Source organism: Penicillium longicatenatum (genome assembly GCF_028827895.1).
Source record: "Penicillium longicatenatum strain IBT 33135 chromosome Unknown contig_11_segment0_segment0, whole genome shotgun sequence".
Taxonomy (NCBI): Eukaryota; Fungi; Ascomycota; class Eurotiomycetes; order Eurotiales; family Aspergillaceae; genus Penicillium; species Penicillium longicatenatum.
In genome coordinates, this window is record NW_026643117.1 from 106,740 (window position 1) to 381,453 (window position 274,714).

Genomic DNA, 274,714 nt, shown 5'->3' on the forward strand with positions numbered 1-274,714 from the left:
CCATCCCCCTTGAGGGAGCTCAAGCGTCGTTCCATGATAGTTGTTCGTTGCTGGGGATGGGAGTAAAAGAGACCCGACTGGTGCGTCGGGCAACAATGGCTTGCGCCTACTCCTCGCTTCGTCCAGACCTCTATATATCTAATCCACGAGGACAATGCGTACGTTCCGCAGTGAGGCATGCCAATGAGATTTGTCTTACAAACGCACCAGAGCTTAGCGCTTTCCCACAGATCCCTATTGCCCAGTTTGCCATGGTTTCCGGGGTTCCCCACCCAGTCTCGCGCCACCCCCACACGCACTCAGGGGGATAGACTATGTGGAACCTGCGATGCGGGGTCAACAGCCGAGTGGGGAAAGCGCACAAGGACTCCGGGGGATATGGTGTAGCGTGTTGTGGAATCATAGAACTCGCGCTGATTCGCGTGTGTAGATCCCACGCTAGTGAATAGCGGAATTGCGGCGAGCCGAGACAGTACCGTTCACCCGAAGCAACCACATCCAACCCCAGACCTTTACCCTGCCTCCTTTTTTTTTTGCCCCAACGATGCTGAACAAATGCAGCTAGACTGTGGAGCCACGAATTAGGGTCCAAAGACACTAACTCCCACGGGCTTCATGTTACGTTAGACCGATACAGGTCTAGCCAAGGCCTTCGTGAGATTTCCTCGCCTATCAACACCGAATGATTGTCTTCTAAAAAGTCTCGGTCAGATTCAGCGGCCCGTCGCTTGTCAGAAAGCCGGAAGCGAAGTGTGTGCGGGCGCGAAGCCACACTCTCTAGCACACGTGGCTGGTCCTACCCTTGAGCAACCTGGAATACGCGCCGACCACGGTTTCGCAACTGAGTTTCAACGAGAGCAAGCGACTGACACTGACACTTCCACTCAAGGACCATACATGGCCGAGTTACGCACCAGCCAGCGAGTGCCACTGCGCTGTACAGAATGCGCGCAACGCCGCATCAAATGTGATAAGAAAATCCCTTGCCGCAGATGCATCGCTAACCGCTGCGCCCACCTCTGCGTCCGCGAAGTTGTTCGGGTGAGAGGTAAACCGACTGTGTAAGCAATCTGCGCCAATTCATTCCCCCACCAGCTGTGACCGCTCAACTAACTCCAGTCCTTCAGCGCGGCGCCGATAGAAGATGCCAATGCCTCGCTAGCTCGGCAGAACTCGAGGTTACAGGAGCGGGTGGCTGAGCTCGAGCTCGCTCTAACGTTGAGCTTGCGGGGCCGAGCCGGAGCGCAACGATTCAGCGTCGGTAACGGCTCGCCCAGCAATGACAGGCCAATGCCGACTGCTGGGCATCAGGCTACTGCCTTTGAGGAGGTTGGAGCCATCCTAGATGAGTGGAATCTCGGCCGGCTGAAGCAGGAGAAATTGGGAAAGCCAACTTCGGAAAATGACTTGCACTTCCTTGTCGAGACCCTTAAATCCGTCCCAGATAGCTCGACGAGCACCCGAATCGTCGAGTTCTCCTTGCAGATGTTGGGATGGATCCACTGTGCACTCCGTGCGGACCAATTTCTCATCGAGCACGAAGCTTTCCATAATGCGCTGATAGCCGGCACGCTTGAGGTTCTTCAGGATCACAAGTGGATGGCTATTTACTTCAGTGTCCTGGCAGTACGTCCGAGTCAATCTTGACGCAGGTGGTGACCCCATTTGCTGACCTTAACTCGTAGGTAGGGATATTCTTCATGGCCGATGAGGATACATCATCGCTGAAGTTGCCTGTGGTCGAGCCAAGCCCGTATCCTTTCTCAGTATCATATCACTGGTATTGTGCGGCTTTCCTGCAGCTCGAATATTCCGACGCCATGGGAAAACCGCAGCTGCATGTAGTGCAGGTCGCTGCCATTCTGACGCTTTGCCATTCCCACTTTGGACAAAGATACCGGGACATCAACCTGTCAAGTCTTGCTCAAAATGCTGCCCGTGCGCTGCAGATGCATCGCCTCGGTTCCGAGTCCTCATATCCTATAGACTTGGGGCGTATCCCAGAATGGGCGAATGAAACCGGTCGGGAGCTTGGGCGTCGGCTGTGGTGGACTCTGGTCATATGCGACTGGTAAGACCCCCCTCATGGTTGACCGGGAAGCGGCATATCAGCGTTAACAGACAAGTCTCCAGGTTAGCAGGTCCTCGGTTCCCCGCCTCTATTTCGGCAGATTCATTTGACTGTATTCTTTCCGTAGGACGCTTTGACTACAACGTCATCCTCGGAGGAACTCCACTCTCTGACGGGGTCGTGGTATTCTCTCCTCTTCTTCACCAAATAGAGCTGGCAAAGCTTTCACAGGTGCTCCATGAGTATATTCAAACTTCAAATGAGTCTCCTACAGCACTATGTGAATTCTTTAGCAAGCTAGATGAGCTAGAAGAGGGCTTCGTGTCCAAGGTTGATCATCTGTCGGCGAGTTTCAGCGAAGGTATGAACCTAGGTCAGCAAATGCCGGTGTGGCTTGCGGGGCAGCGGTCTCATTACTTGTGCACGATCAATTTCATTCGATTGATACTGTGCCGGGTTTTGCTGCAGCAAAGTGTTGCCCAGCTCCCCGCTTGGTCCGAGATCCGTTCGAGTGGCATGCGGGCGGCCATGGCGATTGTCTATATGCAGAATGTACCGCCGACATACCAGCTGCTGTGGTAAGCTGCTCCGTCCTCCTCGGCAATTTTCACAGTGTTAAGCTTTGGTGTTAACAATGTCTCGTTCCCAGGGTCTTTGGATCTTCCACAATAGCCGCTGGAGTCTTTCTTTGCCTAGATCTTCTCACTTCCTGCCAGGACAGAACTGAACCCCAGATACAGGAACAGAGAGCTGCGGTGGAAGTTTGCATTTTTTCTCTGCAGAGGTACAGTTATAAAACGACTATCTGCATAGAGGGCTCCAAAACTCTTCGGCGACTCTTGGACTTGGAAATAGCTCAACATGATAGGCCTGTTGACCAAGAGGGTTTGACACGGTTGATCAAGAACATGGCCCGTCTGTCTGAGCAAGAACTGCAAGAGCCTACGGTCAATGGTCCTGGCCACTCTTCATGGCCGCCTTTAACGGCGGAACAAACGGGCGGCGTCATGGGTGCTGAGGTGCCTTCCCTGCGCACGCTTGCATCCTCTCCTGTGCCAGGAATGATCAGCGAATATGATCAACCAGACCCGTATTGGCTCATGGACAGCATCATCTTCCCGGATTATTAGAGACCTGGGCATAAGCCATACGAGAGAAATGATTGGGTGAATGGGTGAATGTTACACAAGAATGGCATATTTTTGTTCTAATATGTTTAAGATGCTATATACGGCTTAATGGACAGAAAGGAGGACTCGACTTTGGCTCAGATCACTGGGAGGATGACGCGACTGGGGTACTGTCCGCCAAAATGGAGAATATGGCTCCCGACATTGTCCTCTCCAGCAATTGGTTTAGGCTTCTCCCCGGCCGCATAATTTTTGAAGAGGGGGTACTGTCCCTGGACTTCGAAACTGAGGCTCTCTCCGGCCTCGTATTCAATACCCATGGCCCACAACCCAATCTGAATCTCGACAATCTCCCCCTTGCTAAGCTTCTCCTCTCGGTCGTGTGTGTGGAATGGGTATTGGTCATGTATGCTCATAGTAGGGTCAATATGGCGACGGGACGCTCTGAGGATGCCAAGCGGGCCAAAATAGAACAAGAGATTGTGGTAATCTTTGGGGTCCACCCCGTCAAATGACTTGGTCGGGGCGTGGCTCCAGGGGATGTTCAAATTGAGCAATGCCTTTCCGTTGCGATCCAGCTTCCGTATGAGGACGTAGATATTCATGTCATCCCAATCATTGGTAGACATATAGAGGACCGCTTTTGGCATTCCTGCGAGTCTCGTGTTCGCAGCAAATGTGTATGTGAATGAAACTTTCTCGAATGTGTCGTTCCTGATTTCCGACCAGTACGATACAGACTGTGTTTCGCTCGGCGCTTTCAGAGAGAGTTTTCCGTTAGGGCCTAGGAAGAAGTCGGTATACTTCGTCCGCGGAATTGGGTAGTCCTCCTCCACAATAGGGTATATTGGGTCATTATCACCGAACCGGAGGAGGGCCAGACGGACCCGAGGTACTTTCTCAAATCCGTTGTCCTTGCCCTTGAGGAATTTATCGAAGAAAGCTGCCAGTTCATCACGAGACTCCTTGTCGGCCCACAGATCGAACCATTCCTGGTAGGGGTCCCATCGCAGCCACTTGTCCTTGGTGTCAACATCTAGCCAACCGCGTATTGAGCCCATTGTGTGTACAAAAGTAGAATAAGACGCCACAATGTAGGTTGGTATGTTAACATTCTTGATGTTGGCACGCTTGTCCTTCCAGTAGGCATTCTGGAGGGGGCTCCGTCGATACATTTCGGCGAAATGCTCGAGTCCATTGTACCCGTGAATAACATTCTGAGTAATGTTGTCGAACAAAGCACTGTCCCAGACACCACCCCGAGCGAATTGCTCTCGGTAGAGGTCTCCGGCAGCTTCCCAGGGAGCAATCGCCTTTAGGGAAGGTGGACTCAAGGCGGCAATGAACCATTGAACAATGCCGAGGTGGGAGTTACCAGCCAGACCAACGTTACCAGAACACCAGGGTAGCTTTGCGATCCCCTCGATCACATCATAGCCGTCTTCCCCTTCCTGAGTGCCCATGATAACAACAGACCCTTCGGAGTCACCAGCTCCGCGAGCATCAACGTTGACGATAGCGTAGCCTTGAGGGACGTACTCGGCCGGGTCAGGACCCTCAAAGCGTTCAAGACCACTCGTCGTGTCCGGAGGAATACCAATCCCCCAGGGAAGCGTCTTCATCACCGTAATGCCATTGAGCTTTTTGCCGAACGGGCTCCATGCTATAATTGCTGGCACTTTCTCATCGGGGCCTGAAGTTGGGGGCCGGTAGACATCACAATAGAGGGTGCAGCCGTCACGCACTTTGATGCCAACATCATGATCGACGAGGATATCGGAAGGCAATGGACGCGCGTTGTGATCATTCCAGCCTTTTGGAAGGACCTCGGAGTGGGGGTTAAATCCCTGGTAGCCATTTCTGCCTACGGTAGGCTTGCTGATAGCGGTCACGCCCAGCTGGACGGGAGGAGGCATGGTGGGAGTGAGGGTGGTTTGAGCAACGGGAAATAGAACTGGCTAGATCGGATAATCGGAGAAACCCTTGCAGCATCAATCGCTCGAGAACGTCCCAGTCACGACTTCTTATACTCGACCAATTCTCCGCATTGTAGTGGCATAACCGACTATGACTACCACCCGGTCGCCTATCGCTGGTGGTGGCGCCGATGTTGTCTAACTCGGCAGAACGATCGTGGCATGCCGATTGGTCCGAGGGCGTGGGCCGGTGGAGATCCGGAGAGGAATCTCGCGCGAGCTCGCGCGAGATTCTCGGGACCACATCTTGTTCCTGGAAGTGGAGCCGTTGAACTCGGGCGAGCTGGCGCGAGAGTCCCCGCAATCCTCATCGCGTCCATGGGCTGTGGCGAACTCGAAAAAGCATTTAAAGCCTCAATCGACACCGAACTACATGTGCTTAGTGTCCACATCAATTCTTTCTTCAAAACAACATAAATATAGCCGAGAACCAGCGGTCCTCCTTCGTTGACTTTCACTTCTATTCGCAAAACTCCTGCTCCCACCGCAAGATGTCGGCTACTCAGACTCTGCCTAGCTTGGCGGCCAACTCGCAGAACAAGTACGGTGACTGGCGGGACGACTTCTTCAAGAACGGTTATTATATCTTCAAGGGCGCCATTTCCAAGGAGAAGGCCACTGAATACTACTACAAGAAGACTCTCGAGTGGTTACAGTCATTTGACAACGGTTTCGACATCAACAACAAGGAGACATGGACAAAGGAGCATCTTCCTCAGAGCTTCAAGAACATGTACATCAACTACTGTGCCGCGCAGGAGAAGTTCATGTGGGATGCCCGCACTGAGCCTAATGTCATCAAACCTTTCTCCGAGCTGTGGGGTACTGACGAACTGATCGTATCTTTCGATGCCTTCAATGTCTCTCTTCCTGGTCGCAAGGATGAGGACTTCCGTCCCTGGCCTCACACCGATCAGGCTCCTGAGCGTAAGGGTCTTGCCTGCGTTCAGGGTCTGCTGAATTTAACCCCCGCCGGTCCCAAGGACGGTGGTCTTTTGCTCACAACCGGCTCCTCCGCCCTCTTCGAAGAATACTTCGAAAATCATCCTATCCGGCCACGCATCAGCAATGACGCCAAGCATTACGACCTGTACCTCTACCAGCAAGAGGACATCGAGTGGTTCAAGTCCAAGGGCTGCCGGGAAATCAAAGTCGAGGCAGAGCCTGGTGACCTGGTCCTTTGGGACTCCCGTACCATTCACCACGTTGCCAAGATCGATACTGAGCAGATTCGAAGCGTCATCTATGTCTGCATGACGCCAAGAGCCCTAGCTACGCCAGAGGACTTAGCTTTGAAGAAGGACATTTTTGAGAAGTATGAGGCCACGACCCATTGGCCCCACTGCAACATCTGGCGCCAGGGCAAAGCGATGATTGATGGAAAGGTGGATCCTCTCGAGCGGGACGAGCCCCTGGAGAAGCCGGTCATCACAGATCAGGTCCTACGCCTCGCTGGTATCAAGCCATACAATGAGTGAAATATTCCCGGACTTGATATCATTGGCTTGTAGTAGATGGTAGTTAGAACTTTTTTCATGGATTCTCCTGAATGTTATATAAACAAGTATGCTACAAAAGATGTTTCTATAATCCTGAGGATATAGCAATTATTTTGAGACTACATTCAACAAGATTTGGTGGAGATTAGTGGAGTTGTATATAATAGAGCATTTGAACTTGAAAATGTGTCTAAGTCCGGTTGTAAGATATAGTATATTGTTTTTCAAAAACTCATACTGTAGCGGGCCAGGGCCCATTTCCCATCACGTGTGTACAAGTGAACTTTCATCTTATTTACAGTGATCTTTACGTTGATTTCCGACTCAACTTGTTACGGCATTTTTGAACAGGAGTTGCAAACCTACCGTGTTTTTCATCGTTGTCGCACCTACTTGGTGTCTGCGAATAATCACTATCGTTTGTCTTGCAATGATGAACACAGCACGTATAGTACGAAGGCCAGTTTTCCACATAATATTTTCAGCAATTCCATATTTTCTTGTATTCCATAATTGATACACGATATTCGTATATGTTCATAAGAAAAGTGCCCATCCCCTAAGTTCGTGCCACAAGTGCATTCTGATCTCAATTGTCCCCAGAGAGCAAGGAAGCAGCTCACAATGGCTATTGTTAAGTCTGTTCCCTCTTTTAGTTCGAAAAAATCAAAGAGCCAGAGAAGATGCCGCCGCAAAACAATGCTCATGAAAAAGGCTTACGAATATAGCAAGAGCATGGCGTAGATGTATGCGTGGGCATTCGTTTGCGAGAGACGGGTCAGGTATATATTTTGATAGCAGATGGTTCGGGATTTTGGGCTTTCCTCGGTTCACAATTGGCATGCTACGAGCCCCGCCACCCACAGAAGAAGCTTCTGACTTTAGAGCACTTACTATCCCATACCAATCTTTATAAGAGACCAAGACTTGGAGAAAGCCAAAGAAGGGACAACCGTCACCGCCAAGTGATGGTGGGTGTACATATGTAGGAGCTGATTTCGGTGAGCGAGTATTGCTCCATCGTATATACTATATAGTATCCTCACACATTTAATAACTCTTGTAATCTATCTATCAGGCCGTTCAATGGCACAAAATCATAACTGCGATAGTTTTTATCAAATCGAAGTGCCTTTGCTGATTGGCAGCGACGACAATGATGCCTTTCCTCGACTCTCAATTTGCTCAATAGTATCGTGAATGGTTTATTGCTCCGGCTGCTTTTCTTTACATCAAGTATTCCAATATGAACTGTTGGGATGGACTTGTTTCGACTAGGCGGTGACCTCATAGACCTGGGTCCTCAAATCTACCCACTGGTGGATCACGAATGCAGGTATATGGCATCTAAGCACTCATGTAGATATATACAACATAAAGTCTTATGGTGGGAATCCTGAGGAAAAGTGAAAGTTTTCGACACTTCTAGATTACGGAAGAGGCAAATTGTGAGCTACATGTGTTCTTGGCAGTACCTAGAGTCCTAGACGTTCTGGGTAAGTCATGGATGAATTCAACTAGTGAGTGTCTTTCTTCCCGTTTTACTGTACTGAATTACGTCATGACTTACCATTTCTTGCCTCAAGTCTACTTTTTGTTGTCTATAAAGGTGTCTCAATGAAGTCTGTCCAAGACAGCTAATGAAACGTCGCCTGTGATTCAAAACTCCAGACATCACAAGATGCTTCTTTTGAACAGATTTATATTGTTGATTTTGTATCTGGCACCACTTTTGGTCGCTGAAATATATCCTGGGCCTTGTCCTCAAAAAGAGGGATCATCAGTTTTACGAATTGGAAATGGTGGCGCCGGACAAACTGGTTTGATCAAGGGTATGTACTTGAATTTCAAAGAAGGTGTACCGGTTTCAACACTAAACAAGGACTTATAGAGCTCGCAAATAGATTTATGGATGATCGGAACAATGAATGCAAGAATCCGTTCCAAATAGAGTGGGTCAAAGGTGACACAACCGAAACTATCAACAACTTGAAAGATGGAAAAGTGGATGTAGGTATTACCTACAGTACAGCTGCAGAGCGACTTGCCATTGAAAATGGCATTGCGGGCGGCTGTAACACATGTTCAGAATGCGAAACATGCAAAGCAAGCAAAACGAGCAATGAGACCATCCACAAGGTGTTCTGTGGAGATGATTGTGATTGCTGCGATCAATGTAACAATTATCCCTGTTACCTATTCCGAGATCACTTCTATCTGGTCGGCCCGAAAGGAAATCTCGAAGGGAAGGATAAAATCGAAGAGAAGGATGGCATTCTCACGACGTTTTCCAAAATATTTTCCGCTGCAGAGAAAAATAGCACTGTGCGTTTTCTCAGTCGTTATGATAAATCTGCTACAAATATCAAAGAGTCAGAGCTCTGGATCCAGATTGGGCAGGTAAGTCTATATATTCTTTGATATATCCAATGAACCCCCCTGAAAAACATTGCTGAAATTGCTTAGGTACCATGGGCAGTTGCCTACTCAAAGTGGTATCATCAATTCATGACCTACCCCCTTGAAGCTTTAAGGGCAGCAATCTTTCTTAAAGAATTCACAATTACTGACCGAGGAGCGTATCTTACCCTCCTTAGCAAGGAAGAATCTCTCAAAGATCAGATAACTATCTACAAAACTGGAGAAAGTGAGCCAAAGCTTCTCAACCCTGCCCATCTTCTTGTTGGGAGTAAAGCCCAAAATGAAACTCTTGCGCAAGACTTTAGTAATTGGGTGAGGAGCCAAGACGGCCAAACAGTCATCGCCAACTTCCACCACCAGGATAATGGGCAGTGCCTGTATAAGCCCTATCCGTCCGTGAATGAAGTACAGCCCTCGAATTGTTCCTTCCTTCCACAAGGCTCTAAAGCCCCTAGTGGAAGGATGGAGCTATAAAAAGGCTTTCAGTAGCTGAACGCTAGCAAAGCAATGAGAAAAAGGACCGTTCACGCGTTCTTTGAGTTCTCATTTCGCTGGAATTCCAGTATTCTTCACTTATGTAACGTCCCATGACGTTTCTATTTGTTTGCTCTTTGATGACATGTCTGAATCTTACGTATTTAGTGCCTTTTTTCGGCAGAATAATTTCAATCTCACAGTTCCTTTATGTTATAAGTCTTGGAATTTCCTCAGAAGACGCGAATTAGCTTAACTTGACCACATAGCTTTGGCGTCTGACCTAATTAACACCCTGAGATTAGTACTCAATTGCACTGCCAACCTCGGACTGAATACCAATAGAAAGTTGAGACTAGATCATTATGAAAGATTTTAACTAGCATTATGCATAATACTGAGATTGAACATGTGTTGTTAAGAAGAGGTCAAAAATAGTAATGTAGGCTAATAACTTAGCGATTCATGCGTCTATTTGGGTGATTCAATGTGAAATAAAGCGAATGAGTATTACCCAGCCCATCATGAGTAATGCCCATAGATAGAATAGGCGGACTGCCTTTTACCAAAAAGCCAAAGACCAATCGTGGACGGGCAATGTCGCAGTCATATGGTTCATCGAGACATGGCCTTCCAGCCATCCCTGAACGGAACCAACAGGCCGCCGCCTACTAAATAGTTCGAAACTGAATCCTCGTGGAGGAATTGCAAATTTAGACAATACGGCCATGAGCAAATGCTAGATTGACTCCTGATTTCTGCAAAGCTGTCTAGCCCTCCTCTTTCGGAAGATGGAAAGAACGCGCGACCGGACCGTTGGGCGACTATCATTTAACAGAAGCTCAGATCAAACTTTGACTATGTTCTCGCCGCGGAGAGCTTCATGTGCTGCGTTTCGCGAAGGCATGCGGGAAAGGCTAGTCAGCACAATCTTTCGGTTGACGAAAGAAATACACACCAAGACAGAATTTTGAGCATCATATTGAATAGTTGTGATCACGATTTGGTCTCCTTGTCAGTAACCTGCCGAACAATGTCCTTACGCTGGCTTGAGTGAACCACCGAATTTGCGCCAATTATACAGATTGCGGTCAAACTTACTTATAATTCAGATTGGTGATTTGACAGAATACCGATTGTTTGTACTGGTAGGTCATGTTTCTCTTCAAAAGCCGTGCTGAGCAAAAGGAGAGCAACTTCTACGCGACTCTAGATGCAGTATAAGAGCAGACAGTAAAGAATCATTTTGAAGCATATCAAGTAGTATGGAGATAGAAGAAAAAGACAGGTGAGAAGAGAAGAGAAGCTTCTCAACATTATCATGAGGCTAGTCCGTCACTCGACCTGTCAACAGGACCTAACCCTTCCAATGAAACCATGGTAACCTAGCAACTTGGAGGAGAAACAGGCATAGAAAACCACTATGCACTACGGCAGGACAGGCACTAGGCGCTAGTCGAGCCAGCAACAACATACTGCTTTTCCGTTTTGAGTTTGCTTAGGGTACTATTACTCAAATTCAGGGTGTCCTTCACAATTTGTTTCGGGGTGGATGCGATCCATTGACCAAGAGCCATATCTATTGAATCATGAGTAATAAGCCCGGTGATCAGAAGAAAAGGGTCAATGGACAAATCACGTACCAGTGAATTGGGGTGCTTGAAGCACCTCCACGAACATTAAATCCTCGTCGCCAGTGTTCTCGATATAGTGACTGTTTGACTGAGGGAAATACGCAACATCACCAGCCCGGTAATCAAACGTGGTTGCAGTGTCAGGTGCCGAGAACAATGTCGCGCGGCCTTGGCCTTGAATGAAGAAAGTCCACTCATCGCTGGTCGGGTGCCAATGGATTTCCCGCATGCCACCAGGGTGCACGGTGACAATAGCAGCAGAGAAGTTATTGGCAATCGGAAAAGTGAGAGGATCCACGATCTTGACTGACCCACCAGCTACTTCGTGCGCGGCCTGCTCAGAGAAATGGTATGAATAGCTTTCGGTTCGGGGAATAACACCGGATTGAGTCGTAACGTTTTGCTTCTCGATATCTGCTGGCGCTGGGGTACCTTCGAAAATGTAAAGCTCACCGTCTGGAATATCATCGAAGGCCGAGATGGAGACACCGAGGTTCTTCGCTAGAACCGATTTCTGTGTGATGCGCAAGACTCAAGTCAGTCAGCGCCATGATTTTTGCTGGGCATATGGAATGATAGATCTTACGGGGGTATGAAGGAACACCTCTGTGGCTAGGAAGGTATTATCCTCGTCAAAGTCACCCTGATCAAAAACAAGCAAGAACTCAACACCATCATCTAGCGCTTGAATTGAGTGAGGAATTCCTCTAAGAAGTATGTCAGTTGAATTTCAAGGTGTTAATGCCAACACCATTCGTGTTGTTGACAAGGGTACAATGACATACGGTGGGAAAAACCAAACATCACCTGCAGAAAGGTCATCCACAAATGTCTGTCCATTCTCGTTGACTGCCTATCAAATTAACTTAGTTAGATGACTTACAAAGATAAAACACTGCATACATAGTGTGAATGAGAAACTTACCTGAATACGACAAGAGCCATTCAACACTAGAGACCACTCTCCAGCGACGTGCCAGTGCAGCTCACGGTAACCACCGGGTTCTAGACGCATATCAACCCCAGCCATCGCAGTTGCATCTGGCATCACCACCGTATTTTCCTGGCGAGCCCATCCAGCATTATCAATACCAAGTCTAGCTCAGGTGGTCAGCTTGTCATTTTCAGGTTTGCGTTAAGATTCCGTACCGGTTATGGCTGAGACCTGTTTTGACCAGTCAGAACTTAGGGTCAGAGCTTCAAAATAGTAACGCTCGCTTAGCTTACCCATGGGCCATTGGGCGTTAATAGTCTGACCGTTATCGGTGCCAGGGGGTGCCAGCTTGTCGCTGTTGATTCGGTCATAGGCATAGTTCCCTAAAACGGATGTCAGCCGCAAAGATTCAAGTGAATAGTTGGTAACGCAACCATACGGGGGCCAGGATCATCGCTGCCTGTGGAGCCTCGAATGGGCTGGGGATTGTCGACTTTCTCAAAGTCCAGATATGCACCGATATCCGGGCTGACCGTCTGACCGGGAAGAAGACTGTATTTGATATCCGGTTGAGTTCCGCTGGCGCTCTTTTCAGTGGAAGAGTACCCGACAAGTGCCTCCGATCCTCTCAAAGGAGGGTTACTGCTCCTTCGGGCTGGTGCTGCATCAACTGCAGAGAAAGGAGCAAGAAGTAGGCACAAAGTCCAAGAGTAAATCTGGGGCCTCATTGTGAGCAAAGGGTCCTCTACCGAAGTGGAAACGAAATAGAATGGTGACACTTTGGGTCTATCGTAGATGCCGTTTGTCAGTGCAACCAGAAGCCCTTTTATAATCGGATCTCGACGGAGCCTTGCTACTTATCACTGTAAATAAACTTGCTTCATTGATTCCCCTCATAAAACTTACCTTGGTAGGGCTCGGAGATTACTTCAGTGGGGTCATGTCAATCTATCCCCTCACCAGGCAAAATTCATTGGTCTCGAGCTGCAGTATAGTATAGCCTCCAATTAGGACCGCCTATAATTCGCTCACACCTGTGGACTGCTCAAAGAATACTCCAAAAAGAGGGGTAGCATAGTACGTACAACTCGAAATAATGTAGATCGAAACTTGACAGCGTAGTATGTTCTCCGCACTTACGAGGACAGAAAAAGCAATGGTACCTTCTGGCTCAAGACATCGACTGCCCTGTGGATAATCAACTTTTGCTTTTAATAGCCGTGTTCTCCAAGGTAGCAATACCGCAATGCTTAGCTTTCGTAGCCAAAGCTTGGCTTGAGCATTCTTAAATGCTCGCATGTCTCATTTTTCATAGGAAGGAATATAATTTGTTTTTATTTATCTACAGCAATTACAACTTTGCAATCATAGGTTGAAGTCTCTGTAATATAAAGTCAACTCTGAAACTACCTGGTATATCTTTTCGGAGGTTCTTTCTAGAACAGGAAACGAGCTCGCTGCTCATTACAGTGGGCCCGGACATCCATCTGAGTCTTCTACGGTCCCCGGTGGGTCTTCAAGAAGCTTAACCTCATACTGTATTAAGCACCCCTCACTCCCTCTTGACACGTCATTAGAATAATAAATCTACATAATATGAAACCGGGTCATGTAAAGTCCGCGGCGGTTTCCCCTTTCCTTGCTTAGCCGATGGCGTCTGGAATCCTGATCAACACCTCCATGTTCACATTGGCACATTGCTTTCAGCCCGGGAATCCCTCCGTAGGCATGGGTCGTAATTGTTCAATCACGGCTTGTCTCCGCATCTATAAATATAGCTCAATTCTTTCATTATAAACATTGTGGATTGGAAGAAAGCTCACCTGGCCCTGATTGCTGATTGCGATACCATAATCATGGAAACATACAGAATCATGAATCTTGATTCATGCCGCATGTGGCTTCAGAGTAAAGTGGGACCATAGAACTTTCGCGACTCCATGACAAAGTAAGGGGATATTTCTTCACTCGTCGTCATCGCCTTTGACTCCTCGTGAGGGGACTCGAGGGGTTGAGGTAGCCTTACAAGGTGTGGCCGATGGTTTCGAGCCAATCATCTTGTCCTCCGTGGTGATGGAGAGACTTGCCCGGCGATGGACGGGATATCGCGAAACCTCGCTTGGAATGGAAGGAGGGGCTCTATGGGGGCTAAGCTCGATGTTCACGGGTGGAGCGGAAGCGATCCCGCCATTCAAACACCACAGGTCTCATTTGATGCCGCTCGCTCCCTTATAAGAATAAGTTTGAAGCTTGCATGGGCCTCGCATGTGGAGTGTAGGTCGAAGCAATTTTACCATTGGATCTCATGTTGTATAAGTGGGTTAAATATAGAAAAAGCTTACCGTTGTGGCTGTTACCCCGCGCAACTTCGAGAGTCTGAGAGCAAAGGCCGCATGACCAACTCCGACTTCGGAAAGTAGATGGATTCTCAAATCTCAAATTGAGCAAAATTGGAGTTTTTCACCTTGGAAGCATGAATGATTCATGAGTGTTGTTTCTCGTGTTTTTTGGCCGAACCGTCATGGGTCGTTTGCTCGCCTATTACGAGAACCTTGGTGGTGGAAGCTAAGCTATTTGGACAACCAGTGGCGATATTTCGATGGAGATGCCGCGCAGGCGGCCCCACTAAACGGGCCTGCTGCAGCGTACTACAAATGGCTCATACACTTAGGTGATGAAAGATCGAGGGAGGTGCATAGTAAGTTATTCATGTACTATTTAGATTCGGACCGTTATAAGTGGGACCAGCCAGGCGTGTAGCAGCATGGTGAGACTGTCACTCAGTCCGTATCAATACCGGGAGCCGAAATTGCGGCGTATTACCAAAAATAAATCAAAATCAAAGTACAACTACAACTCAGAATCCTTTTCGACCTTTGGCAGGAAACAAACATCATGTGGTCGTCCGCCTTCAACATGGGCAAAGGTGACTCATCCGTTGTTGATCTTGTCTAGCATGGGTTGGTGGATCTGGACACAGTTTCACCAGAGCTACTTATATTGAGGAAGACAATAGACCCAAAGACTCCGAAAAGAATCAATGCTCCCTCTAATCGATCTGCCAGTACTCTCAAGTGATGGGTTTCTGAGTAACTCCAGTGGGCCATGCAGGATTGAATCAGAATGATTTATACTTAAGCTTCCCTTCCAAGGAACTCCTCTGATTAGGTAAGTCTCAACGAGTTACTGAAAAAGTTTCTCTTGGTGTCAATTGTAAAAATTTGGTCTGGATGAGGGTTCATATTCGTGTGTTGTTGTTTGTGGTGAATCAGGTAACCGAGAGGGACCATCGATGAATTGTTTCCATTGTTCCCGTCCGCGCAACAAAATGATAGAAGAGGACCCGAGGAGACTCGCACCTGAAGCGAGGCAATGAAAAGAGGAAGCACACCAGTAGTGGTGGGCGAATAATATCAGGGCAAACTGAAAACAACTGCAAGTGAGAGCGAGAAGGGAAGAAAGGAAAAACAAGATGAACACCGATCTATGGATACACGAAGGGCGTCACCTGGTCTCTCAATAAATCTTTCTCTTTGGTGAATATGACTCGTTTTTACATGTTTGATTTGTCTCATGAGTCAGAGTCAGAGATCAATGGTACAGTATGCAATTATCATAGTTGTCGACCAGAAGGACTATGTTGTTGCTGTTTCCCGCCATAATTCCATCAATCTAATGCCCTTAATTTTCTGCCTGTCGATTTTGGTGTTCAATTGTGAGTCGACATCTCAGGCTTAGCACAATCAGCTGGAAATAACACGAGGTAGCCTCCTCAATCACATTCGCCATGGCTTCACCTGAGTGGAAGAAATCAAGCGTAGACGCGGACGCAGACCTCAGAACCTCGTCAATCTTTCTCATCACCATCATTGATAGAACATGAGACAAAGTTTCAGAGTCCGTCTTCAGGTCCACTCGCATCACAGGACATTTTGGGACCCAACTTACTACACTGATCCTGGAGTGCCGGGACCGAATGAACCTTCCCATTGGTATCTAGACTCAGGCCACCAAGCGCCTCGGCTGCTATTTCTACGCACGCCACTGCTTTGGCTCTGTCTAACCTAGCCAAGCGAAGCACGTTTTCACTATGGATGGCAAAATCTCACACGTGGAGTACGAAAGCAGCTCGGTTGCGGAATTGATTTTGGACCGTTGTTATCGAAGGTCAATCCGGCTTCATGAACATGCTCTAGGAGTTCGATCAATTATATCCATCCGGGTCATCCTTATGGAAATATTTTACCCCAATGGATGCTGCCCTGCGAAATCCTTTCAATGGTACACTTCTGGCATCAACACGCGCCGGTGCAGTTCCAGTTCGAGGTGGTGTTGGATTTCTCCAAATCACATGCGCCAGATGGCTGGAATCAGGGGCTCATGGGAACCCTTTCGACCTTGGTCAGGCTGTTTATTGCGGGATCCAGGACCCGCAGTCCGGCTGATGCGGGTCAATCCCGAGTCATGGAGGATATAGAGTCATGACGTCAGAGGATGTGAGCTTCTTTCCTCACTCCTACGAAGTGTACATCTCAAGTGAGTGAGATTCTCCTTTCTCAACAGGAAAAGTGATCGATTGCTGACTGGATTGATTGTTTGTGGGGATGAAAAATGGGAGCTCGGCATTCTCGGAATCGTCGTTGCGCACCGAGTACTCCTTTCCGACTGTATCCGGTCAGCCACGTCGACCTCTCACGTCCACATGGCAAATGCACCACCGTTACTGGGACTGGTTCAAAATCACTTCAGAGATACATGTATGAAATTTACGGCAAATTTCTTCTATTTTGTTTGCGAGGTCGAGATGTCTCATTGGATTCAAATGACAAACCAGATATCCCAGTCTTGAGAGTCGCAGTACGGTGAATATCGACACTGTACTGCGACTTGAAAACACTGACAAACCTTTGTTTGTACCTAGAGTTTGCGACCGTAGTGGAATTAGATTTCTTACCAGCAATTGATGCGTCTTATGCCACAATAAACTCGACTCAACTTCTCAAGTCTTGGGGGCTGGAACGGGGCGTTTCAGCCCCCAAATTAGCGTTGATGCATCACATACCGTCGAATCACTAGTAATGATAAGAACGAGATACTGCTTTGCTTGTTCTCAGTGTCAGCTAGACTCACATCAACGGGAGCATTACTTCTTCAAGTGCGCAATGAATGTACCAAGACTGTTTCTCTTCGACCTTTGACCGACTGCTTTATCCAACCCGAGGCTTGTACCCCCGTTGAGAAAGAATCCTGCAGAGTGGCTCCTTGAAGTCACAGCTTCCTCGGTGAATTTGAAACACTGGCATGAGATTTGAAAAATAGCAAAGTACAGTCGATAGCGGAAACAGCTTCTACCCTACTAATCACTTTTCTTTTCTCAGGTCCCACTGGCAAGGGACTAGTGTATGGCTTCTGCTCCACCGCCATTCAAAAATAGAAAGAATCTTTGAATATGACGATACAAATACAATGCGATACAAACAGTTTACAAAACGACTGTCTTCCTATTACAGCTTTTGTAAGAATCCCTAGCATAGGTGCGATAGAACGACAGATCTGGTTTGTGAAGGGGCAGAAATAGGTCTCAAGATGCCGCGAAGGGGCTTCATTATTGCATTTATATCCAGGGGATTTTGCATGCACAGTGTTTGACAGTATGTATGCTCATATCCTGTCAGAAGTATAGTGATGTGTACAACAAGAATCATGGCACTGCAATCGAGATAGGAAAAGGATCAAGACATCAAGCTGATCATTACAGTACAGTACTGCACAATAGCAACTACTCAAACTACGTGTTCCGGAGGTCCCAAGGCCGGTGGGGGCTTTGGACTTATACTGTAAAAGAGGGCGAGGTATGTCGACTAATTCGCAACCAGATGTACTAGAAAGTTTTTGCGATATTATCGTCTGCTATGACAAGCGCATAGGAGGGCATTTCCATAATCTTCACCTTGAGGATTGGCCTCGGCTCCATTCTTCAGCAGAAATTGCATGATTTTATCATGTCCTTCATATGAGGCAGCTTGGAGGGCATTTCCATAATGTCCACCTTGGGCGTTGACCTCCGCTCCATTCTGCAGCAGCAATTGCACGATCTCATTGTGTCCTTTAGAAGATGCAGCTTGAAGTGCATTTCCGTACATTCCACCTTGAGCGTTGACATCGGCTCCATTCTCCAGCAGCATCTGTACAATCTTGTCATATCCTGCATCAGAGGCAGCTTGGAGGGCATTTCCGTACCTTCCACCTTGGGCATTAACCTCGGCTCCATTCTCCAGCAGCAACTGCACGATCTTATCGTATCCCTCAGAAGATGCAGCTTGAAGGGCATTTCCATACTCTTCATCTGGGGCGTTGACATCAGCTCCATTCTCCAGGAGCAATTGCATGACTTTATCATGTCCCTCAGAAGATGCAGCTTGAAGGGCATTCCCGTATACTCCACCTTGAGCGTTGACATCAGCTCCTTTCTCCAACAGAATCTGCGCAATCTTGTCATATCCACCACTAGAGGCAGCTTGAAGGGCATTTCCATACTCTTCATCTGGGGCGTTGACATCGGCTCCATTCTCCAGGAGCAATTGCATGACTTTATCATGTCCTTCATATGAGGCAGCTTGGAGGGCATTTCCATAATGTCCACCTTGGGCGTTGACCTTGGCTCCATTCTGCTGCAGCAATTGCACGATCTCATCGTGTCCTTTAGAAGACGCAGCTTGAAGGGCATTTCCGTATATTCCACCTTGGGCGTTGACATCGCTTCCATTCTCCAGCAGCAACTGCACGATCTTATCGTGACCTCTATAGGAGGCAGCTTGAAGGGCACTTCCATAATGTCCACCTTGGGCGTTGACATCGTCTCCATTCTCCAGCAGTAACTGCACGACCTTATCGTGACCTCGATAAGAGGCAGCTTGAAGGGCACTTCCATACTCTCCATCTTGAGAATTGAATTCGGCTCCATTCTCTAGCAGCAACTGAACGACCTTATCGTGACCTCGATAAGAGGCAGCTTGAAGGGCAATTCCATAATCTCCATCTTGAGAATTGAATTTGGCTCCATTCTCTAGCAGCAACTGAACGACCTTATCGTGTCCTTTAGAAGACGCAGCTTGAAGGGCATTTCCATACTTTCCACCTTGGGCGTTGACATCGGCTCCTTTCTCCAGCAGCAGCTCCACGACCTTATCGTGACCTCTATAAGAGGCAGCTTGAAGGGCGCTTCCATACTCTCCATATTGAGAATTGACTTCGGCTCCTTTCTCCAGCAGCATCTGCGCAATCTTGTCATATCCACCACTAGAGGCAGCTTGAAGGGCATTTCCATACTCTTCATCTGGGGCGTTGACATCGGCTCCATTCTCCAGGAGCAATTGCATGACTTTATCATGTCCTTCATATGAGGCAGCTTGGAGGGCATTTCCATAATGTCCACCTTGGGCGTTGACCTCCGCTCCATTCTGCAGCAGCAATTGCACGATCTCATTGTGTCCTTTAGAAGATGCAGCTTGAAGTGCATTTCCATACTTTCCACCTTGGGCGTTGACATCGGCTCCTTTCTCCAGCAGCAGCTCCACGACCTTATCGTGACCTCTATAAGAGGCAGCTTGAAGGGCACTTCCATAATGTCCACCTTGGGCGTTGACATTGGCTCCATTCTCCAGGAGCAATTGCATGACCTTATCGTGACCTCGATAAGAGGCAGCTTGAAGGGCACTTCCATACTCTCCATCTTGAGAATTGAATTCGGCTCCATTCTCTAGCAGCAACTGAACGACCTTATCGTGACCTCGATAAGAGGCAGCTTGAAGGGCACTTCCATACTCTCCATCTTGAGAATTGACTTCGGCTCCATTCTCCAGCAGTAACTGAACGACCTTATCGTGACCTCTATAAGATGCAGCTTGAAGGGCATTTCCATACTTTCCACCTTGGGCGTTAACACCAGCTCCTTTCTCCAGAAGCAGCTCCACGGTCTTATCGTCACCTCTATAAGAGGCAGCTTGAAGGATATTCCCGTACCCTCTATCTTGAGCATTGGCATCGGCTCCTTTCTCCAGCAGCAACTGAACGACCTTAGCGTGACCTCGATAAGAGGCAGCTTGAAGGGCATCTCCATACTCTCCACCTTGACGGTTAACATCGGCTCCTTTCTCCAGCAGCAACGGAACGATCTGATCGTGACCTCGATAAGAGGCAGCTTGAAGGGCGTTTCTATACTTTCCACTTTGGGCGTTGACATCGGCTCCTTTCTCCAGCAGCAGCTCCACGACCTTATCGTGACCTCTATAAGAGGCAGCTTGAAGGGCGCTTCCATACTCTCCATATTGAGAATTGACTTCGGCTCCTTTCTCCAGCAGCAGCTCCACAACCTTATCGTGACCTCTATAAGAGGCAGCTTGAAGGGCATTTCCATACTCTCCACCTTGACGGTTGACATCGGCTCCTTTCTCCAGCAGCAGCTCCACAACCTTATCGTGACCTCTATAAGAGGCAGCTTGAATGGCACTTCCATAATGTCCACCTTGGGCGTTGACATCACCTCCATTCTCCAGCAGCAACTGCACGATCTTATCGTGACCTCTATAAGATGCAGCTTGAATGGCACTTCCATAATGTCCACCTTGGGCGTTGACATCACCTCCATTCTCCAGCAGCAACTGCACGATCTTATCGTGACCTCTATAAGATGCAGCTTGAAGGGCATTTCCATATTTTCCACCTTGGGAGTTGACCTCGGCTCCTTTCTCTAAAAGCAACCGCACGGTCTTGTCATAACCAACCTGTGAAGCCAAGATGACAGGGTAGGTACCGGTACTATCTGTCGTATTGATATCCTTTTCCCCACAAGACAATAGCAATTCAATCTCCCGATCATGCCCGTTAAATGATGCTAGATGTAAGGGACTCATTGTTGGTGGAGGTCCACCGTTGTTGATAGACTTCCAGAAAATAGCAAACCACAATAAAAATCGTTTTCTGCTCATATTGTATACTCGATGAACTTGATCAGCTGCTTCCTGATCTTGGGTCAAACTCATCTCCCGCTTGTGATCCGCCCAGTATAATGCTGAATACTCTAAAAAGCTTCGAATATTAGAGCATGAATCCTCATCGTCGTGTTCCAGATCCTCCATCAATAGGTATCGCAAACAGATTGCAGCCATTTGATCCTCGGTATCAGTTAGGGTCCACGAGTATAGGTAGTTGACACTGTTGGAACTACTCTTTCTAACGAGAAATTCCCTTGCTGTCTGATGAATAAAGTAGATCTTGAAGTTACTAATGAAAACAAAAAGGCCACATAATCGACGTAGCTTTTTGTCTATCTGGGAGGATTCAAGAGTAGCCTTTGCTGCTTTCCGGCATTGTGGGGAGATAGCTATACCGAGTGCCATGGCCATTTCCACTGTTGTTAAAGGGCGCCGTGCTGCCACAACAATTTGTAAGATCTTCCTCACAGTGTCTACTTGACCAAGGGGCACTCGGCTAAGAATCTTCTCGTATGCCTCATCAACTGATCGAGGTATTAACTGAATTGGCTCCTCAGCAGGGCGAAGGCTATGCTCGAGTGTAGATCGAATATCGTCAATGGCTAAGTGTAGCCAGAGATACGTACGGTGCTCCAATTGTAGAAGCTGCTGCTCGAGTCGCTGCTCTGTGTCCCGTGGCAATGCCACTGTTTCAGCGAGCTCTCTTACTCGCATCTTCACAACAAGATCAATTTCTCCGCGGATTTGTTCATTTTCTTCCTCTCCTTTCAGATGGAGATGTGGGAAAGAGTCCGTGATCCCTTGGAACCGACTCTGGATGTCGTCATATGGGCGACTAGTGACCAGGAATTTCAACCAGGTATCCTGTGTCAGCGGACGTGGCAGGCGGTGAAACGACTGGAGCTTCTCGATTAGTCGATTCTGATCAATCTCGCGGCATTCATCAAGCGCATCAAATATGCAAATTGTCTTGCATGATTCATCTGACGATGCGGCGATTGTAAAAATTCTCCATAGTTCGTCAACTTCTTGTCGGAGATTCTCCCCATTCTGTTCCCAGGAGGGTATGGCATAGCGCAATAGCTGAGGCCGCTGGCTAAAAAGCTGGTGAAGTACTGAGCATAATGCTATGGCAAGATGATTCTGTTGGTCATTGTCCTTAAAGAAAAAGTAACAAATCGTCACTTCTAGACAAGGATCTTCTAAGCGGCCGTCGATTATTGATCGGGAAAGCACAGATTTCCCGCAGCCTGGGTCAGCAGACACCCAGAGAAGATCGTTACAGCTACTGTCCGACCAACGGGTGTATTCAGGGCTCTGCAGAGCCCATAGACAGGTTCCTTCCACTTTTTTAGGATTGATGTTCTTTTGCTCCTCGTAAGTTGATATCTTAAATATTTGGTGACAGCGGTGTTGCTGATCTGTCAAAACAAATGCAACCTTCTCACGATGATGTTGTTCTTGTTGATTGTATGACTGGTCTAGGCGTTGATTTGTGCCTTTAATTTCGGTCTTCAATCTGTCTACACAGAGCCACATAAGTTATTCATTCTTCATTCGGAACTAACCCAGCTAGGTCTTATTTCACTTACTGCAAATATCTTCTACCAAGCTCTCTTGTGATACATGGCCAACTGGAATATACTCCAGTAGCTCTTTTGTATATGCAGCAGCAGCTAAGGCAGCATATCCATGCCATTCCTTGTTCTTATGCGAGTCAGCATAATCACAAATACCGCGGATGACAATACATGGAAAGTCCAGCATCAGACCAGCTGCCTCCATTTCAAAGCACAATGTCCCGGTCTCTGAACGAAGTTGCTCCCTTGTCCGCCCGTGCTTGATGACATTATTGCCAGAAGCAATGATACCATAGTGGGGCTGTGGATCACTATCCTCCCGTTCATCTCTTATTTCTTCCCACTCCGCTAGACAGTTATCACAGTTGCTTATATTGGCAGGGTGATCATATTGCGTCTTGAAAAGTCGATCGGATTGTACAGCAGGCCGGCTAAAATTCTTCCGAGTTCGAGCAGTTCTTCCGATTGCACTTTGGAGAAACTCCAGGTAGCGGGGATCATCCGTCAGGCTGGCGGCTCTCATGGTGCCAACTGCGGTCAATATTGCCCTCGGCGGACTGTTCAACGAACCAGTGCGTTCGAATTCGCCACCTGCAATAATCTTGCCCATATCATATTGAATCACCCCACCACAAGTGCCTTGGGGATAACTAATGACGACATCGCCGAGTCGAATATCATGAGCAGCGGAAGGAACTCCACCCCCGATACCGACCATCAATCCGATTCGAAGCGACTTAGAGAAGGTGCGAAGCATGTTGTTTGCGGCCGTAGTGGCTGAGGTAGTTCCGTACTGGCCTCCAGGGAGGCAGGCGATCACGACGTGGTGTTTGCCGATTCGGCCCAGTGTGTAGGTATTTGAGTCCGCTGCATCTTGCTCCTCAAGAATCCCGAATTTCTCATTAAACATTTCAGTAGCAGCCGCAGCCTCAATCGGAAGGGCACAGATCCAGCCGATTTGGAAGGCATCTCGTGGAGGACGGGCCATGTAGAAGGCTAGCGTGGTTTTGCGAAAAGCACGGTTGTTTGGCGATGAGGATTAGAAAAAGTTGAATAAGAACAGAGGTTGATGACTCCTGTGCGGGGCCGCCACGAGAAAAGAGCCCCGTCACCAGCTACAGAATCTCAGCCCGGGCTGAGGGGAGGAGCGTAGCGCGGCAACAGAGCAGCTGCTATTGGAGAAAGCCAACAGCCAGCTAGGGTGTGTCGCACGTGACAGCATGGTCCGTGACCAGCAATGCCGTGGCACTGCGAAGTTTAATCAGAACGAGTGGGTTGAACAGCGTCAGTGGTAGAAATATGGCACCTAGACTTGACGCATGGCGACTCGAACTCATTCGTGACATGATCCAAGACCCTTAACCGTATATTAACGCACAGATTGCCGAGGCTGCCCATTATACCCCACGATCAGTCAGCACTATCCGCTTGAACTGTTACGACACGTCTATAGAAGAGCCATACAAGAGACAGAGAATAGGAGTATAAGCGCATGAGAACACTCCTATATGCTACTACCAGCTGGAGATGCTAGAGAAAGGTTATTCCGATATGTTCGGGTAACTGATTAGATAAGCCGCATAACAGAAGTAGGCTCACGGGAGAGATCCAGGGGAGCTCTCCAGTGATTATATTATCAATATACCAACAGCACTATGTGGGCTGCAGTTCGTGTCATCACTCGTATCCAATCCAACCATATAAGGCCATGCCTTAACACGAACCTACGATGCTTTAGAAGTGCCAGGGCGCTGGCTAACGGTATCAGCAGACGACGAACGATTACCCTACCTATGATCGAAGCTCTCTCTGAGCGTCTCATTAAAAAGCCGGATCTCTATCAGGATGAGATAGTGGTATTCCTATGGGTAGGCTGCGCCATAACCCATCTAACCCATAACCCGACCCGAACCCAACCCGTAATTGGGGCGGGTTCGGGTTGGTGTTCTCAACCCACACATGGGTTATGGGTTGAAGGTCTGAACCCAACCCGAACCCACATAACCCGACCCGACCCATTTTTAGTGCAAACAGTGCAAACATAAATTATGCAAAATTATGCATGTTTTGCTCTTGAAATAAGGTACTTCTACTTAGTAAATTTAGTATATAAATGATAATATATAGTTAAAATCATCTAATATTATAGTATATAAGATAAGATATAGAAAAGTACTATATTTAGTAAAATTAAGTATACTACGTAGGCTATAGAAAAAATGGTGCATCTGCCTTCTGTGAAATATATATATCTTTAATATTACTTTAAATATAGCCCCCACTTATCGAATTTAGTAAATATAAGGTTATATAAGGTAAACAAGTCATAAAGATAGCTTATATTATAATAATTTATCAGTAGAAAAGGGTATATAGCCTATAAAAAGGTAAGAAAATTCGTATTAAGAAATACAAGTGTATAATTAGTAAGAATTTTATGTATGCCAAGACCTTGATTATATACAAAAATGGGTTGAAATGGGTTATAAATGGGTTTTCAAATTAGAATTTATAACCCATTGGGTTGGGTTCGGGTTCAAGCTCATAACCCATAACCCGCGTGCGGGTCGGGTTCGGGTTGAAGTTTGTAACCCATTTGCGGGTTATGGCGCAGACTAATCGTACTATACATGGACGGTTCCCACGGTCAGTAAGTTACGGGCCGCGCGATGGGTCCTGAGCAGCCAATCATTTTGCATTACCATAGTCACTTGCATTATTCAATACCCAAGTGCACCCCCAACGAAAGGGTAAAGAAAACAAATGTGTGATATTCCGTAATTATAATACCGTAAGCCTACTATCTTATACCGAGCATTACCTTGGGTGGTTATTACCGTAACGTTGGCAGTTAGATAATTTTACGCGCTAATGCCTTGGCAGTGGGGCCTGAGAAAACAAAAGCAGGCGTCAGGGTAGAAGCTGTTTCCGCTATCGACTGTAGTCGAAATACCAAAGCTCGAAAGTTCCATGACGGAGAAAGCACAGTGATCAGATTCGCCTGAAACTACGAAAAAATACGATTACGCAACCTCAGGCCAGACACCTTTGTGCGTGTTGACTTGCCGGATGCTCCAGACATCCCGGCGAGAACCAAATTATCTTTACTGAAATGGCCTTGAGTGTCGGCTCAGTGAGGTGGTGGTTTCTCTAATTCCTCGAGCCATAGATCCATATTTGGCATTTGATCTGACGTTCGTGTCTCAGGAACTCTTCAACGGCCTCCCCTTTAAGGTGTTTGGCTACAGGGTCCATACATTTAGGGAATTTCCACTCCATCATGGCGTGTCAGGAATACTGGGCAAGATTTTTGATGGTAAAAACCCAGGTTAGCTTCGTATGAGGTGACCGTAAAGCTGTAGGACAAGTCTGATTTCAGAGCTCGAAAAGAATCATTCATTAAACGACGTATTATAATCCACACGTGTAAGTTCTCAGCTGTATAGATCTCTCATCGCATTGACACTAAAATAAAAATTCGAACGCCACAGACAATGTTCCAGAACATTTGACCTTGGCATCACACCTCATTGGTTATTCTAGGAGGAAGTGCTGCTGGCCGCAGTGGAAGAGCTGCTGGCTGCAGTAGAAGAGCTACCTCCCGAGCTCATGGGGGTGCTGCTAGCCATGGCAGAAGAGCTACCTGCGGCACTCGAGGGAGTGATGGTGGCGACCAAAGGTCCAATATTCTCGGTTCCGCAAGGGCTGCTAGGGGCTTTGAGACAGCCTCCGAGGAATTGTCCCAGGCTACCGGTGGAGTTGGTGGTGGACAGAACCTGGTTGGGACCGTATGCCGAGACCAAGGATGTCGTGTTCGAAGCAAAGAGTGTGGAGTTCACACGGCCTCCGATCAGAGTAGCGTGAGCGCTGTGCTCAGCAGCCAGACGAGCCAGCAGGAAAGAAACCTCGGGGGACTGAGTGTAGCCAGCCAGGCCGATGAAAGCACCAGTGAGAGTGGACTCAAATCGGTAGCTCCACTGAGCCCAGGCAGATGGGCCGCTGACAGTGGGATAGGTGTAGTCGCATTGAAGCGCCTTGAATCCCGGGGCTTTGGCGCCAACCTTCTCGATAGCTTGGATGCCGAGTTGGTTGTCCTTCTCAACGCCGAGGAGAACGCGTTGATAGGCGACAATGCTGGCGTTGCTCGAGGTGGGAGAGAAGGTCGAGTTGACGGTGTTGTTGTAGAATCCACTGAGGAAATCCGAGATCCCCCAGGCAAGTTCGAGCACTTTCGCGTCACCAGACGAGGGCGCACAGCTGGAGTTTGCAGCGGATACGACAGTGATACCGGCCAGGATGAGGCCACTCAAGTTGATGAAGCGCATCTTGATTCTAATCTGGAAAAAGGAAATTTGCCAATCGCTCCTGTTCTAAAAGTAGATGGTAACTTGAAAAGTAGAAGATGATCTGCGTCGCTCATGCGTACTGTGAAAGCGTTTTAAAGCAACCAAAACTCGCCCTTCCGGGGCCCACATGTCCTCGAGTCATGACAACTGCGCAAGATGAATGCGGCAAGACTTTGAGAGCCCATATCAAGTATTCTCTTCTAGGTACCAAGAGTGTGCTTCACGGTAACGTCAAAGAGAACTCAATCTTGGACCTCTCAGCAGTGAGTTTCGATGCCGATTCTGGCGCTCAATGGTATTCGTTGATTGTCTGGCGATGACGTGGACCACTGAGAGCTCGGGATAATTTCCAATTCCATGATCAAAGTTTTGAGGATCTTGAAGCTTACGTGTGGATTGATGAACCTTAATGGCGAAGTGTGCTGTTCGGGAGCCGCGGGACTCGGGCCAAGGCGGGATCATCGCGTCGTAGACTGAACCTTAAATCGTCGCGTAACGGGTTTTCTTCAAGCACGTCGTCATACTTGATCGAACATGCAGTTATAGCCAGGCTTGATTCATGTCGCATTCACAGTGATTCAGCTTTTAGTCATGAGTCTAAGCGGGCGTAAAGTGCAATTCAACCAAACACATGTTTCCCAGGTGCCCCTTTGTACCAAACAATCCACAGTGTCCTTCGTCGCACGCCGAACATTCAGAAATATACTCCGTAGTCACAGTCCAATGATATCGAATCAAATGATGGGCATGATTGATGCTGATTCCCTTCTCTGCTTTTTCAGAAATCTAGAAACTTTTCGTGAGTGCAGGAAGCAGGCTCGGTCGCATATCCAACCTTATCATTCTTCCATGTGTCTCTGTGTGCACATCTGTGTGCACATCTGTGTGCACAGTCAGATTGAAGACCAGGTACATACGTAAGGTAGCTATGACGTGACAAGGCAGGGGCAAAAACCGACGGTATGGAGAGAAGGGAGAACGAGATCTCACATCCATGAAGCCCTCGTTGAAACGCCGAGGTCTCCGGAGCGCAAGAGTCGCAGTTAGTGTGCCTGTGCTGCAGTCATTTTGTGCTCAATTTCCTATCTGACTATCAACGCAAATCGCTTCATTGTGACCCTCCTTTTGCTTTGATCATATCTCTGCTCCTTTTAAAGGCGCTCGTTCGTCACCTGGCCTGTAACACTTGAGGTGCAGCACAATCCTAATTATATCATCGTTGCATTTTGTAATCCTGCAACAATCAATCGAGAAACGGTTATAAGCAAGTAATAGGGATTACAAGTCAAGTTTAACAATCAATGTAACCGAGCACAACCGGAAACAAACGTAATTCAATTCATATAATTGTATATGGCGTGGGTGTATGGGGGTGATACTCATTGTCGAACCTAGAGAGTCCCGGAATTGATCTACACTGCTGGAATCGCGACCAGTCAACTTACCACAATGACTTTCATAATCAATTTACGTCTCCATCCCTTGCCCTTTATTTTGTTTTCGGAAGTAACTCATCATTGAGTCAGCAACATTGCTGTTCCTCTTGCCGACCGCAGCAAGCAGACACTACAACCAGTGAACCAGCAAGTCAAGTAGCTTCAGCACCAACCTTGGAAAGCTCCCAGTTTCTCAAATGCAGTATGAGAAAATTTTTGCTTATTTTCGCCGGTCGCCCCTTTCATCAAACTCACCTCTCTCTAACCTACCGCCTCTGGGGATGGTTTTGGCTTAGGACTTGTTGATTATGCTGCTGCAAGATGAGGAGCCCGTCGGAGACGATCACGGGGCGGACAGTATGGAGGACATCCGAAGAAATTATTTGTTCTGTGCTGGAAAGAGAGACCTCCCAGGGAAGCTATGTCGCTCTCAACTGCCCGATGCAGTGCCGACCGCGTGGGTGAAAACTCGCCCCCGGCGAGTCTCATCCATGAGCTCTGATTGAGGGCGACTGACCTGGTGGGGCCTAGGTCTGTCAGAGTGTAGGTTGGCAGTGGGGAATACGGCTGTCTGCGGGAGATGTTGGATTTGGGAAGGGTTGGTCAAGATGATCGGCTTCTTCGGGTGGGGTGCACCTCAGTGGCGTGGGAATTGTTTGTCGCACAAAGCCGCGCGTGCAGCGGAGAAGAACTGAGGAGTGGAAGCGAGCGGCTGAGTACTATTGCGACGAGTAAATGAGTCTCTTTCTCGTTTCTGTTGCAGTCTTTCTGTTCGACCCCATGAATGTGGGTCCTGAGACGGAGATAAGGTCGGGCCGGAGAGTCATGAACGATAAGGATGATAGATAAGAGCAATAGATCAAGATAAGGAAGCTTCCATGAGGACGCGGCTCTCAAACACGAGACAGTGGTGTAAGAGACTACATGTGCTTCTTTGGCGCCTCGTCTCCCTTGTCGGGCACCCGTTCAAACGAATCTCTCCCACATCTGTACACTCCATCATCATAAGACAATCAATGACGGGAAAAAGATTGGTCAAGCCACTGAAAATTGCAAAGGAGCGTATTTTCAGCATGAATCGTCTGACCTCGGCCATTGAAAAATTAACCGATGGCGTATTCCTTTAATGTCTGCAGTGAGTATGAGCCAAAATTTACGACTGACGAAGATGAAGTCTCTATGGATTCACGTTGAATTTTCGTTAATGGTAAGCGCAACATTGCCGGACGTGGCTTGACCCTTGATCAGGACACCATAAGGGCTCGGAACGCTGGAGGCACACGACGGGTGCTCATTTGGTGATTGCGCAAATCAGCGTCAAAAGATATGCAACATTGCGGGCTGTGACGGAAGTGGAATCCATAGACCGAATATTAGGAATTCTATTTTTGGCGCCGAAGAGGGCTTTTTCAATGAATTTGGATACACACTTGTAAAGAAGCTATGCATGTGTAAAGCTTTATTACATCTGGTGGGGGCGAGAGAAGAGGCTGGTCATGATTAACAACAAAGCACATAATCGGCCCCCAAAGTGATCTCCACCCAAATCTCCCTCATTGACACCGAGAGATCGCAGGATTTCACTTCGTTGCTCCTCCCGAACTTCCAACCCAGACTGAATTCAATCTCCCGCAGTGACCAGAGAGCTGTGCTTGATTAGTGGTGGGAAACAGCCTCTTCTATCCATTTCCCAATTTCCCACCCTTTCTGCTTAATACACATTGACCTTTCACACCTTCAATTGGCTTGAGCTCTTCATACCAACTGCTCAACTCTATCATGAGCTTCAGCATCCTTGGATGGGAGAGCCTTGCAAGCCGCATAGCGGTTGCAATTGCAACGGTCTGCCTCATTTCCTTCGTTTACCGACTCATCAAAATGCGATTATTATTCTACCACCTGAGAAAGAAAGGATTGGTATGCATCACACGGCTGCTACGTCAATCATCGTCATATACTGATAGATATTTGCAGCCGACTCCCCCTTGGAACCCCGTGTTAGGGAATCTCCCCGTCATGGCCGAGTTACAGAAGAAAGGGCCGAGCGATACCCGCCAAGCCGAATCATTTGCTCTTCTTTCCACTGAGACTCCCGGATTAGAGGCCGGGTTCTACATTGATGTTTGGCCCTTTAGCTGCCCGATGCTAGTTGTGACGTCTCCAACAATGGCAATTGAAGCGTGTCAGACCTATGATCTCCCCAAGCCAGATGTTCTCCAGCAGTATATCAACCCAATGGCCGGGGGTTCAGACAACTTATTCGTCTCTAATGGTGCGCACTGGAAGAAGGCACGAGAACTCTTTAATCATGGATTCAGCATGACTGATTCCTTGAGTCATGTGAGTGGCATTCTTGAAGAGGCCGAAGTCTTTGTGAAGATGCTCAACATCCACGCACAAACGGGGGACATCTTTTCACTTGACCAACTGACGTGCCGTTATGTGATGGATATTATCGGAAACGTCGCATTGTCAGTATCCTTTAACCAGTCGAGAAAATTGGTCTTTTGATTAACTCGGAGTTATAGAAACACGCGTTTCAACCATCTAGAGCAACATAACCCAATTGCCGCAGCGATGCGAGATACCATCGAATTGGAATGTGGCATCGAGGCAGGCAACTTCTTGGAACGGTGGAGTCCGCGTCGATTATACCGACAGTGGCAGAATGGACGAACCATGAATCACCTCATCGGGGTTGAACTTGAGAAACGTTTCCAAGAATGGAAACAAAACGAAGCCAAGTCCTTGACCTTTTGCTCAAAGTCAATTATGGATATTGTCATTTCAGAGTATATGAAATCAAGGCCTCGAGAGCAGCAACACCTTGATCCAAAATTCAAATCCTGGGCCACAATTCAAATGCGTCTGTTCCTGTTTGTCGGTCACGATTCAGAAGCTGCCACAATCATATAATCTTTGTATCTCCTATCCAAATATCCCGAGATCCTCTCCAAAGTTCGGGCCGAACATGATAGTGTGTTTGGCGCCGGCGCATCAAGTGCGTGCCAAGTGCTGAGAGAACGTCCTCAGACAATCAACCAACTCCCCTACACTCACGCCATCGTCAAAGAGACTCTCCGACTCTTCCCGCCCGCCAACGGACTCAGAGGCGGTCTTCCCCACGTTTCTCTCCGCGACGAACATGGGAGATCCTTCCCCACTGAAGGGTGTGCAATTTGGATTGTACACACTGCTGTTCATCGCAACCCGGCATTTTGGCCTGAACCGCACTCCTTCATCCCCGAACGTTGGCTTGTCGAGCAAGGCCATCCCTTGTATCCTCCAGCGGGAGGATGGAGACCGTTCGAGCACGGCCCGCGCAACTGCATTGGCCAAAATCTCTCTCTTCTTGGGATTATAACCACGCTTGCTATGGTTGTGCGCCAATTTGATTTCCACGATGCGTATGCCGAATATGATGGTCTGAATCCATCAGATGGCATCAAGACAATGTTTGGAGAACGTGCTTATATGATTCAAAAGGGGTCTGGTCATCCCGCCCAGGGCTTTCCTTGTAAGGTTACAGTGGTACCACAGACTGGACAGAAAGAAGCTTGACATACGTGATGGTCTTACACATCTGCGTGGGAACATGATAGAACAAACTCAATGTTTGGTAAGAACGTCTCATTTGTGCCAATTCATTATACCATAGGCGTTTCAGGAAAAACAAAACCATTCCCAAATAATTCTCCAAATTCTATCTTGAGAGTGCAATACAGGATCTGGAATGGGCGTCCCATCAACCAAACTACAATTTTAATCGATCGGAAGATTTCACTGGGCTCGGTTTGACATACTTGTTTCCATGCTTGGCTTCTCTTCCCCTGTATTTGACCACGCCCCCTTCGTTAGCTTCATTCCACGGTGAGAAAGTTGTCCTCGCTTTGCCTTTTGAGAATTTTGGCGTGCAATATTGTCAGATGGTCTACACTGTTGTCTTTGCAAATCATTCTCGGAGCAGTTGAGACCCTGTTCTGCCTCTCTCTCCACTGTTTATTTCCGCATGCTCCAGAGGAACCACCGCATTTGCCGCTCCGGAAACATCCTATCTCAGCTCCATTGCATTTATCAATTGCCTAACCCAGGCATTCCTTATCTAAGAAGAAGCACAGCCGGTTTTCATTTAACCCACTGGTAGATAACAGATCTTGGGGATCGTGGAAATATCTTGCAAAGACTCACAGGAGCTCGGGACAGAATGTAACTCAGTCATTCATAGTTGCAGACTTTGAAAGTCCCAAGTCACTCGTAGGCTTGGATAGGGGCATCTTCAGGCTGATGGAGTAATTGGGTCTTTCTTCGTTCGCCGAATCGGCAGGGGCTGGCGCAGTCGACGCATCGTATGAGAGGCGTTGTAGGAGACATCGTGAAGGTTCTCCAAATTGAGGTCACTGAAACCTGGCTTTAGTGAAATTTCTCTCAGAAACGGGTCCCTCAAGGCTTTTTGAGGCCTCGATTGAGTTTAAGTTAGCTTTCGTCTTTTATCAATCTTCCATTTCTCAAATGTCCTCAATAGTCACCCTCGGGGCCAAGTGATGATTTATTCTCACAATAGAGACAGAAGACGAAGCGCAAGCTGTATGAAGAGGAACTCGAGAAGTCAGCTGGAGTCATCAGAGTGAAGGGAGCTCCTTTTAGTACATCTCTCATCTCTTTTCATCTGCAAAGTACTTCATTCCTGACTGCAGCAATCTTTTGTTACTGGAACTCCCCCTCATTTCTGAAGACTTCCCTTCAGCTGCTCTTTCTTGTTCTTCTCTCAAAATTCTTCTGGACTAGGATTGGCAAAATATCAATGGGTTATGGGCGGAACAGCATTAAAGCTGAATCAGAAGGTTCCGAGTCATCGCCGGAGCTACTTTCTTATTTTTGCCAGAGGATCCACGTCTTGGGAGGTGTCATGACACTTGCATACTTATCTTAATCTTCCAAGGCTAGCCTCATTTCTCTATTCAAGATGTCAGAGATCTTTAACGCTTAGCGCTATTTCGGATTATGGCAAAAGCAAACACCAAGAGAAACAAAGAAGAAAAGAAGATGTTAGCTAATCCGGCTCTTAGATGTCCTGAGCACCCGGGACAACCTAGTGAAATATATGATTCAGTACCAGAAAACTCAGTAAGCAATGCTGTCATCAGCATTTGATCATGCTCCTGCGCAACCAATTTATAGCCACCGATTGAGGCACAAACTCGAGAGGATATGTCGAGGTCAAGCAGTCAAACAAATTGCCAAGGTGCGGAGCATTTATAACTTATAATGTATTGCAGAAAAGGAAAACCGACGATGGATTACAAGCAACTGACTCTTTCAGAACAGTATGAGTTAATTTGTGATATCCAGTCATCAAAATACAATGCAAGTCCGTATTGAAAATCCACACTGCCATTGAACAAAGCAATTTTCGCACGCGATGTAGAAATTCGGACACCTTTGGAATATTATGCGCCGAAAGTTCTTATATCTTGAATCTAACAATGAGACTAACCTTGGAGTAGTAAGTGTGCATGCAAGTGTCATGACGCGTTCACAAGCTTGATTTACTGAGTGGGAAGTTGAAGGCTATACCCATTCTTGAAGTGGTATCACAATGATTGGCGTTGAATGCAGCGCTTTGGCATTTCCTTACAGTAATTTGACTGAGACGTACTCATTTATCTGGAAATAAAGTCAGACGTTGCTCTCATTATAATTTCAGTGTGTGCTTCTTTGGCATTCGAATTGGCCACCGGATATCGCATATGAGGAGAAAGCGTAAAGTTATCCGGCTGCCAAGACATGGAGAAGTCAGAACCTTGAACAACAGCGAGCGCTTCGAAGTTAGCGCCTTCACGAGTCACCTGATGGGGAGCTAAGATCCCTTGGGGGAAACTCAGTCTCAATTGGACCAAGAAACCAAGAATCAAACACTACGCACGGCGGGTGAACTATGACTTCTGCATCTTTTGGAACTGCAAATTCGGGATTCCAGGTGGGGGTCAATCAAGGGTCGATATACCTTTCACAAGGTGAGTCTCCCAAGACCTGACAAATTCAGGAGAAACCAAGGCTGACTACCGGCGCTTCTCCTTAGAGCGGTCGGAACCCCGCTTAGAGCCTCTGTCGACGGTCCCGTTTCAGCGCGATCCAGACTTTGTTCGTCGCGATGCACTCTTCGATCAAATCCACGAAAAGGCCTCGATTCCAGGATCTAGAACAGTACTCGTCGGCCTTGGTGGCGTTGGGTCCGGGCCACTCACAGCCTTAAATCCCGCCTGCCCAATGCTGACAATGTAGTAGGAAAACGCAGCTTGCCAGCGAATACTGCCACTGGGTGCGACAACAGTCTCCGGAGACGTGGGCTTTTTGGGTTCATGCGAGTAACGTGGCCCGCTGTGAGAAAAGTCTCCGGGATCTTGCCGATCGGGTCGAGATTCCCGAGCGAGGCGACCGCAATGCGAATATATTCCAACTAGTCAGGAATTGGCTGCAAGACAAGCGGTTGGGCAAATGGATTCTCATTCTCGATAATGTCGATGATGACGAGCTCCTCTGCAAACCTTTGGTAACAGGTACGGAGACCCGAACAAGCGACCAGAGAAGTCCATCGACGCAGCCACCACTAAGATACCTCCTCGAAAACTCAAATGGCTCTATTATTATCACAAGTCGGAGTAAAGGAGTCGCAATGAGCATTGCTGGTCCGAGGAATCTCATTGAGGTCCTACCAATGGAAGAAGCCGAAGCGCTGGACCTGTTTCAGAAAAAGGCAGATATACCTGCAGAGCGTGAAGATATGGTGCCACTGGTGAAGGCACTTGAATTTATGCCACTCGCGATCGTACAGGCAGCCGCCTACATCACGCATCGTGCACCTCGATGTTCAATTTCCCAATACCTTGAAAAATTGCAGAAGAGTGATCGCGAAGCAATACGGCTGCTTAATCACGAAGCAGGTCTTCTTCACCGAGACTGGGAAGCCAGCAATTCCATCCTCCTTACGTGGCAAATCTCCTTTGAGCATATCCATGATGTAAGACCTTCTGCGATAGACTTTCTTTCTCTCATGAGCTTCTTCGATTGCCAAGGGATTCCTGAGAGAATTCTCCGAGTCCAGCAAAGCCAGGAAATCTTGATGGTTACAAATCCTGGGGGAAAAGACAATAACTCCAGTGAAGAGGATATGGGCAGCATCTCTGACTCTGACACGGAGCAGTCATTTGATGATGATATTAGCATACTAATGGACTTTTCATTCATCTCAATCAGCGAGCAAAAGCAGAATCAAGTGCTCACAGTGCATCGGCTAATGCAATTGACTATGCGAGCATGGTTGAAAACACATGGCCAGCTAGAGAAGTGGAGGAAAATATTCATCAACAAACTATATTATGAATTCCCGACCGGGCAGTACGAAAACTGGGAAATTTGCCGGTCGCTCTTCCCACATGTGCGATCAGCTCTTTCCAATCGCCCTGAATCACTAGAGTCTCTGGAACAATGGGCAACGCTGCTCTACAGGGGCGCTGGGTACGCACTAGAAAGCGGGAACTTAAAGGACGCGACAGAAATGGCACTAAAGTCAAAAAATCAGAGATTGAATTTCTTTGGTACAGAAGATCAAAGGACCCTCCAGACTACTAATTTGCTAGCAGCGGCATACCGGGACGAGGGGCGGTGGCAGGAGGCTGAGCAGCTTCTTGTGCAGGTTATCGAGACTCGCAAGACCAAGCTCCGTGAGAATCATCCTGACATATTATCTAGTATGGCCAATCTTGCATCTATATATAGGGAGCAGGGCCGGTGGAAGGAGGCCGAGCTGCTCCAAATGGAGGTGATGAAGACCCGTAAGACCAAGCTTAGTGAGGATCATCCCGACACACTTACGAGTATGGCCAATCTTGCATCAATATATTGGAACCAAGGCCGGTGGGAGGAAGCTGAGCAGCTCGAGGCGCAGGTGCTGGAGACTCGCAGGACCAAGCTCGGCGAAGATCATCCTGACACACTATCGAGTATAGCCAACCTTGCCTCCACGTATAGAGAGCAGGGCCGGTGGGATGAGGCCGAGCAGCTCGAGGTGAAAGTGATAGAGACTCGTAAGACCAAGCTCGGTGAGAAACATCCTGACACACTATCGAGCATGGCCAATCTCGCGTCGACATATTGGAACCAGGGCCGGTGGGAGGAGGCTGCGCGGGTCGATGTGCAGGTGATGGAGACGAGCAAAACCAAGCTCGGCGAAGATCATCCCTTTACACTGACGAGTATGGCCAACCTGTCGTCGACGTATAGAAAACAGGGACGGTGGAAAGAGGCTGAGCAGCTCCAAGTGCAGGTGATGACGAATCGCAGGACCAAGCTCGGCGAGAATCATCCCGACACACTATCGAGTATGGCCAATCTTGCATGGACGTATAGGGAAGAAGGCCGATGGAAAGAAGCCGAGCTGCTCCAAGCGAAGGTGATGGAGACTCGCAGAACCAAGCTCGGTGAAGATCATCCTGACACATTATCGAGTATGGCCAATCTTGCGTCGACGTATTGGAGCCAGGGTCGGTGGAAGGAAGCCGAGCTGCTCCAAGTGAAGGTGATGGAGACTCGCAGAACCAAGCTCGGTGAAGATCATCCTGACACATTATCGAGTATGGCCAACCTAGCTTCCACATGGAAATCTACATGTCGGAAAGCCGATGCCGTTGAGTTGTTGAGGAGCTGTGTAGCTAAGCAACAGCTAACCATAGGCCTTGGCCATCCTGACACTGTGTCCAATTCCAACACCTTGCTGGAATGGGAGACTGAGGAATTGAGTGTCGATTCATGAGTCACGACAGGTACCTCACTTTGTTGGTGCCATACAGCAATCAAAGTTGAAACCCAATTCATACAGCTTATATGGGTCTCACGTATCTGTAGATGAGGAGTGTGTCTTCCAAACGAAGAAAAAACATCGAAAAAGCTATAGTCGACTCTAGGTACAAGACGTGGCGCGAGGAACCAAAAGAGGAACCAAACGATAGCTTCGTCACATTTAAAGGAGTCTAGATACGTCATGTGGGTCCGCATCCTCCGCTTATCGTGCACGGAGTACATATTCTAGAGTGAAGTGGGTTGGTCAACACTGGAATCTGTTGACCCCATCGTGAAATCTCATGATGCATACTTCAAACTTCAAAGACCATCATGGGGGACAAGATTTGCAGGCTACTATACTGTAAGAACTCTCCCGCCTAGGCAGCCGAGAGCGTGCAATAGTCTAGGTAGCTGGTGGCAGGTATCGGTATGTTACAACGCGGGTATTTCAACTGAATCAGCTGCGCGAGTGATACTAGTGGTAATATTCCAATTTCCAGATCAGCATGATCCATCATCCATGGTTATTTAAGTTGACGAGGTCCCCGCAACTTTCTGATTATTATCTCAACTGCATTTCATCAACAAACATGCCTCTTTCCAAGTTTGTCAAGTGGTGCCAAAAGCATAGTAAGTCTGTCCATATCGAATTTAAGGGCAATATTTTAATTATGGAAATTGTACAAAAGGCCTTACTTCCAGCTCCGATCACAAAGAGCCCTTGGAACCACCATCGTCGATCAATTTTCAAATACAAAGTCCATTGTTCAGGCTCCCTGTTGAGATACGGATTGAAATTTATCGACTCCTCTTTGGAAACCGTGTACTACACTGTGAGCGCGACTGGATAGACGAAAAAAGAAAGAAGTGGTTTCTTTATGCTTTTGTTTGCTTTGCAGATTGTGAAAGACTGGACTGGGACGACTGTGCAGCTCGGTCGAGGGAAGGGCAGCGGAATGCGACCAATGAATATGGGTTGTTCTTCGACACGGGGCTACTCCGCACATGCTGGCGAGCGTATGTTATCCCACCGTCTCTTCAAGCCCTACAACTATCAAGAATAATGATCTCACTAACGCCAAATAGATACACGGAGAGTCTTTCTATTCTCTATGACAACGAGTTCCGCTTTTCACATAAAAGAGAACTCTGTACCACATTCCCAAACCAAGTCTCTCCTTCGGGTTTCCAACATATCCGCAGGGTGGCGCTCTGGTGGACACTGGGGAACGATCTACAGCCGCATGTATCGCCCAAAAATAAAGCCAAGTACGACTCTCTATGGAGAAGCCTAGGGGAGACGTATAAAAGCCTTACCCATATTCGCATCTATATCGATTCGGCCTATTTGGCACCGATGAACACAGCAGATGTCGCAGGGGATACAGAAAGTGCCAGAAGGCAGCACATGCAGAATGCATGGCTCGAGGGGGTAGAGACTATGGTCGAGGGAAACAATGACCTGGAAGTCTTTGAAGTTTATTTCTACACCAAGGTTTACCAGGTGTTGAGGAACAGAGTGAAGCCTTGGCTGAAAGAGAAAGAAGAACAAAGAAGGGCGAAAAACAATGCCGTCAGGTATAAAGCGTACAAGTGCCGGAGTACCACCATCAAATATGCCTACTGTTTTTCGTCCCCCGATGGAAATTCCACGGACTTATCGGACGGCAGCTCGCATATAGGCATCGAGGATCCGAAATCCATGACTTTTAGCTGGCTCAGGGAGAGGAGGAAGCTAAAACAACGTCAAAAGATCCAGCAAAGTCAAAGCAATGTGTGATATTTGTTAACAGTCGCATAATCGTTATTACTCTAGTACGGTACATTGTGCAGATAGCAGATCACGATGAAGTCGCTGTTGCTGTTGCAGACGCGGCTACAGGTGTCCCACTAGTGATAGTAGTGGCTTGACCAGAAGTCCCGATACATACGAAGAAACCGACTTCTAGATCTGAACAGTCTGAAACCGCCGGATTCCAGCTGTAGAAATTGCTGATGGACAGAAAGATTGAGTTAGACGATGTAAAAAGGGAACGGAGAAAAGAAAGAAGGGGGCTCAGTAGTTGCACTCACTCAAGCGATATTCCCGCATCAAGGGCGATGTCATAACAATCATCTCCAGACTCTACATAATAGAATCGAAGACACCCACTTACCATACCCGTCTAAGGAGAACATTAGAAATCAATCGCGCATGGAAATTGTGTATAAACTCATGACGCTTACCTGTGTTGGGCTGGGAGTAGCTGGAACTGCAGTGCCGGAAGTTATGGTTGTGGGCTGCCCAGAGGTTCCAAGACAGACATATTCACCAGCTTCAAGACCCGAACAGTCAGTTCCCAGGGCAGGATTCCAGGTGTACAAGTCCGTGACGGCGATGTTGGCCTCGAGGGCGATATCATAACAGTCATTGCCGCTTTCGACCAAGTAAAAGCGTTCACATCCAGAGACCATGCCAGACTATTCGTAAACGATAAGCAGAGGCTTCACAGAGAAAAGGGTAAGAAATCGTGCTATGGAAACTGACCTGATAAGGTGTGGGTGTTGAAAGAGAGACGCCAGTCGTTGTCGTTGTCGTGATAGTGCTAGTGCTAGTGCTAGAAGTTGTTGTTGAGTTATCGGTAGAAACTGTCAAATTTCCACCGGTAGTAGTGGCATTCGGCATCAAAACACAGACATAGTAGTCTTCTAACAAATTGGAACAATCGGAGCCAAGGGCAGGATTCCAATCCAAGAACTGCTCTTCAGTAATGCTGTTTGCCTCTTCAATGGTGGCACACGTGTCATCCCTATCAACGCTGTGAGTAAGAGTCCAATGGCAAATTTCAGAGCGATCGCTGCAAAGGGTAGGGGGAGAATTACACTCCAACAAGCCAATATGAAGAACAATCGTCAGAAATGCCAGTTTGCTCAGGTTGCGGCCCCACTCCGTTCGTCGAGTACGTAGCTGTGGTAGCCGTGCTAGTAGCAGTGGTTGGGGTTCCAGGAATGGCAATACAATAATAATCACCTGCAGTCAGACCGGAGCAGTCAGAGCCCACAGCGGGGTTCCAGGAGATGAAGTCGGCCTCATCAAATGTACCAAAGATGTCCGATATGTCCTCACACGTGTCGTCATCATCTGCAAGGTACCAACCTACGCACGTAGAGACTATACCAGTTTGCACAGGACTGGGCAGAACAGACACTGTGGATGGAAGAGGATCACTGGTGAAATTGGCGACACAGTAGTATGTACCGTCAGTTAGAGATGTGGAACAATTGATTCCTGTGTTCCAATCTTCAAATTCGGCAACGTCGAGATAGCCGAGGGATGATGTTACGTTGTCACAAGTGTCATACTATGGAAAAGGATGTTAGAGGGAGGAGAGCTGGTTAGAAGATTCAAAATCGGGTTCGAATATTCATACCTCACTCGCTTCATAATATCCTTGACATGAAGAAATCAACCCAGAGGCAGTTGGGGAAGGAGCAAATGTTGAGTTCATTGTCGGAAGAGCAGCGGCAGTCCATCCTCCAAGGATAATTTGTGTTGTTGCAGTTGAATTATCCATTGCCAATGGCCCATCAATACAGTAATAGTAAGCCACGTATAGTGAAGTGCAATTTTCACCAACAGCAGGATTCCAGGACAGACTGTATATGCGTGAGCTCAGAATTTGACAAGTAGGTTCGGACTGCATACTTACAAGTCATCCATGTTGATAAGATGCGAGTAACGGTTCACGATTATCTGGCAAGTGTCCCCTTGTTGAGCCTGATAGTATCGAATACCTGGAAGAGATTCAATAGCACATCAGTATCTATAGCACTAGAAAAAGATGATTGATCAGAGTTATCAGAAGTAGGAAATGGGATATTACACGTGGAAAGGGTTCCAGTCTGTGTTGGACTTGGAGGAAACTCTGTGGCAGTCGGCCATGCAGATACAACATGCGAGCTTGCCGCAAGGACTGAATATGTCGCAGTTTGGCTCGTTTTGATCAGGGCAGTGGACGTGGAGGCGACACTCGTAATATTGGAATTGACACCAACGCAATACGAAAATCCATATAAAAGTCCAGAGCTACAGTCGGACGAAATAGATGGGTTCCATGCTAGAAACTGGGCAGATGTGATACCAAATGCCGTTTCAATAGAGGGACCTATGTATCAAGGATTCAGTCAGAAATATTCAGCATCTGATCATGTTGAAGCGGACAAACATGTGTCTCCTGATACCACATCGTACCAGGCGTTGCAATTGCTGGCTTGCCCAGTTGGGGTTGGCTCATCAGGGCCTGTTGTTATCGCTGTCATCGACCCAGAAGAAGATGTTGATGATGATGTGGTTGATGTAGCTGAGCTTGCCACGACAGTGCCAGTTCCTACGCAGTAAGAATCTGAAACCCAAAAGTTTGTCTCGCAATCTGATGAGACAGCAGGGTTCCATGCCAGAAATTGCTCCGATGTGATACCGAAGGCCTCTTCCACAGAGGCACCTAAGCATGATGGGAATATGTCAGTCAAGGGACGATTCTCCCAAGAATATTTGGACTTTTCCAATCTCCAAACACTCGAGGCTTTTCAGTTGAAGTCAGAGAGAAATATATACGCACATGTGTCTCCATCGACAATGTCGTACCAAAGATTGCAAGTGCTGATCGTGCCTGTCTGCGTAGGGTCATCTGGCGAAGTGATTCCCGTCGCTCTTTTCGCTATTTTATTATGATGGCCATGGCCATAATAGGCTCCATGAATTGATCCGTAGACAGAAACGACGAGGGAAGAAAATAGAAACCAGGTACCCAACGTTCCATGGCGCACGACTTGAGGCATCGTGTCTAAAGCACAGAGTCTGGTGATAAAATGAGCATGAATGAATGAATGAATCAATGAATGAATCAATGAATGAATAAATGAATGAATGAATCAATGAATGAATGAGAGGAGACTCTTTCAGCCAATTGCTTGCAAAAACACAGATGAATGAAGTAAACTTGGGATTTACTTCTTTTCGCCTTATTGTCCTGGTCTCTCGGGCTGTGTCCGTTTATCCGTGACTACTTTTGTCCTTGCAGCCGGAGCCCCGCTCTCGCATTCCCATTTGTATGGCAGGATTCAATGCTAATTTCGCTTGCATTTCAGAGGTTCGCGTGATCCATCTCACTATCTCGGAGCTTACAAGCCATGAGCGTCTGCAAATTTGGCGATGTCACCTAGACACGCTATGTGGAGAAGAATACTATTACCCGGTCAGTACAAGCGTCTTTACTAGTGTATTATACGCCTGTACGAAGATAAAATACGCATTACATTTGTGATACGGACCTGGCCCTGGCGCTCAGGCCTGCTTGATAAGCCACGCTTTGCCAAATATCGTAAGCCTGTTGAATCAAATGAAGCGTTTAAGCATGCCAAGCCTGCTTGTTTTTCCAAATGATCATGGCTTGAGGCTCTAGTAAAGATGACTTCCTAGTTTCCACCAATAAATGCCGAAGGCTGACTATCATGTGGAGGCTTAATCTTAAAAAGCTTTTTCTGAAATTAAGGACTACAAACTTTTTGAAAAATGCACATTGATACAGCCACCAGGGGGAAAAAAAAATTGTGAAAGTGGGACTGTATCGGACAGGAGGGGTATTGCAGGATGCTGATAGTTCTGGCTAGCCGACAAGGCCCGATAAGAATAGAATCAACTAGATTGAACATGTTGTAGACTCCTTCCGAGGGAAAAGCCAATTATACTGAATGCCAAAGTTTTCTGATTGTCCTTCCCGTTGAGCATCGGTATTAACTTCATCTCTCATATTGAGAATAGTCAATATGGTTTACACCATTTGGCGAGGGGCATTGTATGCCTTGCTTTTGTCTACCTTTTCATTGCGGATGGTACTTGGTGACGACTCAGATTTATCTTGCAGCGCCACTGATTTGTGCACTACCGGGTGTTGTGGCAATGGAGGAATAGAGGGAAACGAGTGAGGAAGAAATCTCTCAGATTGAACCCGAACACTTAATGGCCTTCAATTACTGACATGCTCACCTGTCTCTTAGCTACATTTGTGGAACGGGTCCCACGTTTTGCGGTAAAGGGAACTGCACATCGACATGCGATTACAAGGCCGAGTGCAACCCTGGAGGATGGCCGTCTTCTATGTATAACGAGACAAAATGCCCGTTACAGGTATGCTGCAGTGATTACGGGTTCTGCGGTTTGTACTCCAAACAGTCATAGAGGAAGAGATAGACTGACGTCCGCCAGGAACCACTTCCGACTTTTGCGGAGATACTACTGTCACTCGGCCTTCTTGCTCTGGAACCAGCTCCGATGCACGCACAATTGGATATTATGAAGGTTGGAGCTTGGAGAAATCATGTCAATGTGAGATCAGAATTCAAGCTTGGTGCCCTTATACATACGATTGCTAATATGAATGGTCGACGCTAGCTATGACACCCGATGAGATTCCCCTCGGATACTACACTCATCTCAACTATGCTTTTCTCTATATTGATCCAGACACATTCGAAGTGGCTGCTATGGATAGCGAAACAGGGTCACTCTATGCGAACGTGACTGATCTCAAGAATAAGCAACCTGATCTCAAGGTTTGGATCAGTGTGGGCGGTTGGTCCTTTAATGACGAAGGCTCAACTGAGCATACGTTTTCAGACCTGGTGGCATCAAAATCAGCACAGAAGACATTCTTCGCATCTGTGATATCACTCATGATTAATAAAGGATTTGATGGCCTGGATGTTGATTGGTAAGGAACCGAAGTTCATTCTTTTCCCTCCTTCCTTTTCCATTTTTCGATAATTTTTACTCACAGCGCAAACTTCCAGGGAGTATCCAGCTGCAACGGACAGATACGGGACTGATGCCGATTTTGACAACTACGTCAGCTTCTTGCAGAACCTCCGCGATGCGTTCGACGCTAGTAGTTACAACTTCGGATTATCGATTACCTTAGTATGCATCCCTCATCCATATTCATAGCATGGAGGCTAGTATACTAACATTGAATCAGCCATCATCATACTGGTACATGCAGCATTTTGACATCGTATCCATCGATCCGATTATCGACTGGTTCAACGTAATGACGTATGATCTGCACGGAGTGTGGGATAGCACGGACCCATACATTGGTTCCGTCGCGCTCGCACACACCAACCTTACAGAAATCACCGAAAGCTTGGATCTACTATGGAGAAACAACATTGATCCATCCAAAGTGAATCTGGGACTTGGCTTCTATGGAAGAAGTACGTATCCCTTTTAATTGATTTCTCTGTTGTTTACAGATGCAAACTAACTGTGACTAGGCTTCACGATGTCTGATTCCAGCTGCATGACCGCAGGATGCCCCTTCTCCGGCGCAGGGACTGCTGGTCCATGTACAGCCTCTGCCGGGATTCTATCGGATATAGAAATTCGGAACATTATTGCTGACGGAGCAACGGTAACCCTGGATGAGACAGCAGCTGTTCAGATTGTTACCTGGGACACGAATCAATGGGTCTCGTATGACGATGCGACGACTATGAAAATGAAGATTGACTATGCAAACTCGATCTGCTTAGGGGGGTAAGTTGACTCCCAGAATGGGATAATGAATATTTGCAACCCTCAATTTTTGGGGCTGGATATGCTAACAGATAATCAGAACTATTATATGGGCTGTTGACCTGGATGATTCGAACGGGACATCCATAGACTATCTAGGCTCTGGTCTGAACCGAACCGCAAGTACAATTTATAACGACACCACAGTTGAGAATCCTGGAGACTTAGGGTCCGCAATTGACAGCGACGACTCCACCTCGAGCAAAAAGAGGAGTGTCGGGGAGAGCTTCTTGGGGCCGCAACTCAATCACCATCGGCATGGAACTCATGGCAGAAAGGGTAGATCCTGGTGGCAATAGGGCCTAGCTACTCTCATCTTCTTTGATACCGAAGACTTCTTCTACAAGTCTTTTTTTCCGTTTCTATTTTCTGCCTTACTTTTGTGCGCATTGGGACAATGAATTACCAGTCGTTTGCATTCACGTTGCTGGACTAGTCAAGCTTATTACTATTGAAACAAAACACATATTTGGTTGCGAATTTCGCCATTTATTCTTTCGCCTTCCATGTTCTCTAGTTCGTGTAGTGTGAAATTATCTCAGACCCCTCGGGGTAAGGCCAAAAAGCATTCGGCCACACTAGTGGACGGCCACAGAGAGATGGTAGGTACACGTGCAATTTTCCGCAACCGAAGGAGAATCATCGATATCCCAAATTGGAAGGACATGACTCTCTACGAATGTCTCACATTTGCTTACTTTCTGATTTGATCGGAAAATTATTTTAAGACTCTCTTGAGCATAGCGCCCCCAAGTATCGAAATTAAGTGGCTGATCCGTCGAATCGCCACCAATCCACGCTAAAAAGACTAATCTCCGGCCATCGCCCGTGCACTTCACCCACATATTATTGAAGAATGTACAAATTTTACTAGCTCCCATGCATGGTGAGATTCTGATAGCGGAAATTAAAATTGGGGCGCTGGAGAGCGGGTCAAGGGAAACTAGAGGCCGTACATACACTAATGCAACGATATTGCTTCAGCCATGTAACCTTCCTGGATATACTTCAATACAAACCACAATACGCATACAGGATTTGAAATAAACAGGACTAGGCAAACAGGTGGGCTCGTGAATACATTGCCGTTCTCAGAAGAATACACTTGACAGTCAAGTTGCGCTAGTCATATCATCAATCTCGGGATCGCGCCCGCGGGCATTCCCACCTTCGCAACCTTTCCTTCTCACCAAGCCCACAAAAGCTTCTACTCCAGCCTGCTAGATCTACATGCAAATGTATCTTGTGAGCTATTGTTCTCAAGATCAGGTTTCACCAATATGAATCTCGCCAGATTCCTCACGGGGAGTCTCTCCGTTCTTCTTTTCAACCTTGCGCAAATCCAAGCATGCCCACCCCCGGAGCAATATATGCCTCCATTGAGACTTGCTGGATCTCCGGAGGCAGAGCTATGGAGCCGTTACTCTCGTGGTTATATTGAAAACAACAATACTCACACCGATCTCGAGCCACGGTGGGCGCGAGTACCCGAATCTTCTTCACAATGGTGGCCCAGTGCCTCTATTCTCTACTGTTATGCAGACGGCGCCGAAGAAACCCTCGACAACGACCTTCGTTCGGCGTGGGATATCTGGATCCAAGCCGGAGTTCCAAGCCGCTTCGTTTTCAAGCAGGGGACCGATGCTGACTGTGCGGCAAGCAACGTAGAGAACGTGCTCACGGTCAGCCTTGATAGCGAGGCCAAGCTGAAGACATCCCTTGGGAAAGTGAGTGGTGGCTCAAAAATGATCCTCAATCCAAGCACGGCGATTGGCATGGAAAATCCAATCTGGAACTACGCGCACGAAATCGGCCATGCCTGGGGCCTCATGCACGAGCATCAGCGGCCTGATCAATGGGATTCGAACCACGGTGGCACCGCAAGCGACAACAAGTTCATATGGAACTGCGAGAATCTGGACGATTATGATACCAAGGTAGCGAGCTTGGGGGAATTTTCGATTAATCAGGTTTGTACGAAGCGTGCTTCCGCGGCAGAGTTGAACTTTTCTGCCTTGGATTATCTTCCAACTACCGTTCGTCAAATGGAAAATTCAGGAACAGTCGACTACGATTCAATCATGATGTATCCATCTGTAGCTGGTGGGATACAGACCGAATCAGGGCGAAAGACGGTATATACCTTGGCCGATGGTACTGCTATTGGGTACAACAACGTACCTACCGTGAACGATGTGGACAATTTGATTGCTATGTATCCGGCCAGTTCGTCGAGCAGTACAACCTGCTTCTTGTACCAGAAGTGCAGCCAGTACCTCACATCTTTCAAGTCCACTGTTGGTTGTATGGTTGCCGATGACGATGATTGATTTGGGGGCCTTTTCTATGGATTGTTTTGACGTTAGAGAATTATATATCTGTCCATGTGATGTATTGTTTCTTGGATGAGACCGCGCAAATTCGAAGCAAAGATTGAATGAATGGATACTTGTAATAATTGACCCTCCAATCCTGAATTTCAAACGTTGTATACATGTAGCTCCAAATGAATCTTTGTTGCCTCCGACATCCTTAGTGGGCGCACTTTGAAGATGCATCGAATCGGCACTTCGACGGTGAACATTTCCCGTTGATCACAATTCATCTCATCCATGAAGTGAGTTCGGTATTATGACCAACTTCAGCTAGCGGCCACGCGTTCTCATGGGGGGCCTTACCAGGTCGTTATCATGGGAGGCCTTAACAGGTCAGCTGGGCTTCGGGTACCTGCCAAGACAGACCCCGCATCAGGAGATCGAGCTGCGGAACTCAGCGGCCCGTGTCCGATGAGCCACTATTCAAGCATTATGTCGGAGCAAAATCCTTGGCATGATTTTTCCCTATCGTGTCCGACCGTATATCGGAACGTGTCCGGAGTACTATCAGGATTCAGATTAGTGCATCGTTACACACGAATCAGACTTTGTCGGCTATGATCACTCTTTTGAAGGACCCTAGAAAAGACCCTAAAAAGGACCCTAGACCCTTTTTATCGCCTCATGCACAAGCTAATTTAGAAAAGCGGACCTGCAGCCAAGCTAAGTGTGGGGCCAAGCCTCAGCGCTTGACCGTCGCAAGGTTTCAACAATGATTTAAGCGTAATACGCCGGGACAGCTCGGCACGGAGACAAACAGAACGACGTTATCGTTATACGCGTATTATATACCAGTCAGCCCTGACGAAAAATACCCAAGACCATACCGAAACCACCATTCAGCATGGATAGTGTCTCCAGGAATGTATACGACTCAACCACACCTCAATGCTTCTGTCTCCTAATACCCTCGAACCGCCCAGTTCTATTCCAATTGTCTACACTCATTCATCCATTCTTTCGTTCATTCTTTTCTATCATAATTCAATACTCGACCCTTGGCGGAGCCCGCTTTAGCTCCGCACTCAGCTCTCTTTCCCTTGCACCTGGAGATGGTCGACCAGAAGGTTTAAATCCAATATGAAGAACTTCATTCGCCTCCTTCCCTTTGTATGCCCATTGGGGCTTTTATCTTCTTTCGCATCTGCGGCCTCAAGTTCCTCGGATAGTACAGAGGACTGGTCATGGGTGAAAGTGAGTTGTGCCATCTGTTCATTGAATCCAAATGCACCACATAAACATGGGTGCTTCGCACCTGAATTATCTTTCCATTCGCTTGGTATTTCTTCTAACATGCCACTAGAAATTCGCCGCAGTGGGTGATTCATTCACCGCTGGCATAGGCGCCGGCAAAATCTATAGTACTGGCAAATCGGATGTCTCGTGTTCTCGCTATGACATGTCTTACCCTGCTGTCATGAATCGGTTTATTGGAGGCGCAGACTTCAGCTATTTGGCATGCTCGGGAGACACCTCCACGGACATATCCACCCAGATCGATAACTTGGATTCTGATCAGGATCTGGTCGTCTTGACTGCCGGTGGCAATGACTTGTGCCTGGTGAGACTTTCTTATTTCGCCTTCATTTTGCTTCCGCGACTGGCAGTTATGGCCAAACTTGGATCATTTGGAATGCTAACTCATAAGTCGAACAGTCATCTATGATCGCAAGTTGTGTTGTGTCTCCTGTGTCATCTGAATCGGCTTGCCAAAAAACAATAGACCACGCGAGTGATGGCATAGATGACTACTTGAGTGATAACATCAAGTCACTCTTAGAGAAGCTTGATGACAAGATGGCTGATAATGGTATTGTTGTCTTTGTTCTCTATGCAGAGTACTTTGATGTCACGAGCGATGAATGTGCCACTGAGCAGAATTGGGCATTCCCATTGGGGTTTGCTCTATCGCTGACCACGGAGCGTCGGGAAACCTTCAATGATCTCGTGCAGAAAACCAATGCGGCACTGAAGAAAGGCGCAAAAGCTGCATCGACGAGTAAAATGACCCTTACGATTGCCGATTGGGACCCGTGGGTGAAGCTCAGAAAAGGTCACATGTGCATGCCGGGGGCAAGTCCTGATCCCAACGATTCGTCAAACGATGACTTGATGTTTTTCAAGCTGAACACCAGATCCATGAAGGGTAATATCGTTCATGATGAGTTGAGAAGACGGGGCGATGGGGCTGGTGGCCTCGATTGGCTCACGGTTGCGCAGAATATTACCGAGCTGGAGATGGAAGAGGCCGAACACAGAAAGAGGTGGGAGGCTGCAATTGAGTTACAAAAGCTCGCTGAGAGAGACATCACAGCCGCGTCGTGTGACTCCGGCCTCATCCAGAAGTTGATTGGCGTCGTATTAGGCGACGGAGTTGGCAAAATCTTCCATCCCAATGAATTGGGGCACACTGCCATTGCCTCATATGCCCTGGATGCGGCTTTACAAGCCCGAGCACAGCTTCTAGGAGAGGACGTTGGAGACAGTTGTGTCGCTTCCACGACTTTGACCTGTAGTCAAAAGTCCGGGTCAAAGAAGTACGCCAGCGATTTTTCGTTGTATTCCAACACTGCGGACTTCTGCTCCAGCGTGAAAAGCAATGCGCCCAGTAATGGTCGCACCAACTGGGAGTACGAGAAGACCTATTATTCTGGAACTCTCGATGAGAGTACCTTCAAGCTGCAACTTGCCAACGGGGCCAGCGAGTTTGATGAAGATTCCTGCAACACCGCTGTGAATTCGATCCTGGACGACTGCGACGGCAATGATGCATCTAACCCGATGAATTTCAAGTTTGGCGGTACTCTTGTCGATGGAAGTTATACATATACCATCTCGCCCCAGCGCAGCAACCGTCCATGGCCTGTCCCGACGGAGCCCACGGGAAGCTGCACGGGGAAGTACAAATTCCTTTGGGATTCGTATGACATTTATGGAACCGGTTGGGCATCATGGGACTCCGGCCAGAAGAGCCTGAGGCCAAATTCCACCAACTGTTTCGGCCTCGGTCTCACCAAGTGGAATTTCGAATATTATGACGAGCCTGACTCTAATGGGATGGAATGGCATGCTTCGTAAGTGGATTCAATCACCCAGAAACCCTGCATTTGAGAGTTTTTACTAACATGACTTGACTTGTTTCTACCTGGTAGCTTCCGTTCTCCCATCTGGACGCGGAGTAGATGTTTCAATAACAACAAGGTCCAATCAGGCGCCGGTGGACCGAGTTCCGGTGGCTGTTCGGGCAATGGATAGTAGCGGTTGGCCAGTTGTTAGGTGCATGTTTAGATGCAAAGCGACCCTTTGCAAAGTTGAGACATTATGCCCTGGCTTTTTTATATTTTCTTTGTTCTCCAATGTCACTTTCTTCACTAAAATCAATTCCATTGCTGGGTTATAAAGGCGAAATAGAAAACTCCAGTCCGCCGATAGAAGAAAATTTGCGATGGAACAAGACTTTGAGTGTTAGAGAATCTCGGTATCATCGGCATCGTAGATCCGACTCTACTGCTCCTGAAAACTCAATCTGTCTCTGAAAGTTTGCCACGAATTCCCGGGACCGGTTGAATTAACTCCAGCAATGTACATTTCCCAGGGAAAGCCGGAGACTGGGATCAAGTGAAGCGTCTGCGGGGTCAGTTGCCAAGACCTGAGGCGAGATCTTCTCCGTAGTAGCTCCAATTGCGTCTTACGAGGCTTTTTAGCTTCCCAAATAACTCTTCAATTGGATCCAGGTCTGGTGAGTATCAAGCCAGATAAACCCAATCCTGACGCCTGTATGGGCACAAATCTACGCAACACGTTTGGAGAAATGGCATAACGCGTTATTTATAACTGAAATAGGCTTCACTGTCCAGCTCGTCCTTCTCCAATGCCGAAGAAGTTGATTGATCTACAGAAGAGTGGATGCGAAAGAGAACCCGACAGGCATGGAGGTAGAGGTCATGGAGATGCATAATATGGGCTTGGATGATCTGGTGATCCGGGACAATCCACTTGGACCATTGTCAATATCGTTGTCATCGTAGAATAAATTGAAGCGGGGGCATTTGGGGGCCGAAGGATCATGATTTATCATCCATTGAACTTCATGCTCGATTTCCCCAGCCGTTCCATCACAGTCATTCGTGTCGACCACACTGATTGAAGAATCCATAATGGCCCAGGATCAATTGGCCATCGTCATCTGCCATGGCTCCTATCACAGCACCGCCCCTTACGAACCATTCCTCCAGGCCTTGAACTCTCGCGGATACGAGACCTATTGTCCTCAGCGACCCACCGCAGATCTCAGCCGGCACAATGTCGGTGATCTCAACAACCCGGATTTCGATCGAGGCCCGGGACCTGAAGGCTTGGCTAGCGATTTCGAGGACGTGGTGGTGCTGAACGAGATTTTGGAGAAACTCATTCAGCAAGAGGGGAAGCAGGTTCTTCTCGTGGGGCATTCGTCTGGTGGATGGATGGCAACGCAGGCGGCTATTCCAAAGCTGCAGTACAAGACGCGTCAAGAAAATGGGCAACCGGGAGGTCTGATTGGTCTGTTCTACTATGCAGCGTTTGCGATTCCGGTCAACGAGTCCATCAGCGGCTTCTTTCAACCGAAAGACGGGAGCTTCTACATGCCACCGTGGTTGCGATTCTATGTAAGTAGCTCCCCGCTTCAGGATGAAACGCGACTGACCCTGGATAGAAACATGGTGCCGCCGGTGTTGGAACACTCGTTGAGCCTGAGAAGTACCTGTTCAATGGTCTGGATGCAGAATCAGCAGCAAAATGGTCAGCAACACTGACGGCATCACCCATCAACACCGGTGTGTTGACCAATGACCCCTACTCCACCTTGCCATGTGCATATCTCGTGTGCGACGACGATCTGATCTTGCCCAAAATGGGCCAAGAGGCGATGATCGGACTCCAGAGCGCGAACGGGAATACCTTCACCGTCTACCATGCGGCAGCGGGACATTCTGCACATCTCACCTGTACGCAGGAATTGGTCGAAAGGGTCACTGAATTTGCGAATCAAATCAAGACCTCGTCTGCTCACGTCCAGATCTAGTAGACTTGGATCGTCGTTCGGACTTCTCCTGGTTTCGGGAATGTGGTATTTGATATGATCCTTCAATATCGGGCGATCTGTATGAAAAGCCTGTGAACTGTGTGCTCGCCTCATCTGATGTTTTCGCAATTGTATAGGTACCAGGATATCACCTGCATCTTAGATTAGCTGACTGAATGAAATGGATTGAAACAGACCATTCCCCGTGCTGATTCCCGTGCTGATCCCGGTACTGAGGAAAGTGAGAAGCTCCTACCAGGTTCCTGTGTTGAGTCGGAGGCTCTTGCCCACATCAGCTGTCACCTCCATCTTTCATCTTTACAACTCATCCAATCTGCAATGTGGAGACCTACGGGGGTCAGGTCGCTCTTATCCTTAGATCAATGCTCGTCTCTTGTCTTCATTTCTTCACTCCTCTCTCTCTCTCTCTCTTTACAGTACGGTTGTTTTCTCTTCGCTCTGTTCTTTCTCGCTCACCGCTGGAGTGCTTCGTCTTTTCTTTCTTCGCCTCGAAAGCGAGTCTCCTCTGAGTCTCTCCTCCGCTCAGCTGTACCCTATTACCGACCCTGGAGCTTCGGAACGGCCGCGGGGGATCATTAAGGAACCGGATTTTGTGGTTGATCTTGCTCGTGGGAGCAGGTCATTGGCAAAGATCGGCCAGTATCAACAGGGAATCCAAAAATTTGATGTGAACTGATTTGTGACACTCTATTATTTCAACATCTAAACAGACCAAAACATAATCCAATGACAGGCGCTCATATCATGACCCCAACTCCTAATCCCAACAACGCCAGCAAACTCCCAGCCGACTTCATGACCGCAGCTCCCTCGGAGGGACTGGCATCCTTCTCGCCCTGCAACGACTTGGTCGGCTCCGCAGTATTCGTCGTGGTGCTCACCTGAGTATCCGTCGGCGTCGCCGTCACAGTATTGGGGCCGGGCGTAGTCCACGTGGTTGGAACCGTTGTTTCGCCCTTGTCATAAGCATTCGCAGTGGCGCAATCCTGTTCACTGAGTAGCATTGCCGAAAAGCGTGCCGGGTCATCGGGGCAATCTTCGTAACAACTTCACAGATTAGCGAATGATCGGAACAGCCTCGAGTTACTCACTTGGCAACATTGGCACTTCCTGAGCACTTGCAATCCCAGTCGTTCTCAGTGCATTTCTGGAGTGTACCCTTCATGACGTTGACGCATGTATCGACGACCCTGGAGATATTTGTCAGACCATGTCCCGAGCGGCATCAAAGCAACATACGATTGTGACGCGCATGATCCGCTGTTGGCTGCGAGATTTTGACCGACAACTGCATCTTGAGCGGTCACCACAGCTGCGGAGGCAAGAAGCAAGAAAGGATTGACGTAGCGCATTAAGCTATTGCGATGGAAGGTACAAGTGGAAAAAAAGATTGAATGTATAGACAGGAAGCAGATGAAGATTGAACAATTGGTCAGAAGCAAGAATACAATCCCTTCTTATTCAATTAAGTTCAACAGTTACATTGATCTGGTCTCTTTGGTGGCCCATTTCCGGGTACTTTTCCATGGATGGAGCAGAAGAGATAAGGAGACAGGTGAAGACTTTGGACACCTTGGTACCATGGATGATAGTGATCCATATCCACATCTATATGGATGGTACCTTTCATGAGATTCGTCAACGCTTCGAGGTCATCGCACTGCGCACTGCCCATTTGGCGCGAGGTCAGGATCGGAGCTGCAGTTCCAGCAATTGAGATCGTGTATGCGATACATTACCCCAATAAACTAGAGTCATCAGCATAAATTCACGGTCCGCAACTTGAAGCGCAAGTATAGATCGGAGATGAAGATGCTGGTTCGAGCCAAGTGGGTCCGGTCCGGGTCACATTCCGCAGGTTTTGAGTTGCATTCTTCGGAGGCAAACCTGCCGTTTTCGTCGAGAGCACCGCTTCGAGAATGCTGAGCCTTAGAACTTTTCTTTCTCTGTTCTGCGCACCAGAGCTAGATGCGGAGATGTCCAATGCCCCTCAATGCGCACAATTCCTTTCAATGGCAGCCTTTGTCTAGTTTTGATGCTGCTTTGAGCCGGGGCGTGGAAGGTTGAACCCGAGATCCCGAGCCTTGTATCCGTGCATTGGAATGCTGAGCCGAAACATCATGGTTGGCAAAGCCAGTCAGCGTGGAGTGCTCAGTGGGGTTGATTTCGTCATCTTTCATGGCTAGATCCAGCAAAGTGCGATAGGGTCATCCTGGATGTAGAAATACAAAAGCGCCACGCAATACTCACCTCGAAACCACTGCATACATTATAAGACCTGAGCACACATTATTGAGCATCTCGCTATCGAACATAATGTCCGCGTCTATGCCGGTCGCTCGTCGGCGCATCATCAGCTCAAAGCTCAACACCAGCGGCCTCCCATTAACGGCGCCATTCTCGTAGTATACCTGTAGTGTCCACTCCAGGTTTCCCAGAGACCGACTCCGGGTATTGCGCATGGGTTGCCCATTTGAGACTTCGGTCCAAATCTCAGTATCCACCCGCCACGCGGGCACACAGGCGGTCATCATGAGAGCAACCACCTTGGTCGGCGGGTCATTGTTGGAAGGAGAGCGTAGCGATACTCTTGGCTTCTGTCGGTATGAGGAATCCAAGAGGATCGTAGGAGGTCGGTTTGCAGGGTGAAGGGGATGACTTTATGCGTGTTCGTGCCAAAGTGATTGATTCCTGTGGTGACTTGACAAGGTCGGCGAGCCTGGGGTGAGCATCTGGCTGAAATGGTGCTGCGCTATTCACAGGCAGGAAGACCAATATTTTGGGGAAGAAGTGCAATTATTATGCGGTACTGACAAATCAGTTCTGGCCTGAGAGTACTGATTCTCATTGACGCAAGAGAACTCTGCATGAACGCTGATACAACTTCACAATGTGTTCCAAATAGAAGATCACTACGGTTGCCTATGGTTACCTGAGGCATCGCAATCGGCGGGCTTTTCACTGTGCCTCATCGACAAGGCCTTCTGTAGTCGCCTTCTCAATGAAAGACAAGCTGAAATCAGTATATTCCGATAATCTCAATACCTAAGTGAGTTCAACATGCTTGTTTACCTCTATGCTATCTAAGGATCTACCCAATGTCCTGGTTTGAAGCGAATGTTATAAGGGAAGATAAAAGTAGGATATCGTTTCAAATTGACTCCGTAATCGTTTCAATTTGACTCCGTAATCGTTTCGAATTGACTCCGTAAAATGCACAATTAAGCCCGGGTCATAGAGACAAGAGGCCGAAAGATTCACAAAAAGGCACGAAAAAAGAACACTGGAGGCTTTTAAGGTCAATCAAAATTTCCATCTATCCATCTGTCCATCTGTCCATCAGGAAGTACAGGTCGTAGCGTCCTGTGAAGTTTTTGTCACTGTACTAGTAGTGGTGATTGTGGTGGTCTTGACCGTCTTGGTCTTGGTGGAGGTCGGGCGAGAAGTGACCGTCGTAGTCGGGATATTATGGTAGGTAATAGTCTTGGTCTCGGTCGAGGTAGACGCAGGTAAGAAGAGCGTGGAGGTAGATATCTGCGTGGTAACCACCAGAATCACCGTTGAGGGAGCCAATCCCACCGTAGACTGAGCTGTAGTTGTTGTCAAGTCTGTGATCGTTGCGACGGCAGCCGTCACCGTCGTGATAGATGTAGTTGATGAGAGTGATGTGACGGTGGAAGTTGACGTCTCTGGATCTAAGGTGACTGAATCGCCAGCATTCCCGGTCATTGTCACCACAGCAGTGTCTGCAGCAACGGTGGCAGTGTTTGTTTCGGTCACTGTGGATGTTACAAAAGAGATGGTGATTTTCACATGGTTCACATCTGTGATTATGATAGTACCGTCCGTTTTGAGAGAATGGGTCATCCCAGTTGTCATAGCAGTTTCGGTGACCGTTGTCGGTTTGGATCTAGTTGCAGGAACTGATCGAGGCGGGAGTAGATGTCGTTTCATTTTCCTTGCTGGGATACAATCCAGAGTCGTTGTCACACTATCGGTCTCGGTCTTCGTCGAAGTCACCTTTGTCGTCACAACTGTGGTCTTGCCAGTCTTTGTGCTCGTTCCCCGAGGACAGGCCGTAATGGTCAGCATGGATGTTGTTATGGAGGGTGGTGATGTTGATGTTATGGTGGTCGTCGAGATCACAGTTCGGGTGTATGTTGCCTTGGGTGAAGGATCAGTGACTGTAATTGTGATGGTCGAGGTCTTTTGCACAGTCTCTGTGGAGTCGGCATCGGTGTATGTTTCGATGACGGTTGTTTGTCCCTTCTCAGTGGTCGTTACAATGACAGGAGCTGGGGTTATAGTACAGTCTGGGTCGAGAGTATTTGTTTTCGTTGTTACAGAGGTCGCTGTGGCGTCGGTGGTAGTCACGGAAGTTGTGATTGTTACCAGGATAGTGCTGGTGGTAATACCATCTGACACTGAAGAACCTGCAGCTGTTGCTGAGCTTGAGGAGGGGTCATCAGAACCCGGTGGGCTTGATGGGTCGGTTGGCGAAGACCCTGCTGGATTTGCAGCATCAGAAGTGCTTGATGAAGAACCACCAGGGTCTGAGGTCGATGCAGAGCCACCAGGGTTTGGTGTCGATGCCGCAGCTTTCGGTAATGTTGACGGAGAGGAGCTTGAACCTGGCGAAGTACTCAAGGGCAAAGGCCCTGCTGGATCTACAGCATCAGAACCACTAAGATCTGCATCATCAGAGCCACTAAGATCTGCAGCATCAGAACCACCAGGGTCTGATGATGATGCCGCAGCATTTGGTGATGTCGACGGAGAGGAGCTTGAGCCTGGCAAAGTACTTGATGGCGAAGACCCTGCTGGATTTGCAGGATTAGGAGTGCTTGATGAAGAACCACCAGGATCTGATGATGATGCCGCAGCATTTGGTGATGTCGACGGAGAGGAGCTTGAGCCTGGCAAAGTACTTGATGGCGAAGACCCTGCTGGATTTGCAGGATTAGGAGTGCTTGATGAAGAACCACCAGGATCTGATGATGATGCCGCAGCATTCGGTGAGGTCGACGGAGAGGAGGAGCTTGAACCTGGCGAAGTACTTGAGGGCAAAGACCCTGCTGGATTTGCAGCATCAGAACCACCAGGGTCTGATGATGATGCCGCAGCATTCGGTGGTGTCGATGCAGAGCCACCAGGGTTTGATGATGATGCCGCAGCATTCGGTGATGTCGACGGAGAAGAGCTTGAACCTGGCGAAGTACTCGAGGGCAAAGGCCCTGCTGGATCTGCAGCATCAGAGCCACTAGGATCTCCAGCATCAGAGCCACTAAGATCTGCAGCATCAGAGCCACTTAGATCTGCAGCATCAGAACCACCAGGGTCTGATGACGATGCCGCAGCATCCGGTAAGGTCGATGCAGAGGAGCTTGAAACTGATGAAGATGCCGCAGCATTCGGTGATGTCGATGCAGAGCCACCAGGGTTTGATGACGATGCCGCAGCATTCGGTGAGGTCGATGCAGAGCCACCAGGGTTTGGTGTCGATGCCGCAGCTTTCGGTAATGTCGGCGGAGAGGAGCTTGAACCTGGCAAAGTACTTGATGGCGAAGACCCTGCTGGATTTGCAGGATTAGGAGTGCTTGATGAAGAACCACCAGGGTCTGAGGTCGATGCAGAGCCACCAGGGTTTGGTGACGATGCTGCAGCTTTCGGTGAGATCGATGCAGAGGAGCTTGACCCTGGCGAAGTACTCAAGGGCAAAGGCCCTGCTGGATCTGCAGCATCAGAACTACTGGGGTCTGAAGACGATGCCGCAGCATTCGGTGATGTCGATGTAGAGGAGCTTGAATTTGGCGAAGTACTCGAGGGCAAAGGCCCTGCTGGATCTGCAGCATCAGAACCACCAGGGTCTGATGATGATGCCGCAGCATTTGGTGAGGTCGACGGAGAGGAGGAGCTTGAACCTGGCGAAGTACTTGAGGGCAAAGACCCTGCTGGATTTGCAGCATCAGAACCACCAGGGTCTGATGATGATGCCGCAGCATTCGGTGATGTCGACGGAGAGGAGCTTGAACCTGGCGAAGTACTCGAGGGCAAAGACCCTGCTAGATCTGCAGCATCAGAACCACCAGGGTCTGATGATGATGCCGCAGCATTCGGTGATGTCGACGGAGAGGAGCTTGAACCTGGCGAAGTACTCGAGGGCAAAGACCCTGCTAGATCTGCAGCATCAGGGGTGCTTGATGCTGAACCACCAGGATCTGATGACGATGCCGCAGCATTCGGTGATGTCGATGTAGAGGAGCTTGAACCTAGCGAAGTACTCGATGGCGAAGACCCTGCTAGATCTGCAGCATCAGAGCCACTAGGATCTCCAGCATCAGAACCACTAAGATCTGCAGCATCAGAGCCACTAAGATCTGCAGCATCAGAGCCACCAGGGTCTGATGATGATGCCGCAGCATTTGGTGATGTCGACGGAGAGGAGCTTGAGCCTGGCAAAGTACTTGATGGCGAAGACCCTGCTGGATTTGCAGGATTAGGAGTGCTTGATGAAGAACCACCAGGGTCTGAGGTCGATGCAGAGCCACCAGGGTTTGGTGACGATGCTGCAGCTTTCGGTGAGATCGACGGAGAGGAGCTTGAACCTGGCGAAGTACTCGATGGCGAAGACCCTGCTGGATCTGCAGCATCAGAGCCACTAGGATCTCCAGCATTAGAGCCACTAAGATCTGCAGCATCAGAGCCACTAAGATCTGCAGCATCAGAGCCACCAGGGTCTGATGATGATGCCGCAGCATTTGGTGATGTCGACGGAGAGGAGCTTGAACCCGGCGAAGTACTTGAGGGCAAAGACCCTGCTGGATTTGCAGCATCAGGAGTGCTTGATGCTGAGCCACCAGGATTTGATGATGATGCCGCAGCATTCGGTGATGTCGACGGAGAGGAGCTTGAACCTGGCGAAGTACTCGAGGGCAAAGACCCTGCTAGATCTGCAGCATCAGGGGTGCTTGATGCTGAACCACCAGGATCTGATGATGATGCCGCAGCATTCGGTAATGTCGATGTAGAGGAGCTTGAACACGGCGAAGTGCTCGATGGCGAAGACCCTGCTGGATTTGCAGCATCAGAACCACTAGGATCTGGTGACGATGCCGCAGCATTCGGTGAGGTCGATGCAGAGGAGCTTGAATCTGGCGAAGTACTCGATGGCGAAGACGGTTCCACGCTGAAAGGTGTTCCATCAACGTGCGAAAAGTCAATCCATGAAAGTGAATCAAAGAAGTTGGCAATCTCGAATTGCACAACGGATTCCTTGGTCAATTGCGTGGCAAAAGAGGCGCGTTGGGAGGTATCAGACCCTGGGCCGTCATTTTCAAATTCACCGAATAAGACACCATCAGTCCTCGGACTAGCGTAAGACCATCTCTCCCAGCCTTCGGGCTCCACACATGACCCAAGATGGGATTCAATGTAGGCAACTCGTGCATTGGAATTCCGTGGTCTTCCCAGTGATATCTCGGACATTAACCCTGCACCACCAACGGGCGTTACTTTGGACTGGTCAAAGACGAGTCCTCCTGGGGTAGAGCTGGAGGCACGTCTGTCTGCAGTGATACTAATATCATCCTCGTTTGGAGATATAGTGGAATTGAGGAAGTAGCCCGCGCCACTTCCAGAGATCATGTCCTCGTTGCCTTCAATGTAGCTATTGGCGGCGAAGAAAAAGCCGTCAACGACAAGAGCGTTCCGGTTGCCAGTAACTCGGCAGCTATAGAGACTAGCATACTTGTCGGCCGCGACAGCAAATGCCACTGATGCGTCATCGGCTCCATTGTGCGTGTTGGAGAAGTTGATGTTGATCGCTTGCAAATTGTTTCCATCAGCATAGACAGTGGCGCTACTAGACAAAGACGTGTCCGAGCTGGGATCTCCCGCCTTGTTGCTCTGTATCGTGACCTGGTTTTTCTCGTTGTCACCCGTGGATTCGGAATAGCCAACGAGAATCACAGTGCCGGGGGCTCTGACCACAATCTGTTCGTCATAGGTACCAGGGTAGATGAACACAGTGGAAGAGGCACTGGCGGATTTCGGCAAGGCATCAAGGGCACTTTGTATTGTGTCGTAGACCTTCTTGCCCGCAATGCTTGTCTTAGAGACGATGAACGCCCCGTCTGGAGGTGTTGTGCTATCCGAAGTGGGGGTCGGTGTCCCGGGAGATGCACCGTCAGTTCCACTTGGAGCTGCGCTTGATGTAGGGCTGGTTTCATCTGCTGTGGCGATCTCGTCTAGAACGGTGGGATCGATCCAGCTAGTATCCGACGTGGCGAAATCAGGATATGCGCCTGCAAAGACTGCGCCCAGTGTGAATTGCGAAATACTTGAGTTGTCCAAGAGGGTCACATATGGCGATCTGGCCTTTTTGTTGCTCGGGTACGCTCCCGCTCCTGTATCCCCGTATTCACCGTAGAAGTTGCGTGCATCCTGGGTAATGCCATCAACGTAGACTCCAGTGTCGGCGATAAAACTATCAAGCAATGAGCCTCGGTAGACAGCCACGGACCCCAAGCCTTTTGCTTTGGCCAAATATGCCCTGTCACTCTTGTCGTCTGCTTTGGGGGATACTGTCGCTTTATCCAACACCACAGTGGAATTGTACAACGTGCCATCCAAGTCAGTACCAGTTGTGTAGGCAACAATGGCCGAGTCCTGCATGAGCATAATGTCGGTGTTGAAGATATACAACGTTGCTCTGCCGTCGATGGCCGTATCTTGGGCTTCGATATAGCTGTTTGCGATGATGCCAATACCAAGCCCTGTTTCAATTGCCACCGGGCCCGCCGAAACAAACCGACAGGCGTAGAATGCGAGCTTGTTTCCTTTAATGTTCACGGCGGGGTCGTCTGACCCTGTGCTGACAAAATCGAAATTTTGGAATGTAATGCCGTCCACATTGACAGACAGTGTAAGCGCCGTTCCTTCGTCGGAAACCACAACCTTGTTTTTCGAAGAGTCCTCGTCACTTGTGCTTTCGCCAATCACAGCAACGGATGGGGTTGCAGAAACGGTGACGGCTGGATACGTGCCCGCTAGCACGGTCACAGTGGGAATCTCATTGTGTTGCGCATAGGAGATCGCATCGCCAATAGCCGTAAACTGGCCAGACTTGTCCGTCGCCACTGTGACGGCCGGGCCAGCCCCTGAGACACATTAGCGCATTTTGGGTATAATCGGCTGAACTCAGAGACCCACCTGAAGTTGATGGGGAAGTCGACGATGGCTGAACAGTTTCTGTTACCGTCGTCGTATAGGAACAAGTGCAGTCCGACAATTGGCCTCTTGCGAGGGCCAACAGGCCTAAAACCAGTAATGCACGCATCCTGGTGCATTGGTGACAGCCATATGAATTTGAAACGGAGAATAAATTCAGACTATATTTAAGCATGGGGGCCTACTGTTTCACCGGAATGTAGATCAACGGTAGCACCCGGTTGCCATGCACATACATTCCCCACAAAAGTACTGGTACAGGCACTTGGGTGCGTGAACCCAATACTCTCCAGCTTCACTCTCTCCCGCAATTGCTGCAACTGTAAAGGGGACTACTGGTCTCAATCTCTGTAATTGTGTTCAACAGGAAACAATCAGCCCATGGATATTTCCATCCCCTTCGGTCTAAGGGAATGGCCTCGAGATCTGAAGTAAAGATCTTCTGTAAACAGAATCAGCTACATCAGCGATCTCATGTCTCGTTCGATATTAATACCGAGTTGTCCCGATCAAGCAATTGGTGCCATTTCATCTAGGGGGGCTAATGGATACTTGCCGGCAGTTGCATTGCCATCCCTTGTATCGGCCCCACTTTCAGATGCCGGGATGATCTCACATTCATGTACTTTGTGCCCAGGGGTTGCTTATCGCCAAATCGTAGGCGAATATCAAATTCCTGGGCGATCCGCGACTCCGCTTGGTCCAAATGTCGGGACAAAATACCTTCCAATAAGAACACTCGTTGCATGCGCAGTTTTTTATTACTGTCTCACTGAGCTATTTCATCTGGGCTTTTGCAACCGATCGGTCATCGGAACTCAGTAAACAGAACGTGGTCGTATGTGTCTCTGTGTCTGTGTGCCCCCGGGCTCTAGTGTATCAATGTAGGTCAGGAAATTAAATTTTAGGTTTTGTGGGCCTCGGGAACTCTATCCAAGAACATAGAACCTAGTCCTGCTCTCCTGAAACTCAATCCGATGTTTACCAATGGGGAATGCTCTGAAACATGGCCAATGGTCTGGATTCTACGCCTCCCGGTCTCCCTTCCCGATGTGGTACCCATGCTCGGCCAAATACTCCTCTAACACTCTGTCTTCCTTCGCGAGATCGAGCTTGCTGCTCTCGGGCAAAAGAGAGTACACCAGGATTCCGACAACCGCTACTGCACCGGCCAGGTAGAATGTGGAATTGGTGCCAGCGGCGTCCTCCAAAGGAGTGAAGCACTGTGTTCCTACCGCTGCCCCCGTTCTTCCAAAGGCTGTCGCGATTCCATATCCCATACCCCGGACCGCCGTGGGGAAAGACTCGGAAGAGATTAATCCAATTGTCGCCCCCGGACCCATGTGTCCAAAGGCCTGCAGCAGCCCGTAAAGCACAACAAAGGCGGCGATATTCTTGGATAGTTTGGCGTAGGTTCCTCCAATGATAAAGCCAAGGACCACATAGCCGGCAAATCCTAGAATACCCTGTGTTGCGTCGACCAATGACATTGGTCAGCCACGCGCCAATCAAGACTCCAGGCACGGGCAACACGGCTAGAATGACCTGCCAGATGGCGGTCTGTCGAATGTCCTGATCCTTAACGAGCGACGAGATGATGCTGCTCGACATGATGCTATTAGGAAAGTTGATGAAGTCATATAGAAAGAAGGCAAACGACGTCGTGAAGATTCTCCACCAGTAGCGGCGAGCAAGGAGCAGATAGATTCGTGGCGAGCGTCGTTGGTTCGTCAGGTTGGAATGGCGGAATAATGTCGAGTCCACCATGAACAGTCGCAGGATGATAATGGCCACGGGAAGGATCGTGGCAATGGAATAGATCGCATGAAACGTAATTGTCAAATTATTGTTGCTGGCAATCAGACAGATCAGATAAATGATCTGCAAAATCGGACCGGCGAGTGTCGCCATAAGAGTCGTGAAGGAGACGAAGAGCGGCCCCCGGTATTTGCTCATTAACTGCAGGTGAGCTGGTGAGTCTGGCGTCCATCATGGATCTGTCCCTTCCGTTGGAACTCACATCGTCTGATTCTTCGATTCCGGCTGCTGCACTGGGAGGGTATTCGCCCCCAACGCCAAAGCCCGCTATCCCACGAGCAATCACAAAATACCATAACATATTCTGTGATGGATTCACCGACAACGCGACCGTAGACATTAAAGTACCAATGGCCACGAGCGACGAGGTTACCAGCAGACCGGCTTTGCGAGAAAACATGTCGGATGTATATCCCAACACGACGACTCCCAGAATGGCACCGACAATCAGCGAATTGCTAATTCGGGTTTTCATTGCCGATGGAAAAGCACTGGCGCCCAGGAGATCCTTGAAGATCACATTCGTCGGATTAGCCAGACTGTTTTGGAATCCATCACTGAAATTCGCGATATACTGAGGCCGTTAGTACCAGCATGTCTCATCTGGGGACTAACTTACACAGCTAACGATGGTGATGTTGCTTTGTGATTTACTCGGGTGAGATTCCTCGATTCCATGCGCTGTGCTGACCACGGCATCTTTCTCTTGATTTTGTGTCTCGCCTTGCAGGCTATTATTTATTTCCTGCGTCATGTTGTGATGCCGACCGAGTGTATTGAACTTCCACCACGCGTGCGTCAAGAACAGGGAAATGCTTGGTTATACTTCCCCGCTCCATCTCCTCATCGATCATTCGGGTGTTACTCGGTGAAAATTTCATATCAGTCCCGATGCCCCACCGTCGATCCTGGGTCCACCTCAGTTCCGCGGAGATACAGTACGGATCAATCAATATTGGATTGTAATGGCACCCTGATAACAGGCTAAAGCTGGCCAAGCTCATTAATGTCCAACGTCTTCATCGCCAACCACCACAGAGGCCTCCGCGTCTCGAATGAAAAGGAAATATTGAAAATGTCAGATATCAACTCCGAAATCGAGCCGCCAAAGCACCGATAATGAGGAGCGGCAGGAGACCATAAGTAATCGGCGCAAACATGGAGGAGAACATATATAACATAGTCGATGTGTTGTATATCTCTACCCAGACCTTCATACTGTCGTGAAATGCAGGGTTTCTATCCACAAATATAGTATCCACCATCAAAGAGCAAAGAATGAATAAAGGCATCGAAAGACCCGTTAAGATGAGATCACCGTCTGATAAAAGCTTGCTCGTCTTGCCGAAAGGATCATGGTCTGCCGTCCAGAAGATGATTATGAACGTAAACATGGATAAATGTCTATAGATCAGATCCGGTATGTTGGGGTGAGACATCCAATCATTGTCAGGGTCGTTGGGGTCTGTGGTGGTTGGGTTTGCTATAGCTATAGAAGGTTGTTCCTCATCCGGTGTGGGCGTCTCATCTCGTGTGGGCGTCTCTTCTTGTGTGGGCGTCTCTTCTTGTGTGGGCGTCTCATCTTGTGCGCGAGTCTCATCTTGTGCGCGAGTATTAGACCTCTCAGTTGATCCTAGATAAGAATCACCAGACTTGACTCACCGTCCTTGAGATACTCGATGATTGTGATGAGCGGTGCGGCCAGTAACACCACAGCAGCAACTTGGCCAAACGACCAATCATTGAAGCCAGTCAACGAAGCCTCGAGGCCCATCTTTTCCGGTCGATATATTGTCCCTATTACTCGGGCTATACCGAATGTAAAGGCGGCAATTAACCAGGCGACCTAAGGTAAAGTCAGAAACATGGGATGTAATCGACACGTCCGATATACATTATCTGACCTCATTAATAACAGAATCCCACATATCCACGAGCACCAAACACGTGAGGTAGACAGACAAGAGGGGAAGGTAGCCAAGTGTCAATTTCAAACTCCGTGGCGAGCCAGACGCGTGGCTCCAGTTATATACAATGCGTAACGACCTTCGTGTGTGGCCTGAAACGAAGGTTCTGGCTCGCCCAATAACACCAACTGAAAGCGTATCGTAGAGGCTAATGACTCTCGAAGCAAATCCAATGACGATCAAGATTATCGAGCGAGACATCGAGAAAAACGCGGAATTCATCCCTGGCCGAGCGCGCATATAACAGATTGCAGGGTCACTGAGAGTCGGGTGGTCTGTATTATCTGCATCAAAGGCCCAGTGATAGTTTCCGGTGAAACTAAGCCCCACGATCAGCAATATCACTAATGCACCCACTACTAGCAGCCTTATTGCCCGCTCAGTAGGGTGGTCGTGGAGATAGTTACGGAGAAGCGTTAAGCAGGATAACTGAGTCAGGCAGGAAAGCCAGGCCTGTTGGACGATGACGAGCCAATGATACGTTGCCAGGCCGCATTTGAGCTGCACAAGCCCACTGATCAGGATGGAGAACCCTGTCACGATTTGTATGTCGCTCATTGCTCGGATGCACTGTTTTTCGAAATTATGTTTAAATATTCCTGACTGACCAATCCGATCTCATAAGAATTAACCTACCTTGATTAAGAATTTCGCAAATTTTTCGCTCGTGTCAAATTTAACGAAAGGGCGTATGATTGATGATAGTGAGTGCATGGCAAACGAAACTCCTTTGTCCACCGGGTTGGGTCGAAACGAAGTTGGAGTTTGACCATCTTTTTGAAACGGGTCGCGGGTTGGATCGTAGACGGTGTGGTAGTGGAGGGCCACGATCACTACAACCAAGCCGGCAGTCACGACATTGTTGATAATTATCTAAAAGTGTGAGATACACCCGTGGTCAATAAGAGAAAAAGGGAGATACACCTACCCCAATCCCAGTGATATCGCTGTTTATAGACAAGGCGGGGGCGGGAGCTGAGCAGTCAAACTTGCAGGAAGACATAGCGCGGCCGAACAGCGTCGATCAGTCCTTCCTTTTCCGTAAATCTATCAGTGTGTTTCTCTACTGTAGACCTCTGTTGGGTTGTTACATACCCTTGTCGAGGTTGTTGGGTTGAACTTGTCGAGGTAGACATCCAGGGACCATCCTCGCTTACGCACGTGATAGCGAGACTAACTGTGATTGATTGACAAGCGCGATCCCTGTTGTTATATATCCGGGATGCGCGTACTTCATGTATCTTGTTCTTATTATGTTCAACATGCTCCAGATCCCCAAGTAGCCACTACACACTATGCTGTTTTGGTCGAATTCGTACGACACCATGGGGTAGACCATAGGTTTGAGAGCACTGAAGAGACCTGGTGGTATAATGCTTCCAGTTGTAGTTATGTGCAGATGCCAAGATGTGCAGCGATTCAGTGGAAACTGTACTCTGCAGTTGTTCAGCTAAAGGGATCAGTACAGACCTTGTTATCGTAGTGGGTCCATCTGCACTTTATACGCAAATGCCCAATTTTCCACCCGACCATACAGCTTCCAGGGGAATGGAATTTATCTTAGATAATTAAAGAGCCCCACGAGACTCCACGGGGACCCGTTCGTGGAACATGGTCTAGGCTGCACATCCATGTAGTAAGATTGCAGATCCAGCTGGCCGAAGCGTTGAGAGCAATCGGTTCAGTTGGAAATGATTTCTCATAACGCAAGATCAGGTGTGGTAAGTTAGGGATCCTGAATGTACGTATAGGGTTGGAATGAACCATTCGCAGGATCACCGTAGATCGCGTGTATGCGCAAGAATAAACCTAATCAGTGTCTCCCTTCCATCACTCTTCATTGGACATTCGGTGTGCATGGCTCCCATGACATCCTTTCTCGTAATTTCCAGTCCTAATTCTTGGCCTCTCCGTTCGAGTTGTCCTGCCACTTGAGGTGGGATAACTTCATCCTTTTCGGCGGCCAAGATGAGTATCGGGGGCACGGAGCGATTCCGATCTTCACGCGGGGTATTCGCGGGATTTTTGTGTTGGTTGGCATCGCGATGGCGCAACCCAGCCAGTTGCTCGAGAGAGGCTGAGGTGCACCATGTATTCCATGAGAAAGGCCAAAGGTATCGATATGGAAGCCATTTTTGAGGATACAAGGCAATTAGCATATCTTTGATATTGGAGATCGGGGCCTCCATGACCAGCCCAGATATGGGAATAAGAGGACCATCCCCTGTGGCCAGTGGATCTTCTGCACGGGTAAGATATTTGGACATTGCGGACGATGCAACAGCCGCACCAAGGCTATGACCCCACAGAAACATCTGACAGTTCGTATCCGGTGAGGAATAAGTAGTCGATACCCAGTGGAGAAACGCCAGGGAATCCTGCTCAATGCCCGATTGCGTTGCAGTCCCTGATGATGTCCAGTAGCCTCGGTATGACAAGGCCACGACAATATAGCGTGTATCATTGAGTCCTGGCTGCGCAGTCTTGGATTTCGAGATAGAACTCAAGAACTGTGATAGGAGCGGTAACCGGAGCGGTAATGACCCGCCATTGCCCTGAAAATAACAAATAATAACAACATTTTTTGCTTTCTTTGCGTCCACTTGGTTTGGACTGTCGGAGGGGAGATAGCCCTCGCAGATGGCTAATTTTGTTCCGTCGAGACTTCGAAGTTGCTTTTCTTCCCATTGAACAGGCTTGCATTCACGCTTGTACTCCGATATCTGCTCCGATCTGGAGAATGGTGGTAGCCAGGACAGGTATAATAGTTTGTTTTGCATCACGATGATCCAGAAACATTTCCATGTCCAGAGAGTAACCAGAAGCCCAACAAAGATGACGGGCGGGACTAGAAGAGGTGAAAGAGAGCTGGTAAACATCATTCGTTGGGTGTTGATCCCACGCTGTATCACATTTTGGCTGGGCTGGAGATGTGTTCTTCGCCTTGCGAGAGTATGAGTATGTCGACGGGGACATTCAAACCGGCGTGATCGAGCATATTTGTGAAGTGACGTCTTTATTGTGAAGCGCGGGACGCGCTGAGAAACCAATTTTCCCAGCATTGGATATCTATTATATCCTGTGTATGCATCGGATTTTAGTAGGTTCTCGCCGGGATTGGAGACACAAAATCGAAGAATAAGTTGGGGATGTCGGTTCTTGGCGTCATAAATCAAGATCCTTGGCAGTCACATGACCCGTGCTGGTCTGCATGAGATGAGAGGAAGGATTGCAAGATTGAATTAAACAATTCTGAAATATGCTACATGGAGCATTTCTGTATTGAGAAAGCATAAGATGCCGATATAGATTGGGGCCACTGTGGTCGCATCATCTCAAAAAAAACCCCAAGAAAGTCGATCTTGAGGAACCAGGACTCAGTGGGCATTTAGTCTGGAATTTGACGTTCTTTGGGCATTACTTTGGCGCTTTTAGAGTCTGTAATTTATATGGAATATTGAGAGTTAGGGTCATCAAAGAGCGGATTGTGTGTAAGCTTAGAAGGCCTTTATTCCACGAGCCAGTGCGACTGGGACCTCGAGTGTACTTAATTACTAGACCTATTGAAACTATATAGACATTTTTTCAGAATAGCGTGTCTATATAATGATATTAGATTCATTCGTAAAGGACGCTCAAGCCGAGGTCCTGTCAAGTTACCATAAGACAGAAGGGAGCATTCAAAGCACGCCTAAAGCCTTGTAATTTTGCATTTTCCCTTGTGTGCCAATGTCTTCGGCCTTCATGCGAGGGGAATAACATAACAGGTGGGGATTTGGAGATAAAGGACGGATCCACTGTGCCATTCATACAGAACGACAATCTTTTTTCCAGGTGGGCCGCTTAGTTTTATGCTTTAAAGATGGTATTGGCGCGGGCTGTCCACCGAAATGCCCATCCTCTGCCACATGCCCTCCACGTTCATATCTTCTTGGCCACTATCCACTGTTAGTAATGTATCAATGCATGATGAAATAGGTATCTTACTCTTGCTTTGGATTGACCCAAGGCTCTGTCTGTCCTTCAGCCACATTGGGGTTGCGGAATACCACGTTATATTTCTATATGATGTTAGTCTGGAACCTTGTGGCTGAGACAGAGTATGAAGACTGACCATTCCAAGAGTAATGTGGATTGCCCCGGGACCTTTGACGAATTTCTCTTCGGGATCACGACCTTCAATCATGGCCACGATGTTCTTTGCAACCACGGCAGCTTGGGCCGCCCCAGGTCGTGCAGCTTTCTGGGCCCCAGTATCCGCGATATCACCGACAGCAAAGAGATTTGAATAACGCTCGTCGAGGAATTGCATTGTTGGCCGGATGCGAATGTACCCATTGTCCGGGTTGACCACGGATGGACTGTCGGGGGTGGAGGGCTCTAGGCTTTTAACCAGTTGGTTGTTCGGTGTTTGGCCGGTCGCCAGAATCACAAATTCGGTAGACACGGTGTTGCCGTTGGTCAGTTGCACCTCGAAGGGCTTTCCATCGGTGGGGAATCCCCCTGTCGGGATGGTCACTCGGGCTCCAGTGATAAGGTTAATTCCCAGCTCATCGAACCGTTTCTTAATGAGGTCATGCAGCCCAATGTGGAAGCTGGGCATGAGCTGAGGTCGGGACTGAACCACCGTGATGTCCTTCTCCGGGTAATATTCTTTGAGATCAGTTGCCATCTGCACCCCCACGGCACCACCACCGACGATCAGAATTGATTGCGATCGCTTGACGTCCGCTTGGTGCTTCTGTAGGTACTCGACCGAGGATAGTTTGTCGTCCTTCTCCATTGCGGCGGGCTTCGACAGGCGCGTGCCAGTGGCCACCACGAGGTAATCAAAGGGGATCTCTGTGGAACCCTGCCATTCCCGATCAAGCTGCACATGCTGGGAGTGAACTGATGTCACGCGCGCCGGAACCACACTGTGTGACTTTGATTCGGTCACGACCGAGAAGAGGCCACTGTATGGAATGAATGCCTTGTGTTCCTGTCCGGGAACGATCGCAAATCGGGGCTATCAAGAAATCAGCCTCGGAGCCTTGAATCAACACGTTGTGCGGGGAGATCATTTACAAAAGTGAACAGATGGTGAAAATGGCTATGCGGCTCGGTGAGGAGGACCTAAAACTGTCAATTCTCATTCTCGCCGATCAAATCAGTTTCTTCATTTCCCACATACTCTGTGTGTCGGAGGAATCACTTTTGCAAGCTCCTGAGCGGTGGTCTGCGGGGAAGTCAGTATTGTTTTCCAGTCGCGTAAACCTGGGTGTGAATGGACTCACCCGCCCGACGAAAGAACCTCCAACGACGATGATGTTGCGAAGAGAACTAGCCATTTTGAACGTAGGGATAATGAAAAGGAAAATGCAATAAATTTCGAGGAGGAGCTTCATAAATAAGAGACTCGGCTGCGACACCGGGATGACTGACGGTATATCAGATTCTTATCTGATTAACTCCGAGATGAATTCCCTCTTGGGGACAAATACCGAGGCACCGGAGAAGCTTACATCCGGCGCAAAGTGGACAACAGCCGATGGCGCCACTGAACACCTTTGCCGGTGGCGTTCCCGTACCTGAGAGATTCGCTGCATATTCACGACAGAATCTCTTCTACTTGGTGGGATTTTCGTCTTTTCTGATTCCAATCATGGCAGTTTCGTAGCTATGCAAGAAACCACGTCAGAAAGTTCATATGAGGTTCGAATTGCTCGGAAACGCCAGCGCAACTGCTCCAGGTCCAGGATTCGGAACAAGTGGGGGTTCGGATTTGACTCGGAAATCCGTAAAGCCGAGCACATGCGGAGATAGAAGATTGGGGATTCATTCGAACAGGGTCCGTCACCAGTCCACTGGCAAATCCTCCCCACCTTTCCGACTTCCGAGGATCGCAAGGCCGCTTACTACTCTCCGGGTGATCCTGTCTTCCGTGACGCAAGCATCATGGCTTCAGGCATCAAGGTAAAGATCTAATCCCTAGTAACCAAAGAATCCGATTACTATAGGGCAACAGTCAAATAGTCAAGTTGTCGTTGGTTTGAAGTCGACTTTTGTGGGAGCTTCCAGGCCCCCATGATTTGTGAGAAGTAGCACCTGCGTGGAATGCGGAACTTGCACTTATTCCCGCCAGATTCTGTTTTTTGCCTTCATTCCTACCCCTTATGGGCATCTCTGTAGATTATTGATGACCTCAAACGGCAGTGATCGTCACAAATGCAGAGTTCTCGTTAGCACGTGTCCAATCAGTCAACAGCATTTAGGCAAGTGCTGTACTGTCCACCTCGGGACATACAAGAGCCGTAAAAGCCAGCTGACTTGGATTTTCAACTTCAACATGTCCATGAACTTATCAATGGTTCTAGGCGCTGAGAAAGCTTGGACATTTCATGGGTCAATTAATGTTTTGCGCTGTTCTTTCCACCTGCAACAATGCAACCTGTGCAGGTGCGAGGTCAATGGTTGATTTTCTGGGACCATAGATACATAAATATACATCCAAGGCTCACCAATTCAATGTTCAAACACTCGAGCATTTCCCTCCATTTTCTCGGGCTTTTCCCTTCCAAATGTACCAAGATTGATTTGAACCTTAGGTCCTCTCTATACATTTCGAATTTGGCCAGCGAATTCACTAGAATTCGACAGGTTCCTTCGTGATGTACTGTATGTACTTGGTCAGTTGGGTCACGTGCCCGCTGGCGACCATCGATGAGAAGCTTCACTCTTCTCTGCGCCTCAATATTCCGCGCAGAGACAATCGCATTCTCTTCTTAAATGCTTGCTGCTCACTCATCCCTATATCCAAAGCTGAGATTTGCGAACAATGACCTCATGAGCGGAACAACGGTACTTCCCCGCGCAGCATATAACCGAAGAAGCCGAGAGACCCACTGGCGTATAACCGAGAAACCACCGCAGTCGCCTGCTGCTCTTCAATCTTGATATATTTCTCGGTATTATACAAACAGCCTATTCCAATAATTATGGCGACGACGAACTCCGATCGTCCACGCACACGCGCTAAGAAAGCCTGCATGGCTTGCAATTCCCGTCGGGTGCGATGCAATGTACTGGAGATGCAACCATGCCAGAATTGTGTGGCGTGGAATCTTGTATGTGACGTAGGGGTATCAAGACGGGGAAAGTAAGCATATCCTTGATCGTTATTGCTTTAGCTAGTGTGCATGCATATTCTATAATTCATTGTATAATGTACCAACATTCTCAGGTATCCTCGACGAAAGAAGAAAGCCTCGATAGATACTGAAGTATCTCCGGTCACAACCAATGCACCGGTCAATCGGAGTGTGCAAAGTGTACACGATCAGGGACCGCGTTATGTACCTTCTGCTCGTCCCGCGACTACTGATGATTCCATCCATGAAACGGTGTTTCTTGGCGAGTCAAGTCCCTTAACATGTGTAGTTGATGAGGGTCGACGATCACCCGAAAAAGGGCAGACGCGCAGTATCCAAAAGGGGCGCCTGCACTATGCCATTCCCGAAGTGCGCGGCAGTGAGCTCAGCGATGATCAGCACCGAAAGATTCTGCAAGATCGCCTCATCCGCGAGAGCGCGTTGGTGTTCCCCTCGCCCACCATATGCGATACTCTTCTCCACGCATATTTTGAATGGTTTCACCCATGTTTCCCCATAGTCGACCGGCAAACGATTCGCAATGCATATACCGAGCATACCATCTCGCCCCTGCTCCTCCAAGCGATGCTCTTCATCGGGGTGAGCTTATGTTCAGACACCGCATTGCACACCACCGGGTTTACCAACCGGTATCAAGCCAAGGGCCTTTTCTATCAACGAGCAAAGGAAATATATGACGTCGGATGGGAGACTGATATGATCATCAAACTCCAATCTCTATTCCTGATGAGCTTCTGGCGAGCAGGACCGACTGAAGAGCGAGACGTTCGTTTCTGGCTGGGCGCGGCGACCAGTATTGCCCAGAAAAAGGGCATGCATGTGATGTGAGTGAGATGGTCCCATTGCTTTTCTTCCAGCGCTCACAACATAGGTCCAAACTGCCTTTCCTCGGCGCGCGAGACCAGAAAGTGTGGAAAAGGATCTGGTGGGCTTTATATGTAGGTTTTGTCCTTCTATTGAGTCGGCTCATGCTCACTAGTTAGGTTCGGGAACAACAAACATCTGCTGCATTGGGGCTGCCCTCTCGTATCCGTGACGAGGACTGCGAAGTGGCGGAGCTTGAAGAGGCTGATTTTCTCGAGCACGATATTTCTTCTGAAATTTTCCGAAAGCCTCCTGCGGCCCATGTGCCGTACGTGATTGGGATGGCTCAGCTGGCGAAGCTATGTGAGTGTGGTTCATCGGATTGCATTTGCATTGGGGGTATCTAACAACATCTAGTACGCGAAGTGGTCTCCAGCCAGTATTCCCCCTGCCGTACAAAGCTGGACAATGTATCTCGACCTGTGTTGCACCAGCGTCTGTTAGACTGGGAGTCTAGATTGCCGACAGAGATGCATTTTCAAACCTCAACCAGCCGAGATGTCACATTTCTGGTGGGCATGCTTCACATGGCTTACAAGTATCGCCTCCTCTCCAGGGCTGTACGGAAGGAGTACGCTGACCATTGACAGTAATCTCTACGTGTTACTGTACCGGCCCATCTTCCTACTGCCGCCCAGTGAGTCAACAAGCATGGAAGGCAACATGGCGTTGGAAGCAGCGACTAGGAGTACCCGCATCCTGGAAGACATGCTCTCCGAAAACCTGGTGCAGCATGGATCGGTCCACCTGTAAGTCGCCCGATCGCCACATGATCCCAATCTAATTGATCTAGCATCACGCACACCTTCTCTGCACTGTGTATCCACACAATTCACTTCGGGCGCGTCACTGGGACGGCTCGAAAACTGGCCGAACATCGGGCGAAACTCTGTCTCCTTGGTCTGAAGGAACTTCAAAAGTCGTGGGATCTAGAGAATTGGGTGTTAGACCTGTTCTTCCGCTGCCTTGATGATCGGACCGCTCGAGATCTTCGCCTTGGGGATAGTGGCGCGTCGGCATCTCAAGTGATCAAGGGGTTGGCCCCCGGATCTCCGACCGACAGCCACAAGGACAGACCCGAAACCCATGCCAATGAGCTCTTGCCTCCAACCCAAAACGACCCTTCGATGCATCTGGATGAGCCGGCGGTGAATATGGACTGGTACGAGCTATTCAACGTGGAGGGCGATGATGTGTTGGGACTGGCGGGCTCCTTGACGAATCCGGACTATCTTAATCCGCAGAACCTCGAGCATCTGTACCGATTCTTGTAAGCCGGATGTGGGCAGGTCATGACTCGTGTCTTATGGCGAACGACGGGATGCGACCGTGGATGTTCCACGAGCGCTCGATAATGAATTGTTCGGATGACGAGACAATGACTCCGGAATGTGGCGGTTGGAGAGGTGAATACAACCACGACCGTTTGCAGCCGAGGCATTTGCCTCGGTCGAATCAGCGACGATCAGCTGAAGTCACTATGATCGATGATCTGCCAGACCATCTTCATGCTCTGCAGAACTATCCCGTGTTTAGGAAAACTCGCTGCCTAGTCCCAGCCTTGCGGATCCACTCGCGATCAGTGCACCGGCTGTGCGGCAGAAAGAGTTGAGGCATGAGAATCGAGCCATGACAACTCCAAAACACTCCAGCATTCCACATGATCTGGGACCAAACCACACATGGGTCTACCCCACGGTGGGAACACGGGGAAGGAATGTTCGATTCTGTCATATTCAGTCCGCAAAGAACCCATGGCAACTTGGAGTCGGATTGATCTTTGCAGATTGCAGATGCTCCTGGCGTACGTACTGTACCTGCGCCGTCCGTCACTCGCAACCACATCTTCAAGTGTTTCAGAATCCCGGAAATCTCCACTTTCCCACGGGTACCTGAATCGCGTCTACCAGCCACTGGGGATTGCGTGTTCACAGATCGTTCACTGGTCGATGGATGCTAAGCATTCTACTACTGTTTAGAAGGAGCTTGGCCGACCACTGGGAACGCTCGATTGAAGAGGTGTAACGTCATACGGAATTGGGATGTTGCGACTTTCCGGTGATCAGCCGTCCAATCAACGATGCGTCTGTTCTTGCCACTTGCGTGATCCCACCTATTCTTAGAGAAATGGCAGCGAAAGTTGATGGCTCACATGTTCCATGGGTTTATTTAAAGAGCCCGATGGGCCAGGCACTCAGAGCCCCGCCATTCCGTATACATTCCAGGTACATCACCACGAACCGCACTGTCGTCCACCGATACACTCTCCGAACTTCTCCTTGACTACCATGGGTTCATCACGATCATCCAGTGAGCGCACTGGCTCCATCCACTCCGCAGAGTCACCCAAGAAGGTATTGCAAACCAAAGCGGACCCCAACCTGGCCCTTCACGAGGCACAGCCAAGTACGTTCCCCCCAAACGGAGTACACAGCTTGAGTCACTAACCCGCACAGTGTCTTTGGGCAACCACGGCGACTATAGTTCCTCCTCCCTTGGAAGTATTCAACACAAAGACCGGGAAGGAAGAATCATCGGTACGTCTCCTACCTCTAACACTTTGAAAATTCACTGACCGTGACCAGCGGACCCCGACCGTTGCAATCCAACCCGCAATCGCCTGGAGCGCCCGTTAGACACGATTCGATCCTTCCAAGCTGCCATTGATGCGCATCGGAAACAAGATCTTTAATTGTGATGGATATTTGATGCGGGTGGGCGGTTTATGTTTTGAGATGAGCATGTTTATGATACCTTGAACGCGTTGAAAATGTATTATTATGATTATTTGAATTGAATGATAACATTTGACATACACTGGAACCTGATTAACTCAGTAAGCATGGAGGGTGAGTCGGGTTGATATCAACAAGGATGGACACGTCCATGTCCATGATTAAGGTCGATGTAGTATAGAGTAGATCATAACAAGGAAAGCGTGCGCATTACACGAACGACGAATCCACCGGGCGCCGATTCCCCAGATCGGCGTGCTTGGCATTGAGCTTTCCTCAATCTCGGCCAAATTAAGTTCCAATAGACTGTGAATTAAACAATCTAATAATTCAATCTAATAATCTAATATCCGGTTATCTCGTATCGACTGATTAATTGATCTCAGGCACTCGGGATCAACTGAGGAAATCATCTCCGAGGCAGTGCACGACTGTAGATCGCCGACCAAACCACAACGCCAAGGACAACCACGACAACGTCCATGTATGATTCTTTGTCTCGAGCTTCAAGCCAGTTAATTATAGATTCATGAATCGCCAAAGCAAAAGATGAAGACCAACACAGCCCAAAAAAAGAAAATTAAAAATAAGTGTACACGCACTGCCGACGCCATCCTAAGCCAAATGGCCCCACAACCGCGTCAGCTTCGACTTTTTCACTTTCCCCTCCACTTGCGCGCGACAGAAACCTCGTCAAGAACTTATCCAACCGAGCCCCAGTGAGATGATCAATGGATGCGGTTCTACAGATAAATGGACATGTCTCAGATCCCACTCTGCCCTCGTCAGCTATCTTTTGCCGCCCCATGCTCCTGCCATGACTTGGGCGGACTGGTGGATCGTGGCGCACTAATGAGTGTTAGCCTGCAAAAGCCAAGATACTTTTAGTTAGTGGATCCCACGCGATTGGCCAGCAGGCATTGCTCGGGGCCTGGGAACCGATTTGGGCCGATTTAGTGTCGAAAACAGCCCTAACGTTTGGTTGACGCGGTCCATATCATCTCCGGTCTGGAAAAGTTGACACCCGCCAGTCGTAAGTCGTTTGATTCAGACCCCTGCGGTGGATGCGAGCTGGGTCTGTTGTACGCGTCCCCCCTTTAGGGGTCAGGGGCGAATCATGTTGATCGAATCCATGAGGGTATTAAGGGCCGACGGGGGGCAAAGCCACTCGGGGTCTTCAGTGGCTTTCTCTTTTCTCTTGACCTGGATATCACTCGTTCCTATCCTCGTCTGTTCTTTCTCCAGCTGTCTTTCTTTTTTTTTTTTTGTTGCCAGGAGGTTTTCCTTCCGATCCATTCGCTATATCCAATTTGCGGTGTAAATCCGTATAGTATACACCATGAAGTTCTCTCTTCTGTCGCTGGCGACCCTGGTCGGGGCCGCTATGGCTACCACCGTCGACCCTATTGTGATCAAGGTAGACCTGCGCAGACTTTATCGAACTATCGAGACGGATGTTGATCGGGAATAGGGTACCAAATTTTACTACTCCAGCAACCAGACGCAATTGTGAGTGATTCCAATTGAGAGGCCAGGAAGCACGCTGACCCATCCCCAGCTTCATGCGTGGTGTCGCCTACCAGTGTAGGTCTCCACCTCTTCACCCTGAATGAGTGGGAACTAACGGGAATAGACTCTCAAACTGAGGATCCTTTGGCCAACCCCACCGCTTGCAAGCGTGATATCCCTATCATGCAGGAGTTGCGCACCAACGTGATCCGTACTTACTACATCAATGCCACTGCCGACCACTCCGAGTGCATGAAGCTTCTGCAGGAAGCCGGCATCTACGTTGTCTCTGACCTTTCCAGCACGTCTGAGGCCATTGACCGTAGCGACCCCGAGTGGAATGTCGCCCTCTACAACCGTTACACCGCCGTCATTGACGAGCTCCAGCAGTACAACAACACCATTGGTTTCTTTGCCGGTAATGAGATTGCCAACTCCGTCGCCACCACCGATGGTATGGCTTACGCCAAGGCCGCCATTCGGGACATGAAGAAGTACATCAAGGAGATGGGCTACCGTGCCATGGGTGTCGGATACGCCACTGCCGACGTTTCTGCTATCCGAGTCGACCTGGCCAACTACCTGGACTGCCAGTCCGAAGATGAGACGGTCGACTTCTACGGATACAACATCTACTCCTGGTGCGGTGACTCTACCTACGCCGAGTCAGGCTACAAGGCCCGTACCGAGGAGTTCGCCAACTACACCGTCCCCGTCTTCTTCGCCGAGTATGGTTGCAACACCGCCTCTGTCCGTACCTTCACTGAGGTTGAGGCCCTGTACGGCGACAACATGACCCCCGTCTGGTCCGGTGGTATTGTGTACATGTACTTCCAGGAGTCCAACGACTACGGTAAGCATTGTCTTCGGCCGCTCTGACTTCGCCCCGCTAATATGACATCCCAGGTCTCGTGTCCGTTGTGGACAGCACCAGCGTCAGCAAGATGAGCGACTTCAAGTACTACTCCAGCCAGATCAACAGTGCCGACCCCTCCAGCACCAGCAAGAGCGCCTACACCCCCACCAACACCGCCCTGATGAGCTGCCCCACCGAAGATAGCAGCGCCTGGGAAGCCAAGGCCTCTCCCCTGCCCCCTGCTGCCGATGAGTCCCTGTGCGAGTGTGTCTACGATGCCTCCGCCTGCGTTCCCGACAGCAGCCTGAGCTCCGCCAAGCTTGGCAAACTGCTCGGCGTTGTCTGTGGCTACACTGACTGTGGTGGTATTGACTCCAACGGTACCACTGGCAAGTACGGTGCCTACAGCATGTGTGGTGTCAAGGACCAGCTCGCTTTCGCCCTGAACAAGTACTACAGCGAGCAGGACGAGTCTGCCACTGCCTGCAGCTTCGACGGTTCTGCCAGCACCAAGGCCACCACCAAGGCTACTGGTACCTGCTCCTCGCAGATGAAGGAGGCCGGTACTGCCGGCACTGGTACCGTCACCACCGAGGCTACCGCTACCGCCGACTCTAGCTCCTCCTCCAGCACTTCGTCCTCGTCCAGCGCTGGTGCCCCCGCTAGCATCCACCAGAGCGTTGCCTTTGGTTCCATCCAGGTCGGTGTCTACTCGGCCATCGCCCTGCTGACCGGTATGGGTATGATTCTCCTGTAATCAGGACTCGCGTTTTGGACAGCATTCTTTTCGTGTTCTTTATTTATAGCATGTGTTGAGGTATACATTTGGTCTATTCGAGGAGTCCCTCACTGGTAGTTCTAGTTATACACATGGTCACTGTCTTTTGACTCGCTCTAATAACAAATTGGATTTGGCGATTCTTCATTTCTTTTTCGGGGCTATTTTGGTTTCAGCTGGTTTACTAGAATGTATAGGTTCGTGTCATGATTTCAATAGATTATTCCTATTCTCCAATCGCGCGCTTGGTCAAGATGGCCGATGTTTCATCCAGTCGGCTCCAATCGTGGGCATCCAGACATGCCTGTCGACTTAATCGGACGGCACGACTTGTTCGCGCCCTCATCTCTTGCTCAAAGTCGTCGATCGCGGCTTGAGCCGTTGCGGTGCCGGAGTAGAGCCTTTCAATCGCTTGCATTAGATGGTATGCATCGAGAAGACCATGATTCGCCGCTTCCCCGCGATCTATTGACGTTAGAAAGGGTATGTTCGTCGAGGTGAAGGAACTTACACATTGTCATTGCGTGCGCTGCATCTCCAGCCAGCGTCACTCGACCCCCATGATTATCCCAGGACAGACATTCCCAATCTGCAAGCTTGATCTCCGTCACCGAGGTCCCAGTTGGAATACGATCGACGGCTTCTTTCAAAAAAGGGACAAATCCTTCTGCTCGACGTTTCATATTGGCCAGTCGCGCCTCATCTGTCGCGGCGACTTCATCTGCTGGGCCATGCACCGGCCACGACATGCATATCTGAGCTCGATAGCGTTCCGACGCCGAGTCCACCGTTCCGTTCCCTTGTGGCGTTTCTAACATGGAAAACCAGAAGAAAGCACCCGTCGGCGGATGGCATCCTTGGAACAATAACGGATCCATCTCTCGCAAAGGCTTAATCTCTGCCGGCGTCAAATCAACCGCAACTCCGGTGAACCTGATGGGCAGAAGTGTGTTATCGAATGCATCCGGTCGCAGCATCTGCCTGACAATCGATCGACTTCCTTCTACACCAACTACCATCCGTCCCGTCACGGTTGTGTTGTCGGCGCAGACCAATTGCACCTTGTCTTGGGGAACATGCAGTCCAACTACACGTCGCCCCCAATTGACATGTTCTTCAATTCCCTGCAGCAATGCCTTGCGCATCTTCTCCCGATTCACGCGCCACCGTCTACTCGGGGGAATCCTAAACCTCGGTTCCCCTGTCTCCAGATTAATGAAGAGAAAGTTGCCATTGTCGTTCTGCGCAACCTCCTGATCGACCTGCACTTCTTGAATTCTGGCTAGCGTCTCTGCAGGCAGCATTTTGAACATATGCTCCAGGGCCCAGTGGAGTGTAATGGCCCATCCTTGTCCGCGGGCATCGGAAGTTTCATCGCGTTCGTAGATTTCAAAGGGGATGTTCTTCTGCTTGAGGGCTTGACCGAGAGTCAGCCCAACGATACCAGCGCCAACAATGAGTACCGGATCCATGTTGATGTGGTTCGTGTCCTTGCTGCTCCATGCCTTTTTGTTTCTGGTATCGGGGCCGTCGCATAGATAACGTGCGGGGGTTATCGCGTTTCCCGTCGGCTAAAATGCGACGGCCGCCGGTGATACAACACATCCATTGGGGTTATAAGACGTGATGACATGTTATAAACCTGAAGCTCTTTGATCTTTGATCAATATTTCATCCACTTTCATCATGTCGCACGAGGCTCTCAACCCCATTCACCCCGCCGTTCTCCCCCACTTAGACCCCGTCTTTGTGAAGCTCTACAACGAACACGTCGCCAACACTCCTTCCGGCCCAATTGATCTGGCCTTATTACGCTCAAAATATTCAGTGCTCTACTCCTATGGTACTGGTCCAGCCCCCGACTGCGCCCGTATCTACGATGCCCAAGTGGCAGGCCACAACGGCGATTTGATCCCTGTCCGGGTCTATGAGCCCGACTCCCCAGGTCCCTGGCCGGTACACATTGACTTTCACGGCGGAGGTAAACATCCCAATCTCATCTCACAGGTACAAAACACTAAAAAAGACATAGGATGGGGTCTCGGCGATCTCGACACAGAATCCCACATCTGCAAACACATCTGTGTCAAAGCAAACGTCTGCGTAATCGACGTCGCATACAGATTGGTTCCCGAGCACGCATTCCCTATTGGGATCCAGGACTCCTTCGCAGCACTGCAACACATTCACGCGAAAGGCGCCGATGAATTCAAAATTGACCCGACCCGTATTTCCCTCGGTGGCGTGTCAGCCGGCGGCAACATCGCTCTGATCTGCGCGCATCTAGCTCGGGATGCGAGTCTCCCTCTGCGACTGGTCGCAGTGGGTACCCCGACTATTGATGATATCTCCAAGTATGCGTCTGCCGCTGAGGCTCCCTGGCCGTCCATGCAGGAGATGGAACATGCGCCTACGCTGAACTGGGCACGACTGAAGTGGTTTGATAATTTGAAGTGGCAGAGCATTGCGGAGGGTCTGGAGCGGGAGGCGCAGATTGAGGCGCTGAAGTGGTATGCCAATGCCTTGCAGGCGCCGGACTTTACAAAGTTGCCCAAGACTGTGATCTACACTGCTGGTTGTGATCCTCTGCGCGACGAGGGCGAGGCGTATGCAAAGAAGTTGATCGAGGGTGGGAACGAAGTCATTCAGAAGCGATTTGCGGGGGTTCCACACCCTTTTATGCATATGGATGAATGTGAGTATTTCCGGTCCGTTCTGCGAGGCACTGCTGACCAAGTCTAGACCTGTGGCAGGCGAAGGAGTTTATTGATTTGACTGCGGATCATATTCGAGATACTCTGCATCGGTAGAACAGGTACAGCGGACCGGGATTAGCGTGAGGGACAGTTTACAAAAACAAATGGCTCAGTAACCTTCAATGAGAACAAAAATTTACCTGGACATGATCATGAAAATCTGATGTGGTGAATCTGTAGCGCGAGGAGCTACCACTTCTCGGAGAAGCCCTATTTCTCGATTGCCAGAATACCTTCTATGGCAGAGACTACTTGCCATGACTGATAACAGTGATATGTAACATAGCACCTTGATTCCATGGACATGCCAGATGACTCGATAGAACTAACTCATATCATACAACTGATGCGCTAAAAGAACAATACTCTCCTTGAGCCCCCGAAACTTTACGCCAAGCACGGTTTCGGCCTTGGAAGAATCACACGAGTAATGAGTATCCGCACTTCGCTGCCCAGGTTGTCCCATTGGTACTCTGTGTCTTTCAGGCAACTCGGCGCGGATGACATCTGCAATCTCCTGCGTATCATACGACGACTGTGTGACCAGGAAACGCTCATGTCCTGTAGCAGAGAAGATCAATGCTTTGCGACTGGTTTCCGCTAGATCTTCAACGTCGATCCAGACTATATCCCTGTCAGTGCAAACTCGCATGGTCAAACTGGAAAGGCTTACCAGGTGCCTTTGTAGGTGGGATTTCACCATCCTTGCCTGCATTCAGAACCTGCCACACGATCTGATTGCTAGCATTGAGCTGAGACAGGGAAGAGATAGGGTGTATCATTTTGCCAAATACCATGCCGGGACACAGTGTCACCAACTGGTAATGAACAGAGTTGTTGTTCACATAGTCCCAAGCTGCACGCTCAGCGACGACCTTTGAGGCACGGTATGCGATGGGCTAGTATCGTCAGTGGACGTTTCAAAACAGGGGTGATGGACTTACAACAGCCGATGCATTCACACCGTCCTCGTACGTTAACGGACACCAATCCTTCTCAGTGTAGACTCGTCCAGGTTGCAGCCCCAAGCTGGCATCATAGACACTGGCGAAACTCGACATAATGACTACACGCCGAACAGTCGGACACCGTTGAGCAGCTTCACAAACCACCTGAGTCCCTTTGAGAGCGGGAATCATCAATTTCTCTTCAAATTCACCCGGGGCGGCATCATAGCTAAATGCCGAAGCGAGGTGGAGAATGGCCTGGCAGTCTTGTAGCACCCCAATCAAAGCGTCAAGGTTGGTCGGATCGGGGACGACAACGAGTTGGAGACGAGCAAGATGCTGTACACCTGCGGCGCTGAGTGCATTGCGAGTCGCATCTGCTTTTTCCGCTGATCGGACGGTCGCTCGGACGTGATAGTCAGATTGCAGGAGATTTGCGATGCAGTGGGCGGCGATGAAACCGTTTCCACCTGTGATAAGAACCAGGGAGCCTGCGTCGATGGGAGCCATGTCAAGTATTGAGAATAAATCAATTAAAAATATTCCAGTGTCATTCCACGGTCATCAGGAGTTAAATAGAGCGGACGCATATTATCATTAGCGTTGACTGTGTCGGACATGAATGCGCCGCCGTCGGATAGATACATGCAGTCGCCGATCCCCACGGACACTTGAACTCCTCTCCGCTTCTAATTTGCACTTCTATGCGTGAACTTATGTATCTGTCAATTCCAAGACGCTAACTAAAAATAGATACATGGCTCAATCAGTACACATAGCGGAAAGTCTCATCAACATCGGCGCTCTCTGTGCTCGCCATACGCGCTTCCATCGAACTACGTGCTGGGGTCCCCAATCGATCGGCGCGAGAGTTGCGACGCCCATACATGATTCGCAAAAGAGTCGAAATTAGGATTGCCGCTGCATTGACGGCGACTAAAGTGATCTTGGCGGGGATGTACCTGGCATTGTCAGCATGACCATAAGTCGGACGATTGAAATCGCTTACTGGGGAGCATCTTTAGACTGAAAGGTCTGGGGCCCAACGATGTTGGCAATACTGAATGCAGCTGAAACAAGCGCAGTGCCAGCAACCTAGAGCTGTTAGGATCCAATTGGAAAGCTATTGTTTGACCGCATACCTTCATCGTGTATCCTTTATAGTTGGCGCCAGTCCAAGCATAGATAAGAGCGAGCGGAGCAACAGTCTAAGTAAGTCAGAGGTGCTCGAAGAGAATTTCTCTCTAGTGACATACCGTATTCACCAAGTAGATACCTGCTAGACAACCTCCCTTGTTCGATGATGGAAGAAATGACATCAGGCATGACCCAATCAGCGTCGGGATCAGCAGAAGATCGATGGCCAGCCATCGAGAAAAGCCTTTGGCGATCGCATATGTGGAAACCATCGTAGACACAATGCTTACCACCCCCGATGGCATGTTGAGCAACGCACTCTGTTTATTGCCATACCCAAACCCTTTGATCAGGATCGATGAGAAAGTTGTGATAACTCCGCTCGGAATGGTAATGAGGATGGTGAGAAGAACCAACAGCCACGTCTGAAGATCCGCAAATGCCTCAAGGACAGACCGCCAGCGAAATGTTTTGGCACCAACACCTGCCTGATCGGTCTGCAGTCGCTGAGCAATCCGTTGCTTCTCTGATTCACTGAGGAACCTAGCCTTCTCGGGCGTCTCAGGTAAGACGAAAAGAACCAGTAGCGAGACCAAGACATTGACGGCCCCAATGACCACGAACATGATGCGCCAGCCCCCAAATGACAGATTGGCGGGTGCATGTTGGGCTGCAAAGGATATAAGTCCTCCAACTATCTGTCCAGCGCCCAGTCCACAATACCAGAATCCATATCGGGGAGTGGACTCTGCTCGGGTGTACCACATGCTCGTGTAGATGGTGAGAGAGGGTGCTATGACCGTCAGCACAATGCGAAATAGAAGAATCAACGGTATTTACCAATGACTGCTTCCAGAAGGCCCAGAAGAGTTCGGAGGGCAATCATGCCAGCAAAGTTCTTGGTTGCTGATGAGCAACACAAAATGATCCCCCAACAGAAAACATTCGTCCCAAGCACTTTTGACACGGGAAACCGTTGAAGCAGAGCTCCTTGTGGAATTTCTGCAACGGCATACGCAATGAAAAAGGCCGTTGCCAACCACGAAAAGTCGTTACCAGTCATACCCAGGTCATCCTGGAATCCCATCACATTTGCATACTGTTTCATTAGCTATGTGCCAAGCATTGCTGATGAGCCACATACATTAATAGAAATCTTGTCAATCATCTGAAGAAAATACGTCAAAAACATAATGGGCAAGATATGCGAGTCGATCTTGCGAACGAGTCTCTTGTCGTCAGTTGCAAGACTGCCCAAGGCATAGTCCTCAGACTCATCCAACTTCATCGCGAGCGCGTCTTTCTTCTCCATGGTGAGAATGGTTGGGTTGAGGTGATTTGGGAGGTGGGATTGCGCATGATGCTGGCATTTGCCATTTAAAGACTATCACGGGGCGCTGATACGAGGCCGACCAAGATAACAACACAGGTCGAAGCTTCCCCGGAAATCGGTGATAGTACCGGCTGTAGGGAGGCGAATGGGAACGAGGCAATGATCGGCAACGGAAGAGCCAAGACATGCGGCCGTCGGATAGATAAACACCGTCGCTACCGATAAGATAGAGATAGTGGCATCCGACGAGAATAGCTTCATCAGTCGTGTATATATTAAGAGTAAAATGGCTGGTTCCCATGCTGGAGCACACTAGATTGTAAAGATGCCTTCACGTACAGACTTGCCTCTTCAAGTTGCCATCATTGGCGCCGGACTCGGTGGCCTGGCTGCTGCTGTATCCCTGCGGCGTCAGGGCCATCAAGTGACAGTCTATGAGCGATATGACTTTGCCGGTGAAGTCGGTGCATCTTTGAGTGCTGCATCCAATGGATCCCGGTTTCTGGAGGAATGGGGCGTTGATGTGAGCGCAGCAAAGCCGGTACGTAACAACCTCAGATGAATGAGCGCCAAGCACTCACAGAATCAAGGTCATTCTTCGTCAATTGATTATGCACAATTGGTCCGATGGACAGGTTCAGAGCACTTATCCGCTGGGGGATTATAAATCCAAATTCGGCACTGTAAGGCGACATAAATTTCCCTAATGGACGTGGCCTGACCCTCGGCAGGACTATAACAATTTCCACCGAATCGATATCCACAAGCAACTTCTCAAGTCTGCGTTTGAAGTGCCCGGCGAAGGGCCGCAATGTATCCTGAAAGTGAATCACAAGGCTGTCCATGTTGACCCAGAAGAAGGCACGATTCAATTTGAAAATGGCCCACGGGCATCTGCCGACATCATTGTCGCTGCTGACGGAATCCGAGTAAGTCCAAACACTCAAAATGAAATCAGTGATATTGACCGACCTTAGTCTCTCACCAGGGAATTGATCGGCATCACTCCCAATTTCACCATGTCCACATCATGCTGCTATCGCTGTATCATTAGTGCGGATAAATTGCGCTCCCTGGATCTTGAGGATTACATCTCAAATGAAGCCATTGAATACTGGGGCGGATTTGGCATCAACAAGATTGTCATGTCCCCCTGTAGCAATGGTGAGGTCGTCAGCTGTTATTGCTTCTATCCAGCCTCGGTCAACAATCTTCGTGAGGATGGCTGGAATATCGGCGCCTCACCCGAGCAATTGGTCGAGACGTTCCCTGATTTGGATCCGAGGATGAAGAAGTTGATGCTGAATGCGGAGGATATCAAAATGTGGCGGTGTATGTTTTTTTCCTTTTTTTTTTTTTTTTTTTTTTTTCACTTTAACAGGCAAACCAGTACTAACGTTGAAGTAGTATACAGACATGACCCGTATCCGTACTGGGTGAAGGGCAAAGTCTGCCTGCTTGGTGATGCCGGTAAGTCGAGAGTGTATTCCCTCATGAAGATCTGAGCTAACGAAATCCAGCCCATCCCATGATGCCCGATCAATCGCAGGGGTCTTGCATGGCATTTGAAGATGCCGGTGCCCTTGGCTTGGTTTTCCACAAAAACTTCCGCAAAGACTATGCTGTTGCTGATGGATTGTCGCTATATGAGAAGCTGCGCAAGCCCCGAGCCACACGAGTCCAAGAAGCGAGTTTCAGAGCGCGCGAGGATCTCAGTGAGCGTATTGGCTGGAGCTCATCGTCAGATCGTCCGGGGAAGTTGACTATTGAGGAGGTTTGTGGATACAATATGAGAGAACACTTGGCTAAGCTGGTAGATGAGGCACAGCAAGCTAGTACCTAATTTGAGTTACAGTGTAATGAGTCATTTCAAGATATAAAGCATACACAGTTCGTTTATCTTTCATCTTACAGTATAGCGGGGTCATAATTATACAAATACCACGCCAGGAAACTGACTATATCGTACTGACGCCCAATTCATGTCGGACGTGCAGTTCGCCTCCCATACTTTCTCAAGTAACTGTCGCGCGTACTGAATATGGCTAAATCCTAAGGTATTTTCCATGACCATCAGTCGCTCCTTGACGATCATCCGTCGCTCAATGGTCACACTGGATGACCCGGCAATAACCAGTGGAAACAAAAGACACCCTTCGACCCGACTGGCGTAGGGTATTTCTTGCACGGCATCCAGGATGGTGACAATCGCTTTCTCAACGAACCCATGCAGTGGATCATAGCCTTCCACCACCTGGTGTAGACGAAGGCGGATAGCCCATTCAAACGCGGTGGTCGCGAACTCCGTGTCCGGCTCTTTCTTCGCCATCTGATCATGATCTGCTCGCCACTCGTCGATCCGAGTCTCCACATTGGTCGCTGCTGCTCGGAACCCAATTTCGGAGAGCTCGTCTACCCGTTTACTTCGGTGATTGGCCAGTATGTTGACCATACCCAAATAGTCGAAGAGGTTGGGAGAGATTCCATAGATTGCCGTAGTTGACTGACCGTATTCTAGCTCTGGTACACTGCTCCGTCGAAAGCTAGTCGTGAGCTCAGTCATGCTAGCCCCGGGATGCAAAAGGGGAGGCTTGCACCGTGAGATAGTCGACATGGAGTCCAAGTAATGGAATAGGCTGATACAGAATGTCCATTCATCGCCCGAGATCAGAGATTGAAAAGCTGGCGATTTTAGAATGGCACTGGCCGCCTTGAGATGCCACTTCCATACTCGTGACGTCCCATCAAATAATTCGGTCAAACAGAGTAAAAGCACGGTGGCGCACGCTTCAAAAATGCATCGGCCATCTGACTGGCCCAGTAAATTATTGACTTGGGCCAATGCTATAGGTGGTTAGCCAACAAACAAACTCTGTGAAATTGAAGTAGAGTACCTTGGCCTTGTCTCCTCAACGCGCAACCCCAGATGCTAGGATACACCCGCTTCCAATGACATCCACTCAAACTCAGAATCACGCTGGTGACAGTATCCGATGTGGCGGCCAGGGGCAAAAGTGTCACCAGGAATGGATTCCGATCGGAATCATGAGATCGGGAAAGCGCACGCGAGACCACATGAATATAGTGATTGAATAGCGAACGATCTTCTTCACTGCGCAAGTGCGGATTTGTGGAGACTGGAGACCCAATAGACGGGGTTTGGACACTCCGCGACAACGAATGGGGGAAAAGCGAGGCGATAAACTCCTCATCGTTATCAGGCGTGCTCCAGTCAAGAGTCGGCAAATCTCCGTCGGCACTGTCGATCGGATCCAAATCCGTTGAGCCCGTCGCATAAGATTCCGGGGATTCACCATCGCTAGCCACCGATGTGCCATTGGATGGCCATTGGCAGGATAGATTCAAGCGGCGACAATCCGTACATCGAGGGCGGTTCTCGTCGCACTTCTTTTTCCTACAGGTCGATTGATTGGCGTCAGCCCCCAGATAGACTTGTCACCGATCCACTAGTCTCGATCTACCTTGCCTTGCATGACAGACAGCCGCCACGGGACCGTGATGCTCGGGGCCGGCGTGACCCCATCGTTCCGCGTGAGGGACCCACGTTCTCTGCTGGTACTCGGGGCTTGCAGACATGTCCCAATCCTAGTCAAGACCTCAGCCTCTCCTTCAATTGGATATCAGCCGGAAGATGGAGACGTACTTTTGCATCGGGAGCAAGGCAGACCGCCATCGCAACGTTGTTTCTGTTCTCGTTAGCGTGGATCTGTGTTCTACAACAAGCCGACTCACAATCTGAGCGCAACGAGCACAGACTCGCCCGGGGGTCACCGCAGCGTGCATTTTCTCGAATTCAGTCAGATTCAAGGAGGAGAGGGGGTTATCGACGCGACGGCTTTCCCATTCTTATCGGCGCTTCCGATCCGACGGTGATTACCACTGATAGGCGTCGTGTTGATGTCTCCACATCCGAAAGTGCGGGGTTGACAGATATGTACTAGCTGGAGCCAATGAACCTGCAGATTTACGTTCGAACTCAATTTTCAAAATAGACCCATCAGGTCATGGATTTCACTATGTCTCCAAGAATATCTGGGTCCCGATAAACGTCCATTCCCACCAGTCCCTCTCCCAAAGGTCATCCTTCTCTACCCCAGTAAAACTGCAAATTCTTGGAGATCAACTCTGCTCGGTCATGATGCGAGGCTGTCACTTCTGGCCGGTCGAGTTGGAAGAGCTGTCCGAGCTGCCCGAGCTGCCCGAGCTGCCCGAGTTGGACGAGTCGGACGAAGCTGGCGGGTTGTAGGTGGCCTCGCCCTGGCCATTGTTGTAGTAGGTGCTACCGTCAGAGTTGGAGTAGTAGTACGATCCATTCCTATATCGGGTTAGTGGGGCTCGCCTCGAACTTCAACAACACTTACTGGTTGGAGTAGTGATAAGCATTTTGGTTGGCAGCATCGGAGCCGTAGTCTCGGTTGCAGTAGTGGTTGCCCTGGATCGTCGATGTCAGTCTATTTCACCTCTGGTGGTGGGTCTCAGTATCACTTACCTGGCTGTTGGTGCCAGAGCCGCTGTAGGTGTACTCGTTGCCGTGGTTATCTTTAGTCATCTTGGGTATTGGTCAGGGAAGGATCAGGAGTTGAAAGGTTGAAAGGAAAGGTTGAAGGTGGAAGGGTGATGGTGATGGTTGATGGTTGGAGTGGAAGTGGAAGTGGAAAAGAGGCGCTGGGTGTTGTGCCGGAGGTTTCACGGATAAGTGAACAGTGAAAGTACGAAAAAGTGAATTACTCAATGTGATCATGCATTTCATTTTCAACGCTTCAAAACTATTCGTCTATCGTAACTCCTTCCTTTTTTTCTTCAATGCCGGTTCCAGTAACATCTATTGCTCATTCACCAACACATAACGGAATCGGGCCTTTCCAGCGTCCATGTCCTGAATGGCCTGGTTGGCCTCCTTCATTGGCCGCTCCTCGATCCATGGCTTGATGTTCTTAGCGGCGGCAAGCTCCAGCATCTCCCGGATATCATCGGGGCTACCAATCAGCGAACCACCGAGCTTGATACCCTTGATAATCAGGGCAAAGGCAGGGATCTCAAGTCCTCCATCCTCGGGAGCACCGAGCTGGATAAAGGTTCCACGAGTCCGCAGCATCTGGGTGTAACCAAGGATGGGCATCTTGGAGGAAGACACTGTGGAGATGATGAGGTCCAGGGACTGTGCGTTGTTCTTGGCCCAGTCCTCATCCTCATCGGTGGCAATGTAAGCGTCAGCTCCAAGCTTCAAGGCATCCTCCCTCTTGTTGCCCTTGCGAGAGATAGCGACAACGCGGTCGGCTCCCAGAGCCTTGGCGAACAAAATACCAAAGTGGCCCAAACCACCCACACCAATAATTCCAACCTTCTTGCCGGGTCCACAGCCGTTCTGTCGCAGGGGGGAGTATGTGGTGATACCTCCGCAAAGCATGGGGGCAGCGTCGGCCGAGGAGAGGGCGTCGGGGATCTTAACAACAAAGTGGGAGGGGCTTCGGTTGTACAGCGAATATCCACCGAAGGACTTGCCGCCGTTGGCGTAGGTGCCGTTGTATGTGCCCACCATGCGGTTGCAGTGCTGCTCCATACCTGAGGCACAGGCCTCACAGTCACCGTCCTTGTTCAAGCAGGATCCGCTCTGGGCGCCGACACCGACGCGGTCACCGACCTTGATGTTGCCCTCGGCCTTAGAGCCGACTCGAACAGCGATACCAACGATTTCGTGTCCGACGCAGCAGGGGTAGGTAGTAGGTCCCTAATCACTGTTAATTTCGATCTTTCACCACCTCTCTTTATTTCTTCCGGCGGTTCACATACCCATCCACTGCGCAGAGTGTGCATATCCGATCCACAGATACCACAGTGGGTGACACGCATATCGATATCCGTCTCCTCCCACGGCTTAGGCTCAAACTCCTGCCAGACCATTTTGCCCTTAGCAGCCTCCTTATCCAGGGCCATCCAGCCTTCAAACTTGTAATCGGTAGAACCCATGGTGATGATGGTGATATGTGAATAGAATCAGAAAGATGGTCGAAACTGATCTTCAGAGCTCTGGACAGTCCTTGTCCTTTATATACCAGTCTCCACCATTCAACGTCATCCTCCGAGTCAGCCTTTCAAAAATTTGTCTATCTCTGACGGTTCCCGTTTTGGTTCTGCTGTGGTTCTGCTGTGGTTCTACTGTGGATTGCATGGTCAGAGACAGGGCCCACTTGAACCATTGATGGGCATGTCATCACGGCCTTAAGACAAATTTTATGTCCGTTCTCGGAAACCACCATTGTTTTCATTGATTTCCACACACACAACGGCTCCTTGATGACAGATGACAAATTCGACAATTGAACCGCTGGACTGCGTTCAAGTTTCATTGATTATGAAGCCCTGTCATCATTCCCCTTGATGACGGTTCCTGATCGGATTTAAGGTTGTTCTGCAAGGTTTCTGGATCGTTCGACTCGGCCCACGGATCGGCATCTCCGGGATCTTTTTCAGGTTTTCTTTTCCGTGTGGCAAGCCATGTTTCAGCGAACATAACTCGGCATAAAAATCATGGAAATCTGCCTTCTCCCGACGATTCCCGCCCATGGTCGGCGTTGAGAAATTCCCTTAATGACTTGATGACACCATGGCATTGCCTCCTGGATCATTGATGAGGAAAGCTTATTTCTCGATCGAATGTTATCCACATCGAAGTCTTTAGTTGTGCAGGGCTTGAAGAATTTATCAGCAGGACCCACTTTATAACATGCTGACACGGCGATGTGCTTTTCTCCGACTTAACACCGCACCATGGAGGCACGTGATCCGGTGATCAGTCATGTTTGACATGTTTGGTCTTTGTGGTCTGTGTCGGTTGTGCCGCTCGAACGCAATTAGTGTTCGACTTCCAGGTCTTTATAGATCTGGACTCAGAGGACCCCGGGGGTCAAGCAGTGGTCATGGCGTCTCAACAAAATCGACTTCCAAGCTTGGAATCAATACTTAATTGGGCAACTCTACCAGGCTTAGGATGTTAAAATATATTTCATCGATGAATGTATAATGGACACAAGGTGCTCCATAGAATAGAACTCTACTCAATATTTCAAATACTCGCAGGTTTAATTCAAATAGGGTAAAGAACAAACATCGAAAGGGCATCATCGGTCCCTAGGCCTTTAACCGAGATTCGATCGAATCGATATGTGTATGCATATACTCCATAAATCTGGAGGTGGAGACCTCCACGATGATGCCATCGGTGGCTCTCATGGCTTCATAGATCCAAGCAACTTTGAAAACCTCAGCACGAACGAAGTCTGGGATAGTCTCTGATAGTTTCAATTTTGCACATGCAACTTTCAAGGTCAATCAAGATTCTCGTTGAAATACTTACCCTGAACATCTCAGGATCACCTAGATCGATGGATAGTTTCATGGGCATTTACCCTTCTTTATCCATATCTATAAAGTGGATCCGTGTATATGGCGTGCTTCGCAACCACGATGAGAACACATCTACAAGCCATATTATTGGTGTAAATACGAGATTTGGCGAGCTTCAAGCCAGCTCTCAACGGCTAACACTGTTAGCATATAACGCAATGGCTCGTCAGATTGCCCCGGTCGACGCTCATAACCCACGAGTCCCGACGTGGATCGCAGGAGCATTTCATCCCTTTCCAAGGTGTGGCTTCGTTTCCCGTTCCCAACCAAAGTTCGCCGGTGAAGTTCCAAAACTTTCCGATTCCATTTCATTCAGGTCGCATTGGAAACGAAATACAATACCATGGTTAACCGGAACTATGGCACGGCCGACCCAACAGCGTCGGGGAACGAACAAACCATTCACGACGAAGAAAGCCCCTTACTTCCATCAGAAACCCCCAATTCCAAAGTTCAACCATTAGTCGGCGTCGGCACGATCATTGCGGTACTGCTATTGGGTGCGAAAAACAAAGTCTCAACCCCCCTACGCGATCCATCCTAACATTTGTAGGTGAATTCATCTCCAATGCCGACGCAACACTGGTCTTCGCGGCATCGGGCCGCATTTCCTCGGAATTCGATCGACTACGCGATGCAAGCTGGTTATCAACGGGATATACCTTAGGCCTTTGCGCCGCACAACCCATGGTGAGTGAGGAAGTGAAAGGAGAAGAGCGGGCGCTGATCGCATATGCAGTACGGGAAACTTAGTGATATCTACGGTCGCAAACCACTCCTCTTGATCTCGTACTTTTTATTCGCCTTGGGATGTATTATAAGGTATGTGACGCAGTAGTCGGAGCCTTGAAAAAGAAGAAATTGGTTGTTAATGAATGGTAGTGGTGTTGGTTCCCAGATGTGGATCGTCATCCTGGGACGTGCCATTAGTGGCATGGGTGGTGCGGGGACAATGACCATTAGCTCGGTTATTATCACTGGTAGGAATGATCGTTCGGGTGCAAGCAACATCGCTAATATGACCAGACATTGTTCCGAAACGGGAAATCGCGACATGGAGAGCCTATGTTAATATTTCCATGACCCTCGGCCGAAGTATCGGGGGCCCGGTGGGAGGCTGGCTGAGCGATACGATTGGCTGGCGATGGTATGACTTCCAGCCATGATTGGGAAATTAATCTCTAATGCAACTTTTGATAGGCTATTCCTCCTGCAAGCCCCCTTCGTGGCCCTTGCAGCGTTCCTGGTGATTCTAAAGCTTCAAGTGGCACAAGATACCGACGACGCGCTGGAGAGCGGAAAATCGAAACTGAGCCAAGTCGACTTTTTAGGAACAGGAATTCTCGCAGCGGGGATTGTCGCCCTGATCGGTCTCCTCGATCAAGGAGGAAAGGCCTTCCCGTGGACCTCATGGCTGACATATGTCATTGGTGGCAGTGGACTCCTGCTACTGGTAGCCTTCGTCCTGGTCGAGGCCTATGTAGCCACAGAACCCATCTTCAACTTGCGTATCTTGCGCAGACCCAATGTGGCCGTTAGCTATCTCCTCAGTACCCTCCAGATCACTGCCCAGCTCGGCATGCTATTCTCCGTCCCATTGTACTTCCAAGTCACCCAAAAAGCATCCACCACCGCGGCGGGCGCTCACCTCGTCCCTGCAGTGGTCGGGAATACCCTGGGTGGTCTGTTTGCTGGATGGTTCATTCGGAAGACCGGGTCATATCGTATTCTCCTGGTGCTCGCAGGGTTGATCGCATCCATCACCTACGTCCTCCTCTATCTGCGTTGGGATGGACATACCGGTCCTTGGGAATCACTTTACATCGTCCCCGGTGGCATAGGTACCGGAATTGCCGCTGCCGCTGCCTTCGTGGCATTGACTTCAACATTGCCTCCGGATGAGGTGGCTATGGCGACTGCCGGATATATGATGTTGCTCAGTTTTGCCATGACGGCGGGTGTAACGGCGTCGAATTCAGTGTTGGGAACGGAATTCCAACGCCAACTTCGTCTAAATCTGCATGGTCCTGGGTCGGAGAGGGTATGAAACCTATCATTTTGTTTATTTTTGTTGATCTTGACTAATTGGGATAGGTTATTAAACGTGCCATGGACGACACCAATTATATCGCCCATCTCGGTGGTCGACTTAGGGAGATTGTTGTGGAATGTTACATTTCAGGTCTCAAGGACACCTACGGTAGGTCTCTTTCCTTACGCAAAGCGTGTGAAAACTCTAACCTGTCGCTAGTGCTTTCGCTCGCGGCTTCTCTTTTAGCCGCGTTCTTGGGATTGTTTATTCGGCATCATCGGCTCTAAAGCTCAGCATTACTTCCACTCATTACTTGTCTACTTCTTTGTCCATTTTTTAACAGATATCATACCGTCAATACATTTCATATATCATGGCATACTTTCTGGTCTACGCTCACATAATTTAAGGGGCTGTGTTGCGTTTGGTAAACCAACACGACAGGGACAGAGGCAACGAAAATTTCATATGTATACGTTCAACTAAGGCTAATTCCTTAATGCTGTCCGAAATTAGATTCCCCAAATGAAAAGCTCGATCACCGCCAGGTATCACTCTTCGTCACAGCCGTGGTGGCACAAGCAGCCGGAACAGTGTAAGAACGGTTCGGGTCACTCTCCCACTCAATCGTTCCATCGCTCTCGACTCGGATGTACTTGTACTCGAAAACGGTTCCAGCCGGGATACTCTGAGTCACGAACCAGAGATGATTGCTACTCGTATAATCACTGGCACTAAGAGCAACGGCATCATCGGTGTCCCAAGAGCCGAGTGCATCGATGGAGCCAGCAATCTTAATGTTTTCCCCGTAAGTAGTGGTCGCAATCAAATCAAAAGTCACCGCGACTGCAGTAGGCGTGGTGCATGAGGTAGTGGTCGTCTTCGTGGTAGATGTGGATTTGGTTGTAGTCACGGTCGTGGTCCCGGTGCCAGTGGTGGTGGCCGTTGTAGTCGCTGTCCCAGATACACTGGTCAAGGTGGTGGGCCACGCGGTGTTGGTGGCAGAGCTAAAGGTACCAATGGCCGAAGTCGAGCTGCAGGTGGCTGGAACACTACTAGCAGAGGTCTCGCCCCATCCTGCGGGGACAACAGAGTTGCGGCGCATGTTTGCGGTCAGTAGGGCTGCATACGACCAAGTCAGATCGCGAGCTGAAAGCTGCGCACCACTGGATCTGTCAAACTGTTCCGACATCGATCCGTTGCTTGAAGCATATTTCTCCTACATGGTGTCAGTTGTCTGTAGCATCATACAAGAAATAACCACCACTTACCACAATGCTAACGTATCCATCTGCGTAGGTCTTCACGGCACTCACAATCGATGAGTATGTGGCGCTGGACGAAGAATAGGTTCCAGTTGCGGCTGAGCTATACAGATCGGTGAAGAAGGCCAAAGACACACTGTTGATTGTCAAGGAACCGATGCGATTCCACTGGTACAAAGCGTCGTATAAGAGCTCTGCCGCTGCGAGGGTGCACAGGAACCAGGGGTTTCCATTGTAGTACGAATCCTCGGGGTAACGACCGACCGCTACCGCAACACCAGCACTGATACCAGAGTTGATGGTATAGATGGACCGGAAAGAGTCCGTCACAACCTTGTGGTTTGCTAATGCACGCGAAGAACATGGTTGGAAAGTGCTGTCATCACAGGCTGCCTCAGGATCGAACGTGTGGATGCTGCCCAAAAGGGTATTGGCATCCTTGCCCGTGCGACTACTGCCAAAATTCGCCAAGGTATATGATCCGGTCCAGAAGGACTGGAGGAAGCAGAGAATCTGAGGGGCTTGAGAGTCACAGTACGAGCAAGACGAGCCAATTGAGCTGGCGAACTTGCTGCCTTCCACCAGAGCACGGTGCTGAACAGCGATGGTGAAGAAAGAGGACCCAGAAACCTCCTCCCACAGGTCTAGATGTTTATTAGAACACAATTTTGCCATAGAACATGATGGTCTTACCATATCCGGTCTGATTCCAATATTGGGCCACGTAAGACAGATCATTGCGAACAATCGGCCACACAATATTGGTAGCGGTCGTGGTGTATCCATTGCTCTACCGCGTCATTAATAATGAGTAGAATTACCAACAGTGCAGGGTATCACGACTTACCACCAACCACTGGCCAAAGCCAATCAGCGCAGTAGCACGAAGAGCAGGGCCATCACGCTGGGGACGTCCCCAAGATCCCGTGTAGGCAGTCTCATCAACATTGAACTTGGGCTCACCAAGTCCAGTGCCGGCAGAGAGAGAGCCAGACGGGTTGGAAACCGTCTGGATGTACGCCTGAGAATCAATGTACTCCTCGATCACGTCAAGGAGGTCCGTATCGCCATTCTTGAATAGATCAACCAGGCATTTCAAGGTCAAAGCCGAGTCACGAGTCCAAGTATAGTAATCTGCTTCAGTCAGTGACTTGGTCTTCCCCATCTCTGCCGTCTTGAACTCACAGTCAGGACTATCCGTGCTAGGACTAGCAATGACGATGCCGGAGTCTGCACTCCCAGCATAGGCACCTGCAGATCCAATATTATCGAGAATGCCTGTTCTAGCCACAGCCGTCTCCGTGGCCAACCAGCTCGCCACACTAGTGGTTGCTCGTGGCGCTAAGTTCATCCATTGAGGGATGGCCATGGCCGTGTGGCCCAGAGCCAGCGCGCATAGCGCAGTCAAGATACGAGAAGCCATGAGTCGGAGTTTGGAAGGTGCTGGCCTCTCTCTGACCCAGAGGGGCTCTGGGATTTTTATATCTTTTTCCATGTCGTTGGATGGGCTCGGTTAAGTTGAAATCATATTGCAGGGGTGACTCGGACTGACCGGGTGGAGATATGCAGCAAAGCGGAGATCATCTCTCCTCTTTCCTGGACACTTGATTTGCGACATCATTAGTCATTTCGCTTTGCATTGGAGTATTATGTGAAATCATATGATCATACCCACGAAGTACAAGAAGTACATCCACAGTGCATCTACAGTACATCGTTACTCCGTTCAGAAGCGATGAGCATTTCCCCACTTACTTGCTGAACCTTTCTTTCGAACAATTCTAGAACCTGACGATCCCGGTGATCCTGATGAATCGTGATCCCATTCGGACCAACTCCTGTGGCAGCTAAGCCTAGCCCGCATGGCCCGGGAAATTCAAATTGGCTACACTCTGTGCCACTGCGTCCACTCCCCGGGGATTCTCCGTCCCCTGTCGACAAGAAGTCCCGAACCCCGCAGGACTTGGCGCCATGCCCTCCAATCATCACCCTCCGTCAACTCCGTCCCTGACTCCGTCATCTTCGGCTCCGACAGAGGCGTTTTGGCGACTGATGCGATCGACATGTGAAGGGGAAATGACGTCCAGCGCCATTCCACATTGGCCGCTGAAGAATGTGGAGCCGTGAAGAATCCCCGCAGCCGAGCCCTGTGAAGACTTATGTCCGGCACTAGTGTTGTCCCTCACAGGAAACTTAATTGCCGACCGCGATCGCTTCCTGTTTGGGCAGGAATCTAACCTCAAGTTGGCTTGGGCAACGGGGCTGAAAAAGTTTCAGACTTTAAGCCATACTGCCGCTTCCAAGGCGGTTCACAGAACAGGTAGCACGCGACGGATGCTGAGGAACCATTGGTTCCTTCGCCCGACAGGCCTCCGTGAGTAGTAGGTGTCTGATGAATGCCGGAGATTGCCTGATCCTGTGTGGGGAAGAACGGTATAAACCGACCTGCAGATGCCGAGCTGCTGCCTGGAGTTGAGTTCTAAATTAATTTCCGACGTTAGATTGGCCTCACTCAATCGCTCTCATGAAGCAACTCGCGTGGATCACGGCGCTGTTCGCAAATGTGGCCGTAGGCCTAACACCTGCGGAATGGCGAAGCCAGTCCATCTATTTCTTGTTGACTGATCGATTTGGTCGGACGGACAGTTCGACCACGGCAGCATGCGATGTTTCAGACCGGGTAGGAATTTTCAACCTATGTTATCTCCATGGCTAATCCGCTTAGATTTATTGTGGAGGCAGCTGGCAAGGCATCATCAATCAAGTAAGCTTCTTTCCGATACTCCTTATACCGAGACTGATAGGGGATTCAGCTGGATTATATCCAAGGCATGGGCTTCACGGCTATTTGGATCACACCAGTGACCGAGCAGCTTTCTGGAGATACCGGAGATGGAGAGGCATACCACGGTTACTGGCAGCAGAAAATGTAAGAACGCAGAACCTCATAACCAACAGAAACTGATATCTGTAGATACGATATCAACACGAATTATGGCACTGCCGCTGATCTTTTGGCACTGTCGACCGCTTTGCATGATCGAGGGATGTATCTGATGGTGGACGTCGTGGCAAACCACATGGTAAGCACATCCAACATATTCCCCACCATTATCTAACCCATCATCAGGGCTACAATGGAGCCGGCACATCTGTAGACTATAGTGTCTTTGATCCATTCGATTCGTCATCCTACTTCCATTCCTACTGCCTCATCAGCGACTATGATAATCAGAGCAATGTCGAAGACTGCTGGCTGGGAGATACTACGGTCTCCTTGCCAGATCTCAACACAGATCTGACATCAGTACAGACTATCTGGTATGACTGGGTCGCGGACTTGGTCTCAAATTACTCCAGTATGCAACCTCTACTCATGTGTTCGATGTTTCACCACTAACATAAATCAGTTGATGGGTTGCGAATTGACACCGTGAAACATGTTCAAGAATCATTTTGGCCCGACTACAATGATGCTGCAGGCGTCTACTGTGTCGGTGAGGTCTTTGATGGAGACCCAGCCTACACTTGTCCGTATCAGAACTACTTGGATGGCGTGCTGAATTATCCAATGTGAGTCGACCTGGAAAATTGTGTGGACAACGCTAATCGAGATAGCTATTACCAACTTCTCTACGCATTCGAGTCTTCGAGTGGCAGCATAAGTGATTTATACAACATGATCAATTCAGTTGCTTCGGATTGCGCTGATCCTACTCTACTTGGGAATTTCATTGAAAACCATGATAACCCTCGATTTGCCTCGTATGTGAACTAACAATTATCAAATGTCTTCATCATGCTGACACATTTTAGCTACACTGATGATTACTCACAGGCTAAGAATGTGATCTCGTTCGTCTTCCTGTCAGACGGCATTCCAATTATCTACGCAGGACAGGAACAACACTACGACGGAGGCAGCGATCCCTACAACCGTGAAGCCACCTGGCTATCTGGATACTCTACTACCGCAGAGCTGTATGAATACATTGCTGCGACAAACAAGATCCGCACTCTCGCTATATCTGCGGATTCGTCTTATATCACTACGCTGGTATGTACTAACGATCCCTGCCCGAATGACAGCTAATCAGTCCCAGAATGATCCGTTCTACCAAGATAGCCATACTCTGGCCATGAAAAAGGGATCCAATAGCTCACCCGTCATCACCGTTCTCTCAAACTACGGTGCGAGTGGGAGCTCGTACACTCTTTCCCTTAGTGGAAGTGGATATTCCTCGGGCACCGTGCTCATGGAGATGTACACTTGTACTTCTGTGACAGTTGACTCCAGTGGAAATATTGCTGTTCCAATGGCCTCAGGTCTACCCCGTGTCTTCATGCTGTCCTCTTCTGTATCTGGCAGTGGGCTGTGTGGAACGTCCGCCTCTACTTCCACCGGAACTACAACTACGACCAAAGCCTCCACGACAACCACGAGTACAGCTACAACATCTAAGTCGACCACTAGTACCACTACAACTTCCAAGACATCCACCAGCACTTGTTCTCAAGCTACTGCTTTGCCAGTACGCTTTGAAGAAGTGGTGACCACGACGTATGGTGAGAATATTTACATCTCGGGCTCCATCAGCGCACTAGGAGACTGGGACACGGATGATGCTATCGCTTTGTCATCTGCTGATTACACAACTTCCGATCCGGTCTGGTATGTCGTTGTCACTCTGCCAGTGGGAACAGCTTTCCAGTATAAGTTCATCGAGAAGACGGATGGATCGTCATCCATCGGATGGGAAAGTAACCCGAACCGGTCGTACACAGTTCCAACGGGCTGTGCAGGTACAACTGCGACGGTCACGGCGACTTGGAGATAGTACATGGTCAATCAGATAGTAGGGAAATTTATGTTCAATATATGCATTATTCATGACCTCCCTAGATCCATATGTAAAGCTGTCCTTCATCCGTCCAGCCTATATATGAAACGACCCGACATTTGCCTTGAGAAAGTCATAGGTATCCTCTCTGAAATTGTCAGCCAGGAGTGCGCCATGATCACTGAAGAAGTTCATCAAGCTTTGATTCGTACTCCATTGTGGCCAATCCATGTAGCTCGTAGCCTTGGAATTAGGATCCAAGTCGTAAACAAAAGAAAAGTAGTAGGCATGCGTGGCTTTCGATGCCCAATTCGGCAAGATCCCATAGAAGACCTGCAAAATGTCCGAGCCATGGAATGTTCCGAGGAGAAGTGTCCCGTAGTCATATGAGGATAGATATGACCAGGAAGGAACATCGGGCTTGACTTGGTTGGCAACCGTGAGGAAGACTCGACGGGTTAAGGTGAAGGTCAAATCACCCAGAATGGCTGCCAGGCGCTTGTACTGGGGATACCAGTTATTGGCAGTCCCGGTTCGGAATGGAGAGCCATCCGTGGTCACGTCAGTATAAGTTGCCACTAAATCCTCAAGTTGCGTTCGTGAAGCATCAGCGAAGAACAGATTTTGCAGGTAGTCGACGATCTGTGTCGTCGTGGTGATGTTGGATTGGAATGATGCGAATATAGTTCCCTCATCTTCTTGATCACCAATAATGAACGGCACAGAGGCATACTTGCCGTCTGCAACGAGGACCTCAGGGGAATCAGTTAGAATTGTCCCGTCAGGCCGCGGGAGATATGATAAAGCAACAGAATTATAAGACAAGATTCCGGGGACGGAGTTGGCAGCATTAAGGAAAGTCGTATAATCCAGACCCCGGAGGCACTCGAGTGTATCGGTTGCTTCGCTGCAGCCTGCGTCTTTCACTACAGCATCGTAAACCGCCTGGCCCTTCGCCCCATCAACTGGATCCGCCGGTACCACACTTCCAGAGTCCATGATAGCGCCTCGAAATAATGGAGAGCCTTTATAAGTGATGTCACCGTCATAAAGAGCCATCTGATCAAAGACCGAGATGGCACCAGCCGATTCTCCCCATATAGTCACCTTCGATGGATCACCGCCAAACTGTGCAATGTTGTCCGCAATCCATTCCAGAGCCAGGCGCTGATCTAGAAGACCCAAGTTCGCTGACCCATCCTTGAGAATCTCCGATCCGGGCATGAATCCAAATCCACCCACACGATAGTTCATCGCCACAAAGACGACCGGCATACCCAGTCTCACTGAAGAAGCAACAATAGACGCCCCATCATACATAGACGTGGAGCCAAGTTCGAACCCACCACCAAAGATCCACACCAAGACCGGGAGACCTGCACCGGCTTTAGTCCCTGAAGGACGTTGAACATTGAGATTTAGGCAGTCTTCACCAGCATTGGTGACTGTTTGTAACAGCGGGATATCCGCAATCTCCCCCAGAAGAGAAAAAAGGAAATCGCTGCTACTCGTGGAGAAGTAGAACTGGGGACAGGACATGGCGGTCCCCGTTGCTTTCACTGTTCCTAGTGCAGTTGCGATTGCCTGCGGGGGCTTGAGTCGACGAGCACCTGTCGGCGCAAGAGCAAATGGAATCCCTTTGAAGGAATCGACATTGCTTGAAGTTGATCCGATGATGGTAGCTTGGGGGTATGAGATACTGACTGTAGGTGCACTAGCCCTCTTCTCCAGAGTCGGAGCAGCCAGGACCGGCACAACCAGAAAGATCAGGTGAAAGAGCATGGTCGTCGCTCGATGACCTATATTTGCAGCTTATCATCCTCAAATGCCCGCAACGACCGAGGGCTTTTATATCGTCTCGACCTGTGCCCTTGTTCCGCATCGAGGGAGCATCCCTCTTCCCCAGGTCAACATGTGCTCCTCCATTTCCTCGGTTGATCATAAATATCATAACTCAATTCTCTCCTGACGCGGGGTATTCCCTTGGTATCGACTGAATGCGGAATATTCACCGGGAAAGTGGTCATGCGATTCTAGCCGTTAAGTTTATGCAGGGTCTCGGGCCTCGTTCTCTGGAGGGGCGTTGAAATTTTGATTGGGCGACTAAGATATACTTTCAGTACCCTCGTGTCAGACGCGAGCGGTTCCAAGAAAGACATGCAATGAGGGGCTTTCCCAAGGAATTGTGTGGCGCAGGAATGCAGGAGTTTCCGGGGGAAGTGGGGCGTCCCTTGTGGAGCTGCAGATCGGAGCATCGGGTGGAGTCGGTGACTTACAAACCATGGCATGCAGATGGTTCTGTTCCTGGTGATATCTCCGTGATCCAGGAGCTCGAAAAGGAAAGATGGATAAGTGGGAGATGAAATGTATAAAAATACGTGATCTATATTGACTTTTCTTGAATGTACATTTCGCTTCATGTGATGAAAACATATTAATCCCGATTCCCAATACCCAAGAACGCCTGTTAGATTGACTCATTTCTCCGTCTGCCACCCCTCCCATCGTGAGAAATCCCCCGTGTCCAAATCGAATAAGTCTAGCATGCGCCCAACGCTCTGATACACCAGATCATCCACCGAGGCAGCTCGGATGTAGTACGCCGGCACAGGGGGGAAGATAATCGCCCCACTCCGAGTAATTTCTAGCATATTGCGCAAATGGATATCACTCAGTGGGGTCTCCCGAGCGACTAGCACAAGGCGACGACGCTCTTTGAGCATGACATCGGCAGTGCGGGAGATCAGGTCATCGCAGAACCCGCTGTGAATCGCTGCGAGCGTTTTCATGCTGCATGGCACGACGATCATGCCGTCTGCTTTGAAGGAGCCACTTGAAATCGGTGCGGCCATGTCGTTGATTGAGTGAGTGTGGTCGGCGAGGGCTTTGACGTTGGCTGGGTGGTAGTCGGTTTCGTATTTGATGGTTGCTTCGGCCCATTTGCTCATGACTAGGTGCGTCTCGATGTTTAGACGACGGAGTGCGATGAGAACCTTGAGTCCTAGGATTGCTCCTGTCGCTCCGGTCATCGCTACCACGATTCGGCGGCGGCGTTGTGTGGGTTGATGTGTAGGTGCGAGCGCGGGTGCAGCTGCCTGTTGTTCTGCTTTGTCCGAAACCATCGCGGAATCGGGCGGGCTTCCACTGGGAGAAGCACGAGAAGACTGAGGAGTATTGGTACCAGATAGTAGTGAAAACATTGAAGGTTGATAAGGTGAAGGTGGGATGTTCGTTCTCAATCGCTTTGACTGTATACTGTGGGGATGGAGGAATGCAAGAGCTTCTGGACCAGCTATCAGCCGCTAGTTAAATAAAATAAAAAACAGTGGCAAGTCTTCTCTGAGACGGCAAGTTCGGCTTCTACAAATTCTGTCGCGGTCCGACTCAGTGGTGCTGCATTTTCGGCCCGAATGGGCCCTCCGAGCCTCCGAGGCCCCGACACCGAGATCCGAGAACATACGAACCCGGCAGCTTGTTTCCGCTATTGTTGTGGGGACTGTTGAATAACTTTGCTGGGACCAAAAAAGTCTCATTCAACTAGTAGTGCGTTGAATTTTTCATCCATCCGACTATGCAGTTCGTAATTGCCGGTCATCCGGGTTGCAATAGTTGCACCTCTGCCGAGCATGAGGATGTCACAGGAATCCATTCTCTTGTGTAAAGTCGAACAGGGGGACTGTAGAAAGAAATTAGCAGTGATCACAAGTGGTATGGAAGGACTTACCATTCATAATTGAGTCTAAGTATGTTACCGGTGAAATACCGAACGGGTCCATCATTTCCACTGGCATGTAGCCAGCCTGATTGTTGAGATTGAGGCCTGGGGCAGCCTCAAGCCCCATCTCCAAGTTCTCAGGTTGATTTGTACTCCTGTCACCTTCTCGGTCCAAAGCACTTCGCAGGGTAACCAGGGCTCGGATGTGTCGAGCAGATAACCACTGGCCGTCGCTCTCAGACGGAGTTCCCTCTGCGGTCCTTGAATCCGATGACGAAAAGACATCGATCACCTGTTGCTGCAGACTGCGGCACTCAGGGTCATGGCGCGTCTCTTCCCAGATGCAAAGAAGCAAAGTAGAACTTAAGACTGTATGTACCATCGACCAGCTCCGCAAGGGAACAACGCTGAGAGCCTGGAAGTCAAGGAACGCCTTGGATGCATCAATCAAGCCAGCTCTTGCGCGTGTTCGAAGTAAGTCAGCTTGTGGGTGGAGTGGCTGGGGCTGGGATTGTTTCATAGCCGGTCGGCAAATCACAGATACACAAAACGACGTATGCATCCTGAGTGCCAGGTGCTCAAGATTCTGACGAATGGTGATACAATTTTCCCGATTTCGCAAGTAATTCTGACTCCGCTGGCCCACACCGTCCAGCCTTTGGAGCCCTTCAATAGCTCTATCGACTTCCGTAACTCCAAGATTTTCCGGTCGCATTATGTCTAGGCCTAGACGGCATATAAGGTGCATTGTGTCTGGATATGACAAGTCGTTTTGTTCAAAATGTGCGTGGTCAATTGACCACCCTGTCACGGAAACAATGGGTGGGCGATCATAGCAGAGACAGAGAAGACTGTCTTGCCAAACGACAGTCGACCTATTATTTGGCGTTAGTGTGTGACAATAAGTCTAGACCGTGTTTCACCTACCATAATTTTCTAGCTTTTGTTCGTACATACTCAGGCCAGTGGATGGTGCTTCTCTCAGTATGAAGTCCCATGGTCTGAGCCAATCGAACTGTCGTGCCGAGCAACGCCCATGCAGCGTCTGACTGGCCCATGTTCTGCATTGTGTTTCCTATTATTAGAAGCGCTTGAATCGCATCCAAGGATGGTCGAAAGAGGAAGTTTGCAAGACGAAGAGCGTGAAATGATCTGCGGGCTTCATGTTGTAAGCAATAGCCGTTTGTCGGGTCATTCAGTCGTACCAAATTCCGTAGCAAGTTCCAATCTTTGGGGGTGTTCCACATCGGAATAGTGAGCCCCAGCTGCTAGGGTGGCCAGTAAGAGGCTAATGTGGCCAATGGATTTGTCCGTTGCCCATCGATCCGTGATCTTCTCTGGGTTCTTGAATTCTCCCAAGGCATGAGCATTGAGGTATGTGCACAGGTCAGCCTCAAAACGATCCATATCAGCCAGAATTGGATTGTATGGGTATGCGGTCACGCGGTAATAATGAAAAAATCTATTGTTGCTTAGTGGATATCCGAGACTATGAGGGTGCCGCGTACTTCAAGATTTCCGTTCGCTGTGGTACAACTTGTAGCAAAGATTCCCACTTTTCTAAAGGGGTTTTCGAGTCCATAAATGGATAGCTGTTAAATGTGTTTTGGAGACCCAAAACAGAGCCCACTTCACGTGCCATGGAATCATTAGCATCCGATGCTCGTGAGCGCAAGATCGAGACCACAGAGTTATCCCCCGAGTAGACATAATTTTTAGAACTATCATTGTTCTGAAGTGGAGGTTCGGCAACGTTCTCGATCACTGCGTGAGGTGCTGTCGGCGAAGCTGAGCGAGTGATATGGTGAGATGTCGATCTGCGTCTCGAATGCACCGGAATGTCAAACTCGCAGATTTGCGGATGTTTTCGCTTTTGGCAGGTCCGACAGGGCTGGTTACCATCGCATTTGACCTTGCGTTTCCGACAGGGGTAACACGCATGGGCTTCTCTCTCCCGACTCTTCAATCGGAGAACCCGGTCTGCCTCATCGCGCCGAACGCTCATCCTGCCGAGGCTTCCGAGGAGGAATCCCGTGATTTGGCGATCCTCAGACACTTCAGACGCGATCCTCGTCAAGACGGATAAAGCCAATTGCTCGTTTGATAACAATATTACCAGCTATTTTATCAAAGTAGGAGTGACTATGGGAAAGCAGTAGTGATCTCAATGTGTGATGTCGGCTCGGTATATCGGTCATGTGATAATCTGGACCAATCATCATCGTTTCTCCACAACGCTCTATACAACCTAAAATGGGAAACGGATAGAAAAGAAGCTTTGGGTCGGTAGAAAGATATTGAGAAATTTCTGGAATTACGGCACGTCTTTTATTCGAAAAACAAATTTAACGAAATTTTGTATGTCCCATGCAAGGCAGAAAAAAATATACAACGCAATATCGGGAATCCATTTGACAAATTACTCCTCTCGGAATCCCATTTTGGTCCAGTTTTCCAAAACCTTCTTCTGAAGCTCCTCAGGGTACGAGTTTTTGAAGTCTGCAGCGACCCAATCTTGACCAGTCGTATATTCAGATGGCATGAGGGCATCCGAGACCACCTTGCCACCCATGGTGGGCGATCCATTGCCGTGGCCCATGTACGGGATGAGGGGGAAACCACGCACATCCTCGAAGAAGGTCTCATCACAATTGGGGCGGCAGCGGGTCGAGAAGGCCCACATGACATCTTTGCCGTTGGAGACATCAATGTCGTCGCCGACAAGAACCAGGCGATGGATGGTGTACCCGGCCTTGTGGTTAAATACCACATCTCCGACCTTCTTGGAAAACTCCTTGGAATTGGTCTTCATCTCCCGAAGGCGAGCAGTATCCACCTTAAGAGCAACCCAGGTGACCTGTGACTCAAATGGCGAGAATGAATCCGTAATAGGAAGGCCGCTCTTCTGGCAAATTTTGCGGATCTCTGCAGCAGCCAAGGCACCAATCATGGTATGCTAGATATTGGTCAGTTATAGTCGTGAATACGAGTGAGACATTCAACTTACAGTCTCATCCGTCAGCCTACCACAGGATGACATGGGTAGAATTGGCTCATTACGGTAGGTAATGCGATTCACCTTGTATTTCGGCCATAAGTGAGTATCACCAGGGAAAACGTATCCATGCATTTCTCCGAACGGCCCCTCCGGCCCTTTGTCAGTGATTGACAAGGTGCCCTCAAAAACAATTTCGGAAGTAGCAGGCACGTAAAGGTTATTGGTATCGCACTTGACTAGTTCTAAGGCGGATCCGGTCATGGCACCGACATAGCTGGCTTCCGTGACACCATCTGGGATGGGCATGCTGGATGCCATGATGGCCGCAGGGGGAACACCGAAGGCCAGAGCCCAAGGCACATCCCGGCCTTCCTTTTTCCACATCTGGTGGATTTGCCAGAGGTGCTGCGGTTCGATGACCAGGCCAGTCAGGTGTTTCTCATCAGAGACCATAGCACGGGCAATGGACCAATTGGTCCACGATCCATCAGGGGATTGAACGATATGCATTCCGTAGGTTTGAATATATTTGCCTCCATCAGCCTGGTGAATTTGAGGGGCGGGGAGTTTGGTCAAGTCAATTTGGCTCTCTTCCAAAACGTTCTCCTTGCAGGGACCAGTGGGGACGATTTGAGGTGCAATTGGAGGCATCTCGCTGGCGGATAGCATCTTGTCGAGAATATCCTTCATCGATGCCGTAGGGGGCAGAGCCAGGTGACGGGCAAGTCGGCCATAGCGATCCTTGGGGGATTTTCGGAGGGAGCCTGGAGCACCAAGGATGCGAAACAGGCCGTTCTGTGCGCCGACTACATTGTTGAAAAGAGGGGCCTTATCGTCGGTTTCGCAGACAAGGCGAGTGATCGCGGCGGCTTCAAGATAGGGATCAACGGGATCGTTGATCTCCACCAAGTCGTTATCAGCCTTGAGAGCCTCAACAAAGGAGCGGAAGCATAGATGAGGCTCGTTGGCAACCATTTTGAGAAGCTGTGTGTGGTTCTTGAGAGACGTAGAACGGTAGAAGTATGTAAAGTGCGGATGTATGGTGACAGTCTAATTGGAAAACCAGGCAAACGAAGGCTGGTACTTATATGTCCCAAGATGTTTCAATCCGGCAAAATCGGATCAGACCACTTTTACTACTCCAAATGCAAAGTTTTGTTGCACAAGTCAATTTCAACTTTCTCGGTATGCCGCAGCTTCGGGTCTCGCAGGGTCGGCCGTGACCCGACATCCGAGACCCGAATACCCGACATTCTAGAGTCATCCACCTCGATGCGAGCTTGATGCAGCATTGATCTGCACTCCTTGGGTCTCGGAACGCGCCTATGTCAAGTGACGACGGAAAAATTGCCGACCATGGCGGTATCACTACGCAGTGTGCACCTAAATGAGGTCTGCCGATCACGTCGGCCGATAATGCCGGGAGCGGCGAGACATAAATAGAGGGGTAGGATCCCTCTTCATGTAGAACATTCACTCGAGCACATCAAGCATACACCATGTTCTACCAACCAGGAGTGACCGACCACAACCTTCCCCATGATCCATTCAAGGTGAACAGATTGACCAAACATTCCGTTATCAGTGCTGATAATTGTTATAGGCATGCGTTGTGCCTCGTCCGATCGGATGGATCTCCACTAAGAACAAGGACGGGCAGTCGAATTTGGCGCCGTATTCACAATTCAACAATCTGACATTTGACCCCCCTTATGTGATGTTCTCTTCCAACCAAAAGGTGGATGGTACGCGAAAAGACACGGTGGTGAATGCCGAAGAAACTGGGCATTTTGTCTGGAACCTGGCAACCTCGGATCTGCGCGATGCAGTCAACATTTCAGCGGAACAGGTTCCGTACGGAGTGGATGAGTTTGAGCGAGCCAAGGTCACCAAAGAGCCAGCCACCTTGATGGATATTCCCATGGTTCAGGAGTCTCCAGTGAAGTTTGAATGTGAATATCACTCCACAGTGCGATTGCCAGGTAATCCTCCCATGGGGACCGTCGACATCGTGATCGGTCGGGTGTTGGCTGTACACATCAAAGACGAAGTTCTGACCGATGGGATTCTGGACGTTCGAAAGACCAAGCCACTCGCCCGGTGTGGATATTACCAGTATACCGTCGTCCAGGAGACGTTCGACATGGTGATCCCAGGTATGTCGGAGGACGTGCTGTACGGGCTAGAAGGCAACGCCAAGAGCAATCGAGAGGCCAAAGCACGAAATGAGCAGTAAATACGATGGAATACCTTGCCGGTCAGTTGCGACTGTATCTGGTTCGCCCGCATTTACACCCCGGATGGAGATCGTGCCATGGCAAGTTTAGACCAATGAGAAGAGTCTTGACAGATCAGCCTCCAACACAAGCTCTACCAAACAGAGCTTTGGAATTCTCCGAGAGAGATCAAATCAAAGGACCCATTGTAGAACAGCCCTGTACGAGGTTCAGGCGCTCAAAAACTGCCCCGCTTGTATCACATCGGCTCCAGTGCCATGCCTGACCACGAAATGTAGATGATCGTGGTCCACGTCGATGAGAGGTATCGTGTCGATAATTAGGTAACTTCCTGTAATATTCTGTTTCGGTGCCACTTTGATACACTCACAGACTGTGGGTTCGAAATCCAATAATCATGGGTGCAGTGCAACCTACCGAGCAACGGTGCAGTAAGCACCAAGGAGAAGACCATCATGGGTCACTCTGATGGATATGATATGAACTAGGCTAGAAATTGGCTGAGATCCCTGGACATGATATGCTGAGATGTCAGGTGCATGTCGCGTAGTTGGAACCAAGAAGGTTTTGTCAAAGTGCCATCCGGATACACTTATCTGAGATTCACATATGCTAAGATAATTGTCCGACTTGATATCTCAGATCATAGTCTCTGGTGGTAGCAACGAACATTGTGGCGTTGAAGAGTGAAAGTAAAAATGAGAGAAGGGAAGTTGCGCTCTTTCCCGAATAGAAACTTGCGGCATCTTCCTATTTCTCACTTTGTCTTCTCCTCTTTCTCTTCCTCCTTGACACTACCCCTTCTTGTCTTTTCTATTGATACTCATTTTTGCTTCCATCGCCCAAGATGAACACCTCCGACCAAATTGAAGTGGTCGAGATTGCCAAGTCCAGGGCATTGTCGCATGAACTGAGTGAGAAACATCCTGCTGAAGTTGCAGCTGACGAAGCGAGTATCAAGCCAGCGTCCGTCATCCAAAACACAGCAGCCTTCACAACTGGCTCGTTGCAAAAGGAGTACCCCGATGAGGAGGATCTACGCAGCCTTCGCCGCGTCCCAGGAAAGATCTCATGGATCACCTACACAGTCGCCTTTGTGGAACTCTGCGAGCGATTCTCGTATTATGGAACCACGGCAGTTTGTAAGAGCTCGGGATTTGTATGTTGATTGCAGATACTAACATCAACAGTTGTGAACTTCATCCAGCGACCTCTTCCCGCCCACTCCACGACCGGTGCGCTGGTGGCTGGCACAGACTTCAATAAACATGTTCCCGGTGCCTTGGGCATGGGACAACGTGCATCGACCGCACTGACACTTTGTGAGTAAAACATTCAATCAAATTCCCCAACAAGCTGGCTAATGGTCAAAGTCAATCAATTCTGGTCTTATGTCATGCCCTTGGCAGGTGCTTATGTCGCAGATCAATACTGGGGTCGATACCGCACCATCTTTGCCTCTCTCGCAGTGGCCCTGGTTGGACATACAATTTTGGTCATTTCTGCCATCCCTCGTGTGATTGCAAGTCCCGGAGGTGCTATCGCTTGTTTCTCTATAGGTCTGGTGATCATGGGGGTAGGAACTGGCGGGTTCAAGTAAGAAATCTTCATGAAGCATGATGTTCCCTATTAATTTCCACAGATGCAACATATCTCCACTCATTGCAGAGCAGTACCGCGAAGACAGGCCCTACATCCAAGTCTTGCCTACTGGAGAACGTATCATTATCGACCCCGCCGCCACAATCTCTCGAATTTTTCTCTACTTCTACATGATGATCAACATTGGCTCACTGCTTGGTCAAATAGGCATGGTCTATGCTGAGCGCTATGTTGGCTTCTGGCTTTCGTTTTTGCTCCCAACGGTGATGTTTTGTCTCTGTCCAACAGTGATGTTTTTTTGCCGAAAGTACTACTATCTGGCTCCGCCCACGGGCTCGGTCTACTCTCGCGCATTCCGTCTATGGTGCCTTGCCATGAAAGGCCGATGGTCATTCAATCCAATAAAATTGTCAGTACGGCCCCTTGAACTGTAGCCAAGCTTGACTGACACGACCAAGGTTTCAAAAAAGGACTACCCCCAATGGTTTCTGGGATCGCGTCAAGCCCAGTAAATTAGGCTCAGAAAAGCCTCAATGGATGACCTTTGACGATGCCTGGGTAGATGAGGTTCGGCGTGGATTCAAAGCTTGCGCGGTATTTCTTTGGTATCCACTATACTGTGAGTGGCCTTTTTCCAGGTTGACCTCTCGGCTTGCTGACCATATCCTTTTTCTCTTCAGGGCTGGCATATAACCAAGCGATGAACAATCTCACCTCTCAAGCGGCCACAATGTCCTTGGGTGGGGTACCAAATGATATCATCAACAACCTGAACCCCATTACCCTGATCATCTTTATCCCTATCATGGACCGGCTTGTCTATCCCGGCCTTCGTCGCATGGGAATCCATTTCACGCCGTTGAAACGCATCACGGCTGGCTTTTTCGTCGCAGGCTGCGCGATGATCTCAGCGACGGTGACTCAACATTACATCTATCAGGATGGGCCATGTGGCAAAGATGCCAATCACTGCTTGGAGGTGGAAGGGAAGCATACCAATATCTCAGTTTGGGTGCAAGCCGTGCCCTACATTTTGGGCGGTATCTCCGAGATCTTTGCCTCGGTTACATCTCTTGAGTATGCCTTCACCAAAGCCCCGCACAATATGAGGTCGCTCGTGGCGGCAGTGTCACTGTTTATGAACGCCTTCTCCTCGGCTTTGGGTCAGGCTCTGGTGGCACTGTCCGATGACCCGCTGTTGGAATGGAACTATGGTATCACCGCAATTCTGGCCTTTGTGGGAGGAGTGGGGTTCTGGTTCACCAATCGGCAAACCGATAGTGAGGAGGATGCACTGAACATGCTGCCCGAAAGTCACTTTTCGGGCAAGGAGAAGAACGAGGAGGAAGCGAATTAGGATCATGGATCAGTATGTGACTGATAATTCGGAGGACGGGATTGGGCATTTATTCCGATGAGGCTGCAAACTTGAACGTTCAATTGATACACGGATAGTAAGCTTTATGAGGCTTGAAACTGCTACATTTATGGCTACTATGGAATCAATTTCTGCACAACGATCCAAGTCTACTTCATGCTTGCATGTGAAACTCTACCAATGAAGAATTAACGTACATCGATTAAACGTAGTCCCAAGAAATGCGTATTCAAATACATCACTAACAAAATATCAAGCCTTCTGGCGTTTTGTGGGCTCGAAATCCTCATTCTTCACATCACGCTTCCTCTTACTGTTGGTCTTTTCACCCTTTTCACTCGCAGTCTCCTCACATGCGGGGACGACCGCAAGCACGTTACCGGCCTTGGCCATCGGTCCAGATTTGATGGTCTCGATATCGAATCGCATCAGCATGCAGCGACCGTAGTGTGCCACCGTGCAGATTTGAGAAATCCTGCGAGTGCCCCGCTTAAAGGCTCCTAACACGATCCACGACACCACCGCACCAATCTTGGTTCCAAGAAGAACTTTGTATTCCGGGGTATCATATTCCCATGCCACCAGTTGGTCACTCGGCCACTCAATCCCAGTGTCCTCATACAGGCGATCATCGTAGAGCTGGCGCTTGACGAATCGCTTCGTCTCCTTGTGTATCACGTCACAGACAATGACATGCTTCAGGGTGTCGATGGGAAATGCCGACTGATATGCAGCCTGCGCCATCTGCGAGGATCGCGGTCCAGCCTCGGATCCTGCACCCGGTCGTCGAAACATGTTCTCGATAAAGATGATGCCCGGTGCGAGGTTTCCTTCCCAGCAGTGGAGGTGCCACAGTCTCGAATCTTGAACTGGCGTTGCCGCTGGGTCCACTTTCAGTCGCTCGAATCGTTTCCATGTCTCGCGAGGAGGGGCCGGGATTCCCATGACTTCTTCCGTTACTGACATACTCTCAGCTGGGTAATACGCCGCATCGCCCCACGTATCTTCGAATCCGTCGAGGTCCTCCACCTTGAAGGAGGAAGGCTTGATCGGGCATTTCTCCTCAGACTTGGAGGGTGCATTTTCAATCCAGTGCTGTCGCTGAGCACCGCGCGATTCGAGCTCATCCCACAGCTTTGCAGTTTCAGAAGAGACCACTGCCATCTTGTAGAAATGATGGTTCACGTAAGGTCTTTCGATAGGAAGGTTCCTGAATTTGGTGTGGCTTCGATCTTGATATCTGTCGAGTGCTTGACACTGAAGCATGATGGATAATTTTCACAGGAGATTCAGACCTGATCACCGTATTTAAGCCTCAGAGCATCGTTATTTGCCTCTGTGTCAGGTGCTAAGTTTAGTTCATGATAAGGGGACTATGAATCGCCAAATTTAGCACAACGGCCATAGAGCCACGACGGAGATTATTTTGGGCCATTTTTAGGTTTCACTCATCCTGCCACTTTGTTGAATCTTTGCTCAGACAAAGATGAACCATATATAGATCGGGTTCTCGATCTCGGTTCGTGTTTCTTTGTCTGTCACGTGAATACCCACGCTACGTGGACTCGACACCTCTGCTGATCAAGTAGTCCCTGCCCACTCGTGTGTTCCTCGTGGAAGGAATCGAATCGTGAAGATCCAGCCCTATCAACTGCGCACAAACCACATTGAGGGGACATCGAGATTCACTGGATCCTTCGAACTTCAAATGGAAACATCTCGGCCCGGATTCACGCCTCGGTCACTTGTCCATGTAGATCTCTTTCCTTGTTGAATACATCCTCTATTCACCAGTGCATGTTTCTTTGTTTGACCGTTCAATGATTTTCCCGCTTATCCCAGAAACACGATCTAGCAGGCACTGGAACTGGGTTGATTCACTTCACATTGGATTCAGAGGGCGGTCAGTACTGCAGTGTCGACTCACTGCGCATTCTATAAGCTTCCTCGTACACTCGTACTGACGCAGTGAAGAACTATGCAATGTTGAGGGTGACAGGCGGGACTTCAACTGCTAGGACAATCATGGCAGTCGTCCGTAATCAAACTGATGACGTCTAGTTGTTAACTTCTAAAGTTTCAACAAAGGTTGACTGGATGTTTTCAGTCTCGACCTTGGTCGCGATGCATCTGCATTGACACTGGAATGGACGAAGAACTTGAAACAAGTTCCAAGGACACGATCATATGACAGGCGCAGGTTGCTGCCTTGTCGCCTGGATTCCGGACCACATTCCATGTCGTTCGCACAGCATTCTCAACCACACACTGGCATGTTTGCAAGGACTTTGATGAAACCAAGTTCGAGATTATCCGGTCCGACAGGGATGCCATATTGGAGCTCTGCTTCAAATTCCTTTCGGGCCCATCGGAGGCGGGAACTGCCCGGTCCACGGTGATCTGCAAGACTAGCTCTGCTCAGTAGTGATCGCTGCTTTCGCTTCCATTCTGAGAAATGCTTGAGTCTAGACCTGGCAGCTGTCACAGCAAACCTTCGCTGGACCATGGTCAACACAGTCTATGTGTGTTGAGGTTCGACGCAGGTTTCACTTGGTTCGGGTTCAGAAGGCAGGGCTCGTCTAGTGACGGTTGCACCATTTTAACAGCAATTCATAACATCATATGGACCGTGAGAACATCAACGTCTGTCTCAATGCGGCCAAGTGGGGCAACCCCATACTTCGACAGAATCGACGGAAACGGCAACCCTCAAACAACCGATTTCAGTACAATGTGTTCATGGAACCGAGAACAGTGATCATGGAAGCTATATATCGTCTTGCATCCCAGCTCATCACTGCTTCAAGCAACGATCCTCCAAAGCAAAATCCCATCTAGAATTTTTCCTCAATCATCCTCAATTATCATTATGCAGTTCACCACTACCGCTCTCGCCTTCCTCCTCGCTGCCACCGGCCTGGCCGCACCTACCAACGGACCTCCTGCATACACCGCGACTATCCAGCTTGCCAATGACCAGTCCGGCGCCAATGCCAATGCTGTGATCCCCGTCGACGGCGTGAAGCGTCCTGTCCAAGAACTCTGGGGCCACACTTCCCTCGCTAAACATGGCCTGGTCTTCGCGTCCAGTGCCCAGCTCACGGCCTTTGAACAGACAACCGTCTGCACATTCACCGAAGAACTGCACCACTTGACTGCCTCTCTTGATGCCGAGGATACCTATGTTACCCTGGGCAAGCCTGTTGTCGATTTGTGCTCCGCCTACGTTGTTTGTGAATGCGAGGGCATGTAAATGTGTCCTACATGAGCACTTGGGTGCTATGCGTTTTGGCAGAGCCGGCGTCTCGCTTGGCCTGTCATGATTGATTTGGAATTTTAATTGATTCAACTATTCCAATTGGGACTGTATTTAGTGGACAAGGTAATCGGGTATACGGAAGATATATACTTTGCATGGAGAGTTTTTGTATTCTGAGTTTTAAGTCATGCACTCACTGGAATTTAATGTTTTGACATGAATGATTACGCTACATGTGTCAGTGGATTAATCTACTAAGCATCCGAGGTTGAACACAATTTAATTGAAACGTATGCAGTTGCACATCTCATATTATAGTACTTAATCCTCGCACATTATAATCCAAACATAACAGAACCAAAAAAAAAATAGCGGCTTAATGCCATGAAGCACCGCGCCATTGAAGCAGCATCGTGGGGATGACACTCACACCTACCATTAATGCAACGGCAATGCCGGCTCCGGTGTTCCAGCCAAGGTTGACATACATGTTAGGGAACCTGTTAAGCAGGTTAGTATGTCTCTAGTATTCTTGTTCGGAGAAGATTCTTACCAGAAAGGTCCAATGAAACCCCAGGTCTGTCGCACAAAAGTGATAAACACACCAACGCTGGCCGCATCGGCCCGGTAGCAGTCAACGGCGTAGGTAATGTTGATCGTGGTGACGATCTGGTTACCAGCAGCAGCAATAGCAGCACCCACAATGGGAGTGATGTTCCACTTGTCTCCAGCCTTGCCCATCTGGACGCAGAACACAACCACACCGCAGATGGTCAGAGCATGACCGATGTAGCTTAGCCACAGACGGTACTCGTTGGGCGGTCGCTCGCCACTGGATTTCTGGCGCATGAGCATCCAGCGATCGGAAATCAGACCACCGATCTGTTCACCAATCACGGAACCCAAGATGACTCCCAGAAACTGAAGACCGACCTCCTGGGTGTTGAAGCCGAACTGCTCGGGCATGATCTGGGGGATCTCAATGGTGAGCATGATGCTACCCCAGAGGAAGATCATGGCATATGCGGCGGCGGGGATGAGGACGCGGGGTTTGGAGAAGTAGCTCAAGGGCTGGATGAAGTCCCAGAACCGCAAAGGTGTAGGATCGATACGGCGGAACTGGAGGAGACTGCTCTTCTCGGTGGTCACCTGCTTAGGCGCACCCTCTTCGCGGATGTAGAGGGACTCGGAGCCGAAGAAGAAGTAGATGATGAATTGGACACCGTTGATCTGGTCGGGATTAGTACAGGCAGTGGATTTGGGGAAAAGGTGGACGTACAATGGTGAGAACCCAGTAGATCCAGCGGTAGGAGACGCGCAGAGCCAAGAAGCCAAACAAGAAGGGAGCAACGGGAACACCGATGGTCACCATGAGAGTCCAGACACCCATGCAGCGCGCACGATCCTGCTTAAAGAAGGTCTCGGCGACAACGGCACTTCCGATAGCAGCTGCGGGACTGATGAAGAAAGCCGTGATAGCACGGCACAGACCCATTGTGGCGTACGAGTGACTGTTCGCACAACCAATATTTCCAATCATAGCACAGAACAGCGAGATCAGGAAGATCGGACGACGACCGAAGCGGTTGCTCAGCGGACGCCAGAAGAGAGGTGCACCACCCAGCACTGCGATGAACAGCGACACCAGGTAACTGGTACGCTGCATGCTGACCCCCAGATCGGCCGAGATGTTGGTAAAGGCGGATTGAATCGACGACGCCGTAAACAGACCGATCATCGCGTGGAACACGACGAGACCCAGGTTGAGGTTTTTCTACACTCTTGTCAGCACGAATGCACCTAGCCATTGCGTTCCGAAGTCTTACTCTCCAACGGGGCCAATTGTACGGATCGGCATCGTTCATATCAGGAATCGGGTCCAGATCAAGGGTACCATGACGCGCCAATAGATACTGGCGATGTTCCTCAGAGAGATGGGCCACTCGATCCTCGACATAGAAAGCCTCCGTCTTGCCCGACTCCATGGCACTAGGGCTCGGGGCGCCTTCTACATGCTGGGAATTGCTATCTGTCTTTCCCATCTTCTCCATTGTTGACGGCGTGAGAGGATGCAGGGGATATAGAGGAGAACGGTAAGGACCAGCCTGGGGGAACCAGGGAGACGGTCAGACCAAGTACTTATAGGGAACCCCTGTAGGCCCCTATAGTACCGTTTTTCATTTTCTCCATTTTCTCCGCGTGCACAGCTAGAGTGTCCGGGGGCGGCAACGGAAACAGATCCACCCCCAGACCAGAGCCAAAATGAGGTGGATCGCGTTCCAGAGTTGGCGCGTATACCGAGTGTGATTGGCGGGACGGATATGATCTTAACCCGGTGGTGGGGATAATTGTGGGGTGTGGAGATGATTCCAAAGTCGAAAGAGATTGAAAGCCAATGAAAGGCCGGAGACAGATGCGATTGAGAGAATCCGGGGGACTAGGGATGGTTTGCCCCAGATTATTGAGTTGATCAATGATCTCTCCTTTCCCCCGGACCTGCAAAAAGTGCAAATCCAACACACGCAGCAAATCCAGCAAATCCAGCAAAATCGTGGGGACCAAACTGCGATGCTTGTTGCCACTTGGCGCAAAAGGTGGCTTGAGCCACGTTCTTGTCGCTTATTTCCCTACGACTTCTACTTGACTTCAAGGTCAAAGCTCCGTTGGGCCGTCGAGCTTGAGTTTAGATTATATGGTTCACCGAGTACTATCTCCAGCCAGTCCAGGTCTCTCGCTTACATTTCCCTCGAGATTGTGGGGATCACTTTTTCCCTTGGCATTACTCGGACATGTTAAATCCTTTCGGAGATTGACCCCGAGTCGTTGTTAAGTACGAATACACAGGTGAGGTCTCATCTTCGCCCCCTTTTCCTTCATCTTCCGCTTAGCTGGAACTCGTGCAGTTCAACCCAATGTCTCCGTCAATCCCATCACAGATAATCTCCGGGGGACTTCCCGCGGGACTCGTCAAATTGATTCGCGACAGATGAATATTGGAACAGACCGCGTTAGGTGAGCAGGTCAGATCCACCACCACTTTGCCTTTGGACCCCGACGAGGTGCCCCAGATGTTGTCGAAAACAATGTCCGTGATGTTCACTGCCGATGGGTAGGCGGCACACTCGGTCGCATTCACATCGAAGTAGCATTGGTCCAGCACCACCGGTTTATCCGTGTTCTGGATCTGAATGTTGCGATACGTGATGTTGCTGATGCGACCGTATCCCACGTCGGGACCGGCCCATGCCTTCAAGCGAGCTCCATTCTGTCTAGGTCAGGACCTGTATGATGACGCAGAAGGGGGATGACTCACTTGTCCGTTCAACAGGGTGATGTTCTCGAGATAAGCATTCTCGATGAAATCCATCTCGCCCGAGTACTGTCCAATACTACCCATGCTCACGCCATGGGTGTTGTTACACCACATGTTCTGCACAAAGATGTTGCTCGTGTTGGGCTTGGGCGAGAAGCAGTCGTCGCCGACGTCGATCCGGGTATTGGTGACACTGAGTCCATTCACGACGTAGGAATCAAAGCCGTCGGTGTTCGCCGCGTCGACCTATACAGTATTAGACAAGCACAATTTCGTCCTGCCAGGTCACATACTGAAGCATTGGTCGAAAACGCATGAATAAACACATCGTCAAAAGAAATGTCGTTGGTGCGGACGAAAAAGTTCGTCCAGCAGGGCGAGTTCAACTGCGTGATTCCTTCCACACTAACTCGGGTGGCATTGTCGGTTAAAAACAAGATTGGTCGGTAGAAGGTGTTGTCGGGGTCCTATAGCAGGTCAGAACCTCGCTGCGGAGAGAGATGTCAGGGATTCCTACCAGGATTTGGCTGCCCGAGAACTCATCGTACCACTTCTGGCCATTACCATTCAGAGTTCCCTTTCCGAAGATCTTGATGTCCTGACCTCCCCAGACCCAAAAGGTAATGGACTTCTGGAAAGAGTAGTAAAAGTTGTTTGCTTGCCAGTAGGTGATGTTGTTGGTAAACTGCACGCGTTAGAAGGCCCCGGATGTATGTGCTCTAGTCAATAGGTACCTTGATCTCTCCTTCGAGTTGCACCTCAATATTATTCAAGAAGCTCAGATCCAACTTCTTTCCAATCACGTAAGTCTTGCCCTTCTCTAGCAATAACCGGCCACCATGATTGGCTTGCTTGATGCCCCAGAGGAAGTCGCTAGACACGTCGTCATGGTCACTCTTCGACGCACGAATGGTCACGGTCCGACGGTCGGGGTATTTCTTGTGAAACGCGCCAATGTGTCTCAGTCCCGACTTGTCATTGGCAGGGATGATCTGTGCCCCTGGAATCACATGTGGGGAGGAGGCCAGGCCACTAACGGCGGCCACAAAAAGTACACCCAGAGCTAGGAGCTTCATCGTGATGTCAATTGAAGTAGTGTGATGAAAATTGACGGATGGCCATCTTGACGGTATTTATGCCCTGTTCTCCCAGCTCGAACGAGGTTTCCCCGTCTTGAGATTCTGGAGGTTCGCGGGGTCAAGGGGATTTCTCCGCCTGTAGAAATCTTCACAGGCAAACTTTGTTATTGGCATTGATCAACAGGGACATAGCCAAGCTCTGCACTGTATTGTGTACACTGTGAGTCGGCTGAGTGGGTCTTCTCTCCGCATTGTGCCAAGTGAAGAGCGTGGGGGAGTGGGGAACTTGGTACTTGCTCTCACTGCTGCTTCACGCGTTGGTTAAATGGCCGGGGCATATTCTACCGTCTTGTCTGAATATGTTTCTCCACCAATCAACCACCCTTGATCTGCAAGAATCAACAAGGATCTCGTCTTTCCGGCTTTACTCGGGAAATTGCTCGCTGTGATTCTCTATATTCTATATTCAATAGTCGATTGGCACCAGTACTGAGTCCTCAACATACATGCCACCTCATGGTGGCTCTAACTATACAGTGCTACATCTAATTCACAGCTTCTTCGCCGCAAGCACCAGTCCAGTGATACAGCTAATGTTACCAGACCACCAAGCCACCGACCGCAGGTAACTGAGCGATTTCGACTCAATGTATGTGTAGGCCAGACCATACGCGACCCGAGACAAGGTATACCACACACCGATCGTGTTGATGGACTCGGTCGGGACACCCGCATAAGCCGCGGTCAAAACTGTGTCATGTCAGAATCGAACTCAAAGATGGCCTGAGGATTAACCTACTCGCAGCAACAAACAAACTGTACCCCTCAACCGCATTGGCATGCGCGGCCTCCCGACGCTTCAACTTGTTCAGAGTACGGCGATCAAGCTTGCCAGCCTTAACCGCAGCTTCCCCGAATGTGGCCAGATCCTCACGGGGAGCAGCATTGTTGTCGATGCCATAATATAGTTTGGTGAGTCGGGTACTCATCAGTCCATACGCGAGAGCCCAATTGGCCAAAAGCAGAGTTGCGGCGTGATTAGGGACCTGCCCGCCAGGAGCGGCGCGCAGACCAAGCGTTGTCAAAATGGCACTGGGAATGTAAGCGACTTTATCGCGCAGGGGGTTTAAATTACATACGACATGATTTACCGGGTGGGAAATTTTGGTTGAGGAAGGTTCGGGGGGTCAACCGAGCTTATGAGCCTTTGAGGCCGAGCGATCGGCGCATGTGGGTTCTTAAGGGGCCGAGGAGCGATGAGATCAGCTGATCCGTGCTCAAGGGGGGTTGCCAACCAAAACCTGTTTGCCGAATCTCAAATCACGATCGGACATTCATTAGGAGCTAATTTTCTGGTCCAACCTGGTCCACAAACTCGAGCACGACTAAACCACTTGCCAAGCCTGTTCAACCTGACCCGCAGACTCTTTCGTGGAAGACCGCGATGATTCCGCATAATTCTCCTGATTCCTGGATCGTAACAACATAGCATCTGGCTCGTCTTGTGGCTCGTCGGATTCATCGGTAAAGTTGCGAGAAAACCGATTGTTCAATATTACGGAGTGCACGCGGCGATCAACAACGCTATTGTTCGGGACTGGTTCGTTGTCGGAAAGAAGCATGACCTCAACTGGATGATCTCGTATGGCAGGAACTCGCAGCCACTTGTAGATTCCATTCAGGACTGGGATTGACAGTCCATGGACTACGATCGAAAAAAAGACCAGCCAATACACCACTGGACATGTTAGAGCAACCAAGTGATCAAGAGTAAGTGGGCAACTAACCAGGAATCATCGCGGCTGTCAATCGGTTGATTTCGGTATCGCTCTGCCCAGGGTCAGGGAGAAGTCGACGTGCATATTCCACATAGCAGATGGCTCCCACGCCTGCTAGGTTAGCCACGCAAGGAAAAGGTCCTGGTGAACATACCAATTGGCGCAAAGTATCCCATGAACAAAGCCTCTTTCCACGAGTGGCAGATCTTCGGCATAAAGCGATACCCAAGCATGATTGCAGGGATCCGGCGAAACAGCAACAGCAAGATCCCAAGAGTCACAAGGCGCGAGATCGTGATGCCCGTGACCTGCGGCAGGTGCATTTGGTCCCAGGGCATGCTGATCCCGATGAAGATGAAGGTGCCAAAGTTCAAAATCACCTCGATGGCCGAGTTGAATGAATCATGGCGTGCCTCGGCTTCGGAGTGGTATAGACCATCCCAATTCAATGCACATCCGGCGATGAAACAGGCAAGAGTCTCGTCGGATCCGAAGCATCCACAGGTGCCCACGATGAACAACTAGAGATGTCAGTATCTAGCCGTCATGATGAACCGTATGACTCACCCCAATTGCTACTGGGAAGATGAAAAAATTATCCTTGTCAATCCATCGTCTGCGAAGGTGAGCGTTTTGACCACGATCTGACTGAAAGGTGCTCACCTCTTCGACGCCAGATTCAGGCCCTTGCGTCCCACGAATCCCACCAACAGCCCATATCCTGAGCCCATGATTATCATGTACAGCACTCCTTCGACGACCCAGTGCGCCAATGCACGGCTCGCATTGCCCCCTAATCGCCCTGTGTCCGTTTCTCCTATCCAGTCACGTTTTGCAGCGTCACTCCGCGGTACTTCGGCATACCGTAGAATGGATATGGAGAGTAACAGGAATGGAAAGCCAAACCCATCGTTCCCACCAGCCTCGGCGGAGATAAACTCTCGCAGGTGACGCCGGACGTACTTGTCAGCAAAGGGCCCTTTCGCAATGGCCTGCGACAGAATGGGGTCAATGCAGATGACACACGATCCAATAATCAAAGCCGTGAGCTGCGATGATTAGCACCGTGTTCCTCCCGAGGCGACGCGGATAACGTACAAAGGATAAATGGGGAACCATCAACAGAATACAAGCCGACGTTGCCAGCCACTGCAATGCCATGAGTGGAAGAAGGCAAATGGTGAGCTCGACTAGCCTCTGCCGCAAATATTGTTTCGGCAGCTCATATCCTACCTTGACCATCTGGATACCAATGACCAGTCGCGTCAAGGCCTATTCGATCAGTTCGTGGCCTCACATGCCTGGCCGGATCACTTACATAGGCAATCTGACCTTCCTCAACATGGCTACCCCAGCGTCTCGCATCGATCAGGTTTGCGCAGACGGGACCTAGAATAACCCCGACCACGAAAGACGGTACTGGAAGAATTAGTCTCGTTCTGTTGACGCTGATCGCGTCGACGGACTCACAAGCTTCACCGAGGTACCATCTCTGCTTTAATTTGAGAGAGAGTAGAGCAAACACAAGCAAGTATATTCCTGAGTCAAGTGTGAGATTAATTCGTATCCCATCGAGACTGGTCTTACCTGAGAATGTCAGAATCACATTAAAGTTGCTGATATCAAGGATTGGATGAAGCATCCTTCGCAGACAAGCAGAAATACGGCGTGAGCAGCTGAATCATCCAGGCTCAGTCAAGTTTGGTGGAGAGCCTGGTGGAAAAGGGCTCGTGAGGGACATATGGTTCGGGATCATGGCAGTGCGGAATGCGCCCTTCATGAACCGGTATCATATCGCCTCCCTGGCCAGGGACGTGACGTGTCATAGATAAGCCTATCAAGGGAATTACAAATCACGTCCGTTGCACTGCCGATGTATATTACATGTAGGAAAGAACCAGTTGGGAATGAGACAATCACCAGTATTCATCACCCAATAGCATAGATTGTTTTCAACATAACCTCCAGCCCCAGGCTCTCATGATTCCAACTTGGCACCTTGGAACGTACGGACATGCATGTTCAACGATTCACATCACACTCGGATCGACCGTGCCGCGGCAATGTTTCCCCTTGCGCAGGGGAGATCGACCCGCATGATCGACATTGCATATCATTACGAATGTTTGCGATCAAGGGGTGGAATGGAATTCTTTTTTTACTCTTCTGATCGGAAAGGCTGCTTGGCGAAGCAAGAATACTTTCTAGAAAAGCTTGGCTCTAGTAAAGAGGCGAATAGAGTTATAGCTTGCACTGCGGTCTTGAGTAAACATCAACAACCTGGGGATCTTGATGGACAGAGAACTCGAGAATGGATTAAATAAATCACTGTCAAAGACAGAAAGCCGATCTCCCGGGTTTCAGTCGAAGAAATGCCGCATCACATTGCTCTACTGTATATGCGTGATTTTTCCCTCGACCCCCTGAGCCCTAAGAATAACAGTATAAGAGACTGTGTTCGCATGCAACTTCCAATATCATCAATCAAGTACTCTTAACTCTCACAATGGAATCAATACACAAACGACCTTCATCTCGAGGATGCACAAATGTGTATGGCTCTCGGTTCGCATCCGAACATATGCCTTGCGATGAACTTCCCTCCGATGAAATGCCCAAAGAGACTGCCTACCGCATGATCAAGGACGACCTGGTTCTGGATGGAAACCCAATGTTAAAGTAAGCATGCAATCAAGCTGAGCAGGTTCACTGTTAGGATTTCCACTAACCTGCATAGTCTTGCGAGCTTTGTCACGACATATATGGTAAGTCCCAGATTCACCCATGGACTACTCAGGGATATTCTAACTAAAGCAGGAGGACGAAGCCGAGAAGCTCATGCTCGAGTCCTCGAACAAAAACGTCATCGATCATGAAGAATACCCCAAATCGGTCGAGATCGAACAACGCTGTCTGAACATGCTCGCCAACCTTTTCCACTCCCCCAAAAAAGGGGACAAAGCCACGGCGATCGGGACAGCGTGTATTGGCTCCTCGGAAGCAATCATGCTCGCCACCCTCGCTATGAAGAAACGATGGAAGAACCAACGGAAAGCAGAAGGGAAAGACACCTCGCAACCCAACATCATCATGAGCACGGGGGTACAGGTGTGCTGGGAGAAGGCAGCCCGGTACTTCGAGATCGACGAGAGATTGGTCCCATGCACAGAAACCAGATACGTGATCGATCCCACCCAAGCCGTCGAGCTGGTGGATGAGAATACCATTGGCATCTGTGCCATCCTGGGAACGACATACACCGGACAATACGAGGATGTCAAGGGGATCAATGATGCCTTGGTCGCAAAGAAACTCAGCACCCCGATTCATGTGGATGCTGCCAGTGGTGGCTTCGTCGCTCCCTTTGTGAACCCAGATCTGGTGTGGGATTTCCAGCTGCCCAATGTCGTGTCCATCAATGTTTCCGGTCATAAATACGGACTGGTGAGCCAGGCCCGAATCCTGTCATTCAAACCAAATACTCACAACAATAGGTGTATCCCGGTATCGGATGGGCCCTCTGGCGATCACCTGAGTATCTACCGGAAGAACTAATCTTCAACATCAACTACCTCGGTGCCGACCAGCTCAACTTCACGTTGAACTTCTCCAAGCCCGCCTCCCACATCATCGCCCAGTATTACCAGATGATCCGTCTCGGTCGACGTGGATACCACGCCATCATGAGCAACCTCACCCACACAGCAGATTACCTCACCGAGCAGCTCCAGCAGATGGGTTTCACGATCATGAGCGATGGCGGTGGCAAGGGTCTACCCGTCGTCGCATTCCGTCTCGGATTTGCGCAAAACATCCTCTTCGATGAGTTCTCTCTGGCGCATAAGCTCCGGGAACGGGGCTGGATTGTTCCTGCGTATACCATGGCGGCGGATTGTGAGAAGATGAGCATGATGCGGGTGGTGTTGCGGGAAGACTTTACGCAGAGTCGGTGTGATAGTCTCGTGCAAGATATCCAGTTTGCATTGAAAGCGTTGGTGGATCAGGAGATCCGCAATATCCAGCGGTATCAGGCGTGAGTACTACCAGTCTTTGTGTAAGGTGTATGAGATTGTGCTGACTCTGGCTAGATTGCTTTCCACCCAGAACATCAAGAAGCCGTGTGTGGAAAGTACCTGTGTGGAGGTTGATCCGGAATTAGAGACTGTCAAGGTCTAATGTATAGTTGCATCGCCTTGGTTATCGACTAGAGGTTACTTTCGGGTCTAGAGCAATAGAAGTATCCAGATTTTATTTCTATATCTCACGGCTCTGCTGTTCCTTCTCAACCTCTTCTGAAATGAAAGGCGTCCTTCGTTGCCAAACTGGTGCCTTATGATTGATAGCAGGCAGTAATCAGGGTGGCATATTTGAAGTCGAGTCAGGGAGAAGACATTTAGTCTTTGCGTTTAAGCAACCTGGCAGTAACCAGTGGACTTCCCTCAATCTTTGAAAAGTCGTGTGCATCCAGACAAGCCTGCCGAGAGGCAAGAAAACTAGGCTCGACACGGGAGAAAATCTCATTCTCGTAGGCCGCCAGGGAATCCGCCAGGTTATCAGATGAGAATGCACTTGGTAATAAACAGATCAGCATTATTCAATATCATGGCAGGAGAAGCTTACGATGGGTTCCCCATGTCGAAATTCAGCTTCGTGACTAGATCCAAGACATCCACGATCGCATTATTGGCACCTTCGCCACGGACTATAATTGTCAGCTCCAGTCATTCTATGGGTGGGCCACTAACACATGGTCATAGTGTGCGCCGCATCTCCCATGAGTATTGCTCGAGGGTGCGCATCACGCTGGCCAGGACGAAAGATCCAATCCTCAATGCGGATTGACCGAGCCTCATTGTCTTCAGGTAGATTGTGTATCAAGGAGCGAAAAGGTTCGGCCCAGTTCTCAGTCAACTGTTTCATCAGCGCGATACGATCTGTGCTTCCCGAAGGCAGAGCGATGCCCTTTTGATCAGCCCATGAGACGATAATCTGGCAGAGATACTCATCCCTGCTGCTGTCCTGAAAGTTGCTCGGGGTGTCCAGAACTTTCATGAAATTAGCGATTCAGCACCAATACGTTTCATCGCGTCACGTACAACTGAAAAATAAAAACACATCGGTGTCGGGGTGGGACCCTTGGAAGATATAAGGGTCGATCAACTCTGCACCGCCCAGTTGTCCTCTCGTGTAAAGTGTTGATGCCCCCAGAAGCTGTACAGGTAGTGAATTCATTGCATATCCCTGGGGATACAAGATCTGTCGGGCGCGCGACCGTGCACCGTCAGCAGCAACGAGCAGACGTCCAGTACAAGAAGATCCATCTTCAAAGCGAGCGGTAATGGCAGACTCCGACGACTCGAGATTAACAAATGTTTTGTTCCACTGAGATTATTAGCTATTCTTCCATCAAGCGAATTCCCTCACGATACTTGAATGTCCAGTCCGGTTGTCAACAACTCCCGCAATCGTCCTCGATTCACGCGAATCCGTTCTTCGGCAGGGACATTGTAAAGGGCTTTGCCGGATTTCAAATCGAAGAATTGAAATCGTCCCATATCCCCGCGGGCTGCTGCATCCTTGTTGACAAACGTCTCCGGGAACCGAGCTACTAGATGCTCGGGTAGCAACTGTCGTAGGGCTGGGAGGGCCCAGTGAAGCGTTAGTCCCCATCCTCCGTTTCGTGCATCAAATGCCGAATCGCGCTCGAATATCTCAAAGGGAATTTGGCGACTTTGCAGATATTGGGCGAGGATGAGGCCACTGATGCCAGCACCGATGATGAGAATTGGAGGGGTCGACATGGAGTGGTGCGATACGGAAGAAGGTTTGGTGCGGGATGTGATGAATCCCACCCGACACTTGCCTGTGCAAAGTGGTACTTTGTCAAAACTAACATTCTTTCCCCTGAACTATTCAGTCGGAATACAGATTAGGCTTTATTTCTTAGTTACAAAATACTCCAGCGTCCTCTCAATCCCCCAATAGGCCAGTTCGCCATAAAGTATCTCGTGTGAACCAGGGGCCTTCGACAAGTGAGACCGTTGTTTGGAGTTCCCCAATGCATAGGCTCTCTCACGACTGCCATCCTTTTGACCCGTCGAGCGGAAGTCTTTCATGAAGCCCTTGAGCAGCGGAGTCAGATATGGCACGCAAGTGACGATGTTCTAGATGGTCAGCGTGAACAGGTTCATCTGGAATAGCCTGCTTACCCCGATATTGAATTCAATCTTTCCCCACAGGACTAGCATCGTCGAGTTCCCATCTCCAAAAGCCACCCGATGGACCTGAGTGAGTCGGAGGATTGAGCAGATCGTGGTGAAGAGACCCAACAAGAACAGGCACACGACACCAGCCTTCTGGACTGTCTTGATGTTCAACTGCAAGAGCAATGGGATTGAAAGAAAGATAACCATCAAATCACAGATAATGGTGAAGATGGCAAGACCGTAGAAAGTGGCGCCAACAGGAAGACACGTACCACGAACAGAGGGATCCCAGGCTCGTTGGACCTGGACATGGTCAGTCAACTTTCATGATGAGAGAGGGAGCCATACTGGAGTGCACATAAAAACCAAGACTAGAGCTCCGGCAAGATGGCCGCCCGTTGCGATCACAATTACGATCCAGATCAACAAGCAATAGACTTTCTTTGAGGTCCCGACCAGCAAGCGAAGATAACTCAGGCAGAGAGAGGCCTTGAACCCTGCAATGCCGAAGTTGTAGATCGGCCGTCCTGCATAATTGAGCTGCATCCGTCAGCGACGGCCTGGTAGATCTCATAGCAATACTTGCTTTGGTGTAAGTGGGTAAGTCTGCCTTTGGTCGAAGTGCCAATGGCAATCCGAGTCCATATCGACTTTCTGTCCCGATGAGCGCATGTGTTGAAGGAGGAACTGGTACTCACGAGCTATGAAAAGAGCATTGTAGACGATACTAAAGATCATGCTCACTACCATCACATAATCTGCTGCTCCAAGTCGACTTGTGTGAGCCCGTAGAAAGAGTCGAAAACAGACGATAATGACCATTACAAAGGTCAGACTCACACACAGGGCCAGCATCAGCCGATATTGTGATACTGCTTGCACCTCAGGCGGAGCAGCGTACACCCATCCCATTGTGATAGACCCGAATGGAAACAAACGAAGGAATGGTAATTCAGACAATCAAACCCCTTGCGCAAGGGGAATGAAGGAATCCCAACCCAAAGTGCTGCTGGGCACCCACTTGCGCATGTAACATGAGGGGTATCGCAACGTTGAACTGACAACCTTGCGCCACTCAAGCTTGTTCAACTTCCCCACTCTCTCCCCTTTAACCTTTCTCTCTCTTTCTACGTTCTTTCGTCCCACCATCGACAAACGCTTGTCATGGGCTTGTCCAACCAGGCCCCAAAGGCTGGCCGCGATGATGCAGTGGACTATCTCGAGTTCCATACTGAGCGCGTTGATGTGGATCTGATTGCGCTACGACGCAAGATCGACCGCCGCGTACTCCCCTACATGTTTTGCTGCTACGTTCTACAATTTTTGGATAAAGTCATGCTAAATGTGAGTCGATCTTGTGATGGTGATACATGAAAGCTCTAATAGAAAGTAGTATGCTGCCGTCATGGGTTTGAAGCAAGATCTCAAACTCACCGGCAATGAGTTCACCAACACAGCCACGTGGTTTTTTATTGCTTACTTGATCGCCGAGGTGCCAAATGGTACGCGTTGAGCTCCTTGCTCGGTTGATCATCTTTCGGTTCTAATTCAATGCAGTCTACTGCTTGCAGAAATTCCCTGCCGCCAAATGGCTCGGTGGGAATGTCTTTTTCTGGGGTGTGGCTGCTGCAGCCTCGGCGGGTGCCCATGACTATCGAACTTTGCTGGTTGCACGAGTGTTCCTTGGTGTTTTCGAGGCAACGATCGGTCCATCGTTGATGTTGCTGAGTAGTCAGTACTACACGCGGAGTGAACAGGCCCCAAGATTTATGTTCTGGTTCACGGGGCTGGGTGTCGCTCAGATCATAGGTGGGGTTATCTCATTTGCCTTTCAACAGATTCATCATGCCGCGCTGGAAGGATGGCGCATCATGTTCTTGATGTTGGGTCTGATCACCACCATCGTGGGTGTGTTGACCTTTTTCTTCATCCCGGATACGCCGATCAAGGCCTCTTGGTTGACAGATGACGAGAAGACCGCTCTTCTCCAGCATGTCAGCCATAACCAGACCGGCCTGTGGAATTCCAAGTTGCACATAGAACAGATCTGGGAAGCGGTGATGGATATTCAGCTTTGGCTCTTGGTCATTACGACCATTTTGGTTGGGGCCCCATTTCGCTCGAATTGCTCGCAAGCTAATTTGACTAGATCTCGGTATCCAGTGGGGTGATCACCACATACTCCGCGACTCTGATCGCAGGATTCGGGTTCTCGGGCCCCATCTCAGCACTCCTCAACACCCCCTCCGGCATAGTCAGTATCTTCTTCACACTACTAGTCGGATTCGGTATTCGCAAGACATCGCATCGATGGGCCTGGAATGTTCTCTGTACCATCCCAGGTATCGTCGGGGCAGCCTTGATGTCTTTCATCCCAAAGTCGAACAAGGCCGGCGTGCTGATCGGCATTTACTTCGTCAACGCCATCGTGGCCACGCTACCCATCCTGTATCAGTGGACGATGGCCAACTGTGCCGGGCATACGAAACGGGCGTTTGCCAGCGCCCTCGTCGCCGGATCGTTCTCCGTGGGCAATATAATAGGTCCACAGACCTTTCAGGCGCGCGATGCGCCGGGTTATCGTCCTGCTAAGATCATCGTTCTTGCGACGCAGGCTGCGGCAGCAGTGGTTACCGTGATATTATTCTTGTATTACCGCTGGGAAAACCGTCGCCGAGATCAGAGACAGGGACCTGTGAATGAGGCCCTTGTTGATGAGCTCAAGTGGGCTGGACTAACAGATAAGGAGAATCCTTGCTTTCGCTATGCTTATTAATGGCCATCACGGGATAGATTTTGTTCTGAGTTACATACGCATCTCGCCTGACTATAGATGGGTTGTGCACACGTAGAGTATCGTTGGATCTTATGGTGTATTTGTGATTCAATATGTTATGTACCTTTTATACAGATCATCCAGACTTCCAAAATGGCTTCATGACGGATCGCACATATACAAGAAGGTAGACCATGAAGTAGTTTGCGATCGTGAAGCCGAGAAATATGCCGAAATAAGGCCACATCTTCGAGTCATCCAGACCAATGCCGGATAGATAGTCATCACCCCGGCTATACTCGCAGTACCCACAGGTCCCGGTGCTCTCCGGGTCGAACAGGTAACCAACGCCTTTCTCGGCGAGCCAGGATCCGGCATACTCGCCACAGGTCATGTTTGGCGGGCTCGCAAACAGCGTCAGCTCGCTCTCGTCGCAGACCACCGATGTACCACCAAGAACCGCCGTAAGAACTCCACCAATCCAATAGGTAAATGGTGTGGTATAGTACGCAGTATACTTCCAGAAAGCAGGCATCTGGTCATGAGGACGCAAGATTCCGTTGAAAAGCTCACACATGATAATAAAGAACGGCATCAAAGTCGCCGCCACCATCGAGTCAGAGCTGAATTGGTCAGTTATCGTCATGTATTTTGACATTGCGGCCTGGACTCACCTCAAAGCAGCAATCCACTGTCCCCAGGACGTGGCAAATAGGAAAAACAAGAAAAACATCAGGAAACTGTATCCTGCCGCGAAACCCAAAGGCAATCCGACCATAAAGTAATACAAGATGTAGAAAATGACTGCTCCGATAATGGCATACGGGATTTCGGACAGGATCTGGGCTGTGCTAAAGGCAACCCAACTATACACTCCACTTGGCCCTTCTCGGGCAAGCCAAATATCACGGTTCATGATGAAGCGCATGGAGATGGCGTTGATGAACTCGGGCACCAGCATCAGAACCAAAAAGCAGGAGAAAGCCTTGGACTGGAGGTCCGTGGCACTATCTCCAATCTGGAGATACGTAAGACCGTTGATGAGAGCATGGAGGAAGGACGAGTAGAGACGCGAGTATGGGTATTCCGCCGTTCTCCAGAACTGACGACACGTCCGCTGGGTAAGAAGAGCGGTCTGTTGGTAAATAGCAGGTGGGGAGGGTGCGGTTAGAGCGGCGTGGTGGTGCTCTTGGCGAATTCCAGAAATTGTCTTTCGAACGTCCTCGGCCTCTGGAGAACTGCGCCAGATGGAAGCCCAGCTGACGCCAGAGGTTTTCATACCACCAACTGCAATCTCGATAAGAAAATCGGCAGCGTTGGTGATATTCTCTGGGTTGATTCCGTGTTTCGTAAAATAATCAAAAATCGCTTTGCCCGATTCGCCTACGGGCCCAAAGTAATACGTACTTCCACCAGGGCTCAGGGCGAGAACTCGATCAAACTAAATCATTAGTGGCGAACGTAGATAAAGACAGACTAAGAACCTACCTCCTCGAATTGTTGCTGGTTAGCCTGGTGGATGGTGCAAAGAACCGCAAGTCCTTGGTCTGCCAAACGTCTGAGCAATCCCACAATACTAGTTGCACCCTGACTATCCAATCCGCTTGTCGGTTCATCGAGGAATAAAAGTAGTCTTGGTCGGGCACAGAGCTCAACTCCAATTGTGACACGCTTCTTCTTCTCGATATCCAAGGATCCGATCACGGCACTCTGCAGGTCTACCAGATCCAGTGTTTGCAGCACAGTCTCGACGTAGGCGACTTTCTCTTCCTTCGGGGTCTCTCGGCTTTGGCGAAGCAAAGCTGAGAATTCAAAGGCCTCGCGAATAGTACTGCTTTCGTCGTGAATGTCCATTTGTTGGCAGTAGCCAATCTGTCGGTTGAAGGATCCATCGATGGGATGGTCATCTACATAGAGAGATCCGGTTAGAGTACCAGCACTTTGACGTTGTGTAAGCGCAGTCAGGACTATAATTGTTAGCTGTGAATTGCGTAGAATGGACAGTGATCTTACGTGTCGACTTTCCAGCACCCGATGCTCCGACGAGAGCTGTCAGAGTCCCTGGCTTACAGTAGCCGCAGACTCCGTCCAATAATTTTCGAGATTCTTTGCCAATTTGGACGTTGAGTTCCAAGTCAGCCCAAGTGAACATAGATTCTGTGGCAGCCAACGTCTGCCCAGATTTCCTTTCCATGTATGCGACTGGAGTAGCCTTGGGGTCCCGGGGAACTGGGGCTTTTTCCTCGTCGGTCTCCTGGTTTATTCTGTTCTTGCGTTGGAACCAACCAGAAGATGCGTATTGTATTGGCCCAGCGCTGTCCAGCTCCCACTCCAGAGTTTCATTTAGCCAGCAAGTGAGGGTCACAAACGCGATTGTGAAGAGACAAAGGATGCCAAAGTTCCGCCACACGTGGCTGTAGTAAAATCCAAACTGGGCAGCCAGGTAGTCATCGCCATTTACCACCGTGCTGCCAATCCGGCTGCCAGCATACGCGCATGTTTGATATGCGACGTCGGTATAATCGGGTCCCGATGGAACAACCGATCCAGAGGCACAGGTGAAATTCATGTTGTGGAACTCGGCTGCCATGAGCGCCTCGTATGTATACAAAGCCGGGGTGGTATACTGAATCCGGGTTAGCGCTGGTCATCAGAACAGACTGCATACTTACTGCAAGCCATCCCACCCAAGGGACATCTTGAATCATCTTGTCGACGGAGAGAACGTAGCCACCGAATACGATACAGAAAAGCACAGATACACCGCAATAGCGTAATGCAACTTCAAAGTTATTGGATGCCGCAGCAAACACACGGAACTGCGATGTCAGGCAGATGGTGCACAAATAGATAAACAGAAAATCAATGAAGAATGGACCGGCCTATTCCAGTTAGCCGATGTGTGAGACCGGGGGATCATGTTATCTACCTCTGAGCGGAGACCAGACAGAAAGTAGAGGACGATCAGGTACAGAAAGGTGAGAAGTGCGCTCACCACCATATCCTGTAGACCTTGAGCCAAACAGACTGCACTGGGGCGCACAAATGCGAACTTTTTCTGGCGGCTGAGGATATCACGTCCCTGCATGGCATCTTCCAGTTCCGACATCTGCAACCAGGCAAGCAGAATTGACGAGTAAAACAACACACCTCCTCGCGAGTACATTCCTTCAGTAGTTTGGGGTTGATCATAAAACATGGATCCCACCAATAATCCATAGACCACGGCAGAGATCAACTTGATGTACAACGGTCCCATGTGACCCTTTAGCTGCCACATCTGCCGCTGGCTACAGAGCACAATCTGACGAAATAGCGAGATGGTATACGGTGACTTGGACGACACAAAGCGGGACTTGTCACTCTGTATGGTCCGCTTGATTTCCTCCACGCTGTCACACTCCGATCCGCACTGGCTGGTTGCGGAGGACTTGCCAGTGCGTTGCTCCTCGTATCGCTCGAGGGAATTCTCGATATTTTTGAAGGCTAAGCTCTGTCGGAACGCCGCCTCCAGCTCAATGGGCCCCTTGGGAGCCCGGTTCTCCCATCCCGGACGAAACCTGCGTCTCTCCGGTACCGTGATACTGGTGAGGAAGTCGGAAGTGGTCTGCATATGGGCACACTCGTATCCCAGGTCTTCAAAGTACCGCTTAGCTTCGTGTGCCGGGCCTTGAAAGAGCATCCGTCCCTCATCGATGAGAAGTACCTTGTCCATCAGCTCGTAAGTGGCGTCAGAAGCTTGGTAAAGCGTAAGTAGTGTCGCTTTTCCACAAGTATCCGTCATGATGCGCAGACTACGGGCATAATCCAGAGCAGAAGAGGCATCCAGTCCTCGAGTGGAGTTATCCCAACACGTTACCGACGAATCGGTAGCGAGTGACTCGATGATCGAGATACGCTTGCGCTCGCCACCCGAAACACCCCGGATGTACTCGTTACCAACGAGAGTGTTCATTGTATGGGTCATACCAAAAACTCGACCATAAATCTCCAAATAGCGCGGAATTCGTTCTTGAAAGCGCTTGGGGGTCTTGCTCTGCAAAGCAAATTCCAAGGTCTGTCGCACAGTCAAGGTAGGGAAATGAACATCATCCTCAGGCACATACGCGACCATACTGCGATAGTGCTTGCGAATCTCTTCGGGGCTGAGTCCAGAGTAGTCTATGGAGCCTGTCACCCCTAGGAAAGATGAATGATGTCCTGCGATAGTTCGAAGGAATGATGAACAGCCAGCTCCTGGGCGTCCCAGAACCCTATCAAATCATTGATTAGCTATGGATTGAATCGACCTAGCTTGTACTTACAGCATCATTTCTCCACTCTCTACCACCCCCGAGAAGTCCCTGATCAAAGGACGACCCTCTTGGGGTTTCTTCGTCGTTCGCCAGGGCTGGATGGTCCATTCATAGATATCCTGCAACGTGAGGGTACGCCACAAGGCTGTTCCCAACGTCTTCACCTCATCATGGCCACTACCTTCGCCCCAAGTGGAGACGGATTGGAAGGACACTCCAATATTGACCTGTTTCTTTCCGTTTTGAACCTGTTCTTCTAAGAATCTGTCAAATGACGAGTGAGGTTCTGAATATTGATGGCTGGCTCCGTGGCTCTTTTTGGTCAGGGTACGATGAATATGGGCAATAGCGTCCTCATCCTCATGAGATACCTGGACTCGCGGACCTTGGACCCCTGAGGCCGGCCCCTCTTGCCCTTGGGGGAAAGAAGGATGAGGACGAGCGTGAAGAGGAGCGGGCATGATTCACCCTGTTTTCCAGCTGGTGTTAAGCAGTATGGGCAGACACAGTATCCTGCATCTTCCAGAAATCGAAATGAGGAACAAGAAACAGTCATTGTCAAATTTTTTCATTTAATACATTCTGCTAGTTAGGTCCAGCTTCCTAAAGAGGAAGCCAAGTTGTCCTATGACTCTTTTTCTGGATGGCCAATCCGCCACGCGGAGATGAACTTCGGGGAAAAAAGAGCCAGTGGGACCACCGACAATGAACGGTGTTTTGATCTCCATCGGATCGACAGAAACCAATCAGCCATGGTGGTCCGAGGACACCACGAGGTATCTAACAGGCTAAAGTAGTAGCTTATTAGAGTAAAGACAAAAGTCTGGCGCTCCCGGCGGAGACCGCGGCGAAAGTTTTGCGGAAACAGGAAGCCAAGAGGAGAGGCTCCACCGGAACCAGCCATTTGTGAGCCAAAATTAGCGGGTCGAACCAAGAAATTCTGATCACGGCGGTTAGCTCGTGAAGGATTTGTTGATGGTTGTCAAGTGCTATGCCAAAGCCAATGACATAGGTGGGGGGAGGAAGTTAGCGGCGTACTTGTAAATCAGGTCAATGCAGGTGCCGATCGTCTTGCGACGTGATCATTCTACAGTACGTACCGAAAATTGCTGGACGAATCGCACTCGAACTTAGTGTCAGCTAGGATTGCCATAAATCCATAATTCTCCGACCGCATATGACATCTGCGCGTCGATCTCAATTGAGGCCCACAATAGCTCCTTTGCTTATCCGCGGCCGACTGATTGGACGATCCTAGATTTATGGGATATAGTCCAGGGTTGGGGATCGCTTAAAGAATTGGGCATTGCATGAGAAACTTGAAAAGGGAGTGAAGGAAAGGAGATGCAAGGAGATGAAAAAGGAATGAACAGGGGAAACTCATGTCGGATCTCACGTGCCCTGCAATGTCTTTGACAGAAGCCCAGTGCCAGCCATCTTTGGAATACTTTAACCAAGGATACTGGCTATGGACCAGGGAGCGAGGTACATTTGATGGGCTCATATGTTGATCAAGAGACACCGAAATGTAGAGGGTATCTAATGTTATGCAGCTTGATGTCTTGACCCAAGCTTTTCGTAGTCTGGGTTTGCCAGCCTGGTACGCCACATTGATGGCTACGTGTTAGGGTCAAAGCACCTACATACTGTGGCCAGAGACTTTCTCGAATAATTATTGAGTCGACAACCTTTAAGAATTGCCTAATTAACTCTGGTTCTAAGCTTTCAACCTTGAAGGTTACATTCGTTGAACTCTCGAGGTTTACTATGTCGTCAGAATTGACAATTAGAGGCATTCAGCTTGAGAATCTATGAGATCGCCTTGATCAAATGTCCACATTATATATCACATTGCCTACGGTATAAGTTAACTTAGGTGACTATCAATTTAAGTTCCAATGATGTAATTTAGGAATGTATGCACGTGACCTATACCCAATCCTCAGCTCCAAATCCAAACTGCAGGTTGCATTCGAGACCGAAATGCCCATGCGTTTCAACGCCCTAATCCGCACCCACCACATCACTTCCCGGAAGAAAGTCGCCGCCCTCAAACGTGCCGCCGACGTCCACCAATGTTACGTCCTCCTGCGCTCCGGCGGTTGTCCCGGGATCATGTACGTGGAGGGTCAGGAGCAGACCAATGTTGAGTCGTGGGTGTCGGTCGTGCGTAAGCTACGGTATAAGGATTTTCAACTTGTCACGCGGCCTGGTCTCTTAGCGCCGGAGGGGGATGAGTATTCCCCTCTTCCTGGGAGTGGGCTGTCTGAGGTGGAGAGCGTTAAAGAGTTTGGGGACTTGATGTCTAAGAGGAGGGTTTGGGGGTGGTGGAGGAAAGGTATGGGATATGCCTAGCTTCTATTTTCAATACGGCATGGGCTGCTGTTTTGCATTGCACGATACCATTCCAAGTTGGAATGCCGGAGTGACCACATCTATACTGGTTGTATTTCATGCTGTACAGGTTGTAGTTCCTAGAAGGGGGAAAACGCCGACGAACGCCGCCACTCTATCTCAGTCAATACTGTACAATGTGGCCTCACTCGCTCATGGAGGCCATCAAATCAAATCGGAGCCGGGAAGCTAAGCAACTTGCAAATGTCCTGCACCAGATCAGTAACCAACTTCTTGAAGAAAAACCTCCCTTTGTTCGTTGGGAATTGTGAAATCTCACCTTTCGTCGGCGCCGGAAGTCGTCATAGAGCTGTTTCCACACCTCGCGATTCCTGCAACTACTCTCTTCTGGTGTTCCAGGGTTGATGTCGCACGCGGGCTGCAGTTCTGCCAGCTGCTTCTGCGGCCACATCACCCACGGCTTGGGCAATGGCCAATCAGAGAAATGTACGAATTTGGCCTCCGCCAGCACTTTGTCAGGATTCCACTCCTCATGAGTGCCCAGGTATCTCCGGTGGTTTTTGGTGCGGAACTCTCCCGAGAGAAGCCCATACTGTCGGTGCGGGAGCACCATGGCACTGTCCCCATACCGACTATTCAAGACCTCCATGTCATATCGACTGTCGGTCTGATTAATGTCGATCTGACCGAAGAGGGCGGGCTGGATGACTTCTCGAAGATCGGTGTAATCGCGGAAGGACGGTTCGATAACGGCCATGAGCGAGGAGAGGGTGTTTGTTTCGGGAAGGAGCCAGTACGCACGAGGCATGGCAATGGGGGTCTTCGGGAGGAAGAACAGCTCATCCAGATGCTGCAAGAGTGTCATGTCGGAGTCAAGATGGATGACCCGATCATATTGCAGGAGACCGAAGGAGTTTAATTTGACAGTACTCGAGTCCCATTCCGCCTTGGAAGATCCTGTTATAGATGCAGTCAGCATCTGATTGTAAGAAGATCGTTCAGTCTTCACCCACCATGTTCCTCCCCTTTAGGGTCAATCCTGATCCCCTCCACTAGGATCGGCCTCAGCTGCACTTTGTATTTGTTCTGGGCCATTAACAATAGCTGACTGGTGCGATCTGCCTCATTTTGGACAATCAAGTCCCACTCTTGGGGGTAAAACATCACACGTTCTGCACGAGACCCGAGTCGATCCAAAGCCTCAAACACCATCACACAATTGCAAAGGTAGGTTTCCGAGGTCGCATATGAAGTGTAAGCATAGCGCGACCAGTCTACCTTATTGTAGTTGATATGAGCGAGTCCAGAGGCAGGAGGGCGCTCTCGAAAGCGCCATTGGAGTAGGAAGAACAGGACCACCAGAGTGATCCATGTGCGCGGTCGGCGTAATTGGCGCTTTGCGATGGCCAGTATTGATTCGTCGGCGATATCAAAGAAATCTTTCTCCGAAGAGTTAGAGCCCCGGCGATAGGGGAATGCAGAGCTTTTGATCGCCATGGTATGGAGTAGAATGATGTGCGGAGGATGCGGAGGCGTCGTAATCCCGTTATCATCACGTGTTTAGCTGATCAGCCTTGGAATTGATCGTTATGAATGAGATATTTGTGTACCTCCTTAGTTCATCTCGTAATATCCAGGTCATCATCCACCCACCGATGAGTCCTATTCATCGCCGTAAGATGGACTTCTCCCTCTTCATCATGCACTCAGGACGGAGGGACCAATATCTAGTCGTCAACTCACCGTGGAGAACCTATAATCAAACAATTTCTACACCCAGGAAGCCAATGGATGGTTGATTGTCAGGGCATGGCGAGTTATCCATTTTGCACGGTGTTATCAACATACTGTACTCAGGGTGCGGACCCTGCTCCAGGTAGGACGGATGACGGTAAAAAAAAAAAAAAATAGGCCATCTAGTTCAATCACCATGCCCTTGATTGAGCCTGGATGAGAGTTGAGAGAGGCAGAGTTGTACCTAACTCATGCTACCAAAATGGAAGACCTCGAAGTTCCCAAAGACCAATAAAATAAATAGTACTGTAGAGTGCATGGTGATCCATAATCGAGGTCTGATGGGCGAGTCCTTGGCGGATCCACAGATATATATAGCTCGGTAGATCTACAAAATCTTGAACGGTGGAAAAAACACTACCAGCACCTGAGAGCAGCACTTTATTAATTACTCTTACTTCCCAGTTCGATATATACATTATTAGCCGAATCAACGATAATGTGATTCGTGGGCATCTCCATCCTCACTGCCTGGAAGTAACCGTGCACCTCCCGACGAGGTTGAACGCGGGCGACTATCGCCCACCTGAACAACAATATCCGTCTTCACGGTAACGCAACCATCGTCAATATGATCTGGCTGCTGAGCCCGCGAGATTCGACTCTCAGAGCGCTCGTGGTTCGGCCAGTCCGAAGGAGAACTTTCCTCATCGTTCCACCCGGTCACGGTGGTCGAGTCCCATTGATCTTTGGGACGATGTTTCATCTCTGTATCGTTGCTGTTGTTTTGGTTGTTTGTGGACTTGGACTTGGACCAGTACCCTGGTCGGCCTCCACGGCGAGAATCGACGAAAGCCCGGAGGAAGAGACGGGCGACGGGTGCACATGATGCGAGAAGGATACTGTAGTTTTCGATCCTGGGCAGGTTAGCAGCCGTGCGGTCACCGGAGGTGCACTAAAACTTACTTCACCCAGAGAACAAAGGAGACAATATTGTAGGTGAAATCTAGTCGATCCCCCAGCGACTTGAGTTTCTGATGATTATTAGTTTCCCCATCTCCTAGATTGGCATGGCTCACGTACATAGGTTTTGATGATCGATGCAGCACCTGAGAGTATGAGTGGACCGCACAAGGTTATAGTCTGCCAAATCCGACGCGAACGAACGGTACTGTTAATCTTGCGGAATTGAGACCAAAAAGAGGTGTTAGGGTCCCGGTGTAAAGTGCGTAGGAAGAACTGCCAGAGCTCCATCGCCGCCAGAGCGGCCAAGAAGAAATCAATGATGGTGTTGAAGCCTCCCTGAACAAACCCAATAGTAGTTTGCACCATCGGCGATTGACATGTCACAGAACCATCTTCTGGGAGTGGCGTCCACATGTACTTGAAGTATTGGATGCGATCGGACTGTGGCACATTAGCTTGAGCTCCTAGCATCCCTGGACGCGGATTACATACCGGGCGGTATGGATTTGGTCCACATTGAACGATGATTTGGGCGATCGTGATCATATTGGCGACGATCTGGACAATCGCGCAGACAATAATCGAGATTCGGATCCGGCGATCGCTCGCCGCGAAACAGGTCAAGAGGAACCACATCATGCCGGTGCGTGACACCATAGCCGAGGCCACCGCAATGGGTTGGGATGTAAAGTCCCATTTCATGGCGTGCGACTTTTCCTCTGCAGACAAGTAGAAATAATGTCGCCCTAGACCCCAATGGGCACTAACCAGCGAGATCAGTGACTGAGCTATATGAGGTATATGCAAAACCAGGACTTACCTCATCTGAATCATGCACATATGAGTGAGATCAAATCCGTAGGCGAAAAGAAAGAAAAGATCTTCAATTCCCCAGATCCGCTCTGGTGCTGTGACCTGAGGCAAAGCCCAACGGATCCATGCCTTGACAGCATATCGGAACAAGAGCGTGAGACCAACGATGACAGTTAACACCTAGGAGCTATTAGCTCTTACCAAGCAAGTCCGGAGCCTTGGAGGACCTACCCAGCATGCATCAAACGTGGCAGTTCCTGTAGCTGTCAGTATTTGATGGGACGAGCACGCGACAGGACATACCAATATTAACATCCCCTTCCTTGGGCCGTGGAACACTCATGGTGAAATGCAGGGTCAGCGGGGCATAGGAATGCGTTGACAGGCGCGGGGGACGCTATACAAATAGGTCCCAACATATGTGAGTTCCGCATCAATGTACGTCAGTCGGATCGGATCAGCGTGAGGGTTTGATGATAAACTTCGACTACAGGTCAGATGTGGGAACAAGGGGGATTCACAAACCATACGAGTGTTAGCAAACCCAAATCTATCATTTGCAAGGTCCAGATAGAAAGGGCAGTCTAGTCTGCAACTGTCCAGGCGATTTGAAATGGGTCAAGAAGCCCATGTGGAGAGAATAAGCGAAGGTTAGAAACCATGCGCAAGGGGGAACAAGGGCGACTCAATAGTTCGAGAAAAAGAAACTCAGCGTCACGAATGATCGAGGCGATCATACGAGATCTGGAAAGAAGATTTGCAAAGGAACCAGATCAGGACCCAGGGAGCAGAATTAAATTGTGATTGGGTTGGTAGATGTGATAGATCATGAACTACGCCGCATCTCCACCAAGGATTCACCACCCGCTACATATGCTTCGAAAGTTACTTGCAATCCCGACACTTGCGCCAGCTGCCGCCATTCCGACGCACTGCGCTCTCTGCCCCCAAAGAGCGCAATCATACTGGCATGGAGATGCGTATAGGTCAGGTTCTTCGCGTACTCAATGATCAACAACCGCGACGTGGGCGCCATGGCCTGTGAAAGTTTCTGCAGGAGCGCCACCGCCGCCAAGTCAGGCAGATTATGAAGAATGTGCTGAAGAGAGTAGATCCGGGCCCCGGTGATTGGCTGCGCAGGACTCGTCTTGTAATTCCACTCCATCAACCTCACCCCCGGCACCTCGTCGATCTCCGCGTTGAATTCCTGCACCACCAGATTCTCCGCGGTTAAATGCGGAAACGCCGCTTGGACTTCAAGGAGCAGTTCCCCTCGTCCCCCGCCGATGTCTACCATCGCGACGGAACCGGGGGCGCTGAGGGCTGCCCGCAGGTCGTATCCGAGAGACTCCACGCGCTCGGGAAAAGTGCCGAACTTGAGGAATTTACCGACCATGAACTCGTTGAAACTGTCCATTCGGCCTTGGGCTTCCATGATGGTGTACGTATGGGCTTGGGCGAGGGCCTCCTGCCCCATCAGCTGATACGCGTACTGCATTGGACCCTCGGCCTCTTGGAAGGGGTAAGCAAAGTTCGTGTCCTGAAGCTTCTTCATCAGGAATGCACCGGCCATCATTCCTTCCGTGGTACTGGTCGAGGTCAGTTCCTGCCAAGGGTCCAGGTCCAGGTCCATGGGAACTCACAAATGCAATGCGCCATGCTGCGCGGAGGGCATGTCAACCATGTGTCGGGTAACAGCATTGGCATTGAAACGGTTGTCGTCCACGCGGTCCACTAGTCCCAGACCAGACATGATGTAAAGCGTGTCGGCTGTCAATGATCAGTATAGATAAGGTATCGGGTCCCCAGGGAATAAACAGCCTACATGCAAGTTGAGTGCCTAAGTCAAGGGTTAGCAGTGTGCTAGTGATCATGTTGATTTCTTTCCACGTACAAATCTCCGGTTCATTCTTAGATCGGGCTGCGTTGGAAGCTTTGGCTACGTCTTCTGCGCTGGCGGGCCCTCCATTGCGCACCAACGTGCCAAAAAGGTCAAAATGGATGGCGACCGGAACGAAGCCTAAGGAAGCAGACTACTTCTGCATTAGGTTCTGTGCTGGCTCGTATCCCCTCGTCACGTACCTTGGTGACCGTCGCCGCCAGTACTGCGCCTGGAGGCAGCGTAGGAGCTGCCTTGGAGAGGCCGAACAGACTACCTAGACGATTCAAGAACGACATTGTGGTGCAAAGTTAATATTTCCCAGGCGTTATACTCCTCTACTTTGTACTCTCCAGAACAAGGAGCTATCACGGAATTCCTACACTTTTCCATACTTTCTCCTTGCGATCCTATTAAGCCGATTCGCTAGTGTCTTGGCTGGCGCTGGACGAATCAAACCTACGCAAGGGGTTCTTGCCCCCCAAAACGAGACAGATGCATGAACAAATCACTAGTGCCACTAGTTCGATCTGGAATCTAGGTTTTGTGATCTATATGCAGGAGGGAAATGTGATTGCTCGCGATAACAATTCCCCGTCACCAGATACATCCGATCTGACTAGTTCTTCCAGAAGGAAATTCGATGCGCGACAGAAACCACGTTAACCATGTGTTCAACTCTTTTTAAAATCTTCCGGTTCCCTCTACAGGAAACGATAATCCCTTGCGGCGTACTTTTCTTTTTCGGCCTTTATTGATTCGACCTGCATCATGTCCAAATTGGCTCCAGTCGATGAGCTAACCGAGTCAGATGGCATCGTGAGTCCATCTCGTTCCATCGATCACAAGCATTCTACGATGGATGCTCAAGATCCACGAGAGTGGTCGTCGACTCGGAAGACTTTGCTCTTCATGGCACTCATGTCGAGTTCTTTCCTAGCTGATGGGTACGCCACCTTTTCAACCATAGTCATCCTGATGATGATGGTACGGTAACTAACGAGGATATAGAGCCATGGTCTGGGGTTCAACGCTGGTAACTCCGCAAGCGATCGACTGGGATATCACCGTTGATCACTCGGCGACCAGTATGAACTATGGCATTCTACTTCAAGGCTTCGGTGGTATCTTTGCCGTTCCGCTGATCGAAGCTTATGGACGGTGAGTTGTATACATGTGCCGATTTGAAACTGGTCTGATCATCTCGACTAGATTTCCGATCTGGATCTGGCCCCAGGTCATCACCATGTTCATGGTCCTGGGGGCAACGCTTTCGACGGATTATGCCACCTTCACCACCTTTCGTTCCCTGCAGGGCTTGTTTGGGACCGTGCCGCAGGTGATTGGACTGCCTATTATTCATGATATCTATAGACCCGATGGTAAGATCTTATGCCACGCTAGACGGAAATGAAACGATGCTGACCTGCGCACAGAGTGGCCTCGTATGATTAATATCTGGTGAGTATGCATGGAACCATGTGGTGACGAAGGCTAATGCATGCAGGGGAACCACCTTCTTAGTTGGTCCTTTCTTGGGTCCAGCCATTGCAGGCTATATCGGGGCTGGCACTAACTGGCGGGATTCATTTGGGATCCTGACGGCGTTGTATGGTCTGTCCACGGCGATGGTGCTTCTGTTCGGACGTGAGACCTACTATGTACCGGGTAAGACCGGGACTCGAGTTGGCTCGTACTTTGGCGTTGGAAATACGGAGCTCCCGAAGCTGGCGACCATTGCAGATAGATGCCGGACGCTGGTTATCTATATTTTCAAGTTCCCGCTGTTCCTGACAGGTATTGCTGTCCTGGTGACATTTACCTGGCCAATTGGTAAGTCAACCTTCAATATCAAAATATTGAGTTGGTTCGATCCTAATCCTGACAGGAATCACAACCACCATCGATACTTTCCTACACAGCCCTCCATACCTCTTCGATACAATCCAGGCTTCTTCTATGCGTTTTGCCGGTGTCATTGGGACTCTTTGCGGTTTGTCTCCATCGTTCCTGTTGATGAATGCCGGCTGACGCTTTCTAGGGTACCTAGTTGGTCATGTTTTCAACGAGTGGATCTACCGCCGCCACTCTCACAATTGGCGCACTGAGTATCGGCTCCATGGGGTGTGGTTCCCGGTCGGTAGCATGGCAGCAGGCCTCCTCACCTATGGATTGACGATGAACTTTGAAAAACACTGGATAGGCATTGCATTCGGTTGGATCATGGTGAATATCGGCTTGGTAGCGAGTATTGTGTAAGTTGTCTCCCTGGGAAAATTTGGATGATGCTAACGCACGGCAGGGCGATTACCGCGTACGCTCTCGAGAAATATCCCGGCCAAGCAACCTGTGTCTCGGCCATTCTGAATATGTGGCGCACCTGTGGCGGGTTTACCGTGGGTTATTTCCAACCGGCTTGGATCACGCGAAACGGGCTGGGCCTGGTATTCGGCATCCAGGCGATTATAGTGGTGGTGGCCACTATCTTGACCATCACGCCGGTGTTTCTGCGCGAGCGTAGTAAGAGACGACCGGAGGACCCCGAGGCGGAGACTTCAGAGACTGCTTGAGTTCGAACAGTCATGAACGATATGATGACTTGTAAATGATGATGCGATGGCTTGTAACTAAATACGTAACCGTGAATATACACAGAATAAATGAATATGTGAATCAAGTAATTTTTCATAGCAATGATACATAAATGTCCAAGACTTTCTGTCTTGATCGTCAGCCCCGAGGGGGTCCGGCACGAATAAATATCGCTCGTATGCAATAAATGCAGCGAATGAAAAGGGCTGGGGACGTCTTGTCTGTCCAGCAGGTGTATGGTGTTCCATAGAAACGCCCCGTTACAACGCCTCGCAAATGATCCTGTAGTTGGAAGAGAGTGATGGAAATGACAATGAAGACAAGGGAAACGGTCAAGCAAAAGTGACCGAAAGGGTGACTGAGAGATAATGAGGAAAAATATGTGCAACGAAGGGTATGTATATACAATCAAAATAAAAGGGTGAAGGTCCGAAAGTGACTTAATTGAAGATATACTCCACCTGAGGACAAGATGACTGGAAGGTATTCAACAATTTTTGAACACGGCGGGGAATCCAGCCGGAGGATGTTCCATTGCTGCGAACACCATGCAAGGTAGTGGCGGCGTGCTTGCAAGAACTCTCCCCATGGTGGAAGGAATATTGCAGACATTCAGTATTCTGCATGCAAGCGTCGGCGCATGAGTCGACGGAGGGGAGAGTGGGTTCATCGAAGATGATTTCAGCCCCCGAGAGATTATCCCAGTCATCAAGCTGAGAGAGGCTTCCATTGTGAACGTACTCGCGGTACACGTCGGCGTGGAGCAGCAGAGCATTCTTGCCACTCCGGAACCACCCTCGGTCAAATTGCCACATCTCCTCGATATCTTCAGGGTTCATGTGGTGGTAAGAGATCACCGGGTAGCACCAAGGCTGTCGACCATAGGCCTCGGAGAAGTGGTCGACTTCCCATGGCCGAGAAGTCATCATCATGGGCCAGGCCCAGGTTAAGTAGACGTGCGTGGCCTCAAGGGCCTTGGCCAGAACACAGTCTCCGGCCCATTCAGTAGCTGTCATTTGCTCCAGTTCATCCAGAGCCTCGGTCTGGTAAGTGTGTAGGCGGTTCATAGCCTTGTTCGATAAAATGACACCAGAACCACCGTAGCCAAACAGAATCTCGCCAATCTGCATAGGGCTGCCGAGGTAGTAACTCCGTGTGTGATCCAGATGTGCAAGCCAGTTGACCAGATTCTGCCAAACGATGTACGTATCGGCTTCGATGAAGATGAACCATTTGGCATCAGGCATGACTTGAAGGGCTTCCTCCGCCATGGGAAGGAACTTCCACTTGTCCAGCTTCCAGCCGGGGTTGTTCACTTTGCCGAAGGGGCCGTTGGTATCGTCGCCCCAATCTTCCTCAGTCAGACCTTCACGGCCCACCTCTTGCAGGCGTTTGTAGAACTCAAACTCCGGCTCCTTGTCCATGGTAGTTTGCGACACATTTTGCAAAACATCATAGGTGCGCACGCCGTTGATGACTTCTTCATAATCCGAAAAGACCGCAAAGTGCGGGACACACTGAAGGCCAGTGCGCAGCTGCACCGGTACTCTTTCCTGGGCTTCGGTGGCGCCCGTCTTCAAGATGACCAGCACATCGTCCATATCATGGCGCAAGTGTCCACATTGGTCTTCTTCAACAGAAATGTTAGATCCGGAGGGCTGCGGCGGTGGTTGGGTTTCCGAGATCAGGTGGTCTGCGGACTGATTCCAGGGTTCGGAGTTCACGGCGACGGAGGGTTGATTATATGTGTAGAGAACGTAATAGAGGAGGGTGAAAATAATGAGCGGGGAGCCGATGAAGAACCATCGTCGCGAAGAACTCAACATGGTTGCCAGAGCAGGAGTGAGAGTGGAAAAAATCTATAAGGAGTGAATCAAGAAAAGAATGTAAGAGAGGCCATAGAAGAACAAAGGCTCTCTGTAGAAAGAGCAGATGAGTGAAGGGATAAAACAAAGACGGCGCCTGGTGAAACGTGCAGAAAAGGGTCAGGGATCATCGAGGGAGTGACCATCCCCTTTCGCATTTTCCCCATAGCTTGTTGAACGCGACGATCTATGGGGCAAGCGCACAGGCAACGACCCTATGAGTTGGTCGACCGGTGACGAAGCGCCCAAGTGATAGGCTAACCGCCCGAAATATTGGGGATGGATCATCGAGCACGCGGGCCATGAACCAACGAGGCTGTGGGCGGGAGTTCAAGCCTACCCGCTGGCCCCACGCAAGCGTCATCGGCTGCGGGCTTTCTGACACAGCACAGGGAAAAGATCGACCGGTAGGGAGCAGGTGGGAGTGGGGAATTAGCAACTTTGGTTCAATTTCAACTGCCGATCCAGCTGATCAGGGGGGTTTACAAAGGAGTTATAAGGAAAATGGAGAGGAACATTGAATATCAAGAGGGTTTAAAGTTCAATATTTGAGGGGGAAGTGGCTGTACCAGCCGAGGTACGAAGTTTAAAATCAGAGTTAAGCAGCGCCTCTACCTGAAACGAGACAGAAGTGCCAATGGGTGCCTGAATGCCTGGGTCACGTGTGTTTCAGATCGAACGTGCATGAGTGGACGGAAGTACGAAAGTGCGTCAAGCATAATCTCAGTGGGCCCGAAGACATACAGTACCCATACCAAGTACTGGTCTTAATGATTCGGATCTGTGAATCTACAGGGTCCAACCCCTGATCGGTAGCGACATACTCGATACAGTAGAGATCCGCAATACATACCACTACGGATCCATCAAGGTAGGGATTCATCATTTCCACATGTACATGTAGCTACTGTACCAGACACAGGAATGCATATGAATGTTGGAATTCATCTATGATGCCACATTCCAAACTCAAAGCGGGTCATAATGCCATCAATTGATTGTTAGATGTCACTTTCAAGAATCCAATATATTTACATGCTTAGATGGAATCAAGTAGACTTCATCAATACTCTGAATCCCAGAAGGGAAAGAGTTTGGACAAAGGCCCGACATTCATGTCCGTGAAGCCTGCTCCCTCGGTCACCAGGATAGGACTCATCAATCCCGCCAATGGTGTTCCCAAATCTGAGTGGGCTTGGCGTAGTGAATATGCCGTGCTGCGATGCGGTGGGCGGTGTCGTTGTGGACAACTGGCCGAGATGGTTTTCCAGAAACCGGCTGAGACACGGCTGCCGAGTGGAATAAATGTGGGCCCAAATTGGTGCGATATGTACAAGTGAACCAAACAGTCCCAATCAGCCGTTCATGGTCTTCTCTGGGACTTCTTGGAACATTTCCGGGAAAAACCCGGGAGGTGGCCAGATGTCCGCGATAGATGGTGGATGCACAAGAGGTTGTGATCCTACCAGTCGATCAGGATCGTGACAGAAGGCCTGGAAGGTGCTGTCGTCCAGAAATCCAAAGTCTTTGAGGCCGGCTTCACGGTTATTAGACCATTCAGTGGTGTCCAAGTAGGCTAGGTCTTTGAAAATCGCGTCAAGGTCTCCGTTCCCGGCAGGGTTGAATCCCATATCGCTGGTCGGGCCGGGCCGATCACTTGTGGGAGGCTTCCCCATCATCGGGTTGGAGGTGGCCGAGTCCGGAGTATGTGGTTGTGGGGGAGCGCTACCGGGCGGATACATCACATCGGGTCCACTGCGAGGGGTCACTTTATCTGAAAGAATCGAGCGTGCATCCATCGGCGGTGGCGGTGGCGCCTGTTGCAAGGGCACATCCATCATGGACATTTCGGTGTTCTCCATGACGGTGTCTTTGGGTGTCAATGACTGGCCATCGACCGGAATGCTAATACCGAGGATAGACGAAGCATAGCTCCCTTGGTCATGTGGAAGCATACCCTGTGCACCGGCCGGCTGCATGGGAGCGAGGGGAGCAGTCCCGGGCATTGCAGGGGGAACAACGGCCGGGAATCCCGGTTGCGGTCCAGTATATTCATGTGGCTGTTGCCAACGGTCCATTGAAGAAACCAATGAACCATACACTGGCCATGTCGGAATTAACGCAGTCGTCTTTTGTTGGAACTCCTCTGCCCACTGGGCAAAGGGGAAGCTGTCCGAAGAATCCACGGTTTGTCGTAGCGAAAAGGCCTGTTCGGAGATCGTGCGCATGGCGAATTCGAAAATGGGCGGAAGTCCACACATGGGGAAGTTTTCCAGATGCTGCGAAATCATGGATAGTCCTCGATACAACAGCTTCTTGGCCCCCTCTGTTGCGGCTCGCTGAGTTCGATGTAGCCCCTGCTCCCCGGGGATCAGGCGCAAATAGAGCCAAAGAAGCGTTGCCACGTAGGTCAACCCTAGGTAGGTCTGGTGTGGCAGCAAAGCCGAGTGTCGGTCCGGGTAGATACTCTCTGGTCCGATCAATCGACATCCAAGAGGTAACCCATCTTCCCACTGCTTGAGATCTGCCACCAACTGTTGTGCGAAAGAGGCGGGCTTGTATCCCATTGCCAGGTTGCGCGAGGTCTTATTGAGAACACTCGCCAATTCGACTAATCGATTGAAGCAGCTCAAGGCCAGCAGCGGACCTCTGCGAGGGGGGTTCTTGCCATGAGCAACACCGGTGGGAGGGAGTACGTCGACCCACGAATTCCATTCCTCCAATCCGTCCTCTTCCAAAAGACCCACGGTGGCCAAGTCATTCGAGGACATTGCCGGCGATCGAGAGAGGCGGAACGATAGCAACGAGTCGATCACAAAGCAACCCAAGAAGACGGCTTTGCCCTGTCTCAGTTCATCCGAGCGACGAGTATCTGTCATGGATCCCAAGCCCATAGCGATGGCCATTCGAACTGCCTGTCCACTTAACAACCACGAAGCCGTCCAGTCTTCTAGACCCATATTCACCAATGTTAGTAAAAGTAGGGCCTGGATGTGACCAAGCTCATAGCGTTCTTTCTCCAAGGGAATAAGGTTCCGAGCCACGGCATAGTATTCTCTTGCGAGAGACAAAGCCCCCACTGGACGGGCTCGCGGATCGGTTCGGGATTGAGTGATGGTGTAGCTCAAAATGGCCCATAACGTAGCATGGTCTCCTGACCCCGGTGACGTTGTGGCCACTGAGAAGGGCGCATTGGCGTAGAGGTAGGACGCGCGAAGGATGTTGTGTTTCGCAACGATGGGAAACCACGAGTGCGTGGTCGCGAAGTAGATATCGAGGAGCTGTGAGGTCTGCGGTGGCAGCTGGAGGGTATGGGGGCTACTGCTTAATTGGGAGCCACGGTTGTCCGGGGCCTGTGCGAGGCGGGCTCGTTTCGCGGTTGGAGAGAGACCTGACGGTCCAACCACGCGCGGTGCTTCGGCGCCCAAGGGAGTCATTTCTCGACCAACCCGAAACCCCCATTGATTATCCGGCCCATCCCCATAGTCCTCATTGGGGTTGCGCGACCGCTTTCCGGTGGTGGTGGGAACGGGTTCGGAGTTCGACAGCATCTTCTCGAGAGCACTGAATAGGCGACTCGTCTTCCACGTCTCGTGTAAACTCTCCGAGTTATTGTCGTCCGTCCAGACCGACATCACCTTGCCGCGACGACCGGCCGATTCCAACGTTGTTCCCAGCATAGACAACATGGTCTCTTCGAACCCGTCGATATTGCAGATGGATAGCGCCCATAGCTTCTCGAGACCTCGCACATAACCTTCCGGCAGACCGCGTTTCTTCGCATGGGGATCATAGGAGCAGGTTTGGCCCGAGGCCTGACAGGCGGAACAGGTGGGACGAATTCCGTCACATTTGTCCTAGGAAGCGGACGGTTAGCCCGGAGACTATGCGAATGCGATTCGCCAACTCACCTTTTTACTGCGACAGCGGTCGCATGCTCTTGAGACCCTCTTCCGCCGAGGGGCTTTATCAGAGCCCTCATCCATGAAGAGGGTTAATTTAGGTCAAGATACATGCCATGTATTCTCAAAATTAGAGGAAAGCGCGACTCTTTGGGGAGTCAAATAAAAGAGCGAAACTTAAGGATCCTGAGAAAGGATCTAGAACAGGAAAAAACGAAAATGGAGATGTATTTAAGAATTGGCCGAATGCGATCGGAAAGAAAGGTGGATTACGCAAGAGGCCAAAGCTGGAGAAAGGTCACATCCAAGGGGAAGGGCTGAGTCAACCACTCACAACGCGCATCCAAAAAAAGGTAAAAAGGAACATCAAATAAATGGAATTGGAAAAATGGATCAATCAATAGAAGTAGCAATTGTGGAAAACAGGGACCTGAACGAGAGGGTCTACAAGGTATCGCCTGCGACCGGGATGTTCTCAACTTCCCCACGTCCCCACGCGTGGGAAGTGTGGGAAATATCGTGCAGAATACAGCATCGCAGTTTCATAGGACATGTACTAAGAACTTAGTACCCAGAAGTTCGCACTCTAAAAGGCATTCATATGGAGATTGAAAACACTTGGGCTAAATCGGCTCATTGCCTCAACTTCTCTCTCTACTTGCTGCTTTCCATCATCTCAACTCTTCTCTTGTTCCAAATCGCCGACCATCGGCAGTTTGAACGTCTACCTCATAGTTATCCATATACCCTCGAGCATACTGCCCCACGAAACCCACTCTCGTTTTCGCTTGGACTCGCAGCATCCGATGATCATTGATATCAAGCTATTTCAGATCATCTAAAAACAGAACACCTGCAAGGCACTGCCCCGATTGACACCCCGGCATCCCGATCCCCACGGGTGACCCGCCGGCTCCCCGACTCCTCTCTCCAGCTCCGTCGGGATGGATCCCGGTTCTAAGTGCTTGACATCGGTTCAGAAACCATATATAAATTCCCCTCAAAAAAGGTCCTGAGATGTTCTTATCTCCAGCGTATCCTCTTAATTCCGTCATTCATATTTACATGACTCCAATACATTTCTCTGCAAGTCTTGCAAGCCCAACTCGGCTCCATCCGAGTTGGGCTTTTACGCCGAGTTTAATTTTACCTGTCAGTCCCGGATAAGTCTTTTGCCGCAGCGACACAGACCCATTACGTATAATCCCGTATACGTTGTACATATACCCACCTGATCCGGTTTGTGTGCAGCTCCAATTGGCCTCCTACCAATCCGAAGTAGGCTGCTCTTCCCTGATGCCAACGATAGATTAGCCCTATAGTTGCTGCCTGGTTGACCTGCAAGACTAGTCTATGAACCTGATATATCTAGGGGGGTTACGTGGAGTTGGACAGGAAATGAAGACAAAGACAATACAATAACCTGCCTCCTGATAGAGCCTCGGGGCGCTCTTTCGGCCAGACTTCGTTCGTCATCTCCATGTTCGCAGTGCAGTCTTGGATGACAATTTGCAACAAGGGGGGTTTTGTACCCAGTTAGATCAAAAAGCCGCTTGAGAGGACATCATCAGGACAACAATATAGGCACCCTCATCTATAATGTCCCTCAATCATTCTACCGAGAAAGAGGGAAGGGTTCTACTTGCAATCTTTGCCATTCAAAAGCAAGAAATCAAGTCATTCATGCAGCTGCACGTGTCTTGAATATTTCACATACAGTCCTACGTCGCCAGCTTAATGGAATCACTTCACGCTCAGAAACATGCGCCAGTTTTCATAAATGACTCAAAGAAGTCACTCGCTTACTGATCACATTGTTCCTCGACAATAAACTTGCAGTTCTTAAATAGTGTCAAGACACCTGAAGAATATAGTTTCTTGTGGTGGGTTTGAATTTCATAATTCACTTAGAGATCTAACATTGAAATTTACTGGGGATAAGCATTCTAAACTATGAGCGCCATCATATGAGCAAAATGCTTATAATCTGCTTTTGAGAAACACTTGGTCTACTTTACCCCAAATTTCTTTCCCAAACTTAAGAGTTTGGAGTGGATGATAGTTTACTAGACTTCACAGCCCCCATCGGTTAGGCGATGCTTAAGAATAAGTGAATTAAGAAACAAAGACCGAGAACTAATCACTAAACACTAGTGGGTGGCCGTTTGGTCCAGCAGACGCAGGCCCTGAACCATGTAGGCAGAATGGCCGGTAAAAAGCAACCTGACTGAGGTATTAGGGGCTTTGGGCCATCACATTCGAATTGCGATCTAGAGACACATCGTTTTAATTCAGCTCACTGTACTGCAGTGGTTTGAGGGGCTTATGAGCAGATTCCGAGAATAACTTCACCGTTCTCGACAACAGCGCAGCGAAGGCCATCGCACCCTCGCTGCTCATCATGCGATCCGAGGTCAGAACCTGGATTTCCAACTTCGTGTCCTCGACCGCGATGGCGCGAACGAGGGCCTGGAGTCGTGTACCAAAGCCAAGACTTGCGGTCTCAGTGCCCTGCAGCTTCAGTGGACAGTCTTTACCTCCAGTCAGATGGTTGATGATGACACCAAAGCGACTGTCGACCTGCCAGTTGGTGCAGTTTGCGACAATGTCGGGCAGGTCGAGCGAGCTGTACCGTGATACTCCGGCGTATTCCTCATGGAAGCGTCGGCAAATGTCGAAGACGGTCTGGTATGGCTTGATGTGCACGCGTATTGGGTTCCAATTGATGCACGAACCCATGATGCTACCAGCGTCTTTCACGGCAATATCGCGAATATTCATCGCGAGGAAGGTGAGTTCATCGCTGTTGACCATTTCTGCCAACATGAACGCGAAAGCCACGTTGACGAGCGTAGAGAGAATGACCCCAAGCAACGTGGGGAGATCGTCCACAGCGATGGCTGTCACAGGGGCTGGGATGTCTTCTCCTGCCTCTGCGCGAGGGGCAACTTGGTCAAGGAAGCTCCCTGCAGATATGCCTTTCAGAACTTCAAAGCTTCTGGGATTCGAGATTGCTCACGAGCATAGATGAAATCGGAGTATTGGGTCGCAGGAGGGAGGGACAAAGAAGGATTGGAGTAAGATGAGCTTATCTCGGAGAGAAAAAGTGGAAATGAAAAACCGTCATACTGCGCGTGGGATAATTGCACAAGAAACCGATGTTCTGTGGCAGATCGAGACAGCAAGACAAACCGAGGGAGGGGCTGACCCGATAACTGAGATAGGCTCATATACTCCTCGGAAATCAGGTCTGCGGTGGACTCCAAGGATTCGCCTGGGCACTTGTGAACAAAATCAACATTAGTAGCTCGGTGAATTATCTGCAGGTATTGCTCTTGATACTTGAAAAAGGCGGTACGTAGAAAATTGTGTCGTTCAACAGCCAGCTTGCAAGAAAAAATATCTCCAACCCTGAGACTTGTTCCAAGACGGCTGTTGATATTGGCGACCAGTCGAATCGCCGTCAAGGAATGTCCTCCTAGCTCAAAAAAGCTGTCTGTGATGCTAACATTTACCTGCAAGAGGCCGACCAGTTCCTCTGATAAAGTCCTTTCGAGAGCAGTCCTTGGGGCAGCTTTAGATGGGGTGGTACTGAATGTTATGAGCACATCATTGCTTTCTTTCAGCGCTTGTCGATCAACTTTGTGGCTCTTGTTATGGGGCATCCGGTCCAGCACCCGGATCGCAACTGGCACCATATATGACGGAAGCTTTTTGCGGAGTGACTGCTGCAATTCCTTCTCGATTAGCCTACGTATCCGCTGCTGGTGTGGATGAGTAGTGAGTGTCTTGCTGGCCTGGGTTTCATCGCTTCTTCGGGATCATGCCCAGTTTCAATCTGGTGAAGCCCGACTGTATTTTGCTCGTCAAGTCCGGAGCGTATCGCTTTGGAGGGACAAGCATCAAGTTGCTGAACTCGTCGATGATGGAGTCCGTGTCGAAGCTACCTGGCACGTTGCCACTCCATCACCTGCAATCAATTATATCCTGAATCTCCACGAGAGTTGTGCCGCTCAGGCAGGCATGCAGATCTTGCGATTCATCCAAGCCTCGCCGGGGGATATGACGCATCTAGATCCCCAGACCACCTCGTGTATCCCTTACTATCAAGTGGTTACTGCTGTTCGGCCTACAGTCTAAGGAGTTTTTGCACCTCTTGAGCGTTTGAGAAGGCTTTGAAAAGACAATTTTTCGCCAAAACGGAAGATAGCGATCTGATTGAATCAACCCCAATTCTAAATTCACATATTCTGGCATGGCTTGCGAGCGTTCAAAGCCAAGGGCTTGCCCTGCGGTTATTAATGTGGTTTGTCATTCTGGGGATCTAGAAATCACAGTGGGTCTCGGCCTCAACCTTATTATCTACATGTGGATCAGGAGTCTTGAGGGATAAGATACATTTTCCTAGAATAGGCATTCCTCTCTTTAGCGGCATGTTCAGCTAGTTGAACCTCTTTATTTGACATCTTTACAGCCTTCGTTTCTAAATGGTAGCCAACTTTTCTTGTTTTTTTTTCTTTTCTTTTCTTTTTTCCCTTTTATCCCTTCTTTCTTCGATATTGGTCTTTGTCTCAGTTTCCCTAGCATCAAATTCCTCGTTTCGATCCATCACGGTACGGTAATATATAACGAGAAGGTTGCCTTCATATATGGGTCTGTGTGATCTCTTGCCCGTCAGCAGCCTATTAAAGCAGTTCCTCTGCATCCGTGTATTTCTTTTAAACTATATAGAGATCGCTCGAGCTAATAAATAAAATCATTGTATATTAACTTAGTTTGAATTCGATTCAACATAGCTGGCTTTCCGAGTTTCAAAACTAGAAGAGGGCTATGGTTTTGCGAGAATGTTATGGTTTAATCAATGATCTTCTAAGGCCGAAGAACGACTGGTATGTAGAGCCTACTTAACCTTGTAAAGTACGCGCGGATCTAGCGCAGCCCTACGTCGCTTTGAAGTTTGCAACGGCCGAGACTAGGTATGAGATACTGTGGGTTACTGTATTCTTTCTGTACAATCTGGTGTAGATAAGTAAAACATTGGAGCCATGTGTTGGCTTTTTCCATTTGCCAATTCTCACCTGCCAGTTTCAATGGAAAGATACGATGCGAAGAGGGTACTCTATACCCCCACGCATGGCGAGGTATAAGGACGCCTGACGCTAGACCAAAAGGGGTTATACTAAGCCCAACTGCGTAATTCGCTGTCCCCTTGCGATCTAGTCGGCATGGAAGCACCAAGGCGGTAACATGAACTCCGAGGCAATTTGCCAGGCGGTGTAAGAACCCCCCAAGCTTTATTTTCTTTGGCTTCAACTCCAACGCAACACCCAGTGCCCCCTGTGATCTCTGAGGCTTATGAATTGGTGGGACTATCACAATCCCTCATCTATGCCTGGGCTGTCAGATCCTGCAGACCTGGTGGCTGCGGGCTGGAGGAAACGCAAACGAGATCATGAAGACTCCGCAACATTGGTTCGGCCGTAAGTATTGATCTGATCCTCGGGTTGGAGTCGAGTACCCTTTGAACTCGATCGCTAATATGATAAAAACAAATAGCTCAGCGTTTGCGCCATTCCGAGTAGATCGCCCTGACCGGGAGACTTGCCCGTTACCCCTATCTCGACATCCAACGGACACTGGCGACCACTCCTTCCGCCCGCGCTGTTTACCTCGCAAGCGCCGACACGTTCAGCCCCCCTATCTCACACTCCCTGCACATCAACAATCTTCTCTCCTCTCTCCCAACATCTACGCCTCAGCCCAGGGTCCCTACTCCCCACCCGTGTCTCCCAGGACCGTCCCGATCTCCTACCAGTCTACTTCGCCCTCCGCGCTTCGTCCCTGCCACATTTGCCACCGTCGTCCCACAACGCGACAAGTCTTGGATGCATATGCAGACTGTGACCTCTGTGGGGAGCGAGCGTGCTTCATCTGTCTCCGCCAATGTGATGCTCCCGCCTGTCGTGGCGTTCCTGGGCATCCAGAAACTCCCGGTGAATCAGATATCTACAGTCCCGAGGGACCGTTCGATCTGGAAAGCACAGATTCTCGAAGGAAGATCTGCTCGAGCTGTGCGGTGGAAGGGATAACCGAGACAGGCACGGAAATCGTCCAGTGCCTGGACTGCGTTCGCGGCCATTCGGCAAACTGGCCGGCGGGCTCCATGGCACCTGGATGGACATTGGATGCCATGAACCATGACCGTATGATTGGATAATTCCGATCATTTCATCTGCTACGCCCTTTCATGAATCACGGGGCAGGTGCTTGGCATTGGAACCTAGGATATCATGAAACCGACATGAAAACGACCCCTACGACATTACACCCTCTTACTTGACTTGACGGATTTTGATTTGTTTTTTACTGGCGTTGGATATGTATGCATAAGACCTCTATATGCGGCTTCTTTTCTCTTCCTTTTGGCCGGACTTTGGAGGGATTATCTTGGTTTCTGTGGCATAATATTGTGCATTTTAGTCCTTTTCATTTCGTTTCATGGCATGGCACGGTGATACCAACGCAGATTACATCAATTAATGAACATTCAATGATTTCCTGGAAATTAATGGTGATGATAGATGCAAGTTCATGAGATACAATATATGGAAATGTAGGCCTCGAGTGTCGCTGCTGATCGGGTATAACATAAAAAAGACCAGGGCAACCATGCCATTCTAGACTCTGTCCTGGACGACTTCCACTGTCCCTCCCCTTGGTTTAGTTTACCGTCCAAACCGCATTTGAGCTCCAGCGTAGTGCCACAGGCCCCGCATGAAACCTTGGTATTCCACAGCCTCTCCAAATCCGGCTACTCCGTGGCTGCGGTCCCCGGTGCAGTACATCTCGGTGAGGCGGATCTGCCAGGGTGGGTATCCGTCCAATTTCAAGTAGGGTCCAAAGATCAGTAACAGATCAGGCTCGGGATTGATGATGTTGGCTGGGATACGATCCGTCTCCCCCTCGGGCTGGAGTGGCTGGGAGGTAATTTCGCTGAGCTCTGCATCAACTAGTTCTGGGGTGATATCCTCCGGGGACAGCTTTCCGTTCTGGGACATCTCGGCGAGGGTCTTGGTCAGATCCACCATGGTCTCGCGGCCGTCGGTGGCGGAGAGAAGAAGGAGCGTCAGGGGAGGAACCTCGGATTTGGAGCCAGAGGTGGCACCATAGACGGCATGGTGAGGTGCAAAGAGCTGCAGGGGGGCTGTTGTGAGGGTGAACCGTAGTAGGATGCGAGCTTGGCGGTGACCATCTGATGCAGAGCTGGAATACAGGATTTCAAGGCACCTAAATTCATGAGGATTTTCAATCAGTCTTCCTTCTTTTCCTCATGGGCTTTCAATAGTTATGTCAGGAGGGGAGTATACCTGTTTTCTCATATATACTAAGTTGCGAAATTCCCGCACAAGCACTCCAGGCAGTCAGTTCGGCCACCTCATCCATCAAGACCGCTAACGCATCATCCTCGGTCCGCAATGTCAGAATGACACTGAGATGCTGAGGCAATCGTTTCAATCCCCGCACATCCTTGCGAATCAGCTCAGGTGTACGGTGGTGGTGGTAGACGACGGCGAAGACTCGATCGACAACGGCATGGTAGGCCTGGAGCAAGCGCACGATGATGCCAAAGATAATGTGAGTGAGAGCGTAGGTGAGGTGGTGAATCTGCGACTTGATGAATGTGCGAATTGGCGTCTTGCGGGCCTTCTGGCGCCGCGAGTGGGATGAGGAATTCGCGGTCGATGCTCTGGACCGGGTCTGTGGCAAGTCTGCGGGATCAGGCAGGTATGGCTTGATCAGAGTCTCGCGATCGGCAGCGGAGAGATTATTCCCGCGAGAGCGGATCTCTGCGCGCAAGATATTGCGCTCTTCTTGGGTGACCATGTCGACGGTGAGAGATTGGGGGAGCCAAAGAGTGAAAGCGGGAAAAGTTGCAACCTGGATAAAACGGTTGTGCAACGTATACTCTATACTCTATCCTAGCTTGCCGGTCTCGTCGATTCTATTGATGACATAGAATCGTGATTTTCATTCCGGTTTGTCTGACTTATTCGGATATTCTAAGTTAGATTGTTGCCTAGGAATGTGTATCTGTAGATGTAGGTCCATGCGTAAGGCCAAGGTGTTCATTATATTTATAGTATACCGGCACTGGGACGCGTAGGTGGGATGTCACCATAATATTCTTAATTTCAAGTTAATCGTAATATCATGATACTGGGCTATACCTGGTTATGTGAATTTATCTGGTTTATGTATATTGCCAATTCGTGGCAATAACCCAATATTTCGCTGTGGCATTTAGAAACCCGCGACAACTCTTCTTGTTGCGCGCATCCCAGCTTTCCCCGGATTGTTCAAGTGACCGTCCCATTTCACCCACCACATTGAGAATTGGAGCTGGTCAAATCGAACTACTTGTGTCTGGACCAGAGGTGGCCCATGAAGCCCCTGCACTCGCCATGATGGACAATGCATCCATAATCTCCTCCAACCCCGCCCGCACTGTCTTTCCCAAGGGCCCCAGCTTCTCCCTCGAAGACTTCTCCGGCCGGGATTTTATCGTCAAGGAGTTTATCGAGGCTCTGTCCGACACTGCTATCTCCGCACGTCGCTCAACAGTGGGAACGACCACGGCCAATCAACCATTTGATCCGAAACCCCTCATCCGTACATTCGAAGGCGCCCAACGACGGCTGGGGGAACTCTCGGGGGACCTGGAGATTCGAGAAAATGAACTCTCTGCGGCGGTCCGTCGGGCAGAGGCCCAGCACTCGCAGAACCTCACCTCCCTCGGTCGGAAGCTCCGACAGGCTATTGATTCATTCCAACAACTCGATACCTCGCTGAACGGCCCCGGACTTGAGAGCACCGGGGGCACCGGAAACATGGCGGTGGAGACTGGACGGCGATTGGAGGAACTGGATCGACAACGACGGCGAGCTCTGGACGCCCACTTCTTGCTCGAATGCTGGGACGGGGTCTGTAATCGCGGGGAGATCTCACTTCTGGAGAACCTGCGACGAACGGGCACGGCGGAGGCCAAGGTACGGTCTGCACATATCGCGCGACAATTGCTACGGATCAGCCAACGGCTGGACCCTCAAAGCTGGCAGCAGAACCAGAGCTCATCGACCAATGGGCATCACGGCAATTCTTCCTCGGAGGACCTGCACAGTGGGAACAGTACACCGCGTCGGAATACAAGGGAGATTATTGAGAAATTCTCCGAAACTTTGGAAAAGGATCTATTAAAACAGTTTGATGACTTTTATCGCAAGGCCAACTTTGACGGTATGAAGGACTGTGCTACCGTGTTGCAAGACTTCAATGCCGGCTCTAGTGTGATCGCGCTGTTCGTCAATCAGCATCAGTTCTTCATCGAGCGTAGCCAACTGATGACGGAGGAAGTCGGCGGAGATGCGGAATCATGGGAGAGAATGGCCGACCCCGACGCTGAGCTTCCCGGGGTGGAACCCAGTCTGCAATCGTTGCTCGATGAGGTCAAAGTGGTGGTGCAGGAAGAGTCTGCGATTATTAAACGAGCCTTCCCATACTACGAGCAAGTGCTTGGAAAGTTCCTCCAGCGCGTGTTCCAGCAATCCATCCAGCAACGATTGGAAATGGTCCTCGAAAAGGCCGGAGGCGTCTCCTCTCTGGCATTTCTACGATGCTTACAGAGCTCCCGGGGCTACATCAGTGCCTTGATCGATGATTTGAAGGCGCATGGATTGACCGAGCACCCCGAACCAATCTCCTCCCAAACCGCACTTCTATTGGATCAACAGCTGGAAGAGCTCTTTGTGCCCTACTTTGTGGGGTCGTCCTATATCGAGCGCGAGAAGCGCACGCTCGAGGATCTCTTTAATGCCCTACTGTTCAAATTCACTAGCTATCAGGCCCGCCGCAAGAAGGCCGCCACCACCTTCATGGCTTCCCTGTCTCGCCCGGGCACAGAATTGCTGTCTACCACTCGTGATGCGTTCATCGCTCGGCTAGACTCGCCCGATGTGTCTCCCTTTCAACGGAGAACGCTGCTTCAGGTCGCCAAGCTCGGTGATGTCCCCGACACCGTACGGCTGACGGAGATCAAACTCACCGACGAAGATGGTCAGCCCAACCTGAGTGATGCGAAGCGCATGCTGAAGTGGCTGGCGGAAGCGGTGGGTCGAGGGCTGGAACTGAGCGTCAACGCGGACACGCACAAGGATGTGTCGGCTCTGCTGAACTTGCTACTGCTCACCATGGGCGAGGGATACGTGGATGTCTGCCTCGACGCTGCCCTGGAGGCAGCCACGGCTCAAGAATCCGGCAAGAATGAGCCGGACTTTGGATACCTACCTTCTGTTCGAACCACGATCAGTATCACTACGTTGATGGTGATGTGCGTGAACGCCGTCCTTCTGCCCTTGGCGGCGGGGAGTATCACTACTCGTCGGGACATGGAGAAACGGACCAGCCAGGCCACTTCGCGATTTGAGGATAAGATCAACACCATCGAACAAAAGACCATTGACGGCACTCTCGCGTGGGTTGGGCGATTGCTCTCAGGTCAACGAAAGAATGATTTCCGACCTCGGGAGAGTGACAATGCCACATGGCTCGAGATGCTGCAGACACCGGTACGTGTTCCCTGATATGATGCATCCAAAGCAAAAAGCCACGCATAGCCAAAGAAAAAGAGAAAGGAAAAAAAAAAAAAAAAAAAAAAAAAAAGTATTTGACAAAACTGACTCGTCCTAGACCTGTGCATCGATATGTACGTTTCTCACGCGACTGCACAACATTGCTCGTACCTCGTTGCCCTCCAGTGGGGCCAACGTGCGACAATTTTTGACGGAGATTGCCCTGGGGACACGCGGACTCCTGCTGGAGCATTTTAAGCGGTTCGCCGTCAGCGGACCGGGTGGGTTGATGGTCACCAAGGATATGACCCAATACGCGGACCTGCTCAAGTCGTGGGACATTGACGAAGAGATCAAGGCCCCTGGTGGCGCGCTGGACGTGCTCTTGGAAGTTGGAAATTTGTTTGTCATTGGTGTGGAGGCGCTCCGTGAGCGCATCCGCGGCGGCGCCGCCAGTGGCACTGGGCCTGGCTCCAGTCGAGGCTCCGGCCCCGAGGCCAAACTCAGTGTCATGGAAGTGCGAGCGTATGTGTCCCGTCGGGAGGATTCGAATACCCTGGCTTTACAACAGGTACTCAATGCTCTGTGAGGAATTTAATGTAAAGTATAACTGCCCCAGTTTGTTTGTTCCAGAACATCCCTCGTAAGACACGTCATATGGTACAGTTCAGCAATACTTTTTTTAATATTTTTTATTTTCTTATATATTTTATTATTCTTCTACAATGGTCATGTTCAGGGGATTATACCTCGGAGGCGCTATCGGGGGAAGTTTGATGAGATCAACGGGTTTGGCAATTACTTGCATCGCACTAGACCGATCATGGTGGCTATCTTTACTTAGTTTTGTCGTAGGATTAATTCCCACTAGTCCAGGCCACTGTGGATCCAGCTGACAGCTCACGCTCATCTGATTTTCCAGTCCCAGACATGAACACAATCCGGTGGCCTAATATGAATTTGCTTTTGAGAGAAGTTGAAATGAATCTCTTCCAGTATCCGACGGGATTGTCAAGTCAACGAGACCCTGAATCTCCGATCTAGGGGTGGACGTGTTTCAGATGATCGGAGTTTCAGTTCGCGCCAGCACAGTAGGGCTGGGAAGATCAGATGGAGAATGCCGGAGCCAGCAGACCAGGAAGATTCTAGTCAGACCTACAGCTGCGTCTTTCCTACAATACGAAGTACGGCGGAAGGCTCCCCACACCTTGCGATTGGTTCCCTCCTTGCCGCTCACATTCCTTGAAACCCAAGTCGCACAAGGCTGGGGACTTTGAATTGTCTCCATGCACTTGAAGCTGTATGTCTCTGGTCGCTGTTCTCGGATCCTTTGTTCTGTGTGCTCCAGGAGACTGTGTATCCCTTCGCTCGAACCCCTTCAGGAACCGGTTTCCCAGATCTGGATCGAACCGTTCGTGACTGGTCATATTTGATGAAAGAGGGAGCCGCTCCACCTTCAAGGTGACAGGTCTTGGAATAGATGTCCCTGTCACATCACAAGGTCTGTGCACTGGGCGATTGGGCCTACGGGATGTGGCTCCAATCATGCATTGGCGGGGTATAGGTTGTGTGATTATCTGTGTAAGTCTTTGACATATATTCCATCTATCCCAACGGGTTTTCAAGTTCTCGAGTTCTTTGGACTTGTGAAGCTTGGACATTTGCCAGTTATACTTCTCGAAAGAGATCCCACGGTACCTCTGTTGATCCTCGTCGATCTCGTTCTCTTCCTTTCTCTTCTTCTCTCTGCTCTATTCCCTTTTGAATGGTATTGAACTCGTTGAATCGAGTTCACGATGCAAGTACCGGAAGAGGGCTTTGACTCGTTACCTCCGGCAGTGAGACGAAAGGTACGAACAATCCCGTGACCGAACCCCCCTCCCCTTTCCCCTTGCGGGATCGACTCGATAGTGTGATCGATAGTTTCGGCCCCAACCTCCAAACCGGTTGATACGAGCTTTCGAGAAACTTTTCCCTCTGCATATCCCTTCCCTAATGTGATTCTCCCCCTGGGTCTCCTGGAAACTTTTGGTTCTTTGTTTCCTCATTGGAGTTATTTTTTATTTTTTCGTATTGGTTTTTGTTTTGTTGCCCCTATTCCTCGGAACCCGCCATTACCCGCACTATCACCCATGGCGCTGTGTGTTCCTTGCCCACATTGGCGCACGGGAGACTCGGCGTCTCCACTCTCTCACTCCACTTGTTCATGACTGACCCGAAACAGTTCTTCTCGAATGTCGAGCGCTTGCGCATGAGGTTAGATCAGGAAGCCCCTGGGTGCTCCACGTATGACTATCATCATGCTCGGGCCTATCGGACGAATCATGCTCACGGGCCACCCCTCCACCGTGGGCTTCGAACAGCGACCGTGACAAAGAGACGAGGTCTGGAGAAACGTTCTGCATCTCCCAAAAAACTGCGTAAACCTGGTTCCCTCCAATTGGCCTACCTGGTTGCTCAGGCGGACTCGCAATGCTTTCATTCTCTCCCCGCTAAGATCCAACAAAAGCTTTTCTCCCCTGAGGAACGCCGTCGTCTCCGCATTGCCTATCGCGATAGCGTGATTCTGGACGCGGCCGACGAGGCTTTTTATCGTCGCGACCGGGCTCGTCGTCATTTCTCGACCGACTCTCTGCCCTCGGAGACGTCTGGTGACCATCCTGCCTCCGTCTTTTGGGAATCAGATTCAGAATCCGTCGACGAGAACGAATCCTCCAAGATGGATGAGGCCATCTATGATAGTTTCCGGTGGCTGGACGGCGATGGGGATCTGGACTTGTCGCTCGACGAGTACCACGCCCATATCGCCGACGCGGCCACTCATCAAGGGAAAGCCTGGCGTCGTCCTTCCTTTCGCCGCTCCTTGTCTTTCTCAACCCATACAGCATTAAAACCTCGACAGTCGACATCAGTCCCACCGCGAAGCATCCCCCCGAGCCAATCGTTGCCCCCGTTTGCGCCTTCCGGCAATCGGAACCCATCCTCCCGCCCGGCATCTCGTCATCAATCCAGCCAACATGCACCGAAATCCTCCACCTCCAGCATTGACCCCTCGGCACAATACTACCAAGATCCGGACGCTCGCTTGAAACTGCGGGTGTATCTGGCATCCCCACAAAAGTTTGATGAAGCTATTGAATTTGGCTTCCCATCCTTGGACCATAACAAAGAGAACATGTCCCCGGAACCGCCTTCCCCTGTCCCGGTCTCGATCAAGTCAGAATGTGCCGGTACCTTCTTCGAGGAGGACGATGGCACCATGGTGGGCAGCCCGGGTGGATCAGTTCGGGAAGCACACGCGCCGTCAATAGCCTCACACCCGCGGGAGAGCCCGCGACCATCGATGGATACGCCGTCTTTGTTGCAAAGACGGCAGTCTTCCTTACCCGGGTCCAAATTAGGTCCCCAGCGACTCCCAGGAAATCGGGAGATGACTCTAAAAATGACATTGACCCGACCCGATCTCCGGACCGAGTCTCCCACACCGTCCCAGTCTCCCCAGGAGGATCCTCTGCAATTGGCCGCTCTACCGCCTGCCGATCGCAACCAACACATCTGGGAGGATCTGGATGATAATGAAGGCATGGTCAAGAAGATGTGGCGCAGACTGCGCCGCAGGGCTTAGACTTCGGATCTGGCCATACAAATTCGTTTCTCCTGGTTTTGCATTACTAGATTATGATTTTTCTTTCTTCTTATTCGTTCGTTCAGCGCTCGAACACCGTTGATTCCCCCTTCTTATACTACTTTTGGTTGTTTTGGTATTTTTGTTTTTTTCATTCTTCCTGATGGCGTCTTATTGAGGCCGGCTTAAACATCTTCTGCATTTGGGTTTAGCGTTGGTTTGGCTTTTTCATCTCCCATGAAGCAGATTTGGAGGTTTTGACCTCCGCCCATTCGTGTATCTAGTATCTATTTTGAGTTCGCAGCGCCTTGTACATATTCTCCATTTGGCTGCAGAATGTCACAATGCTGATTTGCATTGAGGTTCAATATCCAGTACTTCCAGGAGTTGTCCTTTAGACCAGTACGTCACAAGTGATGAGCTCAAGTGGATCGGATCACTGATGGTATGGCGCTGGGAACCAAGGTACAAAAGTACGTAGGCACCCGCTGATAGACCGATAAGTCTTTCACGTGACAGGAGAGCTCCCCCAGGCTGAGGCCACGACAGGCTATCTCCCTCATACTTCACAACTCATCATCATTCGCATTTCAACATTGTGCTTTGTCGGACGACCTACGGCTGGGCCAGCTCACATTGCATTTTACCAACGCATCTGCATCACCCACTCGCCGTTTATTTGATCCCGCCCTCCGGATCGGCCCGCAGGCAGCTAGACTGCTTGACCCTCAAACCAACGTCCCCATTCAGATGCCTGAGTATCAGCGGTCATGATACCTCGGTGGCTGCTGCTCGTCGTTGGTCTGCTGTTGGCTTTGACCACACAGCCGACCGCGGCAAAGGGGGACAAACCTACGGCCACGGCAACGGAATTAACCCATTCTCCAAGAGGCCTGTTCTATTTCGAAGGGTCTAACACAATCGTCTTTCATGACGAAAGCGCCCGCAATGTCCATATCTCTGTCGATGGCGGTGAGGAGTGGGAAGTGGTCAAGGGCGAGGATGGAAGCATACAGGGAAACGCGATCATCGTCTTGCCGCACCCATGGGACAAAAACCGCGCCTACATCATTGGCCGAAGCGGCACACACTGGATCACCACTGACCAGGGTAAGACATGGAGATCGTTTGTGATTAAAGCGCCTCCTATGGTCTTGCGCAGCGCCATTCCATTCAGTTTCAATGGTTGGGACCCCAGCAAGGTCATCTTCATGACCGAAGAGTGCTTCATCATTGGGTGTATGACACAGTCCTTCTATACAACTGATGACTTCAAGACCATTACCCCGCTACGCGAAACAATCCTGGAGTGTTCTTGGGCTGCGAATACCCCCCAATTCGGACAAGACCTCGATGTGAAGGAATCCCTGGGAGACCGGATTCTCTGTGTGGTGCCCGGGCTGCGATCCGCCGATCGTTCGGAGCGTCTGGTGTATTCCGACAGTTTCTTCCGCGATGACGTGGAAGGTACCGAGGTCAAGCTGAACCGTGGACTGCCTGTCAGTGCCGTGCAGATCAAGGTTCGCTCGGTCAAGAAGTATATCGTTGCAGGTGTTCAATCAAGGGGTACCACTGAACAGGCTCTGTATGTGAGCGACGACTCTCACGAATGGCACCGCGCGGAATTTGGTGGACATAAGGTCGAGAAGGATGCATATACGCTGCTGGAGAGTACAAACTATAGTATCCAGTTGGACGTGCAGACCACATGGCACGAAAACCGCATTGGTGTACTCTTTTCATCCAATTCGAACGGAACATACTTCTCCCCCAACATCGAACATACTAATCGTGACCTGAACGGACTGGTTGACTTCGAAAAGGTCGCTGACATCCAAGGCATTGTTATTGTGAACACGGTCAGCAATTGGGAGAAAGTCGAAGAGTCTGACACCGAAGAGAAAAAGCTCGTCACCAGTATCAGTTTCGACGATGGTAGAACTTTCCAGTCACTCAAGGTGGAAGGTGACCGACTGCATCTGCACTCCATGACTACCTATGACTCTTTGCGTAAGTTGAGCTCTTTGGGCCGCATGTTCTCTAGTCCCGCACCGGGCTTAGTGATGGGCGTGGGGAATACGGGTGATCATCTGAAGAAATACTCCGAGGGTGACCTTTACGTCTCCGACGACGCAGGTCTACACTGGCGGAAAGCACTGAAGGGCCCGCATCGATTCGAGTTTGGTGATCAGGGTGGCGTGATTGTGGCTGTCAGTGATGACGGGGAGACCAAAAAGGTTCAGTACTCGATCGACCATGGCAAGGAATGGGAGGATATCGAGCTGAAGCACAAGATCAAAACTTCTTTCCTGACGACAACACCGGATTCGACGAGCCTGAAGTTCTTGCTCGTGGGCCAGAAGAGCGATGGCAATGGAGATCTCATCTATTCCATCAACTTTGAGGGCCTTCATGAGCGCAAGTGCACCAAGGACGACGTTGAGACATGGCCTGCTCGTGTGGACGAGAATGGCAAAGCAGACTGTCTGATGGGCCATAAGCAATTCTTCCAACGCCGCAAAGCCAGTGCTGATTGCTTCATGAAGAACGAGTTCAAAATGGACCCGCCCATCTTTCAGAAATGCAAATGCTCGGCCGAGGACTTCGAGTGTGATTACAATTTCCAGCGCTCTGAAGATGGCAAGGAGTGCTTGCCGGCGGTGTCTCTGACAGCTCCGGCGGGCAAGTGCAAGGACGCAAGTGACAAGTACACCGGCCCCTCGGGCTGGCGGCTCATCCCCGGCAACGCTTGTGTTCGCGATGGCGGCGAGAATTTGGACAAGGAAATCGAGCGGTCATGTGGAAATACCACCACCGGCTCTCCGGTCACTGATGGCAAGGTCCATGCAGGAAGGCCACAAGAGTTTGCCGCCTCCGACGCCGACTATTTCTATCTTGAACGGCAAGCAAGTAACTCTGGAGATGATGAGACCATCTTCATGCTCACCGACAAATTGGAGATGTCTGTCTCCCATGACCATGGCAAAACTTGGGAGCAGCCTGCCGCATTCAAGGGTGAAAAGGTTAGAGAAATGATTCAGCACCCTCACTACACCGACGGCGCTTACTTTTTGACCACTTCCAATAATGTTTACTCGACTATCGACCGCGGGTATTCCTTCCGAAAATTCAAGCAACCGACAACCTATGTCCCAGCGACCATGTCACCTCTCGCTTTTCATGAAAAGTACATGGATTGGATGATCTGGGTTGGCAGCGAGACCTGTGAAGGTAAAGACTGCGTTCTTGATGCCTACTTCAGCAAGAATCGCGGCCACGAGTGGCAATTGATGCTTCGTGGGGTTGGTTCGTGTGTGTTTGCATATGACGACAAGCGTGAAAACAGCGAAGAGCTTGTCATCTGTGAGCAATATGCCCAGGAGAACAGTAAGAACAACCGGCAGCTGGTCTCCAGTAACTCACTAGACAGCTGGGCGGATAAGAAGCTGATCGACGACAACATCGCGCACTTTGTGACCATGAATGATTTCATTGTCGTGGCCACATACCCGACCGAAAAGCACAAGTTCTTGAACGTCACCACTAGCCTGGATGCCCGTGTTTTTGCCCAGGCGCATTTCCCGTACAATATCGATGTGGCTCAGTACACCGTTCTCCCAGGTTCCTCGTATGCGTTGTTCCTGATTGTGCAGCTCAGTACCAAGGAAGGTCACGCGTACGGCTCGTTGGTCAAGAGCAACAGCAACGGCACGTACTTTGTTCAAAGCTTGGAGGCGTTGAACATGGATGACCGAGGTTATGTCGATTTCGAAAAAATGGCAGGGATTGAGGGTGTCGCACTCGCCAATGTCGTCCGGAACAGAGAGGACGTGGATAAAAAGGGAGACGCCAAGAAGCTGGTCACCGTCATCACTCACAATGATGGTGGCCAGTGGATGCTATTGCCACCCCCGACTCGCGATGTCGATGGTAAAAAGTATGACTGCTCAGTCACCGAGGGTCAGGGCACCGATCAATGCGCACTGCACCTACATAGTTATACACAGCGACGGGACTGGCGGGATACCTTCTACTCAGGATCTGCCATAGGTCTGATGATCGGGGTTGGCAACGTGGGTGACTCCCTATCGGATACCGTTGCCGATGCCAATACTTTCCTCAGTCGGGACGCCGGTATCACCTGGAAAGAAATCAAGAAAGGCCGCTTCATGTTTGAGTACGGCGACGCTGGTTCAGTTATTGTGCTTGTCCGGGAGCGCCAATTGACCAACGTGGTCTACTACAGTGTCGACGAGGGCGAGTCCTGGAAAGAATTCCAATTTTCGGAAACCGAGATGATTATCGACGACATCTCGACCCTCCCCTCAGACACGTCCAAGAACTTCCTTTTGTGGTCCAAGTCTTCGAACAAGGTCACGACGATCAATCTTGACTTCAGTGGTATTTGGGACCGTCAGTGCGAGCTGGATGAAGTAAATGGCCAGAGCAATGACTACGAATTATGGACTCCTCGGCATCCGGCTCAGGGGGATAACTGTCTGTTTGGGCATATTGAACAATACCAGCGCAAGAGGCCCGGGGCCGAATGCTGGGTCAACTGGCGTGATCCGCATATCCACCGAATTGACGCCGGGAACTGCACCTGCACTCGTGCCGACTTTGAATGGTAAGCAATGATCCGGGCGATACGTCACGGGAAATTGATTTGGCTAACCTCTTCACCAGCGACTACAACTACGAGATTCAAAGTGACGGCAGCTGTGCCCTTGTACCCGGTCTTGCCCAGCCTGATCACAGTTTGCAGTGCCAGGAGAACCCCGACCTGATCGAGTACTGGGAGCCGACTGGCTACCGAAAGCTCCCGCAGACGACTTGCCAGAGTGGAGATCAGGATCTCGACCGACAGATTGTCCGGGCCTGTCCCAACAAGGAGAAGGAGTTTGAAAAGAAGCATGGCATCAGCGGAGTGGGTCTCTTCTTTGCCATTGTGATCCCAATCGCCGCCGCGACCGCATTCGGGTACTTTGTCTTCACTCGCTGGGATGGCAAATTTGGGCAAATTCGCTTGGGCGAGGGCTCCTCTTCGGGGTCTCGCGGTTGGTTCGACGGGGACTCCCCCTTGGTGGTTGTGCCTGTGGCCATCATCGCTGGATTGGTGGCCGTGGCCCAGGCATTACCACTGGTGGGTACTAGCCTGTGGCGGACTGTTACTGGATTGATGCGCCGTGGTCGGGGCTCTCGACCCTATGCGACGCGTGGGTCCTTTGCTGCTCGTCGGGGCGATTACTCGCATGTGGTGGACGACGAGGATGAACTGCTGGGCACGGATGAATTTGAGGAAGAAGAGGAGGCGTAGGCCTCTCCCCCTCGCAATGCAGTAATGTTTGGAAGATTTGGACATGGATCTTGACTGGAATCTTGATGTGACATTATGGGCGCACGAAATTTCCTTTTTTGCCTATTAATTTTGGGTTTCTGTTATGTTTTTGTATTGCATATCTCGCTGGCTTTTTCTCTGGCTTGTGTATTCTCAAATCGCGAAAGATATAGAGAGTTCGTTTGTTACTTCTTTCTTTGATTGGGATCATCATCTACTTTGTAGGGGGTTCGCCTTTTAATCTTGGGGGTCTTATTGCGTTTATTCCATACTAGGTCCTACCTCATCTCATCTCATTGATATCGACTTAAGTGGAGGTTAAGTGCTCGGGGCCAAACGAGTCCGGCAGCAACTGAATCAATGGTCATCACAGAGAATCGAGGAAAGAAAGTTCGAGATGACATACCTCATCCATAGTCATGACCTTATACCCTCCGTCCCGATCATACATATACACCGGGAACGATGGACCGGTGAACTCGCGAATACTAAGAGGTATCAGTTGCAATCCAACGAGCATATGGAATAGAAAAGAGGCGTACAATTGCCGACACATTCCACAAGGCGAACCTGCAGGCTTGACATCTGTCGCCACGGCCAGCGCCTTGAACTCCTTATGCCCGGCCACCTGTTTGATGATCGTGTTAGTTCCTACACCTCTAGTTCATTTATGGATTCAGACACACCACCGCCGTCCCAATTGCCACTCGCTCGGCACAAGTTCCCACGGGGTATGCGGCGTTCTCGACATTGGCGCCCATCACGAACTCGCCGGACGCCGTCAGAATACATGCTCCTACGCGGAACTTGGAGTAGGGGCAGTAGGCCGCCTCCTTGGCGGAGAAGACCTTTGTGGAGAGAATCTCCAGCTCTTGAGCAGTAACGTACGACATCGTGATAGTTGTGAGGGGGAAATTCGAGGTCGGCATATACGAAATGCGGGGCCGTGATAAGTTTATCGACTCTTTATCAACTCACCCGCACAATCACGCTCATCAATCATTTGATTTGCAACTAGTCTTGGGGTCTGAGCACAATTTTGATCTCTAAGTCCGTTCTCAACCGAGTGACTTCACGCACAATATTTATATATATATCACCATCCCATCGCGCTATCCAGTCCAACCTTCTGCCTATGTGTGGTGAACAGCACTTCAACGCTATTCCAAGGTTATCAGTGATATAAACCACACTTGTGACCTGGTAGTGTCAGGACCGGGCTACTTACAGGGAAAGAAGCGGGAAAATGGCCAGGCGATCAAAATCAATAGCACCACCACCAATGCAATCCCAGCAGGACATTTCCTACGACCACAATATCCTGCGCTTCACTGATTCTCGTTCATTCATCAGCAAGTTCTTTCACTGCAGTGACCCTGTTCACTTGGCACACTCTCGATAGAAGTCCAGCAAGGATCCCGTCACCAAAACCGGATATTCTTAAGGAACCGAGAAACCCAGTGCGACCTGGACGGTTCCTCTACATCCATCGGGGACAATAGATTCCACTGCTGCGTGGACCCAGTTCCAGGATCCGGGGCTTGAATGTAGGAGCCGCATGGAATAAAGGTTTTCTCATCATGGCTATTGACGACGCAGAATCGTGGCAGTACCCATGTCAAGTGAAAGAGACTGTTCTACTCAATGATCACGACTCTAATGCCGGATGGAATGGAACTGACAAGGCTTCGAGCTGCGTAGTGTTTCGCGAACGAGGTACTCACGCTGACTATGTTCTTGGGTTGATCACCTGGCTGGTACGTGAACCGGTGCACACGGTAGATGTAAGTTGTGATCGCAATTTGATTCTGGATTGTTGAATTAGGATCACGATATCTTGCCAAAGAGGAACAGGCGAGCTAGCATGGTTTAGGTTGTGATATGATGGGGGTCTGTCTCACCAGTGCTTATGCATTCCTACAGCTTCCACGGGGACTCCACGGACTGGAAACGGGCTGATCTGATCTTACTTGATCGATTCCAGGATCCGAAGATCATAGGATGCTTGGAAGATTTATTCCGATAAGTCGTTGCAGGTAATTATGTGTCATCAATTGAAGTCTCCCAATGGACTTGCGATCGACATCTAGATACGTTTGAAGACACCAATCAACATCTATCTATACATTATTTTCCGTTCCTCTATATCCTCCATTGCCTCACTCAACCCTCCTAAGCCCACTTTCCAATCAAAGCCATGATTCCCGCCCCCAGCAAGGTGCAGCCAACCATGAACAACAGCCGCGACCGGCGCTTACTCCGGCACGGATCAAACAGGAAATCTCTAGCAAGAAGCTCCACCAGACCAGTGTAGATCAGGATACCCGCCGACACGGCATTCAGCACTCCCTGGATAATCAACGAGACCTTGGAGTCGGGGTTATAGGTGGTCCGCACTCCCAGGCCAATAGCGATGGAGATCGGGGTGGTCAGGCCGTATGCCGCACACAGGATCCATGGCAGCCAGGTGTGCTTTCCGAAGGGGATAGCAGACATGCGAGCACCAATTCCCAATCCTTCGAACGATTGGTGGAAGACCAGAACTGGGTACAGCGTGCTGAACTCCGAGCCCGTCACACCCAGGTTGAGACCGATGATGACGGAGTGGAAGATGATACCAAATTCCAACAGAAGGAATGCAGAAATCTGCTGACGAAAAGATTTTTCGGCCGAAGAAGAATCGCCCTCCGAGCCCCATGTATCTGCTCGCTTCTCGGTAGAGGTGGGAGTCACGGCCTCCTTTTCGGTATCCGGGCCAGGCTGCACGTCCAGGTGGTGCTCGTGCTGGACGAAGGCATTGGTGGCATCTTCATCCTTGTGCACGCCGTATTTATGTTCCACGTAGACTTCCGCCGCCAGATCCATCAGGAAGATGATCACCACGGATGCAAGGACAATTGCCGCACACCAGGAATATTCAGCCCAGTATCCCGACTGGCCCACGCAAGTCTTGGGGCCAATTCGCTTGTAAGCCGGGTCCAGTAGATGAATGAACGCCGTGGCCACAATGACACCCGTTCCGAAGTACCGCGCGAAGATATACACACTGAATGGGATCTTCCATCCTGGCATCCGCTTGGAAACCACAGGGAAGACCGTAAAGGCCGAAGACACGAAGAGAATCACAAAGATGGAGGAGATACGAGCCCCGAGGTGGCCATTGTAGTCGTTCCCAGAGATGGCCAGGTAGCACAGCACATCTTCTTCACTGGCCGTGTTCAGGTTAACACTGGTCGGATCGAAGGAAGACATGGTCGATTCTGAACGGAATGAAGATCAAAGTTCATTCTACTTAACTGGGTGTCCATCTTATAGCCAAGCTGGGTGAGTACCTTGGGGCTCCCATGAGCGATTTCCAGATGCATTCCGAGTGGAATGAAGCTCGTCAAATTGCTGCCTGGTATCGGCAAGCTTTTTTTCTGGGTCCGGACTGGAGTCCATAGGGCTGAATGCTCCACTATACAGGACTATGCAGGTTGACCAGGCCCAACGCGCATGCTCCGGGGTCCATAGGGCTGAGAATAGTGAATTCTTCGGAGATGGATGACATTTGTGAGCCTCATGATTGGTATTCAGAAGATCCATCGGGTGTCAGTGGAGACTTTCAACCAAAGAAGTGCGCGTTGACCAAGCAATCTCGAGGTTCCTTGATCATCATGTTCATACCAATCAAGAGATACCTAAAAGTGCATCTCCATGATCCAAATATCTCTAATCTCCAGATATTAAACAAGTCAAAGTTCAACCTTTTTGATGGATTGATCTCGCAGAGAAGAACATCGGTAGATGCAAATCGGCATCTTGCCGAGCCATTGGATCCGCTTCCTTGATTTCCTGGGGACCCTGAGAGTTAGCGTTATCAGCCGTTGACCATGTTCCCTGCATAGAAGCATAGAAGGTATGGACCGACGAATTGAAGCTCTCACACTTGTTTGAGAAGAGAAAGAGAAAGGATGACACAAGAACGGTGCGGGGCATGGTCAAGTTTGCATTGATTGCTTCTCCACTCCTTGTTCTCGACCATATGCTGAGACAGCACGCAAGTGACGAAGAGGCTAAATTTGTAGCCTTCCGGTATGTCTATCCCCAAAGCGGAGGTTGTTCATGGCCTCAAGACATTCATTCCTCTGGGTGAGCTGCCTCTCGGATTCTTCTTCCAAAGGTAGACTGCTCATAACGAACTTCAGAGAACAACCCAGAGGTCCTGTCGCATCTCTGCCAAAACCTTGGTGTGGCTCCTGGACTCACCTTTCATGATGTTTTCTCTACATCGCCGGACTCCCTGTCGTGGATCCCTCGCCCCATTCATGCACTGATCCTGCTCGCGGACTGGCCCATATATAATGCAGCCCGGTCTGCAGTGGTACCTACGATCCCGGAATATCAGGGCTCTGGTGCGGGCGAACCGATCATCTGGATCAAACAGACGATCGGACATGCCTGCGGTCTGATGGCGCTGCTGCACTGCGTCTTCAATCTAGATGGGGGACGATATGTCCGTCGGGATTCGAAATTGGGGGACATTTTGAAGTGTGCCATCGAACTTGAACCGGCTGAACGAGCACAGTTGTTGTATGACTCCAATTTTCTTGAAGAAGCACACATGGAGGCTGCATCTCAGGGTTCATCTGCGGCTCCTTCGCCCCACGATGAGAATCATCACCACTTCGTCGGGTTTGTCCAGAAGGACAGCCAGGTATGGGAGCTCAATGGAGGCATGAAGGGGCCTTTATTGCGGGGAACCCTTGATGGAGACGATCTGCTGAGCGAGCGGGGGCTGGAATTAACCGTGCAGGACTTTTTAGAGGCGGCAGCGAAAGGAGGATATGGTGAAATGAGTATCGTGGCAATAGCTGGGATGGATGCTTAGGCGCCGCAACAATCAGAATCTTGCAACCTAGTTACCAAATCACGAGCCCGCCTGGTTTGTTGGCATGAAACCTTTGAATAATCATTGAACTTCCTCATTCTTGATCAAGTTTGTACCTAGGAAAGTATACGGAACACCCACCTCCCGGACTGGGCAGGCTATACCTTTAGACAGTAGGTTTTTTTGAGCATCCTGAAGGCTTAATGATAAACGGGGTCCAGCTGAGAAACATAGAAGATTGAAAGGTCCCTGAGATTAATATTAATGACCAGTGAGATCTAGACAGAGATTGATTTCTTCATATATAAACTGCACAAAACGGGTATAAGTAAAAGAGAAAGCAACCGAAATCCGAAATCTATATGTGCAACACCCCCAAGATCTATATTCTGGACATGTGCATCAAGGGCTCTAACATTCAAAAGTTTTGTCGTAATCCTTCGTAGACGGCGAAAATGAAGGCCGAGCTAGGTGCCGAACGTAGACAGGTGATCCCGCACCCGCGGTACATACCCTTGAGGCCTTGCTGACGCCACAGAGCACGCCCCACGCTCCAAAAAGATTGCCGCGCTCCATTGACAGGACGTCGGGAAATATCCTCAGTTTGCATCCGCGACTTGATGGTGTCTGCGGGGAAGAACAGGAAGTTGTAGCTGATGCCCGCAGCGGCACCCGCAATCATTTGCTGATGGACGGGGAGACTTTCAGTGGCTGATTGAGACCGAGAGGAGTATTTCCGGAAAAGAGAAGAGACCCCCTCATAGCCGCCGAACCATGCCGCACTGCCTCCGGTTTCACGAATCAAAGTCCCCATCTGACCGCGCCAGAAGCCCATGATGCCCTCATGACGGAAGATCGAGGCCATGAGAAGAAGGGGCCCGGGGGCCTTGTGCCCCACTGCGGACTCGACGGGCACTTGCATCTTGCATTTGATGAGTTCAATCGGGGTCAGAGCCAGTGATGTGACGGAACCTGACGCCGCTCCACTCGCCACCAGCACCCACAAGGGCAGCTGCTCTACATTGGGAAAGACGTTTGCCTTCAAGGCATCCTGGATAAGGCGATAACTGAAGAACAAGCAGCTGGTTTCCACGGCGGCCCCGGTCATGGGGGCACTAATGCCTCGGTACAGTCCTCGCACGCCGTCGACTTGGAACGACTGGCGAAAACAATCCAGAGGACCGGTATATCGGAGGGGAAGGTGTTCGGGTTGTGATTGTAGTCGAACCTTGACTGTGTCGAAGGGATACTCGATCAATTTACCTGCCATTCCAGCCACCTGGAGTAGGATGTGAGTTGTCTACCGAGTAAGATCGGGGGGGGGGGGAGCAGTCTCCTTACCGATCCATAGACAATATCTTTCATGGCCTCCAACCCCTGGTTGGGGGAAGCGATGGGAGCTCCATCACTTGCTCGCTGACCGGAATTGCATGCTCGGCTGTCGCCATCAAGGCATCCAACAATGTTCCTTTTCCAAGACCCACGAGAAAAGAAGGGTTATCGAGGGAGCATTGTTCCAAAGAAAAGGGAAAAGAAAGAGGGCGGGGGAGGAGGGGGCTTTATGAGCGATTTATTTCGGCAATTCAAGACTTGGGGGACGTAGATGCAGAAAGTGGGGAATTCAAGAACTGAAAGTCCAGGAAAAAGAAAAAAAAAGGGAAAAGCGAGAGGGGCGGTGTACGTTAATGCCAAGCCCCAGGACTGTCTGCAGGTGGTACTGGGTAATACCAATGTATCGGTCGATTTCACGACGAGATTATTATCAGATCCATGCGATCAGATAATTATGAGTAATAGAGACCCCCAAATGAAACAAATGAAGAAAAACTAGACTCCGTAGTGGAGTATTCTCATCATCTTTCACCGGTTTTGTTGGTGTTAGCGTCCGCCAAGCCCGGTTATCGATCAGATAATCTCCGACTGACGCGCTGACAAAAAACCGAAATTTTCATCCCGCGATAACTCTTCTGATATCAGACTTCTACAACCTTCCCCCTCCTTCCCCAGTGCCGTCACCTTCTCCCGCCCTTTGATATCTGGCGAGAAGAGATCTTGCAGATCAAAATGTCCTCTCCTGCCGAGATCCCAGTTGTCCCCGTGCCTGTCGCAAAGGCGTCGGGCATGCGCAAGAATGGTCAGTCCACGAATCTCCGAAACCCGCGTCGTCTCCACTCTGGATTCTCTCCCTACTCGGTTCTGTCAGCCCAACTAACCCGATCGTCGCTTTCCTTTTTCTAGGCAAGAATTGGCATGACAACAAGCGGGCTTTCCGTCCGACTGCCGGTCTGACATCCTATGCCAAACGTCAAGAGCTCCGCAAGCACCAAGACGCCGTCAAGGAACGGGAACGAGAGATGAAGGAAGAAAAGGAGGCTGAACGTCAGGTGAGCATTTTGTTTAATACTGTTAATATATGTCGTCTTCTCTTGGTTCCGTTTTGGGTTTTTTTTTTTTTTTTTTTTTCTTTGTGGTTTCGTTCTCTCAGTCCCAGCCTCTCTTCCCCACTTCCTTGGAAAAGTGGTGCGACTAACACTGGACCCGTATTCAGGCCCACATCCAACGCATCAAGGACCGTCGTGCTGCGAAGGAGGAGAAGCTTCGTTATGAGAAGATGGCGGAAAAGATGCACCACAAACGGGTCGAGCGGCTCAAGCGCCGCGAGAAGCGCAACAAGCTTCTCAACTCATGAGCTCATGCTCCGTGACTACGTTCCCTTTCCAGCATATGCCACATCTTCTTTCCTCATCATCAAGACTTCCATCTTGATCCGGCTGTGCAGCACATGCCTGGCATCACTTTGGAGGCTATCCATGTATGAGAAGGGGGTTTGGATCATCGGCGTTCTTCCTGGGTATTGATATGCAAATTTGTTCTTTATACTATATATTGTTTTTAAGACGGTTAATTCCATCGGAGCCAATGATAGATTTCAGAATTCCGATTATGCTGCATGAGTGAATGCATGGACTCGGTAAAAATCAAAAGCAGTTCTACAGTCCGTGACCACGAATGTACAAATATCACGTTTGACGTGCAGTCGTCTGGTGTCTTAGGTATTCAAAGACCTGCATTTTTGTTAACATGCGAAAATAAGAGATAGAAGACCAGTTATCATGAGGTCCAAGATTGTAGCTTGAATAGGACTAATGATTTTGTACTTGCAGAAGCGGTCACGGTTTCCAAGGATGTATACATTCTAATGTTGATCGCCATGCATCATATGGCTTGGCGTCATCGCTTTCCCCGAACTCTCCACTTTTGACATCCGACATCCCTTATTCAACACCAGAGAAGGAATCGACAAACTTGAAGTTATGTCCGAACATGGACCATCTCAGATATCCATCACCACTCTCCACTAAACCCGCTTCTGCGACTTTCCCTCCGACCCATGGATCCACACGAACCAATGAGACCAGCGAACCGCTGCAACCAGACTCCCACCATGAAATCGGGGGAACAGAGACACGTCACAGATCCTCTCAACGATCTTCAGCCGACTGGCATCTTGACGGAGGAAAGTCGCATCACCACCGGCACAAACCGAGCAAGTCGCGCGAAATCCGCCTTCCACGCCCCATGAGCCATCTCGCCTCCTCCGCCAGTGCCCGTGGACTGCTACCCACCTGGTCTGGAAGTCGTGAGAAAGACCGGGAGGAAGATGGGCTCCTGCGACCTATCACACGGGAGACGACGCGATCGCGCTGGGGATCGGATTCCACCTCGGGGTTGGGTAGCAGCAGCCGAAGCCGCAAGGGCAGCATTCTAGATCCTCCCGAGCAGCAGGGACAACTGGGTCCGATTCGGAGGCAGGAGATTCAATCGATGGAAGATTTGGGACAGGTGACGAAGCGAAGGAAACAAGGCGAACAGTAAGATCAGAGCTTCTGGACCAATAGCGATACCTGGCTTTCTGTGATTCGATACGAGAAGAGACTCGCTCACCAGGAACCTACCAGATACTTGCGCTCCGCTCTCTCCTCCATTGGGACATTGGCGACCGACGTCACCCGACGACTCGACTACACCTACTACAACTTGCTTGAGAAAATCACAGCACTTAACTCGACGATCGGATCTTTTCAAGACCTTTCAGATACGGCGTCAAATCTCCTTAACGACTTCGAGCGCGAAACCGCTGGGCTCGACCAGGAGACCCGCAAACAGATCAATGATCTACAAGGATTTCAGCCCCAGATCCAAAAGGCCGACGCACTAGAGAAACGAATGAAGGTGGGACGGCAACGAGTCGAGGATCTCGGCAAACGCCTCGAGAGCGTCCGAGGCGAGATTGACCGCTGGGACCAACGAGAGTCAGAATGGCAGTCCCGAGTCAGCCGTCGACTGCGAATCTTTTGGGCCATCATCACCAGTGGCTTGCTCGTACTTGTGTTGGCCCTCGTTGTCCAGAATTGGCCCGCGTTGCAATCCCCAGGCCAATTGCCCGATCTAAGCGAGAAATTGAACCAGACCTCTCTCGGCACCCCATCCGACACCTGGGAGTCCGTTCTGGCTGACTCGGAGGTCACTACTGCTTCATCCTGGTATCCGTCCAGTCTGGCGGATCGTCGACAGAGCCTGGACCTGGCGAACAGCGTTACACCCACAAGTTCTCAAGCCAGCGCCGATGCTGCAACGACTAATGATCCCCTGCGAATATTTGATGAGTTATAGCCAATCACCTTGTTTTCTCCTGACGTTACTGCTACGGGACTGGATTGCCTGTGATATACAAATTGTTTCATTTCTGCACGGGTCTTTGATTTATTTTCACTTTTTGGTCATGTCATGATACCCCCTTCTCGCGCAATACATATCATTGTTTCTTCATCATCGTTAAAAAGACAAAAAGGCTCCAACTTAGACAGCGGCGGGGTCTTTCTTCTTCTTCTTGTCCTCGACCAGCTCGATGTTGGCTCCGGGGACTTTGCTGCCATAGACCTCGAGCAGCCAATCCTCCACATCTTCACTGACATCACCCTGGACCGTGATCTCCTCTGTACCCGAAGGTGATCGGGTCATGGAGGAACCAGTGGCGAACTTCTTTCCCAGTTCCTTGGCCAGCTTCTTGTTCTCCAGGCCAAAGACCTCCAGACCCGAAATGACGGTGACGTACTTGCGCTTGTTACGCTCAACTCGCTTGATGATGACCTTCGATGCGGCCTTGCGTTCGACGTCACGCGCCTCATTCTGAGCAGCTTTGGCTTCCTTCTTAGCGGCGTCTTTGGCGGCACGCTCCTGTGCGGAGACGGAGAGGGCGGACAAGTTGGCGTTCAAAGCATCTGGTGCCACCGAGCAGGGGTGGTAATCGTTAGCGGCTGCCACGTTCTCATCCCAGGTTTTCATGGGAGCTCCGAAGAAGTCCCATTGAATGCATACCTTCGGAATGTAACTGACTCCAGAGCTCGGGCTCTTCATCCTTCAGCCATTCTTCGCATTTCTTGGCTGTTCCTCCAAATCCACAGTACTAGAGAGATTGAATCCAGAAATGGTCAATGAGGCCGAGGTGGGGAAGGGAAACAAAGCATCCTAGCTCATACCTCGGGGGGTAGAGTACACACTGCGCGGGGTTATTACGGTCAGCCAACTAGGTCCTCCACACGGGATACCACGGGGGTACTCACCTCCACAGTACACGATATGGCGGGCCTGCGGCTCGACCGGGCCTAAATCTGCCACCTCAGCCATGTTTGCGGGATGAGGAGAGTGATAGGGTCTCGACCCTTGATTGCACTCGGTAGCTCTTTTTCCACGAGGGCCAGGTGGATTACATCAGCAGCGCTAATTCCGGGTCATGTGATTTGTGTACATTACATTACGTACGATTGCGCCCCAAGCACTAAAAGCACGTACCTTCCCAGTTCCCAGTTCCCAGTGCCAGGTTCCAGGTTCCAATGTGTCAAAAGTCCCGGGTTTGACAAGGTTTCTGTCCAAGGTTACCTACAGACCTACAGAGGCTTCTGTATCTCCGGACATTCCAATCTATCCGAGGGATCAGGCCAATTGATTCAATTCGTCGTCATCCTGGACTCGTCCGGGCGACAAAGAATTAACCTGCAGATTGTAATCGGGTCAACGCATCGCAAAGGCACAAAGGCGCAAAGCGACCAAATCACCACTGCATACGATCCACTTCTGGTGGCGTCAAGTGCCAAAGTTACTCCAGGGGTCGTTATCTGCCATGGGTTTCGTGTTCACTCTGGCTTTGCCGACGTAGCCTTGTCTGTTTGTCATTGGGGCCATGCAGGCCAGAACCGGGCCGTTGAGAAGCTGCATCAAACCCAGAGGTCTCGCAGGGGCACGATAGCAGCATTGAAGCTGCTCATTGGCGCCCGAATCACAATCGATCCGCACGGCCGTTAGCGAGTAACGGTTCCGATAAGATAGGAGTGACGATCCCCCGTCGCCATCCACTTACCCCCCGGGGGAGGAACAGCGAGAGGATCCGGAGTGCATCATCCCGTGCCGGGTATCTCTTTGTGTGAGGTGGGTTCCCCAGCCAATAAAGAAGCCGAAGAAGTCGAGATCCCGAGAAATCAGGAACACGAGGGCCCCGGGGGGGCGGGGGGGGAGGTTTGGTTCTCGCATTAATTTTCGCATCAACCCTAAGGTCTTCGCGGAAGGGGGCACTTTGGAGGATTCTGGGCCCGAACTCACTCCCATCCACCTTGCAGGCCGTCAAAAAGGAAGCGAGAGAAGTGTTTGGGGCCCTAAACTCTCCGAAGATCGGTAACATGCAGCCATGCGGCGATACCACTGGCCCAGATTTCCCTCTCATTTTGCATCAACAATGGGTTTAGGTTCAAGACCAATCATGGACTCGGGGATGCACGCACAGACGAAGGACAAGGGTGTACGCAGTACGACATCGTTGGCTAATTGCCTATCTTGAAACAGCATGGCAAAAATAAAAATAGGATTAATTCAAATCAAAGCCATCCATAATCCAGACATGTATGCAGGTCATTGTTGCAGATACAGTAGAGAAGGGAGCTTTAACCACAGGAGAGTCAAGAGTGGGTTCGTATTGAATCCATTTACCAGCACGGCTCTTCCTATCTTGAGATCGACTGATGATGTATATACCCCAAGTGAAGTCTTTGTCTTCCAAGCCCCCTGAGTCATTGATCTTGGTTTTCTTTTTTTCATCTCGATCCGCTTATCTGGAGTGCAAAGTCAATGGGCTCTGGCCCACGGTCCGTGCTAGACTGGTGGCGGAAGGATACTTGTAGGCTCTAACCCGCACGGTCCCATGAAGTTCTAGACGCTGTACAGGGTTAGGGCACGATCTAACCCCTCATACTATGCGGTGTTATAGGGAATAACAGAGCCCATAATGGAATGGATTGCCCTTGTGTTATCATAGTGACGGTATGCTTCTGAGCGGTATGATTTTGATCTTAAATAGCATCATTGATTCTAGGAAATCCCTACACTGTGTGCAGGAGTCAATGTCCCGTCGTGGTCGGACCCTGTTGAAGCCCGCGAAGCCCGCGATGCTCCGACTTCTCCACTAGAGGATCGACTTCGGATTTGGTGGGGAATCCTGCATGAATTATCGGTCTAGGTCGTTATGTGATAAACTAAAGTGGCGACAACTCTATTCTGGTGTGACCTTTATCTCTTTTCCCTCTATCCGTACGCTTGCGATTCTCTATTTTCTATTTTCTATTTTCTATTTCCTATTCTCTTCATCTCTGTTTCTCAAACTCTCTATCTTTCTATTTTATCCTCCATTCTCCCCTCCCCACTTCTCCACCTGCTGCTTCTTCCCCATATAGAGGAATGGAGAGTGTTCTTTAATTCTTCCCCCTTCCAATCTTTTTACTTTTTCTGTCGTTTCTTTTCTTTCCGTGTGACCCATCACAAGTGGAAATGACGGCAATGCTCGTTCCCCGCGAACAACATTCGCCCTTTTCCCCAGATCCGTTACGCGCCCCCACCGCACAGCGATATTATCTCGACTTCCCCAAATCCCCCATGCACCATGCGTATCCCACCCAGTGTTCCCCTGTCTCGCCACTCTCCCTCCCTCCCTCTCCGAGCTTTTCTCCGACCGAAATCGATCAATTTTCCCCAACCACCACCCTGTCGCTCGACGAGGATTTGATCCTCCCATCCTACGAGGGAGAGTCGGGCCGGGCTCGCAAGGATTCGGATGCCCTGAGCGACGCGTCCGAAAGTGGAACCCCGTGGACCTGTGGGACCCCGGCTGCAGACGACACCTCCGTGGAAGATGAACCCTCGCGACATGTAGACTATCTCTCCCATGACTGGCGAGAAGAGGATATTTGGTCCTCGTGGCGATATGTCGCCGCCCGCAAGAATGACTATAGCAATGGCGTGCGTCTGGAAAACGCTTCATGGAGGACGTGGGCCAAGGCCAAGAACAACCTGGGGACCATTTCCCCAGAGACCTTGAATTGGTGCGTCGGAAGAGTCACCCTCCCTATAAAGCTTCCTGCTAACGACATTGCCAGGTTAAAGGACTGTGATGTCACTTGGCTCTACGGGCCACTCAAAACGTCCGCCTCCAGCGACGCTATGGTCTCGGATGTGTCGCCGCCACCCAGCCGCCTCGAAACCCCCAACTCCTATCTGGAGCCGAAACCCATCTTGAAAAAGAAAACCGCTTCGGAGACCATGCTCCAGCGGTCCTTATCCCAGCACACCCTTCTCCAACATGCCGGGGCGATCCTCAAGGCTCAAGAAGCCGAACAAGGCTGGGCCCGCCCTCCGTTCCCTCGGTCCAACACGGATCTGGATCAACTCCACCATCGCACGGGGAGTTCGACGTATTCGCTCGGGGGTACCCTGACCACCTCTTCTTCTTCGGGAATGACCTCTCCAAGCGAGCGGCGTCATATCCACTTCAACAATGAGGTGGTGCAATGCATCGCCGTTGAAGCCAAGGTTGATGAAGGTTGGTCGATGACCCTTGACGAAGAGCCCTCTTCGGATGACGGGGTGGTCATGATGCGTCAGATATCGGGAGAGGCACCCATCAGCACCTGCAGCACTCCCCGGAATAGTTTCAGCGGCGAGAGTAAAACCATCGCGCCTCTCCCGTCTACCACCCTGAAATACCGCGGTGACACCCCTGAGCCCCGTGGTGAGCCCTCAATCCTGGATCGCTGGGCCGCGCTCTCCCCACCGTCTCCCACCTCCCATTCTCCCTCCACCTCCTTGTCCCCAACCCCGTCCGTGGAGACTCTCCGGCCACCGTCTGCGAACTTCCTTTTAGACGATGACGAAGATCCAAGCCTTGACTTTACTGGACACTACCGGGACCGTCAGGCCTGGTTCGTCCCTGAAGAGGAAGATGAGCTAGCGGATCGTCCACTGCAGCTGCCCACCTCCGGTATGTTCGTGCCCTATGGCGAGCCAGAAGGCGAACGCGAAGGGGAGGCCGTGAACCATACCATCTTAGGTCGTGTGGTGGATACGGTCAACACTGCTCGGGATATTGCCCATGTCATTTGGAATGTCGGCTGGCGGCGGTGATCCTCACTTGCCATATTCTGTCTGTCCCTGGATGGAGGATCATTCAAGTCTGGCCGGTTTCCAAGCTTGATTTCCTCCCATTTCTTTTTTGAAAAAGAACGAGAAGCAAAAGAAAGGAACATCGCTCGTTGTTGGATGACCAGAAAGGGTCAGATCCTCCTTGTTTTCGTACATAATAAGACAGCGGATGATCCCATCCTCATCCTGTCTCTCGGTGGTACATTGCATCTGCACGGAGTTTGGTTTATTGTCTTGATCACGATGGATATCTTGAATTTTATGGAGAAGTATAGATGCCGACAAAGCCTGCAAAATCCATGACCTGGATTATGATGTATGAAATGAATTGCGATAATTGAATAATTGACACAATCTTTCCTTTTCCATTGGTCTGGAGTCTGTATGACCTATAACATATACACATAAATAAACACGATGAAGGTGAAGATCTCACTGGTTAATAATATAGTTCGGATCCCAATGCCCCCACAGTACCCAAGTAGTTTGACCCCTGATGTACCCGCCTTTTACGCTTTCCCTTCTTTTTCTTTCCCCCAACTCCCTTTGGCCCACAATCATTTCTTTAAAAGGGGGACACCATGGAGAATGTCAATGTCCCTGAATTGGTGGAGCGCCTTGGGAGTGATGAGGATGCCGTGCGCAAAATGGCCGTCTTTAAGCTCCAGAGCAATATCGGGGACCCGTCCTTCGCCGACCTCTTTATCATTGAGGGTGGATTGACTCGACTGCGATACTTGACGCTCCATGCCAGTGGCAATACACTGGCCTATAGTCTCACAAGTTTTGCCAGGCTGCTAGAGGTTGACAAAGGATGGGAATGTGTTGATCAGGAATTGGTCGAACGGGTAAGCAATGAACCTGAGCCTCTCCCCCTCCCTCACTTCCAATTCCTTCGCTAATGAATGGTGTCGCAAATGGCTAGATTGTCGAGCTAATCGTCACCCATCCTCTTGTCAATATCCTCCGAGGCGCCATGTCAATCCTAGTATCTGTGGTCTCCCATCCACATGCCGCAGGCAACCCATCACAGGCGGAGATTTTTGGCTTCCGTGCCCTAAAACCAGCGATCGCGATCTATCCTCAGTTCTTGGAGATGCTTGTCATTCGGCTCTCTTCGGCGGATCATGCCCTATGCGCCAATGCGCTCCAATTGATTAATTCCCTCATGCGCGATTCCATTACCTACGATTCGGAGGCAGAGTGGCCGAAATTCATTCAGAAACTGCAGGATCTCGGCGTGATTCGAGCCGTCTATGTGCTCATGCAAGACTCGGCTCTCCAAGATCTCGCGCCTCCGCTCCTGGAATTCCAATCCCTCACCAAGGTGCTTCTCCGGAAGTGGAGAGACATCCCTTTGCAGCAGGAAAAGCCCGAGCACCGTCGCGCACTTAAGGGAATCTACCTCGCCAGTAACCCCGCAAAAGGATCGGAAGAGTCTACGGAGAATAGCGACGATACGCGACGCTCAAAACGACAACATCCGGAAAAATGGCGCCGATTAGGATTTGAGTCAGAAAGCCCCGCCGCAGAGTTCTACGAGGTGGGCTTCCTGGGCATGATGGACCTGGCCGACTATGTTCGCAGCCATCAGGATGAGTTTCAAAAAATGCTTCTCGAGCAGGCCACGAAGCCGTCGCGTCAGCGGTGCCCGATCGCGCGAGCATCACTCGCACTGACGTCCATCCTGTACGAGCATTTCGAGGTGGATAAGTCTGAGATGGATGATTCCAAGAACTATATGCTTATGGAATCACGATCCAGCTTGGACAAACTGTTCAAGCCTCTACTTCTCCACTGGACTCGATTGCATGTCGCGGGGCTGCAGGCCTTTTTTCGGATGTGGAAGGCAACGGCAGCGGAGACGGAGGATCTGGATAAGTTGGTGGAGCTGGTTCGCATTCTCATGGAATCAGTGGTTGGCGGAGCTGGCCGGACCAAGGATGTCCAGGATGTCGAGGAGGAGCTGGCCAACTTTGAATATCATCGCTTGCGAGAACTACAGATGGAACTCCTGGAACTCACTTACGAAGATGCGTGGGGTCAGCACCTGCGACAGGTGCGTGAAGAACTTCACCACGAAGCTCTTCAATTCGTCAAAGAGCAGCGCATTCGCTGCCTGTTGCAAGGCGCGTGGTTTACGCTCGACTCCAACCCCAAGCTCGAGCCAAACTCTACCAGGTCCACGGCCTCACATCAATATGTTCAGCTGTCGCATAATCGCCGGTATCTGCATTTCGGGGAGTTCAAATCGATGGGGGACAGAGCTCCTGAGCTAGATGCTCTGCCTGAGAAGAGTGAGCGCCAACCATGACCCACTCTATGTTCCCATTTTCATACTAATCTGGTCTTGTAGTTGATCTCTCCATTGTCTCCTCAGTTGTCTCCAACGTCTCCACCAACCCCGACCACTCGTCCTCATCCACTGTCAAGACAGCTCCGCGTCAAGCCTCAACTAAGATTACTATCCATGGTTATGCACAGCCTTCAACGGCAGCAAGCCAATCAAAAAGCCATGGTCATGCTCGGACTGGCAGTCGGTCTACACAGAAGGAGACGGTGCTTTTGACTCTACGGCCAGCGTCCCATAGCGTGGCCTCGGAATGGTTGGACGGACTGCTCATGCTTCTCAGTCAGCAACCAATCACAGCGGAAACGAATAAGCTGATTGACCTGGTCAGCAACTATGGGCTGAAGATCCGTCTACTCAATGTTCGCTTTGACGACGCCACCTTTGCTGGCGAGGCTCCGCCAGTGCCCACGCGGGATGGCTTGGACGAAGACTATTATTATGACGTCTTTGGTGGCGCATGAATCAGGAGCAAATGGGGACCCAGAGAACTGGAATTTGTTTTATTGTACATCATGATTGTGTTTTGGTTTGGAATCCTGTCGATATACCCATGGCTGGACATAAGTGTAAGATATACACCAATTGGAGTTGGACTGTTTTGCAAGTGGAAACTAGTGAGATATGAGATTAAAAGGATTTAAATATGTAGTTCCCTTGTTTCTTTGTATATCCATTGTATACGCGGACCTTAAAAATGTAAAGTGGACCCTTGGCGTCATTAACCTTATCAGACGCGCTTTTTCCTCTTCGCAACTCCCCGCGTTTTCCCATCATGGACAGTCGTCCTCCGAAAAGACAACGTCGATCAGTCCATAGAAGTGAACTCAAGAGAGCTTCATCTGATTCTATCAAGCCCGCCGCGCTCTCGTCGCACCCCAAATCAACACGAGCGCGTCCCAGTCCAGCCCCATCGACTCGACATACCCCCGGAGGCTCTTCCCCTTCGCCCTCTCCATCGAAACCTGGGTCGTCCCCGAAAACAAACAAATCCAAGTCTCTTCACCATTTTTTCCAGCCAGCAACAGACGGGCAACGATGGTCCTCGCGGAAGTTGGAAGGGAAGCGATCACTGGCATCGGCCGCAGACACATTAGACGCAGATGAAATAGAGGATGACTATGATTCATACGATGAGATATTCACACAACACATTGCTAGCCAAAACTCTAGCTTCAATCCGAACTCCTCCTCCGCCTCCAATAATGGCCCAACCCGGGCGTTGGTATCCAAACCCAAAGCCACCACAGCACGACAGACTAATCTATCTACCAAGCGATTTATCATGCCATCAGATCCCAAGAGCCATAGTCCTCAGCAGTCAGATCCCCAATCTCTGAGCCAACAAGTCGACCATCGTCCGTGGGCTCAACGATTCGCTCCAGTAAACATAGACGAGTTGGCCGTTCATAAGAGGAAGGTTGCTGATGTACGAAAATGGTTGGAAGATGCATTTGCAGGGCGCGGGAGAGAGGTAAGCGATCCCCATGACCCTTCGCTCAGCCCAAGGAGCACAAGACCGTTTTTCTTTGCTAACAGGAAATAGAGACTCTTGGTTCTACGAGGCCCCGCAGGCTCGGGGAAAACGACCACCATCTCACTACTCTCTGAATCACTGGGTTTCGATATTGTGGAGTGGAAGAATCCCGCGGTCTCTGAGTTCACAGGCCAAGATTATGTCTCCGTGAGCACACAGTTTGAGGAATTCCTAGGCCGGGGGGATCGGTTCGGAGGACTTGACCTAGAAGATAGGGTCGAAGTTAATGATCACCATACTTCGCTGTCTCAAAAGCAGCGCATACTTTTGGTGGAAGAATTTCCGACAATGACAAGTCGAAACTCTGGCCTGGCTGCCTTTCGGACATCCCTCCAGCGCTATTTCGCGGCCGCTGCAGATCATCCATTGGAGATACACCCACCGATTGTGATGGTTGTGTCGGAGACCTTATTGGGCTCAGCGTCGTCGATATCAGATAACTTCACGGTCCATCGATTACTCGGGCCAGCATTGTTTAACCACCCCAGCACGAAAATAATAGACTTCAATAGTATCGCCCCGACTTTCATGCAAAAGGCCTTGAACTTGATCCTGGAGAAAGAAGCCCGCAGCTCAAAGCGTGCCCGAATCCCTGGTCCGATCGTTCTCGAAACGATCTCCGAGATTGGAGATGTCCGCAGTGCCGTATCTTCTCTGGAGTTTCTATGCTTAAAAGGCGACGATGCCGGAAAATGGAGTGGCACTCTCACCAAAACTAGAGGCAGAAGGTCTCGCGGGCACACAACATTGACCCCAATGGAGGAGGAGTCTCTCAAAATGATATCGCAAAGAGAGGCGAGCTTGGGGCTATTTCATGCTGTGGGCAAGATTTTATACAACAAACGCCTTGATTCAAGTCTTGTACCCAACGGTACAGTGGTTCTTCCTTCACCACCGGACTATTTATCTCAACATCGCCGACCTAAGGTCTCACAGGTGGCAGTAGATGCATTGGCCGATGAGACCGGGACAGACATCACCACATTTATATGTGGTCTTCATGAGAATTACCCGCCCTCCTGTGATGGAGTCTCTTTCACTGACAGCCTCAATGCATGCATCGAGGCATTATCTGATAGCGATATCCTCAGTACTGACCGACGGCCTACTCAGGGCGCGCGAAGTGGCATGGGGGCAGGTATGGTACCCATAAGCGCTGGAATTGATAAGCTGCGACAGGATGAGATCAGTTTCCAGGTCGCCGCACGCGGGCTGCTATTTGGTCTGCCCTATCCTGTCAACCGCCGACTGGCCACTGGTGACGGCAGAGGTCGTGCGGGTGATGCACATAAGATGCTGTATCCATCCTCTTTGCGGCTATGGAGAAAGTCCGAGGAGATTGAAGGTCTCGTGGATTCATGGATGACACAAATGTTGGATCCCTTTGGCGATCCACATCTTCTGTCACACGGCATGAGGTCTACCGAATCCACCGAATCCATAGGTGTTAGGTCCTGGCGAAGTCTCCGGGTCGGTCATCACGGCCCTTCTGGTGCAGACCATTCTCCAGCTTCTACGGTGACAATGCTGTCACGTCCCGATGCGATACTTCATCAATTACCATACATGGCTCAGATCCGGTACACTGAGCCTGAATCCAGGCAATTGAACCAGATCACGGGGATCCGAAGGAGTCGGTTCGACGACGTTGATGAAGATGAACTGCCCTCGGCATCACAGCCACTCCAACACAGCAATCCATCTGGGCCTCGAATACCCCAAAAAGAAGAAAAGCTATACCTTAGCGACGATGATATAGTGGATGATTGAGTTCGGATGTAGAAATTGTTTAGAGCGGAGAAAGCACCGATAAGAGTCGTTATCAACACGGGATCCACACGCTTCTCCAACTTTCCTTCGCTTCTTTCTACATTGTAATACCACCTTACCGTCATTACCTTTCCCCCGGAACAAGTCTGAACAGTGGAGACCACAAGGATCCAATTGCAAAAAAAAAAAATAAAAAAAAAAAAAAAAATAAGAAGAAACCCCCACCCAATCCCCCATATCGCAGCGCCATACGACTTACTCGCTAGGGGTCAACATTTTCCCCGCACACTTCGGCATCAACAAACCAGGATGATTCATGATGGCGACAGCTTGAGACAGAGACCCGATACCTACAAAGCCAACGTCTCTAAAGTCGAAGCTACTAAGCACACTGTGACAGCCTCATCTGCCGAGCAAGTCCATCGGTCTGCGGAGTCTGGCAAGTTGAAGGATGCTGGCTTAATTGCTGCCGCAGCGCATGCTGCGGTGCCCAACTGGGCCAACATGCTCCTGATGGTCTCGCTCATCTTTGGTGGTTGTTGTGCAAATGTGAGTGAACAGTGACCTTTGGAATTTGTCTATCGGGGTATGTCAACGAAGAGACAATGTATCTAACATTGAACATAGGTGTTCACACTCGAGGCCATTATCAAGTAAGTTTTTACATTTATACGGTGACTCGAGCACTTATCACCTTGGAGGACACTAATCCTGGCTGCAGAGAACAGTCTACCGCAGGTCAGCTCCCTTGTATCCCGTTACATATATTTGGATACCAATAATCGATACAGGCCCCCTGATCACTTTCGCACAATTCGTTCTATGTGCCATCTTCACCCTTCCCCATTTCCTTTCCTTCTCTGCGGGGCCCCGAAACCTGTTCCTCAGCCCCCGAGCGATCCCACTCCGATCATGGCTGATTTATACTGCATTTTTTGTCTCGGTGAATATGTTGAACAATTGGGCTTTCGCATACAAAATCTCCGTGCCTCTTCATATCATCATCCGGTCCGGGGGTCCTGTCGCTTCCATGATTGTGGGATACATATTCAATGGTAGAAGGTATTCTTCGGGCCAGATCCTCGCAGTGGTCATGCTGACAGCAGGAGTGGTGGCCGCTGCCCTGGCTGATGCACAGGCCAAAGGTCAGAACTTGGAGATGACACCCGAGTTGGACGCGGCTGTCATGACCACCACGATTGGTTTCACCATTCTGGCATTAGCCATGGTTCTGTCGGCCTTCCAGGGGATCTATGCCGACCGACTGTATGCAACCTATGGTCGTGATCACTGGAAGGAGGCCTTGTTCTACTCCCATACCCTTTCTCTGCCTTTGTTTATAACCAGCACCTCGCAATTGTCATCACAGTGGCAAGTGGTGGCGTCCTCGCCCTCGTTCCTATCGAAGATCTCTGATGGGTCAGCCCCAGCTCTTTCTGATCTTTCTAGCAACACGACACCATCAGTACTGTCGACGGTCATCCTGCATTATGCATCGATCCAATCGCTGCTAGATCAGCTTCCGGTTCAAGTGGCTTATCTGATGATGAATGCATTGACCCAGTACTTGTGCATCCGAGGCGTACACCTGCTGTCGGCCAAATCCTCCTCGTTAACAGTTACCGTGGTGCTCAACATCCGCAAGCTCGTATCACTCTTACTGTCGATCTATCTATTTGGAAACCACTTAGGATCTGGGGTTTTGATCGGCGCTATCTTAGTTTTCTTGGGGGGAGGATTATATGGATTTGAAGGAGCACGGCTGCGGAAGGTGGCCACCAAAAAGGTCCAGTGAGGCGACAAGAAATGTATAAATCAGATTGAAGCATACTAGGTTAAACCGGCCTCTTCAGTCTAACAGGAAGATTTGGAGACAATCAATTGGGAGTGAACTTTCGGCCTTCTTTCCCTATGAGTTTGGACATGAGACCAGGATTTCATACTTTGCGTTTCTCTCGAGCCTCAGATGTATGTAGTAGTCAAGACATACTGTAACCAGATGGATACCCAACACGGGAGTGAATGGTCAGGCAATCATACATAGATGGAGTCAAGGGGTATTTCTAAGCCTCGACATTGGAACGTACGGCAGCAGGGCATTGATCAGAAAGGTTAGGGCTTCAAGGGACGAGAGTAGATATGTGACGAGCATGTGCATCCGATTTCCATCTCCACAAGAATGAGAGAGAGAGAGAGAGAGAAAAGGAGAAAAAGGAAAAAAAAAAGTAGTTTAATTGTACATCTTCAAACACAAAATATCCCCATACTCAAAACAAGCTTATGGAAGTTAAGCCAAAACGCCCTCTGGCATATCTATAACACTTCACCCACAATCTTCGCGGCCTCTTTGTAGGTATCCAGCAACCGCTCGCACTTCTCACGCTCGGCCTTGATGCCATCGTCCTCGTACAGCAGCTCCCCGAACAGATCCTCCTTGTAGAGTTCGCTGACCAGTCGGTTCTGAACGACATCCTTACTGTGGTTGACGAGCAAGTGCATGATGGTCTTGGGAACCTGATCGGCAATAGTCTCACGTACAATATGGAAGTATGAGGAAATCAGCCGACGAATGAGTTCAGTCTCCAGCATCTCCCGGTCAGTGAGAGTGGGTTCTGCGTTTTCATTGGGCTGGAAAGAAAGAAAGTTGTTAGCTCGTGCGGAAGAGAGAGAGAGAGAGCTGATATGACTCACAAACACAGATACATCACCTCCATACTCAGAAGGAGCGGTGTACTCCTCTGACACCGGTGACCGAACCTCTGCGCGGCGGATGCTCTGACTGATACTAGGCTCACTCATGTGGGCAACTCGATTCAGCTGCTGGGGTGGCGAAGCCGGATTTTGAACGCCTTCCTTGCCGAAGAAGTAGTTCAGGAAGGAATCACGGGTAGTGTGCGAGCCACCGAAACCGGCCGATTGACTTGCGTGGGCGCCATTTAGAGTGGCTGTGATGCCATTCTCCGCGTTGCGGCCCACATTGGGAGACATGCTACGTGTGCCTTTGGTAGAATGGTTTCGAAGGGGCAGATTGTGTGGTTTGGATTCCGACTGGGCTTCCTCGTCCTCTGGCATGCCAACAGTGCCATTGGCCGCGCCGAGCTCCTTCTGGCGTCTCTTTTCTCGTTTCCTCTTCTCCTCAGCCAGGATAGCCTTCCGCTCCTCTTCTTGCCTATTCTGAATGATCGACTGCATGGCAGCTGCAGCGCCAGGGAAGTTGGGGTGGTTGGTATTAATGTAGGCCCTTTGAATGGAAATCAAAGACTCTACATAGCTGGAGCATGGTCCCAGGCGTTCACGAAGAAGATCCGATACCACTTCAATCAGCTTGCCCTGCAGGCGAGGAAAGCGCAAAAGCTCTTGCGAGCCACAGGTATGGCAAATCTTGATCAGCTCTTCGTAGACCAATTCCACACAGCGTTGGGAGGGCGCCTCGAGCAACTTAATCTGCGGCTTAACTAAGAGATCGAATGCGAGCTCTGGCACAAAGAGACTGGGTCGAGGACCCGTTGAGTTGCGGATGGCCGTTCTAATATCCGAAACTGTCAAGTTGTGTGTAGGGTCAATTGTCTCCAGAGAGTTGCCAAAGACCTCGTTGAAAATGTAGTAGATTCGCGCACCGCCACAAAGCTCCTTGGTGGATATTTCAGAGGATGTTCCGTCGATGGACGAGATGAAGGAAGAGGCAAAGCGAGTCATAAGCTGCAAAATCAAGGATCCCCGATGCTCCTTGCCACTAAATTGTTTGTTGCCGTAGCTAGCCAACTCTTGTTGGGTTTGGCCCATCAAGGTGTTCAGACGAGCTTTAATGTCGGGCAACCGGTCTCGAATATGGGTCATGAGGGTGGAATTCAAGGTCTTGGCCAAGAACTGAGTACCACACCGGTTGGCCATGTTGCGGTATGCCGGGTGGTGGCGGAAGAAGTCTGCTTCGGCACGCAAAGCATCGGCAAGCGACTTGCCCGACTGGATATCCTGTTGCGATCGATTGACCACGCCGATAAAACCCAATTTCAGAGGGTAAACCCGGCCAGACAAGATGTCCATAGCATTAGTCCCGTGATCCATGAGATCCAGCTTGGACAAAACTCCAATTGTCCTGCGGCCCATGGGGTCCACCTGGCGCGCCAGCTTCAATGCTTCCGAATTGACCAGGTCCACGTTGGCCGGTGATACTGCAAGGATTATGCTATTCGGTTTGGCGATGTATTCTAAGATGAGAGTCCGAGTCTGTTTTTCAATGTCGGAAGGTTGATCGCCAATCGGCACTTTGGTCAAGCCTGGCAAGTCTACCAGGGTCAAATTGAGGACATGGGGGGAGAATATCTTGAGGTTGATTGGCTGCCGATTGATTCCCTTGTTGCTTCCTGCAATCCGTGCCGTCTCAGCTTCAATTTCCTGCTTGACAGACGCAAAATCCTCGAATTTGCGGCCGGGCTGGTGGTGGAATTCAGCCCATTCGTGCTGGCCGGCGACACTGGCTGCAGTGTGCGGAACATGGACCTCATCGTGATCGGGCAGGTCTTCACGCTCGCTAGGGATGTTGATAAGTTGCAGAATCAAGGGACGGCGAGTAACGATGCCGCTGCCGCGTGGTAAGAAGTCTCGTCCAACAATGTTCTCCAGTACTGACGACTTGCCCGATGATTGGGAGCCGACAACGACCTGAATCCAAGGTAATTAGTTCCAAGTCCACATCCAAAACAACTTCTTCATCGGCTTCACTCACAATCTGAGGCAAATCAAGGGAGTCATTTCCAATAGTGTTGAACACCAGGTCCTGGAGCTTGTTCACAGTGACAAGCAGATCCTCACCTAGCGACGCCATTTTGGTATATGTGTGTGGGAAAGGGGTTGGGGGGATGATCTAAGGCCGACACCCAAGTCTCAGCAACAGATACCAAAGGGTGAGAGGTATCGGCAGGATCAAACTGCCAGGAAGTTTACAAACGAATATCCCTCGCGCGTGGACGGACACACCTCGGAGTCTCACACTTGTTTATGCCGCTTTTTGAGGCACGTGATGCTGACTGATGGCGGGTTATGTAATGCTCATGACGTCTTTCAATTTGATATGGACATTCTCTGTACCTACAGTATACTATGGACCTACAGGCGATCTGCAGAGAATAAATAAAAGAGCAGAATTTGCGAAAGTGGCTATTGTATCCACCATCATGATAGCAGTGTCATTTGAAATTGACTTGAGTTGGAAATACATTTGGGGCGTATCGCATATAATGGCGATGGAAAAGAATGAACGACAGAAGCTGATAGTGAGCAAGGGAGCTATTTACACACACATGATTTGGGGACTTCCATGTTTTACTCATTCAACTGTACATAATTGGCCGGGAATAAGCCCCGGGCCCCCTTATACTCACCAAGCCACCAGTCATCGTCGGGGAATTCCTATATTCGTAGTTAGCAAATATAGGGTTTCGTACTCGGGCAAGATACTACTTACTACATTCAATATAGTAGCACCCTCTGGGAAGCTGAGTTCATTGTCTTCTGCAGCCTCGTAGTCATAGAGTGCCGATGCAGTCGGGCTATGGGTTTCAGCAGCAGAAGAGTGCTCGGGGGCCGCAACAGGGGCAGGAATGGGCTCTGGGACGGGCTCTGGAATGGGTTCAGGCTCAGGCTCTGCGGCTTGTTCATGGGGATGAGAAGCGGGAGCGTCACCATCCACGATTTCAACGTAGTTTCCAGGAAACAGGCCACGTTCGCCCTGAGCGTTTACTCCCAGCCACCAATCGTCGTCGACCATCTCAATGTCAGTGACGTATTCGCCTTCACGGAGTTCAATCTCGTTGTCTTCAGCCTTCTCATAATCATACTGCACCACAGCGCGCAATTCGCTCTGGTGTTGCTGATCAGGCACAGTGGCTTCAGCCGCAGCCCGGCCCAGGTCATGAGATTCATCCTCGAGATCCTTCTCGTCTGGCACAGTCTCTTGGAGGCTTTGCACAGGCAAAGCTGGAGGCGGAGAGTGCTGCTCCTCGTGCGCGTCGGTCACCCCGCGCCCCACGGGAATCGCCACGCGGATGGGGGAGCTATCACGCACTGGAGGAGTCGGAGGGGTGGGAGAGCGAGGCTGGGGAGGTGGGGTAGGAAGCTCTTGCTGAATGTCATGTACCTCTTCCGGCTCGATGGGACCCGAGGGCAAACCAGGAACGGGAACCGGGCGACTGGCCTGGGGCACAGAAGGAGGTACCTCAGCTGCGATCGATTGAGCAGGTGGCTGGGCGAACTGATCGCGCACGTCCGGAATATGGGTGGACGGTTGGACTGTCTCCGCATCCTGCGGGTCAGAAGCCCTCACATCCGCGGTCTCAGGGACCGACTTCTCCTGAACGGTCTGGACAGGTGCCCACGATTTACCCGTGTATCCGCTCTTCCATTCGCTGTGGCCACTTGTCTGGCTCTGAATCGGCCGTTGAGGCAGAGCGTCGCCTGCCGGTCCAACGTCGCGCTCCTTGGCCTTCCGTTCTGCCCACAATTGAGCGGGAGTTTTGCCTCCCTGGTCCGCAAAGGTTCGACTGGCGCTCCCGACCTGGACATTCGGGGTGGTCGATGATGCTCCAAAGCTGGTGGGCAGGGGTGGTTTAGTGCCGGGGAAAGACGGACTAGAGCCAAATTTGTTCGCAACCTTGGGCTTAGGCAGATTTGTCAGACGCTCCGCCTCCTGATTGACCGCCGGTCGTTCAGGGAGCGTGGTGGGCTCGTTGCGAGGAACGGAACCCGAGGCTGAAGCATCATCATTCACACCGTCGGGCTTTTGCGATCGAGCACGAATCGCGGCGATGTCTACTTTGCCTACCGGTTCATAGGATCCTTTGACAGGAGCCGGACGATCGTCTTTCAGCTGGCCGGATTCTGCGGCCTGGCGCCGGATGGCAGCAATATCGACCTTACCGACCGGTTGGTAAGCACCGCGGACTACGTTACCTCTGTCTTCTTCAGGGGCCGAAACAGGCGGTCGGGATGCGGGGGACTGGTTATCTGTTTTGAGCTGTTGCAGGTTCACCTTGGTGGGCTGATATGCGGGCTGAACCTTTTCCAGTTGGGTTCGGGTGACCGGGGGTGCATCTGCACCCCAGCCGTCATCATCCACAGCTGCCGATGGCTTCGGGCGCAGTGCCGGGGCTGGTACTGAGGCGATGCCCCCTGAGCGGGTTGGAGTGAAAACCGGCTTGCTAGCGACCGGAGGCCGAGGTGCCGGCGTTGGAGCCGGTGCTTGCGATTCCGGTGAATACTTTGAGCCAGACGAGTCTGCCACTCGTTGGACAATGCCCTCCGGGGAAAGATGACCGTCCGCTCGTGCTGTAATCTGAACGTGATATCCCTAGCGTGAATTACCAGCGATCAGCTCAACTGTGTGGGGTAGATTAGGGGGGAAGGGGGAGTCTCTCGCACATGTAGGAACTTTGATACACTGGCTAAGTGACTGGTAAAATAGCCCTTGGTTCTCTCGGGGACACCTTCACCACACCAGGCAATAAGGACGTTCTTTGGCAAGCCAGTGTTAGGGTCGGTCACCTTGACGTAGGCGAATTGTACACGACCTTCGGAGAATTCATCGATGAGATCGAGTAATTCACCCTCTGCAGAGAATTTGTGAGCAAGTTCCAGATTTACGTGAGAAGAGGATGTCTAACCACCAGTGTTTTGAACCTTTAGCACACTTTCCTTGTTCCCGGAATCCTGTTGGAAGGCATTGACCAGTGGGGTTGAGACGGAGAAGACGGCCCATTGGCCATATGTCGGTGAGCCATTCTTGGGAGGGATTGAGTTCACAACCGATTGATAGCTCTTCGATATCGAAGGCCCGTTAGCCGACAGATTGAGAGATGCCATGGTGGGGGGGTCAAAACGAGGTAAGAGAGTAAGCAATGCTGCACGAGGTTGGAAGAAGATTGGTGGGGTGGAGGGCGGAGGGAAGAAAGGGGCGGAGGGAGGCGAAGCTATTGAAAGATCCGCAGTTATCAGTTTGATGAGACCACAATGCCTCGGTAGATGTCAAGGGTGGTCAATTTGATGGTGTATGTTTTGTACAAGTAGTGGAGAGGGCAGGAGTGGTAAAGCAGGGAAGAGAGGGGAAACTTGCGGGAGGGAAGTGCTATAGGCAACGAGGGTATCACTATTTAGGTTGACACATTAGGTTAGATAATCAAGTTTCTACACCAATTGCATATGAATCTAAATGATATCCATGATCGCGATCACGATCACCAAATCAGATGATAATAGCATCTCACTCTGGATCAGATGCAACTTTCCTATACTCCATAGCAGAACCAAGAGGAATTCCAAGCTTCAAGACCCAACAACGCGATGACTAAGTAATTCAGATATCCACGTCACTAGCTCGAACTAAGATAGCTTATGGATATAAATAGATCGATTCATACAACTAATAAAAGGATCTCCTTCTGACTACTGTATCCATCTATGGTCTCTAGTTATCGCTACAACAAGAGAGATCCACTATAGCTCTGCATGTGAAGGACCGAGACATTCTAGACCAACTAGAATATATACTGTATTGCTCGGGTCCAGGGTAGCTATAAAGGGCACATTAGCTAACAAGTTCACCTCGTCCATGAAACTTCGATTTGAATATACATATGAATGAGTGTGGTGTATCATACATGACACAGAGTATCCCATGGTTGACTCACCGAGAAGTGGAACCGACCTTGAAGCTGTGGCTTACATGTATTTTTTTTTTCTTGCTCCCCCTCACTTACATGTTTCGAAGAAATCTGGAGATCTCCTTTCCCTTCTCTTCATTATGAAATAGGAATTCATCAATCCTACTCTCCTCTCTATTTACTTTTCTCTAAAACAGAATCTCTTGCGTGTATTCCCTCCCCTTGTTGTGGCCCTCAGCCTCTTTTCCTTCCCCATCTGCGGTGTACCACAAACCTGACTCCAAAGTCATGGGATCTTCCGAGTCCGACGAACTCGGTCACATTCCCAATCGGAATGCCAGCCTATCTTTCGAGGGCGAGCCGCTGGCCTCGCCAGACTTCGATCACACAACTGCGAGCTCCCCCGCTCTAGAAGACCCGGATGCCAAAGTATCAGCTGACATTCTACCCCGGGATCAACAGCAGAAAACTGCCACCTACGACTATGCCTACGAGAAATCATTGAGCCACGCGGAGGCGAAACTATTCTATCAGCACCACCAGCTTGCGTCCAAAAGTGGTGAAACCACAGGACCGGTGAGTCCAGTGCCTTCGTGGCGCCCGACGGGCGATTCCCAAGACGACATTCTAGCAATGGCCGCTGAGGTTAGTCCCCGGCACAAGAGCCACCCGACAGGCAAGGATTCCATGGTCGTGGAGTCAGACTGGGACCTGGATTCCAGCGCAGATCATGTTGCCGATGAGGCGATCCATAGTAGCCAGCTGGCCGACCACTCGAGTCAGAATCACGCGGGACCCGTGGGGATAACACATGGTCAAGGGCCTTACTTGTCGAGTGGAGAAAACTCCCATGGAGCTGGTCTAGGAATCGTCTCTCAGGGGCCTGGCGGAGACGCTATCACTTCTGAATTGCATGCCGTCTATCGCAAAATCAAGGGCCTCCTGGATCGACGTGCTAAATACCTAGCGCTGTCGCTACAGAGACCCGGTGATGATCCCAGGGATCGCCCTGATTGGGAAATCTACCCCCCACCCCCTGAGCCTGCCTGGGACGAAGGAAAAGAATATCAGCCTGGAAGTGTTGGGGGGCCGGCCGATCTAAACGCGAAGAAGAGGAAGATGGGGCAAGATATAGGTGAAGACTTTGATATGGACGAACTGACTCCGCTACCTGGCGAGTCCTCCTGGACCTATCGTATGGATAGCAATAGCGTCTACCAGGTTTTTGAGTCGGAAGCAGCAGCAGATCGGCACGAACCGATAGTCCAGATTCCATCCCTTCGTGATTTCTACATGGACCTTGACGCAGTCGTAGATGTCTCCTCTGAGGGGCCAGCCAAAAGCTTTGCTTTCAAGCGCCTCTCGTATCTTGAAGGCAAATTCCAACTCTACACGCTCCTGAATGAGTATCAGGAGATCGCAGACAGCAAGAAGGTACCACATCGCGACTTCTACAACGTGCGCAAGGTGGACACTCACGTTCACCATTCGGCTTGCATGAACCAGAAACATCTTCTGCGTTTCATCAAAAGCAAGATGCGAAAATCTCCCGATGAAGTCGTCCTCTTTCGAGATGGCAAGCATCTCACCCTCCGGGAGGTTTTCGAGAGTATCAACCTGACGGCTTATGACCTCAGCATCGATACGTTAGACATGCATGTAAGTCCTGACTGGCTTGCGTCAGTTGGGAGCGTCACTAACAGCATATAGGCACATACTGATTCCTTCCATCGGTTTGACAAATTCAATCTCAAATACAACCCCGTGGGCGAGTCCCGTCTTCGTGAGATATTTCTCAAGACCGATAATTACATCAAAGGCCGCTACCTGGCAGAAATCACCAAGGAAGTCATCTCCGACTTGGAGTCCAGCAAGTATCAAATGGTTGAATGGCGTATTTCAATATACGGGCGATCTGCCGATGAATGGGACAAGCTCGCCGCCTGGGTGGTAGACAACAAATTGTTTTCCCCCAATGTTCGCTGGCTGATCCAGGTCCCCCGGCTATATGATGTATACAAGTCCAGTGGAATGATGGAGAACTTTGAGCAAGTCATTGCCAATGTCTTCCAGCCACTATTTGAAGTGACCAAGGATCCATCCAGCCACCCTAAACTTCATGTTTTTCTTCAGCGTGTGGTGGGCTTCGACAGCGTCGACGATGAGAGCAAGGCCGAGCGTCGGTTGTACCGAAAATACCCTATCCCGCGGGATTGGAACACCAAACAGAACCCCCCATATACCTACTGGATCTACTTCATGTTTGCTAATATCGCCTCCCTCAACCACTGGCGACAACGGCGGGGGTTCAATACGTTTGTCCTGCGACCCCATTGTGGAGAGGCGGGTGATCCAGATCACCTTGCCGTTGGATTCCTTTGCTGCCACAGTATCAGCCATGGTATTTTGCTGCGTAAAGTACCTTTGCTGCAGTACCTGTATTACCTGGACCAGATCGGCATCGCCATGTCACCCCTCAGCAACAATGCTCTGTTTCTAACCTACGACAAGAACCCCTGCGCCAGCTTTTTCAAGCGTGGACTCAATGTATCATTATCAACCGACGATCCGCTACAGTTTGCATTCACGAAAGAGCCTCTCATTGAGGAGTATTCGGTGGCGGCTCAAATTTATAAGTTCAGCGCCGTTGACATGTGTGAATTAGCCAAGCACTCTGTCATCCAGAGTGGATTTGAACTTTCCTTGAAGAAGCGGTGGCTAGGCTCAAATTGCAACCTTCCAGGATTTGCAGGCAACAATGTCGCCAAAAGCAATGTACCGGAGATTCGTGAAGCGTTCCGGCACGAGACGTTGCAGTCCGAGTTGTCATTGTAAGTCACTTCATGTTTCAATGATGAAGGGTTCAATCGCTGATGATTGCATTTCAGAATTGCACGATATTCTGAAGGATCAGTTGCTGAGGAACAGAATGGGCTAGCCCCAGGCCTCTTACACACTGCTAAGCAGGCATCTGCTAAACCTGGGCCTCACGGTATGTCCTTCACTGCAAAATGAAGTCCATTTCAGAGAATTGTGATTAACGTATACCGGATGATTCGAGCAGTTTCGCCCTAATCGACTCTTCATAGTACCAAGTCAAGCACCAATTTCAAAGGCCTGGGGCCTCATCAATAGATAGCAATGCCAATAATGCCGTGGTCCAAAGGTTACAGCTGAGATGCCGCCCGTAGGTCTAGGAGTAGTACATCTTTCTAGGAATTTTACATGAGACGGTTTGCAGGGCAAATATGCTTTCTCGCTCAGAAATACAAGATATTGACGAAAATGGGCCCCCACCTGAGCTTCCGTCTAATTCTGATGTATTGGGTTATCTCCAGGATATATTGCTATGGGTTGGGAGTAAGGAAAAGAGCACACTGGATCATATTCGTCAGGTTGAGAGCTTGATCAGCGAGTTTAGCAGGATTCAGGTCGATGAGAAACGTCAGGTGACCTTGGAAGATATGGGATGGATACCTAAATAGGTAATAGGGCTTGGGGCTAGATATTTTATTTATTATGTCATCATCTCACCTAACGTAATTCACCCCCAAGCGAGCCACCCCCCATCCGAGCCACCCCATCAACTTTCGATAATTCAAATTAACGTAATTCAACCAAAACAACGTAATATTAAATATATAAGCTATTTAGCTAAATTTGGACAATGTGTTATCTTATGCCCCTGAATACCGCATTTAGAGCATTTTGGTGGCGCCCTAGATCGTCGTCCTTGTGCTCCTGGTTGACCGGTCGGCTCACTATTTTGAGGTTCAAATCGAGCTTTTCTAGCAATTTTTGCTAGCTCTTTAAGCTCAGCGACGGATACACCCTCTGGATGAGCTATCTGGAGCTTAGACGTTGCTTTTTTTTACTTAATTTTCTCGTTTCCAGCACGTAAAAGCTCGTTTTCTCGAGCAAGAAAAGCGGTTGATTGCATCGTGATTTGACAAGCTTTTAGCACCTGATCTATAGCGGAATTCAATGGACTTGGAGGGCTCCTAGAGCGTTGATTTAAGAGCTTTTTAATCGAGGAAGCTTGCTTCTGGAGCTGCTTATAATTCAATGGTGTCTTAGGCTCCCATGCGCTGCTTTCGCTTCCTCGAGATAGTGGTGGGGTAGGCGTACGAAGTCGAATATCAAGCTTTGAAATCACTCGATTTGGATTATATGGGACTAATCCAGTTGCTGAGAAGCTATTTCTGATCGTTTCTGCTTTAAAAGCCTCGTTTCGAGCGATTGGAAAAGCGTCAAGAAAGTCCAATTTATTAATATGATTTTGACCCATCCGCATAACGTTTTCAACGCATTTCCCATACGCACGCTTTAAGACAGCAAAACAACCTATATCAAGAGGTTGTAAAAGATGTGAAGAGTGCGCTGGCATGTAAATTGGAATCACGTCGTTTTGATAGCAAATTTCGTCGAATTTTGGAGTTAAATGGCTTCTATGACCATCGAGAACTAGAAGTCGATATTTCCCCTTTATCCTCGAGAAAGTTGATGGAAGAAAGATCTTTTGAAGCTAACGAAGTCCAATCTCGTCCGAGGTCTATCCATTTGGACTAACCTCGAATTGCCAGTTATCTGGAAGGCCTATAGTCTAACCTTCGTTAAAGAGTTTGGCTTTAAATATCACCATTGGAGGAAGGCTATATCCAGACGCGCCTGTACACTTAATCGAGGTTACCCATTCACGATTCCCGGGCTGTAAACGAGCTCGCCGACCGTAATATTCAGCTCTCGTTATAACCTTTGCGGTCGCGGTTAAGCCCATTGCGAAGCCTGTCTTATTAAAGTTATATATATCATCTTCGTGGATCCCATGCTCGGATATTATCTATTGAACTAGGTTAAACCATTCTTTAATGATTTCTGGGTCCTCGCACTTAGCGCGCTCGTAATTATAGCGTCTTGAGAACCTAGTAACGAGCTCTAGGTGACGTTTAACGAATTTTATGACCTAATTTTTACCGACTATTTAAATCGGGGTCGTTCCACGTGTCGCTAGTAAGAGATTAGCCATTTCTTGCACCATAGAAGGTCGTGGGGCCGCTCCACGTATATCCATAGAGATTATCCATTTCTTAAGCGAATTCTCCTCGATTTCAGTTAATTTAAACGTTTTAACGCGTGATTCAACGTGATTTTGACGTCTATTAAGACGGAATTGGAGCGTTATGCGAGGGATATCATATATAAGCGCTACTTGACGAATTGTTAATTTTTCCTACTTTTTAATAGCCTGGATAGCAAGCAGAATCCGACCCTCTTTTTGAGTCAAATTTTGACGATTTTGAGAGCGAATTAGGGGCATGGTGGTTGGTTGAAGAAGGGTGAGACTAATTAATTGACGCGTTTTAGTTGGGGTGGCTCGGATAGGGGGGTGGCTCGCTTGGGGGTGAATTACGTTAACGTATTTCACAAGCGAGCGAGACACCCGGTCGGCCGAGACACCCCAACCAAAACGCGTCAATTAATTAGACCTTCCTTCTTCAACCACCTACCATGCCACTAATTCGCTCTTAAAATCGTCAAAATTTAACGCAATAAGAAGGACGTATCTTGCTTACTATCCAAGCTTTTGAAAAGCAGGAAAAACTATCAATTCGCGAGGCAGCACGTATATATAATATACCCAATTCGACGCTCCACCACCGTCTTAAAGGACGTAAAAACCGCGTTGAATTACGCGTAAATTCGTTCAAACTAACTGAAGTTAAGGAGAATTCGCTTAAAAAATAGGTGATCTCTATAGATATACGTGGAGCAGCACCACGACCTTCTATGGTGCAAGAAATGGCTAATCTCTTACTCGCGACACGTGGAACAACCCCGATCTAGACCGTCGGCAAGAACTAGGCTACGAACTATATTAAACGACACCTAGAGCTCAATATAAGGTTCTTAAGACGCTATAATTATAAGCGTGCTAAGTGTAAGGACCCAAAAATCATTAAAGAATGGTTTAACCTAGTTCAAAAAACAATATCTAAGCACGGGATCCTCGAAGATGATATATATAACTTTGATGAGATAGGCTTCGCGATGGGCTTAACCGCGACCGCAAAAGTTGTTACGAGAGTAGAATATTATAGTCGACGCTCGGTTTTATAACCTAGAAATCGTGAGTGGGTGACCTCGATTGAGTGTACAGGCGCGTCTGGATATAGCCTTCCTCCGATGGTGATCTTTAAAGCTAAACTCTTTAACGAAGCTTGGACTACGGGGCTTCTAGATCACTGGTAATTCGAGGTTAGCGATAATGGATGGACCTTAGACGAGATTAGACTTCGTTAGCTTTAAAAGATCTTTCTTCTATTAACTTTCTCGAGGATAAAGGGGAAATATCGACTTCTAGTTCTCGATGGTCATAGAAGCCATTTAACTCCAAAATTCGACGAAATTTGCTATTAAAACGATGTGATTCTAATTTGCATGCTAGCGCACTCTTCATATCTTTTATAACCTCTTGATATAGGTTGTTTTGCTATCTTAAAGCGTGCGTATGGGAAATACATTGAAAACGTTATGCGGACGGGTTAAAATCATATCGATAAATTAGACTTTCTTAACGCTTTTCCGACCGCTCGAATCGAGGCTTTCAAAGCAGAAACAATCAGAAATAGCTTCTTAGCAACTAGCTTAGTCCTATATAATCTAAATCGGGTTATTTCAAAGCTCAATATTTAGCTCTGGACGCCTACACCACCACTATCTCGAGGAAGCTAAAGCAGCGCGTGGGAGCCTTAGACGCCATCGAATTATAAGTAGCTCTAGAAGTAAGCTTCTTCGATTAAAAAGCTCTTAAAACAGCGCTCTAAGAGCCCTCTAAGCCCGCTGAATTCTACTATAGATTAAGTGCTAAAAGCGTGCTAAATCACGATGTAATCGACTGCTTTTCTTGCCCGAGAAAACGAGCTTTTACGTGCTAGAAACGAGAAAATTAAGCAAAAAAAGCAAGGTCTAAGCTCTAGATAGCTCATCTAGAGGGCATATCCGTCGCTAAGCTTAAAGAGCTAGCTAAAATTGCTAGAAAAGCTCGATTTGAACCTCAAAATAGTGAGCCGACCGGTCAACCAGGAGCATAAGGACGACGATCTAGGGCGCCACCAAAATGCTCTAAATGCGGTATTCAGGGGCATAAGATAACACATTGTCCAAATTTAGCTAAATAGCTTATATATTCAATATTATGTGGTTATGGTTGAATTATACTAATTTGAATTATCAAAAGTTGATGGGGTGTCTCGGCCGACCGGGTGTCTCGCTCGCTTGTGAAATACGTTAACGTAATTCACCACTGAGCGGATCATCCCGGTCGGGCGGATCAACCCATCAACTTCAATTAATTCAAACCAGCACAATTCACCCGAAATAACATAATATTAAATATCTAAGCTATTTAATCAAATTTGGACAATGCGTTCTCTTATGACCCTGGATATTGCACTCAGAGCATCTTGGTGGCGCCGTAGGTCGTCGTTTTTGTGCTTCTGCTTGACCGGTTGGCTGGTCGAATGGAGCTTCAATTTGACTATTTCGATCATTTTGAGCCAGTTCTCGAAGCTCAGCGATAGATAGGCCTCCTAGACCTGATATCTGGAGCTTAGAACGTGCTTTTTTTTGCTCTGTTTTCTCCGCGCCAGCGCGTAAGAGCTGGTTCTCACGAGCTAGAAAAGCTGTCTTTTGTATTATGATTTGGCACGCTTTAAACACCTGATCTACAGCGGAATTGACTGGGCTTGGTGGGCTCTTAGAGCGCTTTTGTAAGAGCTTCTTAATTGAAGAAGCTTGCTTTTGAAGCTGCTTATAATTTGATGGTGTCTTAGGCTCCCACGCGCTGCTTTGGCTTCCTTGAGATGGTGGTGGTGTGGGCGTCTGGAGCTGGATATTAAGCTTTAAAATAACTCGATTTGGGTCATATGGAACTAAACTAGTTGCCGAGAAGCTATTCTTGATCGTTTCTGCTTTAAAAGCTTCGATTTGAGCGTCTGGAAAGGCGTCTAAAAAGTCTAACTTATTAATATGGTTCCGACCTTGCCGTATCACGTCCTTAACGCACTTTCCGTACGCACGCTTTAAGACGGCAAAATAACCTATATCAAGAGGTTGTAAAAGATGTGATAAGTGCGGTGGCATATAGATTGGAATCACATGATTTTGAGAGCAAATTTCGTCGAATTTTGGAGTTAGATGGCTTCTATGACCATCAAGAACTAGAAGTCGATATATCCCCTTTAACCTTAAGGAAGTTAATGGAATAAAGATCTTTTTAAGCTAGTGAAGTCCGATCTTATCCGAGGTCTATCCATTTAGACTAACCTGGAACTGCTAGTCGCCTGGAAGCTTCATCTCTTTAGCCTAGCCTCTAATATGAAGTTTTCCCTTAAAGATAACCATCGGAGGAAGGCTATATCTAGATGCGCCTGTACACTTAATCGCGGTGACCCATTCACGATTTCTAGGCTGTAAAAGAGAGCGTCGACTATAATATTCTGCTCTTGTAACGACTTTTGCGGTCGCGGTTAAGCCCATCGCGAAGCCCGTCTCATCAAAGTTATAGATATCGTCGTCATGGATACCATACTTTAAGATCGTCGTTTAAACTAGGTTAAACCATTCTATGATAATTTTTGGGTCCTCGCACTTTGCCCGCTGATAATTATAGCGTCTTAAGAACCTTATATCGAGTTCTAGGTGTCGTTTAACGTATTTTATGACCTAATTTTTGCCGACGGTTTGAATCGGGGTCGTTCCACGTGTCGCGAGCAAGAGATTAGCCATTTCTTAGACCATAGAAGGACGTGGTGCTGCTCTATGTATATCCATAGATATCACCCATTCTTTAAGCGAATTCTCCTCAATTTAAGTTAATTTAAAGGAGGTTGCGCGTAATTCGACGCGGTTTTGACGTCCGTGAAGGCGCGCGTATAACGTCGTATATGGGATATCATATATACGTGATGCTCGACGAATTGACAATTTTTCCTGCTTTTGAATAGCTTGGATAGCAAGTAAGATACGTCCTTCTTGATGCGTCAAATTTGGACGATTTTGAGAGCGAATTGGTGGCATGGTGGGTGGTTGAAGGAGAATGGACTAATTGATTGACGCGTTTTGGTTGGGTTGATCCGCCCGACCGGGATGATCCGCTCAGTGGTGAATTACGTTAATAATGTACAACCCGCTTATTGTACATATTTTTCCTTGGATAGTAGGGTGTACCATAAGCGGGCTTTGACTGTACTAGTAATCGAGTAATATAACCTTGGTATTTACCCTTTCAGTCTAGCGGCATTATTGCTCTGCAATTCTTACTCTTGAAATTCTCATGAAACTTCCAACAATCTGGCCAACTCTCTTGTTTCTTCATCAGCTATGCCCGATTCCAATTTATTCAGCAACACTGGCCTCCCGGAAAGATTTGTCTTGACGAAACTTCAAGTCCCCGGAGAGCTTGATGATGCGCAATTGACAGAATATTTTCAACCATTGCTTCACACCCCTGGCCACAATCGCTCTATGTGGGGAATAATTCAAGATAAACCCAAAACTGCTCTACTAGCGACTTGTAAGTACCGCTCGGGAATTCTAAAGATAAAGATACTGACGTGCTCATGAATTCTCAGTGTGGGAGACAACCGATGCAATAAAATATTTTCAAGACTCTCCCTCAGCCCAGCTTCTCTGGGAAACTTTGGCAGCAAAGAACATTATAATCCTTAGCTCCCACGAAACCCCTTATGTTGGGAATTGGTTTGAGGTCTTGGGTTCTTCATTCATTCAATTATTCTAGGTCTACTTCCAGGCTCCTGTAACCGACGCTCAGAGGACTGAAATTTCAAAGCTAAGAGGCCTTCGTCCGCCAGCCTCGGGCTTCAGCGTACCGAGACATCATAGGCCTCAAACAGAAATTCCAATCAAGGCATGGGCGACCCAGCCAGAAAGCAATGCGACTCAGTTAATGCTATGGCCACACTTTTGGCGGAACTCGGAAAAATCCGAGTGGAGGCACGGATTAACAGAGGTATTATTTAGCAGTACAATTATAGGCAAGCGTTCCAGAATTAACGATTTCAATGCTAAGCTACAAGAGGTGGGCTTAGTGAAATAGACAGAAGACTTTTGCTCTTTCCAGAGGATACGTGCTTAACATAATTTTTCGGGCTTCATGAAAAACGTCATCTAAAATCATTCTAGTCTAACATTTCAGTGGCAAAAATGTCTTTCTCTTCTCGTCCCGCTTACTTGATATATTACACGCCTAATCATACCGAGCTTTCACTAAACTCTGTCCCACGACACTTTTCACTTAATTATAGCTAAAGGAGTTCACCTACACCAGAATAGAAACTCCACCTCTGGTTTATCGAAGTCCACTAAGTCTACTGGAAGTACTAATATCCAACACCGAACCACATATATGTCTCAGGATTTCGTCGAATCAACGTCTGGTAATTTTCATCGTAGCCGCTCAGGATTCTATCGGGGGTCTTAAGGTATTTTTATTGTTTAGTCCATGAATCTTTATATGATTAGTAAAATTGAGTCATTGCGAAGTTTCCAAACTTATAAGTACTAGTAATATCTAGAGTCTGTTCGTTTCCAATCGTGAGATAGAATAGCTTTGATAGAACGTACCGCTCCATAGGAGAATATCCGTGATAGAAAGGCCCTTCGCGGGTTCCTTATCTCTAAGCGTTTCACCGGCTTTATCATTTATAAATGCAGATAGACATAATGTGATAGAACTAGGGGTCGTTTCATGTTAGGTGGCTCCCAGACGACTATTGCTCACAGTGCAGTAAGTTTTCCCTCTATAATTAATATCGAAGAGGTACTGCCTCATGTCATCCAACTAATACGGTACCTTATTATTCCGTACACTCCAGCCATTCTTTTGCACCGTCCAAAGTATTCTCTAATAAGGCGGAATATTCTCAATTAACACTAGGCTCAAGTAGTCACTGGCAGTCAAGTCGTATTCAAAGATATCATTTCCATTTATATCCTTAGCTACGTCAGACCGCTGTAGCTTTTGGAGCCACTTATCGTTATAGAATAGGTATGGAATGTTGGCTATTGTAGTCTATCTATCTAAGAAGTTCGTCACAATTTAAAGGTTCGCTATTGTCTTATTAGTATATTGCGTTCCTTTAGGCCATATTGGGAAATTTACTTTGAACGAAATTTATTGCGTCCGTATCATCGGGGGACATGTTGAAATAAGACCAGAGATAATTTTTTATAACTTTATTCTCTGACGCAGAAGGATGTTTGGCATCGCTTAGTGCCTGAAGGCCTGCATTAACCAAAGTCCTACTCTTAGATAGCTATTTTCTAAGCGGATCTAGGAGCTACGAGCTACAGCTGCTATCTAAGTCTGTGTTTGCTTTGATTTAAAAGAGGGAGTCAAGACTTGGTAAGGCGAGCACGATAGGTATAATATAGCCCTAAACTAGGGCTAGAAAGTTGATATACATCGCCTTGATCAAGCGCCTTTACTTAGGCGACGGGGTATGAGGATGTCGGAGAAGCCCAAGAAACAGAATACGCAAATATGCATTTAAACTTATTTTCACTACTTCGCTTATGTAGTATATATTATATGAAAATAATCGAATTATCCAAAAATTACATATATATGCCTATGGTATTGTAACTGAGACATAATGTCGGCTCTCTTTCGGCAAAACAATCATCGTAGGGTATGGTGAGGCCCTTCCAAGGTTAGTGGGTCACTTATATTTATTAAGGCGCTAAGCTTTAGGAACAAAATGTCTTAATAGCCTCGGAGATTGGTTTTCTACCGATGCCCAAGAGATGATAAGAACTGCGACGTTCTTAGCGTAAAGATATGAGATATATGGAGTTAAACCACTAGAATATTTTAACTAGTAGATCTTGGCGATTACTGCTACTATATAAGGGTACTACATAAGGGTCCAGGTATTAAGCGCGACCCACCTATCTAACCAAGTTTACGGAATAGAGTATAGGGCTCGCCTTAGCGCAAACATGCAATCTCTGGCTTTCTAGAGATAATACTTCACAATAGTTTAAAGAAGTCGCACCTTACTACATAGGCACCATCAGCCGTGTACGGTGTCATTTCTATAGTCCTACATCGTTAGTCTACTCTTAGCCATTTTCAATTTAAAATTTAAAGGCATACAGCCATAATATAGGGAAAATTATGCCCAAAGGGCTCTGGTGAAGTTTAATTGAATTGATTAAACGAAAAGAGTAGCTAATGTCTAATCAGTGGGTCGCAGAATACAATATTTGAGACTCATACTATTTAATAGATTCGGGATGCGGTTAGTCTACTCTTTCAACCAGAGACTATGTTTAGATATAACTTGTAGTATGTTGGGTGAAACATAAAGAGATTGATGGTGTTGAAATTAAAGGCATCCTACCTATAATTTCAGCGTTTTCTCTAGACCTTTCCGCTAGAAGTATTATTTCTTCACTCTTGATAACTTACTGTCATAAATGGCATCGACATCTTTATTATTCTTCCTGGCTGCCCTTGCTAGCATTAGCGGGGTCTAGGCCTTATCTAAATGCTTCAAATCCGTCTATAATAAGACGATCGCCTTATTTAATAGTGCACCTTTTACTTATAGCCTTGATCTTGATACGGTAAGTTATTGTCAGAACTGGTGTAACGAAATCCCCAAGTTTTAGGCGTGGGTTTATGTCGAAAATTCCGGCTATTATGACCTTTATCGTACTAGGCCATTAAGTCTTTTGGATAATAGTGGCTTCACTTTTGGTGGATGTGAACCTATTAATGTAACTCGACCCGTCGTTACTACCACAGACCGAGCTTTGATTCCCACGCCTAGTAGCACTCCTGTGGAATTAGGAGACAATTTCTCGGTATGGATCCAAATCCTTTATGGCGTTACTATTTCTTCCTAGCTAACCGTCTGTTCCTTGTAGACCTATGTAAGGCGCGAAGTGGGTCAGCACCGATATAACCGCCACCACCAATAAGGGTCTAATGCGCGAGATGGTGGAAGAGTCTGAGAAAGTATTTTGAAATCATGTTCAGAGTCAAAATAAATATAGCGATTGGTCAATTTTATGATAGGCTTAGGGAAGACTTCTCTCCGTCGTATCATTAGTAAATACTAAACTACGTTTGTCTACTTAATTGCGTTTATGATAGATAGATAAGTTAGACCTAGGACGCGGGGTAAAGATGCTGGCAAGCCGAACATAATGTGGAGCACGAAATGCCGAGTAATTCTAAACCCATCTCTATCCTTTAATCCCACGCGAGGTCAATAAAGCCACTATGCCACTAAATGGCAGCCTAGGTGACAGCGCTAGTGTTTAGCATGATAAAAATTTCTAGGGTCAGGGTCTAAGACGCTAATTTTTGGATGTGACGGGTCCTCGGGTATACGCCGTGAAAGAGATAGTAGATTTTCTAAGTGGTCTGTGTAGGTACTAGATTAGCTAGTGATAATTTCTTTAGCGTTGAAAATATTCAAAGGATTTAGTCTAGTGGGAATCAGTTCGCTATACCCCGAAAACGAGAAGTCTGTATCTAGTAGTAACTGCGCTTAGTGCGCCATAACAAAGTAACGTATTTCACCACCGAACCGGCCACCCCACCGGCCCGGCCACCCCAACTAAAATATTATAATTTAAACTAGAATAATTCAACCATAACCACATAATATTGAATATCTAAGCTATCTAACCAATCTTGGACAACGCGTTCTTGTATGGCCCTGAATATTGCATTCTGAACACCTTGGTGGAGCTCGACGTCGTGGTTCTTGACCTGGATTTTGACTGGTTGGCTCTCTATCTTGAGGTTGAATTTATGGAATTTCAACCTTTTGGGCTAATTCTTTGAGCTCTGCCACTGATAGACCTTCTGGATGAGCTATCTGTTTCTTAGAATTTGCCTTCTTTTGCTTCTTTTTCTCGTTTGCGGCACGTAAGAGTTGGTTGTCTCGAGTAAGAAAAGCGGTAGATTGTATCGCTATTTGGCATGCCTTAAGCACTTGATTTATATGCGAATTTAACGGGCTTAGTGGGGTCTTAAAGCGCTCTTCTAAGAGCTTTCTAATTAAAGAAGCTTGTTTTTGAAGCTGATGGTAATTTAATGGTGTCTTTGGCTCCCACGCGCTGCTTTGGCTACCTTGAGAAGGTAGTCGTGAAGGTATAGGTATAGGTGTATAAAGTCGAATATTAAGCTTTGAAATCACTTAATCTAGATTATATAGAACTAATCCTATTGCTGAGAAGCCGTTTTTAATGATTTCTGGCTTAAATGCCTCGTTTCGGGCGATTAGAAAAGCGTTAAGAAAGTCTAACTTATCGATATGGTTCACTCTATTCCGCATAAGATTTTCGATGTATTTCCTATACGCGCGCTTTAAAATGGTAAAATAACCTATATTAAGAGGTTGTAAAAGATGAGAAGAGTGTGGTGGTATGTAAATTAGAATCACGTCGTTTTAATAGTAAATTTCATTAAATTTTAGAGTTAGATGACTTCTATGACTATTAAGAACTAAAAGTCGATATTTCCCCTTTATCCTTAGAAAAGTTAAGGGAAGAAAGACCTTTTGAAGCTAACGAAGTCCGATTTCGTCTAAGGTCTATCTATTTAGGCTAACTTTAAAACGCTAATCATCTGGAAGTTCATTAGCCTAACCTGTGATGAAGACTTTACCCTTAAAGATAACTGTTGGAGGGAGGTAAAATCTAGACGCGCCTGTAGACTCGATTAAGGTTACCTATTCACGATTTCTAGGTTGTAAAAGAGAGCGCCGACCATAATATTCCGCTCTCGTTATAACTTTTGCGGTCGTGGTTAAGCCTATCGCGAAACCAGTCTCGTTAAAGTTATATATATCATCTTGATGGATACCATTCTCTTAAATCGTCTTTTGAACTAGATTAAACTATTCTATAATGATTTTAGGGTCCTCGCATTTCGCTCGTTCGTAATTATAGCGTCTTAAGAATCGTGTATCGAGTTCTGGGTGTCGTTTAACGTATTTTGTGACCTAATTTTTGCCAATAGTTTGAATCGGGGTTATTCCACGCGTTGCGAGTAAAAGATTAGCCATTTCTTGCACTATACTAGGTCGAGGTGCCGCTCCTTAAATATCCATAGAAATCACCCAATTTTTTAGTGAATTCTCCTTAATTTCAGTTAATTTAAGCGAATTTGCGCGTAATTCGACGCGGTTTTCGACTCCATTAAGTCGGTCTTGGAGCGTTGAACGTGGGATATTATATATACGTGCTGCCTCGCGAATTGACAATTTTTCCTATTTTTTAAGAGCCTGGATAGCAAGTAATATCCGGCCCTCTTGATGTGTTAAATTTTGACGATTTTGAGAACGAATTGGTGGCATGGTGGTTGGTTGAAGAAGAAAGGTCTAATTAATTAACGCGTTTTGGTTGGGGTGGCCGGGCCGGTGGGGTGGCCGGTTCGGTGGTGAAATACGTTAGATGACCCACTTAATAATATTGGCTTAATACAGGATTTCTAAATACCCCCAAAACGTGTAACTCCGTTATAACCGACAATATTCACGAAAATTTAGCGTTGAGGGTCTAGTATTAACTAGTAGGCTCGAATATCTAATTTCCGAGGTTCTTAGCGAAATGTTGAGAGTGGGAATGGTGGGAAAATTAGAAGGTAATGTCTTACTTTCGCCATTCACCACCTAGAGTAAACGTAACTGCTGGAATAGAATATGGCGGATATGGTAGGATGTGTTATAGAAGACTGATTCTGTACCTGCACTTCTGCGTTTCGTGGGTTAAGTCTAGCCATGATAATCTTTCTGGCTTAGATCGCGGTCCTCTTGCTTACCTACTATGCGCAGGCAGCGTCTATTTTTGCTTATTTCATGGTGAGTGCCAGTGAATTTGATTTAAAACTTTGATAAATTAATGAATCCATCCATAGGTCATAAATTCCGGTAATTATACGTTGGATGATTGGGAAAATGATATGAAATTGGCCTAAGATGCACATATTGACGTATTCGCATTGAATGCAGCTTATAATGATCCTGTTAATGGTAAAGTATTTGCTGCTGCCTTTTCGGCAGCCGACGATGTTGGGTTTTAGCTTTTTTTTAGCTTTGATTATGCTGGAAATGGTAACTGGCCTAAGAACGACGTGATTAATATCATTAATCAGTATAAGGGCCACTCCTCTTATTTCTAATATAAAGGGCAACCATTTGTCTCGATATTTGAAGGTCCTGGTCGTGTGGATGATTGGCCTTCTATTAAAGCTGATACTGGCTGCTTCTTTATCCCAAGTTGGTCATCTATAGGTGCGAAGCCTGCGGTAGAAACAGGTGTGGTAGATGGCCTTTTCAGTTAGGCAGGTTGGCCCTGGGGCCCTTAAGATATAGACACTTATATCGATGCTTCTTATCTATAATATCTTGAGGGCTTGCCTTATATGATGCCTGTCTCTCCTTGGTTCTTCACAAATTTACTAGGATATAAAAAGAACTAGATGTGGCGAGGAGACCATTTGTGGCATGATCGTTGGCAAGAGGTGCTTTATATTTAGCTAGAATTTGTCGAAATCATCTTATGGAATGACTATGGAGAATCTCATTACATTGGGCCACTCTATGATAAGGCCATGGAAGCATTCTAGATTAGAGAGGCACCATTCAACTATGTGACTGATATGCCCCATGACGGTTAGCGTGAGACCCCTCCTTTCTGGATTGATATGTATAAATCTAGGGGCGCTGAAGTTACTAAAGAGAAAATTGTTGCTTGGTATCGTATAAGTCCTACTGCCGCCTGTGGCAGTGGAGGTATAAGTGGAAACACTGCATCTTAACTATAGATCGAGTTTCCTCCCGATGAAATGGCTTAAGATCGTATCTTCTTCTTAGCCGTTCTTGGTCCATTTTCAGGTGCAGTCGTATCAATTGGCGGCTCGGCGCAGGGAGTTGGTTGGAGCATCGTTCTAGACGATGATGTCGGAATCTATCATGGTAGTGTGCCATTTGATGGCCGTACCGGACCTATTTCCGTCTCCTTACAACGTGACAATAAGATCATCGCAACTATCACGGGTGAGTCTATCTCTGCTAGATGTCCCTACGGAATCCAGAATTGGAATGCCTAGGTCGGCAGTGCTAGCACGGGTAACAAGGTCTCCGCTAGGCCAAATTTCCTTCTTTCTGAGCAAACCTGCGCTAATGGTACTAGAGTATATAACTTTGCTGGATTGTGCGAATTTGCTTGCACCCAGGGTTATTGTCCCTTGGGCGCATGCATATGTACGAAAATGGGAGTCGGTCATGTGAAACCTAATTCGACTGGCGTAGTCAGCTATCTAATTGAGGGAGAGAGTGCGAGCTATAGCGGACTGTGTTTATTTAATTGTAATCTGGGATTCTGTCCGCCCTCAGCATGCGGTACAACTAAGGTTCCGTTAAGCACACCGTTAGTATCGCCTTTCCTCCCTCTAGCTTGCACCTTAGGAACAGGCGACGGTAATTTGGCTAGTCTCTGTGACTTAAGTTGTACCTATGGGTTCTGTCCGATGAATGCATGTACCTATACTAGGCAAGGCGCTATGAACGTGATGGACCCAACAACACCAGATGTAGCCGGGGAAGCAGCCCCCGGGCAAGATCCTACTATATATGGACCGCTTTATGAGTATACATGCGCACGAGGTTATTGCCTAGAAGGCGCTTATGTCGTAGGCTTAAGCTCTAGTGGTTCGGGCTCAGGATCGGGATCTGGCGATGGGGACGTTTATGTCGACCTAATTGTTTGGGAGGATACATCCCTAATTATCTAATATCAACCACTATGCTCCCTTATTCTACCTCTAAAGCCGCTACAATCTCTAGAAACTATTAATATCCCCACATTCCCGGCGCCGATTCCCCGGAGTTAATAGACTACCAGAACTACCATAAACAATGATGGAAGCACGACAAGCTACGTTGGCTACTCTACCACTACCACAACTGTTTATTTGACTTTTCCACAAAGTAAGATTATGTCTCTTATACTAGACACCATTTTTTGAGACTTTGATTAACCATTTCTTTCTAGTGGTGATCAATGAGATTCCAGTCTGGGGAGTGTTAATCAATGCTAGTCAAACGACTACTTCTACTTTAGAGATGACTAGCAGTATTAACTTGCCGGAGATGGTCGTTATCCTACCTCCACTTCAGTCTGCTCCCACTCTAACGAGCACCACGACCACTATTTACCCACCTCCCTATCCGTGGACTTAAGAAAGCAAAGACACTAACCTTAATATAGGGACAACGACCTAGACACCAGGGTCTGCTTCTCCGTTGGCAACGAAAGGCAGTAAGGGTACTGGCCATAAATGTGAGCCATGGTACCATAGACCTTATCTTACATGTCTTCCTGACTGGGGTGGTAGCGTGGGTGGTAGCGTGGGTGGCGGCGACGGGGGTGGCGGTGGATCTGATGGGAACGAAGATGAGGATGAATGCAGCACACGTATAGCATAGATCTGCTCGACAGTTTGCGTCGCGGGATCTGATTGTGACTTCGACTACACAACAACCACGGGTTGCACGGCGACAGCATCGTTGACTAAGATCGTTGGAACACCCGCACCTAGAGTTGGAATCACTATGGAGGAATGGGCAACAGTGACTGATGATCCCGATGCCATCATAAGTATTGCCATCTCCTTAGACTCGGTTCTTGCGTCAAAATACGGCTCATTGACAGTATTGGAGGGTGCATCAGCAACACCAACCGGTCTAGCTACTAGTAATGGTGCCACGCTAGGTGAGGTCCAGATTTTTTACCTTGAAGACTTGGTGAATGGAATATTTAGGAGGGATATCAAACTGGATTAAGCCTAGGTGGAGCTGGATGCCCTGAAGGAAACCCTCCTGACTCTACAATTAAGGATGGGGCATACGATGGAATGGGTGATGGACAGTCCGGAATTAAGGCTTTCGGGGTAACTTGTGCCTATAAAGGTATAAACCTGCTAATCGGCGACGAAGGCAAGGAAGTGGGGAAATTGGTGTGCGATAAATATCGAGATGCGACTTATTATGCCGGGTTTGGTGATAAGGGAGATTGTGAGACGTGGGAAGAGGTATACGCGATCATGACCTATAAATGGTGAGCGTTGCAATGAAGTACTTGAACCTTTAAGTTCAAGTTGGAAACACTATATGTTATATATTAGTTCATAGACAAGTTTAAATACAGTCAAAGCCCGCTTATGGTACGGCGGGTTATAGTACAATCCCGGTTATAATTGTCACACGCTTTGACCACTAGTGGTGTGCTGACCAAGCCTCCCGTCTTGGTCAGCCACACTAAAGTGTCATTTTTTACACTTTTTGAGCTTTTCCAGCGTCACACCTTCTGTATCTATTGTATAAAGTGGTTTTCCATCATCTCCAATAACCCAGCTATCAGAATCCTCAATTTCTCCGTTTTCGTCCGATCTTTGTGGAATTGGGACCAATTCTTTTGCAGCGACTCGGAGCATGCGCATATGGTCCAACCTTTTCTCCTCCTCGTCACGTCTCCAAATTCGCCGGTTGGCATCTAGAGGTGTCAGAGAATGGAGTCCTTACGTGTTCTCTGAGTTCGCACTTTTTTACCGGAATTCTCCGCTATTTCATTTATGTCATATCATGTGATATTTTACTTGATTTGTTTGTTCTGTTTGATTTCTTCTCTAAATCTCAGGTATTTAGTTCTCGTATTTCGGCAGAATAGTTTGAATCTCATGCCAATTTCTTCTCCACTTTCTATCCTGAGAATTTCCTGAGAAGACCCTGAATTAGCTCAGCTTGACCACATTGCCTTGTTCATCTGATCTAATTCCCTGAGATTGGTAACCAGTTGCCCTGCCAATCTCAGACAAGAGGTGTTAAAGCAGTAAGGCTTGATAGCTGCTTTCTAGACCTTTTGGTCTGAATAGGACGTTAACGAGCTTGAATTGAGAGTAATTTCCTCTTAAGCTCATTGGTATACTCTACGTTGATAACCTGGCCTGTCTAGTAGTGCTTAAAATCGCGTTTTAACCGATTAAGCTCTTCGGTCTGATCTTTCATTTCGTCTGATATTTTTCTAATACACTTTTCAAGCTTATTTCCCACATAATTTAGCCTTTCAATTATTTAAGGTAGTGAATTAATAGGCGAAGAGTGTGGTTCTGGTGTGTGGCCTAAGAGCTCGAGAATTGGGTCATTTTTATGCCTTTTATCCCATCTTTTTTGTATTGGTCCGATCACAATATTAGGATTAAAAGGCCAAATTCTAGTATCTCAAAACGCGCTCTTGATAATTTATGGTTAGAATGATTTCTATTAGATTAAAGTGATATTTTAAAGGAATACCCGCTTTGCTAAATTAGGCTAGAACCACGCGTTTGTAAGCGTATTTTCCTTCCGAAAATATTGTTTTAAACTTAAAAATGGCTTTTGGTCTAAAGGTTAAGTAAAATAAGAGGTATAGGGTCGAAAGCTAATTAGGATAATTCCGTGATTTTCGCAAAAATTGAGGAATTTAAACGTAAGGTAGGATCTATGCCCGTTAAAGAAAAGCACGCGTTTTCTATTAGTCCTAACGCGATTTTTCGTGTTTTCATAGAATAAATAAAGCCATTCTAGGGCAATTAGATTAGACGACTAGCCGTTTAGAGAGACTTACATTTTATAGTGCTAATTAAGCGCTAGATTGTCACGGAACTAGTCCTCTATATGCGTCTAACCTTAGAAGATTAAATATAGGACCATAACCTAACTATCTACGGTAATATACTTAATAAAGGTAATAATTTAACCCTAATTAATTAAAGAGAGCCTATCTAAGCTATATTAATAGCGTGTCACGACCTTTTAAGCTCGTCCTTAACCTAATTAGAACCCTATCTCGTCGAAATTATAGATATTTTTGGGACTAATACCTTTAATCTAATCTCTAATATAGTTAAACTAGGTTATAAGACGTGAAATATCCTCTAATTCTAGCCTATTTTTATCTATAGGCTTCTATTTAATCCAAAAGAAGCCTTCTAGAAGACATTGGACGAATCGGCTAGACCATATCTTACTAACCGGAGGCTGATTAGAACATGCTAAAATTGAATTTACGCAACATTCAATCTCTTGGAGCGTATAAGGCGCCCATAGATCATTAAGCTGCTTAATATATCGGATTAAAGCAGCTTCTTGCATCACATTCAGCGCTCGTTATGGTGATATTTTCGTCTTAACTTTTCCACGTGCGTGGAACTGATGGAGTAGCGACTATGGAAGGCTAAACGACCGGGCTAATTCCGTTATATTAGGCTCATTTTGGTTGGATATGGTAGCTAGGGATTGCTGGTAATGTATTTCGAGTTCAGATGGCATATTTAACGTATTTTGGTAGAGAAATGGGATTAAAAGGTGAAAATTTGACACTTTAGTGTGGCTGACCAAGACGGGAGGCTTGGTCAGCACACCACTAGTGGTCAAAGCGTGTGACAATTAGTACCATATTCGCTTGGATGGACCCACTTTTTAGGAATTTACCATATAAAACATTCGTTTTTAGAACGCTCACTATTATACACCCTTTTCCCCCTATCTTTACTAAGTCACCTACTTAATCAGCACTAGACCTGGACAAAACCCGCGGGATTCCCACCATGGGATAGACCGTGGCACGGGTAATTTCATAAAAACTAGTCCCACGGGAGTGGGGCGCGGTGGTCAAAAATGGTTTGTCCCGTCCCATGGGCGGGACGGGGGGTATGTCCCGCCCGCGATGGGATATGGGTATTCCCACGGGTATTATAAACAGTGCAAACTTACCCTTTTTAGACATGCATTAATTATCCAATTTTTCTGTATTTTTAGTAGTAATCTATATACGCACGTGACTATATAACTCCACCAGAACTACTAAATTCCACTAGAACTACCCTTTTTTTAAGGTTTTAAGTTCGATTCTAGCTCTATATTACATACCAAAACAGCTTAAATTACCAATCTTTCAGTATTCTTAGTCAGCAGATTATATAGGGACTTTATGTAGATATGGGTAATTTTACGATGTTACGCGGTGCTAACTGGTCATAGTGAGTATCGCTTGTATGGTTCCTTATACGTACCGAGAGGCTCGTCCTTAAGTCTCACACGTAATCGTACCGTTGCCGTTGGGCCTTACACGGGCTCGGATCTATAGAGTAGACTCTTGTTGGGCCGTGCCAGATAGTAGCGCCTAGTCAAGCTATGCTTAGGATCTGTATCAAGTGACAAGAGACTAAGTATACCTTTCCTAGTAGGGTGGGTTGTCTTAAATACGAAACAAGTTGTGAAGCTAGGGTTGTAGGTCCCAAGTAATAATGTGTAATTGAACGCGAAGAACTAAATATATCTGTGGTAATGACCGTTCCTTATATATCTAATCCATCGCATCGCTGATGAGTCCGGGACTCATTACTGATCTGTTCCGGTCTTATCGCCGATGAGCTGCACTCATCGCCGATGAGCTGTACTTATCGCCCGATGAGTCAGCACGTGATCCTTCCCTAGGATCCTTGTCTTCCTGGGATACTAAGCTTCTTAGGATCCTTTGTATTGTAGGGTACTTCACGGTTGTTAGTAACCATGGCTTATCGTAGGGTATTGTCGATCCTGGGATACTCTGTATCCTAGGAATCTCCCTTTTGGTTCTAAACCGTGGCTTATCGTGGGATATCTCTGATCGTAGGGTAGAGCCCGTTGTAGGATCTTCCCTATTGGCGATAACCATGGCCTGTCGTAGGATACTCCTTATCCTGCGATCGTGCTTATCGTGCGATCGTTCTTTTCCTAGGATGGTACTGAATCGTAGTGTCCTTTGGTTATCACGTATCGTGCATCCTGTTGTGAAGAGGCTATGGTTCTCCGAACCATGCCTTGCACGTGATCTGCACGTCGTCCCGTTCATCTAGGATGATTGGGTATAAGTGCCCCGCGGGTGGTGCGGCCCCCTGTAGGTCCGTAACATCACCCCCTCCTTTCCTAGGTCTTTGTCCCTAAAGACTCCTGTGTCTTATAACCGCCCACTCCCCTCTCTTGGTAAGTGTTGGTTCTTATTTCCTTTCCTACCCTTTAGCCATAACTCCGTCGTTATGCCTTTGTCTAAGTCTTCTATCTGGAAGAATTAACTAAGTGATCGCATTTCCGTAGAAGGTTATTAATCTGTTATTCCCTGCGATCGTTGTGTTCGCCTTAAAAGAGTGTGTGTTCGTTCTGACTTCTTGGATCGCTGTGGTTCTTGTGTGAAGGGTGGTGGTGGTGTAAAGTGCACCATGTCTCGTCCTTTATATTCCGATGCTGAGTAGCGTCGCCTCCTTAGCGCTTGTTCTTCATTGGCCGATGAGAAGCGTGTAGCTTTATCTAAACTACTTCGTCTCGAGGCCTAAGAGTAACTATTGCTGAAGCGTTCGGGTGATTTTATTGCTAGGGATTTCAAGGAAATCGCTAAATTAGAAGAGCTCGAACGTCGCGAAAAGGAAGAATTAGATCGTCTTGAAAAAGAGCGTGTTGAGGCCGATTGTGTAAAAGACTGTGGAAAGAAGGCTGCTCTGACCGCTGATGAGTATTCTGGCCTTTCTTTCGTCGAGGATACGCATGTCCTTGCGGCCACGTTAGAGGACTCTAGTCGGACGTAGACGACTGCGTCTGACCCCTTACTTTCGGTGGACTGGTTAAGCGTTGATTTCGACGCTTTCTTAGCTGCTGTCCCCTAGGGGTCTTTTTCGCCCCGTTGTAATACTGTTGAACTAGCTGGTGGCAGCCCCTTAGGTTCTTGATAGGTTCCTATGTATTTTCTGAGGTAGGGTACCCCTGCTATTTGACTAAAAGCTGTTGCTGACTGTTATGCTATCTATCCGCTAGGATTTCTTCTACTTCGTATTCTTCTTCGCTGGCGTCTTCGATTTCTATATTGGTAGCGGTTTCTATATTGTCTAGCGCTTTCTCTAATAATGATATATGAAATACTGGGTGAATTCTGTCTATGCTTTGCGGTAGCTTTAGCTTGTAGTTTACTGGTCTAGTTTTCTCTTTAATCGTAAATGGTCCTAGTCGTTTGTGGTCTAGCTTATCGCTGGGTCGTTTTGTTTTTATGTTCTGATGGAGGAGGTACACTTTCTCCCCCCTTTGTAGTTCTAGGCCCTCCTGGTGAGTCTTGTTGTAGTATTTTTTTATGCGTAGGTTAAAGAACTTAATGTCCTGTGATATTTGGAGGTGTAACTGCTTAATTCCTGTGGCTAGGATTCGTGATGTTTCTGCTATTACGTGGTTATTAATTGGCTCTCTGATGATCGTGGGATTAAACCCATAATTGGCGAAGAATGGTGATTCCTTGGTTATCGCATGTATTGTATTATTGTACGCGAATTGCGCGATTGGTAGTAATTCTGACTAGTTGTCTTGCTGGTAATTAATATAGTGTTGTAGATATTGCTCTATGGTCTGATTTGTTCGCTCTGTTTGCCTGTTGGTTTGTGGATGGTAAGTGGTAGAGAGTCTATGCTTAATGCCGATTTAGTCCGTGAATGAACGCTATATGTTGGAAGTGAATAACTTATCTCGATTAGACGTGATCTTTCTGGGTGATCCGTGATTGGCGAAGATATTTCTTACTAATATCGTGGCTATCTATTTTGCGTCGATCTTTTCCGTGGTTGGGATTATATATGCGTACTTGGTTAGCTTGTCCACGATAACTATAATTATGTCGTTTCCTTCTGATTCTGGTAGTTTCGTGATAAAGTCTATTGTGATCTATTCCTATGGTTTCCTAGGTACTTCCGAGTTTTGCATTTCCCTATATGGTAGATGTCTTGTTGGTTTGTCTTGTAGATATGTGTCGCATTTGCTAATATATCTTCGTACCTTCTTGTGTATATTTGGGATGTAGAAGTGGCGAGTGATTAGTTCTACTATCTTCTCGATTCCTAAGTGTCCTCTGGTAGGTTCATCGTGATGTTTCTGGATGATCTCTTCCTGTATTGGTCTAGGAACGTAGATTAATCCGTGTATTAGTAGTATTCCGTCGTCTAGGGTTGCTTAGCGATTTTTATGGTTAAGCATCTGATCTAAAGCTTCGTCTTTAGTAGTTACTTCCTTGATTCGTTGTAGCTAAGTGTCGTCTTGTAATTCGCTAGTCGCGGTAAGGGTTTGGTGATTATATACTAGGTTCCCTTTCTTGTCTTTAGTTAATATAGCTGGTACCGCTTCTTTGACTCCGATCTGGTAATCTAGTCTTCTGCTGAGTGCGTCTGCTTGGCTATTACTAACACCACTGTAGTGTTCGATCCTATAATCGAATTGTGATAGTGTTTTAGCCTAGCGCACTTGTCTTCTCGTGAGTTCCTTCGTTGTGGTGAAGTAAGTTAGGTTCTTGTGGTCCGATTTGACTAAGACCTAATACTTTGCTCCCTTAAGGTATGGTCTCTATATTTTAAATGCTAACACTATAGCTAGTAATTCTTTATCGTGGATATTGTAGTTAAGTTCTACTGGTGTCATTTTGCGTGACTAAAAGGCGATTGCCCTAGGTGCCTTGACCCTGTTAATGGTTATTATCTATGTTAATCGTGCTCTAAGCGCGAAGTTGGATATATTGGCTTCCACCGTGGATAGTAACTCCACGTTAAACGCATAAAGGATTGGTCTTACCTAGAAGAGGTTCTTGAGTCCTTAAAATGAGTCTTCCGCTACTTAGTTCTATTCCTACTTCCTTTCTTTCCTAGTAAGAGCGTCGAGTCCTGTAGCTATTTCTCCGAAACTATCTATACTTTTTCGGTAGTAGTTATATAGTCCTCTGAATTATTGAATGTCCTTCACGTTCTTTAGTTAAGGCCATTCCAGGATGCTCCTGATCTTTTCTTCTTCTATGCTAAATTAATCGTTGCTAATGACATATCCTAGGAATCTGGTTTATTACACGTGAAACTCGCACTTCTTAAGTTTTAAGGTTACCTTAGCTTCCCTTAGTCTTAGGAGTACTTTTTTTATATATTCCTAGTATTCCTCGATGGTCTTAGAGTACACTAAGATGTTATCTAGGTAGGCTACGATAAAGATGTCTAGGTAGCCTACTAGCATACTAAAGATAAATCGTTAGAATGATACTAGTGCGTTAGTGAGCCTAAATGGCATTACTATATATTTGAAGTATCTAAATTTCGTTTAGAATGCTATCTTCCACTTATCCCCTTCTTTGATTCGTAGGCGATTATAGGTATCTGTGATATCGAACTTCGAAAAGTACTTAGCGCCTTAGATCTAATCTTGGATCTCTTAGATTAGGGGTAGTAGGTGTCAGTCCTTCTTCGTAATCCTATTTAATTATTAGTAGTCGACGCATAGTCGTAGACTTTTATCCTTCTTTAGTATAAATAGGATAGGATATCCTGCCGACGATGTGGAGTGTCGGATATATTTCTTTTTGAGATTAGTCTTAATATACTCCTTTAGGGTCTAGGATTCTTTCTCCAATAATTGGTAGATTAGTATGTGGGTCGGTTCTTTACCCTCTATGATTTTGATCTCATGGTTATATAGTCTATGCTTTAGTAGCTGACCAATAGGTAGTGGTGTAAATACGTCTTAAAACTCCTTATATTCCTTAGGGAGTTCTGGTGCTCCTTCCTCTATTATATATAGAGCCACCTTGTCTTCGTGGATCACGATGTATTCCTTAAGTTCGTTATCTATTATCTCTAGTCGCTATTCTCGCGACTTGATAACGCTTACATCTATGATGCGTCGGCCTATTACTAGCGTTAGAGGTAGGTTTACCCTTCGTGGTGCCTCCTTAGGCTCTCTTGCTCCCGTACTAAGGACCTTTTTAATTGTTTCTCGCGATGCGCCCGACCATGTTTGGCTTATTCTTCTATAACTATAACTTACGAAGTAAATGGCTCTAGTGTTCTATTAGATCGTTAGTTTGTGTTTTTTTAGCTATGGCATTCCTAGTACCATATCATAGTTTCCTAGTGGGGTTACGTCGAAATAAATGGTTTTGAAGTAGGTTCCTATAATCATGGTTTAGGGTTCCGTTTTATGGGAAATGCCTAGGCCTAGACTTTCTCTATTTAGTCTAATGATGGGTCTAGATTGGTTCCTTTTCTATACTGGCATTTTGATTTGTTGTATATATTGTGGATCTATGAAATTTCTATATACTCCTGAATCGACGAGTACCCTAACTGTCTTTAGGAGGATACTTACGTCGATCTTAAGGTATGCTGCCTAGTTAGTGGCTGTAAGTTATTGTGGTTTCTCTTAGTGCGTGGACGTATTATCGTTAGCACTCTCGTCGTTCCTAGGAGTTTCTTTAGGCGTCTATATCTCCGATCTTAGTTCCTGCATGACTAGATCTTGGGAGCTGGTATTATTCCAGTCTCTATATTAAGTCTATCCTTGACTCTCGATTTCCTTAAAGTCGACGTCTAGAAATAGGTCCGTTATCCTTTTCCGAGTCTTTTATATGGCTTCTTGTAGATGGTCGAATTTTTCTTGGCGCTCCTTACTACTGGCTATTATTGCTTCGAGTTGCCGCATCGCTCTGTCAAGAGCGTCATCCTCTTCTCGTTCGAGCGCCTTCGCCCGTTGGTAGGCCGCGTTAAACCTTGCGTTGATCGCTTCTGCCTTTTGGACCTCGTTGCTTTGGGTCGTTTCCGTTAGTTCGTCTTCGGCCGTGGCCCGAAGTTGTTGTGGTTTGTTATAGCCTCCTCGCTCCTAAGTGGCTCTAAGTTGCTGAGGTTGCTCTTTACTTCGGTAATCCTTGATACAATGTCCTGGTTTTCCACATTTAAAACACAGGTTATTGTTTTTGCGTCTTTTCTATTCCTTATCGGGGAGTCTCGCTGCGTCGAGCTTCATTAGTCGTGGGCTATAATCGTCTTGTCTCAGTGCCCTATAACTGTGACTTCTGGGTTGGAAGTGGTTTCCTCGTCCTGGGTTCCTTCTCCACTATTTGACCTCCTTCTTTTCCTGTTGGCGGTCGAAGTACCGGTTATTGAATCGGGTTGCCACATCGATTAGTCCCGTCATTGTAGTCGGTCGATCGATGCGCGCAAGTTCGTCTTTCACATGGGATTTGAGTCCCTCTATATACCGCGGGATAAGGGCATAGTTATCCCATCCTAGCACTGCTGCGGTCTGCATAAACTACGTGGTGTAGGCTGCGGTGGAAGTGGTCTATTAGAGTGTTACTAGCTTCCTTTCCGCGTTAATGGTTGCATTGATTTCTCTGAACATCTTAGTCATATAAGCTACGAAGTTGCTGTAGCTTATAAAGATGTCTATCGTTGCTGCGCTCCAATCAGGTCGATCTTTTTCGTAATATTCGCGGATGTGGACTTCGAACTAGTCCTATGCTTGTCCGCGAAGGTGAGTTGATACGAAGATGATCTTGCTTTCTTCGTCCGTGAGTTGTGCTCGATTGACATTGAGGTGCATTCTTATTTGAGTGAGAAAGCCTCTTAGCTTAGATCGAGTTCCATCGAAAGGCTCAGCTTTTGGGAGTTTCACGACATGCGTAGCCGTGGCGGGAGCCGACGCTCCAACCTAGGTATTAAGCTGCGTGATGTGGTCCTGCATATTAGGGATCTGATTCACATCTTGCGATAGGGCGTTGATTCGGCCAGTGAGTCCCACTACGTGGGCTCTTAGCTATCGGATTAACTTAGTCTGATCCTTATCATCATTATCGCTGTCTAGAGGTGGCCGCGCCGTTTATGACTACGGCGGCACCGGTGGTCGTCTAGGTTTCGACATGGTTGCTTACTACTTCATAAGATAATTTCGTAAAGATAGGGCGTTTAATGTGTTACGCGGTGCTAACTAGTCACAGTAAGTATCGCTTATATGGTTCCTTATATGTACCAAGAGGCTCGTCCTTAAGTCTCACACGTAATCGTACCGTTGCCGTTGGGCCTTATATGGGCTCGGATCTATAGAGTAGACTCTTATTGGGCCGTGCTAGATAGTAGCGCCTAGTCAAGCTATGCTTAGGATCTATATCAAGTAATAAGAGACTAAGTATACCTTTCCTAGTAGGGTGGGTTGTCTTAAATACGAAACAAGTTATGAAGCTAGGGTTATAGGTCCTAAGTAACAATATGTAATTAAACGCGAAGAACTAAATACATCTATGGTAATGACCGTTCCTTATATATCTAATCCATCGCATCGCTGATGAGTCCGGGACTCATTACTGATCTGTTCCGGTCTCATCGCCGATGAGCTGCACTCATCGCCTAATAAGTCGGCACGTGATCCTTCCCTAGGATCCTTGTCTTCCTAGGATACTAAGCTTCTTAGGATCCTTCGTATCGTAGGGTACTTCACGGTTGTTAGTAACCATAGCTTATCGTAGGGTGTTGTCGATCCTAGGATACTCTATATCCTAGGAATCTCCCTTTTGGTTCTAAACCGTGGCTTATCGTGGGACATCTCTGATCGTAGGGCAGAGCCCGTCGTAGGATCTTCCCTATTAGCGATAACCATAGCCTGTCGCAGGATACTCCTTATCCTGCGATCGTGCTTATCGTGCGATCGTTCTTTTCCTAGGATGGTACCGAATCGTAGTGTCCTTCGGTTATCACGTATCATGCATCCTGTTGTGAAGAGGCTATGGTTCTCCGAACCATGCCTTGCACGTGATCTGCACGTCGTCCCGTTCATCCAGGATGATTGGGTATAAGTGCCCCGCGGGTGGTGCGGCCCCCTATAGGTCCGTAACATACGACTCCCATGGGAAACCCGTGGGTATACCTAGGACGGGAAATCGGTCAAAAAAAATCCCATGGGAGTGGGGCGTGGTGGTCAAAACCATATTATCCCGGCCCGTATGACTAAGGACCCGCGGGCACGGGACAAGAATTTAGGACCTCCCGCGGGTTTTGTCCAGGTCTAATCAGCACTATCAACTAATTAGAATGCCTAAAAATTCTACTCTCCCACCCATATCAAAGTGCGTTAGACCGGCCACCTAGGCATCTACTAGACTACCACCACCAAAACATACTATATTAGGTATATCAGACGCCCAGAAGCAGGCATTACGTGCCTTTTGGTCTAATTCTAGCCCAAAACCAACATAGAGCGCTTATATAGATTGGTTTTAGTCCTAATTTGACCATAAGATTAGCCGTATATTAGTCTTAAGAATCCTTTCATCCTAATATGATTATCTTGATATAGGGCCAACCAGGGCAAATATGCGTACTTCCTCATCTTTTTAGCCTATTCTAGATCAAAGACTCTCTAATTGGGTTAGTGGGCATATTAATAATAGGAATCTAATTACTAGCCCTTTAATCCAAATTAAAGCAGCTGCGCTTTAGTCTAAAATCCCTGAATATCAAGATCAACAAAAACCTGCATTCTTAGATAGTTAGCTAGCTCGTTTTAAAAAGCGGCATAATCTCCGATATCATACCTTCTATGGAGAAGCTGCTTCAGTCCTATCTTCTGTACATGATCAGATAAAAGAAATTCGTATAATATGCGACCAATATGAACCATCTAAGATCTATAATATAGATGAAACTGGTCTTTTTTGGCGACAGATGCCAAATGGGGGTCTTTCTTATGGAAAAATTGCTAAATCTCATAAGCGCTAGAGTAGGCCCCGACCCGGGGAAGCTTAGGTATGATCTAAATGAGAAAACCAATCTGTGACATATTTCTGCTGGTATAAGATATTTTTTTACCGCGGCAAATCCATGAAGCTCAGGATTAAGTGCTAGAAGTCGGGGTGGGGGTAAACGTTAAATTGCATCTAACGCACTCTTCGCGTTGTTCCATGCGACCTAAAGTTTGGAGGTCAGGCAATCGGTATCGACTACTAGATTTGAAGCTTTATAATGCCCTCTCTAAATGAGGCCTAACGTTCGTGCTCTGATCGGTAGCCAGTTAGTATGGAATTCCTTTGACGAGACAAAATGCCAGAAAATTGTTCGTTTTTTGAACATCCTCTAGGTGGATAATTCCGGGGGCTTTGTCGAGCCAGGAAACAGCCTCTTGAAAGATCGGATAGAAAGTTCCTTCGGTGCCATTATTATCACTGCATTCTATTCTGGCATGGGATGGTGTTTCAGCCTAAAGCTCATGATCGACATCATTTGTCTGACAAGGGAAAGGCGTCTGTTCGGCAAAAAATTTCAAAAAATTAAGGTGACGAATAAAATTACCCAGCACATAACATTCGATGGGCGGGCAGCCCATTACATTCCATACCACTTCCCAACAGCAAGAGTGGATCAGAGCACTGTTTATCTTGGAGGGATACTTTTCAGCCGGTTGAAGCTGATCGACCCCTCGTATTTCCATCGGCTGGTGATAACTTTTCCAGGTATCTTTTTCCACAATTGAAAGCTCAATTGGCCGTAGGCATACAATGCACTTTTTATGAGAGCCCGTAGAAGGAGGTGGTTGGAGCCCGGTGGTCAACAAAGGTGATGATTGAACGGACGGCCCAGAGAAGGATGCCCTAGTTGGTGGAACTCCAGAGCGCATGCAGGGTCGAGTATCCGAAGTTGCGATGTTAGACATGACTTGATGCAATTGGTTTTTTGAATGCGGGTCCCCATTGGTCAAAATCAAGCAGTAAATTCCAGTTAAGCGATCAACGCGCCGGCCTTGCTGGGCCTTCTCTGGAAAGACTGATTTACATCGATGCGTCATCAGGCGCCATTAATTCTCAGTCTTATTTGTATGGGTGTGGATGGTGATAAGATGCAATATGTGGCTATTGAAGCTCGCTGAATCGCACAAGGGTCCAGAGTCAGCAAAGACAAGATGATTCTCTCTGTGACTATGAACTCACTTTCAGTATGTATAGAAATGCTTTGGTTCGCCACACCGGGGTATGAATGCTGGTGCTCACAGGAAAATGATACAAGAAAGGACAGAGAAAAGAGAAATGGAAAATTTGACAAGATATGTAAGCTTATAGGATGATCATATAGCCCAGCTGCCCCTTCGTTCCGGCACCCCCCAGGCTTCTAGACCATTTTCATCCTCTACCATGCTGGGCTGTTGCCGTGCCCATTCCCGGATGTAAAGACGGAGAGCCTTCCATCGCATGCAGGCCTCTACGTTTTTGTTCCCCGGAGCAACAACATAGCCTCTTGCGTCGGTTTGGAGATCATCTCGTCGGAGATCTTCCACGGTGATTCCGGAGATTCGACCGAGTTCATAGTCATAATACCGTGCCACGCAGGGGTACCCCAATGAGAGATAGTTGTAAATTTGCGTGACAAAGCCATCATGGAATTCATCATCCGGATTCTGAGGAAGGATGGGACTAACACCATGCTGTGAACTCGATGGACCTGTTTCATTATATTGGCTCGAGGGGCCATTGGGCCGAGGGCTGGGGCTCAACTCAATCTCGTAATCTTGAATCATTGGAGTCATGATGCCAGATATGAGATGTGACTGCCGTTCCGGGCCATCGGCTTTGCGACAGGTGCCCATCCACAATCCCACCACTCGTCCACCGTCCGCTTGACTCTCCTCGCACCAAAGGCCTCCACAGCCACTGCACCGATCTTCCACAGTCTGGGAATCATTATTAGTGCTTGTATTCTCACAGAGCGTCCCATCTGGAGAAAGGCTCCAAGGTAAGACAATGTCGCCCCCAAGCATAGGAGGACTTGGACCCAGATTCTTTGGCTCAGGCTTCGGTTCAGTCGGCGCCGGTTTAGGCTTACCCGATGTACCCATTGCCCTCAGGCGCTGTTCTGCCTCTTCCTTGTGCTGTCGCATATATTCAAGCTCCCAGGAAAGGTCCGCAGAGGATTGTCGTCGAGACTTCAGATGGTGCTTTGAGGGATACATGGAATTTTGGTCTTCGGAGTCATCTTCATCCTCGTCGATGGCAAAATGATCCACAGGCTCGTATACTTGCTCGTTAGGAAATGCGGCCAGGGCCTGCTCCTTCAGTTGCTTCTGTGCCGAGCGAGCTGCTAGAGATAGCAAGTACTCAGAAAAGTCCCCATCATAGCTTTCTCGAAGTAGCGCATGCATATTGCCATCCGTGCCTCTCTGGGGCCGGTTGGTTGGCGAGGATGCCAGGGGTGAGCCGGCAGAGCCTTCAGATCCTTCGCTGCTGTTTGAAGGGATAGATGGCAAATCCGGGACACGGAAAGAGTGCCTCCGTGTTTCTTGGCGACGAAGTAGGCTCGCATATGAGAATTTTGATTCCGTGGGGTGAGGGGTAGTATTCCGACGAGGGCTTAACCGAGGGGCAGGATCCAACCGTTCGGTTTTAAGATTCTGAGCATTGATATGAGAAGACTCTCCGAGCATGCCCTTCACAGAGCGACGGTCCGTTTCAATCAAATCCGGTTTGAATCTTCTGGGGCCTGAGGCAATGGGGGATTGATTCTTCTCCTGCGGTCGCGTAGGTCCATGACGGCTGGCGATAGTTGTCTCAATCGGCGTAGGCAAAATTCTTCGACGAGTCTGGTCCTTGATTTGAGGCTCAATTTTATGAGAGAGGTCATGAGCCGTGTCTGAATTGTCTCTGTTCTCAGGGTTTGACCTGGTCGGTGTGATGTTGGAGCTTCGAAATGAGGTTTCAATTGGCTGGGCCAAGAACCTCCTCGAACGGCAATTTGACGGCTCTTCCAGCTGACCAGATAGAATCATCGAGTTTTGATCACCCTGCAGGGCTGGATCGAGGTTGGAAGGCTTGTTGGTCTCCAGCTCGGTCGTTCCTGAAGGGTCCTCCCATAGTGATCGTCGTTCTTGAGGGAGAGGCTGGTGGCCCATTTTCAATTCCACGCAAACTCTTACACACCACGAACACCATGCTCTATTTATGGGAAACTCGATAGAAATTTAGTCAACGAGAAATGGCATGGTTTCTGGGCGGGGATATGTGGCCCGTAGGTCTGCAATTTCAGTAGCCTTGAGCGTGTTAGGACTATATACTCCGGGAGGGAATATGCAAAGAAGGAAAGCAAGAGGTGAAAAGAGTGTGTTTGTGAAATGTATCAAATTTCGTGGATTTGTTTGAGGTTTGCAGAATGGAAGAATGAGGGGGGGAAACTTGAGAGAAGTAACGGGACAGAAGATAAGGACAAAGGCGGTATTCCATAAGATGACATCAGCCTTCATGATATTACGATAAGACGATAAGGATTACCTCCACAAACTTCCCTTCTTTTCCTCTCCGCCTGAATCACTCTGCAAAATGGAAATCGATAAACGTAAATTTGTTTCTGATGAGGAGAATCAACCGAGTTCCTCTAAAAGAAGGGTGATTGGCCCCACCTTACCCCCGGCAGCGCAATCCCCCGAATCTAGGGCCTCATCTGCTGAGAGCGAAACGGACAGTGATGATGATTTCGGACCCAGCATGCCTCCTCCACATGGTGTCTCCGAGGAGCCCATTCAGACACCAATACCTGAGTTGAATTCAATCGCATCCGATCATGAGAAGAAGGAGAGTCAACGGGATCAATGGATGCTACACCCACCTGAGCAGAGCGATTGGGCGACTAAAATCGACCCCACGCAATTGCGGAATCGGAAGTTCCAAACCGGAAAGTCTGCCCGCACATCAGCAACGAAACAGGTTGATGCTTCGTGGGTTGAAACCCCCGAGGAGAGAATGCGACGGCTTGGGGATGAGGTGATGGGCGTGGGGGGCCCTTCTAGAAGTTCAAGCAAACCATCCTCTACTTCTGAGGCGCGCCGAACTCAATCCATGGAAGAGCAAATCAAAAAGTTCAATGTAAGCTCTTGTTAATTATGCTGCTTTTGTTGCACCGCGAGAATCATACTAACGTTGTTTCTGTTGTTTATAGGGCCAAAGTAAGAAAATCACCCGTCTAGAAAAACCGGATCATGAGCGTAAGGAGGTTGAGGATGACCCTTCTGCACGTGTTTTTGATCGAGAAAAGGATATGGGGATTTCATCTAAGATCTCTAGTGCACAGCGCCGGGAGATGGTGAATCGAGCCAGCGATTATGGCTCGCGCTTTAGCAAGGGGAGTTTTCTCTAGAGTCGAGACTACCATAGAGCATTACGCTGGATAGCTAAATAAAGACTTTAATACTAATACCCTATCTAGTAATCGAAAGCCACAGTAACGCTGCTAGGTAAGGAACATACTTAAAAAGGGCTAATGACTTCAGTTTTAGGCTAAGGCTAGAGAAATAATGAGTAAGAAAGTAATAAAGAAATTCTCTGAATAGTTTTTACACTACTGGTAATCACTCATCTCAAACTTTTACTAATCATCAGTGTATCATATACTACCATATTTATAGGAGAGGAAGAGGGGTAGAGCATTTATCTCTGTTTTTCTCTTTGAAATCTGTTATATTGAATAAGATCCTTATTATTTTATACATTTTAAAGGATATAAATATCTACTTTTGTATATTAATTGGTTTCTAGTGTCCTTAATCAACTTATTAAACTTATGGTTGTATACTGCTGTTGTACTGCGGGAATACTTTTTTGTATATGGGCGCGTAATAATATCTTTTAAACTATTTTTTTTGTCTTACACTCTCCTCCTTAAGCAATTATTTTATACTTTTTTTAAATCTATAATAAATGTTTCTATATTTAATCTAAAAACTGAAATTTTTTTGTTGTAAGTATGTATTCTTCTTTTGAAGTTTAGTAAGATATTATCACGCGCCTGAATATAAAAAAGCACACCCGTAGTATAATAGCAGTACTGCCATAAGCTTGTATAAGAATAACCGCTAAGAACCTAGAGCAAAGCCATTGTATAAATAGATTTGGATATTACCCATAGGTAATGGAAAATTCTAGTCCGATGCCTATATGTATTTTTGAAGTCTAGTCCCACTCCCCATGTGATTACCTATTTAGGTAATTTCTCTAACCTGAATAGGTAAGCTTGGCAAGGCTTGGTAGGATTTCAAAAATCTAGTCCCATGATTTTGGCCCCCATGGGACTAAAAATTACCCGTTTATCTAGGTCTACTCTTATCCTTATCCTTCCTAAGACCCTAGTAGGCTAGTCCTAATAGGAATTAAAGAAAATAATTATTTAAAACTCTTAGTGAATTATCTAAACTATTTATGTTTTCACGGTTATTTTAACATTTGAGTAAGCTTTAATAATTATAAGTTATAAAATTAACTTAAAGATTAGGTTACATGTATATAATATAGGCTATATCTATAACATATAAAGTATAGAAATTAAGTTAATAATAAAAATATTAAGACTAGGGTCCTAGAGAGGATAATGATAAGAGTAATAATAAAGAAGTAATAAACTAGATACACTACTATTAGTTAACATTATTATATTTACTTAACAACTTATGACAGTTCTACTAAAATTCTAGTTGGTTATATTATAGGGCTTAGCTAATTACTTATTACGGACCTATAGGGGGCCGCACTACCCGCGGGGCACTTATACCCAATTATCCAGGATGAACGGGACGACGTACAGGTCACGTGTAAGGCATGGTTCGAAGAACCATAGCCTCTCTATAATAGGACGCATAATATAGGATAACCGAGGGTCACTAGGAAAGACTATGGTTTAGTGCGATCCTAGGAAAAGACTAACCGCACGATAAGCATGATCGCAGGATAAGGAGTGTCCTATAATTAGGCTTCCGCAGGACCCAGACTGGGTACCTAATGGGTACCCAGGAAAACCCAATTTTTCATAATTTTTCATAATTTTTCATAATTTTATACTTCTGTATTCTCTGTATTAGTTACTCTCTACTAATTCTATAGGCTTTATATTGAAGATATAGCTAGATATAGATATAATATATCTATATATATAATCTAATTTAAATCTTATCAGTGAAAGTGGGAAAAAATATAAAAAAGGTGAATTTTATGTTCTTAAAGTTTAAAATATATATTCATGTCTGAGATTGGCAGGGCAACTGGTTACCAATCTCAGGGAATTAGATCAGATGAACAAGGCAATGTGGTCAAGCTGAGTTAATTCAGGGTCTTCTCAGGAAATTCTCAGGATAGAAAGTGGAGAAGAAATTGGCATTCGATTCAAACTATTCTGCCGAAATACGAGAACTAAATACCTGAGATTTAGAGAAGAAATCAAACAGAACAAACAAATCAAGTAAAATATCACATGATATGACATAAACGAAATAGCGGAGAATTCCGGTAAAAAAGTGCGAACTCAGAGAACACGTAAGGACTCCATTCTCTGACAATATTTAATATATTTTAGTAGAGAAATAGGATTAAAAGGTAAAAGTCTAATAATTTAGTGTAGGTTGAATAGTTTAGTATAGCTAACTAAAATAGGAGGCTTAGCTAGTATACTACTAGTGATTAAAGTATATAATAATTCCTATAGGTAAGAGTTAACTATAATTATAATAATTTACTGATACTTAAATTTTAAAATAATAAAACTTCTTATATTAAAAAATCATATTTTATATTATAATATATACTATTTAGAGTGTATTTTGATAACCTATAATCTTATATTAATTATTAAAATTTAGAAAAGATTTATGATAATTTTAATAAATATTTAATATTTTATTTAATATTACTATTAGAATTCTTATAGATTATTATTAACTACCCTTAAGAAGAGTTAAATAAGATAGACTAAATAAAAGAAATTAGATAAAAGAGATTTTCCTACTTATATTATAACTTATTAAAATGTCTATTTCTTTATATAGATTAGTTAATAGATTTAACTATACTCTAAGCTCTAAAATAGTATAAGAGTAGATTTATAAGTCTAATAATAGATTCTTTTCTTGGTAGGACTTTATCTAACCTTTAAGGCTTTTTAAATACTTAATAATATAATAAGACTCTTATTCTTTAGATTAAAAAGTATTAAAGCTCAAATTTTAATATTAGGATTATCTTATATATATAGATTTTACTAGTAGCTATATTAAAAGTATAGAATAATGATTTTGAAGCTTATTCTATATAGTGTAAAGTATATAAATTATTTGCTATTCATATGTAGTCTAAATAAGCTTAGCTTAAAGAAAGGAAAAATATTAAATAAAAGGAAAAATTATCTTTTTTTTTTAAAAAAAGTTTCTTGATTAATAATTTTAGATAGCGAAAAAGGGTGTGATAGATATTTTATACATTATAAATAGTTATCTAAGATTGATAAGGAAATAAATTATTGATCTAAAGGAATTGGATTAGATAATTAAGACGATATAGTTAAGCTAATCTATTTTAGGTCTTCTTAAGGAATTTCAAGATAGAAAAAATAAAGACATAGATATAGAATTAAAAGTTATTTGATAAAAATAGAAATAAACTAAGAGGAGAATTTAGATAAGATAAATAGAATAGAGAAAATACGATATAATATTCTTTAAGTAAAATAGTAGAGCATTATAGATGAATTCTAAATTTAGAGAATATATAAGGACGCTACTTTTTAATAATAGTAACATATAAGTAAAATGCTAGACAATTCTAGTTAAAATGAAGGAAAAATTATAGACTTAGAGACTATATGAGGACTCTATTTTATAAAGTACTTTGAATCTAAGTGAGAGCTTATAATATAATTAAATATTTATTAATGAAATAATTACTAACAGCTATGAGAATAGAGATAGTGATTAAGCATAATCAATATTTTATATCTAATATTTTTAATATATAGCTAGCGCTAAATTGTCTTTCATCAAAATTAAAGAATCCTAATATATATTAAGGAAGGGAACTTGGGCTATGTTAATAAGGCTATAAGATTTAGGATATTTGATTAATTAATATAAAAGCTATATAAGTATAAAGGAAATTTTTTTTTTCTTCTTATATATCTTATATAAGTCTATGATTAATTTAAGAATTGATTAAAGAACAAGACTTGAATTAATTAGAATAAAACAAAAATAATAAATACTTATGATCATTTATATAAATTAATTTATGTTGTTTGTTTATATCCTATTCTTAGTAAAATCATAATACTTAATCATTTGTAGATACTTATTCATCAAAGATTTTATATTAATAGTTATTTTAGTATATAAAGATTAAGTATACTTAAATATTGATCTATAGTACTTATATATCACTTTTTAAGGCGATAAACAGGCTGTTTTTCTAAAAATGAAATTAGCTCTAAATATTAGAATACTACTTGAACTCTTATTATATCTTATTTTGTTTTATAAAGTATAGAAAGCTAATGTTTTATTTAATATTAAATATTTTATTAATATAAGGAATATAATCCTTCTAAAGTCTAGGCTAATATTTATAAGGAATCAAGAAATAGTAAGAGGAATATAGATAATCGAATAGATTAATATTTACTAATTAGCTAGGATCTTAGATATATATAATAGGTAAGAAGTCAAAGATATACTTATCAGCTATAATATATTTTAGATCAAATATAAGTAAGATTATCTATATAATAATTGAATATTAATAATAAGCTACTAATATTAGATTAAAAAACTTGAGATTTATATAAAACTAAAAAGAGAACAGATAAAAGATACAAAAGGATATGACACGATAGATACTTATAAAAGAATTGTTTAAGACTAGAAAATTAATCAAGTAATAACTAAGGGCTTTGAATATACTAAATAATAAAATAGAATATATTAATTTATTATAAAATTTAAGTCTTAATTTACTAACTCTATTAAATGAAATCAATATATAAGAGCCTATAAGAACCTATGAAATATCCATAGGAAATATATAAAGAACTTATAAAACTCTATTAAACTTATAAATTATCTATTTACCTAAAATGTTTATAAATTATTAGTCTTCTTGAATTCTTTAATATATTTAGTAGAGATATATTAAGTTTATAATAAGATTCTAATAAACTAAGAAGACGTAAAATAAAAATAAGACTAGATCTAGAATAATATAATATAAACGAATTATGATCAATAAGTTAAGTTTCAAATACTTATTACGCGATAAAGAAATATATAATATAACCGGTAAGCGATTTAGCTATATAAGCGAGTTAGCTACCTAACTAAATTCTTAGAATTTAACCTAGAATAATTTAACCATAACTATATAATATTAAATATCTAAGCTATTTAATCAATTTTAGATAATATGTTTATTTATGACCCTAGATATTATACTCTAAGTCTCTTAGTAGAGCTCGTCGTCATGGTTCTTACGCTTAATTCTAATTAGTTAGCTTACTATCATAAGGTTAATCTTAAGGAATTATAATAAGTTAAGCTATTTATAATAGCTTACTAATACTTAAACCTTTAGATTAAATAATTTACTACCTTAAATAACGCTTTTTCCCCTTCTATTTCTTATATATAGTACATAAATTATAATTTTCTTATACTAGAATAGCTATAACTTATATAGTAATTTTATAACCTTTAATAAGCTATTTTATAATATAATATAATAAGGGGTTTATAGGCTATTTAAACGCTTTATAAGCTTAGCTTATTAATAGAGCTATTTAAGTGTTATTAGCGTTTTTAGTATATAATTTTAACTTAAATCGCTTCTATAGTTTATAGGTAGTATAGGAGTTTAAAGTTAAATATTTAGCTTAGAAATAACTTAATTTAGATTATATAGTACTAAACTAGTAGCTATAAAGCTACTTTTAATAATTTTAGTTTAAATATCTTAATTTAAGTAATTAGAAATATATTAAGGTAGTTAAGCTCATCTATATAGTTAAAACTAAGTTATATCTATATTTTATTAAGTTAACTATATATATATTTTAAAATTATAAGATAACTAATATTAAGAGGTTATAAAAGATATAATAAGTATATAGTGTAGTGGGGAAGAGTGGTATGTGGTGACTAAGCATATGTGATGTATATAAGCCTAGTTGTGCAGAGATAGCAACTCAGACCATCTTTCCTTCTCAAGCCACCCCTAGGTTCTCCTCTCTTGTCTTCCACTACCCAAGTATCTGCCCCGGTGGTGTCTGGTTCGCAGACAGACACTACCAGCACTAACGACGCGTGCCCCACTTCAATAGGTATATAATATTATTCTAATTATAAAGTAAATTTTAGAGTTAAATAACTTCTATAACTATTAAGAATAAGAAGTTAATATTTCCCTTTCCTCCTTAAAAAGGTTAAAGGAATAAAAACTTTCGCTAGCTAATAAAGTCTAATTTTATAAGATATCTATCTATTTAGGCTAACTTTAAATGCTAATCTTTTAGAACTCTATCTACCTAACTAGCGATAAAATACTTCTCCTTAAAAAATAACTACTAAAAGAAGGCTAAATCTAGATATACCTATATACTTAATTAAGATTACCTACTTATAATTTCTAGGCTATAAAAGAGTGTGCTAACTATAATATTCTACTCTTATTATAACCTTTATAGTTATAATTAACCCTATCGTGAAACTAGTCTTATTAAAGTTATAGATATTATATAGGTTAATCCTATTCTTATTAACTATTTTTTAAACTAGATTAAACTACTCTTTAACTATTTTTAGATCCTTATATTTTATATACTTATAATTATAATATCTTAAGAATTAGATAAAGAGGTTAGGGTATTTATCTATATAATTATATATCTATTTTTTATTAATAGTAATAGATAGTATTATATCTTAAGCGGCGAGAAGAAGGTTTATAGTCTCTTAGATAGTAGTAGATTTTAGAGCTACTCTATAAATATTAAGAGATATAATTTAATTCTTAAGTATATCCTCTTCTAATTCAGTTAATTTTTAACGAATTTACGCGTTTTTCTACTTAATTTATAATACTATAGAGCTAAACTTAAGGCGTGGACTAAGGGATATTATATATATATTACCTCACGAATTAATAGTTTTTACTATTTTTAATAGCCTAGATAATAAGTAAGACCTAGCCTTCTTATTTAACTAATTTTTAACGATTTTAAGGGCGAATTAGTAATATAGTAGGTAGTTAGAGATAGATGGTCTAATTAATTAACGCGTTTTTAGTTAGGTAGCTAACTCGCTTACTACTTACGTTATAGCCGTTATAAATATATACTCTATATTAAAAATATATATTCTTAACTTAATAACTATTTTCTATTATAACTTTTAGTTATAACTATAATTTACTTTAATTATATCTTATATCTAGTATACTACTATATTACTATCCTTACTCTTCTTGAATATTATATATTTTCTTTAAATAAAGAGGAATTCTATTAGAATAGCTAGAAGTTTATGTATATAGTTAGAATATAGATAAAAATAATGGTAAGTAATTATATGAATAATTAGACTTATTTACCCTACCTATTTAGGAATGATAGTAGAACTTTATATAGAGATAGGCTAGTATAGATAACTTATAACCCTATATATAGGTTATAGATTAGATTATAGATTAATTTATAGATTAGCCTATCTACAGGGTCTATAGACTTAGGTAGTGATTTAACTTAATCTACTTATTTATTGGTTATACTATAGCCTAGTATTAATATATAAACTAGAACTATGTTATTTTGATAGTAAATCTTTCTAGATTCTAAAAGAACTAAGAGTTAATATTTCTATTTTATGTTTTATAGATATAAACAAAAGAAAGACTTTTTTGAAATTAAAGAAGTTGATTTTATTAAATATCTATTAATGTAGATTTATTTTAAATTACTAATTATTTAAAGGTATATTAGCCTTATCTATAAAAAGTAAGTCTTCCTGGAATATATTCATTAAAAGGAGGCTAAGTCTAGATATACATATTATTTACCTAATTCAGATTTTTGGTTATAAATTCTAGATCATAAAAGAGTATATTAACTTTAATATTTTATTTTTATCATAATATTTATAGCTATGGTAAAGCCTATTATATGACCTATCTTCTTAAAGATCTATATTTATTATCTAAATTAAACCTTTTATTATAAATTATATCTTAGATTAACTATTCTATAATAATAACTAGATATTTATATCTTATATAACTATAATTATAATACCTAAAGAATTATATTTTGTAAAATGAAATAAAATTTAATCTAATTTTTAGTATCTATTAAGGTAGGTATATAATATTATATAAAGCGATTATATATATGCACTATCTTATAAACTAATAATTTCCCTTAATTCTTTTAAGAGCCTAGATAGTAAGTAATTTTTAGCCCTCTAATTAAGTTACATTTTAATAAATTTTTAAGTAAATAGTAATATAGTAGTCAGTAAAGAAGGATAGTCTAATTAATTAATATATTAAAATTAGGGTATTTTAGCTAATTATATATTCTATATAATTATTTGTCTGAGATTGGCAGGGCAACTGGTTACCAATCTCAGGGAATTAAATCAGATGAACAAGGCAATGTGGTCAAGCTGAGCTAATTCAGGGTCTTCTCAGGAAATTCTTAGGATAGAAAATGGAGAAGAAATTGGCATGAGATTCAAACTATTCTGCCGAAATACGAGAACTAAATACCTGAGATTTAGAGAAGAAATCAAACAGAACAAACAAATCAAGTAAAATATCACATGATATGACATAAATGAAATAGCGGAGAATTCCGGTAAAAAAGTGCGAACTCAGAGAACACGTAAGGACTCCATTCTCTGACATTATTATATTATATAGTCTTAATTAGCTAATCTTATTCCCTAATATTAGTAATTAATTACCTTATTAGTCTAATATGAATTCAAAACTCTCTAAATTTCTATATAAATTTAATTAAACTACCTAAATTAAGAAGGATATATATTAGACAAATAGATAATCTTTATAGATATTTCTAGAATATAAACCTAATCAAGAACTTAATAATATATAGCTTATCTCCTATCTATAATCTATAGTATAATCTTATATTAAAATATAGGTAAAATCTAAATTTAAGAATAAAAAATAGATATAAACTCTTATAAAATTACTATCGATATATATAAAAGAGCTATAGGGTCTATTACTATCCTAGAAACTATAGAATATATTTTTATTAAGGATATTATATACCTAATACTATTTAGAAGAGGAATATAGGTTAGAATATGGATTAAATACCTAAATCTCTTTACCTAAATATTAAGGTATCATAAATATAAATACATTAGATATGAGGATAAGATAATTTAAAATAGGTTATTCTAGCTTATTAGAGAATCTATAAGAATATAATTAATTTAAGTTATTTATAAAATTTAAGGAAGATTATTATATAGTAAGATTAATTAATTATAGAAAAAATAAGGATACCTTATTATTAAGGTATAGGGTTAGGTAGCTATATATAGTAAGTAGTCTTACCCCTCCCAATATATATATAAATCACCCCTAAATCGCCTTTAAATTAGAAGAAGGGAAAGGCTCTCCTCTTCTCTTCTTTTAAGAATTAGTCTTCGAATATTCTACCTAATACTATTATTCTCCTCTTCTCGCCTAGCTATTATACTTTCTTAATATAATTATTATTGTAAAGATTATAATAAAAGTAAAAAATAGTAATTAATATACTCTTCTATTACCTAAGGTTATAAGTAAAAGTCTTAATTAAATATATAAATATATCTAAATATAGCTTCTTTTTTATAATTATCTTATAGAATATATATTTATTTATTTATAAAGTAGATAAGATCTTATAAGATTAATCTATTTTATTTTAAGATATAGACTTAATTAAAAGAAAAGGTCATTTTTCTCTTAATATATATAGGAGTAAAAGGAAAAGAATTACTTTTTAGTTTTCTATAGTTAGATATTTATTTAAATCTTAGATTTATGAACTTTATTAGTAATTTTTTTTAATATTATAATAATACTATTTTAGACTTCTATAGAACCTAACTTAATCTAGACCTAACCTAGACCTAGGGCCCTAACTTAGGTTATAAATATAATAGATATACTAAGGCTTATAACTTTCTATATCTATATAAATTATGCGGTTTTTGCCTATAATATTATATATCTCCTTTATAATAAGGGGAAAGAAGTATACTAGGATAAAATAGTCTATTCTATTAAAAGTTTATTAGGGGGTTAGCCCCTAGATAAGAAAAAACTATATATAATTACTTTAAGTAATACTTAAAGACCTTATCCTCTTAAGCCCTATATTTCTATCCTAATACCTATATCTAGGTACTATTCTTAGGTACTAGAAGCTAGGGCTTATCTATCTTATCTAACTATATATAATTACTTATCTCCTTATCTATCTCCTTAGTATTACTAATTAAGTTAGAAAATTCTATCTCCTTAAGCTTATTATCTTTCTCTTCTTTCGCTATTTCTATCTTAATATTAGAGAAGAATTTCTCTAGATACTTCGCTTCCTTCTCTTTAATATTAAATCTTAAAGTATAAAGAAATATTATTAGCTCTTTAATTATCTACTTCTTTTATCTAATATTTTATTAAGCTTTAAGTTTAATTAAATAACTAGATAGGTTTAGACCTAGATAAACGGGTAATTTTTTTCCCGTGGGGGCTAAAATGATTAGCCCCCATAGGTCTTTTTTTTTTTTAAAACTCTTACTAAGCCTTGCTAAGACTACCTATTTAAGTAATTCTCTAACCTAAATAGGTAATCCCATAGGTAATGGGACTAGACTTTAGAAAATACCCACGGGTATAGGACTAGACTTTTCTATTACCCGCGGGTTTTATCCAGGTCTAGATAGGTTCTATCTAAGGACTAGCTAAGTAATAAGAGTTACTCTTAGTATAGAATAAGTATTATATATTAATAGCGTAGAGATATCCTTACATATTACTAGTTTAAGAGTAATATTTATTGAGCTTAACTAACCTAACTAGCTTCTAGCGTGTAGAGTATCTCTTACTTCTCTTAAAGATATAATATGCTATAATATTATAAGTCTTTAAAAGTTAAGTTATATAATTAAAGAAAGGGCTTAGTAATATAAAGAAGATAGTTAATCTAGCGCTACTTTTTTTATTATTTAGTAGTATCTCCTTATAATTATACTCTATATAGAATAGGGTAGACTATAGTATATCCTCTCTATTAGATATTAGGCTTAATACTATATCTATAAATTAAGGATAATAGATATTACTTCTATACTGTTACGGCGTAACCTCGTTGTAGGGCATGATATCAGGATAGGCCGAGACGCTACCTAATCATGCCCGATCTACCCCCGAAAAGCACCTGCATGACTCGCTTAATCAGGGTTCTACCCCATCATGTATATATCCAGCACACTTAAGGAATTAGTTAATTCCTTAAGGATTAGTCTCTGTCTATTCTACAGTTGAATTACATGTGACATCTTGAACCTTGCCTAGTCAACAACCTTACCTTAACATATACTATATCCTTAATAAAGATATCTATAGATATCTATAAGGATATAAGGATATTTTATAGATATCTATACTAGTATAACTCTTACTTAATTATTTACTTAGAGGTAGTTATATATCTCTTATATAGCTTATTAATTCATTTTTTAAAATAAAAGATATATAGATTTAGTCCTAACTATACTACTACCCTTATTTATCCTATTTCCTAATAAAATACTAAGAAATATATTTATATTAATAAGTATCTATTAACTATATTATTACTTATAGTATTGATCTTATTTTTAAAGTATATTAGGGGAAAAATATAACTTTTTATTATTCTACTACTTTATAGAAATATATATTTACTTGAGTAGAAGTATAGTATCTTTTAGCTAAACTAAGTATATATAACTATACTTATTATTTTCTAGTTAAATTTAACTAATCTAGCTTTAAATTAATAATCTAAGTCTATCTTCTAAGTATATTAAGTTTTTGAATTAATTCTCTTAAAGATTACTAGTTAGAAATTCTAATATTATTAATAATAAACTTAGTAAGTATAGTAGTAAGGTTAAGGATACCTAAGGATAAATACCTATAATTATCCTTAAATATCTATACTAGTAATTAGTACTAGCTTATTATTACTATTAAAAGTAAGAGATATATTAAAAATATATCCTATAACTTATAAGTCATAGCTTATAACCCTAATAATTTTAGCTTATCCTATATATATATTTCTCTCTCTCTCTTTCTCTTATATAGTAATTAAGTATAATATATCTTATAAGTATCTTAGTCCTATTACTTCTTTTCTAATTTTTCTTATTTAGATAACATCTCCAAGCTTATTAGTAGCTAAACTCTATTAATATCCATATCCTAAGTTTTATCTCTAATCATGCCCCTCTTACTTATATATATTAGTCTCCCTCTTTAATAATACTAGGTCTTCTATTTGTTTAAGCCTAGTAATAAGATAGATAAATCTTATAAGCGCTTTATAAGTTAGTAGCTAACTATAGAGTCTAGATTAACGCCTAATATATAAGACTCTATCTTTAAGATAGGAAAAAGATATTAAATATCTAGGATAATTTTAATTAAGTTATATATAAAAATATTAATAAATTTAAGATTATATATATATTATATCTTTATACCCTTATTTATCTAAGATATCATCATATTAGGTTATTATTAATAAATATATATATTAAGATAGATATCTATACTTAGAAGCTAGTTATTATTAGAGAATAAAGTCCTTACGTATTCTCTAAGTTCGCACTTTTTACCAGAATTCTCCGCTATTTTCGTTTATGTCATATCATGTGATATTTTCCTTGATTTGTTTGTTCTGTTTGATTTCTTCTCTAAATGTCATGTATTTAGTTCTCGTATTTCGATAGAATAGTTTAAATCTTATGCTAGTTTCTTCTCCACTTTCTATCCTAAAAATTTCCTAAGAAGACCCTGAATTAGTTCAGCTGCTTGACTATATTACCTTAATTATCTAATCTAATTCCCTAAGTTTAGTAACAAGTCACCCTACTAAACTTAGATAGTTATAAGCCCGGTGTGCCCTCTCTAAGCATAAAAAGTCCTTATATTTTGACACAATTTATGTCGTTTTTTCCTAAGATTAGTAACTAGTCGCCCTACTAATCTTAGTCATTTAACCGCATGTAGTTATACGTGTGGGTTATTTTGAGATAGTCTCTAGTCTAGAGATATCTCTATCCTTATAAGCCTAGTGTGCCCTCTCTAAGTATAACAATATCCTTATATTTTAACGCTATTCGTGTCGTTTTTTTCTTAATATTAGTAACTAATTACCCTACTAACCTTAGATAGACACGATTTATATCGTTTTAACCGCACGTAGCTATACGTGTGGGTTATTCTAAGATAGTCTCTAGTCTAGAGATATATCATATGATATTTTCCTTAATTTATTTAATCTATTTGATTTCTTCTCTAAACCTTAGGTATTTAGTTCTCGTATTTCGGCAGAATAGTTTAAATCTCATGCTAATTTCTTCTCCACTTTCTATCCTAAGAATTTCCTAAGAAGACCCTAAATTAGCTTAGCTTAACCACATTACCTTATTTATCTAATCTAATTCCCTGAGATTAGTAACTAGTCGGCGACCCCTACCAATCTCAGACAAATAAATATGGAGTTTCTTATCTAACCTTTATTAATGTAAATATATATACATATATCTTTACTAATAATTATTAAAACTTAATATAATCCTATAAGATGAACCTGTAATACCTAAATCATTAATAACTTTATATAATTATACGATAATAGCTTGATATTTTAATAATAAAAACATTAAATTATTTTTCCTTAGGGCCTTATACTATTCAAAAAGTCTTTAGCTAATTCAAGGACTTATAGGATTATTTTTATATCTTATATAGTTAGTTAGCTCTAGTGGTATATATATATATATGTTTAATTTTATATTTTAGTAGAATGTTTTAAGTCTTATACCTATTTCTTCTTTACTTTCTATCCTAAGAAGATCTAAATTAGGTTAACTTAACTATATTACCTTATTTATCTAATGTAGTTCCCCAGGATTAGTAGTTAGTTACTCTACTAACCTTAGATAATATTGACCTAAAATAAACGAAATTTAAAAAAATAATAATATAGGTTTTCTACTTCCTTAAAATAGATTTTAAAGATATGTCAAGAGCTATATATAGAAAATAGAATATATAAAACTCTTAGTAATTAAGATATTATGTTAGAAGTTAATTTATTTACTATAGTACTCTAGCTATGTAGCTTACTTATATATAGCTCGTTCACTAGTTATACTATATATCTACTCCTTAATTCGTAGTATAATATTTCTAATCTTATATCTATCTTCTTTTTTATTTCTTATATCTAAGAAGACAGAGATTAGCTAAGTTTTATTATATTACCTTGATTGTCTAAAATAATTCTCTCAAATAAGAAATTAATTACTCTATTAACCTTAGATAAATAATAATTATTTTATTAGAGGAAATAATGTAAGTAGTATAGAGTATAAAGAATTAATAATTAAGCTATATCTTTTATATGAAGCCTATATCCTATCTTAATTAAAAGCTATAGATAAGACAAAAAGATATGATAATAAAATTTTAAATATTATTAAATATCTTATAATATATAAATCCTATTATTGGTTAATAAGAAATAAGTTCTTTCGTCTCCTTTTATGATTTTTGTTATCTTTGAAATTATATAATTAATATCTCGTTATAGTAATATTCTAATAAATATATCTAAAGCTAGGCTTAAAAATTATAAATAATCTATAAGTATTATTTTATTTATAATCTAAAGTACCTATAGGCTTCAAAACTTATGCTAAGATATTTATAATCTAAGGAGTTGATATTTTAGAATACTTATAATTTAATTATAACTCTAGCTTTTAACCCTTCTTAAAGTATCTCTTGTCAATATAATAAAAATAAATATGATTTTATATATATAATATAAGATATAATGATAATAGGGTCTATGAATATTTCCCTAGTGCGGGTCTAGTTAAGTTACCCTAATAATTATTATAATTTTCTCTTCTCCTGTACTACCTTCATTACTTCAATAAAGGTTATATTTATTAGAATATAAAGACTAAAAACTAAGTTAGCCCCTAATTAATATACTATAATATATATATATATATAAATAGTATATTATAGATATAGATAGCTAAGGATTTTAGTTATAATTGAAAGAACTTATAATATATTAAAATACTTTAAAGAAGGATAATATATTTTTTTGAGCCTCAATTAAGAAGATTTAAAGATCTTCAATACTAGATATTATAATTTCATCTATATAAAGATTTATATAATTTTTTTTTCATAGATATATGAGTAACTTTTATATATATCATTAGCTATTCATCTTATCAAATAATTCAATAACTTTTAAAGATATTAGTCTGTTAAAGTAGTTATCAAACTAGAAGATTCTAATTTCGAGATCTTTTACAAAAATTATTATTATTTTACTTAGAAATAAAATAATCTTAGCTTTGAATAGAAACTATAATTTCAAAATTAGATCTTTTTAAATAGATTTTTAGAGTAAAGAAAATGAATATTCAACTAATATAGTATTAGAGATACCTATTTATAAGATATTATTATAACTTAGTAAATATTAAAATTTATATTATAGATATTTTATGAATAACTTAAGAAATAATCTAGCTTAACGAATATGTATATTTGATTAATAGAAAATAGGATATAAAGGAGGATCTTTAAAGGGATATATAGTAAACTAAATATCTAAATATACTTAAAGAATATCTTCCTATAGTCTATAAGCCTAAAAGAGTCTTTTAGTAAGATAATATAAGTATTTATATTAAAGATTAAGTAATATACTTACTTAATTTAAACTCTATTAAATCTATTTAAGAGTAGTTAAAATTAAAGCCTTTTTGGCTCTATCTAGAGCTTATCTAAGTAGAAAGATCTGTGAGTAATTATGTTTATCTCAGAGTATATTTTAAAGAGGCGTAAAAGACCCTAGATTGGAGTATAATTGATAGCCTAATTTCTAGTATAGGGAAATATCTCAAAGTAATAATTCTATATATAAAGCTAGGAATAAAAATTAGGCTTTTAAAGTAAGTATATTCTATCAATAATTACTAATATTAAAAACTACTTTAACTAAGAATTATTAATTCTTAAAAAAGAAGTAATATAATTACCTTTAAGAGTAAAATAACAAAGCTTATTTATTCATCTCGTTAGTAATTCATTAAAGTCCTAAGAATAATTATAACTAGCTTATACTATCTATAAGTAATAGTCTATATTGTAATATAATCTAATAAATTTTATTAGATTAAGAGATCTAAAAGTATAAGGAAAGGAAAAAGATCTAATAAAGATAGATATTTATAAGTAAATACTTAGTCTAATAAACTTTAAATTCTAGTATCTATTAGGTCTTTTAATTTAAACCCAAGATATACTAAAGGAATTTTATTAGTTCTAAGATATATATAAAAGATATTTTGTATATAGTTTAGGTAAGAATTAAACTTGATAGATAAATAAAGTTTGTAATTATAAAAAGGAACCTAGGTTTATATTTTAGGAAGATGATATAAGAATTTATATATCTTTAGATATATAAGAGTAGTTTAAAGATTATAAGATTTAGGTTAGAGATTATTCTTTATACTCGCCTATTTTAAACCTTATTGAGTTAGTCTAGTAGATACTTTAGTTAAATTATACTAGCTGTATCTATACTTAATATCTATAAGAATATCTAAGGAGGATTAGTAATATTTAAAGGGGTATACAGTAAAAGCCTAGAGGTAACTAGACTAAGGTATTATAAATAACTTAATATTAAGTATACTAAGGTATTTAGGTATTTTATATATAGCTAAGGGGTATTATATAAAATATTAAGTAAACTTCTTGAGTAATAATAGTATATTAATAGGTATATTTAATTTTATGTATATTGAATAAAGTATAGTAGTATGGTATATTAGATTATATATATATATATATATATATATATATATGTATAGGGCCTAAAATTAAATTAGAGAAATACCTTTAACTAGTTAACATATGAAACTAAAAGAAGAAAACCTAAACAAGAATTTAAATAGATATATAAATTCTTTTGTATTTTTTTTTATAAATCAATAAGAAGATAAATATAGATAATATTAAATCCTAGTCTAAATATATATCCTAATATATATATCTAATCATAAATTATCCTACGTAAGCTTTATAGTTTATCTACGTAAGTATCTATCTTTTAATTTTCCTTCTTATACTACTTTAATTATCTTTATGCAGGATAGATTTAGAAGAAACCCCTTAAGATTATTATAATAATTTATCTACAGTATTAAAAAATAAATTCATAAATTAAAGCTAAATCTTCTTTAAAACTAAACTTATTTATAATAAAAATAATAAATCCTTTCTATTTAATAAACTTGTTCTTCTTATAATAATTACTGGATATTTTAAAATAAAATTATAACAGTAGTAAGATTATATTCTTTATATAAATTCATTATATAGATCTATCTAATAACAAGATAACCTTTTTAAAAGTTTCCTTGAAATAATATTCATGTTATTATTCATATTGATCACTTCTTCTATAATTAAGTGACCAAATTATTTTTAAAATTTCTATGGTTTTATAATGAATATTATCTGTATCTCAAAGAGATAGTTATCCTAGAGGTAAAAGAGAGAAATTTAAGCTTTGAATAAGATATATATATCTCTATTAATAATCTCTTTATAATTAGATTTTAATAAAAGCTATATAATATAATATATATAAAAGTTTTATTAAGTAAATCTTCTTAAGATTGAAATAAGTTACTTATCTTAATAAGATATATATAGACTTTAAGATCAATCTCTAGATATCTTTCTATTTATATTCTAAAGGGACATTAAGACTAAGATGAGAGCTTAATCTTAATATAATTAATAAGTAAGTTAGCTATCTAGTGAAAAAAGCGTTGATTAATAAAAACTATGTATCTCTACCCATCTACTATATTTTTAATATTACCTTAAAACTATGGAAGTCTAATAAAATAAGAAGATTAGGTCTTCCTCATCATTGAGCCTATTTAAAGGAAAGAAGATCTATTGAAATTATAAGATAGTATATATTTAATATATCTAAGTCTATACTTTATATATATCTCTATAGTATTATATTCTAAGTGGAAATATGTATAAAATTGCTTAAATAAACTGAATTAAAAGAGGATATCTAGATAATATATATAACCTTAATAAGCTTAGTTGTATAATTGAGTTAATTATAACTATAAAGATTATCACAAGAACAAAATATAATAGTAAATGCGCCTTTTTATTTAGGTAGAAACTATGAGTAGATATTCTTGACTAAATAGATTTATATATCTAGATTTAGCCTTTTTAATAATTATCTTTAAGGGGAAGTTTTATATCACTAATTAGAAAAATAGAGTTCTAAAAGATTAATACTTTAAATCTCACCTAAATAGATAGATATTCAATAAAATTAGACTTTATTAACTAGTAAAAGTTTTTCTTTTTTTAATCTTTTCAAAAAGAAAAGAGAAATTTGAATATTTATTCTTAACAATTATATAAGTTACTTAACTTTAAAATTCAATTAACTTGACAACTAAAGTAATATCATTTTAATTTATATATCTACATATTTATTATATCTTTTATGATATCTGGGTATCAGTTATTTTGAATTTTTAGCATATAGATATAATTTAGTTCTAACGATATTAATAAGCTTAGCTTTCTTAAGATATTTCTAATTACTTAAATAAAGATATATATTAACTAGATACTATTAAAACAACTTTATAATTATTAAGTTTTTATCTTATAATCTAGATTAAGTGTCAGAGAATGGAGTCCTTACGTGTTCTTTGAGTTCGCACTTATTTACCGGAATTCTCCGCTATTTCATTTATGTCATATCATGTAATATTTTCCTTCATTTGTTTGTTCTGTTTGATTTCTTCTCTAAATCTCAGGTATTTAGTTCTCGTATTTCGGCAGAATAGTTTGAATCTCATGCCAATTTCTTCTCCACTTTCTATCCTAAGAATTTCCTGAGAAGACCCTGAATTAGTTCAGCTTGACCACATTGCCTTGTTCATCTGATCTAATTCCATGAGATTGGTAACCAGTTGCCCTGCCAATCTCAGACATTAAGTTATAGAGCTCTTAGTTAGATATTTCATTTTAAACGCTTATATTATCTATAAGCTATAAAGTAATCTAATTTATAATTTAAGTTTATACTAAAGATACTAAAAATAGCTAAATAATTTAATAAATAAATAAAGCTCAAATGTAAATTTAAATAGCTTATATAAATTGATTAAAATATATTCTGAATTAACTTATTAAAGATTATAAAATTAGAAAATATAGCTATTCTGGTATAAGAATTTTATAATTTATATAATCTATATATAAGATAGAGAAAAAAAATATATTATTGAAGATGATAGTTTATTTTATCTAAAGGCTTAGGTACTAGTAAGCTAATGATAATAGCTTTGTTTATTATGATTCCTTAGAATTAACCTTTATAAAGTAAGCTAATTGATAAGAAATAAGCCTAAGAAGTATGATAATAAGCTTCACTAAGGTACTTAAAGTATAATATTTAGAAGTATAAGTAGAAATATTATCTAAAATTAATCTAGTAGCCTAAATATTCAATATTATCTTATAATTAAATTATTATAGGCTAAGTTCTATGAACTTAGATGAGTATTATCTTTATAATCGCTATATTTAGTAAGCTTTCTCTTTTAAAGACCCTTTGATAGTTTTTAAATAAATTATATAATAAGCGCTGTTTATATTTATATAAAAAGAAGTTATAATATATACATATGGTAATTAGATTCTTATAAATAAAGGCCTCATAATATTTAAAATTAGCTAATTAAAACTAGAGAAATATAAAAGCTAAATTACTAACTAAGAAAAGAGATGATAGTAGATAGAAAATTTCTATCTTAGATAAATATGTATTTTAGATATAGTAATATCGGTTAAGGGTATAAAAGATCAAACTTATTAAATAATATATGATACGAATAAAGTTAAATAGCGTAGATATTCAATATTATAAAGTTATGAGTGAATTATTTCAAGTTAAAATACTATAAGTTAATAAGATATATGGCTTACTTGCTAGTTATATCATGACTAAGTTATACCTACTTACTTTATTAAAGAAAGGTAATATGTCTTATCTTGATATTTATAGATAAGTAACATTAGAGTCTATATATAATAAATTATATTACAATCTTTAAATATAAAATATATATTGGATTTAATGATTAAAACTTGAAATAACCACCAACAATAGAAGATAGTCATATATAGGCTATATTATTTAATATTTATTAAGAACTTTCTATATCTAGAACTAACTAAAAAAACCTAGTATCTATAGATATCTAAGAATTATCTATCTACCTAACTTCTATTGCATTTTCTCTAATTACTATCTCATTTTACCTATCTATATCTAGCTTTTACACAGAATTAAATTAACTAATTTCATAAAGTTAGAAAATTCTATTATTATTATTATTATATATATCAATCTGCTACTTATATAATATTGTATTATAATATTATATAATTTTTATATATTTAAGCTTCTTAACTAATATTGCTTGGTTAAAAGAGTTTTTTTAAAAAATTAGATATAAGGTTATAGGGTAAAATAAATTATTAATTTATTTACTACCTATAGTTAAAGAGAAGATACATATATATTTTAGATACTCAAGCTTAATTATGATTTTATTATTTCATTCTTCTTTTTTATCTTATTAGTTTATGAACATTTTTAATATTTGATAAAAAACAAAGCTTGATTTAAGCTTAATTAAATAATGATAAATAAGAAAATAATAATTAAGAGTTAAGTATTATTACTTTTACTAAAGGGATCACTACTTAATCTACTAAGATAGGTTTATATAAGAGAACTAAGCTTATAGTCTATTACCTATCTTTTTATCTTAACTTCTTCTTTTATACTCAATTCGTTTTTAACTTTCTTATCTTGAAAAATACCTTAGTCATCTTTATTTAGTACGTTTATTTATTATCTTAGACGATTTTATATTTTTCAATCTCATATTCTTGGTCTTTATTATCCTTTGTCTAATTATTTCTTTCCTTAACAGATAGAGTATAATATTACCTAGTCTCAATAAGAGTATAATACTTTTATAATATAATAGAAAATTATTAAGATTAGGCTTTTATTAGCCTAGAAGATATAGTGAATCTTATATCTAGTAATAGATTAATTGAATAATCAATCTTTAAACTAAAATGCTAAAATGAAGTTACTAAGATTCTAATAAGCCTTTAATTATTTAATTAATAGGAAACTAAAATTATCAATCCATAATTTATATATAAATATAATATATCATTCTATGTTATAATCTAGTATATTTCTAAAGTAGTAATCCCTTTTTTCTTCTCATTTCTCTCATCTTTTTTCCTTTAGTCCTTATCAAGGTTAATTAATAAGAATCTTTAAGAATTCTGAAAGTGAAATGAAATGAAATATTGAAGCTTCATCAAAATTAGCTTAGATCTTTTCTCAATCTTAATAATTAATATAAGAATTAAGTGATTATTAATTTTCCAAAAGATATGTATTGTCAATATAATTACCTAGATCCTATAATGGTTCAAGACCTGATAGTGATAGTTTAAAGCTATATAATAAATTTGATAGAAGAAAAAGACCTTACTTTAGTTTAATCTTTAATAAAAAGGAGGAGATAACGACTAAAATATATTTATATCTACTTTAAGATATTTAAATAAATTAGAATTGTACGTTTTCTTTTACTTTAATAGACTAAGTAGATAACATTCGTCTTAGATTGATTTTATAAGCTATACCCATAAAAGATAGAGCTTAGTTTAGATAAATAATGATAAATTCATTATCTTCTTTATCTAATAAAGCTATTCTTTTCCTTTCTTATTATATCTCATAAGATAAAGAACATTATTATATAATACTTTCCTTTGTTTATCCACTTATCTAGATTCTCCTCTGAGTATTATATATTTAGTTCTTATATCTTAGTAGAATAGTTCTAATATTATACTTATTTCATCTCTATTTTCTATCCTTTAGAATTTCCTAAGAAGACCCTAAATTAGGTTAGCTTGACTATATTACCTTAATCATCTAACCTAATTCCCTAAGGTTAGTGCTTAATTACCTTATTAATCTTAGATAAATTGTTATTCATTAATATTCTTTAGGGACCTACTAAAAAATAATAGTTTTACATAAATTTACTAAATTACTTATATTATTCAAAATAGACTAAATAAGCCTCTTTAATTTATAAAGACCAAGTTTATAATAAGATACTTAAAATATAATTAATAAATTAGATAATAATTTTAACTAGTTATTATAAATATGAAATAAAATATTATAAATAGATAATAAGAACCTCTACCTATTATATCCTAATCTAATACTAATGATTAACCTTTAATATTTTTAATATTATTATTTATTTGATAATAGCTCTTAATGACAAGTGTTTGAGAAACTTTAATTTAAATCATTTACCCTTATATCTATTTAAGATATTAAATTATGTTTAGAATATAGATTTCTTATATTTTATTTAATATATATAAATATAATATTAGATAATGACAAACAAAAATAGATTAATTATCTTCTTTAGATTATATAGCTAGTCTTTAAATTTATCAATAACCTCTAGACATAAAATTTACTTTTAATTATTATATCTCTATGATATATAATTAATTATGTAAAGATCTTAATTTTTAATTTCTTTATTCTAAAGATTAAAGGCTACTTAGAAAAAGAGGATACTAAACGTATTTTAGGCTATCTCGTAAAAGCGTTAAAATTATAGATTGTCTTTCATTAAAGATACTTACTAATAAATTTAATTCATTTATTTCTCAATTGTTAATTCAGATAATATTATACCTATAATATAATAGTGAAAAGAAAAAGATATATAATGTATTTTCAATAATATATATTATCTCCTTTATCTTTAACAAATATTGACATTCTCTTTAGATATAGTTAGTATTCCTCTAACGTTTTATAAAGAGCATTAATACTAGTTTCTATAAATTTTATATCTTAGTTAGGATATTTCTTTAATCTTAGTATCTAATATTATTATTAATTAACTATCTAGTATTACTTATAATGATTATTTTCATTATAATAAAAAAAACTAAATATTTTATGGATAAAGATTTTATTAGAGAAACTATTAAGCTAAATAGACTAATCTATTTCTCTACTAATAGAGAGACTAAGGTAGGTTTAGATATAGGTTCTTATGGATAGTATAGCCGAACTAATTTATGGACCTAGACATTATCTATGGGTAATGGAAAATTCTAGTCCCCATTACCTATAGGATCATCTATTTATGTTAGAGATCTACATAAATAGGTAGTCTTCATAAGGCTTAGCAAAATTTCGAAAATTTAGTCCCATGCTTTTAGCCCCTATAGGGCAAAAGTTTACCTATTTATCTAGGTCTACTAATTACTCTTCCAATTTCTTATAACCTCTTATTTTAAATTATTATGTAGTACTAAAGTATATGCAACTAAACAATTTAAAACCATGTTAAAACTAGTGAATTATATTAATAAATTAGATTTTCTTAATACTTTTCTAAGTACTTAAATTCAGATATTTAGGTTAGGTATAACTAAAAATAGCTTTTCAATAATAGGATTAGTATTATTAAATCTAGATTATAGGATTCAAGCTTAATATTCAAATCTATATACCTATACTATCCTCTTTAAAAGATAGCTTAAATAGTATATAGAGCTTGAGATACTAATAAGGTATAAGTAGCTTTTTTAAAAAAAAGAATTAACCGAAAGCTTCTAGAAGATTACTTAAAAAACTTAATAAGCCGATTGGACTCTACTAATGACTGGGTAATAAGATTATATTAAATTAAAAAATAATCTACTAGCTTTCTAGCTGAAGAGAATAAATAAGCTTTTACGCGCTAGAATTAAGAAGATTGAAGTAATAAATAGCTTAGCCAAAAGACACTTCTATAGTAGAGCTTATATAATTAGTTTAATAGAATAAATCATGTAAAATTCTATCTTAGATTAACAAATAAGTTATTAAATTAAAGGTAAAAACTATATTATTAAGCCCTCAATATCAATAGTATCGAGTTTAAGGGTATAAGAGAACATATTATCTGAACTTAAACAGCTTATATATTAATTGCTATATTATTTTAGTTAAGGGATATTAGTTTAAATTAATCAATAAGGGTATTCTAGCTAATTAGGTATTCTATTTCTTTATTAATATATTATTTTACCTAAGCTTAATTAGGTCTTCTTAAGAACCTCTAATATATAGAAAATAGAGAAAAGCTGAATATGATACTAGAACTCTTCTCCTAAAATATAAGGAATAAAAAGTTATAAACCAAGATATAATAAGTGAATCATAAAATTGTCCAATTATATATAAGTAAAGAGAGTAGAGAAAGTATCAAAATCAAAGATAACGTAGAAATTGAAGAATATAAGAACTATTCTACAAGGAAGGCATATTCTAAAACAGGATATAAATTTAAAGAGAATTTATAAATATTTATTTTAGTATCTATTTCAAACTTGAGTATTTTTATTAAATGATATAAGTCTGATACAAGTCAGATAGTAGTAATCTTAAATTAGATATAATATAAGATTTTATATTATTTAATAAGAATAATGAGATCGTATATTATTTTAGATATAAAAAGCTTGGATTTAACAAATCCATAATTTAAAAATTAGTTACCATAATGATATTCTCAAGATCTTAGTATACTAAAAGCTAGAATAAAAGAAATGATTTTTCAATAATAGAACTTAGATTTATTTTAATTAATTAGGCTTAATAAATTACTATATTAGGGAAATATTTTGAATTTAGAAGATATTATAAATTACTATTAGAGTCCTTTAGCTTACATTTTTTATTATAATAAAGAGATCTAAGACTTATTATATGCTTTAGATAAGCTAAAATAATCTATCCTATCTTTAATTTAGTTATTATATACTCTTATTAACTAATAATAGTTAAAGATTCCTATTTTATTTTATTTAGAAATATAGTAAGAAATAAAAACTTGTCATAGCTTTATAAAGTAAATGATTATTTATTTTACTTATAATATATCATATAATTTAGTTAAAGTCTAATTAAGAATAATAAGTATAATTTATGATCTAATATATCTTCTTAATATATTATAGAGTTATTTTGATAATCATTAATAGATAATTTAAATCTAGTTTATTTTAATCGAAAAAGTCTAAATCCTTTAATTAAAAAATTAGGTATCTCTAATAGTATAGAAATATAGACTTTAAATATACCAAGTTATTATTATAATAAAAAATTATTTATAAGATCTTAATTATTAAAGACTATAAATAACCTTTATTTACTTACATATTCTTAAGAAGAAAGGATTCCTATTAAAGAAAAACTTTAATATAACTATAAATCCAAGTATTAAGTAGAATATAAGGAAAAGCCAATTATAATAGAACTAAAAAAGTTATCATTAAGGATCAAGGCTATCTATAAGTCTAAAGAATATATATTATGTAGTATCCCATAGTATTCATACCCATTTTAAAGATATTCTATAGGCTATTCATTAAATTTATAAGAAGTAAGTGCCATATAAACTTATTTATAATAGCCTAAGAGCTATAAAAATTAAAAAAGAAAGAATATACTAAGTTCTAGTCTCTATTTTAACTAATAATATAATAGAAGAATAGATTAGAAATAGAAGATAAATTTGAATTAATCTACAGAGGATTTTACAATAAGGTTATCAAATAATATAGAAACTAAGCCTTAAGGATTTTAAGGAATTATAATCAAGAGGTAAACCTTATTCCAGTATCTAAAACAGTAAAACTTAATCCTTATTATTCTATAGCTGATATATAGGTAATTTAGTATAGCCCTAGCGGGGTAGTAGATATAAGATTTTATAATTATATATCCCTTATCTCTTAATTTAAAAGCTTATAATAATTTAAGACTTTACTATTCAATTCTTTAAGTAGATAGGATATTCTGAAATATAGCTTTTATCAATATTTTAGTAAAAATAATAGTAAATTAAGAAATTAATCAAAAGAAGGCTCTATCATAAAATTTTATTTTATAAAAGGAAATAGAAATAGTCCTTTTTTAGTACTTAAATTAAGATTAATAGTTTTTAAGGATAAATAAAATTCCTAAAGTAACTTACTATAGATAGCTTTTTAAGTCCCCCGTATTTCAATATAACTAGCTATTTATATTTAGAAGCTTAGATATATATATTAAGTAAATTCCTTTAATTATCTTCTTTAAGATTATTAAATTTATATCTAATATAATATTTTAGCCTTAAATACTTCTTATATTCTTTAAATCTATTTTTTAGCTAATTGAAAGAAGATCCATACAATTTAATGTTTTATTAAAAAAATTTAGTAAGAGATATTAAAAATAAATATAAATTAGATTAAGATGTAATACTTATATTTTCCTACTTTTTAGTCTCTTATATTTTATATTTAATAGGATTTTTTATAGATTTTTTATAGATTTTTTATAGATTTCTTATACTTTATATATTACAGGCTTTAAGTATTAATAATATACTAACTAAGCCTTTTATCTTGGTTAGCTATACTAAATTATCATTTTTTATACTTTTTAAGCTTTTCTAGTATTATACCTTCTATATCTATTATACAAGGTAGTTTTCTATTATTTCTAATAACATATCTACTAGAATCCTCGTTTTCTTTATTTTAATTTGATGTTCATCGAATTAAGGGTAATTCTTCTATAATAGCTTAGAGTGTATATGAATACTTTATGCTTTTCTTCTTTTTATTATACTTATAAATTTACTTAATAGAATTTAGAGATATCAAAGTAATAAGACAATAGAATTTAGAGATATTAAAGTAATAAGACTTAATAGCTACTTTCTAGACCTTCTAGTATAAATCAGATATTAATAAGCTTAAATTAAGAGTAATTCCCCCATAAGCTTATTAAGTAATATTTAACATATACTTTAATTAATTAATCTCTTTAGTCTAATCTTTAATTTTATCTAACATTTTCTAATATAATTTTTGAGCTTATTCCCTATATAATTTAGCCTTTTAACTTTTTAAGATAATACATATATCTATTATAAAGGGCATAAGAGGTAGTTTTAAAAAATAAAGATAAAATATCTTACTTAATAGAATATAGCTAGTAGAATATACTATATAGATATAAAATAAATAGTTAGAATCTATATAATATATTAATTATATTATTATACTAGTAGAAAATATTAGTAATCTTATTAAAGGGGTTAACTTAAATCCTTAGTAGGTCCTATAGTCTAATTTAAAAATAATTACTATTTAAATTAAAATTATTAGACTAGGTTTAATATAGCTAGCGTAGGTTTAACTAATGACCTTCTAGGTACTTTTAATAAACTTCTTTTTATATTTTTATAGATGCTATTTTAAGATAATTAGATTAGATGACTAGCTAATTAGAGAGACTTAGATCCTATAATACTAATTAAGCGCTAGATTATTATAGAACTAGTCCTTTATATATATTTAATCTTAAAAGATCGAATATAATACTATAATCTATTAATCTATAGTTATATACTTAATCAAAGTAATAATTTAACCCTAATTACTTAAAACCAGCTTATTAAACCTATATTAACAGTATATTATAATCTTTAAAGCTTATCCTTATCTTAATAAAAAATCATTTATTAAAGTTATCGAGGTCTTTAAGATCAGTATCTTTAATCTAATCTTTAATATAGTTAAACTAGATTATAAGATATAAAATATCCTATAACTCTAGTCTCTTTTTATCTCTAGGCTTTTACTTAATCTAAATAAAGCCTTCTAGAAGATTTTAGATAAATCAATTAACTTATATCTTATTAACTAAAAATTATTTAAAATATATTGAATTTAATTTATGTAATATTCAATCTCTTAAAGTATATAAGACGTCTATAGATTATTAGGTTACTTAATATATTAGATTAATATAGTTTTTTATATTATATTTAGGGCTTATTGAGGTAATATTTTAGTCTTAAACTTTCTATATATATATAGAATTAATAAAATAATAATCAATATAAGAGGCTAAATAACTAGGCTAATTCTATTATATTAGCCTTATTTTAGTTAGATATAGTAGCTAGGGCTTATTAGTAATGTATTTTAAGTTTAGATAGTATATCTAAGATATTTTAGTAGAGAAATACGATTAAAGGGTAAAAAAGTAACAATTTGGGATAGAATAATAATTTATTATAGTTGACTAAGCCTCCTATCTTATCTAGTATACTACTAATAGTTAAAATATATAATATATACTTTTTAGAAAATACTATAAGTATAGGGTATAATAGTAAGAAGTACTTAGTCCTATATTAATCATAAAATGCTATTCTAATATAAAGGAAATATATTTAAAAAGCGTATAAAAAATCTTAATAGATTCTATATAATATATCATACTATAAACTAAATATTAATTAGTATAAGTATATTATATAGTTAAGAAAACCTTAAACTTTTTTCTACTAATAAAATTATTATAAAGGTAAAAAGTCCTATAATTATATTTAACTTTTAATTAATTTCTTAATCTTTATATAGTTATCTATTATTTTATATAATATAATCAAGTATTTCCTTTATTTATATACCCTATTAAGATATATTCAAATCTTAACCCTTCAGTATTAATATCTTAATAAATTAGTTCTGATCTTATATATATCTTCTACTTTATTTTATATACCTTAAAATATTCTTAGAGGACCTAGGGCACTTAAGCGTAACTACAAAGCCTATGCTATTCCTGCTTTTTAAATCTCTATATAGAAAGTTATAGTTAATTATTTTATATTACCAATCTTTTATAATATAAATAATTAATTAGATACTTAACAATAGCTAATAATTAGATATATTAATAAGCTTAGTTATCCTACTTCTAGAGGCGATTACTTCTTCTATAAGAATTAATAGTTTAGCTAATTAAAGGGATTTATTTTATTAGTAGTTATTCATAGTATATATTAAAACTAACTATCATTTTTAAGACCTTATTTTAAATAATAGTTATATATAGGGTTGCTACCTAAGTAGAATTAGATAATATATACATATAGCCTTATTTTCTAATATTTTAGCGCCTATAGTACTATCGTCAATAGATAGGAGGGAAAAGAAAAATAGTAGTTTATAGGGATAAGTAATCTCAAAGTAGATTAGAGAGATATACACTTTTACTAAGGATTATATCAAGTTTAATTATAGTTAAAGTTATAACTAATATCGCGTAGGCTAAAAGATATTAAAGTAAAAGTAGTCTATATAGCTTTTAGAGATAGCATAGGTAGCTTTATTAAGCTAGAGGATTAAAGCTCTTATAAGGCCCTCTTAGGCTATATTAGTTAGGATAGATAGAATAGTATAAAACCAAGATAGGATAGGTTATAGTATATATAATATAAATATCCTTTACTTTAATTAAATACTAGTTCTTAAGGAATGAGTCTAATTATTTTCAATGCACTCTATCTTAATCTCCAGAGGTTTAGCCAAGAACATCTCATTTTTAGTAAGATATTATATTTAAAATTTGACCTTTTAGGGCTATTATCTTCTCCCTATATTAATGTTTTCTTTCATAAAATGATTATTGTTAGTTATTATAATAGTTATAAGTTAAGTTTAATATTATTTATTATCTTTTATTTCTTCTTTTAGACTAAAGTTATATTAATTCCTAACTACCTTTATTAATAGTTTATTCATTATCTTATATAGCCTATATAGTAAATTATATTATAGTAGGGTAATAACATTTACAAAATTTATATAAAATATAGTGGCTTAGCGGAACAAGATAATATAATAAGAAATATAAAACAGGTATAAGAAATATTAAATTATTAAGTAATCTTTAGTATTTAATATCGTAAGATATATATATTTATCTATTACTAATTAATAATTGTTTCATTTCTTTTTAATATTATATTTCTGAATCTATTAATGCTAACTAATATAGAGTAGTGATTTTATATAAGAAATCTTTACAATTAAAGAATTTATCTAAATTACCCGTTCTAATAACTATCTATAAGTATTCAAATATACTCTCTAGAAGATATGGCTAATATATTAGTGAAACATTTATAATAAACCTATATATTAACTTTATTTTAATATTATAGCTATATTAGTTTATTCTAATATAAGACCTAAAAAGCTTAGCTATAGTTATAATTGAGCTTTAAATATATATATCCACTTAGGTAATTTACATTATCGAAAAGAGATATTGAATTGAATATAGAATTATAGAGAAAATTAAGATAATTATTATTTAGATAACTCAAACTCTTACTCTTTTCTATTTATATGACTTTTAGTTATAATAAGTTATGGTCTATATTAACGTAATTCATAAGTAACTAGTCTACCTAAGCGGCCTAGCTACCTTGACACATATAGTGAATATAATAAATTATAACTTCATTTCTGAAAGATCATAACTTCTACTACAATGTACTTTAGATTATTTATTACTTATACTATTTATAGTAAATATGTAGTGTTCTACTAGATCTATAAATAGCAAAGGTAAAGATATATATTTAGAGCTAAAACACAAAAATTGTAATATATTCTATAGATATATAATAAAATACTAGAGTACTATACTAAGCTTGTATCTTAAATTAGTAGAGTGATTGACTACTAATCTTTGGCAACTAGATTAGATAATTAAGGTAATATGGTTAAGATAATCTAATTCAGGTCTTTTTAGGAAATTCTCGGATACAGGAAAGAGACAAGAAGTAGGCATAGGATTATAAGATTTAGAGGAGACTTTACATAAAATAGAAAAATTGTCATATAACGTGACATAAGTAAAATAGCGGAGAATTCCGGTAAACATAAAGGATAAAGTGCGAACTTAGAAAACACGTAAGGACTCCATTCTCTAATAGCTTCTGATTTTAGGTTGAATATATCTAAGAAAAATATTAATAGTAATTTAATATAGTTTGAAAATCTTATTATTGAGATATTAAGTCATACTTCATTAGGCTTACTATATATTTTAAGATACCTAGTTCGCCTATGAAATATAACAGTCATAATAATAAAATATCTAATAACTTTATTTATTTTTAGCTATAAAAGTCTTATACAAACTGTTATTCTAAGAATTCTTATAATTATATTATTAACTATTTATTTTATATCCTTTCTTTTAGTGTAGGTATAAGTACTAATGTAGCTTCTATTGAGATATTATATATTATGGATTACTTAAAGTATTATATTTATAAAGCATTATTGCTTTTTTCTTTAAACTTTATTTATTTATGTTCTAAAGCATTTTTATATTACTCTTTTATCCTTCTATCTTTTTATCTGAAATTAATTTTGTATAAGCATTCTTATATATTTCTAAACCTTTAACAAAATCTTTAATCTTGTATCTTTAATTACTTCAAGCTTTGAGATTATTAAAAAGTCTCAAGAATACTATTTATCTATTTAAATATACATATATAGATATAATCTCTTCTTAATAAGATAATTATTCTAAATAAACTTTGATTAAGTATTAAATCTTTATAAACAATAATCCATCAACAAGGCTTATTATTTAATAGACATGTCTATTATCACAAAAGGTTAAGTAGTCCTTTTTAATCATTATTAGTATATAATCTTTAATAAGCTCCAAAGACTTCGTTATGATTTATTTAAATTAGTTAAAGTAAGATAATATAGATTGAAATTTCCTAAAATATATTTATCTCTTCTATACTTGATTTAAATTCAATGGATAAATCTGTATTTAAATGTAAGTCTAAACTTAAAAGTAGTTTGATATTTAAATAAAGGAATTCCTTTATTGTCTAATATAATCAATATAGCTATTAATCCTCTCTTATATATTTTGAAATAAAAAATTAAATAAGTACTAGAAAGGACGAGTATTATTGATAAAAATCATTAAATCTAATATTTCTTTATTTAACTTTATAATAGGTTAGTATGTTTAATATTAAAAAACTATTCATGGTGAAACTTAGAAATAGCTCTACTTTTAGGAGGAAACCAATCCTAAAATTTAAATCCTTCTTAAGAAGTATTTAATTTAGTATATTAATAATATTAAACTAGAATAGAGCTGGAGAAGTATATTTAAAAGATATTAATATAACTTACTAAATATAAAATCTTATATAAGGATATTTTATGAATAGCTCAGGATATAATCTTATTCAGATAATACTTAGAGCTAATTTATATATAAGAGATAATGAAGGATTCTTATGAGAGATAATATATTATCAGTTAATATCTCGATAAGCTTTGAAAGGACTTCTAGTTGAAAGCGTCTCTAAGTTAGATAGTATAAGGATTAGTACTCTTTTAAGAATAAATACCTTATCTAAAAGTTATAATTTGTAAATAAAGAAATAGCTTGTAAATTTATTTAATTTATTCAATGAGCTCTAAATAAGTCTATTTTTAAGGTAAGTTGAAATCAAACTTTTTAGCTTTATCTAGAGCTTATTGAATTGGATAATATAAGAATAATTATATTCTAAATTTTCAATTGAGACATATAATAGGATTTAGATTAGAACATAGTTTGTAAAAGAATTCTAAGTAAAGGGAGGTAGGTATCTTAGAGTAAGATAAGATATATTTAGACATTATAAAAGTATTAGATAATGTTTATAGTAAGTGTATAACTCTTCATTAATGTAATAGATTAATAGTAAATCTTATATTAAAGAAAATATACTATATTAGATAATAGATATATATTCAATCATTCAATATGTTAAATTAAGTAGAGGTACCACTTTTATTATAGTATTTGAAATCTAGCGTGTATTAATAATCTATTATCACCTTCCTCTCATAAATGTAGAGTGATTAAAATCAATCATTATATATATATCAATGAAAAAAGAAGAATGAAGATAAGGATGATAAAACAATCATATAAAAGTATTATCGAACTAAAGTATTAGATTTTTATGATTAGGTCTAGAAGAACTTTTTATAGAATAAATAAATATAGTTCTAGTTAAGAAGATCTCCTACTAACTAATCTTTATAAGTCTATTTTATTTAACTTACTTTAGAAGATATACATTCTAGGTCTCATATAGAAGGGACATGAATCAAAATCTAAGGAACAGTTGATCTAATCTATATAATCTGATTCAATATTCTTACTGAAATTAAAATATAAGACCCTGTAATAATAAAGATAGATCTTAATAATTTAATGAAACCTTAGCAGAGGATAGATTACTACTAATCTAATAATAATGTTCCTATCTTAATTTAGCTCTCTCCCCCTAGAGATCAGAAAAAAAAAAGTATTACTTTAACGACCTAGCTTACATTACCTAATAATATACTATGCCTCTTAGATTAATCTTTGATTAGGTAGGGATATCTACTAAATATAGTTATATATATAAGTAGAGGAAAAGATAGCAATAGAGGCTTATGCTATTTAGAATAAATAAATTCAATAAGTAATAGCTTAAATTAAAAATAGTTACTCCTTCAGGGTCTATACTATATTTTATAAATGATACTTTGGGGATAGCCTTTAATACCACCTATGATTAGACTATTTTAAGAACGTATTATTATATTCTTATACTTAATTATAATTAACAAGCTTATTATCTCTAAATTCAACTTAAGATACTATGATAAGTTAAGCTATTTTGGAGAACTTATTAGTACTTAAATCATTATATTAAGTATAAGTTTCTCTTATTATAAAAGCTACATATAGTGTTATTCTCTTCATTAAGCTAATTTGAAATATAATTATTTAGGATTTACAAATTTTAGAAGACGAATCAAGGAGCTTTCTTAGTAAAAAAGCTTCTTAATAAAGCTATTCAAATATTTGATTTGATTTATGATATAAAGTTCTAACTTTAATAAGTTATAAATAGTATATTCAAATTTAAATATTTCGTTCAAAGATTCCTTAACTTAGATTATATAAGAAACACTAAGTTAATAGGTATATAGTTATTTTTAGATAATCTTATATTAGAATAATCAAACTTAAGTAGAAAACATATCATAGGAATTAAGCTTTTTAACAAGATTAAAGCTAAGTTGAATCTATATTTTAATAATTTAATTATATATATAGTCTAAAACTATTAAAACATAGAATACTAAGAGAGAATAGGAGGTATAATAAATATATAAGTTTAGTCCTACTATACCCCTAATCCTTCCTACTATACCCTAAATTACCTCTTTAGGCCTAGTAAGCGAGAATCTATACCGCCTTTCCTACCGCTTTACTTAAATATATATAGAAGCTCCGCTAAGCTTACCTTCCTAAGGCTATAGATAAGCTACTTATCTCGGTAAGATATATATATAATCTATTGTTGACCACTAGATACCCTTATATTTTATTATTAAGGAATATTAGGACTAAAGTAGAAGCCTGACGCTAGACCTTTTCTATTAATAATAATACCTATATAAGATTAGTAAGGCACCACCTATTAATCTATTATTTCTAATATAGAATCCTTTAGGTATAAAAGGCTAGTGGAGCTAGTGATATATAAGCACTATTCTTATAAGGGTTTTTCTTAGTTATTTAATTCGTATAGTAACCTTCCTCCTCTAAAGACCCCCTTATAGTATTTAACTAGAATATATAGCGAGGGCCTTCTATATTTAGATATATAACTTAAGGGCTATAGAGAGGGCTTAGTAGTAAGGGAGGTTAAGTTTATACTTATTAGAAAGATAGATCGCCCGCTAGGTAGTGGCACTAGGAAGGGTTATATATAAAATAGATAATTATAATTATAGTAGTTAAAATCCTATAATTAGGAGTATTATAATAGTGTTAAAATTAATTATTTAAGTATCGAAGCTAGATTACTAAGTGAGGTGATAAAAAATGGTGGGTAGAAAGATTCTCTACTAAGGTGGTATAAAAATACTAGTAGAATATCGATCTAGGGTGTAGTAGGAGGGATTTTAGGGGTGTAGTAGGACTAAACTCGTAAATATATAGATATATAAATAAAAGCTTTTTTTTTTTTACTATAAGTTTAATCTAATCTTAATATTAGATAATTTCCTATTTAGTAAAACTTAAGAATTAGTATCTTTTTATCCTAAAGAGAGAGAATTGAGAAGAAAGGACTTTCGCTAATAAATACTAAAATTGATCCTCTTAGAGATAATTATTAAACATACTAAATTTCATTAAGGTCCTTTGATTATGATAAATAAGTTATAAATAAGTATATTAAGTATAGTATTCTACTCTTATTACAACTTTAATAATTTCCTTAATTCTAGTATAAATTTTATTTCATTGGGTTTTATAAAATATCTAAATTAACCCTATTTTAATATATCATATACTAAACTAGATTAAATTACTCTCTAATAATTTTTAGAAATTTATATTTTATATATTCTCAATTATAATATCTTGAGAATTAGATAGAGAGATTAACATGATAATCTATAATGATATGTATTATCTTTTTATCTATAGTGATAGATGATATAATGTAAAAATAAAAAGTAGATCTATATAATAGATCTTCACGTTATTTTATATATATTATAAGATATAATTTAATTTCTAAGTACATCCTCTTCTAATTTAGTTAAGTTTAAGAAATTTTAAATACTTTTCAATAACCTGGAAAGCAAATAAGAGTTAGCCTTCTAATTATACTATTTTTCTAATATAAGATTAGAGATATAATATAATTCAAAATATCTAGTTCTATCCTATCATCTATGGATAAAGCTAGGGGCGTATATACTACCTACATTAGAGAATAGGAAAACTATAAAACTATAAGTAGTATAAATATAGTATAAACTTATCAGTTGTCTAGATCTTACTATCTTTAAATTTAAATAACTTATGATTCTAATACCAATACTTTCTTAACTAATAAGAATATTTCAGTTTATTAATTATCATTTCTTTAATTACTACAGCGCTTTTGTGACGTAATTCTATTATTTTATTTAGTCATTTATTTATAAGTAAATAATTATTGATAGATATCATTCTATCATTAGATAACAATGAAAAACAAGCTATAATTAAATAATAATAATGATTTTTAATATTAAGAACATTCTTCAATTTCCTTATTAAAATATAAACTTAATAGAGAAAATCTGAATTATAATTTCTTTATACGAGATATAATTCAAAAATTTAGTAAAATAATAATTATCGATATAATATTGTACATTCTTTTATCCTATTTTGAAGGTAATGGTTTATAATAATATTCTGAGTTTATTACTTATCGATAATCTAAACATTAATAATAATTCTAAATATCTATGTATCCCATACTTATATACTATATCCTTTAATAAATTTGAAATTATATATACTATATAATTTTTCTTATTATCCTATAGTAGTAATACTATCTCTTAATAATGATTATCATATTTCTTATTTATTATATTTTAATTAATGATTATTATAATAAACCTATATAATTTATATGATTCAATCTAGGAAATTTATCTTTATCAATATATTATAAAATATCTTTCTATCTCGTAGCTTTTATCAAACCTTTTATCATATAGAAGATCTTTAAGTGTTATATATATATCTATTCTTAATACTTCCTTAAGAGAATTAGTTACATATTAACTCCCTTTTTTTATTTATAAACACCTTTTGAATGTTACTTCGATCAAAAAATATGGTAGTTTATTAATTATATTAATTTTAGATAATTACCTAAGTCTAAGCTTTTGAATTATTAGATTACTAATTCCTTAAAGTAGTCTTTCATAGCTTTTAAGATTTTTATCTTTATTATAATTGGACTTATATATATATGTTTTTTTCCTTTAATTCTTTTAAATTCTTATTTTTATAATAAATATAACTAATCTATTAGAAATATAGGTATCTCTTATATCTTCTAATACTAATAGACTATATAAAAATAGTATAAATCTATAGATAGATTCTAGATCTAACTACACTACCAACTTATAAGTATTATCTCACTTTAACTATTAGCCCTACCCTATTAAATATTTATATATATAATCTAGTGCACGATACCACTATACTTTACATAAATTATATATAATTATATACTTATAAAGCTTAACTCCGCATAATCTTTTTGTTAAAATTTTAAGATTTAATACCGCGTGTAATACCTTCTAGCTCTTAAAACTATCGCTAACTATCTCGGCATACTTAAGATTAAAACATTAATTTACTCCTAGGAGATAACCACTAAGCTATTATATATACTTTAAGATATGCCTAATTAGTCCTCGGTTAACCTAGATCTATAGGCTTAAGATAGAATTAAAATCGGGCAAGCTTTAACTATATATATAATAATTCAAATAGGTTTTAGTTAGGCGTATCAAATTCTATAAGATTTCTATACTCCTTAAACTAGTCTCTCGTTATATACGCGGTAAAGATACTCGCGTTACCTTACTTAAAAGCTCTTCTAGGTATGAATATTAGAAAGAGACAATTTTTAAGCATATCTATATACTACTTAGTGTGGTATTAGAGAGGGAAAATAATATAGATAGTTATCAGCCGGAAAAGTGGAGTGTGACAATTTTTATGGACGGGTATTTATTATATTGATAAGATATATAATTTTTAATTATCTTTTATTATATATTCAATTAATAACTTCACGCTATATCTTAATTTATTATCTTTCATATTATAAGATCTCTTTAAGTTCTTCTAAGTTTTTTATAATAATATTTTTTTAAAATATATAAGCTTCAATAGCCTAAGACGCTTTTATTTCTTTTTATAGTGTAATCTCCTAGGATTATATTACTTTAATAAAAATATCTTTCATTCATATATTTAAGTTCATAGAATTCTATATTTTAAAAGTGTTTAGATAGTTTCATAAGGGATTCCTAAATTTAGATTAAATTCTCTATAATATTTTTTAGTCTAGGAGGTAGCTATTATTATCTTCTATTTTAGTATTCTCTTAGTATCTTACTTAAGTATTGATAAGATTTATCCTATATTATATTACTGCTTACTCTTATCTATAATGAAATATTCTATGTTTAATAGGCTTTCTATTACTAATTATATATACTTTTAAGAAGCTATTATAATAAAGAATATAAGATTCTATTAAAAATAAGAATAGAAATAAAAATAAAGAAGTAATAAATTATATATATTATAATCAATCTTATAGTAATGAAATTACCTAGTAGCTTATAGGGGTCTCTTATAATCCTAATCATATTATAGGGTTTAGCTAATTAGCTATATAGAAGTTTAGGATAACCTAAATGTAATCTTATATCTTACATAAAGATATTCTTACACTATCTCTTGGACTTCTAATATCCTTATTGTTAGATTTCCTGTTTTATACTATAATTTTTATATTATGTACTAACGTAGCTCAAAATTATTAATATTCCAGTATACTTATATTAATAGGTGATATATGGTCATTTTATTAGTCCTATAAGATCTTATAGGATTCTCTAGGTTAGGTAATACTTAAAAGAACACTATAGGAGTAGGGTATAGTAATTAATACTTTAGCTATATTTTATACTATGTTTTAAGTCTCTTAATAAAGCCTATCATAGTCCTTGAGATTGATTTAAATATCATATATTTAGCTATCCCAAAAATATCTTATTCATATATAAACCTTTATACCAAGGGTTGTACTATCTTAACTAACAGTTTCTTTTCTCTATAATTTCCTATAATATACTAATGAGCTTATGATACTAATATACCTATAATTCATGTTAATCTTATTAACCCTTAGTAGGTTAATTTAGAGTTAAATAAATATTATAACTATTAAAAATGAAGAATTTAATAATTCTCTCTTACCCTTAGACTTTTGAAAAAGAAATACTTTTACGGATTAATAAAGTCTTATCTTATTGAATTTCTATCTATTTAGGCTAGCTCTAAGATACTTATCTTTTAGGGTCTTAGCTATTCAGCTAGCAGTGAAACGTATCTCCTTAAAGCTGATTATTTGAAAAAAAGCCTATATCTATATATTTAACTAAGGTATTCTACTTATAAGTTTCTAGGCTTTAAAAAAGTATACTTACTATATTATTCTACTTTATAAATTCTTTATAAGTTTATTTTTTACTATACCTCTAATCATTTCTATTATACCCTAAGTTAACATTTTATTAGGATTCTTATACCGCCTCAGTAGAAATCTTTTCTATCTACTATATTTTTTGACCTTACTTAGTAATGTAGCTTCTATACTTAATTATTCAATTTAAATATTATCATAAGGCTGTTGATTATAGGATATTAACTACTAAAATATTTATTATTACTTTTTATCTTTAATGTAACCCTTTCCTAATACTATTGTCTAATAAGTCACCTATCTTCTTATAGATATAACCTTAATCTCCGTAGCTACTAATATATCTTAT

At 45.2% G+C, this 274,714-nt stretch overlaps 83 protein-coding genes across 83 annotated transcripts in view; 38 read left to right on the forward strand and 45 right to left on the reverse strand.

Moving 5' to 3' along the window:
• N7484_000053 (uncharacterized protein) overlaps positions 1-35 on the reverse strand; it is a gene marked incomplete at both ends in the record, with an annotated part of 1,794 nt that extends 1,759 nt beyond the window's left edge. The window contains one exon of the mRNA XM_057110474.1: positions 1-35. This exon is cut by the window's left edge and continues 244 nt beyond it. Coding sequence (XP_056977700.1) covers positions 1-35 — 35 coding nt within the window.
• A 60-nt stretch (positions 36-95) lies between these two features.
• On the forward strand, positions 96-3,201 carry N7484_000054 (fungal specific transcription factor domain-containing protein; the record flags this gene model as incomplete). Its single annotated transcript, XM_057110475.1, has 5 exons — positions 96-158; positions 1,120-1,626; positions 1,686-2,071; positions 2,134-2,649; positions 2,940-3,201. The coding sequence occupies 5 exons, from the start codon at positions 96-98 to the stop codon at positions 3,199-3,201; spliced, it is 1,734 nt and encodes a 577-aa protein (XP_056977701.1).
• A 137-nt stretch (positions 3,202-3,338) lies between these two features.
• N7484_000055 (CocE/NonD family hydrolase) lies at positions 3,339-5,117 on the reverse strand (the record flags this gene model as incomplete). Its single annotated transcript, XM_057110476.1, has 1 exon — positions 3,339-5,117. The coding sequence occupies one exon, from the start codon at positions 5,115-5,117 to the stop codon at positions 3,339-3,341; it is 1,779 nt and encodes a 592-aa protein (XP_056977702.1).
• Positions 5,118-5,668: 551 nt separating this feature from the next.
• On the forward strand, positions 5,669-6,655 carry N7484_000056 (uncharacterized protein; the record flags this gene model as incomplete). Its single annotated transcript, XM_057110477.1, has 1 exon — positions 5,669-6,655. The coding sequence occupies one exon, from the start codon at positions 5,669-5,671 to the stop codon at positions 6,653-6,655; it is 987 nt and encodes a 328-aa protein (XP_056977703.1).
• A 4,361-nt stretch (positions 6,656-11,016) lies between these two features.
• On the reverse strand, positions 11,017-12,867 carry N7484_000057 (putative oxalate decarboxylase; the record flags this gene model as incomplete). The annotated part of the gene is made up of 8 exons (XM_057110478.1): positions 11,017-11,150; positions 11,215-11,719; positions 11,792-11,912; positions 11,991-12,058; positions 12,131-12,302; positions 12,355-12,370; positions 12,433-12,522; positions 12,579-12,867. The coding sequence occupies 8 exons, from the start codon at positions 12,865-12,867 to the stop codon at positions 11,017-11,019; spliced, it is 1,395 nt and encodes a 464-aa protein (XP_056977704.1).
• Positions 12,868-18,039: 5,172 nt separating this feature from the next.
• N7484_000058 (uncharacterized protein) lies at positions 18,040-23,700 on the reverse strand (the record flags this gene model as incomplete). The annotated part of the gene is made up of 2 exons (XM_057110479.1): positions 18,040-22,655; positions 22,725-23,700. 2 exons carry the CDS (start codon positions 23,698-23,700, stop codon positions 18,040-18,042), a joined length of 5,592 nt encoding a protein of 1,863 aa, XP_056977705.1.
• Positions 23,701-26,251: 2,551 nt separating this feature from the next.
• N7484_000059 (uncharacterized protein) lies at positions 26,252-27,037 on the reverse strand (the record flags this gene model as incomplete). Its single annotated transcript, XM_057110480.1, has 1 exon — positions 26,252-27,037. The coding sequence occupies one exon, from the start codon at positions 27,035-27,037 to the stop codon at positions 26,252-26,254; it is 786 nt and encodes a 261-aa protein (XP_056977706.1).
• Positions 27,038-27,198: 161 nt separating this feature from the next.
• On the forward strand, positions 27,199-27,378 carry N7484_000060 (uncharacterized protein; the record flags this gene model as incomplete). The annotated part of the gene is made up of 1 exon (XM_057110481.1): positions 27,199-27,378. One exon carries the CDS (start codon positions 27,199-27,201, stop codon positions 27,376-27,378), a length of 180 nt encoding a protein of 59 aa, XP_056977707.1.
• A 2,994-nt stretch (positions 27,379-30,372) lies between these two features.
• On the forward strand, positions 30,373-32,055 carry N7484_000061 (cytochrome P450; the record flags this gene model as incomplete). Its single annotated transcript, XM_057110482.1, has 4 exons — positions 30,373-30,411; positions 30,469-30,965; positions 31,023-31,370; positions 31,473-32,055. 4 exons carry the CDS (start codon positions 30,373-30,375, stop codon positions 32,053-32,055), a joined length of 1,467 nt encoding a protein of 488 aa, XP_056977708.1.
• Positions 32,056-37,922: 5,867 nt separating this feature from the next.
• Positions 37,923-39,112, forward strand: N7484_000062 (uncharacterized protein; the record flags this gene model as incomplete). Its single annotated transcript, XM_057110483.1, has 3 exons — positions 37,923-37,962; positions 38,265-38,349; positions 38,419-39,112. 3 exons carry the CDS (start codon positions 37,923-37,925, stop codon positions 39,110-39,112), a joined length of 819 nt encoding a protein of 272 aa, XP_056977709.1.
• A 61-nt stretch (positions 39,113-39,173) lies between these two features.
• N7484_000063 (LysM peptidoglycan-binding domain-containing protein) lies at positions 39,174-41,032 on the reverse strand (the record flags this gene model as incomplete). Its single annotated transcript, XM_057110484.1, has 7 exons — positions 39,174-39,324; positions 39,406-39,497; positions 39,559-39,792; positions 39,860-40,130; positions 40,195-40,673; positions 40,743-40,968; positions 41,022-41,032. 7 exons carry the CDS (start codon positions 41,030-41,032, stop codon positions 39,174-39,176), a joined length of 1,464 nt encoding a protein of 487 aa, XP_056977710.1.
• A 2,732-nt stretch (positions 41,033-43,764) lies between these two features.
• On the forward strand, positions 43,765-45,243 carry N7484_000064 (chitinase; the record flags this gene model as incomplete). Its single annotated transcript, XM_057110485.1, has 5 exons — positions 43,765-44,081; positions 44,161-44,287; positions 44,346-44,583; positions 44,644-44,905; positions 44,985-45,243. The coding sequence occupies 5 exons, from the start codon at positions 43,765-43,767 to the stop codon at positions 45,241-45,243; spliced, it is 1,203 nt and encodes a 400-aa protein (XP_056977711.1).
• A 981-nt stretch (positions 45,244-46,224) lies between these two features.
• On the forward strand, positions 46,225-47,274 carry N7484_000065 (uncharacterized protein; the record flags this gene model as incomplete). Its single annotated transcript, XM_057110486.1, has 1 exon — positions 46,225-47,274. One exon carries the CDS (start codon positions 46,225-46,227, stop codon positions 47,272-47,274), a length of 1,050 nt encoding a protein of 349 aa, XP_056977712.1.
• Positions 47,275-48,559: 1,285 nt separating this feature from the next.
• N7484_000066 (SGNH hydrolase) lies at positions 48,560-50,574 on the forward strand (the record flags this gene model as incomplete). Its single annotated transcript, XM_057110487.1, has 4 exons — positions 48,560-48,598; positions 48,623-48,880; positions 48,976-50,393; positions 50,472-50,574. The coding sequence occupies 4 exons, from the start codon at positions 48,560-48,562 to the stop codon at positions 50,572-50,574; spliced, it is 1,818 nt and encodes a 605-aa protein (XP_056977713.1).
• Positions 50,575-51,476: 902 nt separating this feature from the next.
• Positions 51,477-52,381, forward strand: N7484_000067 (alpha/beta hydrolase; the record flags this gene model as incomplete). The annotated part of the gene is made up of 2 exons (XM_057110488.1): positions 51,477-51,965; positions 52,013-52,381. 2 exons carry the CDS (start codon positions 51,477-51,479, stop codon positions 52,379-52,381), a joined length of 858 nt encoding a protein of 285 aa, XP_056977714.1.
• A 758-nt stretch (positions 52,382-53,139) lies between these two features.
• N7484_000068 (GPI anchored serine-threonine rich protein) lies at positions 53,140-53,754 on the reverse strand (the record flags this gene model as incomplete). Its single annotated transcript, XM_057110489.1, has 3 exons — positions 53,140-53,449; positions 53,494-53,592; positions 53,642-53,754. 3 exons carry the CDS (start codon positions 53,752-53,754, stop codon positions 53,140-53,142), a joined length of 522 nt encoding a protein of 173 aa, XP_056977715.1.
• An 817-nt stretch (positions 53,755-54,571) lies between these two features.
• Positions 54,572-54,933, reverse strand: N7484_000069 (uncharacterized protein; the record flags this gene model as incomplete). Its single annotated transcript, XM_057110490.1, has 2 exons — positions 54,572-54,614; positions 54,653-54,933. The coding sequence occupies 2 exons, from the start codon at positions 54,931-54,933 to the stop codon at positions 54,572-54,574; spliced, it is 324 nt and encodes a 107-aa protein (XP_056977716.1).
• An 808-nt stretch (positions 54,934-55,741) lies between these two features.
• Positions 55,742-61,749, reverse strand: N7484_000070 (uncharacterized protein; the record flags this gene model as incomplete). Its single annotated transcript, XM_057110491.1, has 2 exons — positions 55,742-61,560; positions 61,659-61,749. 2 exons carry the CDS (start codon positions 61,747-61,749, stop codon positions 55,742-55,744), a joined length of 5,910 nt encoding a protein of 1,969 aa, XP_056977717.1.
• A 906-nt stretch (positions 61,750-62,655) lies between these two features.
• On the reverse strand, positions 62,656-64,202 carry N7484_000071 (uncharacterized protein; the record flags this gene model as incomplete). The annotated part of the gene is made up of 4 exons (XM_057110492.1): positions 62,656-63,096; positions 63,155-63,589; positions 63,651-64,022; positions 64,068-64,202. The coding sequence occupies 4 exons, from the start codon at positions 64,200-64,202 to the stop codon at positions 62,656-62,658; spliced, it is 1,383 nt and encodes a 460-aa protein (XP_056977718.1).
• A 331-nt stretch (positions 64,203-64,533) lies between these two features.
• N7484_000072 (uncharacterized protein) lies at positions 64,534-65,222 on the reverse strand (the record flags this gene model as incomplete). Its single annotated transcript, XM_057110493.1, has 2 exons — positions 64,534-65,048; positions 65,111-65,222. 2 exons carry the CDS (start codon positions 65,220-65,222, stop codon positions 64,534-64,536), a joined length of 627 nt encoding a protein of 208 aa, XP_056977719.1.
• A 1,968-nt stretch (positions 65,223-67,190) lies between these two features.
• Positions 67,191-68,294, reverse strand: N7484_000073 (uncharacterized protein; the record flags this gene model as incomplete). The annotated part of the gene is made up of 1 exon (XM_057110494.1): positions 67,191-68,294. One exon carries the CDS (start codon positions 68,292-68,294, stop codon positions 67,191-67,193), a length of 1,104 nt encoding a protein of 367 aa, XP_056977720.1.
• A 977-nt stretch (positions 68,295-69,271) lies between these two features.
• N7484_000074 (NAD(P)/FAD-dependent oxidoreductase) lies at positions 69,272-70,832 on the reverse strand (the record flags this gene model as incomplete). The annotated part of the gene is made up of 6 exons (XM_057110495.1): positions 69,272-69,353; positions 69,403-69,476; positions 69,530-70,423; positions 70,483-70,530; positions 70,589-70,633; positions 70,692-70,832. Coding segments are annotated over 6 exons (1,284 nt in total), but the record flags the coding sequence as incomplete, so codon positions are not given.
• Positions 70,833-72,392: 1,560 nt separating this feature from the next.
• Positions 72,393-74,704, forward strand: N7484_000075 (Zn(II)2Cys6 transcription factor; the record flags this gene model as incomplete). The annotated part of the gene is made up of 7 exons (XM_057110496.1): positions 72,393-72,553; positions 72,638-73,390; positions 73,438-73,504; positions 73,550-73,733; positions 73,788-73,968; positions 74,021-74,179; positions 74,224-74,704. The coding sequence occupies 7 exons, from the start codon at positions 72,393-72,395 to the stop codon at positions 74,702-74,704; spliced, it is 1,986 nt and encodes a 661-aa protein (XP_056977722.1).
• A 1,014-nt stretch (positions 74,705-75,718) lies between these two features.
• On the forward strand, positions 75,719-76,122 carry N7484_000076 (DUF2406 domain-containing protein; the record flags this gene model as incomplete). The annotated part of the gene is made up of 3 exons (XM_057110497.1): positions 75,719-75,836; positions 75,887-75,967; positions 76,016-76,122. 3 exons carry the CDS (start codon positions 75,719-75,721, stop codon positions 76,120-76,122), a joined length of 306 nt encoding a protein of 101 aa, XP_056977723.1.
• A 1,382-nt stretch (positions 76,123-77,504) lies between these two features.
• Positions 77,505-79,287, forward strand: N7484_000077 (glycoside hydrolase family 72 protein; the record flags this gene model as incomplete). The annotated part of the gene is made up of 5 exons (XM_057110498.1): positions 77,505-77,582; positions 77,637-77,674; positions 77,724-77,749; positions 77,799-78,527; positions 78,581-79,287. The coding sequence occupies 5 exons, from the start codon at positions 77,505-77,507 to the stop codon at positions 79,285-79,287; spliced, it is 1,578 nt and encodes a 525-aa protein (XP_056977724.1).
• A 247-nt stretch (positions 79,288-79,534) lies between these two features.
• On the reverse strand, positions 79,535-80,780 carry N7484_000078 (FAD-dependent oxidoreductase; the record flags this gene model as incomplete). Its single annotated transcript, XM_057110499.1, has 2 exons — positions 79,535-79,773; positions 79,820-80,780. 2 exons carry the CDS (start codon positions 80,778-80,780, stop codon positions 79,535-79,537), a joined length of 1,200 nt encoding a protein of 399 aa, XP_056977725.1.
• Positions 80,781-80,994: 214 nt separating this feature from the next.
• Positions 80,995-82,118, forward strand: N7484_000079 (alpha/beta hydrolase; the record flags this gene model as incomplete). The annotated part of the gene is made up of 2 exons (XM_057110500.1): positions 80,995-82,007; positions 82,046-82,118. The coding sequence occupies 2 exons, from the start codon at positions 80,995-80,997 to the stop codon at positions 82,116-82,118; spliced, it is 1,086 nt and encodes a 361-aa protein (XP_056977726.1).
• Positions 82,119-82,389: 271 nt separating this feature from the next.
• N7484_000080 (uncharacterized protein) lies at positions 82,390-83,521 on the reverse strand (the record flags this gene model as incomplete). The annotated part of the gene is made up of 3 exons (XM_057110501.1): positions 82,390-82,688; positions 82,738-82,963; positions 83,009-83,521. 3 exons carry the CDS (start codon positions 83,519-83,521, stop codon positions 82,390-82,392), a joined length of 1,038 nt encoding a protein of 345 aa, XP_056977727.1.
• Positions 83,522-83,777: 256 nt separating this feature from the next.
• N7484_000081 (uncharacterized protein) lies at positions 83,778-85,460 on the reverse strand (the record flags this gene model as incomplete). The annotated part of the gene is made up of 6 exons (XM_057110502.1): positions 83,778-83,973; positions 84,021-84,106; positions 84,154-84,219; positions 84,268-84,941; positions 84,989-85,247; positions 85,293-85,460. The coding sequence occupies 6 exons, from the start codon at positions 85,458-85,460 to the stop codon at positions 83,778-83,780; spliced, it is 1,449 nt and encodes a 482-aa protein (XP_056977728.1).
• Positions 85,461-85,806: 346 nt separating this feature from the next.
• On the forward strand, positions 85,807-87,324 carry N7484_000082 (uncharacterized protein; the record flags this gene model as incomplete). The annotated part of the gene is made up of 6 exons (XM_057110503.1): positions 85,807-86,022; positions 86,072-86,164; positions 86,213-86,410; positions 86,459-86,813; positions 86,889-86,951; positions 87,002-87,324. The coding sequence occupies 6 exons, from the start codon at positions 85,807-85,809 to the stop codon at positions 87,322-87,324; spliced, it is 1,248 nt and encodes a 415-aa protein (XP_056977729.1).
• An 87-nt stretch (positions 87,325-87,411) lies between these two features.
• N7484_000083 (uncharacterized protein) lies at positions 87,412-89,285 on the reverse strand (the record flags this gene model as incomplete). The annotated part of the gene is made up of 5 exons (XM_057110504.1): positions 87,412-88,325; positions 88,376-88,896; positions 88,964-89,087; positions 89,146-89,188; positions 89,235-89,285. 5 exons carry the CDS (start codon positions 89,283-89,285, stop codon positions 87,412-87,414), a joined length of 1,653 nt encoding a protein of 550 aa, XP_056977730.1.
• A 366-nt stretch (positions 89,286-89,651) lies between these two features.
• N7484_000084 (uncharacterized protein) lies at positions 89,652-90,051 on the reverse strand (the record flags this gene model as incomplete). Its single annotated transcript, XM_057110505.1, has 3 exons — positions 89,652-89,817; positions 89,864-89,934; positions 89,992-90,051. The coding sequence occupies 3 exons, from the start codon at positions 90,049-90,051 to the stop codon at positions 89,652-89,654; spliced, it is 297 nt and encodes a 98-aa protein (XP_056977731.1).
• A 273-nt stretch (positions 90,052-90,324) lies between these two features.
• On the reverse strand, positions 90,325-91,469 carry N7484_000085 (NAD(P)-dependent alcohol dehydrogenase; the record flags this gene model as incomplete). The annotated part of the gene is made up of 2 exons (XM_057110506.1): positions 90,325-91,230; positions 91,293-91,469. The coding sequence occupies 2 exons, from the start codon at positions 91,467-91,469 to the stop codon at positions 90,325-90,327; spliced, it is 1,083 nt and encodes a 360-aa protein (XP_056977732.1).
• Positions 91,470-93,249: 1,780 nt separating this feature from the next.
• Positions 93,250-95,225, forward strand: N7484_000086 (uncharacterized protein; the record flags this gene model as incomplete). The annotated part of the gene is made up of 7 exons (XM_057110507.1): positions 93,250-93,406; positions 93,460-93,596; positions 93,646-93,728; positions 93,789-93,886; positions 93,933-94,053; positions 94,107-94,947; positions 95,001-95,225. 7 exons carry the CDS (start codon positions 93,250-93,252, stop codon positions 95,223-95,225), a joined length of 1,662 nt encoding a protein of 553 aa, XP_056977733.1.
• A 251-nt stretch (positions 95,226-95,476) lies between these two features.
• Positions 95,477-97,626, reverse strand: N7484_000087 (putative glucan 1,4-alpha-glucosidase; the record flags this gene model as incomplete). The annotated part of the gene is made up of 4 exons (XM_057110508.1): positions 95,477-96,157; positions 96,210-96,847; positions 96,897-96,993; positions 97,051-97,626. The coding sequence occupies 4 exons, from the start codon at positions 97,624-97,626 to the stop codon at positions 95,477-95,479; spliced, it is 1,992 nt and encodes a 663-aa protein (XP_056977734.1).
• Positions 97,627-98,727: 1,101 nt separating this feature from the next.
• Positions 98,728-101,041, forward strand: N7484_000088 (putative alpha-amylase; the record flags this gene model as incomplete). The annotated part of the gene is made up of 9 exons (XM_057110509.1): positions 98,728-98,883; positions 98,929-98,967; positions 99,017-99,132; positions 99,178-99,286; positions 99,334-99,562; positions 99,614-99,776; positions 99,822-99,968; positions 100,020-100,260; positions 100,307-101,041. 9 exons carry the CDS (start codon positions 98,728-98,730, stop codon positions 101,039-101,041), a joined length of 1,935 nt encoding a protein of 644 aa, XP_056977735.1.
• A 99-nt stretch (positions 101,042-101,140) lies between these two features.
• N7484_000089 (putative extracellular lipase) lies at positions 101,141-102,826 on the reverse strand (the record flags this gene model as incomplete). Its single annotated transcript, XM_057110510.1, has 1 exon — positions 101,141-102,826. The coding sequence occupies one exon, from the start codon at positions 102,824-102,826 to the stop codon at positions 101,141-101,143; it is 1,686 nt and encodes a 561-aa protein (XP_056977736.1).
• Positions 102,827-103,521: 695 nt separating this feature from the next.
• Positions 103,522-104,244, reverse strand: N7484_000090 (UbiX family flavin prenyltransferase; the record flags this gene model as incomplete). The annotated part of the gene is made up of 1 exon (XM_057110511.1): positions 103,522-104,244. The coding sequence occupies one exon, from the start codon at positions 104,242-104,244 to the stop codon at positions 103,522-103,524; it is 723 nt and encodes a 240-aa protein (XP_056977737.1).
• A 435-nt stretch (positions 104,245-104,679) lies between these two features.
• On the reverse strand, positions 104,680-106,764 carry N7484_000091 (Zn(II)2Cys6 transcription factor; the record flags this gene model as incomplete). The annotated part of the gene is made up of 5 exons (XM_057110512.1): positions 104,680-104,720; positions 104,769-105,634; positions 105,717-105,918; positions 105,965-106,221; positions 106,268-106,764. 5 exons carry the CDS (start codon positions 106,762-106,764, stop codon positions 104,680-104,682), a joined length of 1,863 nt encoding a protein of 620 aa, XP_056977738.1.
• A 414-nt stretch (positions 106,765-107,178) lies between these two features.
• N7484_000092 (UbiD family decarboxylase) lies at positions 107,179-108,732 on the reverse strand (the record flags this gene model as incomplete). The annotated part of the gene is made up of 2 exons (XM_057110513.1): positions 107,179-107,715; positions 107,767-108,732. The coding sequence occupies 2 exons, from the start codon at positions 108,730-108,732 to the stop codon at positions 107,179-107,181; spliced, it is 1,503 nt and encodes a 500-aa protein (XP_056977739.1).
• Positions 108,733-109,256: 524 nt separating this feature from the next.
• Positions 109,257-109,993, forward strand: N7484_000093 (flavin reductase family protein; the record flags this gene model as incomplete). Its single annotated transcript, XM_057110514.1, has 2 exons — positions 109,257-109,310; positions 109,361-109,993. 2 exons carry the CDS (start codon positions 109,257-109,259, stop codon positions 109,991-109,993), a joined length of 687 nt encoding a protein of 228 aa, XP_056977740.1.
• An 848-nt stretch (positions 109,994-110,841) lies between these two features.
• Positions 110,842-112,953, forward strand: N7484_000094 (uncharacterized protein; the record flags this gene model as incomplete). The annotated part of the gene is made up of 6 exons (XM_057110515.1): positions 110,842-111,136; positions 111,185-111,316; positions 111,368-111,590; positions 111,637-112,005; positions 112,055-112,215; positions 112,277-112,953. The coding sequence occupies 6 exons, from the start codon at positions 110,842-110,844 to the stop codon at positions 112,951-112,953; spliced, it is 1,857 nt and encodes a 618-aa protein (XP_056977741.1).
• Positions 112,954-113,226: 273 nt separating this feature from the next.
• N7484_000095 (uncharacterized protein) lies at positions 113,227-114,138 on the reverse strand (the record flags this gene model as incomplete). The annotated part of the gene is made up of 1 exon (XM_057110516.1): positions 113,227-114,138. The coding sequence occupies one exon, from the start codon at positions 114,136-114,138 to the stop codon at positions 113,227-113,229; it is 912 nt and encodes a 303-aa protein (XP_056977742.1).
• Positions 114,139-115,843: 1,705 nt separating this feature from the next.
• N7484_000096 (uncharacterized protein) lies at positions 115,844-116,227 on the forward strand (the record flags this gene model as incomplete). Its single annotated transcript, XM_057110517.1, has 1 exon — positions 115,844-116,227. The coding sequence occupies one exon, from the start codon at positions 115,844-115,846 to the stop codon at positions 116,225-116,227; it is 384 nt and encodes a 127-aa protein (XP_056977743.1).
• A 382-nt stretch (positions 116,228-116,609) lies between these two features.
• Positions 116,610-118,284, reverse strand: N7484_000097 (uncharacterized protein; the record flags this gene model as incomplete). The annotated part of the gene is made up of 4 exons (XM_057110518.1): positions 116,610-116,733; positions 116,787-117,463; positions 117,513-118,007; positions 118,060-118,284. The coding sequence occupies 4 exons, from the start codon at positions 118,282-118,284 to the stop codon at positions 116,610-116,612; spliced, it is 1,521 nt and encodes a 506-aa protein (XP_056977744.1).
• Positions 118,285-119,117: 833 nt separating this feature from the next.
• pgxB (uncharacterized protein) lies at positions 119,118-120,622 on the reverse strand (the record flags this gene model as incomplete). Its single annotated transcript, XM_057110519.1, has 5 exons — positions 119,118-119,498; positions 119,547-119,792; positions 119,840-120,013; positions 120,064-120,231; positions 120,281-120,622. The coding sequence occupies 5 exons, from the start codon at positions 120,620-120,622 to the stop codon at positions 119,118-119,120; spliced, it is 1,311 nt and encodes a 436-aa protein (XP_056977745.1).
• A 553-nt stretch (positions 120,623-121,175) lies between these two features.
• Positions 121,176-121,769, reverse strand: N7484_000099 (MAPEG family protein; the record flags this gene model as incomplete). Its single annotated transcript, XM_057110520.1, has 3 exons — positions 121,176-121,375; positions 121,425-121,717; positions 121,765-121,769. The coding sequence occupies 3 exons, from the start codon at positions 121,767-121,769 to the stop codon at positions 121,176-121,178; spliced, it is 498 nt and encodes a 165-aa protein (XP_056977746.1).
• Positions 121,770-122,010: 241 nt separating this feature from the next.
• Positions 122,011-124,045, reverse strand: N7484_000100 (putative plasma membrane antiporter; the record flags this gene model as incomplete). The annotated part of the gene is made up of 9 exons (XM_057110521.1): positions 122,011-122,330; positions 122,413-122,514; positions 122,558-122,924; positions 122,971-123,019; positions 123,067-123,452; positions 123,502-123,675; positions 123,722-123,822; positions 123,874-123,942; positions 123,991-124,045. The coding sequence occupies 9 exons, from the start codon at positions 124,043-124,045 to the stop codon at positions 122,011-122,013; spliced, it is 1,623 nt and encodes a 540-aa protein (XP_056977747.1).
• Positions 124,046-124,909: 864 nt separating this feature from the next.
• N7484_000101 (uncharacterized protein) lies at positions 124,910-126,579 on the forward strand (the record flags this gene model as incomplete). The annotated part of the gene is made up of 5 exons (XM_057110522.1): positions 124,910-125,082; positions 125,141-125,168; positions 125,221-125,847; positions 125,898-126,436; positions 126,492-126,579. The coding sequence occupies 5 exons, from the start codon at positions 124,910-124,912 to the stop codon at positions 126,577-126,579; spliced, it is 1,455 nt and encodes a 484-aa protein (XP_056977748.1).
• A 440-nt stretch (positions 126,580-127,019) lies between these two features.
• Positions 127,020-128,204, reverse strand: N7484_000102 (FAD-dependent oxidoreductase; the record flags this gene model as incomplete). Its single annotated transcript, XM_057110523.1, has 4 exons — positions 127,020-127,105; positions 127,149-127,448; positions 127,500-127,785; positions 127,833-128,204. The coding sequence occupies 4 exons, from the start codon at positions 128,202-128,204 to the stop codon at positions 127,020-127,022; spliced, it is 1,044 nt and encodes a 347-aa protein (XP_056977749.1).
• A 1,569-nt stretch (positions 128,205-129,773) lies between these two features.
• N7484_000103 (putative MFS transporter) lies at positions 129,774-131,385 on the forward strand (the record flags this gene model as incomplete). Its single annotated transcript, XM_057110524.1, has 4 exons — positions 129,774-129,953; positions 130,003-130,111; positions 130,167-130,711; positions 130,759-131,385. 4 exons carry the CDS (start codon positions 129,774-129,776, stop codon positions 131,383-131,385), a joined length of 1,461 nt encoding a protein of 486 aa, XP_056977750.1.
• A 136-nt stretch (positions 131,386-131,521) lies between these two features.
• On the reverse strand, positions 131,522-136,141 carry N7484_000104 (putative ABC multidrug transporter; the record flags this gene model as incomplete). Its single annotated transcript, XM_057110525.1, has 7 exons — positions 131,522-132,008; positions 132,060-132,826; positions 132,874-133,352; positions 133,399-134,011; positions 134,058-134,267; positions 134,315-135,638; positions 135,690-136,141. 7 exons carry the CDS (start codon positions 136,139-136,141, stop codon positions 131,522-131,524), a joined length of 4,332 nt encoding a protein of 1,443 aa, XP_056977751.1.
• Positions 136,142-137,663: 1,522 nt separating this feature from the next.
• N7484_000105 (uncharacterized protein) lies at positions 137,664-138,035 on the forward strand (the record flags this gene model as incomplete). The annotated part of the gene is made up of 1 exon (XM_057110526.1): positions 137,664-138,035. One exon carries the CDS (start codon positions 137,664-137,666, stop codon positions 138,033-138,035), a length of 372 nt encoding a protein of 123 aa, XP_056977752.1.
• A 209-nt stretch (positions 138,036-138,244) lies between these two features.
• On the reverse strand, positions 138,245-139,532 carry N7484_000106 (Glucose N-acetyltransferase 1; the record flags this gene model as incomplete). The annotated part of the gene is made up of 3 exons (XM_057110527.1): positions 138,245-138,283; positions 138,355-138,992; positions 139,049-139,532. 3 exons carry the CDS (start codon positions 139,530-139,532, stop codon positions 138,245-138,247), a joined length of 1,161 nt encoding a protein of 386 aa, XP_056977753.1.
• A 727-nt stretch (positions 139,533-140,259) lies between these two features.
• On the reverse strand, positions 140,260-141,891 carry N7484_000107 (uncharacterized protein; the record flags this gene model as incomplete). The annotated part of the gene is made up of 7 exons (XM_057110528.1): positions 140,260-140,686; positions 140,736-140,803; positions 140,853-141,176; positions 141,228-141,498; positions 141,556-141,728; positions 141,780-141,805; positions 141,852-141,891. 7 exons carry the CDS (start codon positions 141,889-141,891, stop codon positions 140,260-140,262), a joined length of 1,329 nt encoding a protein of 442 aa, XP_056977754.1.
• Positions 141,892-142,374: 483 nt separating this feature from the next.
• On the reverse strand, positions 142,375-143,726 carry N7484_000108 (putative O-methyltransferase; the record flags this gene model as incomplete). Its single annotated transcript, XM_057110529.1, has 5 exons — positions 142,375-143,137; positions 143,192-143,318; positions 143,374-143,388; positions 143,443-143,581; positions 143,631-143,726. 5 exons carry the CDS (start codon positions 143,724-143,726, stop codon positions 142,375-142,377), a joined length of 1,140 nt encoding a protein of 379 aa, XP_056977755.1.
• Positions 143,727-144,198: 472 nt separating this feature from the next.
• Positions 144,199-145,997, forward strand: N7484_000109 (putative MFS transporter; the record flags this gene model as incomplete). Its single annotated transcript, XM_057110530.1, has 8 exons — positions 144,199-144,374; positions 144,439-144,588; positions 144,640-144,809; positions 144,864-144,888; positions 144,935-145,260; positions 145,316-145,420; positions 145,469-145,682; positions 145,730-145,997. 8 exons carry the CDS (start codon positions 144,199-144,201, stop codon positions 145,995-145,997), a joined length of 1,434 nt encoding a protein of 477 aa, XP_056977756.1.
• A 462-nt stretch (positions 145,998-146,459) lies between these two features.
• N7484_000110 (uncharacterized protein) lies at positions 146,460-147,845 on the reverse strand (the record flags this gene model as incomplete). Its single annotated transcript, XM_057110531.1, has 1 exon — positions 146,460-147,845. The coding sequence occupies one exon, from the start codon at positions 147,843-147,845 to the stop codon at positions 146,460-146,462; it is 1,386 nt and encodes a 461-aa protein (XP_056977757.1).
• Positions 147,846-149,239: 1,394 nt separating this feature from the next.
• Positions 149,240-151,870, reverse strand: N7484_000111 (putative C6 transcription factor; the record flags this gene model as incomplete). The annotated part of the gene is made up of 2 exons (XM_057110532.1): positions 149,240-151,741; positions 151,796-151,870. The coding sequence occupies 2 exons, from the start codon at positions 151,868-151,870 to the stop codon at positions 149,240-149,242; spliced, it is 2,577 nt and encodes an 858-aa protein (XP_056977758.1).
• Positions 151,871-154,072: 2,202 nt separating this feature from the next.
• Positions 154,073-155,484, reverse strand: N7484_000112 (uncharacterized protein; the record flags this gene model as incomplete). Its single annotated transcript, XM_057110533.1, has 2 exons — positions 154,073-154,752; positions 154,806-155,484. The coding sequence occupies 2 exons, from the start codon at positions 155,482-155,484 to the stop codon at positions 154,073-154,075; spliced, it is 1,359 nt and encodes a 452-aa protein (XP_056977759.1).
• A 1,690-nt stretch (positions 155,485-157,174) lies between these two features.
• Positions 157,175-158,003, forward strand: N7484_000113 (uncharacterized protein; the record flags this gene model as incomplete). The annotated part of the gene is made up of 2 exons (XM_057110534.1): positions 157,175-157,266; positions 157,343-158,003. The coding sequence occupies 2 exons, from the start codon at positions 157,175-157,177 to the stop codon at positions 158,001-158,003; spliced, it is 753 nt and encodes a 250-aa protein (XP_056977760.1).
• Positions 158,004-158,511: 508 nt separating this feature from the next.
• N7484_000114 (ditrans,polycis-polyprenyl diphosphate synthase) lies at positions 158,512-159,670 on the reverse strand (the record flags this gene model as incomplete). The annotated part of the gene is made up of 2 exons (XM_057110535.1): positions 158,512-159,107; positions 159,154-159,670. The coding sequence occupies 2 exons, from the start codon at positions 159,668-159,670 to the stop codon at positions 158,512-158,514; spliced, it is 1,113 nt and encodes a 370-aa protein (XP_056977761.1).
• Positions 159,671-160,248: 578 nt separating this feature from the next.
• N7484_000115 (exocyst subunit SEC10) lies at positions 160,249-163,000 on the forward strand (the record flags this gene model as incomplete). The annotated part of the gene is made up of 2 exons (XM_057110536.1): positions 160,249-162,408; positions 162,530-163,000. 2 exons carry the CDS (start codon positions 160,249-160,251, stop codon positions 162,998-163,000), a joined length of 2,631 nt encoding a protein of 876 aa, XP_056977762.1.
• A 1,207-nt stretch (positions 163,001-164,207) lies between these two features.
• On the forward strand, positions 164,208-166,036 carry N7484_000116 (uncharacterized protein; the record flags this gene model as incomplete). Its single annotated transcript, XM_057110537.1, has 2 exons — positions 164,208-164,261; positions 164,636-166,036. 2 exons carry the CDS (start codon positions 164,208-164,210, stop codon positions 166,034-166,036), a joined length of 1,455 nt encoding a protein of 484 aa, XP_056977763.1.
• A 770-nt stretch (positions 166,037-166,806) lies between these two features.
• Positions 166,807-171,353, forward strand: N7484_000117 (vacuolar protein sorting/targeting protein 10; the record flags this gene model as incomplete). Its single annotated transcript, XM_057110538.1, has 2 exons — positions 166,807-170,663; positions 170,723-171,353. 2 exons carry the CDS (start codon positions 166,807-166,809, stop codon positions 171,351-171,353), a joined length of 4,488 nt encoding a protein of 1,495 aa, XP_056977764.1.
• Positions 171,354-171,681: 328 nt separating this feature from the next.
• N7484_000118 (cytidine deaminase) lies at positions 171,682-172,267 on the reverse strand (the record flags this gene model as incomplete). Its single annotated transcript, XM_057110539.1, has 4 exons — positions 171,682-171,726; positions 171,781-171,862; positions 171,917-172,002; positions 172,061-172,267. The coding sequence occupies 4 exons, from the start codon at positions 172,265-172,267 to the stop codon at positions 171,682-171,684; spliced, it is 420 nt and encodes a 139-aa protein (XP_056977765.1).
• Positions 172,268-173,546: 1,279 nt separating this feature from the next.
• On the reverse strand, positions 173,547-174,626 carry N7484_000119 (uncharacterized protein; the record flags this gene model as incomplete). Its single annotated transcript, XM_057110540.1, has 1 exon — positions 173,547-174,626. The coding sequence occupies one exon, from the start codon at positions 174,624-174,626 to the stop codon at positions 173,547-173,549; it is 1,080 nt and encodes a 359-aa protein (XP_056977766.1).
• Positions 174,627-175,450: 824 nt separating this feature from the next.
• Positions 175,451-176,244, forward strand: N7484_000120 (Ubiquitin carboxyl-terminal hydrolase; the record flags this gene model as incomplete). Its single annotated transcript, XM_057110541.1, has 2 exons — positions 175,451-175,505; positions 175,562-176,244. 2 exons carry the CDS (start codon positions 175,451-175,453, stop codon positions 176,242-176,244), a joined length of 738 nt encoding a protein of 245 aa, XP_056977767.1.
• Positions 176,245-176,662: 418 nt separating this feature from the next.
• On the reverse strand, positions 176,663-177,711 carry amcA (putative mitochondrial ornithine carrier protein AmcA/Ort1; the record flags this gene model as incomplete). Its single annotated transcript, XM_057110542.1, has 2 exons — positions 176,663-177,523; positions 177,586-177,711. Coding segments are annotated over 2 exons (987 nt in total), but the record flags the coding sequence as incomplete, so codon positions are not given.
• A 597-nt stretch (positions 177,712-178,308) lies between these two features.
• N7484_000122 (CGR1 family protein) lies at positions 178,309-178,933 on the forward strand (the record flags this gene model as incomplete). The annotated part of the gene is made up of 3 exons (XM_057110543.1): positions 178,309-178,378; positions 178,483-178,628; positions 178,793-178,933. 3 exons carry the CDS (start codon positions 178,309-178,311, stop codon positions 178,931-178,933), a joined length of 357 nt encoding a protein of 118 aa, XP_056977769.1.
• Positions 178,934-179,568: 635 nt separating this feature from the next.
• Positions 179,569-180,918, forward strand: N7484_000123 (uncharacterized protein; the record flags this gene model as incomplete). The annotated part of the gene is made up of 2 exons (XM_057110544.1): positions 179,569-180,116; positions 180,204-180,918. The coding sequence occupies 2 exons, from the start codon at positions 179,569-179,571 to the stop codon at positions 180,916-180,918; spliced, it is 1,263 nt and encodes a 420-aa protein (XP_056977770.1).
• A 186-nt stretch (positions 180,919-181,104) lies between these two features.
• Positions 181,105-181,932, reverse strand: tma22 (putative RNA binding protein Tma22; the record flags this gene model as incomplete). Its single annotated transcript, XM_057110545.1, has 4 exons — positions 181,105-181,562; positions 181,624-181,711; positions 181,785-181,804; positions 181,869-181,932. 4 exons carry the CDS (start codon positions 181,930-181,932, stop codon positions 181,105-181,107), a joined length of 630 nt encoding a protein of 209 aa, XP_056977771.1.
• A 2,187-nt stretch (positions 181,933-184,119) lies between these two features.
• N7484_000125 (protein phosphatase regulator REG1) lies at positions 184,120-185,748 on the forward strand (the record flags this gene model as incomplete). Its single annotated transcript, XM_057110546.1, has 1 exon — positions 184,120-185,748. The coding sequence occupies one exon, from the start codon at positions 184,120-184,122 to the stop codon at positions 185,746-185,748; it is 1,629 nt and encodes a 542-aa protein (XP_056977772.1).
• Positions 185,749-186,347: 599 nt separating this feature from the next.
• Positions 186,348-188,580, forward strand: N7484_000126 (ELMO/CED-12 family protein; the record flags this gene model as incomplete). The annotated part of the gene is made up of 3 exons (XM_057110547.1): positions 186,348-186,614; positions 186,692-188,063; positions 188,123-188,580. The coding sequence occupies 3 exons, from the start codon at positions 186,348-186,350 to the stop codon at positions 188,578-188,580; spliced, it is 2,097 nt and encodes a 698-aa protein (XP_056977773.1).
• Positions 188,581-188,891: 311 nt separating this feature from the next.
• On the forward strand, positions 188,892-191,423 carry N7484_000127 (uncharacterized protein; the record flags this gene model as incomplete). Its single annotated transcript, XM_057110548.1, has 2 exons — positions 188,892-189,590; positions 189,663-191,423. 2 exons carry the CDS (start codon positions 188,892-188,894, stop codon positions 191,421-191,423), a joined length of 2,460 nt encoding a protein of 819 aa, XP_056977774.1.
• Positions 191,424-191,732: 309 nt separating this feature from the next.
• On the forward strand, positions 191,733-193,218 carry N7484_000128 (uncharacterized protein; the record flags this gene model as incomplete). The annotated part of the gene is made up of 4 exons (XM_057110549.1): positions 191,733-191,972; positions 192,051-192,076; positions 192,145-192,161; positions 192,215-193,218. The coding sequence occupies 4 exons, from the start codon at positions 191,733-191,735 to the stop codon at positions 193,216-193,218; spliced, it is 1,287 nt and encodes a 428-aa protein (XP_056977775.1).
• Positions 193,219-193,736: 518 nt separating this feature from the next.
• N7484_000129 (dynamin-related GTPase DNM1) lies at positions 193,737-196,248 on the reverse strand (the record flags this gene model as incomplete). Its single annotated transcript, XM_057110550.1, has 3 exons — positions 193,737-194,051; positions 194,115-196,085; positions 196,150-196,248. The coding sequence occupies 3 exons, from the start codon at positions 196,246-196,248 to the stop codon at positions 193,737-193,739; spliced, it is 2,385 nt and encodes a 794-aa protein (XP_056977776.1).
• Positions 196,249-196,745: 497 nt separating this feature from the next.
• Positions 196,746-199,280, reverse strand: N7484_000130 (putative actin binding protein; the record flags this gene model as incomplete). Its single annotated transcript, XM_057110551.1, has 4 exons — positions 196,746-196,832; positions 196,888-198,768; positions 198,840-199,027; positions 199,082-199,280. 4 exons carry the CDS (start codon positions 199,278-199,280, stop codon positions 196,746-196,748), a joined length of 2,355 nt encoding a protein of 784 aa, XP_056977777.1.
• Positions 199,281-200,365: 1,085 nt separating this feature from the next.
• N7484_000131 (uncharacterized protein) lies at positions 200,366-203,092 on the forward strand (the record flags this gene model as incomplete). The annotated part of the gene is made up of 3 exons (XM_057110552.1): positions 200,366-201,736; positions 201,788-202,908; positions 202,966-203,092. The coding sequence occupies 3 exons, from the start codon at positions 200,366-200,368 to the stop codon at positions 203,090-203,092; spliced, it is 2,619 nt and encodes an 872-aa protein (XP_056977778.1).
• A 6,366-nt stretch (positions 203,093-209,458) lies between these two features.
• N7484_000132 (uncharacterized protein) lies at positions 209,459-210,194 on the forward strand (the record flags this gene model as incomplete). Its single annotated transcript, XM_057110553.1, has 3 exons — positions 209,459-209,651; positions 209,710-209,843; positions 209,877-210,194. The coding sequence occupies 3 exons, from the start codon at positions 209,459-209,461 to the stop codon at positions 210,192-210,194; spliced, it is 645 nt and encodes a 214-aa protein (XP_056977779.1).
• Positions 210,195-218,733: 8,539 nt separating this feature from the next.
• Positions 218,734-219,242, forward strand: N7484_000133 (uncharacterized protein; the record flags this gene model as incomplete). Its single annotated transcript, XM_057110554.1, has 2 exons — positions 218,734-218,893; positions 218,971-219,242. The coding sequence occupies 2 exons, from the start codon at positions 218,734-218,736 to the stop codon at positions 219,240-219,242; spliced, it is 432 nt and encodes a 143-aa protein (XP_056977780.1).
• Positions 219,243-232,089: 12,847 nt separating this feature from the next.
• On the reverse strand, positions 232,090-233,907 carry N7484_000134 (uncharacterized protein; the record flags this gene model as incomplete). The annotated part of the gene is made up of 1 exon (XM_057110555.1): positions 232,090-233,907. One exon carries the CDS (start codon positions 233,905-233,907, stop codon positions 232,090-232,092), a length of 1,818 nt encoding a protein of 605 aa, XP_056977781.1.
• Positions 233,908-234,331: 424 nt separating this feature from the next.
• On the forward strand, positions 234,332-235,145 carry N7484_000135 (GPALPP motifs-containing protein 1; the record flags this gene model as incomplete). Its single annotated transcript, XM_057110556.1, has 2 exons — positions 234,332-234,874; positions 234,948-235,145. The coding sequence occupies 2 exons, from the start codon at positions 234,332-234,334 to the stop codon at positions 235,143-235,145; spliced, it is 741 nt and encodes a 246-aa protein (XP_056977782.1).
• Between the last annotated feature and the right edge of the window lie 39,569 nt (positions 235,146-274,714).